This window comes from Coptis chinensis, chromosome 3, assembly GCF_015680905.1.
Source record: "Coptis chinensis isolate HL-2020 chromosome 3, ASM1568090v1, whole genome shotgun sequence".
NCBI lineage: Eukaryota > Viridiplantae > Streptophyta > Magnoliopsida > Ranunculales > Ranunculaceae > Coptis > Coptis chinensis.
In genome coordinates this window covers 7,239,262-7,526,980 of record NC_141458.1, presented here as the reverse complement: position 1 = coordinate 7,526,980, position 287,719 = coordinate 7,239,262, and the positions used below count along the sequence as shown (strand labels likewise).

The following is a 287,719-nucleotide window of genomic DNA, read 5'->3' as shown; positions in this document are numbered from 1 at the left end:
ATTTGATTTTGTTATGTTCTTAGTTTTTAAATTTTTATTTTTATTTTTTCATCAATTTTTTGTTGAATTTCTAAAAATATAAAGGGGTCCAATATATCTTACTATATTAGAAAAATACTAGATTTTGGACCGGGTATACGTCGGGGATCTATTAAATATTTTGTGTGTTGAAAAACTTTACAAAATGTCTTACACAAATTTTTGAATCGAATATATTTTTATTGAAAATAAACTGAAATACATTAATGAGCAGCGATTATGGTGCATAAGTACTTGGAAACTAAGGGATCAAATTGAGATAACCTCTTCACTTTGTAGTTTAGGATATTAATCTGTAATTTTCAAATGGAATTATCTTTAACTCGATCTAGTTTGTATAATAGTTTTCTTAAATTTATGGTAATTTAGCGGCAAATTTTCGAACCAGAATATATTTTTATTGAAAATAAACCGAAATACGTTAATGAGCAACGATTATGGTGCATAAATACTTAGAAACTAAGGGATCGAATTGAGATAGCCTCTTCACTTTGTGGTTTAGGATATTAATCCAAAATTTTCAAATGGAATTATCTTAAACTCGATCTTACTTGTATAATAGTTTTTTTGGATTTATGGTGATTTAGCTGTAAATCATCACCAAGCTGCTTATGTACTAATGTGTACAAATCACTAAAATATCTATCAAATTATTAAAATAGATTGATTGTTTCCATATCCTCAAAGAATACACTACTCCCACTTGAAAATATGATTTGTAATAGGGAATTAGCTTATACAAATCACCTATTTTTTTAGCAATTTTTTTCTTTGATTAAATATATAAAAATTGGAACACTAAAAGTGTATGATTCGTAATACTAAAAGTGTATGATTCGTAATAGGAAATTACCTTCTACAAATCACCAATTTCTTAGCAATTTTTTTTATTTGATCAAATATATAAGAATTAGAAATACACTCAAACTCTCTAAATATAAAAATTATAAATACACTCAAACTCTCCAAAGAGGTTCTATGTATATACGTGAGATTGTAGGCTAAAAAACTATCTTTCATATTAGAGTGCCACATAAGAGAAAGAAAATGTTACCTTTCATATTATAGTGCCACGTAGGAGAGAGAAAAATCTCTTTCATAGGTCTCTACCCTTTAGTATATAGATATTAGATGGAGTTAATGAATAGTTTTTTCACATACATCACAGGAGCAATTTCGTCTATTTGCTTTCTATTGTGGGGGTATTTTGGTCTTTTCATTGTCTAAAAATATTATCTCAACACTTCTTGATTTTTTCTCTCTCCGCTCGGTCTCTCTCACTTCGTCTCCCCCCATTCTGTCTTCTAAAGCTTGCTTATGGTTTTTGATTCGATGAAAATTCTGGTTTGAAGCCTAATTTGGTTACTTATAATGTTGTCATTGATGTTTTTGCTAAAGGGGGTGTGGATTTTAGTAGAGCTGTGGAGATTTTTATGAGAAATATTTGTGTATATGATTTGAGGGACAAATAGCACTTCGCCATTATCTACGAGAGTCCTCATCCTAATACCCCTCTGCTCAGACTCGCTTGGAACAAACAGGATTTGAAGTACAGGCTACCATTTTGATGGATAGCAGACATTCGGTCTTCCACAATGCCTGTCCCTGAGTTGGATAGGCATCGCACAAGCGTTAATGCTATTGCTTGGGCTCCCCAGAGTCATCGCCATATCTGTTTTGCTGGTGATGATGCCCAGGCACTCATTTGGGAGTTGTCAACTGTTGCTGGTCCCAATGGGATTGATCCCATCTTTGGCCTACTCTGCCGACTCGAAATTAACCAACCTGCGAGTGGTCGGTGCTCCAACCAGACTGGATTGCAATTGCATTTTCCTCAAAGATGCAGCTCTTGAAAGTCTAAAGGCGCACTCAACAACTTCCTCTATTACTGCACTACAATTTTACATTTATTTTAACCTTCCCAGTTCTATGTCAAATGTGTGCTTAAACAAAATCAATGTTTTCTATGTCTCAGAAGAACTTAATGTATCTAAGAAAGTGGTTTTATTTGCGTTTCTAAGATTCTAACACAGTTGATCCTCACATTTTCTGAGCACGCTATATATTGTAGTAGAGTTTGTAGGCAGTGAATTAAGCTCAACATTTATCAAGATGTAGTCCTGTAGACATTTGGATGACACACTAACGTACAAAGTTAACTGGTTGGTTAGATACTTTTCTGTCACCTCTTATTAGGTTGACCGTGGCAATTCAACCACAAGAGTATTCGTGATGGTGAGTCCAATACTCATACATTCATGCATAATGAAAATAAATTACTTTTGGAGCCACTCTATCCACCCATACTGAAAAATGTGGCCCGTGCTACTTTATTAGCCGAAGAAGCATGGGACTTGGGCACATCTTTCTATAGCACACCACTTTGAAAGTCAATATATATTTGTTTATACTAATTACTAGCTACAAATATTATGTACCAAATATATAAAGCTCAAAATGCTCAAAGCTCTAGTGGACACTCTCAAGAAGGATGGGGGCCAGAAATACCAGAAGAAGACATCCCATCAGATGCGTTCACAGAAGAAGACACAGATGAACCAACAGAGGAAGAGGATCTGGATATGGTGGTGTTCAATGCAGATTCCCAAGAAGAGGTATCAGTGGGAAATGCACCTCAAGAAATACGAAAAGGAAGTCCAGATTGGGATGAGTATGAATCTGAGAGGAATATATCACAAAGTCTCCTGATGCAACCAATTCCACTAGCCATGGATGACTCTACAGTTAGAAGAAGGAAAGTGAGTAACACTGCCAGAGAAAATGTAAATGAGAAAACCAAGAATCAGAAAAACAGCAACTCTAGTGGATACAATGGGGATGAAAGCTCCCAGAGGGGGAAAAGTCAGGGAAGGAGGATCGCAGCAAAGGAAAGATAGGAAACTCTAGCCATGAAACAAACCAGTATGGCAATAAAACAGAGGAAGAAACAAGCAGTGGGGGTCTGGATATGTCTCCCCCAGGGTTCGCGGTGGCTGTCCCAACACAGCCACCTTGGTCTCCATGGCGATACACGCTTGGAATTGCCGGGGGATTGGTACCACCACGGCAGTTCAACAACTAAAGGACCTAATAGGGAAGTTTAATGTAGATATAGTTTGCTTATCAGAAACCAAGGCTACTAAGGAAATAATAGCAAAGCTAGGGAAGCAGTTGAAGTTCAGTGGTGTTTTTGTGGTGCCTGCAAAAGGGTACAGTGGAGGTCTAGCTATTCTCTAGAAGGAAGGTGTGGAGCTGGATATCTTGGGAGCTTCAAACAACCAAGTGACAGGTAAACTTACAAATTATATTCATAGTGATCCTTGGTATTTCACTTTTGTGTATGGTGAACCGATTGCTAATAATAGGATTAAAGTCTGGGATGAATTGAGGGAGATAGCTCCTTTAATTCCTGGTCCCTGGTGTATGTTTGGGGACTTTAATGCTATTTCTAGCTTGGATGAAAAAATTGGAGGGAAATGCAGATTTACAAAGAGTATGCATGAATTCAATGATTTCATAAATGATCTGGGCCTTGTTGATTTAGGGTTTAAAGGCCCCAAGTATACTTGGAGTAACAATAGGAAGCCAAAAGACCATATTATGGAAAGACTGGATAGAGCCATGGCAACCCCTGACTGGCTGGTGGCTTTTCCAAAAGCACAAATCAGAACATGGGCTAATGCCATTTCTGACCATATCTCCTTACTCATCAACCTTGAAGAGCAAGAAGAAAGGCTCCCCAGACCCTTTAAATTCTTCGATATGTGGCTCCAACATGAGACCTGTCTGGAGGTCATTGAAAAAGCTTGGAATTCTATTGAACATGACCTCCCTGATAGAAATCTTATTAAGAAGCTTGATAAGACTAAGAGGGATTTATCTATGTGGAATAAACATGTTTTTGGTAATATTTTTACTAATATTAAAGCTACCCAAGCCAAGCTAGATAAAGTGCTAACTAAGCCTTTTAGTATTGATAATTACAATCATGCTAAAAGGCTTAAAGATGATCTGCTTGAGTGGTATAATAGAGAGGAGGATTTTTGGAAACAAAAATCTTCCAACTCTTGGCTCAGAGATGGGGCCAGGAACACCAAGTACTTCCACCTCTCGACCATCTATAGAAGAAGAAAGAATACTATAAATAAAATCAGAAATAATGATGGTGTCTGGTCTGAAGGTAGGACTGAGGTGGGTATGTCTCTAACACAATACTTCACAGAGATATTCACCTCAGACCAACCTGAGAGGAATGAGCACATTCTTGAGTTGTTCTAACCATGTGTGACTGAGAGGGAAAATGAGATTCTTACAGCTATCCCTAGTCCTGAGGACATCTGGGTGGTGGTTAGAAAGATGGGTAGTCATAAGGCTCCTGGACCTGATGGTTTCCAAGGCATCTTCTATCAGAAATGCTGGGGGATCATAGGACATGCTGTGACTGCCTTTGTTCAGGATTTCTTCATCCATGGGATCCTGAATCCTGGGTTAAATGAAACCCACCTAACCTTGATTCCTAAGTTTGACAATCCTGACCATGCTTCAAAATTCAGACCTATAAGTCTCTGTAACTTCGGGTATAAGATCATCTCTAAAATTCTGGCCAATAGACTCAAAGGTCTGATGAATAGGATTGTCTCCCCTTTCCAAGGGGCCTTTATCAAAGGTAGAAGTATAGGGGATAATGTAGGCCTGGCTTGTGAGGTCTTTCACAATATGAAGAATATGAGACATAAGAATGAAGGTTGGATGGCTCTTAAGTTTGACATGGCCAAGGCTTATGACAGAGTGGAATGGTCCTTTGTGGATGGCATCTTTGAGAAGCTGGGGTTCAATCAAAAGTGGAGGCAAATGGTACATCAATGTGTTTCCACTGTGTCCTTTCAGATCATGCTCAATGGATCTCCCTTAGATAGGTTCACCACGAAGAGAGTCGGGACAAAGGGGATCCCATATCCCTTATCATTCATTCGGGTTTACGAAGCCCTATCTAGAATGGTGGCCAGAGCAGAACAAGGGGAGGAGATACATGGAATAAAAATAAAAAGAAATTCCCCAGCCCTAACACACTTGCTGTATGCTGATGATCTCATCCTGTTTACCAAAGCTAGCATGGCTGAAAGTGGAACACTAAAAAGAATACTGGATAGCTATTGTGAGGCCTCAGGCCAAAAAATTAACTATGAGAAATCCAGTATCTTTTTTAGTAGGAATGTCTCCTACAGACAAAAGATCAAAATCAAAAGATTCTGGAAAGTTAGAAACTTTGCCCCAAAAGAGAAATACCTGGGGGTTCCCATTATGTTGACAAGAAAAAAGACATAGGATTTTGATTATCTGATTGACAAAATAAATAGGAAGATTAGAGGGTGGAAAGCCAAAGTTCTATCACAGGCTGGGAGGACAACCCTCATCCAAGCTGTGATCCAGGCCACCCCTATATATGCCATGTCCACTTATGCTTCTGTGGCTTCTGTAACAAGATTGACAAGGCATGTCGAGATTTACGGTGAGTGCAGTGCAGACCAATCAAAAGGTGCTCACACCATAGGGTGGGAGCACATCTGCCAACCAAAACACTCTGGTGGCTTGGGCTTGAGAAAAGCCAGAGATATCAATAAAGCTATGCTGGCTAAGCTTTCATGGAAGCAGCCACTGATGTGAATTCACTATGGACAAGAACCATGTTCAGTATCTATGGTAAGGAATGGATAGGGGATGTTAAAAAACCTCCTGACAAGGCATCCTATTTCTGGAAGGGCATTCATAGAACCTTTAATGAGATAAGTGGTGGCCTCATCTGGGCCATTGGAGATGGGAATGACATCTCTATTATGAAAGACCCTTGGTTGATATGCAATGGAACCCCCACTACCTTGGAAGAGCTAGGGGTGGAGGTGCCAGTTTGGCAGAATAAAGTGGTCTCCGATCTGTTTAGTGCAGATAAAAGTGGCTGGGATGAGACTAAGATTAGTCAATTCCTAGACCCAATCACTTGCTAAAAGATCCTGGAGGTCAAAATCAGACCACAAGTAGAGGGAGCTAATAGGCTGAGATGGCAAAAAGATAGATATGGAAAGTTTACTGTAAGATCAGCTTATCAATTCCTCCACTCTAAAGAAGAAGTGGGACAAAGCTCCAGATGCAATCCTATCACTCTTAGGCAACTATGGAAGACACCTACCCCAGCACACATACAACTTTTCCTGTGGAAAATGTATATGCAGGTGCTTCCTATGGGAGCAACCCTTGCTGAAAAGCATATGATAGGAGACTTTACTTGTCCCTTCTGTGCTAAGGAGCTGGAAACTGCAGAGCATATTTTTTACAATTGTGAATGGGTACGAACTGTCTGGTTTGGATCTCAACTAGGGATGAAAGTTCATAAGGAGCAACAGTTGTTGGTTAGAGAAAGATTGGATCAGGCAGTGAGGTGGAGCTGTAGCACAAACAATGAGAGAAGGATGGCGGGGACACATCTTATGTTCATGCTGCACCAAATTTGGCAAGCTAGGAATGGCATCAAGTTCGAAAACAAAAAGGCTAACAGAGAAGGAATAATCAGAAAAAGCAGAGGAGGAGCTGAAAAATGCTTTTTAGCATACAGAGAAGAATCTACCAATCCTCCACCTTTTTCTAATACTAGTTTCAAGCAGCTTGAAGCAGATTTCTGTAGCATTCCAAATGAAAGCATTATAATCAGGTTTGATGCTTCTTTTGCAGGAATACTGGATGGGCTGGAGCAGGAGCTATTGCTACAGATGATGAAGGTTGTATAGTGGGGGCAGCTGTTAGGCGGTTCAAGGCACTTGGAAGCGTGATGAAATTTGAACTAGAAGGCTTGAGAAGTGTGACTACTTTGGCGGCAAAGGAGTAGGACAAAAGGACTTTGTGATGCAAGGGGACAACAGGGAAGTTATTGGAGCTCTACATACAAGTGCATGCAGATGGGAATGGGAAGGGGTAAAAACATGTATCACAGCTATGCTGGCTGGTAGTAAATCTTTTGTGTTTAGATGGATTAGTAGGTCTTTCAATGGAGCTCTTTTATATTAATTGTTTTACTTTATATACTTGTTATTTGATATTGAGAAGTGTTGGGATATTGCTTGGAGGGTGTTGAAGTCTTGTCTATTGAGAAGGATTAGTATGGGCACGAGAAGCCGGTGAAACACTATGGTCAGGTGGATTTAGTGGCATATGCACTGAATATCGAAGATGATGAGCCAGATAGCTTCAAGAAAGCTGTTAGAGATGCTCATTCAGAGATTGGTTGGTAGCTATGCAAGCAGAGATGGAATCTCTTGATAAAAATCACACATGGGACCTAGTTTTATTGCCAAAAGGGCAAAAGGACTATCGGCGAAAAATGGGTGTTGAGAAAGAAAGAGGTCCTTCGAGTCAGGCGATCGGGTACAAGGCAAAGAGTGGTAGCAAAGGGTTTTCACGAAGGAAGGAGTTGACTACAATGAGGTATTTTCCCGGTGGTCAAACATCACGTCCATTCGTGTGTTATTAAGTTTAGTTGCTCACTTCAACTTGGAGTTAGAGCAACTTGATGAAAACTTGCTTTTGCATGGGGACTTGGAAGAAGAGATCTATATGAGACAACCCTGAAGGGGTTTGTCGTTGCTTAGAAAGAAGATTATGTATGCAAATTGAATCGGTCCTTTATGCGGGTTAAAGCAATCGCCCTTGCAATGGTACAAAAGCTTTGACACATTCATGATCAACATGAGTACACCCGAAGTAAGTATGACTAGCGTGTCTACTTTAGAAGGCCGTGGTAATGACTTCATCTATCTCTGCTTTATGTGGATGACATGCTTATTGCTTCCAAAAGCATGGTGGAGATAGACAAGTTGAAATCTCAACTTAGCTCGAGTTTGAGATGAAAGACTTAGGTGGAGCCAAGAAGATCTTGGGCATGGAGATTGACAGAGATAGGAAGAAGCGGCGAATAGTTCTATCTCAGAAGAAATACATTGAGAAAGTAATTTCTCGATTTGGTATGGAGATTGCAAAGTCGGTTTCTACACCTTAATTTGGGCATTTTAGGCTTTCGGCTAAGTTCTATCCTAGTTGATTGGAGGAACAAAAGCATATGGCAAATGTTCCTTATGCAAGTGCGTGGGCGGTTTGATGTATGCTATGGTGTGCTGCGCCCGGACATTTCCGCAGGCGATTAGTGTTGTCGGGGGTATATGGCAAATCGGGAAGCGGCATTGGGAGGCGATGAAATGGGTACTAAGGTACTTGAAGGGTACCTTGGATGTGGGATTAGCTTATGGTGGAGGCACTTGTTATGTCGGTGGGTTTGTGGATTCCGATTATGCGGTGATCTAGATAGGCTTGACGATCGACTCTTGGTTATGTGTTTATGATGCATGGTGCACCCGGTTAGTTGGAGGTCTATGCTCTCAGCTAGGCTCTGATTGCATCTATCTACTCTTGGTATAGTATATGGCGATGGGAGGTGCGATGAAAAGAGCACTATGGCTTCGAGGTCTTCTAGATGATTTGGGTATTGAAGCGAAACGGTGTTGCTTTGTATTGTGATAGTCGAGTGCTATTCATTTGGCGAAGAACCAAGTTCATCATGCCGGACCAAGCATATTGATGTCCGTTATCACTTTATCACGGGATGTCGTTGAGGATGGTGATGTAGCACTTGAGAAAGTAGACACCCATGACAATCCTGGCTGATATCTTGTGAAAGTTGTCCACGGAGTTAAGTTCCAACACTTGTTTGGACTTGCTCCAAATCCTACATGTTTGAAAAGAGCCCCGTTGTGGGCATAGCCCTTTAAGAGGCGATTGATTGACCAGTCTTTCCTTCTTTGGAGGTGTTCTTCTTGGATGTGATCTTGTTGGATGTGTCGGCTTGGTTTTATGTGTTAAACCCTCAGAGTTTTTCTCATTTTTCACATTGAGGCGCTTGCGCTTCGAGTGAAGCGTGACTTCAGCGCTCATGGTCCAGTGTTTTGGCGACCAGCTCTCGAAGAAGCGTCCGTGCTTTCCGAGGCGCCAGCGCTTTCAGTCATTTTTTGTGGGCTTTGCTTTCACGGTAACGCGATTTTGGTTTTTTGGTATAAAAACAAAATCAGTTTTTTGGAAAACCTAACTTTTCCAAAACCAAGAAAGAGAGATTATAAGAGAGCAATTCTTTGTGAGTTGAGTATTCATTCTTTGTGAGTGAATTGAGAGACTTGTGTCTGTTACTCGGACATCTAGTAAAGCTTGGTACTTCCATGTGTGGAAGTAGGCAAATTGCGAGAACCACGATATATATCTCGTCTTGTGGTTTGTTCCTCTTTTATATTAATTGTTTTACTTTATATACTTGTTATTTGATATTGAGAAGTGTTGGGATATTGCTTGGAGGGTGTTGAAGTCTTGTCTATTGAGAAGGATCGATCCTTGTGTTGGATTGATCCGTTTGTTGTGGGTAACGCTGTTTCTGCAGTCATATATTCACAACAAGCTATGTGTATTTGCAAAATGATGGAGCGAGCTAACTCAAAAAAAGGTGTGTTGACTCATAATGCGCTTGTCAGTACCCTCCACTCTCAACTACTCGTGGCAGACCACGTCTACACTCTCAACTACAGGTCGGCATCACGACCTACAAGCACTACATTCTAAGGTCAGGTCGTCAAGACGACCTAGGAAATGTAACTGCTGCGTGCTACAGTCAACAACAGCATTAATGATCGAGAGACTTTACTCTGTAACGGTCTCCAAGTTTTTACTTCATAACAAACGCATCTAGAAAGGGGGGAGACAGCTGGACACCTATAAAAGGGAAGCTCCATCTTCTCCACAAGGGGTCTCAATCTTCAATCTCTAAGGAACTACGATTGGTTTGATTCGAGTCTAACCAAAGACTCGATACATAGGCAACTCTTCTCCAAAGGAAGAGTGCAGCCACTTCTCCATCAAACCCGATCTCAGGTTGAAGGTATAAATCTATACCTAAACATTGGCACCGTCTGTGGATCGAAATACTTAAAAATTCATCCACTCAACTCTCTCAAACTCTCTAAAATTTTCAAGCTCACGAAGCATGGTAATCAAAGGGAAAAGCTACCGAAATCATAGATTTGCAAGTGACAATTGGAGAGAAACAATCTGCAAAATCGATGAATGACAATTTAAATCTAATAACCAGGTCGCCACGTTCAAATCAGATAAGTACTCTTTTCAAAACTCTATTACTGCTAACTTTGAAATCATTTGTTTCTGGTCCAACAAAATAATTATGTTGCAAACAAGCTGCATCAAATAAATGTTCAGATGAGTTATTTCTGCTCAAGATCACTACATATGGTTCACTTATGAGTTAATGGGACATTTGGTTGGTTCATTCCTTTGGTTTGAATCAGTGACAACACAGATCCAGGAATCAAACTTACAGGTCGCTCTTTACGAGGTCAACTAAGGTGTTGGTTCAACCAATCTCAAACAGAAATTTCAGAGCATGCTAATCTATGGACCTATATCAATGAGGAACCAGCGCAACTCATCACAGAGTTATATAAAAACCTCAGCCAGATCTCATGCAAAGACCTCCGTCAAGTCGTCCATCAGCCAGGTCATCATCAGCCAAGTTGTCATCAGTCATCATGTCGCCTTCAGCCAAGTCGTCCTCATCCAGGTCGTCCTCCTTCAGGTCATCCATCGGATCAGTGCATCATCAGCTCAGGTCGAACAAAAATAGAAAAAGGTGATTTTGGAAGGGAAAATAGTAGATTTTGACCTCAAAAATGGCCACCACAAAGCTAAGCTCAATGGTGACAGCTTGCGCGCCACCGAGATCTTTCCAAATTGGGCTCACATGCGTGATTCTAACAACTGTAGCCAAAGTTATGGCGAAAATACCAAAACACATACAAACTTACTCCAATTAGCTAAAGATCAGCTCATCCTCAGAACAGCTCATCCTCAAGTTAGCTCATCCTCAAATAAGCTCATCTTCAAGCCAGCTCACCCTCAGATCAGCTTATCCTCAGCCCAGGTTGTCCTCAACTCATCTTTCATCCTCGGATCAGTCGCCCTCATCATCATCCTCAAGGTCGTCCTCAACTTAGGTCATCCTCGATCAGCTCATCCTCAGCTTAGGTCATCCTCAGATCAAGTCATCCTCAAGTCAGGTTAGAGCAGGTCTATAACCTGGAAGAAGCAACCAATATTCCAACTATCAGTCCAACTATCAAAACAAACCAATGAGTCGCTCGAATTGCAAAATGGAAGCTCACTTCCTTGTAGTTTAATGCAAGCCAATCAAGCTAGGGGTTAGCCACAACCATCTCCGAACTGGGGCTAGTTATTGCCATCTAAACATGTTCAATTCAGTTATCACGCTCTATGCACCTCAAGACTTACTACCATTAGTTTGTACTCACTCTTTGGTGTTAGCACAAATTTTTTACAGGTCAATCAAGCTCCAAAACTAGGGATAGCTACAGTCACGCCAATTCAAGGCTAACTATCAACCATAGTGACGCCCTCAAAAGGCTAGCTATCAACGAATCAGCTTGACGCCCTGCTAAGGATCAAGTTCGAACCACGCACTACGATGTCAGATCGCAATCAAGGACGCTCAACAGGAAACAACCATAGTGATGCCCCCAAAAGGCTAGCAATCAACCATAGTGACGCTCCCAAAAGGCTAACTATCAACAAAAACGCCCCCAAAAGGTGTACAAACAACTTAACACCAACGCCAGGGTTAAGCTTGATTCAACCATAGTGACGCCCCCAAAAGGCTAGTAATCAACCATAGTGATGCCCCCAAAAGGCTAGCTATCAATCATAGTGACTCCCAAAAAGGCTAACTATCAACAAAAACGCCCCCAAAAGGTGTACAATTAACTTAACACCAACGCCAGGGTTAAGCTTGATTCAACCATAGTGACGCCCCCAAAAGGCTAACTATCAACCATAGTGATGCCCCAAAAGGCCTAGCTATCAAATCATAGTGACGCCCCCAAAAGGCTAGCTATCAACCATAGTGACGCCCCCAAAAGGCTAACTATCAACAAAAATATCTTCAAAAGGCGTACAAATTAACTTAACACCAACGTCAGGTTTAAGCTTGATTCAACTGTAATTACTACTCAAAGGCTAATTATCAATCAAATCCAATCCACGAACTACGATCCACGCACTACGAGCTACGACATATGATTTACGATCTACGCACTACAAGCTATGATCTGCGCACTACGACGTACAACCTACCACATTAGCTCACAACAAAGCTCTAAATAACAAGCGACATCCAGCCTACAAAAACTGAAAATATTTTTGCAACAATCTCCATTTTTCAACCAAGTAAGACACGCGGTCTCATTTATTATATTTCTTTACACCACTATTCTACAAACAGTGATATAAAGAAAGGGGGATGTGTTAGTATCCTCCACTCTCAACCACTCGTGGCAGACCACGTGTCCACTCTCAACCACAGGTCGGCACCACGACCTACAAGCACTACACTCTAAGGTCAGGTCGTCTAGACGACCTAGGAAATGTAACCGCTTGCGTGCTACAATCAACAACAACATTAATGAGAGACTTTACTCTGTAACGGTCTCCAGATCTTTACTTCATAACAGACGCATCTAGAAAGGGAGGAGACAGCTGGACACCTATAAAAGGGAAGCTCCATCTTCTCCACAAGGGGTCTCAATCTTCAATCTCTAAGGAACTACGATTGGCTTGATTCGAGTCTAACCAAAGACTCGATACGTAGGCAACTCTTCTCTAAAGGAAGAGTGCATCACTTCTCCATCAAACCCGATCTCAGGTTGAAGGTATAAATCCATACCTAAACAGTGCTTATAGGCAATGCCCATGCATAATTTTTGTGTGTTCTGAGATTTGATTAAGTATATACACAATGTTATCTTCAGAGTCAAGTATTCTCTTTCTTTTTTTATTGGCAAGCTTGTTTTAAATGAGATCAATAACTCTTTGATGCTGGTGGGGTTCGACCCCCAGACCTCTGGTATCATCACCTAAAGGTTTTATCGACTTTGCTAGTCGGTGCCTGCACGTCGAGTATTCCCTTCGCTTTACATAGAATTGGTAATTGAAATGTGGTTTTATTTTGTATGTTGTGTTAGTCGATTGAAAGGTTAACCGGACGATTACTTGGTTCTATTGGATATGGAGTGAGAACTTTTCATTAAGTCAAGTGGAAGATGTGGTAGATGGATATGTTGCAGCTATGATAAAGGTGGAGCTGGTGAACAATTTTACTGACGGGAGAAAATCCGACGTCTAACCATGTCTTTGTTGTTGTTGTCATTATTACTAGAATAAGAAATCATTTGTTTAATATTTAGATGGGTTGATGAGGGCTTTAGGCTAATGGATGGGTGTCGGTTCTATTTGCTCGAGTTACATGGATACTATCCACTATTAGTCTTCCGGTATCCATAGCTTGAGAATGTAGTTTCTTTTCTTAGACTACTGCTGATTAGTGACTCAATATCATATAAGCTTGAGTACTACTGTAAGTTATACTACATCTTTTACAAACAAAATATTTTATTACAAAATTAGGTGTTGCTATGTACTTGAAATGCAAGTTTGGGTTTACTGTGGTTTTTATTTTCTTTCTTTTTTAACGAACTGCTTTAAGACAGAATAAGGTTTCCATGGAGTAAGACAGTTGAAGATGATAGATGCTCAAAAGCTCTTACTACTCTTGCACTAGGTGTCTAGGTATTTGTTTGTAACCATTTAGATTTCAATTTCATATCCATTTGTGTCACTTACATACTTTTGACAGTTACTTTAATCGAAGTTAGTGGATCGGAGCTTAATGCCTTTTGCTATTGATCCAAACATCGGGTATATGGAGTTTTCAATTTTCGTCGGAAATTTTCAATACATTCAAGTTGGCATATCATTATTTTGTAATTCACTTAGTCCTGTTTATAAATTTCATTTATCATAGATAGATGTTAAAATGTATGTTTACGTATTCCATGTAATATAAGTTGTTCATGGTTATAGTCTTATGGAACAGAGTAAACAGGTGCATAAAATGTACCTCATTCCCTTTGGTTTGTTTCTTCGCTTAGCTCCCATTGTTAATTTTTCTTGACACTATACACTCTTTATTCATAAATATTATATTTTATGTTTTGTAAGTTTTTTTGGTTCTTGATATGGATGTTGAGACCAGTGTTTATTGTTTAATGCTTGAAGAAGGTTGTAGTAAGCTTTGGCTTGAAAAAAGGATGTAATAAGAAGCTTAGAGTCACAATACGTAGCTAAGCATAACCTGAGAAACCAAAAAAATTACGGATAAAAAAAGAATGTTTTTGGAGGAGGTATTACAAGCATCCTGTTGGATTGAAAGCTTTCAATGTTTTGATTTCTTATTCAAATGATATATACTTTAAAACTGTGATAAATCAAAATGAATGTACTGCAATTCATCATAAAGTTTTAGAATTGCACCTTTTAAGGTTGTGATTATTTAAGACAGTTAATACATCCATCCATCTATATTTTTCTTAGTTGGAATAGAATCCTTTTTGTATTCATAATTATATCATTCTTTTTCATAGTATTCATGTCTTACTATTAAAAAGTTAACGAACATATTCTTCATAAATTAAGAATTCATATCTTACTATTTTTCATCTTATTTATCAATTATCCATTACTTTACCTAGTTTACTCAATACCTAACATACTTTTTCTACCTTTTTTTTCCTTTTTTTGCTGACAGGTGTGAAACATGGTTAGTTGTTGCCCTAAACAGACCCATTCGATCCATCTCCATTTCACAGGTTCGAACCTATACAAAGACTTGCATTGTGCTTCCTCGACCGCTTCAGCCATTCCACAAGCCTATATGTGGTGAGTCACAACCAATCCAGATTCCATATCTACTATATACCAATACCCGACAACTTGGATTATGTATACACATGCAATAAGAATAAACCATGCCCAATTTTCATTTGTGCTAGATTTTGAATAGTATTTGGATGTTTGACATGTTTTGTAACAGTTAAGATACCATTTATATAAATGTCTTGGTAGCTATAATTGGTTTGATAACATTACCTGTCACATTTGATTATCCATGTTTCATATGGATTGCTATTAGGGATTAGGAAACCAGAAAGATTTAGTGCATTGTATTAATTTAATTTGATACTTGAGAGTTTAGGGGTGGTTATTGGTATTTTTATTTTTGTTGGATGGGATGCATTAAGGCTGAGTCCAATGACATGTCACTCTCTATCTCTATCCCTCCAAAAAACAGTGTTATACTGATAGAGAGTAGGTTTTGTTGAATCAATGGTGTGAACAATCTTATGCCACTTGAATTGGCGCGGTTTGAAACCCAAGTTTTTTTCAATGCCACTTCGACTCAGCGTGGAATGAAAACCAAAAAAATATAATTTAAACCATTCGGCGCCTCTTCAAATGGTATAGAATAGAAACCCAAATTTTGTAAAAGACAAAACTGCCCCTGCGCCTTCTTAAACATAACTAGCAAAAGACGATACATCCGTAATAAAATAGAAGTAGTGGGGGTAGTGTAGTAATTCGTTGTTCTCATAATTAACATGTGGTTTGGTGGGGACACTTCGCAAACCACTCCACTTCAAATGGCACCATATGAAATTGTATTTTACATTCCATGCCACTTCAAGTGGCGTCGTTTTGAGTTTTACAAACCACACCATTTCAACTCGCGTGCAATGCACTCTTCATTCCTCAATAATACTCTCTATATATAGAGAGTTATATAGAGATAGGGGGAGAAAACCACCGCAACTCCCATCGATTTTAAGGGAATGCGGAGCCATTGCACCCATCCTAAAAGTGAAATACACACCGTGACACTTTTCTTCAAGCCTTAGTAAGGTTCAAGCATAGTGTAGAAAGGAGATCGATTATAAATTATGTAAACTTTTGTATTAAAAATATACATTGCTTTATTATTTACCTGTGAAATTTGCTCTGACATTTGCATTGTTTTGTTTGCAAGGTCCCAGGCGTGGAATTGCAGTTTAGAGCTTCATGTGTAATCTATTTTTGTTCCCTCTTAATTTTTTAAGTTGGAATGGGTAATGTCTTCTTGATGTTGCGAACAACTATGGTTTCTTCTGTCAATGTAAAAATTGAATTTCTGACGTTTGTTTGCCTATTGTTCATGTGTGTCCTTTGTTAGCTTCCTGTCTTCACTTGGTTATGTCATATATCCAATTTCAATTCCAGGGTTGAATTATTTTTGGGTGTCTCATTCGATGATTTTGATTGTGAGATGAGAAAAGGTGTATAGGATTATTTATTTTTTTCTTTGGAAATTTTCTGGTTGAGTGATGTATTGTTAAGACGTGCAACGTGTAGAAAGTTGTATATTGCTTTTTATGTATAGAGCGCGACCTGCGCTCAGATAAGGCATGTATAGAGCGTGACCTGCGCCTCCCGAGTTCCAGTAGCTAAAGCGCAACCCGCGCTCGTCTCCAGTACAAATAGAGTGTGACCTGCACCTCGTGTTCCTCAAGTCACCGACTATTTTGTTTCTTCTTTTGTAACCTCTATATAAACAATTGTAACCTCTTTATAATTCAATCAAGTAAATATAGAACTGAATTGAATTGAATCCTCTGGTTTAACATGATATCAGAGTCAAACCTTTGAAATCCACTGCGTATTACAACCATTAATCAAACCATCATTGAATCTCAAATCCACATTTTATTTCTAAAACCTAAACCCTAAACCTAAATTTTTCGTTTTTTTTTTCTGCAATGGCTGGATTGACAACAATTCTTCAAACATCATTCATCACCACTACACCCCACAAGACAACTCAGCGTTCCCAAAATCTATTTCATTAGATGAGTCCAACTATACCATATGGGCTCCTCTCATGCGGATGCATATTGGAGCAAGGGGAAAGATTGGTTTTTTGACTATTGCAAAGGTTGAACCGGATATGAATTCGACCGAATATGAAGTTTGGGCAACAAATAATGAAAAGGTGAAAAGTTGGCTTATTGATTCTATAGAGATTTCTCTTATGAATCGATATATTCATCTTCCTACTGCAAAAGACATTTGAGAGGCTGTGGAGAAGACCTTCTATGATGACTCTGATGAAACTCGAATTTTTGAATTAATAATTCAATGCTTTGAAGCGAAACAGAATGGGAGACCTATTCCTTCCTATTACAACGAATTGGTGGCCATGTTCCAGGAGATTGATCAAAGGGTGACCTCCCAGAATAACAATGTTGCAGCTGTAGTTCAGGACACGTCAACAATGTCCAGATTGTAGGTTCATATGTTTTTGCGTGGACTCGATTCGGAGTATGATCAGGTGCGTGGAGAGATTCTTCGCAAGGACCCTAAATTTTCCTTGGAGCAAAGATATGCTTACATTCGCAAGGTGCAATCGGAGAAACAGACTATGGGGCGCGCTGTATCAACTGAATCCTCTGTCTTGGTTGTTCATAGCAAGACAATTACTCCACCCGATTTCTTTGGTTCTTCACGCCACCCTAAAGGTAAATCCAATCCTTATGCAGATAAAAAGTGCAATGTTTGTGGAGAATTGGGTCATAGCAATGAGAGATGTTATGAAGTGATTGGCTATCCTGATTGGTGGGACTTCGCAAATAGGCCACAAAAGAATATAAGCAAGGTGGCCATTGCTAATGCTGTGCATGGACATCCAGACCATGCTTCGGCTAATGTAACTCAATCAGGTATGAATGGTAAGGTTATTTTGAATAGTACATGGATAATTGATTCGGGTGCATCTGACCATATGACAAATGACCCTAGCCTTGTAGAAAGTCTTAGAGCTTCATCTCAAACCGCTGTTTCTACTGCAGATGGCACTCCAACTCAGATTAGCGGAGAAAGTTATATTGTGTTATCTAAAACCCTCACTCTTGCTTCTGTCTTAGTTGTTCCATCCCTTGCTTATAACCTATTGTCTGTTTGTCAAATCATTCTAGCACTTACATGTACTGTGACGTTCTATCCATCCTTCTGTGTTTTTCAGGACATTCTGACTCGACAAGTCTTTGGTTATGATGTTAGAAGGGGGAAACTGTACTATCTGGATTTGACAGAAACTGGAGAGAAACAGAAGAATTCTCTGGGGCAAGCTAATCAGGTCAATATGGTCGAGAATGCAAAAGAAGTTGTGTGGTTATGGCATCGTAGGTTAGTGATATACACGCATTTATACACGTTTTGGTTTTCAGTTACTTATTTTCTTAAGTCCGAGGTCCACAGTCCAAAGACCCAAGTCCAACGTCCGTATAGTCATACATTTTAGTCAAGTTACCTTACTCACGTGGGTTTGGTAGGATAGGTCGAGTAAGGGATCGTCCAAACCTTAGGGCTCGGATAGGTTCACAACTGGAATTACAACTTTTGGTGAGTAGGATTTGTTTAGGTTTTTTAATTGGTTTAATGAATTTTACGGTAATGCAATTAATATAAATTACTACGGTGATTTTTATGTAGGTAAACAAAGGTGGAGAAACAGGGAGAGAGTTAGTCATACTCATGCGAGAATCATTTTTCAACAGTTTATATTAGCACATCACTACATCTCTAATTCGTCTCGTTTTCGGAGACGACGTCGAGTATTGATCCCTAGTGCATGCCCACATCTCTAGGTCGCATTTCACTAGCATAAGGAGTTTCAATAATATCTCATCGGTATATTATTTATTTCGCTCGATTTCGATTCATATCAATTTGGACGAATTGGAGTCATGTCGTTCGACAGTCCGAGAGAGTCACGCGAGACATTTTGATTGTCAGTAGACTAATCTGGAGCATCGCCGATCCAACTTTATACAGTCTCGATCATTTTGGGACGGATATCAAATCTAAGCCTAATTCCTAAGTAGTGACTCTAGAATATTAAAGAGTCAATCCGATTTTTTACATCTAGCAAAAGCATAACCCTCCCCGAGGGATTAGCTCATGGTCATAGAAGGAATAATAAAACTTCTTTGTATACATTAAGTAAATAAATGCGGGGCCGGGGAATTAAACTAGAAAAGAAATGATTGTTATTAAGGGTAAAATAACTTACGATTATTTAATTTCTTTGGAATGGAAATGATGAGAATGTAAGTATTGAAGAAATAAACTAACTAGGCGGAAGCTAAAGCATGAATATGCTGAAGGCCGATATACGAAGGTCACCCCCTCATATATATAGGCTGATACAGGAAAGCTATCCGTGAATGTTTTAATTTAGATTTGGCTTTATGCTAATTGAATGGTTCGAAACAAAGTTTTGTTTTAACTGTTTTAATTTTTGTCTTTTTGCTTTTTAAGTTTCGTCTTGTAGCTCATTTCAATTCAAACCACCTGGTTTGAATTGGTACGTGTCTTCTCTCTTGCCAGGTGGTACCAAATTGAAACCATCCTTTGCCACCTGCCTATGCTGACTCGTCATGCCTTCTGGGCCCGCAGAGTGGGTCCACTTAGTGTGTCCAGTGGCTATGCCGATTTTGGCGTTTTTACGATTTTTTGTCCTTCTTGAGTTAAATTCGCCGCCTCGGTCGCTATGGCACTTCACTAGCCAACGCGTCGGCATCTAGATTTCTCCGATTTGAGCTTTAGAAGTTTTTGCTTCTTTATATGTGGACCCGGATTACGACCGGTTTTGTTTTTGGAAACTTCGGCTTTAGTCAGGCTTTGTTGGGCTTCACGGGGGTTGAGTGGGAAACTTCAAATATTCCAGTATTCCCATATTTCGATGCATGTTTTATCATTATATTTATTTTAATTGCGGAAACCTGCAAAAGTACGAAAATATAATTATTACATGATTATTAAACATATAATCGACCAAAATGTTATGTCTCTCGGGGTTTAATATTACAGTTTTGGGTGCTTATCAGTTAGGTCATCTATCGTTTAGTTATCTTAAGTGGTTGCAACCTCAGTTATTTTCAGTTGTTAGTGATTCTGAGTTTCATTGTGACATTTGTGAACTGGCCAAGAGCCACCGTATTTCATATTCACTAAGTATTAATAGATGTCCTGTTCATTTTATGAAAATTCACTCTGATGTTTGGGCCCCCCTACTAAAGTTTCTTCATTTTCTAGAGTTCGCTATTATGTGACTTTTATTGATGATTGCACTCGCATGACTTGGGTGTCATTTCTGAAAAACAAAAGTGAAGTATATGAGATGTTTACTGGGTTTTATAAAATGGTGGCGACACAGTATCAACAATCTATCAGGGTTTTTCAGTCTGATAATGGTGGTGAATTTGTGAATGGTCGCATGTCTGAATTTTGTCGGTCAATTGGAATTCGTCATCAAACCTCCAATTCTGGTACCCGCCAACAAAATGGTTTAGCATAACGGAAAAACAGGCAGTTGTTGGAAGTTGTTCGTGCTTCCTTGTTTGGCATGAATGTACCTCGATCCTATTGGGGTGAAGCAGTGAAATCAGCAGCCTATGTTATAAACAATACTCCCTCACAGGTAATTAAGTTCCAGAATCCTTATCAGAAATTCCATACACTTTTGTTCATCCCATCCATGCCTAACTTGGAGCTTCGGGTGTTTGGATGTACATCTTATGTCCATATCCCACAACCAGAACGAAGTAAACTTGATCCTCATGCGAAGAAGTGTATTTTTGTGGGTTATGCCGAGTTTCAGAAAGGGTATAGGTGTTATGATCTAATTACTGACAAGATGCATATATCTCTTGATGTCTCATTCCATGAATCCGACCCGTATTACTCAGGGAGAGTTTCCCAGTCTTCCCTTCAGGGGGAGAGTGTTGGTGAAGGGAATCCTAATGTCTTTGGGGAATTGGAACACTTGGAGGAACGATTTGAAGTTCTTGAAGTAGAAATTGATCATGTAGCTAGTAAAGACAGAAACATATGATCCGGATGTATCTGAAACTATAGTACAAGACATTTCCCCTTCTACATCAATAACTGAAGATCTCGATCAGAATGATCCGCCTCAGGTACCTCCTATAACCGTTAATGAATCTGTTGGGTTAGAAAGTCTTGAACCTAGACAATCACAAAGAACTAGTAAGGGAGTTTCTAAGAAACAATATGAACCAGACATCAAAGCCAATGCCAAATATCTTATAGCTAACTCTATGCCTAACCATAGCCTTTCTGAGTCACATGCACTTGTCATAAATCAATTATCTACTGTATCTATTCCTAGTAACGTGCAGGATGCTTTGAAAGATCCAAAATGGAAGAAAGCAATGAATGAAGAATTGGAAGCCCTTCAAAAGAATGTAACATGGGAGGTAGTTGATATGCCTGTTGGAATGAAGACTATTGGATGTCGTTGGGTGTTTACTGTGAAGCTTAATGCAGATGGAACTATTAATAGATATAAGGCGAGTTTGGTTGCCAAGGGATACACACAACGTTATGGAATTGATTTTGAGGAGACTTTCGCACCTGTGGTGAAAATTAATACGGTCCGAATTTTAATTTCACTTGCAGCAAATAAAGATTGGCCCTTACACCAGCTTGATGTGAAGAATGCATTCATAAATGGGAATTTGGAGGAAGAAGTATACATGGATATAGGCGTGTCAAAATGGCCCTCAAACCCTTAGCCCGCCCGCCCCGACCCGGCCCATGGGCCGAAAAAGCCCTCAAAATGAGGCCCTCACACATTCGTGGTTTGGGTCAATGACCCGCCCTCAAGCCTTTGAGGGGAGGGTAAGGGCCTAGACTTCGAAACTTAAGCCCTCCCTTAAGCCCGGCCCTCATTAGGCCCTCAACATTTATTACATATATTTTAATAAAAATTTTTACAATATATTTCATTTTAACATTAATATGCTAAAAATCACTTAAAAAAACTTTTATCTATTAAGTTTGCCAATCTTATAATTTCATTATAATATTTTATGAAATGAATTTAATTGATCTTAATTGACTAATATAACTTTAATAAGTTTTTTTAGTAGTTTGAAGGTTTAATTGTGAAGTGCATTCGATTTTATCATTTTTAACTAATGTTTCTAAATTTATTTTGTAAATCAAATGTATAACATAGTATCCGCCCTCACGCGTTTGGCCTCAAGCCCCGCCCTTCAAGCCCCCTCGAGAGAGGGTTGAGGGGCGAGGGTAAAGGCTTTGAGATTTAAGTATTGCCCGACCCGACCCGCCCTCGAAGTAAATGAGAGTAGGGCTGGCCCGACCCTCAAAGCATGAGGGCTTCATTGTTTGAGGGCCGGGCCAGCCCGGCCCAGCCCATTTGACACCACTACATGGATATGCCTCCAGGTGTGAAGAACCATTCCAAAGATGTTGGAAAGGTGTGTAAACTGAAGAAGGTTTTGTATGGCCTGAAACAGTCTCAAAGAGCTTGGTTTGGAAGACTTACACAGTCAATGAGAGTTTTTGGGTACAAACAGAGCAATTCGACCATACCTTGTTTATCAAACACAAGGATGGTAAGATTCTGACTCTAATTGTGTATGTTGATGACATGATCATTACAGGGGATGGTCCGAAGGAAATAAATGAATTGCAGAAGTATTTGTCGGAAGAATTTGAAATGAAGGATCTAGGACAACTGAAGTATTTTCTGGGTATTGAAGTAGCAAGGTCTAAAAAGGGGATTTCACTCTCACAAAGGAAGTATGTCCTAGATTTGCTTGCTAAAACAGGAATGTTGGATTGCAAACTTATGGAGACACCCATTGAGATGAATCATGGACTCGCCATTCATCCTGATCAAGTTCCTACTGATAAAAGAAGGTATCAGCGTCTTGTAGGAAGGTTAATTTATCTCTCTCATACTAGACCTGATATTGCTTATGCTGTGAGTGTGGTTAGTCAGTTTATGCATTGTCCTAGTGAAGAACATATGGATGCAGTCTATCATATCTTGAAGTATTTGAAGAAGGCACCTAGCAAAGGTTTACTGTTTGAAAAGTATGATGTGTTGGATATTGTAGGATACACAGATGTAGATTGGGCTGGTAATAAATCTGATAGACGTTCTACATCAGGATATTTCACTTTTGCTGGTGGAAATCTTGTAACTTGGCGTAGTAAAAAATAGAAAGTTGTTGCCAGATCGAGTGCATAAGCTGAATTTTGAGGTCTGGCACAGGGAGTATGTGAATTGTTGTGGATCTGTACTGTCTTGATTGAATTGGGCTTCAAGCTTCAAAAGCCTATGGATTTACATTGTGATAATCAAGTCGCCATTCAAATTGCACATAACCCAGTTCAACATGATCGAACAAAGCATGTGGAGGTTGATCATCATTTTATTAAAGAAAATCTTGACAGGAAGGTTATTCGTTTTCCGTTCGTAATCTCAGAGGAGCAATTAGCTAATGTTCTTACTAAAGGTGTATCTCACAAGGTGTTTGATAGCTCAGTTGACAAGTTGGGCATGATTGACATCTATGCATCAACTTGAGGGGGAGTATAGAAAGTTGTATATTGTTTTTTATGTATAGAGCGCGACCTGCGCCTCATGCTTGACCAAGTTCCAGTAGCTAGAACGCGACCCGCGCTCGTCTTCAGTACAAACAGAGCGCGACCCGCGCCTCGTGTTCCTCAATTCACCGACTGTTTTGTTTATTATTTTGTAACCTCTATATAAACAATTGTAACCTCTTTAGAATTCAATCAAGTAAATATAGAACTTAATTGAATTGAATCCTCTGGTTTAACACAACACACGTACATGATGCTAGTCTAAAATTGAATATGTTGGGCCTTTGCTATAACTTATGTAGATAGATGCACTCCGAATATTAATTTGTGATAACATGGGGCTACTCTACCTGTTCAATCTAAACTTTTTTTTTTTTTTTTTATAGATAAAAGGAATACACTTCCAAAACTAGGAAGAGCTTCCTACCTTCCTTACATCCATGCATAAAGTAATCAGCGACCTTGCGGCAGCAGGGTTCAAAGTAAAATGCGGAGGGGCTTGTTGTCCCCTAGCCACGAGTACATGGGCAATAATATTCGAGTTTCTGCAAATGTAAAAGAAATTACAATGATCAAACAAAGAGATACTGTAGTAAATATCATATGCGACTGATATAGCTCCCCAAGATAAATTGGTTCCTTTGTGCTCAAGGACTTCAGCTAGGTGTTTGCAGTCCGTCAAAATGGTGACACGTCGGAGCTGCAAACGACAACACAAGTCTACTCCTCCTCGGATGGCTCGTGCCTCTGCCTCTTCTGGGTTAGCGGAACTGGTTCTGTCATGTCCTGCACCAATACAATATCCAAAATTATTCCATATAGAAAAACCAAGGCCTGCTTGGTTAGTATTACTATTCCAAGAGGCACCGGTAGTAAGGTAGTGGCAGTCATTTTCTATCTCGGGCCAGCTATCTATGTAATTGCTTTTAGCATAGGGTTCTTTCTTGTTAGTTATGAAGGTTGAAGCTCTACGGATTATGTTAATTGCATCTGTGTGCCTGTTGTTAAAAATTAGATCATTTCTACTGGTCCATATTGAGAACATGATAGAAGCAAGAGTACTTAGAGTGTCTCTTATCTCAGTCTTATTTTGTATTCTAGCTATAATGGTGGTGATAATAGAGGTAAGGGTAGTATCTTGATTCCAGTGGTCTGTCATGATGGAAAGGTTAGAAGCATACCAGACGTGTCTGAGTAAATTGCAGTGAAAGAGGGCATGAGTAGTGGATTCCACCTGGTTATTGCAGCGCGGACAAATTCCAGAAGGGATTAAATTTCTATTCCATAGGTTTTCCCTTGTGGGAAGGTTGTTGCAGATGGCCTTCTAGAAGAAAAGTTTTACTCTTTCTACAGTGTCCAGGTTCCACGAGTGATTCCAAAAAGTTGGATTGTGGTTGTTGTTGTCTTCTGTGCTTTTGCTTAGATACTTGTACACATACTTCACTGTTAGTTCACCGTCTTTTTCCCCCATCCATCTTATGGAGTCAACATGCTCGTTGTGACTGAGCGGTATTTTCATGATTTCTATCACAATATATGGAAGAAAGATGCTGTGGAGAGCAACTATCTTCCAAGTTCGAGTTCCACTGTCAATGAGATCTTCCACTCGCTGATACGGGCTTGCACATGGCGGAGGCCCTATTGGTTTTCTACTTGGTAAGGTTGGTATCCAAGGATCCAACCATATGTCGATGTTTCTTCCTGTTCCGATATGCCAGCAAAGTTGGGGAAGGATAGCATCCCTTGCTTTGATAATGCCTTTCCATATCTTTGAGGCGCCTTTTGGGCATGTAGCTCTAACCAGTGACTGTCCACGTGCATACTTCTTCATGAGACTAGTGGCCCATGGTTTGTCAGGCTCTTTGATTATTCGCCAGAGTAATTTTGCTTGTAGAGCAGTGTTGTGATGTGAAGCAAGTCGAACTCCCAGCCCACCGCACGACTTTGGCTGACAAATCTTGTTCCAAGAAGTATAATGCACCTTATTTGTGTTGTTGTCTGTTTGTCCCCAAAAGAAGTTCGAGTTTACGGAATCCAAATTTTTTTGGATTGAAACTGGCAGGGGAAAAATCGACATGATGTACGAGGGAATTGCCGAGGTTACAGCTTTTATAAGCGTAAGTTTTCCAGCTTGAGAAAGAAGTTTTGCTCTCCACCCTTCCATTCTTTGGGTAACTCTCTCTAAAACTTCTTCAAAATCAATTTTGTTTTTCCTTCTCAGAACTAGAGGAGCTCCCAAATATTTGCCATGGGTAATGGTCTTCCCAATCTTGAGGATTCTTTTGACAATATGTTGATGTCGATGATGAGTATTATGGCTGAAGAAGATACCGGACTTCTGAAAATTGATCTCCTGTCCCGATACATTTTTAAAAGTTTCAAGGATATCTTTCAGGACGTGTGTTTCAGCTATATTTGCTCTGCTGAAAATAAAACTATCATCGGCAAAGAGCAGGTGAGATATAGGGTATCATCTTACGCTTATTTTACTCCGTGAAGACGCTTCTCCTTTTCGGCATTAGTTAGTAGCCGCGAGAGAACTTCCATGCAGATTATGAACAGGAAAGGTGATAGAGGGTCACCTTGTCTGATACCTCTTTCTGGCTTAAGAAAGCCTGTGGGTGATCCATTAAGCTTGAAACAGAGAGAAGTGGTGGATATACACTGTTTTATCCATTTCCTCCACTTTTCACAAAAACCAAGTGCTTCCATAGTTTCCAGAAGAAAATCCCATTCGACTCTGTCGAAGGCTTTGCTTAGATCTAGCTTAATAGCCATGCATCCAGCTGCGCCTTTTTTCCTTTTCATAGTGTGGATAATTTCATGGGCAAAGACAATATTGTCAAAAATCTGTCTTCCTTTTACAAAAGCACTTTGGGATGGCGAGATGAATTTCTCTAAAAGCGGTTTAATTCGGTTTGCAAGAACTTTTGTGAGAATTCTTAAGCTAACATTGCACAGGCTGATTGGACGAAAATGGTCAAGAGTTTCAGGTTTTTGGCACTTTGGAATGAGGGTGATATTTGTATGATTCAACTCAGTCAAAAGGTGATCAGAGTTCATGAAGCTCTTAATAGTGTTTAGGAGATCGAGGTGTATTATGTCCCAATACTTTTGGTAAAAGAGCGGGGTGAAGCCATCAGGGCCAGGGGCTTTGTGTGGGTCCATGGAGAAAAACGCTTCTTTTATCTCAGCCAGAGTAACTTCTTTGGTGAGCTCTTGATTTTCTTCTGTTGAAACAACAGATTCAAAGACGTTTAGATCACTGATTTTGGAAGCTGGGTTAGATGAAGTGAAAAGATTTTTGAAGTGCTCCTCAATGGTTGTACCAATCGCGTTTTGCTCCTCTACCCATGTGCCATCAGCTTTCCTGATCTTGTTAATCTCAATGCGATTCCTTCTGACAACAGTCGATAGGTGAAAATAACGTGAGTTTTGTCCCATCACAGTGTAACATCGTATCTCTAGATTTATCCCTCTAGAGTTTTTCTTCGAGTTGGATGGCTTGGTTAAGGTCCTCCATCAAGTTTCGCTCGTAGATAGGGTCCGAGTTAGGGTTCAGCTGGCACTTTCTGATCTCCTCGCGGATGCTTTTGATTCTAAAATGAACATTCCCAAAAACATCCCTATTCCATTTGTTTAGATCCCTTTTAACTCTTTTTAGTTTACTGCAAAATCAGTAAGGTTGTGAGCCTTGGGAATTGGTATTCCAAGCTTTGGATATTACATTCTTGCACTCTGGCTCAGTTGTCCACATAGGATGGAAATGAAATTGTTTGATTAATACGAGCTTGAGGCGGTGTTACATAAACCACTATAGGCCCATGATCAGATCTGATGATTGGCAAGTTCACTGTTCTAGCATTCGGAAACAACGTTCTCCAATCTGAGTTCGCAATGGCTCTGTCTAAGCGTTTTTTTATGAGATCGGCTCCGTTACACTTAAATCTTTTATTACTCCAAGTGAAAGGAACTCCTTCATATCCCAAATCAACAAAATCTGTTGTAAACATGAAATCAAGGAAGTGGGAAGCTTGAGTGACACGGAAAGGGTTACCCCCAGCTTGTTCTTCTTGACCAGTGGTTTCGTTTAGATCCCCGACAATGAGCGAGGGGAGGAGTGATTTCGCGGCAAGGTTAGTGAAGCTGTTCCAAAGATCTGATCGATGAGAGTGGTCCGGGTGGCCGTAGACAAAGGTGCATAACCATTCAGTTCCAATAGGATTGTTTTTAACAAGAGCTGCAATGTATCTTTCGCAACAATGGACAATTTCGTGATCGAAATTGTCATTCCAGCCAAGCCAAAGGCCTCCACTGCGACCGTTTGATGGGAAGTTTGTAGAATGTTGGAAACCAAGAGAGGAGAAACGATTGTGACTAGTAGACGCATCGACTTTCGTCTCAGAGAGAAAACATATATCGGGTTTGATAGAGTTCATATGTGTTTGCAGTTCACGAATTGTCGCAGAAACCCCGCTTCCACGACAATTCCAAGCAAAGATACTCATTGTTGTCGGCGGGAGGCCTCGCCTGGGCCTGCCGCCAAAACATGAGAACAAGTCTGGGAGGAATGGCGAGAATACCAAACCGTCAAGCCAGACAAAAGAACAGAGAATAAAACATAGAATTGTTGAGGGAGAGGAGAGATGGATTTGTTGGGTGTAAAACCCTAGAGATAACTATGATAAAGGATAACAGGATGGTTTAAGTTATACCAATCACAATTATATCCAAAAGGAACATAGCAAATTTTAAAAGTGCGGATTGCATACAAATATACAAAAGTACTAATAAAAAGAAAGATATAATTGAAAAAAGGAAGAGCTACTAGTATAGCGTAACAACAAAGAGAAGTACGCAACAAACATGTCATCATAGTGCAATATGGTATACATTTGAACTTAAAACACAAAGGATAAAAACATGTTGACACAAGCAGAGATGTATTCAAATAAGTAGTTAGGTTCTTTAAAAGATTTTCTTTTGTTACTATTATGACCTTTCTAGAAAGAGCACTTGAGTTAGGAAGAACATACATGCATGTGACGGTGCTTATGCAATAATAATATGCAAAAGTAGGTATTACTATGATGAGGATCCAGTGATTATCATATAAACGCCAACTTTTCAAAGTTGAACATAAAAAGATATGTAAATTGCAAACCTGATGACCGAGCAGAAGATGCTTAAAGTCCCTTTTCTCTCCTACTGCCACTGCGTTTGCAAGGTCCATTTGCTTCTCCGGTGGTTCTACCGAGCCAAGTAAATCATTTGGTGTGTCTACGATCTCAAGACGACGCCTCACAATGGGTGAAAGATGAGCATATCAACTTGCACTACCCACAACTTCAGTGTGACCCATGTCTAGTGGGCAGGCAATAGGGGTGATTTCCCACCAATCACTCATCCCAGGAGTAACTAGAAATTTAGGGGGTGCTGATGATGGGGGTTTGAAGAGATTTGGATTGATGGTTTGCTTTTGGGTAATTGGTGGAGAAAGGAATGAGCTTTGGGCGGTAGAATAGTTCCCATTAGTATTTGTTGGAAAATTGGAGCCCAAACTACTAGTTATTGGGCTAGTCTCACGTATTAGGCCCATTTGAAAAGGATTTTGGTTCCAGCGGGCCCTAGGAGGAAAAGGCTTTGATAGTTTTGGACGTTTTGGAGTCACGTGGGTAGGTGTTTGGTCGAGAGACTTACCTCTCTCATTGATGTTGACTTCTCTCTCATTTGTATTTTCCTTTGAGTTTAGAGCACCAAAGACAAAAGTCTTTTCCAGCAGTACACTAGGTAGACTGTGCATAGCTGTTTTTTCTTTTGAGCCTTTGTGAAATGTCTCTATCACCTGAACACTTGAGACTGAAGCACACGTTTTTTCACGTGTTTGTTCTTGACTAATCTTAACGTGTGCTTGGTTATCTTTAACGTGCGCTGCTTCCAATGGTTCTATTGGAGCGAGAAGGATCCTGTTCCTCGCATCAATTTCTGCTATCTTACTACCTTCCTTTTCTGCAACTGCTTCCAGGTCCAGCAAAAGGTTTCTTGCAACCAGCTGACTTCCCGGTGATTCTTGGCTGATCCGTTCAACTTTTCTTCCTACTGGTTTCGCCCACTTTGGTGATGATTTCATTTGTGGAGACTGGATCATGATTGTATGATCCCCCTCCAAAAACCAATAACACCCCTTTGGATTGTCTGCACGCTAGCAGATTCGACATTGTGTTTCAAGGTGTCCTAGCATGGCACATTTGAAGCAAATAGGACCGATTTCATCATCTTTGGAAAACGACCGTTTTCTGTTTCCCATTAGGAAGTTTGGAATTGTTGCCCAATACCAAAGGGAGAAAAGGGTTTACCTGTACCTTGATTCTTGCATAACTCCCACATGCTTGGTATGTGTCCGGGAAAATGATTCTTGCTTCAGCTGCAATGGCAGTGACTGTTCTTTTGCTGGTTATAAGTGATGGTGGAAGTTGGTGTAGCTGTACCCAAATGATGGCTGTGTCAAACTTGAGGTTTGAGATATCAGTGAGGGGGTCGAAATCTGTAATGAGAAGAAGATGACCCATAATGGTCCAAGGCGACTTCTTTTTCACATCCACAAGTGATTCTTTGTCTTGAAATTGAGCAAGGAACAGTGCATCTTCTTTGTAACTACCCAAGGAACGAATACGTAACCCTTTTGGAAACTCCCAAAAGTTTCTGATGAGTTCTATTACCCTCTTGGGTTGAGCTTTGTTGTTTCCGAAAAGCCGAAGTGCTACTGTATGTTTCCCATGCTCTACAAGTTCATCCCACACATCTTGTGGAAATTTTGTTTCTGCAATCTTCGCACCCGGTAGAGATAACACCCTACTAAAAGATGCTTCAAGTTCAAAAATTTGTTCATGATGTTGTTTATCCATAATATATGAGAAAGGGAGTTCTATAGAGGAAAGAAAAGAGGTGTGAGTGAGGGAGGTGGTGGTGGTGTTATCGTAGGAAGAGAAGAGGTGCAAGAAAGTTTGAAGGGAGATGTAGTTTGAGGAGAAAAGTTTGCTTTCTAGCAAGGAGAGTAAGTGTGAGTTGAAAAGATAGTAAAAACTAGACTTAACAATTGAACATTGATTCTTGATCAGTAACGAGATAAATTGAAAAGGTGGTGTGTTCACCCTAAGATTTACTTGGAGACTTTGCTCCATTTTTTTGCTGATGTGGTAGCTTCAGAAAAACTTAAATTGGAACTGCACTTACTTAAATTGGAATTGCTGTTCAATCTAAACTTATGTATGATGGGAGACCCGCTAATATATAAATGGCAGGAAATTGATTCTATCCCCCTCCGAATAAAATTTGTAAACTCTTTATAGGCTTCATAGGCTTTATAGGTGACCTTTCTTTTGACTTTAGGGCTCTTTGTAAACCTAGAATTCATGGAACACCTATCCACCTGTACTTATTCACATTCTTAAATCTTAACTAGCAAAAAGAAAAATTGGTACAAACATACACAAATTTCACTTTAAGTAAAATTTCAACGATGAAAAACTGAAGTTTTGGTACTTTTGGCATATTTCGGTATGCACCAATTGATGTATACCTTGTCGAATTCTTAAAAATTGAATTTGTTGTCAAAATGTCATTATTATTTTCTATCTAATAAAAATGATCAGTGTGGGGCCGTAGGGCTCCATCCGGCGGCTACAAATCTTTTTCATAAGTTATGACATGGCGGATCCAAAACTTATGCAGTTTATTATTTGGGCAGCACAAAAGTATTGGATCATTGTTGATTTGGTCAACAATGACTGTTTTATGGGCTGAACTTTTATTTTTGGGCGAGTTAGAATTGTTTTGGGCCTAATTTGAAACATTGTCGTGGGCACAAGCTACTAGTCTTAGAGTGTGTTTGTTATGATGGAAACATTGTGGAAATGAAAGGAAAATAAGAGTGGTATACCTTTTCCATAGTTTTTAAGGTGTTTGTTTATCTATGGAAAGAAAATAGACAAAACTATAGGAAAACAAAATCATATTAATGGAAATTTTTTTGTGTCTTTAGCTAAGCCCATAAATTTTTGTGGAAAAAAAAGGAAATAGATAATTAGGAACTTATTATTAATATACTCAACAATACAATTATTCATTTTCATAGCTTTTGCAAACAAATATGATTATTCATTTTACCAGTTTTTATTTTCCTTTCTCTAATTATCAAACACATACTATTTAGAATTATTTCATTTCCTTTTCTTTCCGTGAGACGAAATAAGAATAATCTCATATATATGTACGGCCGCACTTTTGATCATTCGGATTTCAAACAGAATCTGCTGGGCCTTCCTCCTGGACCATGGACTCACTAAGTCACTAGTTCCCAAAAGAATCGTGACAAGGTTACAGCATGCATGACAAGGTTACACAGACACCCTAACAAACAGACACGTGCTAAGCACTGTTAAACAAGTGTCGTACTTCAAGACACGCGTCTATAGTCCACAGTGCACAAAAATCTATTTATAAGTTTGCAAGAAAAATAAAACACAACATTTTGAATTTGAAAAAGGGGTTGAAAAAATTTCTTAAAAAGTTCTATACAAAGTTTTATCTTGTGATTTCGTTCGAAAGAAAGTTGAAATGGCATCCAAAGATCAAAGTTACAAGGCTGGTGAAACAAAAGGCCAAGCTCAGGTAACATTTCATTGTATTATTGTGTTTGTCAACTGCAGTTAGTGATCGAATTGGTATTGCACAATGCTAGTATGATGCATCTTTTAATCAACCTTATATTTACAGAGTAAACTCATTTAATTTGCTGTGTGTGACACAGGAGAAGGCCGGACAGATGATGGGTGGAGTGAGAGACAAGGCTGAAGAAGCCAAAAACAAGGCCAATGAAACGGCCCAAACTGCAAAAGACAAGGTTTCCGGAACAACTCAAGCTACCAAAGACAAGACTTCAGATGGCACTAGGGCCGCTGGTGATCGTGCACACGAGTCAGCTCAGTCAGCTCGAGAAACAGCTGAAGCTGGTAAAGAGAAAACAGGTGGAATAGTTCAAGGAACTGTTGAAAATGTTAAGAATATGGCAGCTGGTGCAGCTGATGCTGTGAAACAAACTCTTGGTATGGGTGGAAATCAAGATGATCCTCATGCTACAAGGAGGGACTAGATATAGTGAATTTTCCAGTGTGTTGTCTTGTGCTATGGAATTTGAATAAATAAAACAACAAATTGGGCCGAGAGCCCAATTTTCAAAAAAAAATTCCATAGTGCTTTGGTTAAGTTGGGCCACGTGTTTAGGGCTTTAGACTCAGCGGGGTTCTAGTTTGTGTTAATTAAGTCAGTAGTCAGTCCATGGAATTGTATCCAAATTTAGTTGTAATCTCAATTCTCAATATATATGCTAATATGCAGTTTCTTTCCCATTTTTCTCCATGGCGGCATGGTGAATTCTTTTCTTGGTTCTTGATCGACTTAAACGATAAAGCAAAAATGTTCTGTTTACATCCTTTCATCCTTGATGACTAAAGAGTTGCGATGCAATATGGAATTGTAACGCCCACTTCGCCAACTGGCGTTCATAACAATTTGGAGGCCCTAGAGTAACTAGGTCTGTATTGTCATTACATAGAAAGCCCATATTTTTTTTTCGATGCAAGCCCATATGAAGTCTCGTGTTCAGTATTTTGGGCTCTTGAGACCAGCCAACAAATGCGGAGAATTTTGTACGTTTGACTCCAAATAGCTGTCGATCTTCAGACACGAAAAGAAGTCCAAAGTTGAAAGCATATCACTTTCTTCATTACTTACTGGCCACGAAACTAACCAATAACAAACTGGTAAACTTCAATTCTTTTCTTCTTTATGTTCATTTCCTTGTCCATTTTCTTGTTGTGATATCCTTGAGTTTGTTGTTAGTTCTCTTTGTTAAACGGTTAAACACTTAAACCCACTGACTGTTTGTTTCGTGTTTGACATTGTGTCTTAACGAAACGAGTTGTTAGTTTTCCTTTCTTTATATACACTGATTTTCAGCTATATTATTGTTTTGTTGAGATCAGTTTCTTATTACAAGTATTGGGTATTTGTTGAAACCATTTATTTTCCTGATTTTGAAATTCTTCCTTGCTATTGCCAAATGCCAAAGCAATAGTGTTCAGTACTTCATATTTCATACCAGATTATAAGTTCTTCAACAATTTACCAACTGAATCAACTTTTGACTGTCCATTACCGAGGAGCAATAGCTCCAAGCTGGAATCAGTAATATGAGATATGGTTTATACCTGTGGGCAGCTATTTGAAAATACTTGAGCTGGTTGGATTGTTAAAGCATTTGCTGACATTGAGTTCTGGGTTATGTTTAACTGATAAATTTTCTAGCATTATAAAATTCCAATTTGACTACTATAGCCAAGACTACATTAGCATGTCAGGGATTTTCCTAGTTACTGATAACTCTCCTGTTACTTTGATTCATAGCAAGGCCAGTGAAAACCTAAATCGAAATGTCTGGTGAAATTCCTCGACGATTGCGTATACTGGGTACTGCTGCTGCTATTGGCTTAGGCGGATTTTTTGCCTTGTCTCTAGCTTCCTCTGCAACAATTCAAATGCTACAAGGTGTTTCTGATGCTAAACGGGTACGGCTGCTATATACTGTCCAATGTTCCAATCTTAGGACTTGTGTAAAAAGTAAATGCCTAGTCACAGAGCTTTAATCCAATGGTTTCAAATGTTTAGCTTTAGTGTAATGAAACGGCTTAATCAAAGTTTCTTTTGTTTTTCTAGCAATTACGAATTCTTCTTTTGTTTTCTTGTATACAGAAGCTTTCTGAAAATTTGATGTGATGCATGTTCTTCAATTCCGACTTTCATATGTGATGCTTTTTTTCCTTTACTAAATTTTAGTTAACAACTGAGGTATACTATAGAGTTCTCCTTGGCATATCTTTTATCTCATGTCAATATTTGAACTCCTAAATCCTTAACATGGAAAAATTTATATGAGTTGCTGTTTCATGACAATGCTATGTTCATGGAGATTGTTTCTGATGTAAGGAGCCTGGGTATGGCTCTGAGTTAACTGCGAATATAATCGAAAGACCTTCGCAGATTGATGTTACTTGGATTTTATGTTTATCGGGAAGGAAAAGTTATTACTGCCGTAGTTCCATTGAGAACAACCATTTTTCTGTTCTTTTATTTTCCTTTTCCATGCTTCAATCTAAGGAAAAAATGTATAGAAGTTAATACTCTGTGGAATCCTGATTGTTGGTCTGTCTGGTCTATTTACAATTTCATATGAAGCCTTTCAATACTCATTTCTAGCAGTGCTGACAGTGCATTTTTCTTCTCCATGTCTAGAGAAAAAGTGCTTCAGTTTGTGGAGTCTGTAAAGGAAGAGGGTTTTATAGTTGCAAGTTGTGCAAAGGGGAATCAACCATAAAGTGGTCACCTTTATATGATCCTATTGCCATTAATCCGTGTCTTTGCCCTACATGTGAAGGGAACAGGTCAGTCTAATTTCCTTTATAAATATATGCAACAAGATCAAGTACGTAGGATTCTATCAAGAATTAATAGCGACAACTGAATCCAGTTTTGTCCAGCTTAGACAATTTTCTAAAAGCTGATGATATTGTAGTAAAAAATAGGGTTTCGTTCCAGAACTTGTAGACTCAAATTTAGAACCTTTCAGTTTGAATTTAGGACCAGTTGATTGACTGGTTTATTTAGAACTTGTAGGTTTAAACCATTATTTCAGTTAATGGGCTTCTGATGTTGTTACAGGGTTCAACGCTGTCTAAACTGTGTTGGAAAGGGTTATTACTGACTTGTAAGAGATGGGAGTCATGTGCCTGGCTGCCTAGGAACTTTGGACCAATGCCTGAAATGTCAATATTTCCTGCTGATGATAAATTCTTCCCTTCTTCTTTCCCCCAAATCATGATATGAGCAATGTGAATTTGTACTAAAATCTTGACATTCACTTGATGGTTACTCTATTGCAAATGTAGATCACCAATTTTAGTTTGAACAGTTATAAAGGTTGAAAATAACAAGGATTTGATAGCTTATCCAAGAATTCTTTCTCAATGACATTATCTAATTAATTAGATTATTGATCTGTCCAGGAGTTCATCACTATCTTTTGTTGGTATACGACTCAGATTTGGATAAAACCACACAGTTAAGGTTTTGGTTTCCTATTTTAAATAGGATTCTAATTTGATACCCACCTCTATAAATATGAGACTAGTTGGTGGGATTTGTAAGGTTCAATTTGTGAGAGAGAGTTTGTGAATTCTTCGGGATTTGTTTGTGAGTGATTGTACTCTATTTGTTTATCTCTTGATTAGTAAAATTCTCTCTTTTGCTTGGTGGATTAGACTAACGCCAAACCACGTAAATCTCGTCTCCACTTCTATTGGTTATTTGCTTTGCATTGGTAAGTGTTTTAATTGATTTGTTTTTTGTCGATTTTTATCACCACATTCAATCTTCTTTGTCCAATTGTCACGCTTCTGCATTCGTTTCGTAACACTTTTTAGAGAGAGAATTTTGTCTAGTATTGTGTTTACACTGAACTAAAAGATTGTTACTATCTCCGCCTCAGATGTTACTCTGTTGCAGATTTGGTTATTATTTTTAAACCAATCTGTATAAAAATGATCTCATAATCTTTAACCTGGATACTGCTCTTTAGCTATTGCCACTTTGCCAGTATGTAGCATACCCTGTGAAGAATTCAATCTAACGGTTAGCTGAAGTGAGTTTTACTTCAGGATCAATCAAGATAAAAAACTTCGCAGACTCAGTCCTCTTCTCCTGGCCACACTCCCAGAAGTCAAATTTGTCATCCATGATTTTGGAGTGAAATGTGTACTGGGACATGGTAACAGTAACTCCCTTTTGACTAAATGAAAATCCTTGGACCTTTTCAACTTCACGCAATTTAACATTCCATTCATATCTCATGAATTCATGGTACCAATAATTTATCGACTGGGAAATGGAGCGTGTACTCATTATCGTCTTTAAATATTTTTTTATCAGATGAACATGCTTGTTATTGTCTTAGCGGATATTTTGTCAGAGATTTTGTGACAAATGTTCATTTTCTCAAATAGGGATTGCTTTTACTTCATGTTCATTTTCAAGCGCACTGTCAGAGATTCTGTTGAAAAAAGTTACACCTGCATATGATCAATGTATCACCAAAATAGTACATTTGGTGAGGGAAAGGCAAAATTATTCTTTAGTTAAAAGATAGAATTATTGTTGCCTCTGGCCAGTGCGCCAATTACCATTGTGTTACTCATTTCTCCACCTGTTGGCGTACTGTTTTTTTGACACACATCAACACAGATGCTGACATAAATATCATCTCAATTCTTAAGGCAGCATTAACAAGTCCAGAGGACCCTGGTGGATGCTGGTACGTCGCTTCAAAAGTATTTTGTCTTACTTTCCGATACCCAAATACCCAATACAATAATACCGATATTCTTAAAATATCAACACATACAAACCCTAAGAAGTTCGGTGCCACAAAAGCGGTAGATATCCTGATATTCGACATATGAATGTTACAGGTGTCACAGTCTGCCAGTCTCTGAGCAATAAACTGCTTCCTAAATTTGTGAGCCGACTTCAAAAAACAATTATGACATCATCATATCTCAATAATTTGAAATTGTACTTGAGAACCCAACTTGTCCACGTCAAAAAAAAAAAAACGCAAATATAAATACCTCTCCCGTCATTTCCACATGATTTACAATATTTCAATTCTCAACTCTCTCCTCAGACTTTCCTTTCTCTTTCTCTCTCTCTTGAGGAGAAAAAGAGAAGAAGAAGGAACCAACTCTATTTACACCCAACCAACCGCCTTCAACCCAAAGCTGTGTTCATTTTTCTTATTGACACCCAACCGTCGTCTTTTAAAGTAAGCTCAAATTTTGTTCTCAATAGATAGATTGTTGTCAGTACTGGTGAATATATCTACTAATTTGATACCTGAAAAGTTTTTTTTTTTATTTTTTTATTTGTTTGGATCGGATTAGATCTGATAAAGTTGTAGACTTGGATGTTTAGATTGTCTTTTTGGTGAATTTTGGTATGTGATTGATGTTTACTTGTTTAAATTTGTTGTTTTTGTTGACTGTATTAGCTACAGAGGTGTTAGGTTTTTCAATTCACTTGGAATTTGTCAGAAATGAAGGTCTAAATATCTGATGTTTGATCTACATCAGCTAGAATGTGTTTTTTTGTAGAAATGAAATTGAGATTTTTAATTAATTTAGCTATATTTATTGTTGTCGTTTTTGTTTCTTTTCAACTGTTGCTTGACAAAATTGAATTGTTAATATTTTAAAGTAAGAGAAAATGCATATGAATTTTGTTAAAAGAATTAGTTTAGTAAAAATTAGTGAACCTAGTCTGACATGTTAACATTGTTTAAACATATCATGAAAGAAAATGAAAACTGTTTTAGTTTAGCTACCAAGCTAGTAGTGAAGCTTTTGTTCTGCACTCAAGATAAGGAAGGAAAGAAAATTGAAAACAATGTACTGTTATTGTATTCATTCAGCATCATTCAAACTTTCTCGAAACAGCACACTTATGTTGTTTTCGGCATTAGTTACGAAATGGTGTGAACTTTCTCCTTCCATGGAAGAAACCTGTATTTTTGTTTTGAAAGAAATTGTGATTCACTTCTGTCAAGATATCTCGACTTAACCAACAGAATGTGTCTTGCCCCTCTCTTGTTTGGTATATATTTTACTTTATCATTTGGTTTTTTTTTGGGTGTGGAAGCTCATCTTCTGATATTAGTTTTTTGTTTATCGTCGTAGTATTTTAGATTCAGCATAAGATTGTCCTATTGCCAGAGAGCTTGAAGACTAGGTTCTTTTGTTGCTGTTTAAACAACATAGAATATAGTAGTGTTTGGTGGTAACTGCTGCAAATTCCAAAATGCCAAAGGAAAGAAAAGGTTCTTCTGTATCATCTGACAGATCCAAGGCATCTCCTTATCCTTGCAGCTCAAGGAGCTCCGTGCAGTCTCTGCCTGAGCCCCCATTAGAGGATGTTAAAGAATGGGAAGAAGCCAGGTGCCCTGTGTGCATGGAGCACCCGCATAACGCTGTTCTCCTCCTATGTTCCTCCCATGAGAAGGGCTGCCGTCCATTCATGTGTGACACAAGCTACCGACACTCAAACTGCCTTGATCAATTCCGCAAGTCATTTGCAGAAATCCCTTCAAGTGTGACACTTCAAGAAGAAATTGCTGATTCAAGAATCACTCAAGAAACAAGGAGAGAAATCAGAAGGTCGAACTTGCTAGATGTGAGGCGTGTAGAAGATGCCTCGAGTGTGCCCATTCCCGTCCCACATGCACCGTGTGAAAGCCAGGTGCAACAAAAACTTATGTGCCCCCTCTGCCGAGGGCAGATTAGGGGGTGGGTTGTTATGGAATCTGCTCGGAGGTTCATGAATTCCAAAGCTAGAAACTGTGCTTGTGAGACATGTGAGTACAGTGGAGCATATGCTGACCTCAGGAAGCACGCAAGAGTTGAGCATCCCCGTGTGCGACCATCTGACGTGAATCTAGAACGGCAGAATGCTTGGAGGACCTTGGAACGAGAAAGAGACCTTGGTGATGTGCTTAGTACTATGCGATCGGCCTTCATGGAGGAAAGGGGTACAGATGGCATATTTGAAGGGTCTTCAGATAGTATTTTCACTTCCGAGGACGGGAACTTGCTTACCTTCATTTTCCTCTTTCGTGTTTTTCGCCCTGGTACAAGGTCTAGGTCCAGAGGACAATCAAGGAACCAGAGGGGACCAGATGCACATTGGGGTGAGAATTATGAAACCGATGATGATTCTGCTGCTAGAGAGGATGACAATGGTTCATCTGATAATGTGCCAGATTCATGGGATCTCAACGAGCAAAGCGGAAGATGACAATGTGAGATGAGCCATTACAAGCGACTCAATCCATTTGTATTGCTCATACACTGGATTGGATTGTCATCTGAAGTTCGTGAAGGTGAGGGCAGAAGCTCTCCTGTCCTCATGGCAGCTTTTTCTCTGAAATTCAAAACTGCAACTGGTTACTGGTTAGTATCCTCGGGTGCAGTACGGCAAGGACAGGGATGATAATTGGCTCCCAGGAACTTCTTCATCTTTACAGGTGTCAAGGATGTGGTTCCTTTGTGTGTATAAATGCAAATCAGAACAAAAGTGAATGATTGGATGTTGACATTCATTCATAACTTAGTTGCTTATAATTTATTCTCTTTCATTGTATCTCATAGTGGTACAACTGTTCTTTCAAGAAAATATATGCATGTGCTTTTTAGGTATATGCACGTATTGAGAATGTGTGGTTAATGCATTTATTTATTTTAAGTTATTTGCTTTCCTTTTGGGTTGGTAAAGGGACATTACAGACTTGGCACTGGAAGTGGAAGGGACCTTGTTGGTAACTGGAGCTACGAGTTTACTTTAATCCATCCATTCGTATGGACGTATGGTTATGTGACAACTGACAAACGTGCCTAGCACTTCCACTTGTTGCCCTTTTCATATTTTCTCGATTTTCCTGTGAAGGTGTAGATTTTTTGAATTTGCATGGTTTAAAATTGAAGAAAAACATTTTGTTTTCTTTCACAAGAACCTTGCGCAATCTCCACCTAATACGCACTGCCTATGTGTTTAGTCTTCAACTTTGCATCAATCACAAATGTGTATATGCCATCTAATTCATGATTTCGCAGGAAATGTCGAAATTTTGGACAGTTTGCCAAAAAACCGAAACGGCATCGGAATCAGCAGGGGGTCGATATGTACCGCCAAGGGGTATTACGGTATTAGTCGAAAATAACGAAAAACACCCGAAAGGGGATCTAAATTCGACAACTTTCGACGAAATCTACACCAACCAGTTCCGAAGAGGTGATGAACCAGAAGCACCACCTCTCTCCATAAATTTTGTGAATCTATTAATTAAAAAGAATTAGTGAAAGCTAATTTGTTTTTTACAGTATGGTGAAACGTAAGGATATAGGGTGGGATCATTGTGCAAGTGTGGGAAAGAATCATTTTGAGTGCAACTACTGCAAAAAAGTCCTTAAAGGAGGTGGCATCACTCGTCTTAAACAACATCTGGCAGGTGGATATGATGACGTTGAAAAGTGTATCGAAGTACCTCCGGAAGCGAGGGAGATAATGAGAGATTTTTTGTCTGGGAAGAAACAGAAGAAAACTGAAAGAAGGAGGTCTGACACAAATGTTATGGATCCTATGTGGTTTCCTACTTTCTCTGATTCACAAAATGATGGTGATCTCCGTTTGGCATTAACTCAGTCCAGAAGAGAACACTCGTCTTACTTTTCGTAAGTCCATTTTTCATGCATATTACGTACTTAGTAGTACTAGTGTTTAATGCAATTTTTATTTTCGCTGTCGTTTCCCAACTATTTTAATTAGTTCCTGTTGTCCCACAAGGTATAATAATGTTCTAACTGAGGCAACAAAGTTTAGATAACGTTTATCAAGTTATAGGAACATTATATAATGAGAGATCTTAGGAAAAATGGATGAGGATGACTTGGCATTTCACTATATTCCGTTTATTATTCAGGACAGTGGTATTGTTGATTCCATATAGTGATGATTTAGAGAGATTTTAGGAAGAATGGAGTGAAAACAGAAGCTGTGAATGACATTGCCTTTGTTTTTGGATTACAAATCCTGACGTGGATGCAGATCACTTTCAGATAAACAGACAACTCACTGGTCAGTTATGTTTATTAATAGTTAAATAGTCTTCAACTTGCACTATAAATAGCTAAGATGACCATACTCCAAGAAAGCAATTCTAAATCCTTTCTAATAATAGTTGGAAGCACTCTTAAGTTCTCATTACAAGTACCACCAAGGACCTGTGTTCATTGCATTCCAAAAAACATAATATTAGAGATGGGTAAAGGAGGTGTTTCTGTTATGGCTGCAAGGGACGGAGAAGTGAACATGGCTACAAGGGAAGGAGAAGTGAACATGCCTACAAGGGAAGGAGAAGTGAACATGGCTGCTTGGCTTTGTGGTGTCAACACTCTTAAACTCCAGCCCTTTAAGCTTCCACCTGTAGGTGAATTTCTACATTTTGATTGATTCTGCAATTGATGTCTTCTTGTTTGTTTTTTATTTATTTTTTCTGATTATTTTGACTCTTATTTGCATGAATTTCAGGCCCCCACGATGTTAAGATAAGAATGAAAGCTGTAGGTATATGTGGAAGTGATGTTCACTACCTCAAGGTAGAGTTGTTGCTTTTTTCTTGTTTCCAATTTATTGCTCTGGGTAATTTACATAGATTGGTAAACATATGTGGTTCTTGCAGACACTGAGGTGTGGTGATTTTGTTGTGAAAGAACCAATGGTTATTGGGCATGAATGTGCCGGAATTGTAGAAGAAGTTGGGAGAAAAGTAAAGTCGCTAGTCGTGGGTGACCGAGTTGCTCTAGAACCTGGAATAAGTTGCTCACATTGCTCAGAGTGCAAAGTTGGCAACTACAATCTTTGTCCCGAAATGGAATTCTTTGCTACACCCCCAGTTCATGGCGCTCTTGCCAATCAGGTAACTTAATTTCTTACAAGAAGTATATGGTTCATCATGATTCAGTATATTCCTCTGTTAAATTTTATGCCTATATCTGTGGCAATCTATTTACTTTCAGCATACTATCATCCGTGTTAGGTGGTGCATCCTGCAAATTTGTGTTTTAAGCTACCTGGCAAAGTTAGCTTGGAGGAAGGAGCAATGTGTGAGCCTTTAAGTGTTGGTATCCATGCTTGTCGGCGTGTGAATGTTGGTGTCGGAACAACGGTTTTGGTTATGGGTGCGGGTCCCATTGGCCTTGTTACTATGCTGGCAGCTCGTGCTTTTGGAGCCTCCAAAATTGTCATTGCAGATATAGATCCTCATCGCTTATCTGTCGCAAAGAAACTTGGTGCAGATGGCATTGTCAAAGTTTCAACAAATATAGAGGTTTGTAGATTATTTTATCACTCTTCTTGCTTAAATCATTGTTGTTGCTTGCTAGTCATGACTAGAAGCCATGCTCGTGCAATAAGGATTTCTTGCTGGAAGGTATGTAAAGACAGTATCCAATGTATTATCTCTTAGTAGTTTAAAACAGTCTAGTTCCTTGCAGGATGTGGACGGTGAAGTTTCTCATATTCAAAAAGCTTTGGGAGCTGGAGTAGATGTCAGTTTTGACTGTGTAGGATTTAATAAAACCATGTCCACAGCACTGAAAGCTACTAGATCTGGTGGTAAAGTATGCCTTGTGGGGATGGGCCATAATGAGATGACTATTCCTCTTACTCCAGCAGCTGCAAGGTAATCTAATTGCTCTTTTCTTTTCTCTGTCCTATGAATCTCAATTATAAGGAGAGTAACTATATTAGCTTACATCAACAAACAATCCATGTTGTTACATAGATACATGAAACTCTTACATACCCGTAAACCAGTTACATTCTATATGCGCCATGTACTTTGGTGACCAGGAGTTTCAGTAACTTTAGTATTGTTTTTGCTTCTGCTGTACTACATACTTCCTGTGTCAATGTGAACTGAACGCTGCATGTTATATTTACACATATACATTGTTGGTTGCAGAGAGGTTGACATTGTTGGAATCTTCCGCTACAAGAATACATGGCCTCTTTGCCTCGACCTTTTAAGTAGCGGTAAGATAGACGTGAAGCCACTTATAACCCACAGATTTGGCTTCACTCAGAGTGAACTAGAGAAAGCTTTTGAAACTAGTGCACAAGGAGGGGATGCTATTAAGGTTATGTTTAACCTTTAGGGTGTCATGCAGAGAATGTTATTTGTGCTTTTCTTTTTCTTTTTTTCTATCTTGAGATGAACTTTTGTGGTTGGATAGTAGTGGAGGTAACCCCCAAAGTTGTATGCACAGCATTAGTTTCGCTGATTTTGTTACTAATTTTCATACTGGATGACTAATTTAAGTTGATAATGTACCCGCGCCTGTTTCACCCAAGTGACTCTAATCCATAACAAATTCTGTTTTAGTTAGAACATAGAACTGCAGAGTTACATGGTAATTAGAGTACACTTTTAAATGAAAGTAAGCACACTGGTGTTCTCAGTCGAACTCCCAAGTCCCACCTAATCTATCTCCGAACACAGATTTGTTCTGCACAGACACTCGCACCATTATACCATCTTGTGATATATTTTCACTATTGAAAAAGAAACAATAGGATGCAGACATTAGAACTGGATTCAATCAAGGTTGAAGATTAATTTCATTGGTTCAGAGAGACAGAAAATTGTTTGGTTGGTTGCATCTTTGCACTATAAAGACATCAATTAATTGTGACAATACTGACGAATAACTCCATTTCTTTCAAAGTTGCAAGTGTTGAATACATACAAACAATTAAACACTAATAAATTACAACAAACAAACAGGCAATTATCCAATCCGTTCAGAAGTATACAAGCAATTTGCAAAACTTACCAGGGAGACACCATTAAAAATGAGAGCAATAGAATAAATTTGGCAAATAAATGGAAAAGACGAGAAAGAAAGGCTGGAGCAAAAGAGAACGGATTAATATGGCTTCAGGGTTGAAACTTGAAGCTCCAATATGTGCAACTATCGCGGGCCACTAAAAATATGATTCATTGTTGCTTCAACATGAGGTATGTATCACCTATGGGCTTCTTTTATAAATGCAATCTCAGCACCACCTGAGGATGGTGACAGGAGGTGTTTATCTTGATCTGCATCATCACTTTCTATATGTTCACGCGGAGTGGTAGCTGAGTGAGATTCGGACACATCTTCTTCTGAGTACCACACATACATTTGAAAATGTTAGTACAAGTATTTTTTTTCAGCAGTAAACCAAGGATAAAATAAGTACTATTCAAGGTATCCTGTAGTTTTCAGGACAACAATACCAATAGAACCATAACACGAACTAGGAATGAGAATACTACGAACCAGAATAGCCATGGTAATCAGGCAGCTGTTTAAATGTAGGAACTTGAAAGCTTTCTGGAAGGAGACAACTGCAAAAGGCACCTGAAATATAGACCAGACCTTAAATGTTGAGAAATAATGAATTTCAAAAAAAAAATATCGTTAATAATAAGTAATAAACAAAGAATCAAATGAAAATAAGTGCCTGCCTACCCAGTCGGGCAAGTCGGTTTATCCATCCTGGTATTTGTTTGCCTGTCAATCTCAAGGAAAGGTCATCTGTAAAATGGTTGCAATTTTTGGAGATCAGGTGATAGGTGTCTCCATGGTACTCTGAAGCCATGCTCTCCAAAAAAGCCCGAAACTCAGAAGGTGGCACTGTTGTATGACCCAACAACATAGAGGATTTATACACAAAACCGGGGCAACTCTTTGGCTCTACCTCAAATACACCACTAACAGGGTACTCGTGCGCTCCAAATCCATACTCCATACCATGTACTGTTAATCCAAAAGGCAAGTGCAATAATTTTTATTAGATAAACCATCATTCAAGAAACTTACCACATAGAGTTCTATATTAATCTTATATTATTGCTAGTAGTTGGTAATCGTGATCGTGATATGGCTTTACCACTCACTAAGTAGATTTATTAAATCTGAATTCATGACAACCTCACCCATGATACTTACAATTACATATTAATACTCGCCTCCTTTACGATTGTCTACCTACAGCTTTAATAAAATCTTTCCAGACACACAAACATATTTCCTCTCCCTAAGAAAACTCCTTTCATCAGCATAGTATTTCCATGTAACAGATTGTTCGTAGTATGCAAATATCAATTGGAACCTCAACTTATTGATGCTACTACTAAAACCGAAGTGGCCTAATTTTAAATCTCAAGTGAGAATATAGAATGCCCGCAAGAGCAACAGTTAAATTTTTCAATACAGTATTTGAAGTGTGGCATTTCTTCTTCATTTTATCAGGAGAGTAAATACGAGTAAGAAAATGTATGACCCGTATCTGTCCACATAGTATGTCTCTTACTATGCAGTCATCAGAAGCCACTGTAGCAATGTAGGAGCACAAATTGTAGCAGCATCCAATATTAGGAGAAGCAATCCGTAGCGCTCCAACATATCATACCAATAATGTTTTTTTTTAGATAATTAGACCAATAATGTTCAATTACATCACATTACTCTTCTGAAAAAACAACAGCATATGAAAAGAATCATCTTTTTTAAAATTCTGAGCTAAAATCAGCATTCTCATATAGAACAAATAAAATCCCAAATGCCCAAATTCAAATGGATAATAAAAAGAGCTGACCTTCAATACCAGAGTGAAAGATACCAAAACCAAGCCAGTAAGAATAGATGTTAAGAGGAGTTAAATCATATACATTAACAAACACTTCATGAGTCGTCGCTTTGTTGTAATTATCTTGATTATCTTCTGATGGTGTTGTTGAGTTCATTTTCTTCTGCAACTCTAGAAGCCCCCTTAAAACTCTAGATGGATCTTCTTTCTTTTGTTGAAAGAGAACGAAGAAAGGAATTAGACTTTAAAGTTGACTGATTTCAGATTTCAGATTTCAGATTTCAGCAAAAACAGAAGCTGACGGGACACGGGAGGAATCGGTTTGGGCTTTTTTTTAAAACGTAAGCACTGTTTTTATTTAGCCCAGCCCAATGTTAAGGCCCAAATGGCTTTACTGATTTCGCTCCATAGCGAGCAGGATTCTGCATTTTGACCTTTGAAAATTGCAACATCGTGATAATTCTGATCAAACTGAGAGTGTTAGATAATCAAATAAACAGACAATGACTTACCACTTCTCTGGTTAAATTCCTGAAACCTATATCAGCATTATCTGAAGTTTTTTTTTTTTTTTATCAATACAAAGATTTGTAAAAATTTGAACAAATTAATCAAAGAAGTGGGAGAGTTTTCTGCCACCATTTTTTTTGTTTTGGCTAACCGGGTGTCTGAGCTAGCTTATGCGCACCTCGACTAATCCCGAGACCTGGTTAGAAAAATAAAAAAATAAAAAATTTAAACAAATGTACTAATGCTCCCTCACACACCGTCTATGTCCATGCCATTATATGATCAAAACAAAAATATTAGCGACTTAAATAAAAAAAAACATCGAAAGGACACAAACCATTATCTAATTTGGTTGATCTCATTGGAGGACTGTACAAAGGTGCCTCTCGACATGAACCACACAATGGGAAAAACGAAACAAGTTCTATGAAGGGTCTTCTTGTAATAATATTTTAGAACGTTCATAGGGAGTGGAAAATAAATAGCCTAAAAAGTTTCTAAAATACAAGGTAGCCGAAAAGAAATCCCCCGCCCAAGATTTAAGTCTTTGGCGCTCCTCACCCAAAAAAAAACAGAAAAAAAGGAAAAGGAAAAAAAATCATTTTTTTCAGAAACGAAGAGAGAGAAATAAGCATAAAATGCAACAAGAGAGAATTAGGGTTAGGGTTTATCACTATGAATTCTCCTGAAAGTAATAAACTCATTGCTTCTTCTTCTTCTTCAGATTCTCCCGTTGTTCAAGTATACATTGCCCCCCTCTTTTTTTTTTCAGTTCACTCATTTCTACTATTTATTTACTAAATCTCGTGTTGGTTTCTGATTGGTTGTCTGTATTTGTGTTTTTTAGTTCAATTTGATTAATTTTTGGTTGGATTAGTGTTTTACATTTGGGAATTTACGTCGGATTGATGTTTGATTCGTTTTTTTTTTTTTTTTTTAACGTTTGGTTGTAATGTTGGTGATGTGGTATGGTTGGGAGTGATGTTAGGTTTTGGTAATGAGGGGTTTTTAAGGTTAGGGTTGAATTGTGGTTGGTTAATTAGGGTTTGGGTGTTAGGGTTTTTTATGTGGTTGGACTTGAACTGGACTTGGAGTAGTTGAGTAACTGATTTTTTTTCTATTTGCGAGGGGAATTTTGTCGGTGGTTGTTATGGGATGTTGTTTTGATTGAGTAATGACGAGTGAAGTGAATGGATTGCATTGCTAATGGACATTGATTACTTAAAAGTGAGGATTTTTGCGAGGGATTAACTCTTGTCAGTGCACTCTTTGAATGTTGAGTAGTGTTGGACTAAAGCTCCATGTGGAGTTGAGGCTGAGGCGGTAGACATTGGACCTCTTTGTTGTTCCGCCTCAGCTGCTCCGTGTCAAGTTCTTAATGCATAATGGATTCTGGATTGTATTGACACACTTGCTTCGATTAAAATTGCATTCTTTTGATAATGGCGTAGGTAACATGAAATGTACTGTAAACATGTAGGACCCTGGCCTGGGGTCTGCTGAGTAGGAAAGACATTTGGGCCTAAACTGATACATTAAACAAAATATGGGGTTTTATGTGGAGGATATTATTTATTACATTTAGCCATTCAGGTGTCATTTTATTCGTGATTGACAGTAAGAGCAAATTGGACATTCTTTTGTAGCTTTGGAATTGGGTGTTTCATATATGTTCAACATGTGGAACTTGCATTTTGTAATTTACATTTGCTCTATTGATTGTAGGAATCCCCATTGTTTAACTACCTTTGCAACCTATCTCCCATTAAGCCTGTCAAGGCAGCACATGTTGCACAAGGCTTTCCAGAGCTTAGTATTCCTACGCCGCCACCAGTGTTTACATCACTGCGCCTTAATCCACATCCAGAAACAAATTTTCTAAAGAGGTGAGGCTTTTGGTTTACTGGGTCTTTGTAATTTGGTATATTAATGTTTTTGTCGTTCATATAGTTGAGATTACAGCTGCTTTTGGTTGGATGAATCTGTTTCACTTCTGTGCCAGGTCAAAATATTCGCACTCTTCAAATGCAGCACTCTCTCTCGAGCATGAACATAGAAGAAATACAGTTGCGGTGGGTTCAGATATTTCTGAACGATCTAGCAGGAAATTGATGGTTGGTATTGTTCCTTGTATTCGTAAAGCTTGTGACAGCAAGGATTCAGTGCAAGTTCAACCCAGCAGTCCGTCAGGATGTGTGGACGAATACCTTGCTGATTCTGTTGAAGTTGGCTGTGATTCTTCAGATTCAGCCAATTTATGTTTGAATCAAGCTGATGATGCACCCGAAGCGTTACAAAGTGGATGCATTAGATCTAAAGAAACCACAGTTTTGGCCTTCAATGCTGGGGACAAAATGTTGAAAAATATGGAGGGTGAAACTGATGTGCAGATTATATCCTCAGTTGGCACTGAGGAGAACCTACAAGGGAACACACTGGCAGTTGTTGAAGCAGAAAATCACAAAGGTGAAAGGCAGTCCGTTGAGCATCCAGATCTAATATCTGAGGATATCAAAGACATCAATTCGTCTGACTTCTCTCATCAGCCTCCATCTGCTGCACAAAGTTTCACACATTTAGATACCCAGGTTATCACAGATTCTTTTGTAATTTATCTTAAAGAAAAAGAAGCTACATTTTATTGACAAATTAATAAAATATCTACTCAGAAGTCTTTGCACTATGAACTAAAAGATATTAACTTGCAGAGTGGCGAAGGAGAGCAGGAGGGGAAAAGCGACAAAAACCCCCAAGTGCTACCTGAGAATCTTCTGATTGATGAGCATGCGGTACTATCAAATGAATCAATTGAGAACAAGATCGGCGATCTTGAGGTGCCTAGAAACATATCTTTTTTTTATACTATTTAGTAAATCAGTTTATAGGTTTAAACTATCATGAACATATAAAAGTCAAAATTAGTAAATGGTGGGATAAAGTGGATCAATGGTTACGGCTTGTGAATTATGATTGACCTTGGATACACAATTGTTGACTTATCAATGTGTCACAAGGTATTGTATCTATGTGTATGCCAACAAATTTAGAAGAGGGACCAGGTAAACTGATTCCACCCCCCTCCTCTCTCTCTCTCTCTTAATTATATAGTTTGCCTCGTCACAATATAGTCTTTTTCATGGAAAAGGTTCTCTCACCTTTGTTTTTGTCAAACCAAGTACACAAAGTTTCTGTAGGTTTATCTTGCTGTCACGTCCTTCAATGCAAAGTTAGCGGATGAAACCTATAAATGGCTGAGACAAATCAAGTTCTTTTTTGAAAGTTTAGACACCTAGTTCTCAGTTATGTTACCATTCCTGTCTTACCCTAGTAAAATGACCATGCTGGCGGTTGAAGCTGATACCATAAATGCATTTTTCGCTCAAACGAAATTGTTACTTTGCCCATTTTGGAAATTGATTGATATTGTGTTTGCGTGCATGTTTTTCATATGTTCCTCTTTTGAGAACATCACCATGCTGGCTGGTTATTATTCTCTATTATATTTGTTTGGTATTGGTTATTTTTAGAATTTTTTGCAGCAGTTTAACTTCAATAGTAAATGTAGGAGGCTGGGCAGCACCAGCGTGGCACCCGCAGGCGCTGTCTTCAGTTTGAGGCTTCAGAGGCCCGCAGAAAATTTATCAGTACAAATTGTGGTTTTTCAAGTCCTGCTATTATTACCCGCTGCTCAAGTGTAACTGCAAATCCTACAAACTTGGAGATATTGGGATCATCTCAGTCGGATCTTGCAACTCCAAGCAATAACTGCACGGTCAATTCTTCTCATCTAATGCCCTCAAAATTGTCTCTCGTCTCAGCTAAAAGACTAGATACTCATGTTGATAGATCTGTTCGAAATGGTGGAAAGTCATCCATAAGAGGTCCATTGCCATCTGGGATAGGCTTGCACTTGAATAGCATTGTAAACACTGCAGCTATGGTCTGCCCCTCGTCTTCAAGCATAAACTCTACTGAAGATGATTATCCAAGTGTACAGAGAGAGAAGTCATCATCTGTGTTGGTCGCAGAAAACTCTCCCACTTCTCCAGTTCCTTATGGTATGAGTAAACAATTGGATAGTTTTTTTTTCAATTTTTTGAAGTTTGTAGTGAGATTTTTTTTTTTTCTCCAGATGACGCTGATGGAATTCAGGAATTTAACCAAATGAGCCCCACAAAGAAGAGGCAAGTCATTTTCTGTTTATTTCATTATCTGACGCTCTCTGATTTTCCTTTTGGGTATGGGATTAATGATTTGCAATGTCCAGGAAGAGGACATACACCATTGAGGACGAAGGTTGCAAGCGTTGCAATTGTAGAAGGTCCAAATGCTTGAAACTGTAAGTCATGCAAGATATGATAATAACAAATGAATTCTAGTAAGCCAATCCCTTTATCGTTGATCATGTGCACATTATTGTTGGCAGTTATTGTGAGTGTTTTGCTGCTGGAATATATTGTGCTGAACCTTGTGCATGCCAAGGGTGCTTCAACAAACCTGAATATGAAGATATGGTTCTTGGAACCCGGCAACAAATTGAAACACGCAATCCACTTGCGTTTGCTCCTAAAATTGTACGTCGTGTGACGGCATCCCCAGCAAACAGCGGAGTAAGGAATCTCTTTCTAGCTCCATTTGAAAGCACTTTATGGTCTTTGGAGAGCTAAAATCTCTTGATTCCACTCTGCAGGAAGATACTAACAAGGTGACACCTGCCTCAGCAAGGCATAAAAGGGGATGCAATTGCAAGAAGTCCATGTGTCTTAAAAAATACTGTGAATGCTTTCAGGTTTAGATATTTGTTCCAAGCTTGGTCTTATTGCCATTTGTAATATAATTTATTCTCTTGCCACTGGACATGCTTACCTGTCTTTTCTGTTATACAGTCTGGTGTTGGATGCTCTGCTGGATGTAGATGTGAAGGGTGCAAAAATTCTTTTGGCATCAAAGAAGGTAAGTTTTAAACTTTCATTAGAAAACGGATGATTGTGTAATATTGAGATATAACATAGTTGAAAGGTGTATAAGTGTAGCAACTGATTTTGTGATAAACAATCTGTTGAAAGTCAAAATGTCGTACTACACATAGTTCGAACCTTGGATCTATCAGCATGGATGTGGGTGTTCAGGGTATGACTGGTGGAAGTGATGAAATTGATGAAAACACACACGCACACATACAGTAGCAAGACTCGTGGACTAAAATATGTTTTACATAACTTAAAAAATGTGATATTTACTCAGTACTCAGGTCGAAGAATAAGGATAGTACTCCATTATATGGTGCATTCCTTATGAAATGCATTGTTCACTTACAAATATGATAATTCATATATATCATGTTTAAGTGCTTCAGTTAAAATCCCTCCTTCTGTTTTGGATAAGTAGAAACAGTGAAAATCTTAACTAGAAGTAGTTGATTTTGGATTCTACTCTAGGTCTGTACCAAGGAGTGCTAATCTGGAATTTTGGTGGAAGTGTTTCTGCAGTTCCATAACTAGTATATCTTTATTTGGTGATAAAACTAATCATATTGGGCACTGCCCACTTTTCAACTTTATTTGCATCTGTATCTCATTATTCAACAAGTAACGATATAATAAATTAGTTTATTTGTTTTGCATCTTTGTTATACTTGGTTATATGTTGCATGCCACATAGGCATTTAACTTTTGTAACTTGCTTCCACAGACAGTTTTTTTTTTTTTGTATATAATTGCTGACTTGCTGAGTCAAGTGCATGTATTATGATAATCTTGATTAGCTAACAATATCTAAAATTTAGAAGGTGTCCCTTTTCCTGTTGTTGCTCTTGATGCTTTTGTGCTTGCATTTGGATAACCTAAATATCAAGATGTTCACTCCTTTGTAGGATATAATGAAATTCGTGATATGATATCCACAAAGCTAGATAGGGACAGTTGGGAGGACCGGTCTGAGGGAAAGCTGGTTATGGGGAATAGGAGAGATGTCATACACCCAGAACATTGTCATCCACACAATCTCACACCCGTAACTCCATCATTTCAGCATTCAAAGTACATATTTTCAAACCCCAGCAGTATTTAATACCTGAATTATATATTTCGCCCTCTGATTTTACTTTTTGTCCTTGTTCCTCTTTTTTTAATATACAGTCACGGAAGAGACGTTCCTAAATCTCGGTTTCTAGGTAGATGCCTTCCATCACCGGAATCTGACACAAGGTCTCCAGGAAATTTAAAACCCCATAGCACTCGATCTACAACGGGTGAAGGGCGTTTGGATATAGGCTTTGGTCAGGAGTTTGAATACAGTGTTACAGGAAGGTTGAATTTTTCCCCAAGGTGGGATGGACTTGAGGACATATATAATCTCACTCCATTGGCACAGCCTCCCATGAACTCTACGGACATTTCATCCCCATCCCATAGTAGGGAATGTGCCAAGGTTTCACAGGTTCAATTACAAGGAAGTGTTCGCTTGTCTGGTTCTCTTTGTTGGCGTACTTCGCCCATTACACCAAGGCCTCAGTTAAGTGGGAGCAAGTTGTGTCATGAGTCTGACTCTGATATTGGGTATGAGATTCTAGAGGATGACACTCCTGACATACTGAAGGACACTCACACTCCCATCAAGGCTGTGAAAGCAAGCTCTCCAAATCAGAAGCGGGTCTCACCTCCAAATACGCACTTGCACAGTCTGAGGTCAAGCTCATCTCCTGGCTTGAGAAGCGGACGTAAATTTGTGTTGCAATCTATATCTTCTTTCCCTTCTCTTACCCCATATAGTGACCCTAAAGGTAGTAGTAGCAACAATTGAGTTGCGTGCTTGTTCAGGGTGAGTGTTGATTATATTATGAATGGTTAGTTCTCTATTTTTATTGTTATTTCATTTTCTTTTCATTATAGTGACACTGGTTTTGCTGTTGGTTTTTTGTGTCTGCAGACTCGTTTGTTCTCTTGGCTGCAGTGGAACCAAATAGCTTCATTTTCAATAAGTTCCAGAGTTGGGATGGTACATGGCATGCTCAGCATACGAAAACCACTTGCAGCTTTTCCCATATATCAGTAATGCTATAGCTCCTATGGTCAGTGTTAATAACTTACATTACATGACCTGGGTCGGATCCCAAGTAGACATCTATTTAAATGTGCAATATTGACAGATAAATATTGTGGTTATACCAGTCATCCACGCCTTCAGACTTCCCAACTGTGTTATTCATCATTTACTTGACCTTTACTCCAGTTGGCTTAATTGCTTTGTAGCAACTTATAAAGAGATGAATTTGTCCCCTGTTAGGCCAAAGTTATTGATATTTTCATAAAGATCAAAATATTGAAAGTTCCAATTCACTTTTGTTCAAATACATAGCCGGTGTTGCTACCCATTTATGTAGGGGTGATATTTGTCTTCTAGTTAGTTTGTTGAGATCTGGAGTTCTGGACCTCATTTACTCTGAGACTGAAAATAAGTTTCACACTTGTTAACGTACCTTTATTCTGTAACAGAGGGAAAAAAAACACAAACTTCGGATTGTACTGATTACAAGTTACAATTGGCGGGATGATTTTCCATGGCGCCAGGCATATTGATGAAGAGGATATCTGCCTGTGAAAAGTTTAAATCCTACTCGCTAGACATGTTTGTCTTGGTCGGAGTTTTTGAGTTTGCTTAGGTCCATTACGATTGTTGGTAAGAAAATGCTTCGAAGTCCTTCGTTTAGGCTGCGAAAAATATATTTGTGAAACGTAACCTAAGGGCTGCTAGCAAAAAATGATGTACCCAAGAGTCCAAGACCTAGCAAAAGCTGATGCTCCATAATTTTCGGTGGTCATTAGCAGTTTGGCCATTTCCTCAAGACAAGACAGGAGGAAAACCTGCTAGTGGGATTGTGTTGGTAAACAACAAAAGAAAGTAAAGAAACTCAAAACTTGTGAAAATGTTCCACTGGTTCATCTTATGCTTCCTTCGCAGTTTCAAGTCTTCTGCCCTAAAACAGATTTAATAAGCTTGTCAGAAAGCATAATCCTCGACCGAAAGTTCTTAATCCTTCTTGTTCGCAAACTTTGCTCGTGAAGTCACTTTGTGAAGTACATTTTCCTCAACTGTATGATGCTTATTCACCCCCTTTAAACTCTTCTTTATCACCATACATTGCACAGTTTCCTGCAAACTCTTTGCTGCATTACACGCACCGTTTGCTGCATTACACGGTCGCACCCTCAGTATTTGTTCCCTTAAGGAAGAGCTTATGGCGTGAACGTTTTATCCATTTCTACATTCCAGTCCTACAAGTTTTAGGCTGCGTTTTTGAGGATGGAAATGAGATGGGAATGAAAAAATCTAGTGTGGTCCACCTTTTCCATAAGTTTAATGTGTTTGTTTGCTATGGAAAAGAAAATTGTCTTTCTCCTGTGAAAACTAAACTATGGCTCAACCTTCGGATTTGAGGGGAAAGGAAAAAAATCGGCTAGTTTTTCTATCCGTAGCTTTTGCATAACATAACAAACAGTCAAGGAAAAAAAAGGGAAATAAAATTTAATAAAAAATATATAATTTTTCTATTTCTTTTCTTTCTCAACTTTTGTCCTCACAAACATTATAGATTCTATTCCTGGGTTTTCCTTTCTTTTTCCGAAGTAACCAAATATACGCATAAAAAAAAAATCTACTTCATTAATTTCTTTTTTATTCTATAGTGGACCACTCATAGATTTTTCTTTACTTTCCTCAAATGAGTGAGGAAACAAAAAAAAAAAAAATCTACTTCATTAATTTCTTTTCTATTCTATAGTGACCACTCATAGATTTTTCTTTACTTTCCTCAAATGAGTGAGGAAACAAACGCAGACTGTTCCATCCACGGTCACAGGTTCAGAGTTGTAAAATGTAATATTTACTTCTCTTAATACATTGATGTGCAGAATTTTGCTAGGAAAGTTTTATACTTTTACATTTGTCTTTTGAACGTTTGAACATTTACCATCAATCATCAGCTGTATGTAGCAGTTCTCTACCCTAAAATTATGGTTTTCCATTTTCAATCATTAATTTCAGGTTCACTGTAAAATAAACAAATTCTATGGAATCCAAATCATAACCCAATAAAAGTTTCATAAACCAATCAGGGGAGGGGGTTTGTCATAAAAAGTCACGAGTTTTGAGATTCACCAACACCAATACCAGAAAACATACAACTGAAAACCACCTCTACGGCTTTACCACCTACCCCAAGTCCAACATCTGCTTAAAATAATCAACTTTTATGAACAAGCCATATAATCTTTAGCTCATTCATCCGTCCAGCTCCAACCTCGCTGAAAGCCAATTACAGACCTCATTTATTTCTTCAGGAACGGTATAGTGGCCAAGCCTGCAAAACCAAATCAGGTGTTCCAGAAAAAAAGTTTTTAGCTCTATCAAATTACAAATTTCTATTTTTGTTTATCTCTATATCAATAACAGCAACAAGAATGAAAATTAGATATTAAGCAAGGAGAGTCAGATACCCGCTGTAGCTTTTAAAAATAAGATTCTGGAATCCGACAGATTTTAACACCTCTGAAGATCTTTCACCATGTTTATGGAGGACGACATCATCACCTGACAAAATGGGACAAAAATCATTGTTACCACTCACAACAAAGGTTGACGATCAGGCTATACATATTCAGCCCCCTCTTAACTTGAATATGTGCATGAAGTCTTAACAAGTTATTTGCCGTGTTTCTATGCTTCTGCTGACTGCTTTTTAAGACTGTAAAATCACACATATTATCTGGAGACGGCATATTTGAGCATTTCCAGTGCACAGTCTAAAGTACACTGTCATTTGAGATTTATAGACTACTTACACGGACATTTTTACACACGGTATATAGTGGTCCAATGCTAATGACTGAAATGGGTATGATTTGGTCCCGTGAAGCAAATTATTTTCAGTGGCCTTACTTTTCAAACTTAGCTTGTTAATCGGATGAGATAAGTTTCTGTCTACAACTTAGCTTGTTAACTCACTTGCTGTCTGTGGATTGTATACAGTAGATAGTAAATATTTTAAACTTGAGAAGATATTTGCAGGCTTGTCTTTGATAGTCTTTGCTTTGGAGGTTTTTGTTTTTTCCATGTTATATAACCTAGCCTAGGCTATTTAGTATTTACACATTTTCGAGATTCTCTTAGCCTACGTTCTAAACACTAGGAAAAACACTTAAAAAAAGCCAAACGCGTAACTAATTAGTAATAGAATTAAACATTTTAGCACTTATCATAAAGTATAAGACTAAACTGATTTGTCTTAAAGAAACAAAATTGATACTTATAATAAATAGGATTAATGATTCCAGTAGAGACGTAGAGTAGAGGAAAAATGTACTTATATAGTGACTCGGATACACATATTGGGAGTTTGGGACTTGGGATATGTAATTTCGGTAGAAAGACACCATCCCATTATGTAATGGAATCATCAATTCCACCAACTAGAATCAAGTTCCTCACAGAATAAGGCTTGCAACTTATAACCATCACCATCTCAAACTAAGTTATCAACTAATAACTTTAAAAACGATATATTTATAAACCTAATAAGCCTCTTGGGGATCTATTGACATGGATTAAAATGAAGATATTTTTGTTTGGTTTTGTGACCAACTTTCAAGGAATGCAATTATAGATTCAACTCACATACTTTGGTTTCCTCTTCTATATCCTAGATATACAAAATAGTAATAATAAATAATGAGCTACATGAATACCTTTTCCGTGGCAAAGCAAAAGGGGCAAGGATGAAGCACGAGTTGTGGCCTCTTGTGAATCTTCAATCTTGTTTTTCAAGCCCCTGGATAACAATGGATGCAAATGATTCATATAGGCAATGGGATAGTTTCACACAGAATTAACTCAAGGTGTCCAACTGTGAAACTTTGAACATGTGGAGGTGGATACAGTAGAGATTTTTGTTTCATGTGTGTGTGGAAGATGCGCATAGTCAATAGAAGCCAAACCGTGCACATGGGAGCCAGCCACTTAGACCAACAACTGCAGCAAAGTTGACTGGGTATGGGTTCCCATTCCCATATTTCCCCTGAGCACAGCAAGTTGCAGAGTAGAGGGCAGTTGCAGCACCCATACTGAAGCCTCCAATACCAAGTTTGACTGTAACAAATAGAGAAGCAGAGATGATGACAGTATCACAAATTTACGTTAAGTGAAGACAGATGAGTTTCATCACTTTTCTCTATCACTGTAAAAAACATGAATACAGGACATGTCTTGATGTATTTAAGTGGATTCGTGTATATAGTTATTTTTTGAAGATGCAGACTGTTCTTTTTCTTTTCCAGAACATAGATAGTACATGATATGCAATTGGAGAGACACTACAAGAAAACGATATAACTATCCAGAGACAGAAGTACAAAATATCTATAATAAGAAATGAGAGTAACAAGGCACATTCTTGTGCTAATATATATTTAGAAGACGTGATGAAACTTACTGGTACTCTCTAATTAATTCATTTTGTGTCAAAACAGGAAGAAAGGATATGTCTGTATGTATTCAAGCGCTATCGGTGAAAATTACATGTTGATGAAGCTCCGTAAAATCTCAAGTTATAACCTATACACGTTTTGGAACTTGTAAAACTGATGGAGAAAATAACTACATTACTTCTTAGCAACGTTATCATGGCTATAAAAGAATTGATATATATCATTATCTAATTCATGCTAGGATTGTTTCATAGAATGTTTGGAAGAAACCTACTATCTTCAGGTTCTGTAGACAACAGTTGTGCAGCATGTGCTGCTGAAGCATCTAATCCTTCAACATCATCAGGGCCATCCTCTGAAAGATCTCCTACATCGAACCCTGACATGAAACAAAGAATCATCATTACTAGATCCTTGTTAGTGTTACTAAGTTTTTTTCCTTTCACAAAATTAGAAAATAAAGAGGCTAAAAATATGTGTGCACTGTTCTATAGCACCCTAAAACGTGATAGCATTAGATAAATATCTAAAACAATTAGTCTTACATGCAGTGGCAGGAAATCCACCAAAAATTGCTACTGGTTGGGTGGGAGCTGTTGGGCAAATCCATTTTATCTGAATCGTAGATTTTAATAGAGAAAAAAATGGTAAATGTCAGCAAAATAGTACCAGTTTCCCAACAAATGGAGATAAAACGGAAGTCATTGAAGTAGACGTTTCATTAGTTCAAAGAAACTATATAGGTCCTTACATTTGGAAGAGGAAGTGTTTCCAAGATCTGAGACCAACTGCACAACAACCCAATATGTTAATTTTCTGCATTGATGCCAGTCTCTTCTAAATAAACAAAGACTTCTTCAAAAGGCTAAAACACAGACGATGAGAAATAGATAATATGGAGAAATACCAACTCGATATCACTTTTGAGTACTTATTCATGTGCCACAAACTCAATGGTTAGGTACAAGTGCACAACCTTACAAGTAAACTCTACGCGTTCCAACAAATTAAGCTGATTACAATTTTCCTTAAAATCATTACTACCATGTTACTGTATAGGATCGAACCAACAAAAAAACCTAAAAGGCTGTAGTTGCAATTAAGTTTACTTAATTATTTAGCATATATGGCCATATTGGAGCAGTCTGGATCTGTGGTTTTTTTAACCCAGACCATGCATCCACACTACAGCCTTTATAGTTAGTCAATCCATTTGCAAGATTAGTTTAACAAAGACTAGAACTATGCTGTAGTTCTGTGTACAGCAAGACCGATTTCTACATCGAATCGATCAAAACAACAATCACAAAGACAAGGTTCTATATTTCAACTCGGGCACAGCATCCTTCTATTCTTAGTTTACTTACTCAAAAAATTAAGTAACAACGATAGAAACCACAACAAGCGAATGGTAAAGCAGTAATGATACCTTGCGCCATTGTCACCGAGACCATGTAGCCACACTATAGTAGCCTGGTGTTTTCCTTTGGGCTTGACCACATGGGTCCTTCCAAATTGAAATGTCCTAGCAACTCTACTACCAGAACCCATTGAAGGGTTAGTGAAGCTCATTGCAGCTGCCCGAATAACCGTACTGGTGAACGCAATTATTGCAATGAATTAAAAGAGCTTCTCCCTAACATAAAAAATAAAAATGTAATCAAGCTACAAGGTTTTAAAAAACAGCAAACAAGCTCATGAACAGATCAGAACCTATTTATTTTCATGACAAAAACACCTCAACTAACACAATAACATTTTTGAGTGTGAAATATATACATATATAAAATGATTACAGGCATTTTCATTGGTTTGTTAGCAGTTTGAGAGTAGAGTATAACAAACCCATTTTTTTTTTACTTCTTATGATTGATAAAGAAATAAATGGAAATAAAAAGATGGGGGTGAGTTTTGTGTGCGAACCTGAATTTACGGGCGTGGAGAAGACGGGAGAAATTAAATAAATACGAGTTTGTTTGCCTTTCACCTTTCCTTTTCCGCCCTTTGTTTTGTCAATTTATCCACGTGTCAAAACTTTCAACTTATTTTGGACCATATTTATTTCTGTTTCATTAAAACCAAAATCGTCGAGGGCAGAAATTAAAAATAGATAATGTTATAATTATAATTAAAAAAAAATATATATAATAAAAACTCCCTTATTATTACGACATGAAATTGGTCCCAAGGGCCATTTTATATTGAAAATTACTCTCAAAACTAGTATTTTTGTTTAATCATTTTCAAAGACAATTTTTGGATAAAAATAATTTGGAAAACCAATTTTCGATTGAAAATAACTCGTAAACACAAATAATCCGAATTTGAAATACCCGATTTTACAAAGAAAAGTATGAAATTCAGTGATACCTTGAGATAATTTTTAAGTCGAGAAAATGATGTGTAGCACGAATTCCTTCTCTCCTAAAAAAGGAGAAGAAGAATATTATAAGTGTGGTTTTCAATTTGAATTTATTTTTTTCTTAAGAAAAAAGGTTTTTCAGATTAAATTTATTTTTTTCTTAAGAAAAAGGATAAATTTCTGTTGGATTTATGGGTTTGTAAAATTGGGAACTATTCTGTTGCCGTTGTTTGTTGTGGCGAAGTGATTTGGTGGCATTTGCACTTGTCAAGAATTTATTATGTGTGTTTGATTGTGATGGCAGTTAGGGAGTAGAAGAACAATGGGAGCAAGCATCCATTTTTGTTGTTCACAGGAGTAGAAGAACAATGGGAGCAAGCATCCATTTTTGTTGTTCACAGGAGTAGAAGAACAATGGGAGCAAGCATCCACTTTTGTTGTTCACAGGAGTATAGGACTAAAACATTCCATGTGAATGTTCCCATTTTTTATACACAGTATGTTGTAACGCCTTAACACCATCTGCGCTCCCATCAGTCAATTCACACGTCCTTATTCTCACATTGTTATTGAATTTTCATATTTTGCATGGAAAAATGAAGTGTACGATATATGTGTTGGGATATTTGGCATTTACAAAGCCAATGAACATTTATTGTTTATAAATGATAATGTTTAATTAAACATACAAATTTTATTATTATGCATATGAATGAACTAATATTATATGATGAAACCACAAGTTCTATATAGGTAATAGAATTAGAACAATCAAACATATGAAGAGTCATATGTGAAAGATTTGATTGTATCTATTTACTTAGAATGCTCACAGTTAGAGGTGAAGTCGGACGCTTTAGTTATAAGACTGTAATATATATAACTGTTATATGATAGGATGATGATATCTCAATCATTTGAGTATGACTTTAAGTTTATATACTGGTGTAGTCACAAGAATACTCACAGTTAGAGATGAAATCAGACGCTTTACTTATAAGACTGTAATATACATAACTGTTATATGATAGGATGATGATATCTCAATCATTTGAGTAAGACTCTAAGTTTGTATATTGGTATAGTCACATGATTGACACTGAGAAGATGAAGGTGATAACATGCTATAAATTCGTTGTTAATTAAAGTTAGTATGCAAATCTCACTCTAACAATTATTCCCTAGACTTAGGAATTGTGAAAATTTATCGTGTCTCAAATTTATTACTTTGACAATTTGAGACGTTAAAAAGTAACGTCTATCCATAGACTAGACCTGAAGTTTTGGGTAATGAATATAGGATGTCTTGAATCACAAATTCTAATAAAGGATCCACCACTCTATGGATCGAGTTATGTATTAGAAAATTGTGACAACTAATTGGGCTCAAACCCGACTGGTATAAAAAAAAGTTTATTAATGTTCAATTAATGTTGAATGCCACATTTGGTCAATTAGATATGGGTGTGACAGTGAATAACATATTCCCAATGGTCTAATTGTGATACAAGTGAGGTGTAGGGATTTAGATTTAAATAATGGTAGGAAAAAACTTTCTTGATAGTTCCATGGGCTTTATTATAAATATGGATTTGTTAATGGGCATAATTTTTATATTAAAGAGATATATATTAAAGTGTTTTAGTATATCAAGTAGAAAGACTTGTCCTCTTTGAGATAAGACTTGGAATCCTAGGTGAATACCAGGTGAATCCCACTACACACACTTACATATTCTCAAAATTTATACAAGAGAATGACTTTTTGATGAAAGAGACTATTAGTCTTTCCAGTTTTGTGGTGTGTTGTGTGGTGTGTTGGCTGAAGCCTTACTTTTTGGATTTAGTTTTAGATTTTTTTTTTTTTTTTAATTTTTTATTGTGTATCTCCAATTTCGGCTTTGAAGGGTTAGTGAAGCTCATTGCAGCTGCCCGAATAACTGTACTGGTGAACGCAATTATTACAATGAATTAAAAGAGCTTCTCCCTAACATAAAAAAATAAAAAATCCCGTGAATGTAATCAAGCTACAAGGTTTTAGAAAACAGCCAACAAACTCATGAATAGATAAGAACCTATTTATTTTCATGACAAAAACACCTCAACTAACACAATAACCTTTTTGAGTGTGAAATATATATATATATATATATCTCTATTAGTAAAGTACATCATAATTAACTTGGCCTTTTAAATTAGACCAGCCTTTTTACTACCACCAAATACCCCTAATTAAATATAAAGAAAAATTATTCAATGTCTTTAAAAAGGACTATTTCGTCATTTAAATTTTTATTTCTATTTATACTCTTCAGTTACAACACACTCACAAAGGAGTTTTATGTAAATTCAGGTCGAAAACCAAATCCACACTTATATTGAAATGTACGCGGATAGTCTTACCATTAATACCCACTTAAATACCATTAATACCGGGTCTTAAAAACAGCCCAAAAAATTTAGTTCTTTCAACTTCCCCTCCTTTCTTCATGAACTCATTCTTTGTTTTATGCTTAACCCAAAAAATTTAGTTCTTTCAACTTCCCCTCCTTTCTTCATAAACTCATTTTTTGTTTTATGCTTCCAATTCCTGTTAGATCGAGCGTAAGGAACTAAAGAAGGACTTCATCAAATTTTGCCATTATCGTGGTGGTTTCTAAGCGTGGTCGATCGACATGGGAGGAAGGAACCCATCAAAAATCCCCATATGATTTGAACCGTAATTGGATAACTATCTAATTTGAAGCCATTAATACTTCATATTGTATTGGTATCGTATTACATACTATCTTCAATTGAGACTTCTAGAAAAACACTGTTATGGAGTCGTTGCCACTTTGTAGCACCCGGGTTTGGTTCCATTATTGTTTTTTTAGGACTTTTTGTCTTTGAATTATATAATGAAATATTTTTCAAGTTTTCTATTTGATTTGGCCATTCACTTCTTATTTCTTACTTGAAAATTTTTTTTTTCGCCATGGAATATGATTGTTGTTGTCTGCGTTCTTGATTTTTGCCCCATACATGCAAAGTCAATTGCTAATCTGTAATGATGATGCTCGCTAAGCAAGAGGTGTTTTGGTCGTAGCCTTTAGACATTATGCCAGTTCCAGCACCCGAAGTTCAGTTACCTTCGTAGCATTGCGGGTGCAAGCAAAAAATCATGTTGCGCCTATGCCCTATCCAACTCCAGAAACAATTAGTTGAAGTCGTAAAGTATACTTTTTGAATTCTTATGAAAAAGATAACAAAGGCATCTAATTGAGTTAATCCCCTTCTTCACTATCCATGCAACATTTAGCTATTGAAGGGGTTTCGGTTAGGTTCAATTGAGTTATTTGGTGTTGATTGGTTTTGAGTTAAAAATCTGTCGAATCGGTTTGTGTTTAGGTGGGTTTTGAATTAGAAGTGAATCGGTTTGTGTTTTGTATAGTTTTGAGTTTAACAGAACCTTATATGGAGAATTTTAAAATATTCAGTTAGTCACATATGGCTTACGTAAAATGATTAGCTATCATTATTTCATCGTTGTTAACTATTACCAGTTTGAGAAGCTATCTTGGTGTTGCTCCTTTATTATATTTCTTTTTTGCTTCGTTTGGTAGTTTTTAATTGAAAACACCAATTTAGTTGTGTAGTTTGAAGTGATCCATATCTCTTTTTATTCAGCTTTCATATTATTTATTGTTGCTGCGAAAAGTTCCAGTTAGACGTGTTATTCTATTGATTTACTTCCGGGCATTACTTTGCAGGGATATTCTCTAAGACTATTCCCAAGTTAAGACGGTGAAATTCTGAGACCCTTCGAGCTTAAGATATCAATAGCAAAGAACTCAGGCAAGCTTCTTCATCCTCTGTTGTAAAACTGTGCCTTTTGACACTATATTGGAATCTTTGCTGTTAATGTGTTTCCCCCTTAATCAACAGCGCATATAGCGTTTTCTTTCATGCGACATTAAAGAAAACAAATAAGCATATAGTCCGAATATGCATCCCAAAGTCCGGATTTGAGTACTAAAATAAGCATATAGTGTCATATTTTTCACGCTGGTGCCCTTTCACCTTATAGTACTATAATTGATTACCTAGATTGTTCTCTTCATTTCCAGCCTTCGAAGTGGAAATTCTTTCATGCGACATCTTTTGTTTTTTTCTAAACGAAGAAGTATAGGTATGTTCATGTCGATTTTTTTCTATTAAGGAGAAGAACCTATTTAGATACAAATACCATTTGACTTTTTGTATTATATACCCGACAAACAACAATAGATGCATTCCTCAAATTGTCAATCATGTTTACCCTGACCTGTATCAGAGATATAAGGAACCAAACTACCTCATTGATAACTGTAATTTGGCACCTACAAATGAATGCATAGATAATATAAACTTCTTTGTTCTATTATTTTAATGGGGAACTGCATAACTACTTCGGTTCTAAGTTTCTAACTCAATTTTTCCATTTTCAGAGAACTTTCAAAATCATACCAACATTGCCATGCATTGAGGTTCGGTTGGTTCAAGTGAATGAAGTCAGGAGGCAAGCTCTGACATGCATACAAGGTGAGTGCAGTACTATCAACACACCAATAAATATAGGAACTATAGCTCTGTATGTAGTTTCTGGTTTAAGTATATGAGCAGTTCTAAAGGTCAAGTTAGTGACCTTGGTTGAGTTTCTAGCTATTCTCTATGGACTAATAGTCTAATAACCAATATATAGATTCTTCCCCTGTTTGATTTGCTATTATTGTCTCAATTATGATATCTGTTTTATGTTCATATTTTCTTTTAAACTATCTCTTTCTAATTACATATTTTAGATGTTGTTCTCCTACTACTTACCTCATTACCATGTTTAATTATCTTCTTCTCTGCCACTCAACCCAGACAAATACAAATACAACACTTAAATTTGAAGTGGGTAAGAGTTAACCATTAATGCACCTGTATGGGTTATATTGTTAATAATTTGAACTATAATCTTTTGCTATCCCTTTTGTCTCCAAAGGGTGGTAGGTACCTCATAGAAAATAGAATGTGATACCCATATTATATTTAGAATTTAACCTTTTCCACTAAAAAACCGAACCATGCAACCTCTGCCTCATTTCTCTCTTCGAATACAGGGTGAGAGAGAATACACATATTTGAGTCTCAGTCCATTGTGGAGCTAGAAAAAAAAAAAAAAAGGATGAGAGAAATTTACGACTTATCGACTTATTGACTATGTCAATCTCTGGGTAAACAGATTCACTTATTCTTCATCACCAACGGTAATCACTTAACTTACTCCTTTCTCTTTCTTCTTTAAAGTTTACACAGAAATTATTTTTAAGTGTTTGATTTTAGAATTGTTTAGTTTAACTAAAGGAGCCCAGTCTTTACTTTCCTCTGTTTGTGGACATAAAATGCTACCACTGTGACGCCCTTTCGATCCAACCATATATGCTTTAATCCTTGTAAAAGTAATCCATAAATCGAAATATCTTATTGTATACTATTCAAATGACTATTTGATTAAACCGTAGAGTAGAACACTAAACTCATGAAGAATGAATAAAAGCTTAATTATTTTGGGCGTACTCAAGGCTCTAAAGTTTGACAGGCCATAGTACTTCCATACTGCCAACGGACCTGATGGGCCACATTATATAGGCTTTGGCAATGCATGGAAAGACTGTTGTTGGGCCATGACTTAATGAGTTAAGGGGGTTAAGCACTTGACCAACATGATTGGTTGTGGGGAAAATCGTGTACCTGGTGAGGTCGGAGGCTCAGTTGGCAATTTTGTCTTTGGAGTGCTAAAGTCAATAATCAACTAGGCATCCACATGACTCAATAGCCATTATTAGCAAGTGTAGTTCTAATAGGAAAGGCATCAATTGGTCCAATGTCCATAACTTTTGCGAATAGTTGATATAATTGAGTATCAAGTGCAGCTGAAAAATAGACAAAGATGACCTGCACCTTAGGTAAATAAAAGCAGTGCGGTTCACACTGTTCATATTTGGATTAACAACATTCAGAATGAAATCCAAGGTGGTTGCACAGTAACATCTCCAATTGCTACCAAGTGCCAAGGCGCACATAGCAAAATGTAGTCAATTATTGCTCTGTGCATGCTGAACTGCGAAGTTCACCTAACAAGTACTACCATGAGTATGCCAGAGGTATCACACCAATATTGTTTCAGCTGTTCATGAACAGTAGGTAGCATGATTGCTTATGAGGAGCCTTTATAGCTTCCCACCATCCACACTTAAAGCCAATGACTGGGGTGGTAATTGCTGAGTTAGAATATCAACAAACATAGTGACCATGAGTGCATGATTCTATATCATAATATAGGCCGTGTTTGATACTTCGATTTGTGGGAATACAATTTGCACACTTATTTATAAGCTGAAATCCTATGGATATTAGTGGGCAACTTTTACCACTCAAGCGCTCTAATCTGCAGACTATTGAGTTGTGAAAAGTTTGTACAAAAATCAAAAGTTTGAGCTAACCTATTAATGTAGAAGTTTCGCAGGGAGTTTATTCCCAACTTGCTGCAATATTATTATATGCTATACAATACATGTCCCATGCACAAGTACATACCAAATAAAGTCAAAATACATACCCCTTTTAGCAGTATAAGCATGGAGAATATTGTTACTTTCTTTACAAGATTTATTGATCATATATTCGTATTGATAATTTGGATTCACCTGGTCTCTGCATTTATAGCTCTCTTCGAGCAATTGAAGCGTTGCACCTTTTGCATTCTGCATTCGTTTCAATACCATGCTCCCACTAGCATTTAACTATTGTTGTTTGGACATGCATTCTGCACTTCCCTCGCCTATGGCTACTATGTGGGCACAAAGGCATCCTTAGTTGCATTACTACTTGAACTAATTATTCAATATAGGAATGTGTTAAAAATGTTAAAAGCGTATTGTTCAAGCACTAAATTTTTTTTTTTTTCTTCAAGTGATCTACATATATTTGAGCTACCGCAACATTCCTCACGTGTAAATTGGTGATATTTTAGTATTATATACTGAACTATTGAATTCCCATTTTTCTCTTTTTTTTAAACATGTCTTCTTTTTGTGATTGGTTTTAAAGTTAGTATTCATAGGTTAGTATGTCTTGCTCATTTAGTATGCATATATGTTATGAAGATAGAACGAGTCACTCCCATTTTTCATGGACATTCAAAGAGGAGTTGAAGATATCTCCATCGTTCCCTTGAAAGTCTCTCCTTCGACATATATTTGTGTGTTTGTGTGTATGTGGTGGCACAAGTTTAGGGTGTTTGAGTGTGGATCTGTTTCTTTTACCTCTCATATACCTCTCCTCTCACTTTGTTGCAGTGGTTCTTTAGTATTTTCATTGGGTTTTTAGGCATGCCAATTGCTGCTGCTGTCAAAATGATCCCCGTAAGATCAACATAAGCACTATTAGAACTTCAGAAGTGCTTTTGATTTTTTGTAAGAGGCCTTCCCTTGCATACCGGTTTACGGTGTCACGGGTTTTCAAGCAAGGAATGGTTCTCTAGGACCTGAAAATGCATGCTTGACAAAGCAGGGTCCGAAGAATTCTGTCAGTCGGTGAACTTTTTAATATCCAGCTTTTTGATTGAATTCATATGCCGTTCTCAACAGTTCTAACATAAAGAAGTGTAAAGATTCTTCGTCAACAACCTTTCTACTGGTAGTTCTGAGAACTGTTTTCCCCTTCCTAATAGCATTATGGACTTATTGTGATGTGTTATTCTAGATTTCTGGTTTATTGTAATTATTATGGGTTTTGCAAATGGCTTAGAAGTGATTTTTATGTAAAAGTAAAACACTTGGAATATTTACAAAGGGCCACACGATCTCAATAGTTCTATGTTAGGGAAAGTACTACTTTAAAGTTTAAAGACCTGTTGTTTTGTGCCCTGGGATTAGTCGAGGTGCACCATAAGCTGGCCCGGACACCTGGTGGGCAGAATAAAAAAATAAGAGACCTGTTGTTTCCAAAATTTACATTCGTTCCCCGGAAATTGGTATCCTTTTTAACAGGAGTTCATTTTCTTTTTGCTCGGTAACATGAGGCAATTGAACAACAAGAGTGGTCAGGGCTTGAAAGATTGATGTGCACAACTGTGTCATAAAATTCCAAGGTAGAATTGAAAGGTTAACTGATAGTTTGATTACTTTGATACAGTACTCAATTGATCCACAAACCGTCAAAAGCGTGTCAAGTTTGATACCCTTTTTAGTCGTTTTTTTCTTTAAAGTTCGATATGCAATCAAACCTCCACATAAGCGTAAAGCAATGGCTGAAGACAAAATCTATACAACCTTTCGGGCCGGCTTAACCATTAACCCTTGAAAATTGATTACCTTGCTCCAAATTAACCTTGGTATTTGACAACTTAAGGTCGCTGGTTCAATCTTATTAATGTCCTCAATTCAAGTTATTTTGAACCTATATGGTTTCGAGTCTCATTTAAATTCGTCCTTTAACATGTTTTTATAGGACAAAATTTTAGAATATCTATTTCTATAGCTGATTCAATTTGACGCCAGAAGGCGTGCACATATGCTAGTATATATAATTATTACAGACATTTTCATTGGTTTGTTAGCAGTTTGAGAGTAGAGTATAACAAACCCATTTCTTCAAACAATTTTGTTTTTACTTCTTATTATTGATAAAAAAAAATGGTAATAAAAAGATGGGGGTGAGTTTTGTGTGCGAACCTGAATTTACGAGCGTGGAGAAGACGGGAGAAATAAAATAAATACGAGTTTGTTTGCCTTTCACCTTTCCTTTTCCGCCCTTTGTTTTGGGGTGATCTTGGACACCCCATAAAACCACTCCCATACCCCATAACTAACTAAAGTTTTTGCCATACCCCAATAACTGCTTCAATCCAATAATATCTCCCAAATTCATTTGGGGTATTTCCAATAAAAAAAAAAAAAAAACAACAAACAAAACACGACCTTGTAATCTTGCACTTCAGAATTCAAAATAAATTTTGCATGCTTATTGGTGAGAGAAATATTGTTAGAGAGCGAGGTAAATTATTGGAGAAGAATTCAAGAATATTTTTTTTATTATTTTTAAAGAAAGAAGAATAAGTAAATGACTTGTTTTGTCTTGGGTACGCCTAATAAAAAAAAAAAGGATAATTTAGGAACCTAAATATGTTTTATTTATTTATTTATTTATTTATTATTATTATTTTTTTAAATTTTAAAGTTGGGGTACGGGAGTGTTTTTATGGGTGTGTCCAAGATCACCCTTGTTTTGTCAATTTATCCACGTGTCAAAACTTTCAACTTATTTTGGACCATATTTATTTCTGTTTCATTACAACCAAAATCGTCGAGCTGAAATTAAAAATAGATAATGTTATAATTAAAAAAATAATATAATAAAAACTGCCTTATTATTACGACATGAAATTGGTCCCAAGGACCATTTTATAGTGAAAATCACTCTCAAAACTAGTATTTTTGTTTAATCATTCTCAAAGACAATTTTCGGATAAAAATAACTTGGAAAACCAATTTTTGATTGAAAATAACTCGTAAGGACAAATAGCCAGAATTTGAAATACCCGATTTTACAAAGAAAAGTATGAAATTCAGTGATACCTTGAGATAATTTTTAAGTCGATAAAATGATGTGTAGCACGAATTCCTTCTCTCCTAAAAAAGGAGAAGAAGAATGTTATAAGTGTGGCTTTCAGTTTGAATTTATTTTTTTCTTAAGACAAAGGGTTTTTCAGTTTGAATCTATTTTTTTCTTAAGAAAAAGGGTAAATTTCTGTTGGATTTATGGGTTTGTAAAATTGGGAACTATTCCGTTGTCGTTGTTTGTTGTGGCGAAGTGATTTGGTGGCATTTGCACTTGTCAAAATTTTTTTTTTCGTGTGTTGATTGTGATGGCAGTTAGGGAGTAAAAGAACAATGGGAGCAAGCATCCACTTTTGTTGTTCATAGGACTAAACCATTCCATGTGAATGTTCCCATTTTTTATACACAGTATGTTGTAACGCCTTAACACCATCTGCACTCTCATCAGTCAATTCACACGTCCTTATTCTCACATTGTTATTGAATTTTCATATTTTGCATGGAAAAATGAAGTGTACGATATGTGTGTTGGGATATTTGGCATTTACAAAGCCAATGAACATTTATTGTTTATAAATGATGATGTTTAATTAAATACACAAATCTTATTATTATGTATATGGATGAACTAATATCATATGATGAAACCACAAGTTCCATATAGGTAATAGAATTAGAACAATCAAGCATATAAAAAGTCATGTGCGGAAGATTTGATTGTATCTATTTACTTAGAATGCTCACAGTTAGAGGTGAAGTTGGACGCTTTACTTATAAGACTTTAATATACATAAATGCTATATGATAGGATGATGATATCTCAATCATTTGAGTATGACTCTAAGTTTATATATTGGTGTAGTCACAAGAATGCTCACAGTTAGAGGTGAAGTCGGACGCTTTACTTATAAGACTGTAATATACATAACTGCTATATGATAGGATGATGATATCTCAATCATTTGAGTAAGACTCTAAGTTTGTATATTGGTATAATCACATGATTGACACTGAGGGGATCAAAGTGATAACACGCTATAAATTCGTTGTTAATTAAGGTTAGTGTGCAAATCTCACTCTAACAATTATTCCATAGACTTAGGAATTGTGAAAATTCATCGTGTCTCAAATTTATTACTTTGAGACGTTAAAAAGTAATGTCTATCCATTGACTAGACCTGAAGTTTTGGGTAATGAATATAGGATGTCTTGAATCACGAATTCTAATAAAGGATCCACCACTCATCTACGGAGTTATGTATTAGAAAATTGTGACATAACTAATTGAGCTCAAACCCAACTGGTATAAGAAAAAGTTTATTAATGTTCAATTGATGTTGAATGCCACATTGGGTCAATTAGACATGGGTGTGACAGTGAAGAACATATTCCTAATGGTCTAATTGTGATACAAGTGAGGTGTAGGGACTTAGATTTAAATAATAGTAGGAAAAACTTTCTTGATAGTTCCATGGGCTTTATTATAAATATGGATTTGTTAATGGGCAATTTTCATATTAAAGAGATATATATTAAAGTGTTTTAGTATATCAAGTAGAAAGACTTGTCCTCTTTGAGATAAGACTTGGAATCCTAGGTGAATCCCACTATACACAATTACATATTCTCAAAATTTATATAAGAGGATGACTTTTTGGTGAAAGGGACCATTAGTCTTTCCAATTTTGTGGTGTGGTGTGTGGTGTGTTGGCTGAAGACTTACTTTTTGGATTTAGTTTTAGATATATATATATATATATATATATATATATATATATTTTTTTTTTTAATTGTCTATCTCCAATTTCAGCTTTGAAGGTATTTATCTTTTAATTTCTTTTTGTTTAATAATAGATTAGCATGATGGCTCGAGGGCATTAGTGAAGAATTGTATATGTGAGATTCTCATTTACCTGTTCCTGGTAGGGGGCTTACAGTTAAACAAAAGTTGTACTTATCACTGTACCTGGAGTATATATCATCCTTGAACTTGGAGACATTTTTCAGAGGGAAGGCCAAATAGAACCCCATAAGCTACTTCTGGACTGAAGTTGGAGTACGGAGATTCATGTGCATGGCTTTGCAATGCAAGAAAAACCTGCTTCGGAACAAAACTATGTTTCAGAAACTAGCTTCCGAGAACTGCTTTTGCAAATGGCTTCACGGACTCTGTAATAGCACCAGGTAAATTTATTGTCTAGGAAAATGTTCCACATTATTTATGTAATAAATTTTTCTTGGAGCTTCTATCCAACCACGAGCTGATGCTAGTGGCTTGTTTTATTAGTTAGAAAAAAAATGCATAGATGGGTAACGAACTATACCCTTAATCAAACATTGGGGTTTAAACTTTTTTTTTAGCAAGTTTGGGTATCAATGTTTACCACGTTTTGCAACGTTTGGTTCTATTACACTTCCGTCCATTTATTTCACACGTGTCACACTTTTCTTATTTTTCTCTAATTACGTGGCCTTAGTTTCCAATGTGGCTATGTTAACTTGAGATGTCGTACGCCAACACGAAACAAAACCCGAAACAACATGAAACAAAGCCCGAAACACAACTCGACTACTACATGCATGCGAAAAAAAACCCCCAATTTAAATGCGGCCTTGAAACAAAACCCTAATTTGAGAGATTTCCAAATAAAAATCAAATTGTGCACGTTGGGGGACGAATTCGAAGAGAAATGACAATTAATATTCAATTGGACAGTGATTTCGTTGGAGAATCAAGTATGTTACTTCTATCGAGTAATTTTTATTTGTGGTTTGTGCAATTTTCTAGGGTTTCAATAGAATAATAGTTGATTTTGTGTTATTTTTCGTAAAACTTCTCGATTCCCACTCTAGAATAATAGAAAATTAGCTTCTTTGTTCTCAGTGCTCATTTGAATAATAATGTTGAGTATATTACAATAGTCAATCAATTAGTTATGTAGGTTATCAGTAAAATAATATTAAAGTGTACGTTTTGGTTTGTTGTTTGTTAATGTGGGGTATATTAGAATAGTTAATCAATTATATTTGTAGGTTTTCAGTCAAATAATATTAAAAATTTCTTTTGTCTTGTTTTTTTGTTGGTGGATCATATATTGGAAGGTTTACTTCCAGTGGAACCAGATTTTTGCATAGAACTTTACCATGGGGGGAAGTTTGTGTTTGAGCCAATACCTTATTATAAGGGATATAAACTAGAATACTTTTACAGAGTGGATTATGATAAGTTCTGTTTCTTTGAGCTACTGGATATGGTAAAGTCTGTAGGGATTACTAACATGATTAAGATATTATGCCCATCCTGGAAAGACTTTCGCATCTTCTAATATATTAGTCATTGATGACAGTAGTACAAATGAAATGATGAAAATTGCAAGGGTGACTAGTAAGGTTGAACTGTATATTGAACATGGTGAAGATGGTGGACATGATGGACATAGTGAACTTGGTGAAGTATTTATTGAACCTGAAGAAGCACCTGAACCTGAAGACTTTAGCTCTGAAGATGAGATACACTATGTAGCTGATGAGAGTGATGAGGATGTGAGTGAAGCTGCAGGTTTGGATCATCTAAGTGATATAGATGAAGAGCTTGTTGAAGTGAGGCAGAAAAAACTACTAGAAGTGAAGAATAAAAAGAAGAAACAAGTGACTGAGGGTACTGATGGTGATGAGAAAGGTGCTGAACCAACTGATGGAGATGTAGAATGTGAGCCAATTGTTGGAGATAGAAGTGAAGGTGGTAGTGGACTAAGTTGTGTTAGTGTGGGTGATACAACAATTGAAGACATTGAATGTTAGGATAGTTAGACTATGACGATAAAAAGAAGATGATGAAGGTAAACTTCACCTTTAGGCGAAAGTCTAAGTTTCCCATATTTAATCCAAGCATTGATTACAAACTTGTTGAGTTTCAGTTAGGGATGAGGTTTGGGACTAATGAAGAACTGAAAAAGGCTTTGAAAGACTATGTTGTTGCAAAAGGTTGCCCTGTTTGGATGACTGTGAATAAAAAGAGTAAAATACTTGCTGAATGTGCTGAGGGTTGTAAGTGGAGGCTGTGGGCAAGTAAAATGCAATTAGAAGATAGCTTCAAGCTAAAAAGTTATAATAGTGTGCACACTTGTTCTAGGGATTTGACTATCCAACTTGCTGATGCCAAGTGGTTAGGCATGACTTTGTATGACAGGATTTTGTTGAACCCAAGTTGGAAAGTGAAGGATATGGTACAAGAAGTCAAGCAAACATTCGCATTCAATGTGTCAAAATTCAAGTGTTATAGAGCTAAGCAACATGCTTTTGGACAAATTGATGAGGTTATAAAAAAGGTGTATGCTAAGGTTTGGGACTATGGTGCTAAAATATCAAAGCAGAATCCTAGTTCAACTATTAAGATTTTAGTGAAGAGACAATGTCAACAGAACACTAACCCAGAGAACCTTATGCTCTTATATCCAGCAATGTTTGAGAGATTGTATATTTGCTTTGATGCTCTCAGGAAAGGTTTTATTAAAGGTTGTAGGTCTGTTATAGGATTAGATGGCTGCTTTCTTAAGGGTTATTGTAAAGGAGAACTATTAACAGTTGTTGGTAGGGATGGTAATAACCAGATGTATCCAATTGCTTGGGCTGTTGTGGAAAGAGAGAACACTCAGAGCTGGAGATGGTTTCTTGACTTGTTGATAGATGATCTACATTTAGCTGAAGGTCTTGGTTTGACTTTGATAACAAACCAACAAAAGGGGTTAGACAGAGTTATAAAAGAGAGATTGCCTTTTGCAGAACATAGATGTTGTGCAAGGCATATCTATGCAAATTTTAGGAAGACTTTCTCAGGTAACTTGACATTCTTCCTTTATATTAAGTTTTTATTGTTTTGTCAATTTAAGAAATTAATAGAAATTTAAATTAATATGAGTTATGTTTTATTGTAGGTGCTCATTTCAAAGTTTTGTTTTGGCAAGCAAGTAAAGTTGCAACTCATGCAGAGTTTCAGAAGGTGATGTCTGAAATTGCAGCATATGATCCAGATGCAAAAGAGTATTTGCTAAAGAAGCAAAATCCTCAACAGTGGAGTAGATCTTATTTCTCATTTGTTTCTACTTGTGAAAATGTTGAAAACAATATGTGTGAGTGTTATAATGGTGTGATTATTGAGGCCAGGTCAAAGGATATTATTGCAATGTTGGAGGATATAAGGGCGGCTACAATGGTTAGGATGCAAAAGAAGAGAGAAATAATAAAAGGTTGGCATGACAGCCTTACTCCCACTGCAAGGGTGAAATTGGAGGAAAACAAAATGCACTCTAGGTATTGGGTACCTCAGTATTGTGGTCAACATGCATTTGAAGTGAGTCATGGAGATGACAAGTATGTGGTGGACTTAGCAACTAGGAGTTGTGCATGTAGGATGTGGGAGTTGGTTGACATACCTTGTCGTCATGCAGTAGCTGCAATTTATGCAATGAAGGAGAACCCTGACATATATGTACACAGATGCTACACAGTTAAAGTTTACCAAAAGGCATACAATCACTTCATGAAACCCTTGAATGGTGAGAAGTTATGGCCTGTTACAAATAGAGAGATTATCTTGCCTCTTCTTTCAAGGAGAATGCCAGGTAGGCCTAAGAAAGCAAGAAGGAAGGAGTATCATGAAGTACTAGGTAGTAGTGGTAGCACTAAGTTAAGTAGAAGGGGGACATTGATTAGGTGTTCAAAGTGCAAGGAACCTGGCCATAATAGGACAACATGTCATAAGGATGTCAGTGCTAAAGGTGAAAGTTCCAAACCAACCAAGAAAGCAAGAAAAGAAAAAGAACCAACAACTACTCCAACTGAAGATCCAAGTTCAAGGCTAAAAACTAAGAGTAAGGGAAGAACTAAAACTAAGGGGAAGGGGAAGGAAACAAGTACTACCAAGGGAAAAGATAAGGAAGCAACCACTGCCAAGGAAGCAACCACTGCTAAGGGAAAAGATAAGGAAGCAACCACTGCCAAGGGGACAAATAAACTACCAAGCACTAGTAAAGGGAGGGGGAAGGCAGCATCAAGTACTAGTATGGGTAAGGGAGATGCAACACCAAACATCGCTCAAAAGGACAAGGGGAAGGCAACAACATCTAGTGGGACAGAGAAAGCATCACAGAATGAGTTTAATATAGTAATGTATTATTCTGAATACACTAGGCCTCAAATGCTTAAGGTAATATATAGTTAGAAATTTCTTTATAGTTATGTTTGATGCTACCATTCTCTGTAGAGCTTAGTTTCTAGAGTTTATTGTTTTATGCTTATGTCATGCAGATTCTAGGACAAGAAGGGCCACTTATTAAAATTTCTAAAGGACCATCATCAGGGACCAGATCAGGAGCTCAATTTTCAACTGCTCCAATGGGAAGAGTTTTAAAGAAAACAACTGATACAACATCAACTCAAGTATCTGCTCATCTTGGTACATAAGGTGTAGGAATCGTTATTTTTAGAATCAATATTTCTACAAACCGTGAGAACCACGCACAGCGGAATTAATAGGTTCTCACGGTTTGGATAGAGAACATACCTTTTAGATCCGGTTTTGATAACTCTGAGAATCCAAGCTTTATGAATCCGAATCAACAATCAACCTCTTGATCTTCTGTTGTATTCCTTTAGAATAGATTGGACATTGTGTGGACAACGATCTACCAATCCCCTTCTTTCTCACAAAGCTAGATCCAATTTTGGATCTATCTTTCCTTGCCTCTTTTTCTAATCTAGTGAATAGTGAATTTTGGCCAGAGAGAGAGTATTCTATTTATAGGCTACAACAGGGACCATGAGGAGAAATTAGGGTTGGGCCTCCTGACGGGCTTGGGCTTCCCATGTTCGCCCTGAATACACGGCCCAAGTCCGTCAACAAATGGCTTATTCCACTAAAGGTCATTGTTGCACTACCTCCCTAATCCCAAATTACGTGTCAATATTTATGGGCTCCATATTATATGCTCGTTGATCTCCCCGTGTTTAAGATATCGAATGTCCGTTGATTAAGTCAAGTTACTGACAACTACATTAATCAACTTCTTATATCCTTGAGTAGTACCACTCAACCTCATTGTCATGTCAGAATAAATCCACCTACAGGGTTTACATGACAATCTTTTTGAGCTCCTCAAGGGGACATCATCAACCCGACTTCTTGCGGGACACGAATTCCTTCTATAATCAACATCACACCTTACATACAATGTCATTACCCAATCTATCGAGTTTGTTGATTCACAAATGAATCTCACTCATTGATGATTTAAAGCAATGTACAATGCATGTAAGTGCCCGTTATTATATTCAGATTAAGAGGACCAGCATCCATAATAACAGAGGCGTTTGTTCTCTTACATAGTCAGTATAAAGAGAAACAACCTCACTTGGTCCTGTTCAATACACACAAAGTGTACTAGTGTAATCATATAGTCAAGATAGACTAATACCAGATTATACTACAACCATACTAATGGTTTGTCCAAATCCATTTAGGTTGTGAACGATTACTTATACTTCATAAGGTACTGATGATATGATCTTCTGTGTGTTCACACCATATCATCTTCAACATAAAGTATTAGACACATGCATATAACTAATAACATATATAACATGCATAACATTTGCCCATATGATTCTAATTCAAAATATAAAGAATTATAGTTAATACAAAAGTAATGCTTTTAGTATATAACCCTATCACAAGGTTCCACAACTACAAATGTGGTACCTGCAAAAAGCCCTAACAAGAAAAAACCTACAACACAGGGTCTCAAAAGAACTAGAAAAAGAACTATGGATACAAAAGCAACTACTCCAGGTGTGAAGACAAGATATGCTACAAGCCCAATGAAGCAACAATGGAAAATTTGATGTTATAGCTCGGTTCTGGGATATCTTATGTTGATATTTTGATAATTATAAAATGAGTAGTTTACCTACGAAATGAACGATGAATTCACAACGTAAGTAAACTAAAACTATTCTTTTACACTCAATTATCAAAGCTTCTACTCTCGATGCAAATTGCACAAAGTGGAGTAGGAAGTTCGTTCCACTCCTAGTTCCCTAGCATGGATTGTTTTCTAAGTCTAAGAAATCAGTCTTAAGTTAATGAGAGCTTTACGAAATGTTATGCTAACAAGACGCGTTAATTTAACTAACGAGATATAATAAGTAACAAGATAAAATATAAACTAAAGTTAAATACGAGAGCTACGGAAATACGATTGTTTGAATCTAGATAAATAAATTAGAGGGGAATTGAATCCACCTCGAATCCAACTTAACGACCTAGCGTAGAATGTTGTATCTCAATTCTCACGTTCTTACGGCGAGAATTTCGAGTTCTAATCCCTAGTGTTCATGGCATTCCTACCGGATACTAACTAGCATGTGAGGTCGTCCACCCATTCTCATGGCGAAACACGACCTTCTAGAGTGGAATAGATTCTACAACCAATTCTATACTAACCACTAAGTTTTCATCAAGGCTTCGTCAACCCCTCTAATGGAGGTTTTAGCCTTGATTCATCAAACTAACATTTCCCATATTATTATAACTAAACATAATATCAAGATTCGAAATTTACTTAATCTAACAATAATGAATCTAATTTAATGGTTGGAATGAAGTAAGAACAAGAATTGAAATTAGATCTAGAATGGAAATAACCAAATTCGAAATTGACAAACTAACTATTTTATTTATCTAATCAATCAAGAACAATGATTCAAGAATTTAATCTTAAACAGGAATTGAAATGGAACTAACACTTAATTAATTAATAAAACTAGATCTAGAATTCTATATCTTAATTTAGGTCTAACTAGCTACCATTAACAAAGAGTGAAGCTTTTGTTTTATACATCAAATCCAAAAATCGTGCATGGGCTTGGAGCCATGTTTTGGGGCGAGAATCGGGCCCAAAACCCAATTCTTCGATCAAAAGGCCTCTTCAGCTGCAGTTCGCTTCAACAGACTTTTCGTCCACTTCTGCTCCTCTGATTGGGTCAAGTCTTGGACCATTGGGAAGCTCTTTCCGAGCGGTCGTTTTGACATAAGGTAAGCCCAATTCGAGTCCGAGTCCAAAAATATGGCATTCGGAAGTTCTTTGATTTGTTGCTCCTTTATCTCGCTAAAGTGGCACATTTACGCACATAATGGACTTTGAAGCCCGAAATGCATAAAAACACGTAATCAGTATTAACTCTTACTTATTATTCACATAATTGGTCTAACAGGTATGATTATTAAGGGGTTAAAACTACAGTTTTGGGCTCTTATCAAACCACCCCAAACAAACATTTTGCTTGTCATCGAGCAAAGATGAGAAATTAGAATAAGTGACCAAAAATGGAGTTCTAACTACTCGTTTATTTGAGTGCGATTGCATTGACCATATGCAACAAGGCCTTAAACCACTAGGAATTCCCTAGTGGACGAGTTATAGCCTCGTGAGAGTTTTCCGATGAAGGTACTCACAAACTTCATCTATACTTCAACGACTAAGAAATAAAACTATTGTTTTCTCATTCATGTCTCAACTATCCATACATCTCACTAGCAAATACATAAGAATAACCCGGTCGGAACCCTAAGCTAATATATGCATAATAATCAATCATCTAAAATAAACATATAACAATGAGTAATCTTATGAAATGTAATAGCAGTCCGTTTAAAACTTCGGAATAAGCGTCCTTAAGTAGGTCCTCACATAAATGTCAAGACAAAACCACTCGATTTTTCCACTCAAGTTTATTTGCTCCGATGTGCGGTGGGCACACTTTACCTTACAATCTCAATGATAACAAGGAAGCCGGAGTCGATCAAACACATCGCCACTTACTATCACACTAACCTATTCCTAATTGAGCTAGAGGTCTTTATTAGGTGTTGGGGGGATTAGGAGATGGTTTAAGAAGGAAGGAAATGGATATTCAAAAGGACAAGTCGAGATAATAGAGTCTTCATATTATGTAACTTAGAGAAAACCTTGTTATTTCCCTTTTGCTTCTATACTTTGTTTCCATCCTTAGCCATAATTTTCTTTTTCTTTTCTTTGGCTTTTGACTCCCTTTATTCTATTTTTTGGAGTTTTTATTTATTTCTATATATATTTTTTTCTTTTTCCTTGGATGGAAACTTCTTTTCTTTTTCTGAAGCAACTAACTAATTTTTGTTTACTGAGAGGTTTTTCTCTTCTTCTTTCTTCACTCATTCTATTCTCGGACTTATTCTAAATTGGGTAGTTGATTTATTTATTTATTTTTTATTTTTTATTTTTTTTTATTTTTTATTTTTTTGTTTTGTTTTGTAAAGGTAAAGGAATTGTGGTTTATGGAAGGCTAAAGAAAGGCTCGAGGGGGCGACTAGCGGAAAATAATTCATAGGTTTGAATTTACGGCTATATCGATCCAAAGAGGGCCTAAATTCTCGCTTAGGATATGGCTTAGTGATCAAGCAAGTGGGCGTGTGATTTCTCTATCCGGATTTTACTTCTCCTTGTGTCATTTCTCAAATGTTTAGCTCATATAAGGCTTTTTTAGGCTATATTCTCACGAGGATTTGTAGAATAGGTACTCTAGCCTAGATTTTAAAAACTTCGCTAACAATCATAGATACTCATGTAATAAATTTATAGATAGATGCAAAGATTATTACCTACATATTAACCTAAGTTTCTAACATTTATTACGATGCAAAAGTTATGTGAGACTTCTAAATTGTTAAGAGCATAGAGAAAGAAAATAATACCAATATTCCTAAGTGTATAGCATACTTTTTATTTATATTTTTGAATTTTTGAAATTTTAACTAGAAAACAAGTGCATATTATACATATCTAATTCCTAACGGATGTCTTAATTACCGTGTTTCTATGCCCCCAAAAACAAGAAGCATGCTTTGTCCTCAAAGCATTTAAATAAAGATGGTAGGAAAAATACCATTGAAGCGTGAAATTCGGGAACATCGCAAAACAAGGTTAAAACATACAAATATAGTAATATAAAACCGGCAACTGACTCTATAAGAGTTCCACCCATTATGGGGTTAGCGGAATGAAATTGCTTGGGACATAGCGGACACTAACTTAACTAAAACTTACCCGCACTCCAAAGATTTACTCGTCATCCTCCTCTTCTATATGAGGTTCTTTCGCATCCCGCCATGCCATGCCATAACAACTTGCCCGCCTTCCGTGGTGTATCATCAACTAGTGCTAACCTCTACAGTGTTATTTGGTGCGATGGGGTGTAAAGGGGCAACCAAATGTGGTTGCACCTCGCCATCCCGACCAAGTCATGGCTCGGAATGATCTTACCACCACGATTGGTGGGTCTCATGGTTTCGACCCTTTCCCAATCGGTAATCGTGGTCTGAGAATATGGGTAGGCAAAGCCGCGATAATGCGGCAAACCAAGGAGGGCATAAGAAGGTACTTATGCCTCAAGGTATGACCTCGCTTCAAAGTAGCAACTAAAACTTCGGGGAATGTCATACCGACGGCGTCCCCTCGGCTAAAGTAAGGAAAACGTCACCAACGGTATTATTGGCGTATAAACCGCCGTTCCCCTAGAATGTTCATCATGATGAACAACATGGTAATGCCTACATTCAGCGATAGGCTATTTTCGAGGCGATGTTATATTGGTCTTGGTCCATGATACAAAACACCCTCCCCATAATACTCATGGAAATAGGCATATTCATATAGGTATGAGTTATCGTCATATATCCCCCGTGTGCATAGGGTCGTAATGGCAACCCGAAACCAAAGCTATCAATTGCTACTGAATTTCATAGTCGTGCCATCAATAGCAAGGGAAAATTTTTGTTCTCCTTCTTGGGTACAATAAAAGTAATATTATTATAGAAGAATTCAGTTAGCTTAGGTGAAAAGAATCGTCATCACTCACCGGAAGATGCCGCCATCCTAATCGCGACGATCCATTTCGCGGAACGATGCTCCATAGGTATCGGTTCCCATCAAGTCTTCAAATGACTGTTCGGGGAATCACTATAGGAGGTGTCATCTCAAAACTACTACGTAGAAACGGTGCGAAAACACGGAAGAACCCCGGAAAAATTGGAATTTTCATTTTACGGGGGAGGAGGGTCGCGAGTCGCTCTCGTAGGTTTTGGAATTACAGATGTTTGGCTGGTCGCTCTGCTTGCTTGGGCGCTCTTTGAGTTTTTTTTCGATTCTGAGTGTTTTAGAGGCGAAGCTCTGCTTGAGCGCTGGGCGCGCTGAGTTTTTTTTTCGATTCTGTTGTTTTAGGGCGAAGTCGCTCTGCTTGAAGCGTTGGTATCTGAACAAAATTCGACAAAAGTGTAAGGATCGGCTGGCCTTCGTAAGTTCGTAAAACGAGTTTACAAAAAAAAACAAGCTGAAAAAGCTTGGAGTGAAAGGTGAGAGATGATTGTGGGGTGTAGTGTGGGTTGTGAGTGTAGAATGATGGAAGTTTAAATAGGTTCGGGTTTCCAAAGCGAATCGGCAAGTTGCCAAATTGTTTTAAGGCAATTTCGAGGAAATAGAAATCTGCCAAACCGAAAGCGGAAACTAACCATAGTTTTGATTTCCTAACAACCCCGGTATCTTTTAAACTTGGTTTAGAATAGTAACTTCTAAACTCTCCTACATATCATGCTACCATTTGCAAAAATCATAGATATGCCGATATCGACCTAATTTTCAACTTTGACTCCAAGACAACCTTATGAAAGATGATCAAAATAAATTATATTAAAATAATATGAAATCCAAGCAATCTAAAACAAACAACTTAATATTTAAATCTAACTACTTGAAATAAAATTCCACTAACAAAACAATAAAAACAATGAAATAACGAGGACACAATGATGGTGAACACCTAGGCGTGTGAAGAAGATGGTCCCCGAGATGGAGACCGGGTTACGTGGTGAAGAATGGCTTGAGCCATCGGCTGCGGCGACGACGCTCATGCCTCTCGGACTCTTCGGTGAGACGGACTCATCCACGAGTGGCATACGTCGTAGCATCTCTATCCTGAACAAAGACGTGCTTCCATCGATCTTGATCTAATCTTGATAATGGGCTTGGTGATTACGGTGGATAATCTCCAAGTTAGACAAGATATCTTCGACCCCTTTCGAGCATTTTCAACTCGTCGAAAGTTCGTTTGCTTATTCGAATTACAATTTGTCTATGTGGGATATCTTCACGGATCGATAAGCGCATCGCGAACCCGGTTTTGCGGCATTATCATTCGTTCTAAATTAGAAGTATGACTATCGAAATTATCCTCAACCAACCATGTCATATCTTAGCCTTCATTATTCGACTCAACTTTATTCTCTGCAGACAACGGCCAAGTCTCTTGGATGCATTCCTTATAAATACTTGCATTAGAATGCAATTTGATCTTAATAGGAGCAGATTTTTAGCGGCGACTATAAATGAGAGCATAATCTTAGTGATCAATACGGGGAAGAAGCCATGCTCTTCCCACTCCTCTAATCACATTCAAATTACATCGAGGATGCAGAAATTACACTCATTCGTTTGCAAAATCCAGAGAACGTCGCGCGCATTAACGAAGTCCGATGTCGCCGACTTTGTCTTTGCCGAGGGCGTTCCTACCAATCCATCGAATTTCGAGCTACAACCGGTTGATTGGTTTCTCGTGGTCTGGCCCGCTAATGCAATGAGATATCGTATTGTATTCACCCTCTATGACCGTATCTTTCATCAAAGCAGGAACTGCAGTATCTTTGGGATTCCCGAATGGTCGTATCTAGGTTGGTTCTGCGTGATTCCTAATAGCTCGACCAACAACCTGTCTCGTTACTTCCTCCCGCGTTCTGCTATTCTAATGAAATCCTATTTCCCTATAATTCTCGTTTCTTATAAAACTGTTCTACCAAATCATAGTGATAGAACTCCTCCGTCGAATACCACGATCTGTTCCATCCCTCTTAATCATATTCAAGGCCGTAAAATGGTGCGAAATGGTCGGCCTCAAACGCGTGCTCGCAACATTCTTCTTCGTCAGCGCCATTGAAGTTTCAACTGATTTGGGGTTTGTAGATGGAGGTGGTTGCAAGTTTGATGAAAAACAACGAGAAACAATGGTGGTGGCGGTGGTGGTTACGGTGGCAGGTTTGAAAACTTGAATTGGTGGGTGTTTTTGGTGGAAACGGTTGGAGATTGTGTTGGTGTTTCACAAAGGGCGTGGGTGGTGTTTCTATTTTGATGTATTCTATTTTTATTTTTATTTATTTATTTTTGAATTTTTGGTTGCTAGGGTTTAATTAGTGAAAGTCGGCTTGAGAAGATGAAGTGCGATTAAGTTTTGGAGGAGGATGGCTGGCAGTAGGTCTTGTGAAGTTGGCCCAAAGCCCAATTCGATTTTTCGACTTTTTCGTCGATTTTTTACCAATAACTTCAAACTAAATTTCCCGCTTCGTTATCGGTCCGATTTTTGTGAATGAGATATGGAAATGATCAGGAGAGAATTTCCAATCCAATGATCCATAAACTACTCTATTCCGACCGTGGGTGACATATAAGATAGTGGAAAACGCCTCGAAGTGCGTGCATGACGTAAGTTATGCGACCGAATGAACACTAAATTAGATGACGTCAACCCCAATGAACTATACTAATGGACCTAAGAGCATCTCTAGGTGGTGGTAGCATACTCTTCAAATTTGAAGAATGCTACCACAAAATCGATAACAAATTTCGACCAACTCTAGGTGGTCCAAATTAAATGGTCGCAAAAATCGGTGGGTATGCCGTCGTAGCGACATTATAACTGTAAGTTCAAAAAACTCAAAAAGTAAAAAAATAAACGCGACATTAGTAGTGGTGTTTACATCTCTTGGCGTGGTGTTGGTCAAAGTCAAAAAAAACTTGGGGGCGACATTAATCGGGCGCGACATTACTATTGTCGCTCCGCGATCCCATCCAAACCTCCGAGATTTGCGAACAAGAATGCTAACAGACGGGTTAAATTTTAGAGTTGGAATTAGGAAATTCGACGATTTCTTCAAATTTGAAGAACACCACGGATACGATCCACCTAGAGATGCTCTAAGCAACACAAATAGAAAGTTCGAGCAATCCGGATGGAAAGACTGATTTCCCCCAAACAAATTTTTAAACACAAAATTTGTTTTAACATGGGTGGATTTAAAGTCGATTCCCAAGACTTGTTGGATTGCTAGTTCTATGGGTTTAGATATATATCTATATCTAAAAATGAAAACAATTATTATTATTATTATTATTATTATTATTATTATATTATATATATATATTATATATATATATATATATATATTTTTTTTTTGTTTTTTTTTTTTTTTTTTTTGTTTTTTTTTTTTTTTTTTTTTTTTTTTGTTTTTTTTAATAAGCAAAAACATTAAGCAAATAAAGACATAATTCACACCATAGAGAAACATGACTCAAAAAATCCGAGAAAACATGCAAGAGTGGAAAATGTGAAATATGTGAACCGTGGACTTAGGATCCGTACTTCATGACCCACACACTCCATAGGGAGGGCCGGTTACCTTAATGGTGCACTTACCATTAAATGGAAGTGAAAGGAAGTACACCAATGACAAGGGTCATTCCTCATATATAGGGTCCTGTAAAAGGACTTCCTCTATATCAGGGGATAGAAGTTCGTGAAAATGTTTTAATCGTTGACCGTTAACTTGAAAGGTACTATTGTCCTTGGGATTTACCAAGGTAATTGCCCGTAGGGGTGACTTGATAACGAGAAAAGGACCGGACCAAACGGGTTTTAGTTTCCCGGGAAAATATGTAGGCGGGAGTTGTAAAGCAAAACCTTTTGTCCGACCACAAACTTTTTCGCGAAGATATGCTTATCATGAACACGTTTCATGTTAGCTTTATAATCCGCCAGCGAGATCGTAAGAATCGCTACGGATTTCTTCAAGCTCATTTAATTGTAACTGCGTTTGACACCCGCCCTCATCAATATTGTAGTTAAGGCTTTTTATAGCCCACGAGAGCGGTGCTCTAATTCAACGGGCAAATGACATGGTTTCCCAAATACAAGTCTAAAGGGAGACATACCTATAGGAGTTTTGAAAGCGTTCTATCGCCCATAAGGCATCCGATAGGCGCTCGACCCGTCTTTCCTATCGGGTTTCTTGTTGTTTCTAAAATCTTTTTGATTTCCCTATTAGAAGCTTCTACTTGGCCGCTAGTTTGTGGATGATAAGGAGTTGCAACTTTGTGTGTAACTCCATACTTTTTCACTAGGGATGCAACAACTCTGTTGCAAAAATGTATTCCACCATCACTAATGATGGCTTTAGGAATGCCAAACCGACAGAAAATATATTCTTTAATAAAAAATACAACGGTCTTATGGTCATTGCTACGGCAAGCTAGGGCCTCTATCCATTTAGACACGTAGTCCACGGCAACTAGAATATAAATATAACCGTGGGAAACAGGGAAAGGGCCCATGAAATCAATACCCCAAACATCAAAAATTTCTACTATCAAGATTGGATTTAATGGCATCATATTACGCCGTGATTAAGCCCAAGTTGTTGGCAACGAATACACGTCTTGCAATGCACTTGGGCATCCTTAAAAGAGTAGGCCAATAAAATCCACATTGAAGAACTTTAGCGGCTGTTTTCATTCATTTAAAGTGGCCACCACACTCTTTGTCATGGCGAGCGATAGAACTTCGTTATATTCCCACCGGGAATGCAACGGCGAATAATCGATCCGCATACAATACTTAAAAGGTAGGGCTCATCCCGGTGAGTATAACTTGACTCGCCAAGAACTTCTTACGTTCATTTCTTGTCCAATTATAAGGCATAACATCAGCCGCTAAATAATTTTACGATGTCCGATACCATGGTGATGAACAAATAGCATACAGATGCTCATCGGGGAAAAGAGTCCGGTATGGACTCGGAATCACTACTATCGTCATTTGTAAGTCTAGATAAGTGTGGTCGGCAACTTCGTTTTCGACCCTCTCTTTTGTCCTTTATTTCTAATGTGAACTCTTGCGGAGAAAAATCCATCGGATTAATCTCGCTTAGCATCCTTCTTTGCAAGAAGGTACCAAAAGGCTGCATGGTCCGTGTAAACTAAAGTTTTAGAACCAACCAAATAAGGACGAAACTTATCTAAAGCGTAAATGATGACTAAAATTCTTTTTTCAGTAGTTGAATAATTCCGTTGAGCATCGTTTAATGTGTTACTAGCATAATAAATAACGAGTGGACTTATTATCTAGTTTTACGTCCCCAAGACAAACACCAACCTGATAGTCACTAGCATCACACATGAGTTGAAAGGTTTAGACCAATCGGGGAGGTCAGTATAATAGGTGCGATGGTTAGGAGGCTTTTAAGGTTTCAAAAGCCTGTTTACGTTAAAATTAAAATCAAAGATTGCATCCTTCAAAAGTTAAAGGTTAGTTAAAGGCCTAGCTATTTTGAAAAATCTTTAATGAAACGCCTATAAAACCCCTGCATGGCCTAGAAAGGCTCTAATCTCACCGGACAATCCGTGGTTTTAGGTAGGGTCGCTATCTTATCTAGTTTGGCTTTATCTACCGATGCCATCACTAGATACAATATGACCTAGTACTATGCCCTTTTTACCATGAAATGACACTTTTCCCAATTTAAAACGAGGCTCTTTTCTTCACACCATGTCAAGACCTTAGACGAGGTTAGACAAGCATTTCGTAAAGGAGTCTCCATAGATAGAAAAATCATCCATGAACACTTCCATAAAGCTCTACCATGTCACTAAATATATGAAGCATACAACTATTTGGAAGGCACGGGGGGCATTACAAAGGCAAAAGGCATTCGTTTATAGGCATATGTTAGAAGGGACATGTGAAGGTTGTCTTTTCTTGGTCATCAATATCAATAATAATCTGGAAATAGCGGAGTAGCCATCCGAAAACAATAAAAGGCATGACCCGACTAGACGCGTTCTAGCATCGATCTATAAATGGTAAAGGAAAGTGATCCTTTTCGTGTCATAGCATTTAAGCGTCGTAATCAATCTGATTCTCCATTTCATAGGACCTTGAGTGACAACATAGTCACCCTTCCCGTTACATACCATGGTAACTCCCGATTTCTTAGGAACTACATGAATGGGACTTACCCATTTGCTATCGGAGATTGGGTATATAATACCGCGATCGAGTAATCATAAAGACTTCTTCCCTAACCACCTCTTTCATGGCGGGGTTCAAGCGACGGCGAGGTTCGCGAGAAGTCTTCGCGTTATCCTCAAATGGATACGATGAGTGCAAACATTAGGGTCAATTCCCTTAATGTCGGCTAGGGACCAACCAATCGCGAGACCGATGTTCCCTAATCACCCTTATTAAACATGTCTCTTCATCCTTAGTTAACAGAGAAGATATAATTATCGGGTGACTACCATCCGGATCAAGTTGAATATATTTTAACTCCGGGGAAGAGGTTTAAGCGGTGTGGACGGAATGTCCGTTGATGTTTCATAAGTGTCCTTATCTTGCGTAATGAAGACTTGCTTAGGTAGCAAGTCTTCGTGAATCGATATATGGAGCAACCGACGGGTCTACAATTGGTGTGGACTCGGGATGGTGTTGACTTCCTCTAAGTAGGAGTCATTTACAAAATCTGAAGTTCCAAAAGAAAGGAATTTGTACATATTGTTTTCGTGAAAGCGTGTTGTTAAAATAATCTTGAGCTAAACTCTCGATCATGCTAACCTCCCCATCTACGCAATCGAATCGGTAACTGTTTCATCATTTTAAAACATTTACCTCGACGGAAAGATGGCCAAAAGATAAGGACATCTTTCCATCGCGACAATTTATAAGCGCATTGGCGGTTGCCAAGAAAGGGCGCCCCTAAGATGATCGGTACTGAGTCATTCATTAGCGACTTCTCGTATCGAGGATAACAAAATCAGCAGGATAGTAGAAATCCACGAACCTTAACAAGCAACGTTTTCCACTACACCTTTAGGATACTTAATTGACACGTCCGCTAATTGCAATGTTATTTTTGTAGGTTGCATTTCTGTAGACCTATTTGTTTATACAAGTAATCACGGGAGTAAGTTAACACTCGCCCCCGTGTCTAATAAGGCGGTCGTCGTGTGGGAATCTCCTAAGGTGCATTTTCTGATGGGGCGACCGGGGTCCTTGTACTTAACAATTCCATTATTTTCGGATAAAGTTGGGAACATTTCGGTTAAAAGGCGTCTTTAGGTATGTTGGTCTTTCGCCTAGTAGTGCACAACTCTTTAAGAAACTTAGCGTGGTTAGGTAGCTTTTTAATAGCTTCGAGAAAAGGAAGGTTTATCGTTAGATTCTTGAAAACGTTCCTAATTTCCTCAAAGTTTGTATCCCTGGTTAGCATGGCTAATTTTTGAGGGAACGGTGGTTTCGCTCTATATTTCGCATATGGCTCTACTTGCTGTGTAACCTTGGCTTTCGGTTTCTTTGGTTGTGATTTAATTGGTACCTCTACCGTGGTAGGCTCCTCAGTTTCTATTGCGGTATCTAGTTCGATATCTGGTGTAGGGATTACGGATGGGGTAACTATAGGCGTAGTTACTTTGTTATCAACCACTCTTCCAGAACGGAGAGTGGTGATGGCATTTAGGTCACCTACGATTGTAGTTTCCGTACTAGAATTACCGTTTACCTCAAAGGCTGTGTTTGTGTTTTAGGGTTTGGTATTGCTTGTCCCGGAAACACGCCTTTTGGTTGGGCTTTCGCTTGGGCTAAGCTGTTGTATGCCCTGATTTATGGATTGTAAAATCTGTTGGTTTGATTGAGTCATTGTCTGGAAAAGTTGTTGGGTAACTTGTATAAAGGCGTCGATCGATCCGGTTGTGTAGGTGTAGTAGTCACGGGTGGTGTGGTGGAACTATCTCGTTGATTATTTATGGGTGGGTTATGATAGTTATTATTATTAACCGGAACGATACCTCTATTGGTATTATAATTATTATAATTATTCTGACCTTGTGCTTGACCTTGTCGTGGTTGCGCTTGGTTGTTATAATTATTATAATTCCCTTGACCTTGTCCTTGTCCTTGTCCTTGCCTAGGTGGAGCTTGGTTATAATTGTTTGCTTGCCTAACGTTTTGATTATTGTACCACGGAGGTGTTACTTGTTGATTATTTCTCCATTTGAAGTTGGGATGTTGTCTCAAGGGCGTTAGGAATAGGATAGTTATTAATAGAGTAAACATTATCTTGTTACGGTGGTTGTTGTTCATAAGCTAGAGGACAATAATCGTCGTGGTGCTCTGGACTCAAACAGAAATTACATGGGTTGGAGTTTACATTCATGACGGGATAGGTTTTGTTGAGCAAAAAATAGCCTCTACTTTTTAGTTAGAGATTCGAGTAAATTTTTAAGTTACGGATCGGTTTTCTTCTCAAACATACCGGTGGCCCTTTCTTTGTTGAAGAAGAACTAGCTGGCCGGGGGATATCATCACTACCCCCATTATTATTCCGTTTAGTTTGGTCTTCTAAAATTTGTAAGCCCTCGAGGCTCCTTTACTTAGGAAACTACCCCATTCATTATGTCAAGGACTTCTTTATGGTGGTGTAGAAGACCTTTGAAAAAGGCAACGAACTAACGTGTCTTTCGCTAAGTTATGATGTGGACACTCTATAAGGAGATCGGTGAAACGATTCCATGCCTCGAGAAAATGATTCATGAGGATTCTCCGCCGAAAGAAATGAATCTTGGAAAGCATTTCATCCGTCTTTTAGGGGTGGGTAAAAATGTTCCATAAACGGTGAACAAGTTTAGCCCACGAGTCCACGAGAATTAAAGGCAGGCGATTAACCAAGACGCCGCCTTTATCGGCTAATGTGAAAGGGAATACCCCGGTTTAATTTGTTCCGCACCTACCGTAGGATGATGGAATGTTGTAAGGACTTGTTCAATCCCACGCGTAATGTCCGATAAGGTTTTCATGGTCTAACCCATGAAAAGCGGGTAACAAATTAAATATGTTTGGGGATTCAAAATCCCCAATCGGTCTGCTAGAACGATGCACGATTTAGGGCTATCGCTCAAGGCTTTGTAAAAGTCGGAGAGAGGAGTCTCTCTTTCTTCAGCCATTATGTCAGGTATGGTGTGTGTGATAGTAGTTAGAGGTGTCGTGGGTGGTGTACTAGATAGACTTGTTTGTTGCCGTGTAATTACATTCGTTGTTTTTGTTCGACCAGACCTTAATCTCATGCAAGACTAAGTTGAGCTTAACTAAACATGCAACACTCCAAACAATTCTGATATACTAGTAGAAAACCTCTAACTGGAAATGCGAGGTATGGAAGAAAGGAATACCTGATTGCGTCCTTGCTTCGCTTATGAATAGCGTCTTGTTTACGCTTGTTCAGTGTATATAGCAGGTTAGAACACTGAAAAATATGAAAGATCAAAGTTCGAATCAAACCTGTGGAAATCCGAAATTTTAACTGGCGCTGCCTTCCGCAGAAGCGCCTTCGCGAAAGTAATTTTCAGATTACGGTGTTTTTTAGTGGTCGCTCCACATGGGGGCTGGGTCGCTTCGGTGAAGTCGAAGTTCCAGTGTTTGGCTGGTCGCTTGGTTGGTATGTATGCGGGCTCTTCGGTGGTAGATAAAATTCCAAGTAACTTAGCTGGGTCGCTCTCCTTGAAGCTTGGCGCTCCGTATATATTTTCTCGTGGAATTTGTCAAAGCTGAAATGGGCAACCACAGTATGAAACAAACAAGGGTGGGTGGGTTTAATGGGACTTAAAAATGACTACTTCTACTATAAAAACAATGCTAAAGTGTAACTAAGATGGCAGCGGCGCCATTTGATAATTATAAAATGAGTAGTTTACCTACGAAATGAACGATGAATTCACAACGTAAGTAAACTAAAACTATTCTTTTACACTCAATTATCAAAGCTTCTACTCTCGATGCAAATTGCACAAAGTGGAGTAGGAAGTTCGTTCCACTCCTAGTTCCCTAGCATGGATTGTTTTCTAAGTCTAAGAAATCAGTCTTAAGTCAATGAGAGCTTTTTACTTAAAATGTTATGCTAACAAGACGCGTTAATTTAACTAACGAGATATAATAAGTAACAAGATAAAATATAAACTAAAGTTAAATCACGAGAGCTACGGAAATACGATTGTTTGAATCTAGATAAATAAATTTAGGGGAATTGAATCCACCTCGAATCCAACTTAACGACCTAGCGTAGAATGTTGTATCTCAATTCTCACGTTCTTACGGGCGAGAATTTCGAAGTTCTAATCCCTAGTGTTCATGTCATTCCTACCGGATACTAACTAGCATGTGAGGTCGTCCACCCATTCTCATGGCGAAACACGACCTTCTAGAGTGGAATAGATTCTACAACCAATTCTATACTAACCACTAAGTTTTCATCAAGGCTTCGTCAACCCCTCTAATGGAGGTTTTAGCCTTGATTCATCAAACTGACATTTCCCATATTATTATAACTAAACATAATATCAAGATTCGAAATTTACTTAATCCAACAATAATGAATCTAATTTAATGGCTGGAATGAAGTAAGAACAAGAATTGAAATTAGATCTAGAATGGAAATAACCAAATTCGAAATTGACAAACTAACTATTTTATTTATCTAATCAATCAAGAATAATGATTCAAGAATTTAATCTTAAACAGGAATTGAAATGGAACTAACACTTAATTAATTAATAAAACTAGATCTAGAATTCTATATCTTAATTTAGGTCTAACTAGCTACCATTAACAAAGAGTGAAGCTTTTGTTTTTATACATCCAGATCCAAAAATCGTGCATGGGCTTGGAGCCATATTTTGGGCCAGAGAATCAGGCCCAAAACCCAATTCTTTCAGTCCAAAAAGGCCTCTTCAGTTGCAGTTCGCTTCAACAGACTTTTCGTCCACTTCTGCTCCTCTGATTGGGTCAAGGCTTGGACCATTGGGAAGCTCTTTCCGAGCCGGTCGTTTTGACATAAGGTAGGCCCAATTCCGAGGTCTGAGTCCAAAGATATGGCATTCGGAAGTTCACGATGTGCTCCTTTATCTCGCTAAAGTGGCACATTTCTGCACATAATGGACTTTGAAGCCTGAAATGCATAAAAACACATAATCAGTATTAACTCTTACTTATTATTCACATAATTGGTCTAACAGTATGATTATTATGGGGTTAAAACTACAGTTTTGGACTCTTATCATATTTCATGTTTATTCATGTATCTTTATTTTGGTTATTTTGGAGTTTGTTCTAGATGTTTCTTTTGGGTTTTGGATACATGGAAAACATTAAAATAGTTTGTTGATGCATGTTGATCTTATTTAGAGGATATAAAATGTTTGTTTTACTGCTTGTTTAGGGTTTGGTGGGTTTCTTTTCTATTTTATTTCATTTTATTTCTAGTTTGAAATTTTCTTCTAGTTTTGTTTCAGATAACCCCATGCATAGGGTCAATTCAATTCCAAATTCTCGTAATTACCCAAAGAAGTACTCCTTTTGTAGCCTATACATTGCCTAGTCTATACCATTTAATTTCAACTACATTTTTTCCTTCCCAATACTAAACTGGTGGACTTCTTCAATGATATCCTATCTATAAAACCAAGATAAACCAACCATTGATGAACATCTCAAAGAAAAAAAAATGGATACTGGCAAGAAAAAGGAGAATAATGGTCAGGGGAAGAACAAAGAGAATACTAGTAAGGGTAAGGGGCACATTGCATCATGGGTTAGAACTGGTTCAAGAATAGAGAGAGTTGCAAACCCAAAACCCAAAGCTGAGGGTAGCAGCAACAACATGATGAAGACCAACGTAGTTTACAAGGAGGGAAAAAAAGTGTGCCAACAACTGGAAGGAACTAAGGTGATTGGTGAAGGTCCTCTTGTTTCTATTCCATCAGAATCAACCTCCTATAGTTCATGTTCATGTGGGCAATGTGATAGTGATAATTGTTATAGCTTGGATAGTGGGAGTGCAGATGACTGTAGGCAATCATATTCATCAGAATCAACCTCTTCTAGTAATGCTATTTAAAGATGAATGCGTGTATTTGGAATTTGCAATGTAATGCTATGAAGAAAAATAATTATTTAGAAATTTCAAGCAGAAAGCCAGCAGAAATCCATGTCACTGCGTTCATTCTCATTAGAAATCTTTCTAGAAATCTCATTACAAATTGTTTTTACAAATTCAAAGAAAACATCACCAAAATACAATCACTACACAAACAAAGATAGCTACTACCTTCTTCAACCTCCATTCGAAATTCTTCTTCTCCAAGTTGGCCCACAGAAGTGCATTCATCTTCTCCAAATCCATAATTCTCAATTTTAATTGTCTATTCTCAGCTGTCAAAACATCTTCATGATGGACATCCTCATGATTTGTTTGTTCTTCATCATCCCAGACGAAGAACCCACATGCTCTAGTTTTGGTCTCCCTATTATACTGTCCACAACCAAAAAACTTCTTTCCTGGATTTTGGGAATTTGGACCAGCCACTCGTATTGGAGAAAGAGCACCACAGTGGCAAGATTTGCGCGAATTGATTGAGTTCTTCGAAGATGACATTGTCAAAGTAGTGTGCATCTAATTTGGGGGTGGTAGAGCAAGAACTAAGCGGGAGTTAGGGTTCTTAGTTATACTTTATTGAAATTTCTAAAATTTCTAATTTCTTTAATTTTTAAAATTTCTCAATTTATTGGAAATTTCTTAGTCTATATACTGTTTGAAAAAGATTGAAAAAACCATCAAAATAAATAAATATACCATTTGAAATCGCACATGATTCGTGAATGTGTGGTTGCCTAATCAATCTTGCATAAGAAGTATTGTATCATACCACTTTGCCACATAAGAAAAAGCCACATTGGAAACTAAGGCCATGTAATTAGAGAAAAATAAGAAAAGTGTGACACGAGTGAAATAAATGGACGGAAGTGTAACAGAACCAAACGTTGCAAAACGTGGTAGACATTGATACCCAAACTTGCTCAAAAAAAAAGTTTAAACCCCAATGTTTGATTAAGGGTATAGTTCGTTACCCATCTATGCATTTTTTTTCTATTAGTTACGATTAGTTGGATGCCCTCAAAACTGCAAAATTACCCTGACGAACTTTGGGATGATGGTGATCAAAGACTATTTAACTCATGTTTCACACATTATTGTGAAAATTTTAAAACAATATCAGGGGAGGATGATCGAACATTTGGTAAGAATGAATTTGCTTGTGTTGTCTCCATAATGAATTGGGTAATTTACTAATATCATCCAGAATTCCATTTGCAAAGCATGGAAATCTTGGTTAAGAAAAACAGTAAATTTTTGTCGAACCATCGTGTTGCTCTTATGTGCATATGCATGAGACCATTTACAGTGTCAATTACTAATAACTCAGCCACTTTTGTTAAACAAGAAATTAGGCTAGAGAGTCTCATTTAAAAAAAAAAACAACTCAAAAGCCCTACCCATAATATTTTTGGGTTTTAATACCCCTACATTGTTTTTATCCCCCGTAAGTGTTTTTTTATAGAAAATCTTTAGAATCTAAGCTTTTGACTCGAGACCAGGCCGCCACCTGTTATTTTTTAATATAATTTATTCTCTTTTTCACCCTTCCAAGATAACTACTTGTAGATAAGATAACTACCAGAATAAGATTGAATAATAAAACTACATGTAGATAAGATAACTACCATAACAAAAAGAGTAGATTTTGGGTTTGAATAGAATTTAGAAGAAGGTACGTGGATTGCTCCACAAAGTAAATAAGAGACCTAAGAACTGATGAAGATGCTGACCATGCTTATGTCAATTCCAGCTTCTCCTCCTAGTTATGGAAAAAATTTGTTCTTTTTTTTTATTTGATTATAATTTTTGAGAATTTAATACTGATGAAAAAGATGAACAGTGTTTACTTTTGTATATCCATTTTATTGATCAAAATGTACTATTCTTTCATTTATTATTCGAATATTCTATGTTTTTTTTCTTTAAATTTGCAAAACTATCAATGCCATTTCAATTGTAGTAGTTCAATTCTTATATATTGCTACTTGATAATTCCAGTGGTGTATTGAATCTAGGCCACTCATAACAACAAAAGGTACTGGTGTATTGCTCCACAAAGTACTGTCCAAAGGCCTAGAAGCCTGGAGTAAATAACTTAAATATATGTTTTAAAATATATATTTTAAAATGTTGAGTTTCAAAATAGCTTAAATACATTTAAAATTTATGAATTTTTTAAGAGATTATGAGAGAGGAAATCTCGTTGTTTCACATATTGTAGAAGTAGTTACAAATAATTAAATAGAGTATTTTTGTCAATTGTTTCAAAAAGTAGTTAAACATGTGTCAAATTTTGGTTTTGGTCAAACTTAGGTGTAAAAACTAAAAATATTATGCCTCTGTCTTAGGAGTCCAAAATATTCTTAAAAGACTCTCTTAAACTAATTTTTTGTTTTGTTAAATACATCTTTGTGTCACTTTCCATCCTTAAAATGGTGATGTAGGAACATGATGCATCTGTTGCATAAACTATTGGTTACAGGCTGTCTAATATAACGTCTCTAAGGGTGACGGGATAAGTTGACTCTAGTTTGATAGTTGCTATCCCATTTAGGACTTCCCATGTGGGAGCCTGGTAGGATTTTGGACAATTGAAAACGAGTGAGTTAAGACTTGAGACTTGAAAGTGTGTAAAAACATGGTGGGCCAGCCCGGCCCTCAAACCATGAAACCCGTATGATTTGAGGGGTGGGCCTATGAAGGCTAATGCTAAAATTGTGAAGCCCTAACCCTCACCTCAACCCTCTTTTTAGAGAATTGAGGGTCAGGCCAGAGGGCCGGGTTTGAGGGTCGGGTCGGATTTGATTACTCTCTTAAACTCTTTATTTACAGTATAATCTTGCTAAATTGATACGCGAAAAATTAATTATCACGTTTAAATAATAGGTTTTCTCAATCTTACTTTGGTTAATGTACTTAATTAATAATTAAGCTAAAGTTTGTAAGATAATAAAATTCAAAAGTTTTGTTCTTAGGTTTGATGTGCATCTGTATTAAATGAATCAATAAGGAATGTATATGAGACCAAAAATATGATTTGGTGTTGTAGGTTGTAGAATAACTTGTGTTTGATTAGTTGAAGTTGATTAAAAACTTCATTACCATATACCAAAGATCATATCACATCACTCTGATTTATATTTTATTATTGTTTATATATGATGAAGTGACCCGGGTTCATATCCCGACAAGGGAACAATTTGTTATTTTGAATTAGATTTTCATATAACGTTGGAGGAGCCTACACAAAGCACTAATTTATGTAAAACATATTTTTCATTTTTCTATTTAATTTATACAATTACGTACTTTATAACAAAATATAAATAAAATTACATATAAAAGTTGTGAAGGCCTTAATGCGGGCCTTATGAGGGCTTTTGAGGGTCGGGCTGAGGACCACCCTCATGCTTTCACATCTAGGCCCTTACCCTCCCTTCAAAACGTGAAGGTCGGCCTCAAATTGTATGAGGGCTTAAATTTGAATTGAGGGCTTTTTCGGCCCATGGGCCGAACGGGCTGAGGGCTTTAGGGCCTTTTTTACACCCCTATTGCTAACGAGGCTTGAGAGTTGAGACGTGACCCGACCCCACCCCAATTGGAGGAGGACAGTTTTGACATTTTGCTATGAAATTATTTTTAATTAACTAATTGGAGAAGGGGATTGGGGAAGGGGATTAGCCATCAAACGCATAGTAAAGGGGATTGGGGAAGGGGATAACTAGATAAGACTATGAATTGGCCTAGATCATGACTGCTTCAAAGTAAATACACAACTACTTGACATACTCATATGAGGAACTGGAAGAAGTAATGTCCGAGTTATATTCACTAATACTCGACAGTGATTTGGTGATGAATTGATGATAGAACTGGAAGAAAAAACAAAAAAAAAAAAATCGTAACTTTTCTAGATGAAAATAATAAACTATAATGAGTAATATTAACCAAAAAATAAATAAACAACAATTATTAAAACCAAAGGCCAACAATCAATCAAATATATAGGGCTTCTATATCAACGCGCAAACCAACATCTACCACGAAATATCCACTGGAAACAAACCCCCAATCCCAACAACCAACAAATGCTTAAACCAAAATGAAATCTTAAACCAAACAATCCCCAATCAAACTCATAATTTCTAAAAGAAATCGACTAAAACAGTAAGTTTAAATAATTGCCACAAAACAAAAAAAAATCAACTGATTCATGAAGAATTTGGGTTAAGAAGAGATAAAAGGAGAGAGAGAGAGAGAGAGAGAGAGTACCTTTTGTGAGCAGAAAGTGGGTTGACGAGGCAATAACACTCGATGATTGGAATTAGGGATTTGAGAATGTAAGAACTCTAAACAAAACTAGCGCTAAAGTGGAATTTTTCAAGGTTTTTATTTTTTGAATTTTTTGTTTTCGTTAACTTGTTTGGCAACTTGTTCACCAATTGTTCCGGTTTTACCCTCGTAGTACATGTGGCTCAGAAGGCTGTGCACCACAGCTATAATGCGGCATGCGAACTCTAGAAGCTCTATTATTTAAATTCGTAATTAAATTTTACAGTATGTGTACTTGAGCGAATATATTCCTTGGGCTGTAATCCCCACTCTTAAATAGAAGGAGTTGGAACATGACTTTATAAGGTACGTGTCAACAGTCAACACCAAGCAAGTACAACACAACGTATAATAATTGTTTATAGAGGAGTATTTGTGGAAATAAAAAGTGCAACTACTTTCTTGTTCATTTCTAAAGTGTATTGACTGATTTGGTCTAACTTTTAGTGAGTAACTAGCTATCGAACCCGTCCTACGAACGGGTACCATTATATTAAATTATTGTCAAAAATATTAGCAACTATGCATAGCTATGAGATATGAAAATTATATTAATCACTCATTTAAATTTCTTGCACCACAAAGGAAACACCAAACTTTGATAAAATCCATCGACTTCTTTTTGTTGTTGTAGTAGCCATATTCAGGGATGTATCACATAGGTACTGGGCCAAGAGATAAGGCCCAGACCACAGTATGTGTTGAGCCAAGAGAAAGGCCCAAGACTAGACTAGGCCCCATGAGGTAAACCTAAGAGAAGGATATAAAAAGGAAGAGAGAGGAGAGTAGAAGGGGGGCGAAGAAGAGAGGCATAGAGGGGTGAGGAGAGAGGTGAACTACGGCGGCTTGATCCCGAAATGGGTACGTAGGCAACCAAATTGGTGCAGCCGATCCAAAATAGAGAGTGAATTTGAGTAAATTTAGAGAGTCGCGAGATTCGCAGTAATAGGGTGCAACAAATGGCGCCGTCTGTGGGGATCGAAGATGATCTCTTCTGTGTTCTCTACCGCATCAAAGAGGAGGAAGCTCTCTGCATCACCTGTCTTCCACCTCAAACCCCCACTTCATTCTCATCCAACTTTCCTCACTCTCCCCTTTTTAATTTTTTGTGTAGACATTTCGTAACAACCATAACTCAGTACCATCACTCTGGTTTAATCTTTGTTTTGTCGTTATTATGTTGTTTGGTACTGAAATTTGGAGAAGAAGAAGGGACTTGAAAAGGGTAGATGTAGATGGAAGTGATATGTGGGTTCTAGAAATAACTGGAAATTTCTATTCCCATTTTTGAATAGTTGCATGTTTTGGAGTTGATGCAAATGTTGAATTCTATTCTGTAATCAAAACCAGATTTGGGGCTCCTTAATTCGTGGGTTGGTGATTGAAGTTGCTTATTCAGCTGTTGTCCTGATCCGAACCCTTCAAGAGAAAATCCAACAGCTGTTGTGTGCATTTAATTTGTTTGAGTTATGGTTACTCAGGATTTTGCAGTGGGGAGAAGACAAGCGTCTTGATAAGATGCGCTCTAATTTCGGGAAGTTAGCAGTTTTCTGGATTTTGCAAGCGGTATGGGTGTGGACTGTGAGTTTACCTGTAACATTAGTTAATGCCAGCGACAACAATCCATCTATTCAAGTTGTAGATATTGTCGGTTGGATTATGTGGGTTGTGGGTTTTACTGTCCAAGCAACTGCGGATCAACAAAAGCTGGCATTCGAGAACTCTACAGACAATAGAGGAAGGTGGTGCAATGTTGGGCTTTGGAAATATTTTCGACATCCAAATTATTGTGGCGAGGGATGCAGATTTTCCTATGGTGGGGTAGAAAATTTAGCAAACAAACTCTGCACATCCACAACCAATGGGCTTGCCGCCACTGGTGATCTATTAACCCGCAGGCAACAAATCTATGGAATAAATAAATTTACTGAAAGTGAAGCACGAAGTTTCTGGGTGTTTGTATGGGAAGCCCTTCAAGATATTACCCTCATGATTCTTGGTGTATGTGCCTTTGTGTCTCTCGATTGTTGGCATAACTATAGAAGGATGGCCGACGGAGCACATGATGGGCTTGGAATTGTTGCAAAGATACTTTTGGTTGTATTTGTCACAAAGAACAAGTGACTACCGGCAATCACTACAGTTCAAAGATTTGGACAAGGAGAAGAAGAAAATTTCCATTCAGGTTACAAGGAATGGGTACCGTCGAAGATCTCAATATATGAGCTACTTCCGGTGATATTGTTCATCTTGCGATTGGAGACCACGTCCGGCAGATGGATCGTTTGTCATAGGATTCCATTTCGCCAATAAATGAGTCCGCCTTTTAATCGGAGAATCGACCTGTAATGGTGAATGCCCAAAATCCTTTTCGTTATCCGGAACCAAAGTACAAGATAGATCATGTAAGATGTTGGTCACCACGGTTGGGATGAGAACCCAATGGGGTAAGTTGTTGGCAACCCTCGGTGAAGGAGGAGATGATGAGACCCCATTGCAAGTCAAACCTGAATGGAGTAGCAACTATCATTGGGAAGATTGGCCTTTTCTTTTTTTGTTGTTACCTTTGCGGTGTTGGTACAAGGTCTATTTACCAAGAAGATGCAACAGGAAACCACCTGGAGTCGGTGCGGAGACGATGCATTACAAATGCCGGAGTTTTTTCGCGGCAGTTGACGATTGTTGTGGTTCTTGTTCGAGGGACTTCGCCTTTGGCTGTGACTTTGAGTCTTGCCTTTGCCATGAAGAAGATGATGAATGATAAGGCCCTTGTTCGTCATCTTGCGGTTTGTGAAACTATGGGTTCTCGCCATAACCATCTGCGGTGACAAGATCGAACTCGACTACCAATCACATGGCTGTTGTGAAAGTATGCATATGTGGGAATATTAAGGAAATGCACAGCTCGACGAGGTTCTTACCTTGAGTTCGAAGTTCCAAGTTCCACATTGAAAACCCTTCTCCAATCAATATTTAATAACACACCCGGAGAAGTAGTGATTAATAAAGATGGAAAACGTGAGATTTTGGGAACACCAACCGAGACCGCTCTGTTGAATTTGGCTTGTCACTTGGTGGGGACTTTCAGGCAGAGGCGTGGAGCATCTAAACTTGTAAAAGGTTGAGCCATTTAATTCTGAAAAAGAGAATGGGGGTAGTGCTAGAGCTTCCACAAGGAGGTCTCCAAGCACTTAATGTAAAGGTGCTTCGTAAATAATTTTGGATGCATGTGACAAGTATGTAGACTCAAAAGGTGACATTGTCCTCTCGATGAAGCTACCCTGAACCATCTTAAGGATACAATTGAACAGTTTGCTAATGAAGCTCTTAGAACTCTTTGCCTTGCTTACGTGGAACTGGGAGATGAGTTCTCTGATGTGGATCCAATACCTCTTAAAGGGTACACTTGTATAGCAGTTGTGGGTATCAAAGATCAAGCCGCCGAAAATTCAGGTTATGGCTCGATCTTCACCTTTAGATAAGCATACCTTGGTGAAACACTTGAGAACCACTCTTGGTGAAGTTGTTGCTGTGACCGGCGATGGTACAAATGATGCTCCAGCATTGCATGAAGCAGATATAGGGCTTGCCATGGGCATTGCTGGCACAGAGGTGGCGAAAGAGAGTGCTGATGTCATTATTCTGGATGACAATTTTCCCAACACCAGGATGTGGCAAAATGGGGACGCCAGGCCGATCGATGGAAGGTGATGATGGTGCAGACAACTGATTGAGTGATGGAAGGTGCTAGCGGGGATTAGAGATGGGTGCCTGGAACTAGTGGCTGTGGGTTTTAATTGTTGGTCTTGGTAGTGTTGGTTTGATGGATGCCTGGGCGTGTTGACTAGTCTGTGTTGTTGGTTGTGATATCTGTGCTGTTGGTTGTGATTTCGGTGATGTTGGTTTTGTTTGTTGTCACTGTAGTGGTGGGTGTTGGTATTAGCGCTAAGTTATCTAGGTGACCGCGGACCCGGATGGGTAACATGGCCAACCATTGTGTCTATATTCTCGTAATTGCTCTCGATCAACTGTAGGACGACGGTGTAGTTATTTGTATGTATTGGAGATTGAACCTTGGTTTCCACATAAAGTCTGGAGAAATCATAGTTGTGTTTCACAGCCAAAGTAAGTGCATGAGGAATGTTTGGCTTAAATGCTTGGCAGTAAAGATGTTTGTTACGCGGTACATGTGAAAAAGGGAATCCTTCATGAAGGTTGCATAGTGATATGAAGGCGAGTTGCATGCAACGAATAACTCGGAAATCCAGAGGAACAAAGAGATCTAGAGTTTGGGACTGAGATCAACAGATTGGAGCGTCCGAATACAAATGGTAAGACGATTACAGAAGAGATGCAGAGACATACAAATGCCAAAGTTACTGAGAAAGAGAAAAATTTTGCGATGCACCGCGGAACGAGTGGAGATTGAGCTGATATTTACTAGATGATGTTTGGTCTATTCTTATGTGGGAAGAGATAGAGATGAGCTGCCTTTAAGCCAGAGAGCGGGGGGGATGAGCCCTCCGCGGACCCTCGTGTCCGAATCAAACGTGGGGGAGGCTGAGCTGTTCCCGGATGTGCATTCCGAAGGAGAGCGGAGGGGTTCGAGAAGACCCTTCGTGGATATGTCGTGGGACTATCCGGAAGGAGTGGTGGGGGAGGAGCCCTCCGCGTACCCTTGTGTCCAAACAAAGCGCGTGTGGGGGGCAGCTGTCTCGAACCGGGCGACATAACCCGGCCGAGCCCCAGGGAGGGATGGGATGAGCCCTCCACGGATCAGAGATGCTAGAGATACATGGGGTAATGAGAGAGCCCCTAGAATCGAGCGAGCCAGCGGAGTGGATGAGCCCTCCATGGATCGAGATAGAGATGCGGGGGCAATGAGAGAGAGCCCCAACCGGCGAGAGCCCGAGCAAGCCTGGGATGGGATGGAACCCCGAGGATCAGAGATACTAGAGATACATGGGGCAATGAGAGAGCCCCAACCGGTGAGAGCCGAGCGGATGGGGGATGAGTCCTCCGCAGATCAGAGATGCTAGAGATACATGGGGCAATGAGAGAGCCCCAACAAGCGAGAACCCGGGCGAGCCCGCGGAGTGTGATGAGCCCTCCGCGGATCAGGGATGCTAGAGATACATGGGGCAATGAGAGAGCCCCAACCGGCGACAACCCGGTCAAGCCCGTGGAGTGGGATGAGCCCTCCGTGGATCAGAGATGCTAGAGATACATGGGGTAATGAGAGAGCCCCAACCGGCGAGAGCCCGCGGAGTGGGATGAGTCCTCCGCAGATCAGAGATGCTAGAGATACATGGGGCAATAAGAGAGCCCCAACAGGCGAGAACCCGGGCGAGCCCACGGAGTGTGATGAGCCCTCCGCGGATCAGGGATGCTAGAGATACATGGGGCAATGAGAGAGCCTCAACCGGAGACAACCCGGTCAAGCCCATGGAGTGGGATGAGCCCTCCGCGGACCAAAGATGCTAGAGATACATGAGGCAACGAGAGCCCCAACAGAGCAGAGAGCTCGGAGCGCAGCTGGGTGGGATGAGCGAGCCTTCGGGGACGAGAAAGGCAAAAGAGACAAAAGGCAGGTCAAAGAGAGTAGCCCCAGAGCCGGTTGAGCCCGCAGGTCCGGGGGATGCAAAGATATACGCGGACATGAGATCTGAACAACGGGGGGGTGATGAGCCCTCTGCGGACATGAGATCCGAGCCAAACCTCGGGGCAAGCAGAGTTACCCTCATCGACTCCACTCCCAGCGAGACCAGTGGTGGTGGATGAGCCCTCCCGGACATGATAGAGATTTCTATGAAGGAGAGCTTATATGGTGAGGAGACCCTCCGCCGGACATTGTAGTAAGTTATGAGAAGGAGAAATAGGGGGGACGAGAGACACTCGCGGACATAGTGGTGAGTTCTTTGAAGGAGGGATGGTGGTCGAGGTGATACACTCGCATGACAGGCTGATGAGTTCCGGAAGGAGAAGGTGGTCGGGGGCGATCGCTGATATGGTAGTGAGTTCTATGTGAGAGGTGTTGTGGGTTGAGATACATTGTGGGCATGGTATTGAGTTGAAGAGAGAGCGGGGGGATGAAACAGTGGAGTTCTACGAAAGGGAAATGAAAGGGTGAGACACTCGCAGATATAGTAGTGAGTTATGTGAAAGAGAGCTTATGATGTAATGAGACACTCCATGCGGACATAGTGGTGAGTTCTCGAAGGAGAGATGGCGGCCGAGGTGATACACTCCGCAGACAGGCGTTGATGAGTTCGAAGAAGGAGAGATGGTGGCTAGGGTGATACACTCCGCAGACAGGGCAGTGAGTTCCGAGAAAGAGAGCAGGTGGCTGGGGGAGGCATACCGCTGATATGGTAGGGAGTTCTATGTGAGAGGTGATGGTTGGGTTGAGACACATCGTGGGCATCAGATTGAGTTGAAGAGAGAGAGTGAAGGGATGAGATAGTTGAGTCCTACGAAAGGGAAATGAAAGGGTGAGACACTCTGCGGATATAGAAGTGAGTTATGTGAAGGAGAGATTATGACAGGGCTGAGACACTTCGCGGACATAGTGGCAAGTTTTCGGAAAGAGAGAGGTTGGCTGAGGTGAGACTCCGTGGACATAGCAGTGAGTTCTATGAAGGAGAGCTTATGGCGGGGTTGAGACACATTGTGGGCATTGTATCAAGTTGAAGGGAGAGATCGAAGGGGATGAGATCCTTTGGGGATACGTTAATGGCGTATATGAACAAGAACTGATGGATTGAGTACTTCACAGACATACGGTCCAAATGCTTGAGTACATGGATACGAAATGTCCTAAGGAGGAGAAGACTACGTCTGATCCACAAGATAATCGTGGATATCTAGAGTTCAAAAAGAGAGACAAGAACGTTTGAGGACTTCTCGGGTCCACCGTCGTCATCGCCCCAACCCGAGAGGGGCAAATGTAGTAGCCATATTCAGGGATGTATCACATAGGTACTGGGCCAAGAGATAAGGCCCGCACCACGATGTGTTGAGCCAAGAGAAAGGCCCAAGACTAGACTAGGCCCCATGAGGTAAACCTAAGAGAAGGATATAAAAAGGAAGAGAGAGGAGAGTAGAAGGGAGGCGAAGAAGAGAGGCATAGAGGGGTGAGGAGAGAGGTGAACTACGGCGGCTTGATCCCGAAATGGGTACGTAGGCAACCAAATTGGTGCAGCCGATCCAAAATAGAGAGTGAATTTGAGTAAATTTAGAGAGTCGCGAGATTCGCAGTAATAGGGTGCAACAGTTGTTAGGTTTAATAATAGAAGTTTGATTGAAGTTTTGTGAGAATGCCCAATGTGGTGAAGATAATATTGAAGCTACTTGAATATAGCAAGGTATTCTCAATTATAATAAAAAAATTATGATAAACAGTACTTAAAATGCAAAACTATATTTGTCGAGACATTTATTCCTCCTACATATAATACAAACATGTTTTAGCTAGAGTTATTACTTCAATGCATTTGCATCAAGTTTTTTATTTTTTATTAATTATTCTTTGAGGATAGTTCAATGTAGTATGTTGCATCCAGTTTCCAATTTCTTATTCATTATTCTTTGAGGTTAGTTCAATGCAGTTGCATTAAGTTTCCGATTTCCGTTAATTATTATTTGATGTTAGTTCAGTGCAATTACATCCACTTTATGATTTCTCGTTAGTTATTCATTAAGGTTAATTTAGTACAGTTGTATCCAGTTTTCGATGTTTTGTTAATTAGTCTTTGAGATTAGTTTATTGCATTTGCATCCAAGTTCCAATCTCCCGTTAATTACTCTTTGAGGTTAGTTCAATACATCTGCATCCAGTTTATGATTTATGTTAATTATTTTTCTAGGTTAGTTTGATAGTTTATAATTTCTAGTTATTTATGTTTTTAGGTTAGTGTGATACAGTTACATTCGGCTTCCGATTTCCAATTAACTATTCTTTGAGGTTATTTTAATGGATTTGCATCCAATTTCAAATTTTTCGTTAGTTAATCTCTGATTTTAGTTTAATGCACTTGCATCTAGTTTCTGATTTTCTATTAATTATTCTTTAAGGTTATTAGTCCAATCACTTCAATGCAGTTGCATTCAATTTCCAATTTTATGTTAATTGTTATTTTAGGTTAGTTCAATGTATTTATATCAAGTTTCCGATTTCCCATCAATTATTTTTTGAGGTTAGTTCAATGCAGTTACATCAAATTTATAATTTACCATTAATTATCCATTTAGGTTAGTTCAGTGCAGTTTCATCTATTTTTCAATGTTTCGTTAATTAGTCTTTGAGATTAGTTCATTGCATTTGCGTTCAGTTTTCGATTTCCTGTTAATAACTCCTTAATGTTAGTTTAATACATTTGCATCTAGTTTATGATTATTTACGCTTTGAGGTTAGTTCGATGCAATTACATCCAGTTTCTGATTTCCCGTTAACTATTCTTTGAGGATATTTCAATGCATTTGTATTTAGTTTCCGATTTCCCACCAATTATTCTATGAGGTTAATTAGCTCAATGCAGTTGCATTCGGTTTTTGATTTTTTGTTAATTATTTTTTTAGTTTGTTCAATGCATTTGCATCCAATTTTCGGTTTCCCATTAATTATTATTTGGGGTTTGTTTGATGTATTTGCATACCGTTTCCGATTTTTCGTTAAATATTTTTCAAGGATTTGCATATAATTTCTAATTTCCCGATAGTTATTCTCTGACATTAGTTTAATGCAATTGCATCCAGTTTCTGATTTCCAGTTAATTACTTTTTGAGTTTAGTTTATTGCATTTGCATAAAGTTTCCGATTTCCTGGCCCGTTAATTACTCTTTGATCTCAGTTATGTATTTGAATCCAGTTTTTGATTTTCTTTTAATTATTCAATGTAGTGTGTAATACCAACTTCTACTGATCCATCTATAGTGTCCTTGCAAACATGGCATAAAAAATAAATTATTTTTGATTTACTATGTGGGATCATCGAAGATTATCCAATTCCCGATTTCTCGTTAATTATTCTTTAAATTATGCATGACTCACTATGTGAAATCTTCAAAGATTATCTATGAATGGGTGTTGTTATATTAATTATTCTGAAAAATATTTACAAATATGCAAAACTATTATATATTAATATTATATTAATCACTCATCTAAATTTCTTATAACGTGAAAACCTCACTCTCCATTAAAAAAAAAGAACTCACCTTTGATAAAACCCTTCAACTTCATTTTGTTGTTTGATAATAAAAGTTGATTGAAGTTTTGTGAGATTGCCTATAAAGCGAAGTTCATATATATTGAAGCTACTTGAATAGTAAGGAGTTCCTAATCATACGGAAAGAGATAAAATAAACATAATTTTAAATGCAAAACTATATTTATTGAGACATTCCCACAACATATAACCTAACTATGTTTTGAGGTTAGTTCAATACATTTGCATCAAGTTTTGGATTTTTCATTATTTATATTTTGAGGTTAGTTCAATGCAGTTGCATCCAGTTTCTGATTTCTCATTAATTATTCTTTGCGGTTAGTTTGATACATTTGCATCCAATTTCCAATTTCCTGTTAATTGTTCTTTGAGGTCAGTTTAATGCATTTGCATCTAGTTTATGATTTCTCGTTAATTATTATGTGAGATTAATTTAATGAATTTGTATCATGTTTTCGATTTCTCGTTTATTATTTGATAAGGTTGCATTTGCATATAGTTTTCAATTTCCCATTAATTATTGTTTGAGGTTAGTTCAATGAATTTGCATCCAGTTTCCGATTTCTCGTGAATTATTTCTTGAGGTTAGTTCAATGCATTTGCATCCAGTTTATTTTTTGAGATTAGTTCAGTACAGTTGCATCTGGTTTTCGATTTCTCGTTAATTATTCTTTAAGGTTAGTTCCACACATTTGCATCATATTTCCATTTATAATTAATTTTTCTTTGAGGTTAGTTCAATGCATTTGCATTCAGTCTATGATTTCCCATTAATTTAATCTTTTAGGGTTAGTTCAATGCATTTGCATCAAGTTTTCGATTTCCCGACAATTATTTTTTTATGTTAATTAGTTTGATATATTTGCATCTAAGTTTTGATTTCCCGTTAATTATTCTTTGAAGTTAGTTTAATGCAGTTGTATCCATATTCCGATTTTCTATTAATTACTTTTTAAGATTACTTTAATGCTTGCATTTGCATCCAATTTTTGATTCCCCGTTAAATATTATTTGAGGTTAGTTCGATGCATTTGCATCCAGTTTTCGGTTCCCCGTTCCCCATTAATTGTTCTTTGACGTTAGTTTCATTCAGTATTATATATATTTTAAAATATTTGTCATTATTGTTTTGCCATTTTTTTTTTAGTTTTTTTTAATATATATTTTGTGATGTTATTTTTTATATAATTTAATTTTCTACATGTAATTTGTTTTATTTTGGTATATAATTTATTTAAGCCCAACATCCACTTTAACTGAATCTCGTTATTCCACCAAATATATATATATATATATATATATGTCGAAAAATTATGGCCAGAATTGTGATTTTTGGAATCCTTAACTATGAATAAATGTCTAAATCTCACAGTGGATGACGCATCAAATCAAAAGGGTTTTAGGAAAATCGTTTCGGTGGAAACTATTATTTTTAACAATTTAGTTTTTTGTCTCATGTTTTTTTTTTTTTCGTAATTAGCTATATTGTTTAGGAAAAGTTGGAAACTCTGTGAAACTCTAGATGAGATTGTTTTTTCGTAATTAGCTATGGTGTTTAGGAAAAGTTAGAGACTTTGTGAAACTCTAGATGGGATTGTTTCCTTATTTATATCATATTTTTTTTATAATTAGTAATAGAGTTTAGAAAAAACTAGAGTCTCTGCAAGTGTTCTAAAAAATAGATTGGTGAGGATATAACTATAATATATATATCTAAGGAATTGAAAATGTCATAATTATTGTGGCTGAAATTGTGATTTTTGGAATCCTTAACTATTAATAAATGTCTAAATCCCACAGTGGATGGCGCATCAAATCGAAAGGGTTTTAGGAAAATCGTTTTCGATGGAAACTATTGTTTTTAGCAATTTAGCTTTTTGTCTCTTATTTTTTTTCGTAATTAGCTATATCTTTTAGGAAAAGTTGGAGACTCTGTGAAACTCTAGATGAGATTGTTTTTTCATAATTAGCTATAGTGTTTATGAAAAGTTAGAGACTCTGTGAAACTCTAAATGAGATTGTTTCTTTATTTATATCATATTTTTGAGTTTAGAAAAAACTGGAGTCTCTGCTAGTGCTCAAAAAAATAGATTGGTGAGGATATAGCTATAAAATATATATCTAAAGACAAAGATAAATATTTGTTTCCTATTTTATCTCCTAATTTTTCTTAATTAGCCATGACACGTGGACACTATAAAAATGTTTCCTCAATTGAAGAGGGTAGAGCTATAATATATACTAGATTTTGGACCTAGGCATACGCCCGGGATCTATTAAATATTTTGTGTTTAGAAAAGGCTTTCCAAAATATCTCACACAAATTTTCGAATTAAAATACATTTTTATTGAAAATAAACCGAAATATGTTAATGAGCAGCGATTATGGTGCATAAATACTTGGAAACTAAGGGATCAAATTGAGATAACTTCTTCTCACTTTGTGGTTTAGGATATTAATTTGTAATTTTCAAATGGAATTATCTTAAACTCGATCTAGCTTGTATAATAGTTTTCTTAGATTTATGGTAATTTAACAGTAAATCATTACTGCTCGGCTTACGTACTAATGTGTACAAATCACTAAAATATCTATCAAATCACTCAAACAGATTGATTGTTTTCATATCCTCAAATAATACACTACTCCCACTTGAAAATATTTATCACATGAACGTGTTCTATGATGAATTGATGAATACAAAAAAAATTCTCTTTCAAGAAAATGCGTTCACCTACTTAGAATACTCCCCTAAGTATTTTCTCTTTTTCTAGATAATTGTTTGTATACATACAAAATATACTTATTCAATTCCAACATTAATAACAGAGAAAATAATGTCGTTCTATGTCTTTCGTCAATGTGAACATGTCAAGTATTAACGTAAGATTGGATGGGTAAAATGAGTAGTGACTATTAATTTTCAGATTTGAACAATCTAATAATCAAATGGATAGAAGAAGAGTGTGTCTTTCAAATAACGTTCCCTTTTCAAATTTGAAGGTTCTAACATACACCTTGAACTTACAATAAAATGCTCAAATATTCCATCTTATTCCACCTTTTTCCTTGTTTCTTATAGTAGATTTATCTATTCTCAATGTTTCTGCAAGCACATTGCAAAACAAAGTTCGAATGAAGAAATAGTACCACAAAGTTCTTCTAATATTGCATTAATACTAATGTTGAAAGGGATAAGTTTGATGGTATCAATAAAGTGTCACAAAAATAAGTATAACAATATTTCACACAAATACTCTTCATTTTTTTGGACCTAAGAATTATCATCCATCAATTATCAGTAGACACACTCGTAAGAATTTTTAAGCTTCGATATATTTTACTCCAAAATTATTAAAATTCCTACAACCAAAAAATGTTTAGGTAGCTTTCTTTGCAACCAAAGTTTGTTGCGTATTGAATAAAGGTTGTTGAGCTATTGCAAATTCAACTGTAGTTCCATCGCTTTGAAATGCTCATCACAATGCAAATTCAATAATAGCTTTCTTATACAATACTAAGAGTAGCTCATATAGGACATCATATTATTATACAACTTGGCAAGATCCTACTCCATGATGATATGGACATTCTATAAGCATCCATACCCATTTATGAAGTTAGAGAGGTAAAACATATTTGGCAATATCCTACTCTATAATATGGACATTCTATAAGCATCCTGACCCATATCTTTTAGTACTATCACATCTTCCTACACTCGGGATGAGCACACATTTTGAAAATTTATTTTTAGCACTATCTCATTTTCTTGTACTTGGGAAAAAAAAGAACAAAACTTAGGAAACCAAAGACAGCCGCCTCGATCAGTTAATTTAATCATCGCTCCTAAATGAAGTGATTTCACTCACTGTATCTTGTATTTGTTATAAGAGTTAGTTCTAATTTCTGTTCCAGGAGCTAAAATGAAATGTAAGAAGGTTGTATATATTCCGTTCAAAGAAAACCAATGTATTGTTTATGAATGAAATTAGTTAAGTACATATACTTAAGGTTTTGCTTACTATTTGAGCCCTAAAAGAAACCGTCCCAAGTGCCAAATACAATTTTGCTTTTGAGTTCATTTGTGTTTTCCGATGATATCCGAATACAAAATCTAGATTGTTATAGTCAACTCATTGTGATGGAAAAAACTCTATGGATTCACATGTAAACGTACTTTATTGTTCTATATGCATTGAATAGAAAAACAATATTACATGCATAATCATGCATTACATCTATCTGTCTTCCAAATATGACTATTGGTGATCGTCCAATCCTTTCATAGTGTTCTTAAACCGATAAAAGCACAATTCTCTACATTAATGAGAAAGAACTTGGGAGAGTTTGCACCTTGGCATTTGATCTCGTGTTAACTTTGACATTTTCTGAATCGAGTGTTCGAGTGTATGTATGTGAGAGGTTATATTTGGATGATTATTAGATATATCATTAGATTGTCTAAAAAAATAATGTCATACAAAGAAACAGAAATCAAATGTGCAAATAAAAGCACTCCTTCATAATAAGCTGGTGTTCTTTTTACAAGTTTAAACTTTCAATATGTATTATCATATTGTAGCATGCATACATGTGTTCGAAAATCAGAATGAGATCCAAAAAAGAAAAACAAAAAGAAAGAAAAATGCATATGTTAAAAATGTGAGAGTGCGTGATGGGTATTCGAGCACTTACTCGAGAAGTATATTGGTCTACTTCTTAAGAAGTTAATAACCAACAACAAATGCAAATTCCAGGTATATAAAAGGGTTATGCAAATAACATTTTGAGTGTTCTAATTTGGTATATCTCACATAATCCTTAGAGAATGTGGAGAACTGGCGGAAGCTGGTTTTACACCCCATAATAAGTTATTAACTGAAGAATATGTAGTGTTTTTGAGGCCGCGTTAAGGATATATTCGAAATAAGTTGGTGTTTTATCATAGACACTAAAAGTGTATGATTTGTAATAGGGAATTAGCTTATACAAATCACTTATTTGTTAGTTATTTTTTTTATTTGATCAAATATATAAGAATTAGAACACTAAAAGTGTTTGATTTGTAATAGGAAATTACCTTCTATAAATCACCTATTTTTTAGCAATTATTTTTTCTACAAATCACCTATTTTTTAACATTTTTTTTATTTGATCAAATATATAAGAATTGAAACACTAAAAGTGTTTGATTCTTAATAGAAAATTACCTTATACAAATCACCTATTTTTTAGCAATTATTTTTATTTGATCAAATATATAAAAATTAGAAATACACTCAAACTATACAAATATAAGAATTAGAAATATACTCAAACTCTTCAAAGAGATTCATAGAAAGTACTATCTTTCATATTAGAGTGCCACATAGGAGAAAGAAAAATCTAACTCTTATATTAGAATGCCACATAGGAGAGAGAAAATCCTTCATTGGAGGTCTCTGCTTTAGTATATAGATAGTAGATATAAAGAAACAGAGAAATGAATAACGTTAAAATTGGAAATACAAAAGTCTTGAAGGAATCACTATTGCTGAGTCGTTTTCGTAAGATTCCTCAAACCGGCCAAAAGTAAAACAAATTCCAGTGAACCAATTTGTCTTTCTCGTCAACACGTGTCAAACATGTAGTAATAAAAAAAACCATGTAACATATCCTTTTCACTAGGCAGAGATTACACACGAAAATATCATACTCCTGGAAGCAGTCGAGCATTCCCTCCTATATTTTAAGCAAAGGCATTATGAAACCACTTACCAGTTCCATCCTAGTTCATAATTTCTCTCTGCATTTTGTTTTTCCAAATTTGGTACTAAGTTTTCCATCAACAACAATGACAACCAAAAGCATTCATTTCTCCCATCTAACGTTACGGAACAAGGTTTTCAGCAAAATAAAAGATACGGAACAAGGTGAGTTTTTTCTTTCAATTTTTATTTAACAAGGAAATAAACCATTGAATACAGAAGGCGAATTCTGGACTTGTATTTAAGACACTTATTGGTGCTATTGAGATTTAAGACACTTATTGGTAATTATCTCTCTTCTGTGTGACTTGAATTTAATTTTCCTTATCCAAATGTTGGTCAATCAACGCTAAAAGTGTTACCCTCAATGAATTTTATGTTGTAGACTTGTAGTTGCGATTACCTTTCATAAATCATCAGAAGCCTTAATTCCACTATTTACCTAATGATACTTTTAGATTACTGAGCTCTGGATGTTCTCTTTTGATACTGTGATTGAGCCATTATTCAAACTTTAGTAGTGTGCATGGAAACAATTAATTATAGGATAAACTTTTGTTCTAGCTTTAATTTCAGTTTCGTCAATTATAGTTTCTGTAATTCAATGTGTTTGACTTGGGGTTGCACTTGTTTTTTTTATGTGGGTATACGTTAACAACCATATTTTTTTATGTGATTTGTTTGTTCATGGATTTTGCCTTTGTTGCAGGATGGCACCCTTCATCCCAGTCTCAGATCTGGCCTTCTCCCTATTTCCCCCTCCCCCTCCCATACCCTGGAAGTGGATAAGGGTGGGGATCGCTGGTGCCGTGGTTGTTGTAGTCGGTATCACATGGTGGGCTATTTTCAGGCGGAGGCAGCAACTGCATTGACAACGTCAACAAGAACAACAAGACAAAACAACAACAAGAAGCGTGCCTTGAGATGGCTATCTTGGGGTTGCCCCTCCCAAAGACCGAAACGCATGCGGTGTTAGGTAATGTGTTTAGTGCTTTGTCGACGCCTCAAGGGTCTTCCACTTCTTCTTTGTCTATTATAGCTGAGGAGGAGGAGGATGACCGATTGGAAGGCTTGGATATGATAGTATTCTAATACTGTAAGAAGTTATAAAATGTAGACTCTCAAAAGAACTGAACAACAGAGGAGCTAACCTACTACAAATTTGTCTTTTTTTTTTTTTTTTTTTTTCCCCGCTTGAGTATGTTGTTAGATACTCTCCCTCCTTTCTTTCACTCTCAATTCTTAAACAAATGGTCAGGACCTCAAAAAAAAAAAAAAAACAAAAAACAAAAATTCATAAAAGACTTTAGCAGACTTGTTGCACGCTTGTCATAATTATTTGTAAAACTCATTATCATTATCAATAAAATTTCCACTTAAAAAAACAAAACAAAACAAGGTAATTTTTTATTTTCAATGTTAATCTTTTATAAGTCTATATAACATATAACATTATAAAGTTATATAATGTTATATAAAACATTATAAATTTATATAATGTTATATAGACTTATAATATTATAGGAAATTAACAATTTATTGAATTGTTGTAGACTTGTAGACTAGATTATGTAGATATATATAGACATAGTAGTATCAATTAATGGCTTAAGTGCTTAAGTATTTAACTTCGTCAGTCCATATTAAATTCTTAGTAATCAACCTACTCTTTTTTTGTGAATTGAAATAAATGCATAATTTTGTTGATCTTTATTGTTTAGACATTCTGACAAAAAATAAAACAAAAAAAAATTGCATACATTTTTTTTTGGTGGGGTGGGGTGTTTACATAATCTCGCACCTCCTGGCTTAGAATCCTGACTCCATCCCTGACTAGGGTTTGGCCAATGCAAATGTGACTTTAAAATTTGGACAGAATGTTTTATTTTGTATGAATATAAAAAATGAAATATATATATATATTAAAAAAAAATAAGAGACGGAATAAAATATTATGTCCGAAGTTCACAACTCAGCAGCTATCTCCGCAGCAAGTGCTACCCTCATTGTTATTTAGTGAAAAGCTATCCTCGTTGTCACCTTTGCATTGGGCTATTGTTTTTGGCTTATAAGGGTGACAAATTGTTATTTCCTCTCAAATTAAAGTGACTTGCATTGGAAATGCTCTGATGAGAAGCAGACATAAGGTGGCACAGCGTGCAAGTGCATGGAAATGAAAAACAAGTGGCGTATCAAAGAGGTGAGAAATCGTAAATGAGAAAACACAAGGAAAAATGAGGGAACAATTCTTGGAAGGGTCGGACCTCCCTGTGTAGTTAATGTGAACATAAGGCCAGTTAGCAAACAAAGAGTACTTTCGGTTATATATATAGCAAAAAGTAGCTACTTAAGTTAACTTAAAATAAGTACGTAGGTAAAACTTCACCTAGAAAATGAATTCAACTTCAATGTTTTGTGGATATGATATACCCACTATAAAGATCATCTCCATAAAATTTCAGCTCATTTGGAAACCTGCAACATTGGCAAAATATTATTGGAAAAACTCGACATTTCTAGACCGTTAAATTTATTTTTAAAGATGACAACAATTTTTATCTATGTTAGGGGTTTCTAAATAAGCTGAAATTTTGTGGAGATGATCTTTATGGTAAGTGTTTCATAATCACAAAAAATTAGGTTTGAATTCATTTTGTAGGTAAAGTTTTACGTACGTACTTATTTTAAGTTAACTTAAGTAGCTACTTTTTAGAGAATTACTGTATATATATATATATATAGTTTGGCATTTGCTATTATGCAATACCGTACCAAAGAAAGTTGGTAATATAACACATACATGTCATTAGAGATATATCACTGAGCTATATGTATATTTACATGTAAAAGAGTAAGAATGAGTTATAGCGGGAATAATAAAAAGAAGAGCAGATGATAAGTTAATAACCAGTTCTACCACTCACTTTCTTTGTTAGAATCCAAGTTAATTATCTAAGTAAGGCAAAAATTTGGCTTCTACATTTTATAACTTTTTTTTTTTATATAATTAAGTTTAATTTTATTAATGGGGTCAAGTGCAGAACATAGTTACAAAAGGTGAGTGAGTTCCTCACACAATAGGAAGAGAACTAAACATTTGTACCCCTACTGGAACCTCAAAACAAGTTAACTCCCTAGTAGAACTAACTCCCCAGTAGAACTCTAGGCCAGCCCAACAACATGCATGTCTTTGAAAACATAATTCCTTTCTCGCCGGATGTAGACATCCAATACCACAAGGTGCCTTTCACTTCCAAGATAGTTCCCCGCATAGAAAGTTCCCGATTCTTGAAGACATGGTTATTTATACTTTTCCGGATGACCCGGATCACTGCATAAGGGAGTAATTACCACAGTTTATTACCAAAGTTACTCCTACTTTTTCTCGATCGGGCCATCGTTAAAGAACTCTTGTATTGACCAAAGACAAGGAATGCCCTCAATACTTGGTTCCATCGGTTTTGCCCAAAGCTCAAGTGCAAAAGAGCAATGCAAAAACAAGTGTGTTATACTTTCATCGTGCAAATTACACATCGAACATGTGGGAGATATCATAGTTCCTCTATGAATAAGTGCATCAGTTGTTAACGTGCGGCCATGAATTGCCCCCTAGAAGAAGAATTTCAACTTTAAAGTTATTAGAATTTTCCACACCAACTTAACTGGGAAGGGGTCAGCGACTTGCTCCTCATTACTATCATGTTCGCTCAAGGTGGTATATAAAGACTTCACTGTAAAAATATCATTCTTTGGCCCAATCCATACATACTTATCCATCTGTTCATCGAGTTTCACCTGTTCAAGTGCTAGAGTCAAGTTTGCGTACTGTTGCGCCTCCCAATCATTAGCTTGTCTTCTAAGAAACAAGTTCCATGCCAATTGATTGTTGTCCATGCAAGCAAACTCGTTGATAAAACATCTCTTCTTTGTAGACGCTTGAAACACCAATGAGAATTTTTCAGCCAATGGTTTATCTCCAACCTAAGCATCCAACCAAAAATGACATCTCTGGCCATTACACACTTTGAAGACGACGTTACTCGTAAAGTCGGGAAGGACATTAAGTATATATGTTAACATTGAGGATAATGTCTATGATAAGTTTGGGGGTAGGAACAAAATATTTTGGTTAGCGAAAAAATAAAATAAATTATACTATGCACTTAGGGATAGTGGCACTGTTTCTTTTTCGATGATGATTATAGTCTAGAAGTCTCATTTAGCATTAGAATTAAGAGTAGTTATTAGAAACTTAGGTTAATATATAGGTAATAGTCATTACATTTTTTTTTATAAATGTTTTGCATAAACATCATGATTGTATTTGGCAGTATTTTTCTGATACCTAGGTTATAGTGCTTAATTTTACATATCCTGTGATAATCTAGCCTAAAAACCTCATATGAGTTAATTTCTAAGTGATGACACAAATGAGTAGTAAATTATGAGTAGAGAAATCACACGCCCACTTGCTTGATCACCATACCATATCTTAAACGAGAATTTAGGCCCTCTTTGGATCGATATAGCCGTAAATTCTAACCTAAAGAATATTTTTTCCGCTTAGTCACCCTACTTAGCCTTTCATTAGCCTTTTCATAAACCGCAAATTCTTTTACCCTATATAAAAGAAAAATAAAAGAACAAAAATTAGCCTACCCATCTTGAATGAGTCTAAGAAATAGGATGAAATGAAGAAAAGAAAAGAGAATGGCCTGTGGAAAACCAAGAATTTGTTTGTTGCTTCAAAAGAAAAATAAGAAAAGAAAAAAGAAAATTTCCATCCAAAGAAAAAGAAAAATAAATAGAAATAAAATAAAAAGTTAGAATTCCAAAAACATAATCGAATGAGTCAAATGCCAAAACAAAAGGGTTAAGGATAGAAACAAAGTATAGAAGCAAAGTAAGGACAAGGCTTTTTCTAGTTACATATTTTGAAGACTCTATTATCTCAGACTTATTTATTTGAATATACATTTCCTTTCTTTTTAAACCATCACATAATCCCCGCAACACCTAATAAAGACCTCTAGCTCAATTAGAAATAAATTGGTGTGATAGTAAGTGACAGATGTGTTTAATCGATCTCGACTCCTTTAGACGTCATTGAGATAGAGTAGAGGAAAAGTGTGCCCACTATACAATAGAGTGAGCGAAACTTGAGTGAAAAAATTAGATTGATTTGTGTCTTGACACATTCCTTGTGAGAACCTGCCTAAAGACAATATATCAAAAGTTTTAGAAACGGATCTGCAATTACATTTCATAGTATAGTTCATTGCATGTATGTTTATTTTTAGATGATTTGATTATTATATATGCATGTATTAAGTTAGGTTTTAAAATGATTATTTTTTATTCCTTGCTAGTGAGATGTATAGACACCTGAGATTAAATTAAGGAAACTTAACATTGTTGTTATTTCTTAGTCGCTGTAGGATAGATGAAGTTTGTGAGTATCTTCTCTGAAAATTTTCACGGGACTAAACTCGTCCACTAGAGTAACCTAGGGGTTTAAAAGGCTTGTTACACATGATAAGTGTAATCGTGATTCCTACAAAAGTGAGTTAGGATTTTTATTTTTTGTTATTAGTTTAGAGTTAGTTTGCTCGATGACTAGCAAAATGTAAGTTTGGGGGTATTTTATAAGCACATAAATGTTATATATTTATGCCCACATTTATATTATATTGTCTAATTAATTAGTATAAGTTCCTTTGACTAATCTGTTTCATTGGTTTTACAGAAATCGACGTGAATACGATGAAATGGGCTGAGACTGAGGACTTCATGGGGTTGTAAGATCCTCACGACTTGACTCTAGAGAGAATACATAATAAAGCAAGGTTAGAAATAGGCCCTATTCTAAATTTGCAAAATTACAGTGTTTTTCCCATAACCCTTCGCAGCTTGCCTCTACCGCTTAGAACTCGATTTAGACAGTTCTAAAATAATTCAAACACAAAAAGGGGAGTTTCTAAAAGGGATTCCAAGACTTGCACACTTTAAAGAAACCCTATATAAACAAAGGAAGTAAAGATAACACACACTCTCTCTCTCCCACATAAAACCACAAACCATTGGAGGAAAGCTGCTGAAGAAAAGGAATAGAAGGAAAGTTGTTGGAGAAGAAGCCATCACACATGACTACGGTTTTGTCGATGGCTTCTCTTCCTTACTCTTTTCCTTCCATTACCATGTTTATGAGTAGCTAAACTCCAAGCTAGGGCTTAAATGAATCCCTAGACTTGCGTGAGGATTTCTTTTTATTAACCTGTTTCTTGTTCTCAAATTATATAATATTTAATTGATTGATTTCATTATGATTTTTAGTGGAACTTCTTTTATTGGTTATCTAGAGCATGTGATACCATGTTTTGACTAATCAATAGTTAGGTTAAGTGTCGTTAATATCTAGGCATCGGTTTATAATGTCTATATAAGCTTGTGAGAAGTTGTGCCGTAAGAAGACAGCTTTTGCTAGGAGTTTATACGTTTGCATGTTGAAATTCTAATCAACCGCATACATAGATGCATATTAGGACTTAAGGATCACATATTCGAGCAAGCTAGGATTGCATTTCCCTCATGCTACTCGTAATTCAAAAGTGAACTTTAGATTAGTTAATTAAGAGAACCTACAACAGTCTAGGGTGGAATCAAATGCCTTAGTGTTTCCACCTTTCATAGTTAATTAAAGTTTATTGTTTTCATGGTATAGTTAAAATAGATAGTTTCACTTATTAATTCAAACAACTTTCAAATCAACAACCATTATTATAACATCCCGTCTTTTTATTTGCTTTTCCTATAATAATAATAATAATAATAATGAAAATAGATAAAACTAGATATATGATAACTATCAGCTTAGGGATAAAAGTCCTGTAAGTAAACAGATAAGTGTGCTCCTTGTTTTTCGGTGAGGTTGTTAAAACTTTAAATAAAAAAGGAGTTTTCTTACGTAGAGTTTGGAGGGGAAAAATACAGCGAGAGTTTTTCAGAGAGGAAAGAAAAAAAAAGGGTTTTACTGACAGAAGAAAAGGAAGAGTTTTTCTGTTAGCTAGCTGATAGTCGGTGCGCGCTACAAGTGAGTAGAGAACTCCTCAATTCTTTTAAACATGAAAATTTCTTACTCTTACAGCATGTTTTGGGTTTACCGACAAAGTTATACTGCTATCGGTTTTCGCTTTCTTGCTCATGTTAAGTTTCTGTGTTTACTCACTCTGTATCTATGCGGAGGAATTGGAGAATACCTATTGTGTTCACATGATAAATTTTATATTTAAAATTATGTGGTTTAACTACTGTTACCATTGGTTCGAGATTGTCGACAGAAAATCTGCCCCAATCCTTTGAAATAAAACGAATACATAAATTGGTTATGATTACTGTAATTGTCTTGATGGAACTAGATAAGTATCTATGCGTTTCTTTGATTTGTATTGACGGCGATTGTTGGTGTCGTGAGATTGGGCTGTTGAAGCTCCGGAGGAGCAGTAATGGCGTCCAAACAAATAACCAAATCGTCATGATTTTAATTGTTTGAATAATTTGTTTTGTTGGTTTTGTTGTGAGGTTAGGCTGTAGTTTTGATTGTTGATTGTTGAAGGGAGATTGGGTGCTTGGAGAGTGTGGGGAAGCTTTTACGGAGACATTAATGGCGCCGATTCGAAGTTTTTCATCGTGATAATAGAATCACGATTTGTTGATATAGTTATTATAGCGCAACAACTAAAAGTGGGAGAAAATCAGTTACGTTGTAGAAGGGTTATCAAGTTATAGAAGGGTAGAGGTGGAAACCTAATTTTGAGCGACTATTTCTTCAGCCGCTCAAAGGAGAAAAAGAAACACGAAGGTTGAAATCGGTTTGGTACCTTTGAATGTTGAAGACCCCATAGGTTTCTTAGTGTTTATGGCTTTCTACCCAACACCGTTACACGTTACACCCCCGACCCCAATGGATTTAGTTATTTATTTCCATTGAACAAAACAACGTGACGCACTGGATTTGGTCTTTGTTTGCATCTAGTCCAATCTATTTCAGTGAAACGTATGGGTTACAAAAAATTTCCAACAACCATTCTCAATTACACACTCTATATCAAGAACATTTTTTTATTTTTATTTTTTGGGTAAGCGAGGTTTTTATAGAGGTCCCCTACCCCTTTTTATTGAATTTAAAAGAACTAAGCTTGTTACACTCTTGCATACTCTTTCCCTAATGCATCATTAGTTACAATCCTCCTGAGTTCCTCAGAAAAAGAACTAGGCTCTATTTCTAACCAGTTTACATTTGGAATATGTGAAGCTAACAAATCTGCTAACCTATTAGCTTCTCTAAAAATGTGGCATATAGTAAAATACTCCATTTGTCCCTTCATTCCTTCAATGCTTCTCATGGTCTTGTTTGCTACCCATGGGTGCTTTCCTCCACTATGCATGAAGGATACCACATTGCTGGAGTTTGTTTGTGCTGCTAGCCATGTCACATTATGCTTCTGTGCCAGTTTCATACCTTGTTCCACTACCTGCAGTTCGATCATAGCAATACTGTGATAGTGAGACTTTCCATGTGCCGCTGCTATTACTGCCCCACTATCATCTCTTATGGCAGCAGCCCATCCTCCTTCCTCCCCTTGAAGTGTTCCATCAGTGTTTAGAATGAACACCCCTCTTCCTACTGTTTCCCACTTACATATCTTAGTTTCTCTTGTTATCACCTTAACATTGACATTCCATCTTGACACAAATAAAGTCTTGTAGTTACGCTCCTTGTTCCATCTTCAGGCTCAGAGAGTGAAGCTTTGTCTTTACATCTTGTAGTACTCGTTGAATAATGTAGTCTGCGCTGTTGTGTTTGTTCTTAAAAATTCTTGAATTTCTCTCCAACCACACCCAATACACAAACCCATTCTGCAGTAGTTTGATAGCATCCTGTTTCCCATCCTTTCCTGCACTTAGCTGTACCACCCATGCTATTTCCAGTTGCCAGTTGCTATGCCATTGTTTGTTATAGCCAGCGTACCTTAACAGTTTAGCCCATATGTGCTGTGCAAAGTTACATTCAAAAAACAGGTGATCCTCTGTTTCCTTGTGTCTCCAGCATAGCACACAGAGATCTGTGGTGACTATTTTCTGCTCCTTCAGTTTGCTCGTTGTTTTTAGACCACCCTTTAATGCTAACCAAGTGATGAAGGCATGTCTTGGTATCTTGTTAGTAAACCACACCAGCTAGTACCAGTTTATCTTTTGTTTCGAGTTTCTTATATTCTCATATGTGTCCTTCAAACTGTAGTCTCCCTTCATCAAAAACTTGATCCATACCAGTTCATCTTCTCCTCCCACTATATCCACTATTTCCTCCATATGCATTACGATATCAGGTAGATGTCTTCTAACATGATGGGGGATGTTCCACTTGCCATCTTGAATCAGCTGACTGTGGAGTTCATTCGGCATGTCGAGTCATGTATGAGTGCTTGAGGGAAATACCGTTTCAATATTCCTGCAGGATGCCATGGATCGAGCCAAAAACTAGTATTTTTCCCGTTCCCGATTTGGTGCATGACAATGTCTGAGGCTTCTTTCCTTGTGTTCAGTAAATTCCTCCAGTTCCAGGAGCAGTCATGTGGTGCTTTCAGTTGCCAGAAGTTCTTCTCTTTAATCAAATGCTTGTGGACCCACTCTACCCATAGGGTATCTTTCTTGTTCAGCAGCTTCCATATTTGCCTCATGATAGTAGCTGTGTTAACTTTATCCAGTTCTCTCAAGCCCAAACCTCCTTCACTGTAAGAGGTGCATACTGCATCCCAACTTATAAGTGCATGAGATTGGTCGCAGATTAGGCCACTTTTAAGAAATTCCTACATATCCTATTAATTTCTTTCATAGTACTTTGTAGGAATTATAAACACAAAGAAACCAGTACATACTTAATTGATTGAGTACAGCTCTAACTAACTGTAACCTCCCACCATATGTAAGCAGTCTCCCCTTCCAATTTTGTACTCGATTTGTAACCTTGGTAATCAGAGGCATACAATCAGAAGCTTTAAGTCTTGTTGTGATGAGTGGTAATCCGAGATATTTGACAGGCAACTCTCCTATTTGAAAACCCAACACCCTAGCAATGTCACCACATGTACCTTGATCAACACCAGAGAAGAAGATGGTACTCTTGTTTAGGTTGGCTTCTAACCTAGTACATCCTGTGAAGGAGCTTAGGTTATTCTTCAAAGTTTTTGTTGTTCCAACATCCCCTCCCATAAAAGCAATCAAGTCGTCAGCAAAGGATAGGTGGGTGATAACAGGGTCACTGCACTTTTGGTGGAGTTTGTATTGTCCAGTATTAACACTATGAAGCATTAATTCAGCAAAGAGGTCCATCACCATCACAAACAGATACGGGGATATGGGATCGCCCTGCCTAATCCCTCTTCTTCCTTGAAAGAAACCATGGGGTGTCCCATTCAACATAATGGAATATGTAGGTGTCTTTACACACTTTCTAACCCAGTTAATGAATTTCCCAGGCACACCCAGTCTCTCCAGAACAAACACGACTGATTCCCACCGCACAAAGTCGTAGGCCTTCTTTAGGTCAATTTTTACTGCACTTCTCAGAGGCCCCACATCTCTATGGTAGTTATATAGCAGCTCCTGTGACAACACTATGTTATCTTGGATGCTTCTTCCCTCAATAAAAGCCGACTGGTTATTTGCAATTGCCATGGGCACCACTTTCTTCAATCGACTTGTAAGAATATTCGATATCACTTTGTATACCACTCCACAGCATGCAATTGGTCTATAGTCTCCTAACGATGTAGGACTGAGAAGTTTAGGTACTAGAGTGATACATGCATGTAATGTTTACCTCCTTGAGCATGCAGCTTGAATTGAAGAAGTTTTTTATTGCTTTAATGAGATCATCTCCAATTATTCTCCAAGTGACTTTGAAAAATAATGAGGATAACCTATCATTTCCAGGTGCCTTGTCACTGCCTATGTTTGATAGAGCTTCTATTATTTCATTTCTTGTAACCTCCCCTTGCATCTCATTTGCCATATCTTTAGAGATCCTTTGCTTTGGGGCCATGCAATCAAATAAACCAAAGTCTATATCTTGCATCAGATCTGGACTGTATAGCTGCTTGTAATATTCCACACACTCAGCACCAATCTCACTTATATCTTGGATGGTATTTCCATTGTCATCTGTCAAACAAGTGATTTTGTTCATTATTTTTCTAGCTTGGACAGATTTGAAGAAATACTCAGTGTTACTGTCGCCTTGAGTAATTTCCTGGTCTCTAGATTTTTGCCTCACCAGTTCTTCTTCTGCCACTAAAGCCTGTACAAACTCTCGGATGACTGCTCTTTCTTGTACAATCAGTTCTGCATTCAATGGGTCTATCTGGAGGTTTGTTTGTACTGTATCCATTGCCTTCCTCTTCTCATGCACTCTTACATTCACATTTCCAATCCTCTGTTTGTTCCACTGAATTAGAGCTGCTTTTGTGATTTTCAATTTCTTCATAAACATATACATAGGGTTTCCAACAACTTGGCTCTTCCATGCCTCTTCTACAATATCAAAGAACCCTTGTTCTCTTGCCCAAAAGTTGAAAAACCTAAACGCTTTTCTTGATTGATTTTCTCGGTTTAGGAGTAGATCACCATAGGTGTATGGTCTGAGATTGCACCTGCATTCAAGAACTCCACTTCATAATCCATAAACTTTCCAATCCAGTCTGAGTTTATCATGACTCCATCGAGCTTACAACTTATCCTATTTTCCTGCTTATTGCTCCATGTGAGATAATTCCCCTTGTATCTCATATCAACAAGCCTTGCCATCGATACACAGTTAGCTAGGTCCACAAACTGTTGATGTCTTACTGGTCGCCCTCCCACCTTTTCTTGAGCACTCATGAAAGAATTAAAGTCCCCCAGTGTGATCCACGGCTTCTGTATGGTGCATGACAGGTCCACTAAACTGTGCCATAGGTTTTTCCTCTCTAAGCAATCAGTACTACCATATATACATGACATGATGAATTTATCTCCCCCATTTGTACTAACCTCTACTGTTATAACTTGTAACTTTGTCTTGAGTGCGGGGACCATCACATACATTTGGATCCCAGCAGATCCAAATTTTGCCCAAATCACTATATTCATAATTGCTCACCATCTTCCACCCTGTGCAACACTTACACAATACTTGCTGTATGTTACTTTCCTTTACTCTAGTTTCAACAATACCCATTAAGCTAATATCATACTTCCTAGCCCGGTTCTTTCACTTCAACCTGCTTAAAGGCTTTATTAAAGCCCCTCACATTCCAGCAAGTTGTATTAATCATTTAAGTCTTTGGGTTTGATTTTTGGTGGCTAGTTGCAGGAGGAAGAAGAAGATGACCAGCGATTTCTTTTTCTGTTGGGCTTGGGCCGAACCATTCCTATGGTTGTCTGGGTCGAACCAACTAGTCTTGTTGGATGGCCGGTGGTGGCTGTGGTGGTGGAGGTGTTGTGAGGAAGAAGATGAACAGTGAATTTCGATTTGGGCTTGGGCCAAATCGTGGGTGGACTTATGTGTTTTAAATTTTAGATTTTCATTTTGGACTTAAGTTTAGACTTAAAGCCTTAGGCTTTGGGCTTTTGGGTTAGAGGAGTTTAGGTCTGGTTGACTGCTGTTGACCAGCGGCTGGTTGACTGCTGTTGACTATTGGCAAGTTGACTTTGACTGTTGACCAGGGTTGACTTTAATCAATTGACCCAGTTTGATTTTTAACTCGGATTATGATTCGGTCTATTAGGATAGGTCTAGGGCTATTAGCATGCTTGGCTAAGATCTTTATATATACGTGTATTAACTACTATGTGATATTTCAGTTTTATATACGACGCTATGATACTTAGACATTGGTATATTAATAACGCGTAAACAATAATACAAGAAACAAGATACTCCTACGTTCTCTGAAATAATTTATGTTATAAAGTTCAATAATGAATAAACAAATTTACCGCACCCTTTTAGAACTCTCCACGCCTCAAGTTTTGGATTTGAGTTTTATGACTGATGATGTCATATGTTAGGTGGGCATTTATTGAATGTGTCATAAATGGCCCGTTAGCGTTATATATGGGTATTCATTGAATGTGTCATGAATGACCAGATTGTTTGGACTGCCCTAGAGAGGAACTAAGGTATTCGCCTTGCGGGTTAGTTGTATTCCTTGAGTGTACGGGAATGTAGGGTTGGGTATTCCTTTAATGTGGCGGGAATGACCTAAAGTACGTAGGTACTAAATGGTGGGTGTATAAGAAAAATAATCGATTAATTAATAAGAGAAATTGATTTGATTGTACGGGTGTGCTTGGACTTACATTTGAATATCTATATATGTTATATAAAAGTTATAACTTTCTTTTGCAGGAGGGTAGGACTTAATAACCTTTTGTACAGGGACGCGGTCCTACCCTAATACAGCAATGGATATCGGTAAGTTTTAATTCAATTACTTAGTTATTAAAACAAGTTATTATAACGAGTTAATAAGATGGGAGTCTTGCTTGGGAAGAAACTATGCCGGTTAAAATGACGGAACTACCTGTCTTCCAAGCTGAGAATGATTATATTATGATATATTTAAGGTGTTAGTTGGATAAGTAAAGATTGGAAATGTTTATATGTGGTTAGTCTACTCATACCAGCAAATTCCATTTTGCTGACCCATGTTTGCTTTGTTTTGGCAACATGGGTGTGTTCTTGGGAACATAGGTGAAAGGCAGTGGAACCACGACGTTTGGTTTGGATTTGTTTCTAGAGCAGTTCGGGAGTTTAATTTTATTAGGTCTAATTTTTTTGAAAACATGTAATAACGTAGTTTTGTATCCATCATGACATGAGAATACGATGTTGAAGACCTATTATTCTTAGAGTTTTATATTGATGATTTTTGAACGGAAGATGAATTTTAATAAAGTGATGGTTGAGAAAGTTTGGAGATATTTTGTTGTTAAGTTGATTCTTTATGATGTGGGTTTTAGGTTTTGACATGTGTTGTATCCACCTGGCCATAGCTTGGGTTTTAGACAATTGAACCGAAAGTGATGTTTGAGATATTTATATTTCAAATATTCACTTTGTAATTGTTTAGAAATTCGGCCGTGACAATCATCATTCGGATTAGGTTAAATAGATTTTAGATTTCAATTATTCCAATATAGCAATCTCTCGTGGGTTCGACCTTGTTCTCGCACACCTACTACAATAGACCTTTGTGCCATGCAGTATTATTATAATTATAGGGTTTAATTAGTCTTTTTATTTAGACCAATTAAATATCTATCAATATGAAGTGGTAAGCTCTTTTGTTTATGAAGTTTAATATAAGTGGTTGAATTAATATAATAACATTTATTTAGTTTAAGTTTGTTTTCTACGCATATTATTTAATTTGTGTGCTTGAATCAAAGTTTAAATATCTACATATGGTATCGAGTTTTTTACGGTTAAAGATAAAAATTAATCAATGGAAGATAATATGTGGATGGTTCCAAAGTGGGAAGAGATCATGAATTTTGGGCATTGGAGTTTTCATATGGAGATCATGTTTAAGTATCTGAATATATGGGAAGTCGTTGATCAAGAAATTGAAGAATTTGAAGATGAAGCATGGTTGACCGAAGAAGAAAAAAGTACACTTAAAGAAAACAAAAAGAAGAGATGGTATATCATCATGTTGTATTCACGAGAGGACTAGGTATTTCTAATTATAAGAACATCGCTTCGGCTCAAACTTCAAAAGATACATGGGAGATTTTACATGTTTGTTTTGATGGTAATAGTAAAAATACAAGGGTTAAGTTGTAAATCAAAAGTTTGGTGTTACAAGTGTAAAGAACTTGGTCATTGCAGATATGAGTGCAAATACAAAAAGATAGAGTTCTTCGATAAACAAGACATTATAATTGAGAATAGAGAAGGTGCTCAAAGTTTGTCTTTGAATTATTGCAATATATCGGTGAAGATCAAGACAAGTTGTGCCTAGAAATTGGGTGTAGTAGCCAAAAGTGTGAAGAAGAAGAGTTGGTTTTGAGGAAAAAGAAATTGAGAAAAACACATACAAAAGTGATTGTTAGTCTTGATTATATTTTGATATTAAAGAGCATAAAGTACATTGATAAAGTTTATTGGGAATGTGATACAAAATTGTTACTTGTTGATTATTTAGAGTTTTTGTTGCAATGAAAAAGGAAGATTTTGTGTATGCACCAATATCAAAAGAAAAAAGGAAATGAGCCAACGACATAAGAAAAGGAAGAAAAAAAAGAAAAAAAATAAAAAAAAAATAATAAAACATTGAAATAATACATGAATAAGAAAATATGATCGTAGGTATGATGGAGAAAATCTATGAAGATGAGAAAATTGAGACAATGAAATTTACTGAGTTTCTTGGTGATAAGACGATATTTGGTGTCAAACAGGTGCAAAAGGAAAAATACAAGCAAAAGAGAAAGATGAATGATTTGAAATCAAGAGTTGTAGAAGAACTGCACAACAACATTGTTACAAGCCAGAAAAGGGGAATAGTTGTTTAAGAGGTAAATTGGTACAAAAAGTTAATAAACAAAATTGAAAAAGACACAAAATTGAAAAGGGGAGAGTTATATGAAAGTTTTAATTGTGCCAAGAGTATGCAAACAAGATCGTAAAAGGTCCAAGCCAAACTTAAGAAGATACAAGAAGGGTTCAGTATTTCGTGGGAAGAGTAACAGTGTAGAAGGGGAGAACTCATCAAGATCCAGATTGGTTCCAAGTGTTCGTAAGAAAAATAAAAAATTGTACAAACCAAAATTAAAGCGGTACAAGTCTAAACCATAACGATACAATAACTTTTTGATATAATATGGGAGGAGTAAACACACGGAAGTTAAGTGTAAGTACAATGTTAATGTTGTAATGGAATTTCATCAACTAGGATGCCAAGTAGCAGATATCATCATGGAGTCACTGAAAGTCAAAGAATTTATCAAGCTGCTGAAGGCGTTCTTGGGATGACCGCGTTCCAAAATCTCAATTTAAGGGAGGCTGTTGGAATTACTAAATTGAGATTTAGTACTTGTTGCTAGATCTTAAATTAAGGGAGGCGGTTGGAATTAGTAATTTTAGATCTAGCTATTTTGGTTAAATTAGAGTTGCAGGTTAATTAATTAGAAAGTGGTGTGATTAGCAAGTATGAATTGTTATTAGGAACCAATAAGTTGATATTGACAATACAAGTAAGATTATAATTGGGTTGGTATTAGAAGTTTATAATTAATAGCTTAGTAAGAATTAGTAATTTGAGAACTTATATATATATGTGTGTGTGTGTGTGTGTGTGTGTGTGTGTGCCTAGACATTAGCTTAAATAAGAAGCGAGAGAATAATAAGAGAGGTGCATTATAGAAAAGAAATGTAACGATATGAAGTGGTAAGCTCTTTTGCTTATGAAGTTTAATATAATTGGTTGAATTGATATAATAACGTTTATTTAGGTTAAGTTTGTATTTTATATGTATTATTTAATTTTGTGTGATTGAATCAAAGTTTAGATTCTACACTATTATTGGAGGAGAAAAGAAAATGAATGAAGCACATGTCGACTTTGTATATTGGAGTTGATTTTGGGGCCGTGGACTGAGGTGTACAACGAAACAATCATGTCACTCCAAAACGTAAGAACTCCTATTGCCAAATCACCCAAATGAAGGGGACTAGCATGATAAAATCGAATATTTTGTCCTTCTGTTGTAAAAAGAAAAAATTCGTTCAAGAAAACTTTATTCATGCTTTGACATGACCCTATTCTGAAATTGTGAAATGAATTCGGATAAACACCGTGACCTCACAATCGTCACTACTCAATTCATTAAAACAAGATGGGGACAGAAAATGTGCGACTACGACACAAGCCAAAAACATTGTCTTTTAGTGAGAAAGGGAATGAGAAACTTCATTTAAAACGCATCCTAGTGATCCAAGGAAGATGAAGAAAACTCGTGTCTGTGAAATTGTTTACTTTTCATTTCCAAGTTGAAACATCTCTTTAACCACGTAAATGAAACTTTTTGTGACAGCTTTCACCCATTTAACAGGAAATTAGTGGACAGGTGTGTCAGTGTGTGGTTAAAATAGCGCTTGTACGCCTTAGGGCCCATTTTTTTTTTTTTTTGAAAAATGCGGGGATTTTGTAGGTCTTCATCAGTATTATAACCTTTCATAAGTTAACATTACATCATTCTCTACTATATAATTCAACTTGATACATAAAGGAGGAATAAAAACAACAGGTTCTATATTTTCGCCTAACGAGAATTTTACAAGGTGATCTGCAGCTCTATTTTCTTCTCTGAATACATGGATCAAAAGGACATCAACCAAGGAAAGCATAAGTCTTCTAATGGTAGCCACCAGATTCCAACACTGCCATGGTGAAGTCTCGATAACTTTAAGAATTTGGATAGCTCTTAGTGAGTCAGATGCCACTATGATCCTCCTATAGCCAAGATCAATACATAGACTAATCCAAGTCTGAATAGCCTTTAATTCTTGAAACAGGATTGAGTGAACATCTCCTCCTCCAGAAAATGCAAAAAAATGACATGACCTTGTTCATTTCGAGCCATACCACCATATCCTACATCCTCCATATTCATTGAACCATCACAATTCAACTTAATATAACCTGTAGGTGGGAGTAGCCATAATAAGTAAATGGGTTTTAGGGCCATTTACTTATTATGGGACTGGTGAACGAAAGTTCCTTTCACTTCTTTGTGTTACAGACTTACAGTAGATAATTAATTAATTGAGCTTGAAGATGTTATAGGCTTCAATACCATCTATATATACTGGTATAAAAATTGGGAAATATATGCAGTGTGAAGTGTGTAAATGTAACTTATGAGTCAAACATTCACAACAACTTATGAGTCAAGCATTCACAACAATCTACTTTCAAGTCTTCAGCCAGCAAACTTTAGCTAAACTTGTTCATAGCCAAGCAAGATTTGAAACCTCCTATCCAATATATGTATTATCGATCAGTATGAGAATTTTATTAAGACTTAAATCTATACCAAAAGGCCGGGTTTGCATTTTGTTTTAACTTTTGCGCTATTGCTTATACAGTCTTAAGGAAGTGGAGCAATTTAAGACTGGAAGTTGAAGTTTGGACAGTGAGAAAATTGACGCAAAATAAAGAAATTAACTTGCATTATTCAGAATATACAATTCTTTCGAACTAATAGCTTTCCATTGCGCTTTATTCCACATAATCTCGGATTATGCCTAAATGAGCCATCAGTAACCAAACGAATGTAAGAAGCTCTCCACCTTTACTAAGTTGCTGCGCATGAGCATATCCTCTGCAATGACTTGCAGCATAACCCAAAATCTCCACCCACACAGAGCTCATTAAACTCCATCGGTAACTTATGTCCAGTTCATTTAGCTCTTTAGCGAGCTGAACCGCTTTCCAAAACATGGAATTGTTTCCGTGTGCCAAAGGTTCCACTTCACTTACTAGCGTCTCACATCGTTCTTCTAGTGTTTGTCTTGTTTCAAATTTATCTGGACAGAAGTATGCCTCCACATCCTGACAGGTTTCTTGGTATTTAACCATCCATCTACCCATTGATGGCATCGTGTTAGGTTGCATGACCATGAGATAAAATACATAATCAGATAACAGTTTACTAGTTTTCCGCTCATTGCCGTTCGCATTCCTATGATCATCAGTAGTCATTTTTGCTACATCCTTAATAGTAATCTGATAGATGATTTCTGTTGCTATGTGCCATATCAAAATGCTATCAACAAATTCAACCTCAACACTCCAATTGAGCACCTGACAGTAATCGGCGCTATTTTTAATGACCCATTGGCCTCTGCATGGAACCAAATTCTTCAGATCTTCCAGTAAATCGGAGGACTCCGCTTTTGCCCTCAGTTCCTCATAGATTCGAATCCTTAGCTTCTCAGTGACACGTTTGCAAGACTTGTGATGGAATTCATCTAGCATGCTCTTAATGTGTAAACAAACGACCATCTTTTCTAGCCACACTGGACGTTTATTTAGGCAGAAACTTATCAGATTGAGTTGTGAGACAGATTCAGACCACCTGGGTCCATCAAAAAAGTAATTTGTGGTACTTGACAATGAAAGATGCAACACCGCTCTGGGAATTTGTGAGGTGGATTACACTCCAGTCAGAGAAAATGAGGTTGAAGAGTCCTGTAGCCTCCAGACTTACGGCACCAATCAATAATGTATAGGTAATCTTAATATCAGATTCATGGAATTTGTGTTTCTTGAGAAAAAAGAAGTCGCACAAGGCTATTGTGATGAAAATGAAACAGATAAATCGGAAGACATATCCAACTCGGGAATGCACAACAACCGCCTTGGTGTAGAGCATCTCGTACAAGAAACTGAGCTCTATCTCTATCACTTTGAAGGCATCATTAGCAGACCACATAAGAAAGACTTCTCTGCTTTTTATGAGATGAAAGAGGTTCAGCATGTGGTCAGCAACGATTCCCTTGAAATTGTGAAAGAGGTAATAGGCATACTGAAGGATCTTGGTGCTGGTGACCTGATCTTCCCAGCCTTGGCCATTTACATCCACGAAATCTTGACCGAATCTGAAAATTTTCAAACCACTGCCACGCATTGGATTCATGCATTCAGTATTAAGAGCATCAAAACTAGCTCCATAAAGGGACAACGTTCTCTCGACATACTTGACTATTCCAACAGGGAAGATGAAGATTGTTGGAACCAAAAGTGTATTCGTAGGGAACGATCTTATAAAAACATAACCAGCAGGAATAAGCTGGTATATGAGACCAATCAAGTGCCTGAGCCATAGCTCATTATCCTCCAGAGCGAAAGCAGTGATAGTATCTGGTCCTCCAAGGTGCAACAGAAGAAAGGGAGCCCAAAGTGCAAGAAGATCATCTCTTCCGTTTAATCCAGAAGAGTCGTCATTCTGGTTGTTGGAGAGAAGTCCCAGGGTGAAGATGGCAACCCAATCAGCAAGCAAGTAGACCAACCAGATAAACCGAGCAATCCGATTTTGCTGCTTTTTTTTTCTCAGGGGTGCTAACAAGACTAAGACAATCTGTGAGAAAAGGCTCAGAAGAATGAAGAGGCGGATGCTCCAATCACCCCATATCATCTTTACTCTCTTTGGAATTTCCATATAGATTTCTCCTTGTTCTCTCTTCTCTTCTACTCAGAGTTGTTAGTTTCTTCTTTGTGGTTTCTCTTGGGAGTACGTGCTTTGTTATATTCTATTATCTATTTATATTTCTATCCTGTACTAGAAAACCGCTATGCGGGGTAGACCAATGTTAGATTCATGTTGACAGGAGGAGGAGAAAAAGAAGATAATGATGATGGTGTAGGAAAAAGAAAGAAGAAGAATAATAAGAAGGTGGTGGAGAGAGAGAGAGATTGATTGGGGGATTTTTAGGAGAGACGTGAAAATGAATAAGAAATGCGTGATGCTCACTTTTTTACAGTGTTCTAAAAAACGCTGGGCTGTATCCGGGCAATGAGATAGCGCGTAGGCGGTCTTTTTTTCTCTAATATATCTTATAATATATATAGTAATACACACTTATACTATAAAAAATAAAAAAAAATTATTTACCATAACTCAAAAAATAAACACAAACAAAAATATTTATTACAAAAATACGTAATAGTTAAAGAATATTGACTTCATATAAAAACATACCCTTTTTTTATAGTGGCATATAATTTACATTAGACTTCAGGTTTTTAAACTCATTCAAATCTTAAGCTTATAAAGGTCTTTAATTTTCGATATTTAATTATTCAAAAAAAAATAAAAACTTGATTGGACCACCTAGAGGCCGCCTAGCCTGCCTAATCGGTCCGCCTAGACCCGCCTAATCAGCCAACTGATTTTTTAAATGACTTGGGCCCAAGCGGGTCGGTTGGGCACCGCCTAGAGACTGCCTAGGCAGCCGCCTAGACCAATTTTTAGAACAATATTTTTTACAACGGATAGGCATTGCAATTTTGGGAACCTTATACTGTTGTGCTATGTACAAACCAATCCAATGCACAACGGTAACGACAACGAATAACAGAAGTGGTAGAAGTAACACCCACAACTACAGTGTATAAAACAACTAATAACTCCTAATCAAAGTAGTAAAATAATATAAACTACTTACCAATGACAAACAACCAAGAGAAGAGACAAAAATTTACGTGGTTTAGTTTATGCCTAATCTACAACCAAATAGAAAAATTTCCAATAGAGAGAATATTCAAAATAATGTCAATAAGCTCTCACCTTGATTCCAAAAAATCACCAAAGTTTTCCAAAAAGAAACTCACAAATCTCTCTCTTTTTCTCTCCTCATAACAATGTTCTCTCAACTCTAATACCCTAAAAAACAAAGTTTCAATTTATAGGTACAAGTCTGGCTAAAATTTCAGTAAGTTTCAACGAGTACGTCAAAATATCAACAAAATTAACTAAGCATACCCAACATAACCAACATCTAGTTCGGCAATACCCAACCGAACTAGATTCTCCCCTTGGTCTTCTTCTCCAACATATACCAGGAGACCTCCTAAACACTAAGTATCCCGATCGAGCTAAAATACCCCTATGTGGGCGGGTCGGGGGCGACCAAGGGCGGATCTGAGGTTGGTCGACGGGCTCCCCCCCCACCCCAAACTTCCCAAAAAAAAAAAAAAAAAAAATAGTATGAACACCATTTACAGTCGATACTACATTGAGTCCTAGAGTGAATTCTCGTGGAAACCGTCGAGAACCGTGGCGATAGCCCGATCAAGCTATTGCACTAGTTCAATTTGGTGTACTTGTTATCTGTTTTAGTTTGGAGAACCGATTCGATACCCCATCGATGATTGTCGGCGGGGATTAATGCGATACGTGAAGGGCATACAAGGTATACTCCTAATGCTGGTACTTTTGAGTTACGTAAAGCTATATATCATAAACTTGAAGAAGAGAATGGTATTAGTTATACACCTGATCAGATTTTAGTTAGTAATGGTGCTAAATAAAGTGTACTTCAAGGATTGCTTGATATTTGTTCGCCGGGTGATGAGGTTATAATTCCTGATCCGTTTTATGTTAGTTGTCCTGAAATGGCTAGAATAGTTGATGCAAATACGGTGATTGTAGAAACATCTTTGAATAATAACTTTTTGTTGGATCCTAAAGTTTTAGAATCAAAACTTAATGAGAAGTCAAGGGTACTTATTCTATGTTCACCTTCGAATCCAACTGGATCTGTTTATCCTATAAAACTTATGGAGGAGATTGCTAAAATAGTTGCGAAACATCTTAAGCTATTAGTGTTATCAGATGAGATTTATGAACATATCGTTTATGCGCGCACCAGCTACTCATATTAGTTTTTTGCTTCTTTGTTTGGAATGTGGGAGGGAACATTGACTGTTAATGGGTTTTCGAAGGCGTTTGCAATGACTGGTTGGAGACTTGGGTACCTTGCTGGTCCAACACATTTTGTTCAAGCTTGTGGGAAGATTCAAAGTCAAGCTACTTTAGGTACTAGTAGTATTTCACAAAAGCTAGAGTTGCTTTGCTTTAGGACTTGGATATGCTGGAGGTGAAACTGTTGGTTTTGGCTGGGTATGCAATATATTAAACCACACATTTCTTAATAATTGTATCTGGCAGGTAGGCATAGGCAGGGGTGGATCAAGGGGGGGGACACACCCAGCTTTTCCGTCAAAAAAAATACTAGTTATAATAGTGTATAATTCATCCCAAAAACAAAATTTGTAGTGTATATTAGTTGTAGCAGCCCCCCTTGAGTGGCAATCCTGGATCCGCCCCTGCCTGCAGCCCACCCAACTTTTTCGTCCAAAAAAAAAATACTAGTTATATAATAGTATATAATTCACCCAAAAAAAAAAAAATTATAGTGTATGTTAGTTGTAGCAACCCTCTTGAGTGACAATTCTGGATCTGCCCCTGCCCCTATGAATGGGTCTAAGCCTTTAAGGCCATAAAAGGAATTGAATGGTATATATATATACTTGTATATACACCAATGACAAAAACTGCTAGCTCTAACACATCTCCCCTCCATGCATGGCTTCACACTCCTTTTCCTGAGCTCTATAATTTAATGCCTAACCTCCATGATAAACGTGTTTTTATTTGAGGTCCTTATATACAATGATAATGTATCGTATGGGGGTATTGTCCCGTGTTGGTGTTTGGGATGTAGATTACAGATTCCAATTCAATTCCATGACTGTTATGAATTGTCAGTTTGTCACTCACCATCACTCACATTTTGAAGACAATTCGTGCTAGAAAAAATGGTATGTGTAGACCTATAATATAGTTAATTAATTCATTAGAGTACTACAGTAGGGGTGTTCATTTGGACCCGAAACCGACATGAAAAACCAACTAAAAATCGAACCCGAAACCCACCCGACTTAAATCATGGTAGGGTTCGGTGAAGAATTGGTATCCAAAAGGTACCCGAACCCGACCCTTTTTTTAACCCGAAAACTGACCCATAATTTGTGGTTTCTTGTTTTCTCGATTTTAAAGGTGTTAAGTGCGATAGAAATGGTGGCTAGAGATAATAAGAAATGTGAAGATGACATGCGGCTAGAGATAATTACAAGAATAGGATTTTACCACGGCATCTTTTATGGGTGATCAGGGCCGGCTCAACCCCCTAGCAAAATAGGCAGCTGCTTAGGCCCCGTAGCCTAAGGGGCCCCAATATAATTCAGCCAATGCTTTCTTTTCAACCTACAATCGTTTTTTCTAGCCCTTTATTTAAGGGTTAGATAACGCATATGGAATCTATGAAATAACGTTAGATAACCATTTGTTTCCTCGCTTTCTCCAACGTTTCTCTTGCGTTCTCGACCAAAAAATTCCTCGTGATCCATTGGCATTTGAACTTTGTCTAGGGCCCCGATTGTCTTGAGCCGCCCTGCTTATAAGGAATGATAAGAACTTGAGAAGCTTTCTTTGGTGTTATTATTGTCCATGCATGGACACATGGTGGTGATTTGTCTAACATGAATCATTGTTTTGTTAGCTAAGAGCATCTTTAGTAGAGAAATCAAGAAAACACAAAATATTTGAACCAAACTAAATATCAAACCTAAAAAACACCAATTAACTTCGGGGGCGATATCAAATAGTTGACGTCAAATGACGCGGTTTTGAATAAATTTGCGCGTAGATAGTCCATTTAACTTTCACAAAACCGCACTTCACAAAAGCCCAAGCCCACACGGTTTTCCGAAACCACGCGATGTGTCGCGACATCAACTTTCTTCTTTCTTCTCTTTTCAAATCTCTCGCACGGTTTTAGAAAACCGTGGATTGAAGCCAACACTCTAGCCCAAGCTCATGCGGTGTTGAAAAACCACGATTTTTTTTCAAAACCGCAAGAGAGATTTGATTAACACCAAAGCAAACACAAAATTTTGACCGATTTAGTGTTTGTTTTGGTGTTTTCATCAACATGTGTCTCTCCGAAGATGAAAAAAACACCAAATTATTGAAAATTTAGTGTTTGATGCTAGAATAGTGTCTCACCTAAAGATACTCTAAGAAGAGTGAGAAGGCTAGTGGGAAGGCTAAAATTCTTGCAACCAAGTCATCAAAGAAAGTTTTAAAATTCTTGCAACCAAGTCATCAAAGAAAGTTTGATGTTGTTCTGATGGGTTGTTTGTATGTAATATCTTTCAACCAGTTTTCTTTAATTCACCAAATGTTAGTTTCGGTGGTTGGATCTAGAACGATACCTGCTGATGATCTACCTGAAGTAAGTATAATCACTAGTAGGATTATAAGGTTTTGACTACTAGGTAACTAGAGGTGGAACTCGGGTGGGTTGGTTCGGGTTGATATATAACCCGAGCCTAACCTGAGTTTCAAATGTTTTAACTTGATCCCAGGACCAAGCTCTAGCCGGTCCTTAAATTTTCAGCCTAACTCCTATCCCGATCAATTCAGGTTGGGTTAGGTTGGTCAAACTTCTAGGATTTTTTTTAAAATTAAGAGGCAAAAAACACCGAAATTGAAATATTCTAATGAAATCAAAGAGATTTGATTGTTTGAAAGAGAAGCTAACCTTGTTGATTACATTATTCTCTCTAAAATAGAGATTCTCAACCTTATTTTTTTAAGAGATCACAGTGGGTTGTGGCAGAATGGGAACAAGTGGATTTGTGGCGCAGCAACTGGTTGGGCACTCAATCTTAAAGCAAGCTCTCGGTGTCGATTCTGCACAGATTAAGGGGTGTAGAACAAGAGTGTGTGATTTGTTAGTTGATGATAAGTGGGTTATTCCTGATGTTATGAAGCAACTAATGGACAGTGTCAACCTTAGCATTGAGGTTGTTCACAAGTGTGACCCCCACTTTGAGGATTTCATTGTTTGGTGTCCAGACTCAAGAGGTAAGTTCTCGGTGAAATTAGCGTATGACAAAATCAGAAAAAAAAAAAAAAAAAAAAAAAAAAAAAAAAAGTCTAGTCCTTTGAATGGAGCAAGTTTCTATGGAATCAGTATATCCACCCTCACTATGCAGCTTTGGCATGGAAAATACCAAGACGAGGTGTGCACATAGATGTGCGTGTTCAGAAAGTTGGTGTGCATTTAGCATCACGTTGTTGTCTCTGTAAAGATCATATTGAGTCCTTTACCCATTTGTTCTGGACGTGCACCTTCTCTCAAAAGCTTTGGAAGTGGATTGCGTTATCTTTTAACTGCTCCACCCCTCTCCTAGACTTCAGTTCAGCAATGAATTTAGCTAAACTATGGAGTAGTAGAATACAACACTTATGGAACTCAACCATCATTGCAGGAATGGTAAGCATTTGGAAACATAGGAACTAACAAAGTTTATTTTGACAATAAAGTGGGTAACTTGTGGGAATGTAAGTTACACGTCAAAATACAAGTAAAGATGTCGACCAGACTCTCCAAAGCACATATATAGCTGGAACACCGAGGGTGATAGTGTTATTCTAAGATTATGGGATGTCAATCCAAGACCAAGGAGAGCACCAAGCATCAAGCAATGTTGTTGGATACCTCCTGACAACGATATCATTAAGCTTAATACCGATGGTTCAACTATGGGTAACCCAGGTCCATCAAGCATTGGTATAACATTTAGAAACTGCTTGGGTGAATTCCTTCTCACTATGTGGCGGAATATTGGAGTGGGCACAAACTTCAGAGCTGAGTGTCTAGCAATTATTGTGGGGTCGAAACTGCATTACACAAATGTTGGAAACAACTATGGGTAGAGTCCAATAATGAAGCGGCTTTCAAGGCTTTTGAGAATGACCAGATCCCTTGGAAGCTTGTATCGAGATGGTTGAGCTGCAAACTTGAAGTTCAATCCATCAAACTCACCTCAATTTGGCGAGAGGCCAATATCACTGCAGATGCACCTGCACGAGTTAGTGGTGGTTTGCAAAACCAAGAGAAATTCATTTACCTAGGAAGACCAAGTTGGATTCACAAGTGGGAAGCTCCTTACCAAGTCTTCTACATGTTTAAATGAATTATAACTAGATTTAGGTCTGATTTGGCTAGAATATTGTGTATGGCAGTCTATTGCCTACACTAATCATTTTTGTACTATTTCCCCTTTCTTTTAATACAATTTAAACTTACCTAAGCAAAAAAAACCTTATTTTTTTATAAGAATAGAATGATTGAAAGATATACGCACATATATGCACACGGGATCGGGTTTTTCGGTTCTTTTACATTCTAACCTGAGCCCAACCCAACACTGAGTTGGGTTTTTATTTTAAAACCCAAACCCAGACCACAGATCTGACATGTTAGCCCAGGACCAACAAAAGTCGGATTTTAGTCCATCGGGCTTAAGCTAACCCAACCCAAGTTCCACCCCTTTATGAAACACTAGTTCTTCTTCTTCCTCTTTGATTTGTTTTTTGATGTTATAACTTTTGAAGTATCGGGTTCTAAACCGATTACCCGACACTGACCTGACAAGGAAACCCGACCTAAGTGGGGTAGAGGATAGGTTTCGGTAGACTTTTTCTTATTTTTACCCGAATCCGAGACCGAACCAAAATTTTCGGTTAGGTTTTCAGATTACTCAAACCCAACAAAAACCTAAATTTTCAGTTACGAGTAATCCGACCCGACCCAACCCAAATGAACACTCCTAGCTACTAGGATAACTTTTTAAGCTCCTTAATTAACTGCAAACAAAGTTATAAATACGTAATTTGGTGCATCTAATAGGTAATCCAAAACAAGGCCCAATATTTCCATATCGTGCGAAATATCAAACCTCTCAAAAACCGATATATATTGGTACACATTGATATATCGGAGATATTTCTCTTTTTGGTAAATCACTCAAAATATCAGTTTATATCGGTAAATGTCAAAAATATCATCGATATATAACAATATATATAAAAAATATCGGTCAAACAAATCGGTCAAATAGTCAAAAGATTTATATCGGATATGCCGAATATATCGTCGATATTAAGATATATATTGGAAATTGCGATATATATCGGTTTAAATACTGTTTAATATTCAGACTCGAAATATTCATATCGGGTACCCTGATTTCTTAGATATATCACCAATATATCAATATATTGGCCGATATTTTCAGCCCTGATCCAAAAGGACTGATGAGCTTAATCCCGAGCTCAATCCAAAAGGACACATTCTCTAAGGCAATGAGTGGCGTAGCCATGTGTGAAGTTATTTTGTAAAACATATCTTAGGCAAATATCGCTGAATTTTTGCAAAGAAATTAGTGTAAAATGATAAATTTGATGCGTTTATTTATTTCACTAAATTTAACCATAATGATCACTCAAGTGGCCTCGCCCACAGATTAAATTCTAGTCTCTATCTATTATCTTGGGGCACCCTCCTAATAAAAGAGTCCTTCAATACCACAATAACTGCCTACATAAGTAAAAAAACGAAAAGATTTTAGAATAATAAAACTTTTATTAAAACTAGCTAATCTGCCTGTCCTGTGGCCAGGCTTACTATTATAGAGATGTCATAAGTTCTTACAATGAAATAAAAGAATACAAATATAAATCAGCATGAATAACCTGGCCATATAGTGTCCAAAAACATTAAGCCATTTTGGCTTCATATAGCCACTTTTATCACTGTCATCGACCATGATCAATACGAATGAGCTCTTACTGATCAAACACCCCAACCCCATTGCTCCTATCCTGACCAACAACCCGCTGGGGATGCATTACAGATGAAGCAACGTTCCTGTAGAGAAAATTTCTGTTTCTCACGGGTCGAAGCCGCCAGCTCGAGTGAAGCGACTTCGGCCACTACTCGAGTGATTTTAGCGCGCCATGGTTTTAATTGGCCAGCGCCATGGCCAGAGTAGGCAGCAAGGCCAGTCTTTTTTTATGGCCTCACTACAAGAATCGCGATTTTTTTGTTTTTGGTATAAAACAAAATCAGTTTTGAAAACCTAACTTTTCCAAAACCAAGAAAAGAGAGTGATTACAAGAGAACAATTCTTTGTGAGTTCGAAGTGTTCATTCTTTGTGAGTGAATTGAGAGAGACTTGTAATCGGCCATCTCGACATCTAGTAAAGCTTGGAACTCATGATGTGGAAGTAGGCAAATTGTCGAACCACGATATATCTCGCCTTGTGGTTTGTTCTTCTTTACATTGATTGTTTTATTTCATATGCTTGTTATTTGATATTGAGAAGTATTGGGATATTGCCTGGAGGGTGTTGAAGTCTTGTCTATTGAGAAAGATCAATCTTTGTGTAGGATTGATCCGTTTGGTGTGGGTAACGTTGTTTCCGCAGTTAATTATTCACAACAATTGGTATCGGAGCATAGGTATACGACCTAGGATTTTGAGTTTAGTACTAAAAATTTGTGTAGACAAGGTGTTCGATTAAATTCCGAGGTGAAACTGTTTCTTTTGGGTTATTGTGTGTAACTTGAAAGATGGCTCCCAAGATGTCAAACGCAAGGTTTGAAGTAGAGAAGTTTAATGGGAAGAATAACTTTGGGATTTGGCAAGTCCAAGTAAAGGACATCCTCATCCAACAAGGTTTGCACAAGGCTTTGAAGGGGATTAAATCTAAGGCGCGAAAGTATGAGTAATGATGATTGGGAAGAGTTCGATCTTCAGCTTGTTCATCAATCCGGTTATGTCTTGCTAATGAGGTCATGTATAGTGTGATGGGAGAAAATACCGCGGTATTTGGCTCAAACTAGAGTCTATGTATATGACCAAGAGCATGACGAACAAGATGTACCTTAAGAAGCGTCTTTATCGGGTACATGATGGTCGATGGTTCAACGATGCAAGAGCACGTGAGTAAGTTCCGCCGACGTCGGGCGGATTATTTGAATGTTGGTATGAAGATGGATGATGAGGATCAAGCGGCATGTTTAATATTCTCCTTGCCGAAAAGCTATGAGCATCTAATGACTACATTCATGAACGAGAGAAGTCGCCGATCTTGACGAAGTTCGAGTGCTCTTCTTTCTTATGAGTTAATGAAGAAGACACGTGTAGAGAATAGCATTGATGCAAGCGAGGGGCTAGTGGCAAGAGGAAATTCGTCCGAAACGTAATTATTCAAGTAATGATAATTCTAGGTCCAAGTCAAAGAAGTCTTTAAAACATGTAAAGCTACAATTGCAATGAAAAAGGACATTACGCAAGTAATTGTCCCCACCCAAGAAAGAGAACAAGAGAGATGGTCAAGAAAGGTAAGGCAAAATTTGAGGCAAATTATGCTTGTGCCTCAAGAGGATGAGTTCGGGTCTTTTGTGTCCCACAAGACTATATGACCGAGAGGTGGATTCTTGATTCGGATGTTCCTATCATATGTGCCCGAATAGAAAGTGGTTTACTTCTTATGAGAGCATTGATGGTGGTTCCGTTTTAACGGGTAATGACGCTGTTTGTAAGACGGTAGGAATGGAACTATAACGGGTCAAGATGTATGATGGTGTAGTGAGGACTCTAACCGATGTGAGACATGTTCCCCGAGCTAAAAAGAAAAGTCTTATTTCTCTTGGTACCTTTGATTCCAAAGGCCACAAGTTTGTGGGGAAGGTGGAGTCCTAAATATTGTTAATGGCTCTTTAATTGTTATGAAGGGTCAAAAATATGGAACCTTGTATACTCTCGATTGGTAGTAAGCGGTGATAGGCATGATGTAGCGTCGGGTGCATGTAGTAATGATTCCGAGCGCACTAAGATGTGGCATACGCGTTTAGGGCATATGAAGTGAAAAGCGGTTTGTCCGAAGTTGTGTTTGGTGGTTCTTGAAGAACTGAAGAAGCCAAGTATGGGGTTCCGCGGAGCATCAAGGCCTATGGGAAGCAAAGCAGAGTCAAGTTCTGATCAAGCAAGCACACGACAACAAGCATCCTTGATTATGTGCATACGGATGTTTGGGGACCCTCCAGGTGGCTTCCAAGGAGGTAACCGCTATTATGTCTCATTCATTGATGATCATACTCGCTATGTGTGGGTGTATATGATGAAATCGAAAGATGAAGTGTTTGAGACATTTAAGAAGTGGAAGGCAAGGGTTGAGAATCGCGACGATAGGAAGGTAAAGACATTACGTCCCGACAATGGTAATCGAAAGTATACCTATGGACCTTTCCAAGAGTTCTCAGGCGTAAACAGGGAATTGCCGCATTAATCGGATACCGTGGGCACGCCACGTGAGAATGGAATGGCGAGAGAGGATGAATAGAACTTTGCTTGAAAGAGCAAGATGTTTATTGTCTAATGCGGCCAGGCAAAAGAGTATTGGGTGATGCAAAGTGTCCATGGCGTGTTACCTCGTATTAATAGGTCACCGATTACCACTATAGATTGCGGGACACCTTATGAGGTGTGGTCGTAACCCAAATTGATTATAGTATTCATGAGTGTTTGGATCGACAAGCCTTACTACCATGTGAGGACGCAAGCTAGATCCTAGAGCTAAGAAGGCCATATTCTTAGTTTCGCAAATGGGGTAAAGCGGATACGATTGTGGTGTCTAGAAGCCCACAAGTTCCCGGGTCGCCAGAGATGTTACTTTTGATGAGACTTCCGTGTTATCTTCGCAGTAAGGAAGTAGTGAAGGTAATGGGTGAAGGTATATGGGTTCAAGCTTACCGAGCTTGAGGTTCCGATTTAAGCCAGATGATCGGTTAGATCATGATGAGGTACCACATCATGGAACCACATAAAAGAACGAGGAAGAAGAGCAAGAGCATCCGGAACTTGTAGTGGCTGACCCCTAGGCCACGAGACAAGTTAAAGAAGTGCACAAGTATGGGCACGGAAAGTTGGTGAAACACTATGGTCGGTGGATTTAGTGGCATATGACCGAATATCGAAGATGATTTAGCGGATAGCTTCAAAGGAAGCCGTTAGAGATGCTCATTACTAGATTGGTTGGTAGCTATGCAAGCAAAGATGGAATCTCTTGATAAAAATCACACATGGGACCTAGTTTTATTGCCAAAGCGGCAAAAGGACTATCGGCAAGATAAATGGGTGTTCAGAAGAAAGAGGTCCTTCCCCGAGTCCGACAAGATCGGGTACAAGGCAAGAGTGGTAGCAAAGGGTTTTTCACGAAGGAAGGAGTTGACTACAATGAGGTATTTTCCGGTGGTCAAACATACGCCCATTCGTGTGTTATTAAGTTTAGTTGCTCACTTAACCGGGAGTTAGAGCAACTTGATGTGAAAACCGCTTTCTTGCATGGGGACTTGGAAGAAAGAGATCTATATGAGACAACCCGAAGGGTTTGTCGCGTTCTTGAAAGAAGATTATGTATGCAAATTGAATCGGTCATCAGACGGGTTAAAGCAATCGCCTGCAATGGTACAATGCGCTTTGACACATTCATGATGCAACATGAGTACACCCACCGGTAAAGTATGACTGCCGTGGTCTACTTTAGAAGGCTTCGTGGTAATGACTTCATCTATCTCCGCTTTATGTGGATGACATGCTTATTGCTTCCAAAAGCATGGTGGAGATAGACAAGTTGAAATCTCAACTTAGCTCGAAGTTTGAGATGAAAGACTTAGGTGGAGCCAAGAAGATAATCGGGCATGGAGAGATTGAGAGATAGGAAGAAGCGACGGATAGTTGTATCTCGAAGAAATACATTCGTAAAGTAATTTCTCGATTTGGTATGGAGAATGCAAAGTCGGTTTCTACTCCTTTAGCGGGCATTTTAGGCTTTCACCTAAGTTCTCTCCTAGTTGATTGGAGGAACAAAAGCATATGGCTAATGTTCCTTATGCAAGTGCCGGGGTAGTTTGATGTATGCTATGGTGTGTACACGCCGGACATTTCACGTGCGATTAGTGTTGTGGGAGTGTATATGGCAAATCCCGGAAGCAAAGATTGGGAGGCGATGAAATGGGTACTAAGGTACTTGAAGGGTACTTTGGATGTGGGATTAGCTTATGGTGGAGGCACTTGTTATGTCGGTGGGTTTGTGGATTCCGATTATATGCAGTGATCTAGATAGACGACGATCGACTCACCGGTTATGTGTTTATGATGCATGGTGCACGGTTAGTTGGAGGTCTATGCTATTGTGCTACGCTTGCTCTCTATCTACTAACCGAAAGCGAGTATATGGCGATGGCAAGAGGCAAAGTGGAAAGAGGCACTATGGCTTCGCGGTCTTCTAGATGATTTGGGTATTGAGCAGAACAGTGTTGCTGTGTATTGTGATAGTCAGAGTGATATTCATTTGGCGAAGAACCAAGTTCATCATGGTCGGACCAAGCATATTGATGTCCGATATCACTTTATACGGGATGTCGTTGAGGATGGTGATGTAGCACTTGAGAAAGTAGACACCCATGACAACCCTGCTGATATGCTGACGAAAGTTGTCACCGGAGTTAAGTTCCAACACTGTTTGGACTTGCTCCAAATCCTACATGTTTGAAAGAGCCCCCGTGGGCATCGCCTTCTGGGCCGATTGATCGCGAAGTCTTCCTTGGCTTTGGAGGTGTTCCTACTGGATGTGATCTTGCTGGATGTGTTCGGCTTGGTTTTATGTGTTAAAACCTCACCGAGGTGGAGAATGTAGAGAAAATTCGGATTTTTCACGGTCGAAGCGCCAAGGCCAGAAAAGCGCGACTCGCCACTACTCCGATGATTTAGCGCGCCGCTCACAAAGCGCCAGCGGCCATGGCTTTTACTGCCCGCCGCCTTCGAGCCAGAGTAGCGCCAGCCGCCGAGAGTCTTTTTATGGCCTCGCTACAAGAATCGCGATTTTGGTTTTTGGTATAAAACAAAATCAGTTTTGGAAAACCTAACTTTTCCAAAACCAAGAAAGAGAGTGATTACAAGAGAACAATTCTTTGTGAGTCGAGTGTTCATTCTTTGTGAGTGAATTGAGAGAGACTTGTAATCGTTACTCAGGACATCTAGTAAAGCTTGGAACTCGCGAATGTGGAAGTAGGCAAATTGCGCCGAACCACGATATATCTCGCCTTGTGGTTTGTTCTTCTTTTTACATTGATTGTTTTATTTCATATGCTTGTTATTTGATATTGAGAAGTGTTGGGATATTGCCTGGAGGGTGTTGAAGTCTTGTCTATTGAGAAAGATCAATCTTTGTGTAGGATTGATCCGTTTGGTGTGGGTAACGTTGTTTCCGCAGTTAATTATTCACAACAGTTCCTATACTGAGAAACTCAATGCGAGTGTTCTTGGTATGGAGCATTAATAGCATTCCTATGTTGAGCAGCAATCTAGTGTGAGTGTGCTTCAGCTGCAGCAGTACTGTTCCAACACTGCGCACAAACCAGCAGAGAACTTAGTTCAGATACAGAAATATTATGCCAATACCGAGCACCAAAAGCTCTTGCAATCTGAATTCTTACCTCAGGTACAGCAACACTGTTCTGAGTTACCCAAGCAGCACGTTCGCAATTTCTGGTGATGTTATAAGTATGTTCAGTTTGCCATCTGTCAACATACCTTCTATGACTACCTGCAACACTTCCCTTTCTTTGGTTTGGAGAATTGTGTCTTCTGTAAGGATGTGAACTTCCATCTATCAGCTTACGGGTAAATCCTACTTCACAAATCCCTCTTTCATGTCAGATTCGTAGTGGTCCACTGGCCCTGTAAGTAGATGCTCTGACCCTGTGTTCTGCTCCTAAATTAGTGCATTTATTTGATGGTAATATGTCCATTTTAGTGGGAGATTCCGTGGCATTCATATCTTCATTTTAAGCTTTACTATTCTTGTCGTGTCATCGTTAAGACTCGCGTGCGGGATTATCTTTAAGTGCACCATTAAGAAACTCAGCAAATTCATAATCATCACTATTCATAGTTACCACAACAGTCCTATGTTCATGTGGAGCTTCACTAATAGCGTTCGTGTCTGCAGTAGTAAATTCCAAGCCATTCATACGCTCAGAAGCATCTTGATCACCACTACTGTCCAAGTCATTGGGCACTAAGTAAGTGATTTGGAAACCCATACAATGTTTATGAGAAAACATCAAATTATTCATTGCATGACTTATTTTCTTACGTACATACTTTCTAATTTTATCTAGAATTTGATGATTCAATTAGAAGTGATAGTGTACATATACACTTACCGCTTTGGAAGCCTTAGTTTATGTTCCTTAGTATTACTTTCCTCGCTATTCCATACCGGGCAATTCGGACCAACGGAAGTGAAAAAGTGACTTCGAATAGCACATCCAATTTATCAAGGCCTGCGGCTCTCGAAAGTCAAAGTATCAAGGAACTGATCCGATTCGCGTCGACAGTGGAACAGGTTTGAATGAAGATCCACTTGTGTTCAATCCATGGAGATGGAAGGTTGATCATTGAACTCGATACATTTTTCTTTTTCTCCTTTTTCTTCGCTAGATGGAAGGTTGATCATTGAACTTCGATACATTTTTCTTTTTCTCCTTTTTCTTCGCGGCAATATCACAATTACATTGCCGCTAAAAGATATTTGCGTTACATTTACTTTTTACTCTTATTGTATCTTGGGTTCTCATTTTGCATACAATCATATGTTTTATGCAGGGAATGGAAGTGAATGGTGGTGCTTCTAAACATTTCATGGGTTTTGGAGGCGGTCCGAGATTACGTGTTGGAACATACTTTACCAAGGTTCAAACTCGTAAGTCGGGTCAACTTTGTGATCGCCCCGGGTCACACGGCTCCATTTTGTTATTTTAGATCGATTTGAAGGTTGTTTTTTTTACGCAGTTGATCCTCCAACCGCCACGCGTTTATCGCTCCATCAAATGATCCTAATTGGTACTTTGCCTCCACTGCCACTTTTCAAATGATTGCCGACATGACCCAACTCTTCATTGTATTCTCATTATCCGATGCTTATCGAAAGTACGTGTATGAAACAAACATATAACATTATAACAAAGGTCGATGGGACAATGCGTGAAGTAAATCCTTCAAATCTAACACCTTAAGTAGAAAAGTAAGCAAGTGAAGATTTTTACATAATTTGAAATGAAATATATTTTCATTCATGTTGAACCTACCCAGAAAGACTTGTTGCAATCAAGGTTGAGCCATGGTATCTGCCACATTGCAAAAAAAATATAAAAACAGAAGTTACTAATATCATCTCACATGGTAAAGTTGATGTACATCCAGTAAAATAATCAAGAACATATGATTTCATTCGTGCTATAAATTTCTTCTTCTAAGGTCTTCCAAGTGCATCGTTATAATACCAAACCAACTTGACTCCGCGATCGATGAATCAAGCAAAAATATACATAAATCGAATTGAAAATCCAATTACTTAATTGGTCCAGGGGAAGAACTCTTGACTACATGTGACAACAATCGGTGTCCACTTGAGGTCGATATAGTCACGCTCTTTTTCATTTCGAGAGGTCGATATAGTCACGCCTTTCTTTTCACTCGGCGTATTTTCGTTTAAGTTTTACAATTAAGTGAGTAGATCACAAAGCATTTCGACATTGTTTGACATGTTTAGAGATGTTAGACTGAACCTAATTTTTCGTGGGGAGGAACTCTTATATGAGGATATCATCAATTATTATTTCGATAACATCTCTATTTTGTCAAAATTGAAAACTAATCTCCAAAGGAACTCGCTAACATTGATGATTTGTATAATAGTACTAAAAATTCTCCGCTCTATATTCACAAAGAATCTCAAGGATAATCAAAATGGGGATTAACAAAATGATTAATATCAAGTTTCTTTTGATGATTAATATCAAGTTTCTTTTGATGATTGACAACTGCAATCGAGTAGTAGAAGATCGAGATTGAGCGATCAAGAGATTCGAGAACGATGGATTTTGTTCTTCACTTTGTTGAAAGCTTAGAGAAGGTTTATGAGATTGAGAAAGAGAAGACATTGTGGGTAATTAAAAGGAAGATGGTTTTGTTTCGTCAAGAATAATGAATGAGAAGAACAAGAATGCGCGTACATTTAAGGGTTGGGTTTTCTTTTTTATATTTCATAATTACTAAAATAGCCCGCCAAATAGAAATAATCGTAGAATTGAAATAACGGACGTAGTTTTATTTTATTTTTTTTCAACACACATGAAAAGACAATTTTAACTTATATTAAATTAGAGAAGACACCAAATTCAGGGTTAGTTTGGTAAGAAGGAGAGTAATTATTTTCTAAATAAGGACTTTTAAAAAAAATATCCGACGTGGCTCACTCGTGGAGCATATTGGGAGAAACTGATACTAATATAGGTAGGATTTACTTTTTAAGTATGTTGAAGTATGTTTTCTTCTCTAACATCCATTATATACACAAATACTCGATATATATAATAGATGATAGATTGTGATAATCCATTTTATGACATCAATCAATATATCATCTCTCTCTATATTAAAGCAGAGTACATCTTATGTGGACAATCTCTTTTCTAGGTGGCGCATTCTTCAGACATAGGTATGCCACGTGGACACTCTTAATTAATTATAGAAAGTTTCCTAATACAACATGAACTCTTAATCTTAAGAAGTTTCTTAGTACAACACAACTCTAATAAGTCAATTTTAAGAAAATTTAATAAGACTCCAATAAAAAAAAAATATTACTAAATCAACTCCAAAACTTATGCTAATAATTATCAGACATTGAATTCCTCACAAAAATTTAAGGGATGGAAATTTAAAATGATTCCGGCCATATGGTCGCTCCCACAAGGGGTATTTTTCTAGCTCTTTAAAATTCCCGCCATCAACTTCAATTAAAATAGGAAATCCTCTCTTATTGAAAAGAGAAATTCTAGTACTTCTAATTAAAACGAGAATTATTTTCCTATATTATAATGAAATTCCTCCACTATTGAAAAAGAAAAATCTAATGCTTCTAATTAAAACGGGAATCAACATTCTCCTATAAAAATGGGAATTACACTTCTAGATTAAAATGGGATCCCTCCTCCAATTAAAAATGGGTTTTAAGCCTTTATTAAAACAATTTGTTAGGAAATTAAAACGGGTTAGCGACAAAAACAGAAATTACGATTTGTTAGAAAATTTCTATATGTATGATTATGATTGTTGAACAAGTTTTTAAAAGAGCTGGTGCGTATGCACGAGTCTACTTTTTAGTAATCTATTATGAGTCCCATAATTGATTTTATACTTTAAAAAATTGTTTGGTAAAAAAATCTAGAAACCATTATCTCATTCTCAAAATGAGATAATTCATTAAACGTACCTAAACAAAAATAAGTAGTTTAAAGAATGAGAAACAAAATTTATGGAGTTTTTCTGGGTTAATTAGACTAAACCCTCAAAATATGTACCAGTTTAGATTAAACCCCCTATTGTTTAAATCATTAGACTTAAATACCCATTCTGATTGATGTTTAACTTAATTCCAGAACTATCCCTATTATTTTTTTTTCCTCGATTACTCTCCTACTCTATTTTTGCTAACATTACCACTATATTTATACAAAATTATAACTTGAGTACCAAGAATTTGAAACAATACCTACTTGGTAAATTGTTCAAACTATATTGTAACCCCTTTGAGCTATCTTGGAATAGAAGATTTTAATTTTTAATCAAAACTCACTCAATCCAATTTGTTTTGGACTAATAATCAGATAAATTGAGTCTTAAGAGGTTGAAATTGAGTATCATTGGGTTTACTTAAGATTTGGTACGTTATTGTTGTTGGGATTATGGGATTTGGGTTGTGATGGATTGTATTGTGAAATCAAGTTGGGATTGGGCCATTAGGGAGGACGAGTGATCGGGGAAGATGGAAATGTCAAATATAATAAGGATAATTTTGGAATTAAGTGAAATAACAACCATAATGGGTATTAAAGTCTAATGATTTACAAATAAAGGGTTTAATCTAAATGGGTACATACTTTGGGGGATTTAGTCTAATTAACCCAGTTTTTCTCTATAAACAAGTTACTATATTTTAATATTTTTTGGCTTTTGGCAATTTCTGTTTCTATTTTTGGTTTAGTCATAAAATCAAAAATTAATTTGTACTTGATTGTTTGATATCATTTATTTCATAAAGGATTATCTCAAAAATATTTACGTTATAATTGATTTTAAAAACATAATTCTTTATACTAAGTTGCCAAACAGCCCCTAAAGTCTACAAAGTACAAAAGGTTGAAATAAAATTGGATTAGAAAACCAGGGACACAAACTCGATCTCAAAATTCTCTCTTGGAATTCTACACTGGCCAAGCTCACTCTCTCTTTGGTTCGAAAAGCTAAAAAGTCGTCCTATCCAAACAACTAGTAACAAGTGACTTCCTAACTTTTTGGTCGCGCTCTATTGGCTTTTTTTTTTCGGTAACTATTGCTTTCGTTGATTGCTTTGGAATATAATTATTGTGTAATCACAGTCAGCACAAATTATTCCAGCAAAAAAAGTCGGCACTAATTATAGTTGCGCCATATTCGTACTTTGTGATTCCATAATTGTTGTTATTTACGCACTTCTTCCTTGTTAGTTTGTGTCTTTGTGAGAGAAAGTTTGATTACTTTGTCTTATGGAGAAAAGTCCTTTCTTCTTGCCTTCGCGTGGTGGTTCTAGCAAGGAAAATTGGGAGAGTACACTGCATAAACTGTTTTCCTTGCAACATGCTACTTTTCTACTTACTAAATACTGATATTGTGAATTGCTGACAAGGTAAACTGCTGACATGTCCAAAAGGTGATGAAGATGATAAACAACATTTTCGGATATGGTTACTCCATCCCACCCTATTACAAATTCCTGGATACGCCCTCGTCTGTTGGTTGAGTCGAGATCAAAGGACATATATGTTTGACACATAATTTCACTCACGTCCCTAACCACACAATAGCTTAGATCCAGCGACTAAACACACTAACACCTGGCAAGCAGAAAGCTTTTGTTTGGGGACTTCACCTTTTTCTTTCTATTGAGATTTTGATTATTCGATTCTACATTTCTCCCATTCTCCTTTTGCAATAAACTCATAATCAAAATTGCAATATATTTCATTGATTACTCCTTTTTTTTCTCTAACCAGATTAAAGTTTACATAGTTTCTTTGAAAAAATTGGTTTCAATCTCGACTTTAATGTAAGTTTCAACAATACCCAACTTAATGATGATGTTCAATCGTTAAATGGAAAATTATAATGTAACACAAGGTGTTACACTCACTATATAACACAACCCAATAAAGGAACCCTACGTGGATAACAACTTTATGCAGGGTGATAGACTCAAGTAGCACTCAACCCTCGCAACAATGAATAGAATAATCTCTATTCGTATTATAACTCAAAATTCATAAAAGTCCTTTTCTCAAAACCCAACCTAGCCTTTATATAGACAACGTAAACAAAACAAACATGTGAAATAACAATTACTGGGCTATTGCTATGAGGTGTGTACAAGGCCCAAACACCGCTGACAGAACTCAGCATATAACTCTGACAGAGCAGAGCACACATAACTCTGACAGAACTCAAGCTGTATTACAACTTAAGAAACTTATCGGATTTTTTATCTAAAAACTTTAAACAACATTTAAAAAATCTATTTTGATTTATGATTAGTTTGTAAATTTTTTGTTGCAATTTTTTTGGGATGTTTTTTATTCCTAGATAAATCCTTTCAGAGAATATGATTAAGTCTTTATTAGTGAAAGAGATGGTAGCGGCGTTGGTTGCCGGAAGTACAAACACAAAAAAGATGGTGGCGGCGCTGGTTGCCGGAATTGCAAACAAAGAAGAGGATGGGCGGTCAACCGGTGGTGGAGGACGCCAATTTCTTGAATTTATTTTGTCTATTTTCTCTATCAGTAACCGGTTATTCTAGTTATTAAGGTGCATGCCTTGTTGACGCGTCAAATTTATATTGGTCCGTGTTATATGAAAGTGTAGCACGTTGTGTTACCACTCTAGTTAAATTTAATTGATTATTGGAAAAAAAATATTGTTAATTTTGATTGAATGATACTGGTCGGGACTACAATGTCAAATTATATACTTCATCTTTAATTGTTTTAGTTGTTTTTTAAGTGCCCTAAGGATAATATGGTTGAACCAGAGAACTTTTGATGTGCCTTATAAATTGTTTTTATCCAGGATTATTGTGACGAAAACTAAGCCCAATAGTTTTGGCGGGGATCCCTTAAATTTTGGGTGCAATGGCATCCCATTCCTTTAAAACTGGAGGGAGTGGCGGTGGTCATTGCCCCCCATCTCTATTTTACTCTCCATATATAGAGAGTGAAATGGAGGAATAGAGAGTGCATTCCACGCCACTTGAAGTGGAGTGGTTTGTAAAACTCAAAACGCCACTTCAAGTGGGCAATGCAATATGCAATTTCAAACCGCCATTTGAAGTGAAGTGGTTTGCAAAGTGTCCCACACCGATAATATGGTAATTATGAGAACGTTGAATTACCACACTACCCCTACTACTTCTATTTTATTACGGATGTATCCTATTAGCTGAGGAAGAACAAAAATTTCGGTTAAAGGGCACAAGGGCAGTTTCGTCTTTTACAAAATGTGAGTTTTCATTCTCATATACCGGGTTGAAGTGGCGTCGTGAATGTTTTTTCAAAACCAGCCAGAACTGGCGTAGGATGGTTCAAACCGACCAAACCTACTCTCTATCCTCATACCACTGTGCTATTGAGGAATAGGGATAAAGGGTGGCTAACCATTAGACTCAGCCTAAGTTTCCTACCGTTGTACAGTATTAGAGAAAGGCTTATACGAAAATAGTCGAACTTCTTCATCTATTTCCAACATTTCAAACTTGCATAATCCTCAGGGGATTTTTGAGTCGTATCAAATTCTTGCAGTAAATTTTGTATGACCTTGCTACTCTTCCCTACGAATGTAAGTTGTTCTTCGTAATCAACGGGTCGCCCATGATAGTAATGTGGCCCAGCCCATGGTTAGCAAGGCCCAATACGAAAGGTTACCCAAGTCACATGAGATAATAAGACAAAAACAGTGTAGAACAGTTGCATTTGTTCAACTCCAAGAGAGTTGGTTGTTAGCAACCCTCCTCCCCGTATATATATTCTTCTTCTGTTTGTTTTCTGCTCTGCACACCATTTTAACTTAACTTGTTGTAAGAAATACTGAAACAGGAGCACTTTTTTTTTTTTGGGTGTTTGATCACTCACTTGTTTCATTTCGTTTCAGGGAAGTTATTTGCCGAGGAAAAGGGAACTCTGTCAAGGTATGTACATTTCTTCTTAGTCCACTAATAGTGTGAGCTAAATTTTGTATTTGGTCCTGCTAAATTGCGATTTTGCATAAGAGCGCTTATGTTAATCTCAAATTCTCAATGTGTGGAACTGTGGTACCATTTTTGAAGTAAAGGAACTAGAGGGGTCTATTAGGGTGGCTATGCGCATGTGCCTCTAAGTTTGATCCTAATACTCAGTTAGTAATTCAAGAATGGACTAGAAGCCATATTGTTTTTGCACTTGGCATTTCTGGACTTCGCACTAAGTTTACTTCCTGAGACTTGAGAGTATTAAAAATGAGGTCAAGGAGTTGGAGAAGTAGCAACAATGCTGAGAAATTGTTAGCAACTGTGTATTCTTTAACGGCCCGTTTTAGGTATTTTCCTAGATCTCATCTAACTTTTCTTAATGAGAGAACGGTGGGGGTGGGGGTGGGGGTGGGGGGATATTGGCTCAGCTGCCCTTTGGACTTTTTTTTTTTTTTTTTGCTGGGTAATTCACAAAGAGGGGTGCAACATGAGTACTTCCCAGGAGTTCACCCATCCTAGTACTACTCTTGCCCAAGCATGCTTAACTGATCGCACCCAAAACGATAGAAGATAGGCATTGCCCTTTGGACCAAAATAATTGAGCAAAAGAATGAAGCTTCAGACAAAGAGCCAGCTCATCAAAGAATGTTCTAGAACTATCTTTGATGAGCTGGCTCTTTGTCTGAAGCTTCATTCTTTTGCTCAATTAAAATTACCCTTCACAATATACTGGTTTCCTTCTACGTCCTCTTTTGAAGCTTACCTTTCTTACATTCTGATTTCCATTCATGTTCCCTCCAAACGTTTTTACCCTTCTCAAATTATTGGATTAATCAATTATAGTGTTTAGACACACACACCTCGTGATTGTCTGTCACACATCATTTCATATGACGCCGTGTGCGTGTAAAGTACTGTAAACTGAGATGAGAATTCTCTGTCATGCTTACAATTATTTTACTTGTGAAATTTTAAGTTAACATTGAATTGTTTTCTTGTGGGTGTTGTTTTTCAATTTCATATTCCTCAATCAAATCTGCAACCTTTTCTGTTAATTACCAAATAAATACGTGGGTAAATTACCAAAAGGTGGCTTCAATCCTTCACCCAACCCAAGTATTTAATTTGAAACCCTGTTTTTGGGCATGGAAGTAATAAAGCCAGGTGAAAAGTAATATCTTCCAAAATATTGTAGGTCACTTCATATTTCATTTTGACGCTGTTGCATTTCGGCAATCAAAGATGGGAAGAGGTGTTATTGGAGAGAAATGGTCTGGTAGGTTTTTGTGGCTCTGCGCCCTTGGGAGTGCTGTAGGTATGCCTTCTTATTTCACTTTGAACTGGTATTACAGTACACATTTCCATATCAATATACTCTTTCTACTAATTTTTCTATTCTTTTCTCTTACCCTTTTTGTCAAATCCCTTTGATGTAAGAAAGTTAAATACCTTTCTAAAGTTGTAGATCCATGGAGATTGACTTCTTTGCTAACTAATATATCTTTATTTATTTATTTGTAACTTCTGTAGGGTTGTGGATGGTTGGAGTAGAAAGGCAAGCATAAAACAGAGAGCTTAATGCTGAGGGCGGCCATGGAGGCAGGTGCAGACGGGGGAGCGGTGAGGAAGTTTAGGAAGTTTTTGTTGGTCTTAAAAGGATTGTTTTGGTGCCAATTGAATAAGCAAATGTTCTAAGTTGTTCACTTCATTTTGTTACTCCTGCATGTTTTGCAGCTATGGATATGCTTGATATATCAGTTAAACGTTGTCTTGTCTGTTTTGCTTGGTACTACAGCTAAGGACTTTCAAATTATGTGTTAAAATCAAGGTATTCTGGGAAATGGGAAATACTTTCAGAAAGGTATCTAATTAACAAATCCTACCATAAATCGATGGGGTTGGTCAAGGGGAACTGGGGAAGTACACTATAGCCACCAATTATAACTGAAGCTAAGTAAAATTTAATCGTTATTGTGTATAATCTTTGCATGAAGTAAGAAGTAGTATTCTTGACACTTTACATTGCAAAATTTTGTACTGGACAAGTTTTCGTTTGGACAAGTTTTGGTTTAGGTTTAGATTTTAGAATCCCTTCGACCGTGTAACTTTAGAGTATACAACTACAAAAGAATTACAGCGAAATAAATTCTCCGACACTTTTGCAAACTTTTGCTCAACCATAAATCAAGAGAAACATGAATCCAACTGCAGTAAAGGGGGTGAAACAAATATTTGGTGTTCTTCATCTAATCTCTTTTTGTAACTGCTGCTTCTCGATTATTTTGCCGCTTGTACTTTAGTTGAGTAAGTTATGTTCATCTCAGTTCCCTTCTACATTTCACTTACCTTAATCATCTTACAAAAACTCCAAGGGAAATTTTCTCCAACGACAAAATACTCTAATGCCCCAATGCCCTCTCTGCTTACAAGCTTTGCCTCTGACATGAAAATTATCCACGGTAAGAGATTACAGCGTCAGTGGCATTCCTCATGCAATTACACTTATTTTCTGGGAGATTTCTGATAATGTCAATATACGTGCAAATGAAAGTCATTTAACAATATGAGACGCAAGCTACTTACAAAATTGGGCAACAACCAAAAAAAACAATGAAGATGTTGTTATCGTATCATTATTCTCAATCCCAAAAGATACTATAAAATAGCCACCAGAAATTACACACCTAGTGCTGCAAAGGAATACAAAACTTGGCAGTACAAATGAAATATAATCGAACTCAAGATATTAACTTGATGTACTGCAGAATTCATAGTAAACGTGAACAGATGAAATCCCTTACTGCCACAACGTGCACAGCCTAAAGCTTCAAACCAGAATGAATGGCAACCACACCACCCACCATATTTTCATATTGAACTTTCTGAAACCCTGCATCTGCAATCAGAGCTGCAAACTTGTGCTGGGGAGGAAATCGACGTATACTCTCCACTAGATACTGGTAAGAATCGCGATCCCCAGCAACCAACTCACCAACTGCTGGAATGACTGAAAATGAGTAATAATCATATAATTCTTTAAAGACAGGTATATCTACATGACTGAGTTCAAGACATAAGAATCTGCCGCCTCGTTTTAATACTCTATAGGCTTCTGCAAGAGCTTTTTCAATGTGTGTCACATTTCTGATACCAAAGGCAATGGTATAACCATCCATCGAACTATTATCAAAGCTCAAGGCTTCTGCATCTCCCTCCACCCATACGAGTGAGTGGCTTTCTCCAAGTCCTCTTTCTATAGCACGTTTTTTGCCAACATTCAACATATTTGGGTTAATGTCACATACATATATTTGAGTTTCATCATTCAAGTTATCTGCAGGATCATATTTTACAGCTCTACGACTGATGCTATTGATGTTATCCAAAATTCGGAAAGCAACATCCCCCGTCCCACCAGCCACGTCAAGATGTTTCATTCCAGGAAAAGGATGCAGTTCAGAAACTAACCTATCCTTCCATAATCTATGCAATCCACCGCTCATCAAATCATTCATTAGGTCGTAGCTTGACGCAACACTACTGAAGACATTACCAACCAATCTGCTTTTGTCTTCTTCTGGTACATCTTTGAATCCGAAGCTTGTGGCATGAGAATGAACAAGACAAGTTCTCGTTAACACGGCTGGGAGCTTACTCCTCAAATTCCTTACGCTTGTCATAAATGCCATGGCCTCCTTTCACTTCTTGTATCTGGTATCCAGCGTTTGCTCTGACCGGAAATGAGTCTTCCAACCCTACATTTCAAAGAGAATAGAAGTTTTGAGTAAGTACAAATCTATTTTTGTATATCAATTGGCTTCACTTGTCCATATTCTCATTTACACCAACTGATCGAAAAAATAGTAAAAAATACACAGCATGGTAGCACAAACAATAGTCTGAAAAGCAATTAAGTAATTCTGTTAGAATAATCACTACAAGTCCTACAGAATACTAAAACCTTCATAGCAACAGATCTCATGAGAATCATAGATAGATTTGCAGCGAGTGATTGGGACAAGTGTAAAACATATCAGGAGTATTCTGCATGCAAAAGTACTTCTAAAAAATTTCCTTGAAAGATGCTTAGTGTTCCTCAAATATAAAGATGACCCACTAACGTAACAACCATACCCAACTATTTTTTAACCAAAACATATGCTCTGAACAAGATCAACATTAGAGCATTACTAAGACTCTCCACAACCAATCACACCATTGATCATTTATAGAATCAATTACATTTTATTTCTGAGCCAATATGAAGCAAATAGATCCAGAGCATTAAGCTAAGCACCTGGTATATTATTTTTGTCACACTCACACTCACTCAACTCGTAATACATCAATCAGAAACCAAGTGCAGCAATCGAGAATAACGAAATATAAGTAGAAGGAATTCGAGAATAAAGAAACAACAAGTTTTCTCCCAAACTACCCATAAAGCACAATGAAATTCGTGCCAAGAGCTAAAAAAAAAACTTAATGTACAATAATAGTTAAAGCATATGATTATCAAATTAAAACTCTCGGAGTATCAAATCTAATTGCGATTGTAATTGTAACCGGCACGCCACAAAAAACCCTATGATTATTATTGAAAACCTAATTGAGTCAAGTATAAAATCACCATCCTCTAACAAACAAAAACAGGCATTAGATATGAGGGTTCGTTCTTTGGAGTTCATACTTATAATGAAAACTGAAGTAGTTAGATTAAACAAAGTAATAGAACGAGAAGAAAAACTAACTTACCGGATTAGAATAGTCGAAAGATGGGATGGGTACTCTTCGGAGAGATGGACAAGGGAAGAAGAGAGAGAGAGAGAGAGATTGGGCCAAAACCGTGGGCGGAGCGAATTCTATGCTTTAATGACGATCAAAATTATCTACACTTTGTTTTGGCTGCTCGAAAGGTTAAATACGTGAAGGGTTAGTAAGAATGTAAGATAGACGCATCAAACATATCTCAAAAACCACCGCCCACATTCAGCAAGTTGAGTAACATTTAGAACTGCCATTCAATTCAAATTGTTCATGCGCTTCAGAGTTGATAGTCAGCATCGTGAGCAAAATTTGAGGATCACCACTGATGTCCTTGATTTGGGTGCGAATCTGAAGTTCTTACTTAATATCCAATCTCAGTAGTTTGAGCACTAACCTTATTCAGATATAGCATTAGACAAAGCAAAATGAATGCAAAATAAATCAATCATGTTATTAACAGAAAAAGACAAGCAGTGTCAGCCTTTCAGGCCTCCAAATACATCTGTGCGTGGACTTTAATCATTGAAATTTAAAACCCTTGTTCTGATTCTTTCCAATCCCAAAACATTCAATGTTCCTTAAAGAATAAAACTGTAGCCACCAATTATTTGATGATTCACTAAAGAAGGCTAAGAGAATCCATAGGTCCAATGGCTTGTGACCAGGCCATGAAAATAGAATTTTCATCGGACAAAATAACCGCAAAACCCAACAGAAAGCAAACAAAAACATTGTTGTTTTGAACTACAACCTATAGAACTACAGCCTATAGCAGACAAAGTCTCAGATGACCAAAATAATTTCTGTTGAGAAGAGCCAGTTCAGTGATGATGATCGTCATCGTCATCATCATGGTCATGGTCATGGTCATGTCCATCTGGAGGTCCTCCTGGTCCAACCACTTCAAGCTGTAAAACAACAATAGTTTGTCAATAAAGTTCAAGCCAATCCTGTAAGCAACTGCATGAATTCCAATATTAGAAGGCCAATTTTTAGTACTCATGGAGACTTCAAGAGTAATGATGATTTACCGTGAAGTACTGACCACAGACTGGACATTCATGTGGCTTCCCTTTCTCGAGCCAAAACCAAACCACATCATGCTCATCCTCTGCAAATGTAAGACGTGTTTCCAGTACCATGGTTAGCACCTTGTAGTGTGCTAAACTAAAATTGACAGCAGCCAAAGAAAAACTGGGAGGTGTATAAAGAATTAACCAAAACAACTAGGACTTACCGCCTTCATCACCAGGACAACCAACTATTCTTTTATCGTAGTAGGACTTTATGACTGCAGGCTCTTCCTACAAACAGAATTTATGGAAAACCATGCGTATCAGAAGTACTGTGAGAGAACTGCCTCACAAGAACATGTAGTTACACGTCATTTGGTAGCAGACATCTATGTCCACACTAGGAGCATGGAGTGCGAATGAGTATGGGTTCAAGATACCAATTTAAAATCATAAATTGAGCCTCTTTACATGCCGCAAATTAATGTGGTCCTTAATATTTGACCCTTGTCTCTTGCCATCTCGATGGACTTGTACATGGCCCCAAATCAATAGTCAATAGGCTGACCCTCATGTTGCCATGGGCTTATACAGGTTTGAGGCCAGATGCATTAACATCTGTGAGCCAAGATATATTTTCGATAAAGTACATTTTTCTTATCAATCCAAACAAGTCTAACATTTGACATTGACAATTTCGTGACGAAAAAAAAATCTATGGGTGTCAATATGTTAAAATGAGGTTTTGCACATGGAATCCTACTAAAACTTTGTTAAATAATAGAAACCTTTGAGTTTTTATCCTAGATTCCTAGATCTCTATACAACACAACCAACAAAAACACAATATATCCCAAATACCCATAACTGATACGCAAATAGTCAACTTGCTAACTCTTTAGGAAAAACAAGCCTTTCTTCTTTTCTTTTTATTTCATTCTTTTACATGGGTGGTGGGAGGGGGAACCAGGCAAACAAACACATATAGGATGATAGGAAGACTTGATCATACGCAAATAAGAAAATTAGTCAGTCTGTTATCAAAGAGGCTCGAAGTAAAACATAAAGACCACATTACAAAAGCTACACAGCAATAAAAATCTCTAATGAGGCAATGTAAGATCACCCGCAATTAAAAACTTCAATCCCACCTAAAACTAACATCATACTTATGTTGTAGCAAGGATATAAACGATTATTTGTTCAATTACCTTAAGAGTACATGGTAATGACCTGAATTCATTACCTTGAAAATCCTGAGGGCATTTGTTTAGAAATTATATATTGTTCGTTTCTTTAGGCATTATCCAAAATCTTATCTAATTCACTCCTCACTAAAACTCCTATTTGTGCATTTCATCGGTAATCTACTAACTTTAGGATTATCTGAAAACGACAGAAAAATCAAAACCACGTTTTAATTTCTCTCCAAACCAAATTCTACAATCAATTCACACAAGACACATTTCATAACCATTTCAAATCCAAATAAAAACCACTGACCTTAGTACCAAAAGGACCAACTGGATGATTTATATCCAAAAGGTCTCGTCCCTAAAATCAATCAAAACACACAAAATGTTAACCTCTCGGCATTTATAAAAAAAAAATAATAACATACAACCCAAAAAACAATCAAAACATAGAATTCACCTCGAGTTCAGCTTCGAGCTCTTCTCGCTCATGTCCAGTCGCAATAGGCATTACATCTTCAACCTTCTTCTTCCCTTCCGACAAACCAGTATCTACCACAACAACAAAACCCACATCAATCACTCACATTTTTCAATCCAAATAATAATGACGAAAAAAAAAAAAAAAAAACTTACCGGAATCAGAGCTGAATTGGCGAGAGAAGGCATAAGAAGAAGTTCTTAGGAAAGGTGAATAAAGTGGTGATGAAGAAGCTTGGTGGTTCAAGATATGGTGCTTTGTGATTGAAACAGATCGATTGAAATGTTTCAGATCTGATCGAGTTCGGGTTTGGACTTGATTTGAAATAAACCTTCTCCACATTTTATTTTATTTTTAATTATTTTGATGAAATGAGGACCTTCTTGTCTGTAGCCTTCACTGATAAATGATTTTATTTCTAGGGAATTTTTTTTTTTCTCTGTGTTTTGTTGTGTGAAGGTAATGATATACTGGACTCGGAGTATCTCAGGGTTTTGTACAAGTGGACGTGTGTATAGGGTTGGAACGCGACCCTTTTATGGGCCCGGATTAAATCCACAAATACCCAAAGCCGATTCTCTCAAAGTCTCAAGTACTGAACCCCTCTCATCCCGTTTATAACCGCTATTGGCTCCATTGATTACTTAGGGCATCTCCAATGAGGGGTGTAAAATTACAACTCTACATAGGCTCTATCTAGGTGCTATTAGGATTTTACAATTCCCATTGTAATTTATTGTATAACCCATAAATATTCACTCTCTATTGTTTCCAATGGAGAAGTGTAAAAAAGTTACATTTTAAACTCGAATGACACTTAAAGTGATGTCTCTCTTTAATTAAAAAGGAGAGTCACTTCAAGTGTCGTCCAAGTTAAAAAAAATTCAAATTATAACTTTAGAAATAGATAGGGACGACACTCCAAGTGATGTTCGAACATTTTTTTTGTTCAGACGTGTGTTCAAGTGTAACCCGAGCTATTTATCAACTGATAGCGAGATGGGAAATTCTCCACCCCCTCTATCAACTAATAGTCTATTGTCTACGGTTTAGAACCTATTGGATAGAGTTTTTCGACACTTGGGGTGTAAAGTTTTCACTCTGTAGGGTTTACACCGCCATTGGAGATGCTCTTATTATATTAAATTCGTTGTAGAACAAATTTAATATGGGTAGAAATGGTGGTTGATCACTAGATGCACTGTTAAACATGTGGTTTAATAAAATTTAACCCACAAAACAAATGTTAGAAGCAGGAAAAGAATTAAAAATATATATATATATTACATATGTATGTAGTCTGGTTTGGGACATATTACACAAAATCCAATTGGGAATTCCTCGATTATTTGTTGAGCATAATGGGGTTTGGTGAAAGATATAGGAAGTGGATCAAGTTATGTGTTAGTTCTACATCTTTCTCTGTTCTTGTTGATGGATCTCCAGTTGGGTATTTCCAGAGCGAAAGGGGTTTGCGGCAAGGTGATCCTATATATATCGCCATTCCTTTTTAATATTGTTATGGAGGCCTTAAGTATACTGGTAATCAAAGCAAGAGATATGGGATATATTAGGGGTGCAAACGGATAGGTTCAGATTCAGATATGCCTGTATCCAAATCCGAAACCGAAAATTTATACGGATACTCGAATTCGAATTCGACGGATATTAAAAAATTTATCCGAATCCAAATTTTTTGAATAATATCTTATTTTTCGAATACGAATACAAATCGGATTCGAATATTTTGATATCCACTTGCACCCCTAGGATATATTAGAGATATGGGATATGGGATTCAAGTCAACTGTAAACGGTCCAGAAGTTGTCGTTATCCAATTTGCAGATGACATATTGTTTTTGCTTGACATTTCGTTGTCACATGTACTTGTTATTAAAACCATTATGTTCATCTTTCAGGCTATTTCCGATTTGAAAACTAATATGGCAAAGACGTCACTGCTTGAGGTGGGAAACGTGGAACATTTGGCGGGTTTGGCTCAAATTATAGGGTGTGTTGTAGAAAACTAGAAACACTCTATTGCAGATATTTGGGTCTACCACTCGCGTCCAAGTATAAGAACCGTAAAGTATGGGAACCAGTAATTGAAATAGTCCAAAGGAGACTTGGAGGGTGGAGGTGCAAACTGATGTCTAAAGGGGCTAGACTTATTTTAGCAAGTAGTGCTCTCGAATCTACCGGTTTACTTTATGTCTCTACTCAGTATTCCCAAAGGTGTTGCAGCAAGAATTGAACGCGCGGTTAATTCGTGACTTTATTTGGGGGTCTTCAGTGGAGCATAGAAAATACCATTTGGTGTGTTGGGAGAAAGTTTGTTCCCCAAAAGGGATCGGTGGTCTCAGGTTATGCAACCTTGCATGCATGAACCAAGCTTTGCTCGGACGTTGGTTATGAAGATATTTCATAGGTGAAAGCTCATTGTGGCGTGACATAATATGTGCTAAGTATGGGCATGATGAACATAGGTGGTGACCTAACCAAACAACACAGGCTCATGGATGTAGCCTTTATGAAAGCTCTACCTTTATTCAAGCAAGGGATAAGCTTCACGTACTGTGGGTAATGGACGAAAGATTATGTTCTGGTCGGATACTTGGATTGGTGGAAAGCCATTAGCAGAGCAATTCCCAGAGATTTTCCGAGCCTCTACCAATAAAAGTGGCTTTGTATATATGAATATGCTTATACACACAATGATCAAGTGACTTGGAACATGTTCTTAAGGAGGCGTAACGTTGTTTGGGTAGTACAACAGTCGGCTATTTTGTCCAAGTCGTTAGATACAGTGGTATTAAACACCAAAGAGGATATTTGTATCTAGAACTGGACAAAGAACAATATCTTCTCTGTTAGCTCCTTGTATGAGGCATTTGCTGCACAAGCCAGAGATCCAGAGTCAACAGTGATCACATTTCCTTCAAAATTAGCTAGTATGGAAAACTCATTTACTTTTGAAAGTGAAGATGTTCTTTTGGGAGGTTATGTTGGGGCGAATTCTAACTGTTGACCAACTGATTCATCGGGTACTATTGTGTCCCCTACGTGCTCCATGTGCTCTGTATAGACCCCCACTTTGTGGCTCATTAAACCCACGGATCCAACCCAAATCAATTAAGCCCAAGGGCTTAATCCTAGTTACACCCAATAACTAGTCTATTTAAGAATATGTCCAGGTTCATTATTGTAGAAATATAAAGATAAAAGTTCAAAGAGATAATAATTCTTTTGACAAACAAACACAGTCCTCTTAGGACTCAATCTCTACCAATTCATAAAATATATTCTCTCTCACAACAAGGAACTACGTTGAAACTTGATCCCTAGATAATAGATCTTGGGTATATAGGCAGCCATTATCTTGGTTCAGTTTCATCTCCCCCAACATCAATTTCCTCTGTTTCTTAGTGCATTCTTTATCATTTTTGCTCTCGTTGTATTGAAGCAGTTTATTGCCGAAACATAATTGGTGCCATCTGTGGGTTTTTTAGAATCCATTATCACGTGAAACAATCAAGATGGTAAGCACAAGAAGCAGACCGAACTATCAACATATTCCTCCTGCCAATAGGAATCGCAACCCTCAAAATTCAACTCTGCCAATGCAAGAACCATTGAACAATCGAGTTGCTCCTAGTGGTAGGATTAATTTTCAACATCCAACTGCAGCACCGCCGCCACCGCCACCGCCACCACCCCTAACAGTCCTGCAATAAGAAAACCTACAAGTAGGTAATCCATTACATGGTCCGCCGTCCATCTATGTTAATCCTTCAGTTGACATGGATATGGACGTGGACATTACTCTGTCACACCCCAAGACCCAACACACATCCCGAGGACGCGAAGATGAATCTCGAGGCGGTCGCTATCCTAATTCTATCAAAATTTCGGCAGAGCCTCCTTTGTTTAATCGACATTTCGTATATGAAAAACCTGTCATAACCTGGACATCGCATAAAAAAAATCTTCCAACAGCCATTTCCATATAAAACCTACTTTCTAAACAACAGAAAGATATATATACATATCCACAGAATGATTGAGTGTAACTATTACTCCAATACATCGTTTAGTACATCAAAATGACCTAGCTCTCTATATATACAACAAAAGAAACTAGTCTCTCTCTATACAACCAAAATCACTTGACTCTGTCCCTCGTCAAGATTAAAGGAAACCCCTCAAATCTCCATAACCATCATCCCCAGTGGTAGGGAAAGTCTCCTCCGCAACGGGCTCGGCTGAAAGGTTAATGTAAGATGAGCAAAACAACTATTCCCAGTAGAAACGCACATAACCAATAAATAGACTACTTATAGTAAAACATTTAAAACATGCAGGTTTCCATAATAATATCCAAATATCGTGACTATATAGTACATCACTAACTAGCATAAATCATTTCAACATGCTTCGTTAATATTCAAAATATAGTTTTCACAAACATCATACAACTATTGTGGTCACTGCATCCTATTAGAATGGTGAGGGTACGACCGGGTAATTTCAGCCCATGACCACAGGCATATCTCGGTTCAGTACTTTCCAGTGTGAACCATGCACCGTTGTTTTCCTGATTTTACCGACAGGGAGCTTGTTATGTTCGTACACACAAAATCCCCAAAGCTTTTAGGGCTCGGGTGGGCCTTGTGACCACGACCCCCATACGGTCTGTCACCTAACTTACGGTGGTCAACCGCTCGACGACCGCAGTAGATCGGGATCCCGACACACATCCAGAGAGTGGACTAAACTCTCACTCCTGCCTAAACCTCATCGAGGTAACATGTAACCTCACACAAGCTAAGCACCATACATCGTGACACGTACAAACATGGTTATCTAGAAAAGTAGAAAAGGAATTCCCGGACTACATCCAGTGATGCATCCTTTTAAAGGTGGCCCACCACCTCGAAAGGTGTACACCACAGTTGGAATCCTAGAGCGAACTGCCGTCTTCGAAAATGCAACAACAGTTCCTTCTTTATAGGAATTCACAATTCCTTTTCTAAATCCCCTCATGATAAGCATAGTAATATATATATATATATATATATATATGGGGATGGTTATACTAACTCCACCTTATCGTGACTCCAAAGTTACTCCACTTCTAATAGTGGACTTATAAGATGAATTGAGAGCTAATTTTTTGTAGAGATATACATAATATGATGAAGAACGCCCCCACAAAAAATCAACTTAATTAAATATGTTTAACCTTGTCAAAAGTTATACCAAAATTAAACAAATATAGGCCGTTGGATAATTTCAAAACATTATAAATGATATTTGACGAGGTTGTACATCTTCAAATGAATTGATTTTTTGTAAGGATAATCTCTATTATATAGAGAACATCTCCACAAAAAATTAGCTTCTAATTCATTGTATTTAGTGGTGGAGTTTGTTTGGAGTAACTTTAAGTGGAGTTCATATAACCATCCCCTATATATATATATATATATATATATATATACTCGTATTACCGGTCATTTCCAAATACTATAGATACATATTTAGTTTTTCTTTTAAAACTATTGATTCTGTATGTGTGAGTTCCTGGATTTCCAACAATCGAGTAATGCAACCTATGACTCCCAAACGGGCCAGTCATAGTAAATGACAACCGATGATTCCTAAACGGCTAATCATCGTGAAATAACAACGAACCATCCATGAAACAATCCGTAACCTCACACATAGTTATAAAACAACCGGGTAATCCTTACCCCCGACATAAAAATCCATCTCTCTGTCTCCCATCGAGACAAGAGACGAGAACCCTTCCCAAAACCGGTTTTGCTCTTTTAACAAAGAAAATAAATCCCCGCTACCCAGATTTCGCAAAAACCATCTCACACGAAAGCTATTCATATATTTAGTTTATATCGAGTAAATACAATGCAAAACATGAATATCACATATACATGCATGATTGATACGCAAACTATCTTTCCCAATTTAAAACAATCAAATCATGCATGAAAATAAGCATGCTATATATTGGTATGTAAGTTCCTACCTTAGCAAGCTCCGTTCCCCTCAAACCCACTTAACCGAATCAAGCCCGCTTAACCGAATCCACTCTTATTTAACTCCTATAACAACATATACATGTAGGTTATTAGAATTTATAACTAACGAGAAATTTTTATCTAACGCAAACCGAGAAGAAATCTCGACGCTACGAATTTGGTTTCTGGAAATTTTTCCTCTAACTACAGTTAACAAAGCTACAGGCCATTTCTAGCATTGTACCTCTGACAGGTCTCCACAGGCTATTTCCAGCCACTGCAGGCCCTCACGCCAACGCCAATCATATCACTTCCACTAACAAGTGAGATTTTTCCCAACTCCAACAACAACCAAATTCCACCACCTTCAATTCATATTAATTCTATTAATAAAATCGATCGGTGGTTGTTTCTCCTCCTCCACTCCATAATCAACATGACATTAAACAAGGTATAGAACCAACATGAATTTCTCAAAATGGAGTGAATAAACAAAATTCTTACCAAGCCAATAAAGATATCCCCTTTAGCTTTCTTCGCCACCCATTCACTAAGCTCTACCTTCCCCAAACAAGCTATCTTTAATAATACATCACCACCCCATAACGATTAATTTAGTTAACACAACCAAATCCTATCGAAATCAAATCTAAATACTTAAATTAAACTCACCTCATTTGCGGATAATGACGCAAATCGAGGAGATTCAATCCTCACACTTGAGTTTAGTGTTACTAAGGATGGGGAGGTGCTTAATTGAGGTTTTAATCACTAAATTTTGGGTGAATTTGGGGTTTCTCTCCTGTGGTTTAAGAGTGGGCTTAAATTGAGAGAATTTGGGGCTTAAAATTATTTCGTGCGATTTGGTTTTGTTTGTCTTTTTTTTTTTTTTTTTTTTTTTTTTTACTTGTTTAAGTTATTAAGGCCCAAGCCCAATATGCCCAAATTAGGCTTAAAGTCCTAATTAACTTCTAACCACTAACTAATTTGATTTAGCGTCGTAATTATTTTTCCGACCCAACCAGCTTAATTTAATTTCCTACATTCTATCCCACCGCAGGCTATAATGATAACTCACTCATGCGTGTAAGCTATTAACTCGTGCCAGCTTTGAACGTAGAAAACCCGCTAACCGACATTTTTGTCAAATTTTCGTATATGAGTTGCTTACCTAACGTGGCTTATGAGTCGGAGTTAAGTTTCATTAATTTATGTACGTTTGAAATGTAAACCCGACCGACCAATTACATAAATGTCCCTAGGTTTGCTGATAAGAGCCCAAAACTGTAGTTTTAACCCCTTAGCAGTCATACTTTTAGACCAATTATGTGAGTAATAAGTAAGAGTTAATAATCGACACGTGTTTTATGTATTTCGGGCTTCAAAGTCAATTATGTGCGTGAATGTGCCACTTTGATGAGATAAAGGAGCAATGGTTGGTTACTAAGGAGTTCGGTGATTAAAGGCCAAGATTCAAGAAGACAAAGCCTTTGTAAAGCCCGGTCAAAAGATGAAAAGTCAAAGTCCACGCAAAAGTAAACAAGTGCACAAAGTCACAGAACTTCCAAGACCATATCTTTAGACTCAGACCACTGAATTGGGCCTACCTTATGTCAAAACGACCGGCTCGGAAAAGAGCTTTCCAATGGTCCAAGCCTTGACCCAATCAGAGGAGCATAAGTAGACGAAACATCTGTCGAAGCCAAACTGCAGCTGAAGAGCCCATTTTGGACTAAAGAAATTGGGTTTTGGTCCCGATTTTCCGCCCAAAACATGGCTCCAAGCCCATGCACGATTTTGGATCTAGAAGTATAAAACAAAAGCTTGACTCTTTGTTAATGGCAGTTAGGTTAGGAAGCTAAATTAATGGAGTTTAGGGTTAGAAAAAAGATAGATCTAGATTAGTTTTTAGATCTAGATCTAGTTTTGAATCTCCATTTTATTATTAGTTTTCATTTCCCTTGTTTTAATTTTAAAGTATTAAAATATTGTTATTGCTTCATTAGATAAATCAAGTAGTTTATTATTGATCAAATTCGATTTTGTCATTTATCTATTGCTTAGATATAATTTCATTTCTTGGTTGTTAGTCATTTCGTAGTTATTGATGTTAGATTTTAATTATTATTTGTTAAATTTCATAAAGTTAGAGTCTTTAGATTTAGTTGTCTTAAATTTATAATTAGTTTTAGTTTAAACACCAAACACATCACTCTCACCATTGTTCCTTGTGTTGGATCAATTGAATTTGTTTAAGTCTTGAGAATTAAGAGTGGAACGAATTCCTTACTCATTATATTGCATGAATATGTTTTGAGAGTAAGAAGAATTGATCTAAACGTAAGAACGGTAGGATTACGTATTAGTGTTCTTGTAGCATTAATATTTAGGATTCTATTATTTTTACGGGTTATCAAATGGCGCCGTTGCCATCTTAATCTCGTTCATGACAAGAATTCAATTGCTTGAATCCAAGGGGCAATCCCCCATTCTCTACCCACCCACCCTTTTAATTTTTCATTCTTATTTCTTGAATTTTAGGAACCTGCTCATCGCTTCGCATAGGGTCATGGATTCACAGAGAAAAACACTGCGGTGAAGGTATTTCTAAATTTTCGAAAATTCTGAAAATTTTCATACATATTATTTAATGTGTTGTTGATTTACTGGAATATTTTCAGATTTTTCAAAGTTGTTTTACCTTGTGAAAAAAAAAAATACGATCTTTTACAGGCTGCATTTCAGTTTTCACACCGTATGTTCTTGAAAAACAGACGAGTAAGGTTACTTAGGGAGTTCTAAAAATTCTATAATTTTTACAGGAGTATCTATCCTAACTAAGGAGTTTGTAGTAAAAATTTGATGAGTTTTTGATTTGTTTTGACCTCCTAAATAGTAGAGTGTTTCCAGTGTGTTTCTGCAGTGTTGCAAACACTTAATATCTGAAACACCAGCCAATAAGGAGAGGTTGTAGAACTCCAATTGCTCTAAATTTTTTACAGGAACAAGTAGGATCTGTCAGGAGTCTCCAGTAAAAATTTGGCAATTTTTGGATTTTTTTTGATGGGTTAACCATTCGGTTGTTTGTATTGTGTCCCAAAACCGTTTCAAAAAACTTTGAAGGGTCAGTAGAGGGACTTTCACAGCTCGATTGATCTGAAATTTTACTGTGCTACTTGATAGACGCCTTAGCATACTGTAAAAATTTCAGATTTTTGGAGTACGAGAAAAGGCCTAAAACTTGAAAAACCCGGAGCGCGACTACCCCATATATTGAGCGCGACCCGCTCTTTTAAACATCCGTAATTTCAACTTACCTTGAGCGACCATCACACTCTACCCGCCAACTCACTCGCCCAAGGGAAAATTCAGTGTGAACAGCCTAATTTTCACAGAAAAATGCAAATTTTTATTCCTTAAAGTTATTTAGTGTTTCTAACTTGTTAAATACACCGAAATCGCGATACAAGACGCTTATTCAAACGCTGTAGCAAGGAGGCATTCAGCACTCTTCTTCTTCCACTCGCCTTTCGTCAGAGGAGTTTTAATTCTAGTATAAATAGGCTTGTTTTTCATAGAAATAAATACAACACGCCTATCTAGAATTTCACACACTACACTTGCATCAATGGCTAAAGAACAAGAGACTCTCTCTCTCGATTTTTATAAAGCCCTAAACGATGGCCCTAAGTCGCATCGTTTGTAGACCTAGTGGGGATTTTCGAATCCCCCCTAATATATTTAACTTGTTACCGGTTTTTCATGGTTTAGACCACGAGAAGCCTTTACCAAAGCACACGCGTAGGATAGACCAAGTTCTCACTACATTCCATCATCCTAGCGTGAAGTCCAGATCAAGTTAAACTTAGTGGTGTTTTTTCACCCTAGCCGATTAAGGCGGCGCCTTGGTTAACGCCCAAACGCCAAACTCGTGGACTCATGGGCTCAACTTGTTCAATTGTTCATGGAACAATTTTACCCACCACTAAAACAGCAGATGAAATGCTTCAAAAGATTCATTTCTTCCGCCTTTAATCCTCATGAATCCTTTTCAGAGGCCCGAATCGCTTTCAATCGATCTTCTCATTGAATGCCCACATCATAATCTTGCGAAAGACACGCTTTGTTCGTGGCCTTCTTCAAGGGGGCTTTTACATCGTCATAAGGAGGTTCTAGATATCATGATCTGGGGGTAGTTTTTTAGTAAAGGAGCCTTAGAGGCTTATACATTCTTAGAAGATCAATCTAAGAGGAACAACAATTGGGGAGGTAATGATTCCTCCCGGCCCTCTCCTTCTTCTCTTGAGGTTAAACATGATCCCGAAGCTTAAAACTCTTATCGATGCCCTCACTAAAAAGGTAGATGCCATCTCTGTTCAACAACAACCCACTCCACCATGAACATTAACTCTACTCATTGTAATGTCTCATTTGTAGTCTTGAGCATTCCGACTTCTATTGTCCTCTTGTCTATGCACAAACACCACCACAACCATCACATTTCAACCGGTTAACTCAACATCAAGGACAAGGGAACTTAGGTGACCGAATAGAGGTTTAGTACCCATAACCTTAACTATCAACATCAAGACATGAACGCCAACAAGCTTTAATTCCAATTCAACCATCTACGACAAAGTAGTAGTGACCTTGTTGGAGAAACAAAATCAAATTATGCAACAAAACTCCAACTTGATGAAAGATCAAAGATGATCAAAACTCTAATATGATGAAACAAACGATGCAAATGATGCAGTCTTTTGCTAAAAAGGTTATTGACATGTCTTCTAACCAAAATAATAACCAAACGGGCGTGTTTCCAAGTCAAGCAAAGGCCTAATCCTAAGTCAACAAACACCGCCTTTGAAATAAAAACAAGATTTTTTTGTAATGGTAATATAAACCAAGGGGACCTACAGTAGTCACTACCCTTCGCTCGTATTAGTAGTTGATAACCAAGTGACTATGCCTAAAGATTACCCACAAACTAAAAATGATACCATACCACATACTATAATAGAAACTCAAGACCCTACAACCGTAGAAGTACCGCTAAAACCACAACCAAAAGTGGAAAACATTACAAGATCCAATAATAGAAAGTGAAGACCCTACACTGTAGAGGTTCCAATATGGATACCTAGATGGAAAACGGATAGAGATAAAGCAAAGCCTAATAATACTTTTATCCCTTCATTAAAAATAGCGATAAAGCACCATATCCCCAAAGACTAGTTGTGTTTAAAAAATGACGAGAATTTTGATGAGATTAGAGAAGTGTTTAAAAATCTAACTATCAACCTACCTTTTCTAGATGCTATAAAAGTCTAATTCGACACGCTTAAGTTTCTAAAAGAGTTGTGCACCAAGAAGAGGAAAACCAACATACCCCACTTAAGCATTCTTAATCGAACAATATCCCTCTTTATCCGAACATAACGGAATTGTTAAGTACAAGGACCCGGTCGCCCCATCAGCATAATGCACCTTAGGTGATACCTTCATAACAACCGCTTTATTAGACTCGGGGCGAAGTGTTAACTTACTCCCTTTTTATTTATATAAACAACCTGGGTCTAACAATACTTCAACCAACCAAAATGACTTTGCAGCTTAGCCGATCATTCTATTAAGTATCCCAAGGGTGTAGTTGAAAATATTCTTGTTAAAGTTCAGGATTTTACTATCGCCGACTTTGTTATTCTCGACACGTGGTTGCTCATGATTCCATTCCCATCATCTTGCATGCCCTTTCTTGGCAACCGCCAATGCCCAAATCAATTGTCGGATGGCTCAATGACTCTTTCTTTTGGAAATCTTTCGTAGAAGTTAACATGTTTAGACAAAAACAGGGACAACTAGGGTTTGCCTATAGAAGGAGAAGTGAAGTCCATCGGAGAGTTTTGTACCCTCACATTAGTGCGGCCGACACTTTAGTCCCCACACTAGTAGATACCCCTCTTATGGAAGAAGACAAGGATCACAATTTCTACTCCCCTAGACGAGATAACATCGAGGAAGATTTCCTTCGACTCTCGAAGTTCTCTCCTATTGATATCCATTCATCTCTTTGACGCCATGACGGAAGAAGAATTTTTCGCCCTCTATCCGGTTGATTCTTCTTACCCACCTATTGAGGAATGTCTTGCATATCTCAAAGCCTCTCTCGATGATATAGACCTAAGAACACTAGTTGAACACCATTCACCCACCTCACATCCTCATGTCACTCATTCACCTTCCATCACTTAATGTTCCTCGCCCTCTACCTTTTCAAAGAACCATTGAGTTTGTAGATTTGACCTTGGTGTTTCTCCTATGCTTCATAACTATCTAAAACCAACTAGTGAAGAAGTAACACCCAAGGACAAGCCAACGGACACTTTTTTTCATTTTTTCCATTTTCCCCTTCTCAAAATTATCCACATCCCCGTGATCTTCCACAACCATCAATTTTCTCATGTTCACTTACTTGGCATTCCCTTCGTAGGAGGACAAAGAAGAAACCAGATGCTCGATTAGGTTTTAGATCTATAAGGCTTTACTCTCATTCCACTAAGCTACATCATAGAAAATCTTGGTGCTTAATTCGCTTTGATGGTGCATTCCATGTTAATTATTTGTGGAAAGACCCACAACTTTTTTAGATTATTGATATATGGGAAGTCGCATGTAAATACATATATATCACTTTAAGTCTAGGGAATCGACTTTAAAAGACTGACGTTTTAAAACAAATTTTACAAACCTTTGTTTTCAAAAATTTGTTTGGGGTGTTTGGTTTTTTTTTGCTTGATCACTAAACTTCCTATTCTTACCCCCACCTCAAAAAAAAAAAAAAAAAAACGTTTTCCACTCCAAGTTTTACCTTCTTTTTGCTCTAAACTCCGTTTTCAATATTTTACGGAAAGGCCAAGGCCTTTTACTTTTTTTGAAGAATTTTTGTCGATTTACGACCGCTTTCATATCGAAAGCGACCCCACCATATTTGGACCCAGAAAGCGACCGCTTCATATCGAAGCGACCACCATCGATCGGAAAGCGAGCGACCGCCCTACATACAAAGCGCGACGAAGGCCAAACACTGGAATTTAAATACACAGAGCGACCGCGCTTCTAGTTGAAGGCTGGCTACCGACTTCCGTCGACCGAAAAATTCCAGTTTTTTCCGGGTTGTTCGGTTCATTTTGTACCGTTCTAGAGCGTGTAGTTCGAGATGACATCTCCTATAATAATACCGAACAGTCTTTCAAAGATTTGTTCAAAAGCACTACTTATGGTGCTTGGTTTTCACAGGTGATCACACACGTAGTCGGGAACCGCTTTTATGGTTCTTGCTAGCATTTGTTCTTGGACTTGCCATGCCCATTTGAAATACAAGACCCATGGTGCTATTGGGTAGATAATATGTATGTCTACACTTATGAGTTTTTGCATGAGTCGATGGGGGGGCATTTTTCAGATCGAGGACCGCGGGAATATAACGCCGCCTCTTGGTAGCCCGTCCATGAACATAGAAACTGTTATGTTTTGGATCATGCTAAACATTTTAGGGAATGACATTTTTCTTCGTGAATGATGCCACTTGCAGGTCTTCCTTGCTTTAGCCGGGGACGTATGTGCCATGACCTTCCCGTAACTTTGATGTCTAGTTTAGCTCGAGCCCATAGCATGAGGCATAAGTACCTTCTTATGCCGTTCTAATTTCGGTAGTATGCTATGTTTCTTTCCTATTTTTGTGCCCGTTTTCACGGATTGGGTTGGGGTCGACATTGTGAGACCCACCAATTATATTATCGATCTTTCCAGGTAATGACTTGGCAAGGGTGGAGGATACAACCTCATCGGGTTGCACCTTACACCCCATCCCACCAAGTGGCGCTTTAATAGGTTAGCAATCATAGATGATAAATGGCAAAGATGGCAAATTATCATGGCATGGCAGAGCTGAAGGAACCTCACTTCTTTATAGAAGAGGAGGATTTGAAAGTAAATTTGGAGTGGAGGTAAGTTTTTAGTTTCAGTTAGTGTCCGCTTATGTCCCAAGCAATTTAATTGCATTAACCCCATAATGGGTGGAACTCTTATAGAGAAGCCGCTTTTTTTTTTCCTATATTAGTATATTCTAACCTTGTTTTGCAGATGTTCCAGAATTTCAATGATTTCCATGGTATTTTTCTACCCTCTTTATTTAAATGCTTTGAGGACAAAGCATGTTTCTTGTTTTGGGGGCATAGAAAAACACGGTAATTAAGGCATCTGTTAGGATATAGATATGTATAATATCCATTTGTTTTCAAGTTAAAAATTTCAAAAATATAAATAAATAAGTTTATGCTATACACTTAGGAATATTGGTATTGTTTTCTTTTTCTATGCTCTTAACAATCTAGAAGTCTCTCAATGAGCTTTTGCATCGAATAATTGTTAGAAACTTAGGTTAATATGTAGGTAATAATCTTTGCATCTATCTATAAATATATTACATGAGTATCTATGATTGTTAGTAGTAAGTTTCTGAAATCTAGGCTAGAGTACTTTATTCTACAAATCCTGTGAGAATATAGCCTAAAGCCTTATATGAAATAAATATTTGAGAAATGACACAAGGGAGAAGTAAAATCCGGATAGAGAAATCACACGCCCACTTGCTTGATCACTATGCCATATCCTAAGCGAGAATTTAGGCCCTCTTTTGGATCGATATAGCCAAAAATTCAAACCTATGAATTATTTTCCGCTAGTCGCCCCTCCGAGCCTTTCTTTAGCCTTCCATAAACCACAATTCCTTTACCCCTTTACAAAACAAAACAAAATAAAAAATTCAACTTACCCAATCTAGAATAAGTCCGAGAATAGAATGAGTGAAGAAAGAAGAAGAGAAAACCCGTGGTAAACAAAAATTAGTCGGTTGTTTGAGAAAAAAAGAAAAGAAGTTTCCATCCAAAGAAAAGAAAAGAAAAAGAAAAATAGAAATAAATAAAAACTCCAAAAAATAGAATAAAAGGGAGTCAAAAGCCAAAGAAAAGAAAAAGAAAAATATGGCTAATGATGGAAACAAAGTATAGAAGCAAAAGAAAATAACAAGGTTTTTCTAAGTTATATAATATGAAGACTCTATTATCTCGGACTTGTCCTTTTGTATATCCATTTCCTTCCTTCTTAAACCATCTCCTAATCCCGCAACACCTAATAAAGACCTCTAGCTCAATTAGGAATAGGTTAGTGTGATAGTAAGTGGCAGTTGTGTTTGATCGACAGAGCTTCCTTGTGTGTCATTGAGATTGTAAGGTAAAGTGTGCTCACTACACAATGGAGTAAATAAACTTGAGGAAAAATCGAGTGATTTTTGTCTTGACTTTTATGTGAGGACCTACTTAAGGACGCTTATTCGAGTTTCAGGAAACGGACCGCTAAGCATTTCATAGCATTACTCATTGTATATATGTTTATTCGTAGATGATTGATTATTATGCATATATTAGCTTAGGTTTCGACATGATTATTCTCAGTATTCAATTGCTAGTGAGATGTATAGATAGTTGAGACATGAATGAGGAAACAATAGTTTTATTTCTTAGTCGCCAGTAGTATAGATGAAGTTTGTGAGTACCTTCATCGAAAACTCTCACGAGGCTATAACTCGTCCACTAGGGAATTCCTAGTGGTTTAAGGCCTTGTTGCATATGGTCAATGCAATCGCACTTTCAAGTAAACGAGAGTAGTTAGAACTCCATTTTTGGTCACTTATTCTAATTTCTCATCTTTGCTTGAGGACAAGCAAAATGCTGTTTGGGGTGGTTGATAAGAGCCCAAAACTGTAGTTTTAACCCCTTAGCAGTCATACTTTTAGACCAATTATGTGAGTAATAAGTAAGAGTTAATATCGACACGTGTTTTTATGTATTTCGGGCTTCAAAAGTCAATTATGTGCGAGGAATGTGCCACTTTGATGAGATAAAGGAGCAATGGTTGGTTACTAAGGAGTTCGGTGATTAAAGGCCAAGATTCAAGAAGACAAAGCCTTTGTAAAGCCCGGTCAAAAGATGAGAAGTCAAAGTCCACGCAGCGTAAAACAAAGTGCACAAAGTCAACAGAACTTCCGAAGACCATATCTTTAGACTCGGACCTCGAATTGGGCCTACCTTATGTCAAAACGACCGGATCGGAAAGAGCTTTCCAATGGTCCAAGCCTTGACCCAATCAGAGGAGCAGAAGTAGACGAAACATCTATCGAAGCCAAACTGCACTGAAGAGCCCATTTTGGACTAAAGAAATTGGGTTTTGGGCCCGATTTTCCGCCCAAAACATGGCTCCAAGCCCATGCACGATTTTGGATCTAGAAGTATAAAACAAAAGCTTGACTCTTTGTTAATGGCAGTTAGGTTAGGAAGCTAAATTAATGGAGTTTAGGGTTAGAAAAAGATAGATCTAGATTAGTTTTAGATCTAGATCTAGTTTTGAATCTCCATTTTATTAGTTTTCATTTCCCTTGTTTTAATTTAAAGTATTAAAATATTGTTATTGCTTCATTAGATAAATCAAGTAGTTTATTATTGATCAAATTCGATTTTTTCATTTATCTATTGCTTAGATCTAATTTCATTTCTTGGTTGTTAGTCATTTCGTAGTTATTGATGTTAGATTTTAATTATTATTTGTTAAATTTCATAAAGTTAGAGTCTTTAGATTTAGTTGTCTTAAATTTATAATTAGTTTTAGTTTAAACACCAAACACATCACTCTCACCATTGTTCCTTGTGTTGGATCAATTGAATTTGTTTAAGTCTTGAGAATTAAGAGTGGAACGAATTCCTTACTCATTATATTGCATGAATATGTTTTGAGAGTAAGAAGAATTGATCTAAACGTAAGAACGGTAGGATTACGTATTAGTGTTCTTGTAGCATTAATATTTAGGATTCTACTGTTTTTACATTTATCATTTGCTATGTAATTTATGAAAATACCCTTAACGAGAATTTGAGTCTTTACATACTCTCACACCAACTAACGGAACAGGTGATGGTAACAGCCAATACACCCTTAATACGGTTGAGCATGAGTTATGACAAGTCAACATTTTGAATAGGAACTTGAAAAGGAAGCTCGCAAAGAGACAAAGGCCGGTGGACGATGTTGTCAATTCAACTACATCAAGGCGACCACGTAGGGATGCAGGTCATTCCAGTGTATGGGACCATCTTGAAGATCCACTTCTAATCTTCAACAATGTGCTACTTCTCAAGCACAACCAACAGTGCACGCTCTAAGAACAAAAGCAACAAAATATGGAGGAGCGGTATAATTATATTGACCATCCTGCCAAGGGTGACTACTGGCCTAGATAGGCTGGTTACAGGAATAGAGAAAGACAATCACCGATCAGAGCTAATTGTGTGTACCGTCAAAGATCTCTAACTCCAATAAGAGACAATGGAAGGTATCATTCTCCACATGGGCACGACCGAGAGAGTCTAGCTGTTCGAGCAAATACTTTAACTCTGACGGAACAACAATTGAAATAGTTGATTGCAAAAGAACTTAACAATAGAGAGTCAAGGGATGTTAGAATTTAAAATTTGATGGTCAAGGAAGTGTACTTGATAAGTTATGAAAAAACGTCATCCCAGACAAGTTTGGCATGACAGGGAAGACCGACATCCCAGACAGGTCCGACCTGACAGGGAAGGCCGACCTCGCTGATTTGAGGAAAATTGTCATCCCAAACAGGTCCGACCTAACAAAAAAAAATAGCATCACAGAAAAAAAAAATATAAAGAAGACCATCATCCTAGACCGGACGGACCTGATAGGGAAGGCTAACCTCACAGATTTGAGGAAAATCGCCATCCTAGACAGGTTCGACCAGACAGGGAAAGAAGGTGTCATAGAAAAAAGTATAAGGAAGACCATCATCCCAAACCAGACCGACTTGGTAGGGAAGGCCGACCTCGCAGATTTGAGAAAAATTGTCATCCCAGACAGAAAAAGAAGGCGTCACGGAAGAAAATATAAGGAATACCAATATCCCAAACGAGACCGACTTGACAAGGAAGGCCAACCTTGTTGACCTGAGGAAAATCGTCATCCTAGACAGGTCTGATCTGATAGGGAAGGAAGGTGTCACAAAACCAACTAGAGGGAAGACTATGATCCCAGACAAGCTACCAGCTTAAATAGGTATAGGCTGGTTACACGCAAAGAAAAAGACAATCTCCAGTCGGACCCGAACGTGTGTACTGCCTAAAATCTCTAACTCTTGTAAGAGATAATGGCAGGTGTCATCCTCTACATATATAGGCTCAACTGGGGGCGTCTGTTTGTTTAAATCTTCTGGATGAAATGGATTTCACCCCACTTAACACAAAGTCCCTTTGATGTTACTTCCACAAATAATGGTCACGGGCATGAAGAGTTTTGTCGTTTCTCAAGGGAAATTGGGTAAAGGAGTTACTTGTAATTTTGCAGGCTTATAGTACAACGCCGAAGTATTAAACTGCATTATCACCTTTCAACCTTGAATATAGTGATGAATCAGTTTCATCCACATAGCTGATTTCCAGTACATCTCGATAGTTGCTATTGAAATAGACTCAAATGACATTTTTTACCGTACCATTACGAAGTTCTTTTACATTTTTACATGTTATCCATCAATAAAGATATTCAATTTCCATTCTCATATGTTTGGTTGTCCTTTATTACATTACTTTATTCTTCTATACTCCTCCTTTCAGCAATATTGTCATTCATTGGCATTAATTCCAAAGAGGTCATCCATATTATGCCTTCTTCAGTCCAAGTATGTCGCATTCATGCCTGCTTGAAGAAAATCCGAATCAATAAGATAGTTATTCTTGCTCGGTACGGTTATTGGAATACTATCAAATTTTAATATCCATGTGAATTCCACTACTAAGGCAACGGCATTGTGTTTTAGTTTGGTCCAAGTGCAAGAATGACAACCTTGCACCTGCGGAAAATTTCAGACCTTGCCTCACGTTTGGTGCATGTGTTGTTACACCTGAATAGCTAAAGTCATTAAGAACCACCATGGCCCCTTTGCCTTAGTTTTTTCAATGACAACAATAGGGGCAAGACTTACACTTTCTTACACTGATTTTATATTGGGGGTGTCTGCATTCCCCCATTATATCGTCATTATATTTTTCTATCAATATTACCGATCAGCATGCAGCAAACAAAACAAGATAAAAAACAATAAGTGATGTTGCATTTCCATTAAAGGTTGGTATTATTTTTTTTACTTTTATTACACAATCAGCGTTCTATTACTTTCCCTCTGGAAAAGGCACACCTTTTGGAGCAACTTTTAACAGTATCCATATACAAACTTTCGCTAATTATTTCCGCCAATAACTTCTGTCAATAACTTCCGCCAATAACTTTCGCCAAAAAAATTCGCAAATTATTTCCGCCATAAACTTCCCCCAATACTTTTCGCTAATTATCTTTCGCCAATAATTTCCGTCTCTGGTCGCCAATATTCCTGTCTCCTTTCGCCACTAATTTTCAATAATTTTCGCAAATTATTTCAGCCAATAAACTTTCGTCAATTATTTCTGCCAATTATTTCCGCCCATAATTTGAGCCAATAATTTTCGCCAAAAAATTCCGACAATAACTTCTGCCAATGATTTTCTCCAATTATTTCCGCCAATAATTTTCGCTAATAACTTCCACCAAAAAAATTAGCCAATTATTTCCACCAAAAATTTCCACCAAAATTTTTTGCCAATTATTTCCGCCCATAATCTTCGCCAATTGTTTCCGCCATAAACTTCCCCCAATTATTTCCGACAATAACTTCAGCCAAAAAAATTTGCCAATTATTTTCGCCCATAATTTTCACCAATTATTTCTGCCATAAACTTCCTCCAATTATTTTCGCTAATAATTTCAGCCAATAACTTTCACCAATTATTTTCGCCGATAAACTTCCGCCAATAATTTTCGCAAATAAACTTCCGCCAATTATTTCTGTCTCCGGTCACCAATATTCCCGTCTCCTTTCGCCGCTAATTTTCGCTAATTCTTTCCGCCAATAACTTCTGCCAATAATTTTCGCTAAGTATTTCCGTCAATAATTTTCGCTAATCATTTCTGCCAATTATTTTCGCCTCATTTCCCCCAATAACTTCCGCCAATAATTTTCACTAATTATTTCTACCAATAATTTTTGCCTCCTTTCGCCAATAACTTTCGCCAATAATTTTCGCTAATTATTTTTGCCAACTATTTTCGCTAATTATTTCGGCCAATAACTTTTGCCAATTATTTCCGCCAATTATTTTCGCTAATTACTTCCGCCAATAATTTTTGCTAATTACTTCTGCCAATTATTTCCGTCAATATACTCCCGCCAATTATTTCGATCCGCCAATTATTTCCGGTAATAATTTTCGCTAATTATTTCCGTCTTTTTATCGCCAATAATTTTCGTCTCCTGTTATCGCCTACTATTGTATTTGACAATAAGATTACGTACGCCAATACTTGGTAACCTTTATTCTATTTTATTTTATTTTTCTTTTAAATCGATATTTTTCTATTCTTTTTTCTATATTAACTTCTTTGCCACATGGGATTTGTCCATCCACCAAAGAGTGGGCGATGTATAGACCCCCACTTTGTGACTCATTATGCCCACGGATCCAACCCAAATCAATTAAGCCCAAGGGCTTAATCCTATCTACGCCCATTAACTGGTCTATTTAAGAATATGTCCAGGTTCATTATTGTAGAAATATAAAGATAAAAGTTCAAAAAGATAACAATTCTCAGTCATTTTAGGACTCAATCTCTACCAATTCATAAAAAACATTCTCTCTCACAACAAGAAACTACGTTGAAACTTAATCACTAGAGAATAGATATTGGGTACGTAGGCAGTCATTATCTTGGTTCAGTTTTATCTCCCCCAACATCAATTTCCTCTGTTTCTTAGTGCATTCTTTATCATTTGCTCTCGTTGTGTTGAAGCAGGTTATTGCCAAAACATGCTCTATGTTGGCAGCGAATATAAGTCACCTATTATGCATTGTTAATTTGTTTTGGATGTATGGACAATCCTAGTACACCCTATGTCACACCCCTCATTTTCGGCTTATGAGGAAAAACAATATTTGTTCCCAACTCTTCGATTTTCGAGGTGTGATGCACTCTCAACTCCCAAAAAACCCATAATCAGTTTAAATACGCTAATAATTAAAAACCAATAAAAATTTAAGATAAACAAAAGTCCTATTCATTTCAAAAATTCACAAATCTGATTAACTTACAAATATCATTTCAACAACTCTTTAATTATCATTACAACTGAAAATACAAATTACATTTGTATCAACTAAAATCTATTACACCTTAAGGGAAAACAAAACATATCCTGGATGCGACGCTAATGCAAACCACAAGCAGCAACCAACCTTCTTCAACACTAAACATGTCAAGACTTATCAACTATATAAATGTTCATTTAATGAACACACCCGATAAGCAAACATGCAAATCGGGTCAGCATTATAAACAATGCTGGTGTAAGTAGCCCTAAAATACAATATATACTTATACATATATTTACACACTAAATAAGGCAGTTAGTTCCTCCACCGAGGCGCCTTAACATCCAACGAATAATACAACATCCTTAAGTACAATAATTAAGCCAGATAGTTCCTCCACTGAGGCCCCTTAACTCCTCAACAATAATACAAAGGCATTATTTTCCTCCACCGAGGCGCCTTAGGTTCTAACTAAACTACTAACCAACCAAGGATATTCTATACTTACCGCATTTCATGCTCAATTACAGAGTGGGTTGTCTCTGCACAAGTAATTAGGTTGACCCACCTTGCTGCAAAACCATATACAATCATATATTTAAAGATATATCATTAACCAATATATTACCATAATTATATTATTTAAGGCTTTCTTTGCGTGTCCCTAAAATCACGTCGTATCTATGTCTTACCTAGTTTCCCTGGCTACCACAATCGCTACCCAACGCCGAACATGTACATCCACATGTCTCCCCTCACATAATGAACAACTCCGTGCGTAGCTACCTTAAGCGAGATATCGCATGCCAGGTAACTCTCACACGAAAGCCATTATGTGAGTACTGCCACTATTCGGCATAAAATATCGCGCGTCTCGTTCTAATTTTGCGAACGGAATAATCAAGCCACTATTTGGCTATGCCAGAAGGGCCATTCAGATTCACTGAAACACCAGAAGGGTCAATCATATCACATACGCCCTTCACATGGGCCAATCACATGAGTTGTGGTAGCTAGGTTCCATGATTTTCGTTACGTAATTTATTCAGGTGTCATACATTTATATCTCAGAATAATTCTTGTTCTATCTCATGCCAGTATACTTAATTGTACTGAAGCTCAATGTTTCTCGTTATAATACAAATCAACATTATCACGTGCCAATACTATTCATTGCACGATAACCAATCATCTCTATTTCAAATCTTAAAACTTACTATTTCACTTGTCAATCATATATTGCACTACACCATATGGAATATCTCAAGCCTTCATAAATACTATAATTCATTTACGTAGCAACTCATAATAGTAATCAATCATGTAACGTATTCCTTCAATATATGTATGTGAACTCAATTCACCATCAAAGCCCAATACTAAAGTTCATGAATCTAAATCCGTATATAATTTAATTATCATAAAAACATATATATCTAAGTCTTATAAGAATTCCCCTCTTGTTACATGCCAATATTTATATGTTTTACACACTACTCACGTCAAATCTCAATTAGATAATGACAAACTAATTTATACAACTTCCACAGCATTTTAGCATTGGATTTGTCCATACAATTTACAACGTAAAACGTAGCACAATTAAACAGTCAAAAGTCCACAGTCAAAGCCCAAAACCAAAACCCAAAAGTCCAAATATTTAAAGACCTCATTGGATCTATTTTAATTTATATGGACCGGCCCCAAAACAAACTTGAAACTGGCCCAAAGAAAGCTAATTGGTTTCGGCCCAAGCCAACAAAAATGAAACTTAAACTGGCCCAAAACTTTAATTGGTTCAGCCCACAAACCACTAAAATGAAACTGGCCCCAAAACAAACTAAACTAATCTTTAGCCCAAAGCCCAACCAAACAAAAGAAACTGGTCCGACCCAAACAAAACAACTTAAACTAATGTGGACTGGCCCAAGTAACTAATTGGTTCGGCCCAAGGCCCAACCACAGCAACAGTTCGTCTTCCTCATCTCCCTCAGCTCACCAGCTCCCTCCCACCCACCATTACCAAGCGTGCCGGCCACCCCCATCTCTTCTCCTCATCCCCTTTCAACCCAGCGGTTGGACTCCTAATGAAAACCCCTATGACTTTAATATATGGAAAACCCTCTCCCTCACCAAAACACTGTATGCTTAATTCGCCAAATCGCCAAGGTCATTAACGTCCTTCCAGCTTTCAACCACTCTCAAACTCCCCCCACCACCAATCATCCATCAACCAACCCATAACACCATACAACAGTTCAATTAATATAACACCACCACAACAGTATCACAGTATCACACTCGCGCCCCCATTAACGCATCTTCAAGCTTCAACAGCCTCATCCAATCAACCAACAACCAACATCAAATACTCAACCCCCGACATCAATCAACAAAATTCAAAACCACAGCAAAGAAAAAGAGTTCAAACAGAAAAACATGAAGATTTCTTTATGTTGTCATTTTAACCGCCATTAACGGGCCATAAAGCTTCGGCGACCAATTGAGTTTCAAATGTAAACGGCTTTTTATCAATACAACAAGAGGAAAAGATTATCGACAAGTAGTTTACAAAAAAAAATACATTTAACGAAACAAAACTCGACAAAGAAGAAAGCTTCGCCCCAGAGGGTTTGGTGAAATAGATAAAAAAAAATGTAGCTACTCACATTAATTAAAAGCTCCACGAATCTCTCCTAGTCCGAATCGTCGTGCTCCAACCCTCTAGCAAACGAGCCGCCTCTATTTTTATTTTATTTTTATCTAAAAACCCTATTCTCTAGAAAAAATATGTATATATACCTGGGTTTGAAACCTAAGCCCAACACAGACTCGGGCCCAGAAATCAGGCCCACATATCCCAAATCCAGTCCAACAAATTTTTAATTAATTAATAAATATGTATTTTAAATACTGGCGTTACACCCTATGCTTATGGTTTTCCCTCTACTAACTCAAGCAAAAACAATTGAGAAATTTCTTTCTTATTGGCCAAGACGGAGAGACAAATCGTTTGGTGCGACCCTATGGAGCACTCTACCGTATGCATGAATATGGCAATATGGAAGGCCATGAATCATCATATATTCATATCTTTCGGAGCATGAAGCTTTTGATTTCACGTACTATGTTGGATGTTAAGGGTTTATGTTGGTTTTGGCTATCTACCATGGAGGATAGACGTAACTTCCACTTCAGAGAACTGGTGTTAGACCGGACAAATGTTCTTAGGGGACTCGAGGGGGGACTATCATTTTTCTTGTTTTTCTTCTATGTAATTCACACCGTCACAAGTGAGGTACTCTCACTCACTCCTGTACTTGTGTGTTTTTGCACTCCTTTCCAATAAAATAAACTTATAAAAAAAACAAAAAACAAAAAAACAAAACCAACCCCAAACCCAATCCCATTCTAAACGGGTGATCTTGGATACACCTATAAACACTCCATACCCCATAACTAACTAAAGTTTTTGTCATACCCCAATAACCGTCTCAATCCAATAATATTATATTTCCAATAAAGGCAAAAAAAAAAAAAAACACTACTTCTTTTTCAGTAATCTTCTTCTAGAGGTTTTGGGTGAGTTCATACTGTTTCAGATTTCAAACAAACATACTCGATTATAACCTTTAGTTTTATCATTTGCCCAGTCTCTCAATGTAGAAATGCAACACGGTACAGAAACGTACACTAGTTCGAAACAATGTCATATTATGATTTGAATTAATTTTTACTTTGAAATTCATGATTTTAGAATTAGCTGGAAAAAAATAAGGTTTATGATATTATTATTTAAAATGGATTAGTGGAAATAAACCTATATATGGTGTAACTAGGGTTATATTCATTGAAGCATCAAAAAGTTGTTTTTATATGTCCGTCCAAGATCACCCCTTCCAAACCTGTTTTGGCTTCAACTTCAACGCAAATCAGAAATGAATTTCCCATTATCAGTTCCTGCAGTCGGGTCAGGTTAAATTGCATCCCTGGTACTGACCATCTTCTTTTGAATCTTCAATTAATCATCGAACAATAATGAACTACCTACTAAGGTTATTTCATGAAGTTTTTGCTTACACTAGACTAAGCACTGGACCTGCTGTCTGCCTATGTGACGGGATATTTACTAATTCTAATTCACATTTTGAACATCCTGATATCTATCACTTGCAGCTTATTATTATTTGATATCCAAAATAAATCTTATTGATAAGGTCAAGTGCGGCTACAAACAATTTTAATTTTTTTTTATATTGAAAAGAAGAAGAAACAGAAAAATATAAAAGGAAAATCAAATCAATGTCAAATTGAAGACCAAGGTCAACGCCGTCGTCTTATTTCAAAAACAAAAAAAAAAACTCTCCAATCCTGCAGTGCCACATGGCACAATCATTGGTGAACTTCACTTCTAATTAGTAAGCTTTATTAACTTGTATATATACAAAGAAAAATACAAGTTTGACTTTGCTAATTACAAATTATTACTTCACCTAAAAACAACACACTATTCTCTCAAACCAATCGATTCAAGGAGAGGAAGAAAATAAAGGTTTGTTTTTTCAATTCCTTTCGTCTGTATAATAGTGTTTTTGTTTTGCAATTTTTAGTTGAATTATTCTTCTTTGTTTGTCTTTCTTGTATAATTGATGGGTCATCATGAATCATATGCATAGATTGGTTCAAATTAAGGTTCTTGTCTTATTATACATGGTTTGATCATGTGTTATAGCTTAGCTGTAAACTAATTTCATTCAAATTATTAGATTTATTTGGATTGAAGTGCAGGTCAACTGCTAAAAAGGGGTAGGGAAGTATATAATTTTACTTGATTGGCAAGAAACATTGTTAAAAGTGTAAAATTTGAAACTTTAATAGTTTGAATGGATGGATAATGATTGCCTATAAGTACACTGAGAGTCTTGTGGTGTTGAGATGAATATCGGAGTATAGTTTTTAGGTTTAACATGTCTTTTTGGTTTTTGAAGTTTCAACAAGTAGAAATACTCGTGTCTGAAACGTAATTAAGATTTCACATGATCAGCCCAAAACGTTTTTATTTATATTCCAATCCTTTCTGGAAAAACTTCTACTACGTGTCATGATACAGATACATATATGTTCATGGAAACATTCTTAAATTGGTCTATCATTATGGAACAACGTTTCAAACTGTAAACGTTATTATCTTTGTAATAAATGAAACCATCTGATAGCTATGCTGCAAAATGGTTGACATATATGAGTGAACCACGTCGTATCTGGTCACATAGGCGAATACTGTGAAAGTTAATTATATATGTTTTTTTGTTCCCTTTTGCTTGTTATATATGGTCGTATATGTACTATATTCTTCTAGTTAAGAAACTGTGCATTTAGTATGTTTGATTTATGTAATCAGGATCCCATGGAAAGCAAGAGAGTGATTGACAGAATCACAGTAATATTGACAAAGAAAGAGCAACAGGAACAAAACTGTAGAAACATCTCTAAGCATATGGAATAAAGAATTTCATCTCCTTTCTTAGATAAACAAAGAAGAGGTGGGTAGATGGTAAAAGCAGCAAGATCTTCTCTTCTTCTTCACTAGGTCTCTCGGTGTATCTATTTATCCATGTTCCATGAACCAAACACTGCCTTAATACATATATGTCTTCATTTACTTCTGCGTTTTTTTTACCAATAATAGTGTATTCTGAGTAAACAAGTAATGAATTCACTTCAGATATTCCTGCATTTTCTTTCTCATAATAAAAGGCTATGTTTTTTTTTGAATGTCAAATTCAGTCTTTTGTTGAAAAGCTTATGAAGAGATACTACCATTATTGAATGCTAACCACTTACTTAATATATCGAATCATTTGTGTAATAATGAAAAATGAATTAGCTTCTGTAGTTGTTAGTCTCACTACTGCATGTGTGTCATTTTGCTTTAGTAGTGGTTGTGATCTAATAAGCATTTATATGAGTAACACGTTAGTATGTGTATTCTGTATGTCTAAACAAACATTTAAGGAATCCATCTATCTACTGACTTACGCCTTGAATTGGTTCTGCTATCTGACATTCAGTTCTGTTGTCTTCGTCTTTTTGACAGAATACTCACTCGATTTTTGTGGTGACATAATGCGATTCTTTAAAGGAGATAGAGTAGAAGTGTTGACTAAAAGGGATGTGCCTTCAGGTTCCTGGCGCTACGGGATAATCTTATCAGGCAACGGTCATACATATTACATTCGTTCTGAGAGTGCCACTGGGTCAAGTGACACAACAGGTGTACCAATTGTGGAGAGAGTGCCAAGGAAAGCCATTAGGCCTTGCCCCCCTCTGAAAAGTATTGAGAGTTGGGCAGCTGGTGACTTTGTAGAGGTGTTTGATAACTCTTCATGGAAATTTGCTACAGTTCTGAAGGTGACAGAGTTCAACCTCTTCTTGGTTAAGCTCCTTGGGACTTCTCAGAAAGTAAAAGCCAACAAATCAAATCTCAGGCTTCCACAATCATGGCAAGATGGGGAATGGATTGTAATTCAGAAGGTAATATTCCTTGGTGCTTCTTTACCACACATGTGAAGTATATCACGTTGCTTTTCTCAGTAATCACGAACTTATGTCACTCCTGATTCAATAGTGAAATACCTGTGTTTAGTTATCAGTCAATATTATACCAGCTCTGATTGTTATTATATTTCTATATTACCTAATTTGCTTTTCTTAGAGAGAGGTTTGATTATTTTATTGACGGTTAAGAAATATAGTAGTGTTCGTCACGACAACAAGTAACATATCCGTTTTAACTTCCAATTAATTTTGTTAACTTCTGTGCGTTTACAGCTGTTCCTAGTATCCTGTTGATCTCTTCTGCATACTAGGATTACAACTATGACCATCTAAATCAATTTCAATTTTTATGCATTCAGGTATCTGCTGATCAACCATCCACTAGGAGGTATCTTAACAAGTCACTTGACAAAGATTTGAAGATGAGACATGTGAGAGATGACTGTTCTCCCGTTGAGAGTGAATCTGGTCTTCAGATTCCACGTATGGTGTCCTCAAAAATCTTAAAGAGAGGTTCACCTGGTAATTTATCTCGTGGAACTAACCAGAAATTGAGAGCAATGGAGAAAGAGGGTAGACTTCAACGGCGTGATACCATGTCTTTTTATGCAAAAGATTTAGAAGCCAATCATGCTGAGAGAAGTGCATGCTCTGTTGGTAGTAGCGGCACTAGCAACAAAGAGGAAATGGTGGATGGAACACATAAACTAGCATTGGATGCCTATTATCGCACCATGGAGGCACTGCGGGTATCAGGATTCATAAGTTGGGAGCAAGAAGAAATGATAACAAATCTTCGTCTGAAGCTCAACATTTCAAATGATGAACACTTGATGGAACTGAGGAAGTTGGTATCTGCTCAATGACCCTACGCTTTTCTGTTAACTAGCAGGAAAATAATTACTGGTTGTGCGGGATTCATTCTTCTCCTTACCCCATTCTCCCTTTCTGTCTTGTTATGGAATGTAACTGTAATTAAAACTTGTCCGTTCAATGTAAGTATAAGTTGAACATAGTTGTGAGAAGCAAATGAACTCGTACTGTGTTTGCTTTCATATCGAGGAAGGAAACCATCTGGTCTGCTTGTGTATGTGCAATGAAATCTCGAGGTCAGAGACCAACCTGCTCTCTGTGGCAGCACATGTTTGAGAGAATTATTTAGTCTGCAACCTTTGCACTGTTAATTGGATGTGCAAGTGTATTTTTAGCTGAATGCCCTTTTCTTTTCTCTAGACAGATCCGATCTCATTCTTTCTTTCAAACTCGCATAGTTTAATCTCTCACCCTATTATAGCTTCAAAAATAATACTTTGTAGTTGCAGTGCTGATACTCGCAAGGAGCTTGATCTATATAGATCCGTTGATCCAGAAGTAGGGCTGGTCATTGAGTCGAGCTATTTGTGAGTAACTCGAGCTCGGCTTGTCGAAGGCTCGACTCAAACTCGCTCGCACAACAAAAGTATGAGTCGAGCTTTGAGCTTAATTTAAAGCTCATTCTAGATAGGAGTAGTTCGAGTTCGAAAGTAGCTCATGAATCGTGAGCTTTCTTCGAGTCGAAGTTTCGAGCTTGAGTCCATGAAGCTACTCGCTTTATAAGCCCCCATACGTAATATATAATTTATAATTTATACGACATTTTATACTTTATACCCAACTATAATTTACAATTTATATTAGTTTTAATGGTTTTATATACATTTTTTCGAGTTTGAGCTCGAAGTTCGAGTTCAAACGAAAGCATAAATGAACTTCGAAGTTCAAACCGAGCTCGAGCTCGAGTGTAAAACGAGTCGAGCCGAGTCGAGCCCTAGCTATTAGTATAACTAGGCGAGTCGAGCTTGAGCTTCAATATTAAGCTTGAATGCGAGTTCGAGTCGAGTTCGAATCGAGCTTCTACATGTGCGAGTCGAGCTCGAGTATAGCAAAACTCGACTCGGGTAGCTCGATGACCAGCCCTATCCAGAAGCACTTTTCAAACTGAATTTACATAAATTGGCCATCCTGAAATAAACCAAGTCTAAAAGTTGGATGAGTCGAAATCTACCGACATACGTACACATGATTTTCCAATATGATATTTTTCAGAATATCGCCGCAATTATCGGGCAACAATCATAATAAAGTTGCACGAAGTAGGCAAGTAGAAGAAACAGAAAACAAAAGAATCAGCCGCCTTTTAGTTTGAGTTGTGTTCAGCTGTTGTTTTAGAATAAGTAAGTCTACCAAATTCTTCTTTAAGTTTAGATGATTATTAGGGTTTTAAAAGTACACCAATATTCATTGAAATTGAAACAAATCATTCCGACTTTTTGGTACATTAGTTCCATCTTTATATTAGTTCAACCACTTTGATTATGAGTATACACTATTTTTCTATTGTAAACTTACATTATTATTATTTTTTTAATGATAATGATCACAGGCTTGCTTTTGCTTTTCGGGTTTATATGTGAAAAGGAGACAATAAAAGCAATGGAGATTGACAACCATTGTAACAACACTTGTTACGCGGTTGAATTAACCTTGTTGGAAGAAGAGAGACGAGCTCGACATATGAAAAAGTTCAAGGATGCTATGCTTCAGATATCAATGTCTAAAAATCCACACCGTTCTCCTGATCAGCTAGTGGTGCTGGAAAAATACATTGATGAGCGTCTGCCTTCTGTAATGCCTTCTTTGCTGTGTGCCCCAGATCACCCTCCTTATGCAGATATGATTATAACAGCGATTCGAACATTAGGTGAAAAGAGAGGTTCTAAAAAGTCGTCCATATCAAACTTCATTAATGAAACTTACAAGAATCTTCCATTGCAACATGATCTTATTCTTACTCGTGATCTTCAGAGACTTGTCCAAGTGGGTCAGATTGTTTGTATATATAAATCGCGCTACAAATTTCCAGCTGATAGTAAGCCTAATGCTAACAACCAACAACAAGACAGCGAAAAACAGATAGTGTTGCGGGAGGTAGGAGGTTTAATGACAAAGAAGCATTCTGCTGTGGTTGAAGTGGCTGATCCAGTAGATGTTGATCTTCATGGTTTGCCAATGGTCCTATCCGAAAAGCATCCAACTTCCCTGGTTGAAGTGTTTGATCCAATTGATGTTGATAGTGCTGGTGGTAGGTTAGTGGACCTAACTGAACAACCATTGGCTATGATTGAGCTGGAGACAGTTGGTGGTGATGATGGAGGATCAAATCCTTTGGAGGCTGTAACTGGAGCCATGAAACCCTCAGAGGAAAAATTGCCACGACATGGTAGAAATCTTCGTAAGAGGAAATGTAAGGTTGAACAACACAAAGAGATTGTAGAAAAGAGTACTGAAATAGTCCCATCATTGGGTACTCTTGTCAATGATGATGTTGTTGGTCATGGATCAAAGGAGCCTCTACCCAAGAATCACACAATGGCTATGATTGAGTTTGAGACAATATATGGTGATGGCGGTGGATCAAAGCCTTTGGAGGCTGTAATTGGAGCCGTGAAACCCTCGGAGGAAAAGTTGCCACGATATGGTAGAAATCTTCGTAAGAGGAAAAGTGAGGTTGAACAACACGAAGAGATTATAGAAAAGAGTACTGAAATAGTCCCATCATGGGGTACTCTTGTCAATGATGATGATGATGATGATGATGATGTTGTTGGTCATGGATCAAAGGAGTCACTCAAGGAGTCTCTGCTGTGTGTAACTGAAGTGTTTGATCCAGTAGAGGTGGATGGCACTGGTGATAGGTTAATAACCCTACCTAAGAAGCACACATCGGCTATGATTGAGTTGGAGACAATGGGTGGTGGTGATGTTCTTGGTGGTGGGTTGAAGCCTTTGGAGGCTGTAATTGAAGCCGTGGAACCGTCACAGGAAAAGTTGCCACAACGTGGTAGAAATCTTCGTAAGAGGAAAAGTGATGTTGAACAACAGGAAGACGAAACCAAGATGAAACTGCCAATAAGTGATCCACAAAGCCTTCCTCATAAGAAGCGTCCAGGTAGATCTCCTAGTAAGAAGCGTCTAGGTGGACCTCCTCCTATGAGAAAATGTGAAGGCAAACAAGAGCCACGTCGTGGTCCAGCAAGGGCAGCTAAAATAAAAAGCAAGGTTGAACAACAGCAAGAAACACTTCCATCAACTGCTGCTGCTGGTAATGACGATCCTGTAGTTGGGATTGAGTTTGAGATCTCTGAGTCTCAGGAGCAGCAGCGAAGGCATCAAAGTAGGCTACCTATGAAGGAACGTAAAGGCCAACAAAAGCAAGAAGTACTGATGCAAGATGAGCAGTGGTCCTTAGTCTCATCCATGAAAGAGCCATCTATAACTGATGTGGCTGTGAGAGATACCACGCAAGAGCAGCAGCAAAGGGAAGTGCGCCAACTTAGACCACGACTTTCTTGACCTAGTACTGCTTATTCAAACCAGTAAAATGAAGGGGGTGTTGTGCCTGTTGGATCATGGAATTTGGATACAGATAGTTACAAATCGACGGATACCTACAGACATGAATGTTGTGTTTCGTGTTTGCAGCGCTACCAAGATATAGTAGGAGAGGCCAAGAAAGATTATGTTGGGATTGGTAGTACCTCGGGGTACTAGTGTTTGAATTTATAAGTTGTGAACTGGAAGATTAGATCTTTTTCTTTAGAACCAGATTTCAAATAATTTTGGTGTAATCTCTGATTCACTGGAGTCTTTATAATCCCTATCTTACGGTTGTACAGATTCAACTATAAGAACTACTTGTAGGAGTGTGATGAAACATATTTGTAAGACTGAGGATGGATTTGGGTAAATACTCCTGATTGTTCAGCAGAACGTAAATCGGTCATTGTTTTTATTCTTTAATATTTACAGCTCTTAGGCTCATTAGCTCATAATATCTTCAGCAGAAAGGATCCTATGAACTCCCGTTCCAGTGAAAGTTGTCGCTATGCTGTTTCAGTTGGTTGATATACATAGCTTCTAATTAAAGTTCTGCGCAATGAGATTTTCCAAAAATAAGAAGAAGATGAGAAGTGGGATTTCCGAGGATGTTGAATTCTTATGCTTTTTATCTACTGCCAAACTGTCCCATTCTGCCTCAAGTTTAAGATTCACCCCAAGTTTAAGATTCTTATGTTAAGTATTTTGAGTTATGCTGTCCTCCTAGCATTAACCCCCAAGAACACAGATTCACCCCACGATAAATTGTGGGCCCTAAATTGTTATCCCCTCTTTTCCGTCGGGATAATTGATATACCTTTAATTAGTAGGAACAGAGTTCAGCCATCCATGATGGTTATTAAACGGAATCGAATTCAGTCATCCATGTGTTCATAAGATTACATCAAACGGTGATCCTCTACGGACATTTTCTCATACCAGTTCCGCAACCAAATTCCTACAGTAAAAACCATTTTCATTTTTTCGCTAAAGTAATTCTATGGCTTTTCTAGGCCATCTACATACAGAATTACAGAGCATAAACAAAATGATTCATTCATTCTAAAAACACTTGCCTATCTTTCTCCAATAACCAAAAGGACAAATCTAACGTTCAAAACGATTATAGATAGAAATGATGTTGAGGAAACTTACTTTAGAATCTCTTGATAATAATAATAAAAAAGAAAACGGGAAAGGAAGAAGAGAGAGAAAGCCACATCATGCCTGCAGCTTACAAGCATGGAGGCATGCGATGCAGGACATTAGCACAAATGATAACAGATCCAATTTAAAAGGATATATAACATCTCCCGTACAAAGCAATTATCATGCTGCAAAGATAGTTAACATCTCCCCGTACAAACAAGAAAGTACGAGGTAAATTGCACAATCAAATTCTCTTGAACAAAAAGCTGCAAATCCCTAAAGAAAACATTTTGGGGAATTGAGCAATAAAAAAGACGCCCACTTATGCAAATGCTAAATCGTCATCGTCATCTGGAAGTGGCTGATTAGCAGCTTGGTCCAATTCACGTTCATGCCTGAAACAGTAAAAAAAGAATTGGCTTTAGCAACATACAATAAGAATCACGATTTAACATTATCAAATAAGGGGTACAACTCCAATAGATAGGCAAGTGACAAGGGTATTGATTATTGGAACCATGAAATATGTAGTAGCAATCCTACTTTTTCTTTTGTACACTTGAGGAAAAATTAAGAAAGATTTACTCCAATGCACTGCACACAATTGGGTGACCAAACGCCTATTTATGATCACACTTTGATCAGTCATATCATTAGTACAAACTTGTTCATCTATGTCTGCCAACCATAGACTATCATATAATAACTAAAAGGCAACAAAATAACAGATGTATCTATTAAATTGGTAAACGCATGGACATATGTTATACAGTTCTACAAGTGTAAGTTCTACACCAGTAAATATATTTAAAAGTGCAGGAAAGAAATAACTGCAGATATCAGAGGAAGAAAAAAAAACTCACTGTTGTTGGGCAACCAAGTCAATTTGAACTTCGGGCGGAGCAAGGGCAGGTGATTCAACGAAATGGAGGTTGGGATCCCTGCAAGTTCACAGGACATTATTTTATTAACACACATCATATAAAAATGGAATAAAAAGATGATGATAACCCCGTATCAAAATTTCACAAGAACCAAAGAAAATGAAAGAACGCTTACCCAGCAAGTTTCCTAGCAAGATACAGGAAAGGCTTCTCAAAGTTGTAGTTGCTCTTTGCAGAGATCTCATAGTACTGGAGATTCTTCTTTCTGTGAAAGGTAACCTGCTTGGCTTTCACCTGCCTATTCTTGACATCAACTTTGTTTCCACAAAGAACAATGGGGATATTCTCACAAACCCTACAAATGGCATAATTAAAAATGGTTAAAGTTTGTTATTCAACGTCTAAACTATAAAGCCGAGTAAGTAACCAAAAAGAATATCAGATACACACCTGCAGAGATCCCGATGCCAAGTAGGGACATTCTTGTAAGTCAAACGAGCCGTTACATCAAACATAATGATTGCGCATTGTCCATGAATACTACAAAATGAAAACATAAGTTTCAAGCTAAAGAAGTGTGTGCACATGGAGTACGAAAATACACACAGAACTACCAATACCATTCTTAGAGACCAAACTAGACATTAAGCACAACTTAAGAGAAAAATGCCTTAGTAGTAAGAACTCCAATAGGCTGTGACAGCATAATCTACTTCTACTTAACACAATTGTGCATTTATATATTATAATTAAAAACAAGTAGACCTGAACTCAACAGGAAGCAGATATCTTATCAATGAACAAATATGCCAAGATCTACGATAGCAAACAGTAATTAGTTTGTTTTTTCGTTAAACTATTATTCCCCAACCCCATAAACCTCCTTTTACACGATAAAGGTGGGAATCGACCCAAGACCTTGGGCTCAAGATTAACATCATGGCTCATGCTTTCAATTTAGTGTTGACACGATAAAGGTGGGAATCGACCCAAGACCTTGGGCTCAAGATTAACATCATGGCTCATGCTTTCAATTTAGTGTTGCCGAAACAATATTACTACCAAGAATATCACCATGCTCCCAATCCAAATATATATATAACATGGTACAATCTATGAATTTACTAAAAACTGGTAAGTTGCAGCATATTAACCATACATTCTACTTCATCTTTCTATCGCAAATAATTTACAAACAAATTAAGCTTCTAATTATGTAAACAACTTTTGAGATCTACAAATACTAACACTGCGATAACAAAGCAACTAGATCAACCGTGAAAGAATCATTAAACACGTAAAATTCATACAAAGCACTTACTAATATCCATCTCTTAGTCCACCAAACTTCTCTTGTCCAGCTGTATCCCAACAATAAAAACCTAATTTTCCCACAGTTTGTAAAGAAATCCAATGGATGAACTTCCACACCAATAGTAGCTGCAAAACACCAAAAACAAAGTTGAACATATTAGCACCAAATCTAAACAGACAAACAAACAAACAAACAAACAATAAAATTACAGAAAACAGTATATAATAAAACAGGGGGTGGCCAAGTAACTTACGCTCGTACTTCTTCTCAAATTCTCCAGTAAGATGTCTTTTCACAAAAGTAGTTTTCCCTACAAACAAAACAAACTATAAAAATCAAAACTTTAACAACTAAACCCTAAATCAATACTTCAAAAAAATTAAAATTTACCTGTCCCACCATCACCAACAATTACAAGCTTGAAACTTGGGTATTCAACTGTTTGCTGATTTGGTAACGCCTGTAAATATACATAAAACGAAAGATCAGAAAGACCAAAATGAAGATGTAGAGAGAGAGAGAAAGAGGTAGAGTGTTACCATATTCGCTGCCGCCGCCGCAGAGGTGTTTGGGTTTTGGGTGGAGAGAGAGAGAGAGATGTGAATGAGAGAAAACAGGAGAAAGAAAAAAGGGGTTTATATTATAGGGTTTTGAGGAGAGGTCTGCTTTCTTTCAACGCCAGATCGCGCTTTAAACCTACGCTTGAATTATGTCCGTCCACGTGGCCTGTATTACTTTCTTTCTATTTGTCTTGAGTTGCATCATAACAACTCCCACACGTTTTCTATTTTTCTATTTTCGCTTCTAGATAGAAAGAAATAGCAAAATTAAAATAAAAGGCAAAAAAACAAAGTAAGGCATCGAAAATTTTAATGGAAAATGATTCCAAGAATTTAAACACTTTAAGTAGAATGAAAATGATGAGTGGGGTTCATCAGCAAGTGGGAGCACTGGCCACTGGCATTGATAATTGTGGTTGGCGGTGGTTCACGTAATAGCGATGGTTGTGCTTATATATCTGTGAAGAAATTTGAAGGACAAGGGTGAAAGGTCAAGACATGACTCGACGATGGACTTTAAAAAGTATCACAAGACAGAAGTACCCACCCAGCACATCATATGTCAGAAATTTAATCTGGAAGCCTCTTAAAACCAAGTTTACGTACCAAACCAATCACTGTACCTGATGGGTGTTGGAACATGCAGTATACAATTCCCTTATACATGTTATGCAAAAAAAATCCACTTCTTATCCAACTATAATGCCAAAATTATATCTGTGTTTAACAAACAAATCAAGCGAACTTTTGATTTTGTTCTCTACAGACTATACTGGTGCAATTTACATTTTTCCAAATTTTAAATGTGAACAAAATAATTGCAAAAGAAACACAAATCTCAAAACCAAACCCCCAATGTACAGTAGAAAAAACTCAAGCTGCCAATCTAAACCCATGCCAAACTTCATACCAGCCTAAACTCCCGCAATGGACTACTGAGGATGTCAAATGATTTGTTCTCCAGACTGTCTTTTAGAATCGTAATTTGACCTTCTTTGAGAAGAATATCTTCATCAAGACTTTCTATTTTCTTTCTCAATGATTTCACCTCGGCATTCAATAGCATGGTCCTCTCACTGTACTGCTTCACGTCCTCCCACAACAAATCTCTCTCGTCAGATACTTTCGGCAAGATCCCTTCCACGATTTTCAACTTCTTGGCACATTCTTGCAGGTCACTTTCTAGCCGGCTGATCAACTCATCCTTCCTCAAAATCTGAAATTAAAACAGTTTAATCATTAGAGTATCATGCAATTACATTCTATATTAATGACACAGCCTGTAATAATACTCACTGTGCTGAAGTATATCATATTAATCACAAAATTGAAAAAAATGCATGTGTAAACATACAATTTGCATATCCAACCGGTTGTCTATACTAGTCATGTTAACAATAAAGTTTTAAAAAATGATTGTACGCAGGAACTCTAACACGGAAATCATGTGAGTGGTTCCAAAATAAATAAAGAGCATCTGATCACTAAGAAAATAGTCATAATGATGACCTAGTAATATAAGAAGTCCAAGATTACAATTAAAACCACTCTCGACTCTAGAGTATTATGTCGTTATGTAAGCAGTTAGTTATCATGACAATATCAACTTTTGCTGCATCAGACCAAACAGATGAACTTAATATGTGCATACGCATGTGCAGACAGACATACAGGCATAAAAATGCAGTACACAAAATATAAAGTTGATATGCTAAGTATAAGCCCGTGTAGACATATGCACAGGTAATGAAGATGTACTAAAACATTAATTCGATGCACACACACTAAATAGGTAATGATTCTGACATACACATGCCAAAACGATGACAAGGAAATAAAACAATACAGGAATGTGCACCATTAGATTGCATGAAAACAGTCGAAATCTATTATGATGGTACGGCAGTATTCAAATATCAAATATTTTCAAGGTGTCCGCAATGGTTTGGGCTTGCCTACAAATATCTTTGATATTATTGAAGGCATTGAGTACGCTATATCTTCGGGTGGGTTGTGTTAAGACATGGGTAAGACAGATTCTACAGCTGGGGCTGAGGCTCTTCCAGGAAGAAAGTTGCCATGGATGGCTCTAGGATCAAGCCTCTGTATTGTTCAATGTGGTCCAACATTAAGGATGTAAATTTTTATGAAGATAATGATTTATTTTGATTGAGATCAGTAGTGTAACAACGTGGAAATGCTGTCACTTTCGAGTTTTGTTCACTACTCATTTGTACAAGATTCATTTTTTCTTATACATTTCATTTATGAAGGGGAAAAGCAATATAGAGAAAAGACTTTGTGTATTCTTCTCACCATGGAGGTAACTATATATCCACAAGAAACCTTAGGACACAAGCAATACACAAATGGAAATAAATCACAAAGAATATATCACACATATACAACACATCTATTATTCCATGTGTATCCATAACAGGCAATAGAAACTTGTTTGGCAGAGGTATTAACTTTCAATTGAAAACTTACCTGAAGCTCAAGATCCTTCATCTTGTGAGCCATACTAGAAATGGCATCTAGTGCAGCTTGGACTTCACATCGGAGAATGTCATGACCCCTTGAAGCTGTTGCCAGCTCAGCCTGTAACTGATCAATTTCGAGATCCTTAGTGAACAGCTTCTCTCGCAACGCAGCAGTTACTAAAACTTCAGTCTTGAGCTTGAATCCAGTGTCCTACATAAGTAAAACAGAACAGCAATCTTAAAAATTATGAAAAGCATATCAACTACAGAACTACTGATTATATACAGTTGGAAATAACAATTCAAATTCAGATTTATCTTAAAGTATTTTACCTCCAAGGCCTGAGTATTCAGTTTCCCTGTTTCAACAAACTCCATGTTCCAAGACTGTGATTGAGAAGGAACCAAGTCAGCTTTTTGATGCAATACTGAAGCTATGGTCCGTAAACTTCTCTTTAGATTCTCAAAACCCGTCTTCAAACTCTGGACTTTCATACCAGATTCCACTAGAAAATATCCATCTAAACCATTCTTATTAACTTCTTGACCATTTAATCCATCATAACACTGGCCTGACTTCTCTTTGACAAGTTCAAGCAGCTTTTCACACAACTGGTTGCTCTGAGAAAACAACGATAGCCCTTGATTCTGTAAGCAGTCAACTCGGAAAGCAATTCCTGGTCAAGTCGGAAGCATGATGACACTCCTACTTCTCCGCTGCATCTAAGCCGATCTAATAGAGTAATGTTCTCATGCCGAAGGGACTCGGTTTCAAGCCTAGAAGATTCCATTTCTCTTCTCAAGTTCTGCTCCACACCTGTCAATCTCACTTGCTCCATTTGCAGTTTACCTACATAACTATCAAATTTCCCAGAGGAAACCTTCTTATCAACTTCTCGTCACTAAGTCCCTGGTGAAGCCCACTGATTGTCTTCTCTTGCTCACTGCAGGTCCTCTGTAATCTTGCAATTGCTCTATGCAATTCCTTGTTTTCCTCTCCTTCTCTTTATAGCTTCTTTGTATGGATTCCTTATCTGATTGTGTGCTTGTGAACTGTTCTTGCAAATCCAACAGGTGCTGTTGAAGATCATTGTTCTGCTTTCTCACTTCTTCCAAATTTGTCTGCATGTCCTTCAAGTGCAGCTCGAATTTGTTATCCTGTCTATGTTCTCCCCTTCCTTGCCATTAAGAAAAGAGACTTCTCTGTGAAGTTTGATACATTTTGCTCTGCTAACTCCCTTACCCGCTCTCTTAACCTTTGCTCCTCTAACTGAAACTTCTCAAATTTGAAGGACCAATCATTGGACCTCCTGTCTAATTCCTTTTCCAAACCCATCTGCAACTCGCTCTTCTCCCTCTCAAGTCGCTGTGTTTGTGAGACCAACTCCTTTTTAGCCAGTGTTAGAGATTCTTTAGCAAAAGCTCTATCTGCTATTCGACATTCTAATTGTTCTGACACCTCAATGGCCAGATTTCTTCTTTCCTCTGTCAGGTCTCTAATTAGCTGAAGCAATGACGACATACTGTAACCATTGGCTCTAAAGGTATTTTCTGATTCGAGCTCTCTTGATAAAAGCACAACCCTGTCCCTAGCGTTCTTTGCGTTCTTATGTAACTCCAGGTCTATATCATCTTCAGTCTCCCCTGGATACACACCCACAGGAAGATCTGAACCTGACCCGTGATGTGGTTCCATATAGTCTTCAAAGATATCTTCTACGGTGGTCGGATTTTCACGATCAGAATCCCTTGAACTGGTTTTGGATTTGCATGGAGAAACCTGGGACAGTCTCTTGACCACATTCTTTGCAAGCTTTTGTGGAGACTCAAGACCGACTTCGTTCCTTGTCGAGTCTCTTGTTACAAGGTGAAGGTGAAGATCTCTCAGTTCTTTCATTGAATGAAAGCCAGATATCTCTTTAGAACTTCCTGTTGGAGTACCTGGTCCAGTAGATAGACCTCTCGGGGGGCGCCAACCATTACGGTGTCCCTTAACAGACTGTTTCCTATCCTTCCTTGGATTCCTTTGCTTCTGCTCCCCGTCAATATAGAGGTCCAGGACCTTGTTGGAAGTATGATTGAAACGAGCAGACTCACTTCTAAGTGAAAATGGAGGAGAGCTATAAGAAGAATTCCCTGATGATTCATAATCAACTTTTGACGAACGAGGAGAATCAAAATTGTGTGTTATGCATTCCTTTTGAGTAAACCCCTTTTCACCAAGTCTATCATTAAACTGCTGCCTCTCTGATTAAGCGGCGATTGCTAGTACAATCAATATAACCAAAATCATTAACAAAGAAAAAAAAAATACACATCCACTCATACATATGTAAATATAATCAAGGAGTGATATAACCATAAGAACTAAAATTGCATTTGAAAATAACTTACCAAACCGGATAATCAGAGGATTGCTGAGGAAAGTTGCTGCTACTAGTAGGAAACGCAATTGTATCACATGAAAAAAATTTAGTTTCGTCCAAGCAACCGCTCTGAAGTGAAGTTGCTGATGACAACGAGCGGCTCCTTCTAAGACCCAGAAGTTGTGGTTCCTCCCCACGGACCTTATCATCAGTTGGTGGCGAAGAAAATGTCTTGGTGTTCCCGCTGTTAGAAGAGGAAGACTTGAAGAAGAATAGCTTCCTCATCTGTGATATCTTTACTGAAAGTGGTCACTGTTACTCTGTGTAATATATGGATATCTTGTATGATCACAAACTCCCAACAGAATGAACTTCTTAAACCCCTGGTACAGAACAACAAAACAATGAAATCAAAAGAACTGCAAAACTTTGCAAATGACCCAAGCTGGGATTTAAAAAGAAAGAAAGAAATACAAATTAAAGCTGTTCCATTATAAAAGTCTAATGTGTACATTAAAGTTCATTCAATCAATATGAAAATAGAAAACATACTAATTGCATTAAAAGAAGATGTTTACACTTTACTCTAATCATGCTCCCAGGGTGTTTGTTACTTGGGAGTCTCAACAGAATCTAGTATTCACAAATTTAATAATAAACAAGTGTTAAAGTGACATTGACCCACTGTAAAAATACATATGAAAGAAACATAGATAACTACAGAAATCATCATGACAAGATATTTGAGAGGGTAATTCCACATTCCGTAGACAAATAAAATATGTGGTTTTCCTTCCTAAATCCTGCTAGAAATTACAACAAACCCAATTTTCAATAATTCCTCATTATTTTTTCTAAACAAGTAAATAAATTAAAAATTCATAGAAATTGAGGGAAATAAAAAACATAAACAACCTAACTTAATTTATCAAGAAATTAGAACGGTGAATTTTTCTTCTGTACTAGATACAAGAAAACTGTGAATAAATTCATCAAACCCAATTAATAACAAAGTAAATCATGGATTACTGAAACTAGATAAAAAATATTAGCAGGAAACAACAAAAAAAAACCTCGGATTAAAATGAAATCATTTATACTTAAAACAAGAACAGAACAATGTTTCTATAACTTAAAACAATTGAATTCAAGATTACAATCAAACTATAATGTACAAGTATTCAAGATTAAACCCTAAAAATGTAGAAGAAAGTGAACTTACAAACAAGTTCAATTGCTCTCTCTAAGTCGTGCTTTTTTTTTTTTGTGAATGAATGAAATGACTGAAAAAGGAAGAAAAGGAAAGAAAGGTTCCGTTAAGAAAAATAGAATCAGAGCCGGTTTATTCGTCCTTTTCGAAATTTGAAACCCAATCAATGCTGAGCACTGTCAGCACACTCAGCAGTCAGCACCAACCTTTTTTACTTACTATATATATATATATATATATATGTATGGGCCATCTAATTTTAATTCTGTCCGTCTATTTGGTCACGTCCCAAATTTTACAATCTGCCTCGACTCCCGACTCTTTTCTCGTACTCAAAGAACTGTTCAATCAGTCTAGGCGGCCGCCTAAACGGTCTCTAGGTGCTAGGGGGTGCTCAGCCGACTCGCCTAGGCCCTAATCGTTTAAAAAATCAGTGGACCGACTAGGCAGATTTAGACCGACAGATTAAGCGGGCTCGACGGGTTTAGGGGGAAGCGGTCCAGTCAAGGTTTTTTTTTTTTTTTTAATGATTAAATATCGAAAAATAAAGGCCCATATAGGTTTAAAATTTGAATGAATTTAAAAGACTTAAGTCTAATATAAATTATATGTCATTATAACAAAGAGTATGTTTTTATATGAAGTCAATATTTCTCAATTATTACGTATTTTTGTAATAAATATTTTTGTTTATGTTTATTTTTTAAGTTATAGTAAATAATTTTCTTTATTTCTTGTAGTATATTACTATATGTATTATGAACAAAAACCGTTTAGCCTAGCCTGTCTAGGCACTGCCTAAAAAATCTAGATGTTAGGCGCTCTCCCACCGCCCAATTACCGCCTAGTGTTTTTTAAAATACCGACTCAAAGTCAAGTGTGTATCACACGTCACAATTAGAGGAGTTTTAATATTTTGGATAGCTCCGCTACCGTAAAAAGAGGTTGAATCTTTTTACTAACCAAAAAACGAACCTCTATTTGTGGGTGTTATGGGGATCTCAAAATCTACATTCACAGAGCTAATAGTTTAATTGACTAAATCCAACTTAGAGAATACATGGATGACATATACATCACCATGACCGACACAAGGAACAAGTCAAACTCAAAGCACGCTCCTCTATTCATGCTCCAAACACTAATACATCACTATCAACTTATGATTGTGTTTGTGGGACATTTGTGTTGTTTTAATTTCGTCATGGAAGTCTAATTTATTATGGGGTTTTATTATGTTTCATGGTATAGAGGTATCGTAGAATGTAGATTAGGAGTCCCACTAAAGTAACGCCAATGATCAAATTTGAGGACAATTGATTTTTGTTACTCCTTTTTCATTCGAACGAGTTGAGTTTTGTTTGTTTTTTGTTACCAAATTTATGTGTGTACACCAACTAAAAACAATCCATAACCGTGGGATTTAGGGAGTCTTCGCGACTGGAATATCTACAATCCGCTACGTTTTGAAGTGAAGAGGCTCGAGATCAAATGGAAGAAAACAAAACCATATTTACGTGGAACAATCTGCTCAATATATGTCATAGTTTCTGGCCCTATTTTGTATAATTCAAGTATGAAGTATCCATGGTCTTTTAACTGCAGATAGAAAGAAAAAGTCTATAATGGGATCTGGATATACTTTAGCATGAAAATGAAATAATCTAATAAACAATTTCACAAATCACAAACAAAATAAATAAATACAAATATATTATGGTATAACAATATGCAAATCTATCAGTAATATTTTTCGTTTCGTGCATTTAAATGAGGTGCAATACGAAGAAAAGAAACAATAGTAATTGAGGTATAATTTCAGTTGGAAAGCATAGTGTGAATGTCTTAAGTAAGTTGCACGAGACTACAAGACACGCCAAGTTTTGATACTCTATATTTTAAGATTTTCAGTCTATAGCACCCAGAAAGATCAAACACAAAATGACGTTCTTGCTATTGCATAAATGTGAAACATTCTTGAGTACAAGTATTGTGAGGGAGTAATATACACTTCTAGTAAATATCAAGTACGTGTCCATCACACCAGGATGATCACACTTATCCACACGTTTAGGTCGCTGATGATCAGTTCATACAGACCAAGCGATCTCATCATCACCCATAACGTTAAGCATCCAAAACGCAAACATAAGCTGTATGCCACAGCTGCCATCTTCAAGACCGGAGTTTCAAATGCGCACACCATTACTCCACTGCAGGACGCCTTCATGACTCATTAAATGTCATCATTGATTTGACGCTGGAGAGGAGAAGGCGTGGGCATCTTTGCCTATATGAAGAAGATGAGGAACTACGTCTGACTTGATTCAAGTCTCCTCCCAGCAGAAAGAGAACTTGATACGTAGACAGTTCGCCCAAACGAACTCGGTCAAACCCAATCAATCATCCCATCTCCCCCCAAATTGCCTACTCCAGTAAAGTCAAACAAAACATAACATTTACAAGTACCAATAAATGTGAAAAGTTCGTTAATAACGAGCAGCGATATGATATTGCACATATTAGGGGTGGGAATTTGGCCATAACGACCCTAACCCGGCCCTGACCGACCCGATCCTAAACCCTATAAATCGCTCACAACTAAAGTCCTCACAGAGTTTAGGGCATGACTAGCTTGGCCCTAATGCCTTCTAGGCTAGGGCTAGGGCTAAGGTTCTAAAACATAGGCCCAACCCTAATTCAGTCCTCATTAGCCCAACTCTAACCAAACCCTAGTTATAGTTTCACACTTTCACTATAAATACACATATCATAATTGTTCAACAGTTTGTTAAATATTTTAAATTAAAATAATATTGTCATTTGTAATTTATCACTTACACCCAAGGGTACTTTCAATAACTTGTTTTATATAACAAACACTTGTCAATTTAGCCGTCATGAAGAACAATGAGCACTAACCTAATAAAAAAAATAATATTTTATTCATTTGATCATCAAACCAAAGTCTAAAACTTATTATTCTCAATTTCTTTTCCCACTTACTTATTATAAATTATATTTTTATTCACATCCAATCCAAGTCTAGAACTAAAGGTTTCCTTCTACACCATTATTAAAGCGAAATACAAAGTAGACCTTTGTAACATGGAAACAAAAAAACAATCTTTTGTCAGAAAAATGGCATTTGTAATCTCAAACCTTTCTCCATCACTTGTTCAAAAGTCAATATTTTCATTTCCACATACAAAGCTTGAATCACATTTAAATTATAATAAATGTAATATTATATTCGTTTAAATTTATTATGGAAACAGTTTATGATATTGGAAACAATTTAACAATTTTCCTAACCCTTAACCAAAGCTATTATGTTTTTTCTTTATATCTATTACTTATTCCTTTAAAATGATAATATAATTATTTGTCTATGTACTTTTTAATGTTAAATATAATCTTAGTGAAGTTTGAGTACAAGGAAAAACAAATTCCGAACTCTCGATGTATTTTAGTTCATTAGATTATGGATGTGCATTTTAAATTGTTGGACTTATCCAGGATTATTACTAGATTGGTGGGACTTTGAGTTTGTACATCTTTGTAATTTTTGTAATATAAATGAGTTTTAAAACTGATGTAGTAAACAAACAGAAGAAAATATATAGGCCCGACCCTAAAGCCTTTAAAGAAGGCTTAAGGTAGGGTTAGGGCTTGAGATTTAGACTTGTGACCCAGCCCGGCCCGACCCAATTTGAATATTTGAAGGGTTTTAAATGTTTTAGGGCTAAATTTACCTAAAAGCCCATTGCCCACCCCTAGTGCATATACAATGTGTGATTTTATTCATAGTGAAATGCAACTAAATAAACCGATGTCCACAGCTCGAGACAAAGATTATATTATGGTTCTTCATCCATTTGTTCCATCATGTAAATGATGTTGAGAAAGTAGATGGAATTAGAGAAATTTTTTATATTTTTATTTTTTTTGGGAAGAAGAACAATACAATCAACCCAATACTTGGTAACCCCTCGTGATATAGGAAAACTAAGAGAGCTTTAATTTACTAAGGGCATCTCCAATAGAGAGTGTATATATATATACACCTCCACATAGGTACCACTAGGATTTTATGGCCCCTCTTACACATTAATAGTTTTAACTTCCAAAATGGTATCAAATGCAACAAAGTTTAAGAGTTTGTAAAATTAAAAAACTGATAAAAACCTACAGTCAAAGACCGTCACAAAGGTTTAACAAAAAAAAAACGCAGATCACTTTGAGTAACGTCCGTAGTTTTTTAAAACTGGGCCAACCAATAAATGACGGTCTTTACCAATCGCAAACGTTACAATTATAAAAAAAATAAAATAGATATGAGTTTAAGTGATGTCCGAATTTCTTTTTAATTGGGACGTTACTTCAAGTGACGCCCGAGATATTTATTAACTAATAACAGGATGGAGAATTTCCTACCCCTCTATTAACTATTAGCTTATCACTAATAACAGGATGGGGATTTACACCCCTAAACTTTTTTGCCACCCCGTATTTTCCGCAAGAATTATTTTCCCACTGTCGGTCTTCTCATTCACTCATCTCTCTCGCAGGTACTCTTTCTCTCGCATCTTTCTCAATCTCTCGGTGTCTCTCTCTAGCTTTTGGTCTCTCTCTCTCTAGCCAAACTATTTTTTTTTTTCTTTTTGTTTGTTGGTTCCACTCAGAAATTGAAGAAGGTTGCTAGTTCTTTGCGTAAGGTACAAATTCGATTTTAGACTATTTTCTGTAATTAATTATGGTATTGTTGCTAGATTTGTTTAGAACTCTTGGTTGTTTTGTTTAGAATTCTTGCTATTAGAATCAGTATTAATTTAATTGTTAATAATTTGTTCAGTAATTTTGTAATTAATTATGGTATTGTGGGAAGAAACGAGTTTTAAATTTTAGAACTCTTGTTAGATTCTACTGATAGCAGACATGTTAACCAAAATAGTAGTGGTTTTTTTTCGAAATAATATTTAATAATTTGTACATAGTATACAGATTCTACTTCCTATACTAAAAAGAGCAAGATTTCTTTTAAAAATAATTGACTACAACCAAAAGAGAGACAAATTATACGATTGCTTATTGTCAGGTGTACACGATTGGTTATTGTGAAGCAATGGAAACTTGTTGAGTTTCACCCTTTACTTATAATTTCTTGGTTTGAGAAGTTTTGAAGAGATTGATAACTGATAATACTATAGTTATAATACCAAAGGCATGGTGGTGGTTGCTGCTCCTGCTGCTTCCAGGTGCACTGCAAGAGTTTGTTGGTTGTCCAGCTTCATTATAATATGTTCATTAGCAACTAAAACACCATCCAACATTTGCCTGCCTTCCATCTATTTCATGTGTTTCAGAATGGTTAAGTGTTGAGACAGTGAAGAAGTGATCAGCCATCAGGTAACTAACATGCTACGTTACTGATCCATATTAGAGTATTTGCTTAGGACTGAACTCGAATTGTCAAGTCAGAACTACCTTTGCACACATGTATGTCCTAGGCTGATGTAAACGAATCAATGCGTGTATTGTGCTGGTGATTGAAACTTATACATTAACTTCCTTTTGCATATCTGCATTATGAATTTCTGATACTAGCATGTTTCCAGCAGCCAAAACAACATCCACCTATTTGTAGCAAGCTACCACAATCCAATATTTGGTAAAAACAACACCCCAACACCAATAGTGGAGGTTCAGGAAAGGTACACTGTGTTGAGACAAATTGGACTTCTGTTGCTGTCTAGCAGCTGGTTTCATTTTTTTTTAAGGTCGGCACTTTGACTTTATTTTATGGTTGTTTCAAAAGACACACTATTACTATTAATGTTGAGTTGTATTGTCTTTAATTTTCTTTATTTTGTATTTTGTATTTTATTTTTATTTTTTTTTTTACTCCATTGAGTTTGAAAACAAAAATATATATATTTCCAAAAAGTTGAAATATTATTTGCTATGGGTAAAAACCATGTAAACAAACACTGGCAAATCTCATATTTTCCCACTAGAATTTTTTTGCAAACAAACACTGGCAAATTTAAATTTTCCCACTACAAATTAGCCTGACAAAGCTCTAGTGGGAAAATACTGGCAAATCTAATATTTTCCCACTAGAGGTTTGCCACTAAACAAACACAGCCTTAATTCCTATTAGTTGGAGAGATGGGATAGCTTCCTTTGGGATAACAAAACCGGACTCGTCTAGAGGCAGCAAACTCACGTGATTGACACAAACCACAATAGTCACGTAACACAAGTACACTCCCAAACTTAATATGGTGGTCCTTTCTCTTCACAGGAGTCCATGGGCTCGTGACCATCATCCCCCTACAGTTGTTGTGGTTCATTAGATGATGAAAAATACCTTACAATGTTTGTATTATATTAGTACATCCAACTATTTGTAATGCTCTCATTAGTCACTAAATTTATTATATTTTCACTTGAAAAAATAGTTCAATTATTGAAAAACTACATCAATTAAACTTGAACACTTTTGGCCTGAGCACAAAAATTATAGGTTTTCATTACGGGCCCTTCCATTTTGTCTTTCAAGGCGGACTTGTAAAAAAAAATAAGATTTATTACAAGTTTTCATTGACATAAAAATAATGTTTTGTGTCGGGCATCCCCCAAATACATCAAATTAACTTGTTGGCAACCTCTTATAGCCCTTCTCCCCCTCACTTTTACTCCCCACAATTAAAACTCACGAGTCTTAACTAAGCCAGTCATAAACCCTAATTCCTAAAACCTATACCCTAAGTCCTAAACAACTTAATCAAACATAATCAAAACAATAAAATAGAAGATCCTAACTTAATTTTTAGAACATGAAGATCTCTCCGGACCGGATCGGATGCCGACATGTTTGTTCCTCTTCCTCTATTTTGACCCGAACTACTCCTCTATTACAAGCAAGTTTAACCCTTAAGTTATTATACTCTATTTCGATTTCTATATGCTAATTTGGTGAATGCGGTGAGAGAGTGGCCGAAGAGAGAAAAAAGACACGAAGGCTGAAACTTGTTAGTACCAGTTTCTCGATTTTTGGTGAATTGGGTCGGGGGCGTATGCGGCCCCAAATTAGGCCGAGTTGGACTGGGGTCTGCTTATATTGAAAGAAGCCCAACACTAATCGGCTTTCGTCAGCTATTTGGTCTGACATCCTCTTGCGCAATCCAGCCCAAGGTTGAAATTGGATTTGTTAAGAAGCCCGGCCCATCTAGATCAAATCTTAAAAAGCCTTAAAAGGCGGTGGGACCGATGTCTCAAATCTTAAAGTCAGTTTAAATGGTTGAGATTAGATCTTCCTTTTCCAGTGTCTTTCCTCCTAACTCCAACTGTTAAAAAATTTCTCCATCCATTTTTTTCTCTGTTTAGTTATACAAACACAATCTTTATAAAAGCTTCGTCACCAAGCTTTCTTTTCTTTCACTGGAAAGCGATTAATTTTGTCATTGTTTTGATTTTTAAGGTATGGAATTCAATTATGGGGAGCTAGAAGTAGAGAAACATGTTCAGTACATTCTCTCAGTTGAAAAGGTTTGAAATTTTAACACACCCTTTTAATGAATAAGCTTTTTGTCCAAACCTCTAAGCTTATAAGTTCATGTTTAGTATTTCGAAGAAGTTGGTCAAATTTAGATTTCGGACAACCCACCCTTTTGTTGATTAGTTGTATACTTAACTTGTAATATAAGTTTGGATGAATATTTTTCTGTAAGAAAAGATTTTGAATCAAAGAGTGATGGAACATTTAAGGATGAATGGTGCATATTGGGGTTTAACAACATTGGATCTTTTGGGAAAGCTGGAAACTGTGGATCAAGATAAAGTTATTTCTTGGCTTTTGCAATGCCAAGATGAATCAGGTTTGTCAACTCATATTCCATGTTTGTTTCTAATTTATTTAGGATAGCAATGAAGGCGATGGACATAGAGAACGAATGTTATGGAATGTGGTTTATAAAAGTGCTAAATCATATAACTTCCGGAAGTATCATAGTTCCCCGAAGTTAGTTTGTTTTTATTAAATTTATTCTACTTTTACCAAGCAAAAAGAAAAGACTATTTGAAGTATTAAATTAACTTCTAGAGGTGGTTACGGTTGTGAATAATGGATATAGGTTAACTCCATAAATTCGTGCAGGTGGCTTTGCAGGTAACATTGGCCATGATCCGCACGTTCTTTACACCCTTAGTGCTGTTCAAGTTCTAGCTCTTTTTGGCAAGTTACATGTTCTTGACATTGATAAGGTATCAAAATGTATCCTTTTGTCAGTGGGTTTGAGAAGTGTGAAACAATGCCTGAAAATATACATATTACAATTATAATGTCTTCAACACTTAACGGTATCCATGACCACGGTAACCGTGAACACATCTTGGATAACTAGTTTCTACTTTATTTTGATAATAATATTTCCCATATGAAAAAGAGGTTTCTTGTATAGTTCATATGTGATATGAGCCTTTCTGAAAATAATTATCCTGACTTATGCTCCGACTATTCACAATTTTCTATTTGTAAGTCCAATATGTTGGTAAAAAGGTAAAAAAAAAACAACTGTGATGAATGGAACAGATATTTAAAGACATCTTCATGCTGAATTTGGTTGAACTTGTGTGAGCATTTGATGGAAGGATCTATCACATTAAGTCCTTGTTTCCCTTCATACAAATGTTAGATATTTGGAAGACTCTGAAGAATGATGATGGATCATTTTCCGGGGATATGTGGGGTGAAGTTGATACTCGGTATTTACTGTGCTTTTCTTTCTTTCTTTTTGAATTTTATTTCCTTGAAGCATCTCCCTCCCCAACCATAATACAAACTTATAATTTGTCTAACTCTACTCACAACTTAGGTTCTCTTATATTGCAATATGCTCTCTCGCATTATTGCATCGTTTGGATGAAATTAACATTGCGAAGGCGGTGGACTACATTGTTCGCTGTCAAAACTTAGATGGCGGATTTGGAAGCACTCCTGGTGGGGAATCTCATGCGGGGCAAAGTATGTTGCATGGCTTTCTTCATCAGAACTTTGTATCTTTAAACTTTTTTATATTTAGTTCTAGAATGTATCTTGCATTTTACTGCTTTGAAGACCAGACAAGTTAGATGCCACTCAATGGTCCAACTTCTGCTCCTTAAGTATAATATTCCTTACTTTTGGAACTGAGATTTGATGTCCTATTTGTTGCATTAAAGGGTCTGTATTTAATTTGCTCTTTCCTTCAAGCTTGAGCAATTCAAGAGTAATTAGCTAACTTTAGGTTCATGGTTCTACTTGTTAGTTTTGCAAGTTTGGAAACATTTTCATGTGAGATTTCAACTGAAAAAGGGGATTGGAAGGACTTGTAGGTAACCCCACCATCAAAATCCTTGACAAAGAAGAAGAAATCATCGATAACTTGAGGCCAACTTTAAACTGCGATCTCAGCACTGAATTTGCATCTCAAGAAGCTTTTCCAAACTTGTAGGTAAACAAGAGCAAAGAATAGTAGAGAAAGGTTTGCAACGTGATGTTTTACAATTTGGCTAAACCATGGTGGATCGAGTGGGGAAGAAATTGTTGACAATTAATCTAGTTACACCTCATGTTGTTAGTTAACAATTAACATTGAATGATGTGCAACATTAGAAACCGAGTTTTACATTTATCAAAACTTTATTTAACTAAAGTGACATACCTACACCCATTAATATGTTATGTATGTGCATCATGTATGCTTAGTTTTATGCCTATGTGGGATTGATATATAATTATTGTCACAATAATCCCGCGGAATTTTGGTGTTATGTAAGATAGTTTTACTCGCAAATGTGATATGAAAGCGACCACCTATGGATGCGCTGCGATATGACATCATCGACACAAGTATATAAACATCCAAGCATTTGAATTAAGTTGGGAATTTAGTGAGATTTGACCATTTTAATTGGCAAGATTCTCTCAGGTTGGCCCACTTGCTATAACGGGTTCTTTACACTATATTGACAAGGATCTTCTAGGGTGGTGGTTATGTGAACGACAAGTTCAACGCGGAGGATTGAACGGGCCCCGAGAAACTTCCCCGATGTAGGTTTTCCGCCGCGAGCCTTTGCATTGTCATTCCATCGCTTTCTTGTGGTGATTCATTTGTATTTGTTCAGGTCTGCTACTCATGGTGGGTACTATCTAGCTTAATCTTGATCGACAGAGTTCATTGGATAGACAAGGGGAAGCTTGCAAAGTTCATCCTTGACTCTCAGGTTGCTACTGATATATCATTATATTAACCATTCTATAGTTTCAAGCAATAATTTTATCTTTAATGGTGAGTATGTGATATTGAACTTGCCACCATTTTCTCTTTTGAAGCAACTGAGTTAATGTTTTTGGTTGTCACAAACGCAGGACAAAGACAATGGAGGAATTTCAGATAGGCCAGATGACGCCGTTGATGTTTACCACACTTATTTTGGTGTGGCAGGTATGAAAAACTCGCGTGTCTTTTCCTTTTTGCCCAAGTGTGTTGTATCTTTCCCTTTTTATTATGAAAAATTTAATAGATCATAGATGACGTCGGATTTCAAGTGAAGTGGACAAAGCAGTCGGAGTCTGTAGCGACACTTCTGGCGAGGGGAGGGAAGTGGGTGAGTTTCAGAGAGAGTGCGTGTGAGAAGAGAGTCGATGGGGGTAAGTTGGGTTAGTGAGTAAAACACCCTTTTGGATGTTATTCACAAGAGAGCATTGGAGTGAGAACAAACCAAGTAAACAACAGAAAGGAAAGTAATAAAGAGAGCTGAGAGCTGGGGAACAGAAACAAACATGTCTTCCCTAAGTATTATATCAAGATGCACTATCATTCTAAACACCAAATCTCATAGAGAAGACATGTTGTTTGTTTCTTGAGCTCTCTCGCTTACTTTCTCTTCTGTTCTTGGCTTGGTTTGTCCTCAGTGAAAAGACAAAGAGTTGTGGGAGGTTATACGGAGAAAAAAAATGATGTTTGTAGGTTTTCGTCTGAGACTGTAGGTTTTCCTTTCTTTTCCATTTGTAGTGCAATGCAACATCAAGTAGGAGTGACAATGTCAACTACCTTTCTTTTTATATATAAATATAAGACAGAAAAATTATAATGTGTAAAGACTTTTAGGTAGCATCTTTATCAATACATCCACGTGCAGAATTTTAGCATTCTTTGTTTCCTAGCTATATGATAAAAGACCATGGAGTTCTATAGTGCACAATGTAGTGGATGGGCTTTGAATGAAGAAATTTACACTTCAAGAAAGTGTTTTAGTGTTTACTTAAAATTAGCAAACAAGCTTGAACTCATTTGTGAGCTTAGTTTATTTAGTAAACCAAGTTAGTTAATAAGATCTTTTGTGCCTCATATTTTCTAATATGTTTTTGTGCTTTCACAATGCGGGACTATCACTTCTTGAATATAGTGGGTTAAAAGCCATAGATCCACAGATGCTTTGCCAGGTTGATGTTGTAAATAGGATTTTCTTCAGCAGAAAAATGATAATTAACCATGTATTTACTTATTAGGAAAAAAAAAAAGATTAAAAGAAAGAAGCCTCGCATGATAGAGGCTATAGGCACAACTTTATGAGCATCAATAAATGCGTCTCGAGGTTCTTTTCAGTTTTAATTGTATTTTAATAATCGTTTTTTAATTTAGTTATTAAGATTAGGAAGTTTTTCAGTGATAGGTAGTTGAGTGGTTCATAGTTGGAGGTGGTTTTCTTGGTTGGAAAAGCCTATCTACTTACAAGGCTTTTATAAATTCAGATTTGATTGATTGTTTTGTTATTTACATGTGAAAGATTAAAGAGTGAAAACACACCTTTTGTATAGGATCCAAAAGATTTATATTATAGTGTAAAGATGTTTGCCAAACTAGATTTAATGACTTGAAAATGAGACTGTGTGGAATGTTTGAGTGTGTTTGGTCATGTGGAGTGACAGTCTGAACTTGTCTTTTAAAAAACAAGGCTAGATCTTAAAAAACTTCCCCGTAATGAATGCATCATCATCAAGCTCGTGGTCACGTGCATTGGTGTCGATTTCACCTTACACTTTCTCCGCCCTTGGTATCGCAATCTCTATTGGTGTTTCAGTCTTGGGTGCTGCTTGGTATAATTTTTTTTTTTTTTTTTAGTTTTGTCAAAAAAAAAAAAAAAATTTTTTCTTAAATTTTGGTGAATTATTATTATTATTATTAGGGGGATATATATAACTGGAAGTAGTTTAATTGGTGCTGCAATTAAAGCTCCTCGAATCACTTCCAAGAATCTCATCAGGTATAATATTTATTTGACAACTTTTTTTTTTTTTAATGAATTAGTTTGATTGATTGGTTTCAATTGGTTTTATTCATATGACGCTGAAATAGTCATACTATAGATGAGAGGCAAAACTGAATGCTAGCAATACATTAAAATGAAAATTTGACAATGGCTCGCTTCCAATGTTTCTATATAGAAAGAAAAGCTGATTTAGAACTGTACTGTAAAAAAGAATGGAAGAGCATCCTTGAGAGTCTTCAGTGGTGTAAGCAGGGCTTTTCCTTAGGGTGGGACGAGAATTAGCTCGTTGGAGGACATCATGATTTTAGAATCAGTAAACCATGTATACTATCTTTTTTTTCTTCTTCTTCTTCTTGTGGTTTTAGGTTTCTTTTCATATATAGAGTTGCTTGACTTGACTAGTATATTCTGTGTACATAAATTTAAACATCTTTTCTTTTCAGTTTTACCAGGAAAGCACTAAATTGGATTTGTGGATTTCGTATATTGCCTATCGCGGTTAATATTTGGCAATGAATCAATGGCAAACTCATATTTAACGTGTGATTGTAGTAGGTGCCTAGAGCCACAAACACATGCATGAGTTTTATTGTCTGCAAAATAAGTCTGTAGTTCTAATATGAAGATGTTGGTTGGATGTCATCTATAGTCTTATCTTCTCAATGATTTAACTTTAAAAACTAGTAAGTATCCATTTGTTTTCAGTGTAATTTTCTGCGAGGCTGTTGCAATATATGGTGTTATTGTGGCAATCATCCTACAAACAAAGCTTGAAAGTGTGCCTGCATCCCAAATATATGCACCCGAATCTCTTAGAGCTGGATATTCAATATTTGCCTCGGGAATCATCGTGGGTTTTGCAAACCTTGTCTGCGGGTATGCTACTGCCCTTGCTGCCTTTTACTTCTTTGAGAACTTCTGTTCTAAAAAGGAGAACAAGTATTTATTCACCTTTTTGTTTCCCCCATTTGGTAACAGGTTGTGTGTGGGAATAATTGGAAGCAGCTGTGCACTGTCGGATGCCCAAAATTCCTCACTTTTCGTGAAGATTCTAGTGATTGAAATCTTTGGTAGTGCGCTAGGATTATTTGGAGTGATAGTGGGAATAATCATGTCAGCTCAAGCGACATGGCCGTCAAAGATAGCATAAAATCACTACTAGCAAGCGGTGTCCTCGTGTCTCAAGTCCCGACTGTTCTTCTAACAGATATCCCGACTATATGCTGCTCATTTGGAGATCCTGATTATACGCTGCTCATTTGGAGACTACTCAAACAGTAGGTTATAAGATAGATGTACCAGTTCTGCGGTTTAACATTCATGATATTCATGATATTCTACTTCTTTTTGTTTCCAATAAGTAGTTTGTTTAAAACTGTTGATAGTAAAAATGGAGGTAGGTGAAGGAGTCTGCGATGTAAGATCCAGATACAATCAGATGGTTCTTCAAGATGAAGTAACTCTTCACTTTTTGAGAGTTCAAGATCATCTGTTGAAATTGATGTGTTAATTTGGCTAGGACGCAATTTCTGTAATAAAATTCCCTCCAAAAGAAGCATTCCTAAATCCCAATAGTTCCTTTCAAACGCAACCTTAAATCCTTAATACACTAAAATACTTGCTACTGAAAGGGCAATATGACCATTACTATTTAAAGGACGTTTGTCAACATTGTAAACAGCTTCTTTTCACCATTAATTGAAGACTACTTTCTAAGTTTTTATGGCGGGTGATTTAGAAATGAGAAGTTCATATTCAGTTTATTCACCAAACATTATCGAAGTCCTATTTTTAAGTTCGCAGAGATATTCATTAGACACACGGACACAAATGGATTCATATGATTATTATATGTGTAGAACAAATACACTCGTCCGACAGTCACTGAGTCACAGCCCATACACAGAATTTGCTCATAAGACAATAGACAAGTTTTTGGAGTTTAATTTTTCTTTTTATTAAGGATTGTCGTTGAAAAGGTCCTGATTGGGTCAAACATAAATTAGTAGATGAGATGACTAAATTCCCTCTATTTCGTATTGACGCCAATGTTTTTCTTTTTGATCCTAACTTTGCTCCTCTTTCATGCGGTTAAAAATAGAGAAAGTAGTTAGGAAGTTAGTTATCATTCAGAATAGATTGCGAGACAACCAATATGCATAATCGGATCATTTCCCTAGTTTGTTGCACCTCCTTTCATGGTCCCAATTTGAGGATATTTCAATGCATTTTGTATTTAGTTTCACGATTCCCACCAATTATTCTATGAGGTTAATTAGCTCAATCTTGATTTATATTCGGTTTTTGATTTTTGTTAATTATTTTTTTTAGTTTTGTTCAATGCATTTGTATCAATTTTCGGTTTCCATTAATTATTATTTAGGGTTTTTTTATGTATTTGCATACTGTTTCCGATTTTTAGATTAAATATTTTTTCAAGGATTTGCATATAATTTTCTAATTTCCGATAGTTATTCTCTGACATTAGTTTAATGCAATTGCATCCAGTTTCTGATTTCCAGTTAATTACTTTTTGAGTTTAGTTTATTGCATTTGCATAAAGTTTCCGATTTCCTGGCCCGTTAATTACTCTTTGATCTCAGTTATGTATTTGAATCCAGTTTTTGATTTTCTTTTAATTATTCAATGTAGTGTGTAATACCAACTTCTACTGATCCATCTATAGTGTCCTTGCAAACATGGCATAAAAAATAAATTATTTTTGATTTACTATGTGGGATCATCGAAGATTATCCAATTCCCGATTTCTCGTTAATTATTCTTTAAATTATGCATGACTCACTATGTGAAATCTTCAAAGATTATCTATGAATGGGTGTTGTTATATTAATTATTCTGAAAAATATTTACAAATATGCAAAACTATTATATATTAATATTATATTAATCACTCATCTAAATTTCTTATAACGTGAAAACCTCACTCTCCATTAAAAAAAAAGAACTCACCTTTGATAAAACCCTTCAACTTCATTTTGTTGTTTGATAATAAAAGTTGATTGAAGTTTTGTGAGATTGCCTATAAAAGTTCATATATTGAAGCTACTTGAATAGTAAGGAGTTCCTAATCATACGGAAGAGATAAAATAAACATAATTTTTAAATGCAAAACTATATTTATTGAGACATTCCACAACATATAACCTAACTATGTTTTGAGGTTAGTTCAATACATTTGCATCAAGTTTTGGATTTTCATTATTTATATTTTTGAGGTTAGTTCAATGCAACTTGTATCCAGTTCCTGATTTCTCATTAATTATTCTTTGCGGTTAGTTTGATACATTTGCATCAATTCCAATTTCCATTAATTGTTCTTTGAGGTCACTTTTAATGCATTTGCATCTAGTTTATGATTTCTCGTTAATTATTATGTGAGATTAATTTAATGCATTTGTATCATGTTTTAGATTTCGTTTATTATTTGATAAGGTTGTATTTGCATATAGTTTTCAATTTCCCATTAATTATTGTTTGAGGTTAGTTCAATGAATTTGCATCCGCCTCGATTTCGTGAATTATTTCTTGAGGTTAGTTCAATGCATTTGCATCCAGTTTATTTTTGAGATTAGTTCAAGATGTTGCATCATCCGTTATCGATTTCTCGTTAATTATTCTTTAAGGTTAGTTCCACACATTTGCATCATATTTCCATTTATAATTAATTTTTCTTTGAGGTTAGTTCAATGCATTTGCATTCAAATTCCTATGATTTCCCATTAATTTAATCTTTTTAGGGTTAGTTCAATGCATTTGCATCAAGTTTTCGATTTCGACAATTATTTTTATGTTAATTAGTTTGATATATTTGCATCTAAGTTTTTGATTTCCCGTTAATTATTCTTTGAAGTTAGTTTAATGCAAATGTATCCATATTCGATTTTCTATTAATTACTTTTTAAGATTACTTTAATGCTTGCATTTGCATCCAATTTTGATTCCCCGTTAAATATTATTTGAGGTTAGTTCGATGCATTTGCATCCAGTTTTAGATTCCCGTTCCCCGTAATTGTTCTTTGACGTTAGTTTCATTCAAGATTATATATATTTTAAAATATTTGTCATTATTGTTTTGCCATTTTTTTTTTTTTTTTAGTTTTTTTTTTTAATATATATTTTGTGATGTTATTTTTATATAATTTAATTTTCTACATGTAATTTGTTTTATTTTGGTATATAATTTATTTAAGCCCAACATCCACTTTAATCTGAATCTCGTTTCCACCAATATATATATATATATATATATATATATATATGTCGAAAAATTATGGCCAGAATTGTGATTTTTGGAATCCTTAACTATGAATAAATGTCTAAATCTCACAGTGGATGACGCATCAAATCAAAAGGGTTTTAGGAAAATCGTTTCGGTGGAAACTATTATTTTTAACAATTTAGTTTTTTGTCTCATGTTTTTTTTTTTCGTAATTAGCTATATTGTTTAGGAAAAGTTGGAAACTCTGTGAAACTCTAGATGAGATTGTTTTTTCGTAATTAGCTATGGTGTTTAGGAAAAGTTAGAGACTTTGTGAAACTCTAGATGGGATTGTTTCCTTATTTATATCATATTTTTTTTATAATTAGTAATAGAGTTTAGAAAAAACTAGAGTCTCTGCAAGTGTTCTAAAAAATAGATTGGTGAGGATATAACTATAATATATATATCTAAGGAATTGAAAATGTCATAATTATTGGGCTGAAATTGTGATTTTGGAATCCTTAACTATTAATAAATGTCTAAATCCCACAGTGGATGGATGATCAAATCGAAAAGGTTTTTAGGAAAATCGATTTTGATGGAAACTATTGTTTTTAGCAATTTAGCTTTTTTTGTCTCTTATTTTTTTCGTAATTAGCTATATCTTTTAGGGAAAAGTTGGAGACTCCTGAAACTCTAGATGAGATTGTTTTTTCATAATTAGCTATAGTGTTTATGAAAAGTTAGAGACTCTGTGAAACTCTAAATGAGATTGTTTCTTTATTTATATCATATTTTTGAGTTTAGAAAAAACTGGAGTCTCTGCTAGTGCTCAAAAAAATAGATTGGTGAGGATATAGCTATAAAATATATATCTAAATATAAAGATAAATATTTGTTTCCTATTTTATCTCCTAATTTTTCTTAATTAGCCATGACACGTGGACACTATAAAAATGTTTCCTCAATTGAAGAGGGTAGAGCTATAATATATACTAGATTTTGGACCTAGGCATACGCCCGGGATCTATTAAATATTTTGTGTTTAGAAAAGGCTTTCCAAAATATCTCACACAAATTTTCGAATTAAAATACATTTTTATTGAAAATAAACCGAAATATGTTAATGAGCAGCGATTATGGTGCATAAATACTTGGAAACTAAGGGATCAAATTGAGATAACTTCTTCTCACTTTGTGGTTTAGGATATTAATTTGTAATTTTCAAATGGAATTATCTTAAACTCGATCTAGCTTGTATAATAGTTTTCTTAGATTTATGGTAATTTAACAGTAAATCATTACTGCTCGGCTTACGTACTAATGTGTACAAATCACTAAAATATCTATCAAATCACTCAAACAGATTGATTGTTTTCATATCCTCAAAGAATACACTACTCCCACTTGAAAATATTTATCACATGAACGTGTTCTATGATGAATTGATGAATACAAAAAAATTCTCTTTCAAGAAAATCGTTCACCTACTTAGAATACTCCCTAAGTATTTTCTCTTTTTTCTAGATAATTGTTTGTATACATACAAAATATACTTATTCAATTCCAACATTAATAACAGAAAATAATGTCGTTCTATGTCTTTTCGTCAATGTGAACATGTCAAGTATTAACGTAAGATTGGATGGGTAAAATGAGTAGTGACTATTAATTTTCAGATTTGAACAATCTAATAATCAAATGGATAGAAGAAGAGTGTGTCTTTCAAATAACGTTCCCTTTTCAAATTTGAAGGTTCTAACATACACCTTGAACTTACAATAAAATGCTCAAATATTCCATCTTATTCCACCTTTTTCCTTGTTTCTTATAGTAGATTTATCTATTCTCAATGTTTCTGCAAGCACATTGCAAAACAAAGTTCGAATGAAGAAATAGTACCACAAAGTTCTTCTAATATTGCATTAATACTAATGTTGAAAGGGATAAGTTTGATGGTATCAATAAAGTGCCACAAAAATAAGTATAACAATATTTCACACAAATACTCTTCATATTTTTGGACCTAAGAATTATCATCCATCAATTATTAGTAGACACACTCGTAAGAATTTTTAAGCTTCGATATATTTTACTCCAAAATTATTAAAATTCCTACAACCAAAAAATGTTTAGGTAGCTTTCTTTGCAACCAAAGTTTGTTGCGTATTGAATAAAGGTTGTTGAGCTATTGCAAATTCAACTGTAGTTCCATCGCTTTGAAATGCTCATCACAATGCAAATTCAATAATAGCTTTCTTATACAATACTAAGAGTAGCTCATATAGGACATCATATTATTATACAACTTGGCAAGATCCTACTCCATGATGATATGGACATTCTATAAGCATCCATACCCATTTATGAAGTTAGAGAGGTAAAACATATTTGGCAATATCCTACTCTATAATATGGACATTCTATAAGTATCCTGACCCATATCTTTTAGTACTATCACATCTTCCTACACTCGGGATGAGCACACATTTTGAAAATTTATTTTTAGCACTATCTCATTTTCTTGTACTTGGGAAAAAAAGAACAAAACTTAGGAAACCAAAGACACATACCGATCAGTTAATTTAATCATCGCTCCTAAATGAAGTGATTTCACTCACTGTATCTTGTATTTGTTATAAGAGTTAGTTCTAATTTCTGTTCCAGGAGCTAAAATGAAATGTAAGAAGGTTGTATATATTCAGTTTAAAGAAAACCAATGTATTGTTTATGAATGAAATTAGTTAAGTACATATACTTAAGGTTTTGCTTACCATTTGAGCCCTAAAAGAAACCGTCCCAAGTGCCAAATACAATTTTGCTTTTGAGTTCATTTGTGTTTTCCGATGATATCCGAATACAAAATCTAGATTGTTATAGTCAACTCATTGTGATGGAAAAAACTCTATGGATTCACATGTAAACGTACTTTATTGTTCTATATGCATTGAATAGAAAAACAATATTACATGCATAATCATGCATTACATCTATCTGTCTTCCAAATATGACTATTGGTGATCGTCAATCCTTTCATAGTGTTCTTAAACCGATAAAAGCACAATTCTCTACATTAATGAGAAAGAACTTGGGAGAGTTTGCACCTTGGCATTTGATCTCGTGTTAACTTTGACATTTTCTGAATCGAGTGTTCGAGTGTATGTATGTGAGAGGTTATATTTGGATGATTATTAGATATATCATTAGATTGTCTAAAAAAATAATGTCATACAAAGAAACAGAAATCAAATGTGCAAATAAAAGCACTCCTTCATAATAAGCTGGTGTTCTTTTTACAAGTTTAAACTTTCAATATGTATTATCATATTGTAGCATGCATACATGTGTTCGAAAATCAGAATGAGATCCAAAAAAGAAAAACAAAAAGAAAGAAAAATGCATATGTTAAAAATGTGAGAGTGCGTGATGGGTATTCGAGCACTTACTCGAGAAGTATATTGGTCTACTTCTTAAGAAGTTAATAACCAACAACAAATGCAAATTCCAGGTATATAAAAGGGTTATGCAAATAACATTTTGAGTGTTCTAATTTGGTATATCTCACATAATCCTTAGAGAATGTGGAGAACTGGCGGAAGCTGGTTTTACACCCCATAATAAGTTATTAACTGAAGAATATGTAGTGTTTTTGAGGCCGCGTTAAGGATATATTCGAAATAAGTTGGTGTTTTATCATAGACACTAAAAGTGTATGATTTGTAATAGGGAATTAGCTTATACAAATCACTTATTTGTTAGTTATTTTTTTTATTTGATCAAATATATAAGAATTAGAACACTAAAAGTGTTTGATTTGTAATAGGAAATTACCTTCTATAAATCACCTATTTTTTAGCAATTATTTTTTCTACAAATCACCTATTTTTTAACATTTTTTTTATTTGATCAAATATATAAGAATTGAAACACTAAAAGTGTTTGATTCTTAATAGAAAATTACCTTATACAAATCACCTATTTTTTAGCAATTATTTTTATTTGATCAAATATATAAAAATTAGAAATACACTCAAACTATACAAATATAAGAATTAGAAATATACTCAAACTCTTCAAAGAGATTCATAGAAAGTACTATCTTTCATATTAGAGTGCCACATAGGAGAAAGAAAAATCTAACTCTTATATTAGAATGCCACATAGGAGAGAGAAAATCCTTCATTGGAGGTCTCTGCTTTAGTATATAGATAGTAGATATAAAGAAACAGAGAAATGAATAACGTTAAAATTGGAAATACAAAAGTCTTGAAGGAATCACTATTCTGAGTCGTTTTCGTAAGATTCCTCAAACCGGCCAAAAGTAAAACAAATTCCAAAACCCAATTTGTCTTTCTACCAAATCAACACGTGTCAAACATGTAGTAATAAAAAAAACCATGTAACATATCCTTTTCACTAGGCAGAGATTACACACGAAAATATCATACTCCTGGAAGCAGTCGAGCATTCCCTCCTATATTTTAAGCAAAGGCATTATGAAACCACTTACCAGTTCCATCCTAGTTCATAATTTCTCTCTGCATTTTGTTTTTCCAAATTTGGTACTAAGTTTTCCATCAACAACAATGACAACCAAAAGCATTCATTTCTCCCATCTAACGTTACGGAACAAGGTTTTCAGCAAAATAAAAGATACGGAACAAGGTGAGTTTTTTCTTTCAATTTTTATTTAACAAGGAAATAAACCATTGAATACAGAAGGCGAATTCTGGACTTGTATTTAAGACACTTATTGGTGCTATTGAGATTTAAGACACTTATTGGTAATTATCTCTCTTCTGTGTGACTTGAATTTAATTTTCCTTATCCAAATGTTGGTCAATCAACGCTGAAAGTGTTACCCTCAATGAATTTTATGTTGTAGACTTGTAGTTGCGATTACCTTTCATAAATCATCAGAAGCCTTAATTCCACTATTTACCTAATGATACTTTTAGATTACTGAGCTCTGGATGTTCTCTTTTGATACTGTGATTGAGCCATTATTCAAACTTTAGTAGTGTGCATGGAAACAATTAATTATAGGATAAACTTTTGTTCTAGCTTTAATTTCAGTTTCGTCAATTATAGTTTCTGTAATTCAATGTGTTTGACTTGGGGTTGCACTTGTTTTTTTTATGTGGGTATACGTTAACAACCATATTTTTTGATGTGATTTGTTTGTTCATGGATTTTGCCTTTGTTGCAGGATGGCACCCTTCATCCCAGTCTCAGATCTGGCCTTCTCCCTATTTCCCCCTCCCCCTCCCATACCCTGGAAGTGGATAAGGGTGGGGATCGCTGGTGCCGTGGTTGTTGTAGTCGGTATCACATGGTGGGCTATTTTCAGGCGGAGGCAGCAACTGCATTGACAACGTCAACAAGAACAGCAACAGCAACAACAAGAAGCAGCGTACCTTGGAGATGGCTATCTTGGGGTTGCCCTCCCAGACCGGGGAACAGACAGTCTGCAGTGTACAGGTTTAGTGCTTTGTCGACGCCTCAAGGGTCTTCCACTTCTTCTTTGTCTATTATAGCTGAGGAGGAGGAGGATGACCGATTGGAAGGCTTGGATATGATAGTATTCTAATACTGTAAGAAGTTATAAAATGTAGACTCTCAAAAGAACTGAACAACAGGAGCTAACCTACTACAAATTTGTCCTTTTTTTTTTTTTTCCCGCTTGAGTATGTTCGTATACTCTCCCTCCTTTCTTTCACTCTCAATTCTTAAACAAATGGTCAGACCTCAACCCAAAAAAAAAAACAAAAAACAAAAATTCATAAAAGACTTACGGCGCAGCTTGTTGCACGTTTGTCATAATTATTTGTAAAACTCATTATCATTATCAATAAAATTTCCACTTAAAAAAACAAAACAAAACAAGGTAATTTTTTATTTTCAATGTTAATCTTTTATAAGTCTATATAACATATAACATTATAAAGTTATATAATGTTATATAAAACATTATAAATTTATATAATGTTATATAGACTTATAATATTATAGGAAATTAACAATTTATTGAATTGTTGTAGACTTGTAGACTAGATTATGTAGATATATATAGACATAGTAGTATCAATTAATGGCTTAAGTGCTTAAGTATTTAACTTCGTCAGTCCATATTAAATTCTTAGTAATCAACCTACTCTTTTTTTGTGAATTGAAATAAATGCATAATTTTGTTGATCTTTATTGTTTAGACATTCTGACAAAAAATAAAACAAAAAAAAATTGCATACATTTTTTTTTGGTGGGGTGGGGTGTTTACATAATCTCGCACCTCCTGGCTTAGAATCCTGACTCCATCCCTGACTAGGGTTTGGCCAATGCAAATGTGACTTTAAAATTTGGACAGAATGTTTTATTTTGTATGAATATAAAAAATGAAATATATATATATATTAAAAAAAATAAGAGACGGAATAAAATATTATGTCCGAAGTTCACAACTCAGCAGCTATCTCCGCAGCAAGTGCTACCCTCATTGTTATTTAGTGAAAAACTATCCTCGTTGTCACCTTTGCATTGGGCTATTGTTTTTGGCTTATAAGGGTGACAAATTGTTATTTCCTCTCAAATTAAAGTGACTTGCATTGGAAATGCTCTGATGAGAAGCAGACATAAGGTGGCACAGCGTGCAAGTGCATGGAAATGAAAAACAAGTGGCGTATCAAAGAGGTGAGAAATCGTAAATGAGAAAACACAAGGAAAAATGAGGGAACAATTCTTGGAAGGGTCGGACCTCCCTGTGTAATTAATGTGAACGCAAGGCCAGTTAGCAAACAAAGAGTGTACTCGGTTATATATATAGCAAAAAGTAGCTACTTAAGTTAACTTAAAATAAGTACGTAGGTAAAACTTCACCTAGAAAATGAATTCAACTTCAATGTTTTGTGGATATGATATACCCACTATAAAGATCATCTCCATAAAATTTCAGCTCATTTGGAAACCTGCAACATTGGCAAAATATTATTGGAAAAACTCGACATTTCTAGACCGTTAAATTTATTTTTAAAGATGACAACAATTTTTATCTATGTTAGGGGTTTCTAAATAAGCTGAAATTTTGTGGAGATGATCTTTATGGTAAGTGTTTCATAATCACAAAAAATAGGTTTGAATTCATTTTGTAGGTAAAGTTTTAAACGTTTTTAAGTTAACTTTAAGTAGCTACTTTTTTAAGAATTAATCTTATATATATATATATATATATATATATATATATATATATATATATATATATATATATATATATATATAGTTTGGCATTTGCTATTATGCAATACCGTTACCAAAAGAAAGTTGGTAATATAACACATACATGTCATTAGAGATATATCACTGAGCTATATGTATATTTACATGTAAAAGAGTAAGAATGAGTTATAGCGGGAATAATAAAAAGAAGAGCAGATGATAAGTTAATAACCAGTTCTACCACTCACTTTCTTTGTTAGAATCCAAGTTAATTATCTAAGTAAGGAAAAAATTTGGCTTCTACATTTTATAACTTTTTTTTTTATATAATTAAGTTTAATTTTATTAATAAGTGCAGAACATAGTTACAAAAGGTGAGTGAGTTCCTCACACAATAGGAAGAGAACTAAACATTTGTACCCCTACTGGAACCTCAAAACAAGTTAACTCCCTAGTAGAACTAACTCCCCAGTAGAACTCTAGGCCAGCCCAACAACATGCATGTCTTTGAAAACATAATTCCTTCTCTGCCCAGATGTAGACATCCAATACCACAAGGTGCCTTTCACTTCCAAGATAGTTCCCTGCATAGAAAGTTCCCGATTCTTGAAGACATGGTTATTTATACTTTTCCAGATGACCCAGATCACTGCATAAGGGAGTAATTACCACAGTTTATTACCAAAGTTACTCCTACTTTTTCTCGATCGGCCATCGTTGCAGCAACTCTTGTATTGACCAGCACAAGGAATGCCCTCAATACTGGTTCCATCAGTTTTGCCCAAAGCTCAAGTGCAAAAGAGCAATGCAAAAACAAGTGTGTTATACTTTCATCGTGCAAATTACACATCGAACATGTGGGAGATATCATAGTTCCTCTATGAATAAGTGCATCAGTTGTTAACGTGCGGCCATGAATTGCCCCCTAGAAGAAGAATTTCAACTTTAAAGTTATTAGAATTTTCCACACCAACTTAACTGGGAAGGGGTCAGCGACTTGCTCCTCATTACTATCATGTTCGCTCAAGGTGGTATATAAAGACTTCACTGTAAAAATATCATTCTTTGACCCAATCCATACATACTTATCCATCTGTTCATCGAGTTTCACCTGTTCAAGTGCTAGAGTCAAGTTTGCGTACTGTTGCGCCTCCCAATCATTAGCTTGTCTTCTAAGAAACAAGTTCCATGCCAATTGATTGTTGTCCATGCAAGCAAACTCGTTGATAAAACATCTCTTCTTTGTAGACGCTTGAAACACCAATGAGAATTTTTCAGCCAATGGTTTATCTCCAACCTAAGCATCCAACCAAAAATGACATCTCTGGCCATTACACACTTTGAAGACGACGTTACTCGTAAAGTCGGGAAGGACATTAAGTATATATGTTAACATTGAGGATAATGTCTATGATAAGTTTGGGGGTAGGAACAAAATATTTTGGTTAGCGAAAAAATAAAATAAATTATACTATGCACTTAGGGATAGTGGCACTGTTTCTTTTTCGATGATGATTATAGTCTAGAAGTCTCATTTAGCATTAGAATTAAGAGTAGTTATTAGAAACTTAGGTTAATATATAGGTAATAGTCATTACATTTTTTTTTATAAATGTTTTGCATAAACATCATGATTGTATTTGGCAGTATTTTTCTGATACCTAGGTTATAGTGCTTAATTTTACATATCCTGTGATAATCTAGCCTAAAAACCTCATATGAGTTAATTTCTAAGTGATGACACAAATGAGTAGTAAATTATGAGTAGAGAAATCACACGTCCACTTGCTTGATCACCATACCATATCTTAAACGAGAATTTAGGCCCTCTTTGGATCGATATAGCCAGAAATTCTAACCTAAAGAATATTTTTTTCCGCTAGTCACCCTACTTAGCCTTTCATTAGCCTTTTCATAAACCGCAAATTCTTTACCCTATATAAAAGAAAAATAAAAGAACAAAAATTAGCCTACCCATCTTGAATGAGTCTAAGAAATAGGATGAAATGAAGAAAAGAAAAGAGAATGGCCTGTGGAAAACCAAGAATTTGTTTGTTGCTTCAAAAGAAAAATAAGAAAAAGAAAAGAAAATTTCCATCCAAAGAAAAGAAAAATAAATAGAAATAAAATAAAAAGTTAGAATTCCAAAAACATAATCGAATGAGTCAAATGCCAAAACAAAAGGGTTAAGGATAGAAACAAAGTATAGAAGCAAAGTAAGGACAAGGCTTTTTCTAGTTACATATTTTGAAGACTCTATTATCTCAGACTTATTTATTTGAATATACATTTCCTTTCTTTTTAAACCATCACATAATCCCCGCAACACCTAATAAAGACCTCTAGCTCAATTAGAAATAAATTGGTGTGATAGTAAGTGACAGATGTGTTTAATCGATCTCGACTCCTTTAGACGTCATTGAGATAGAGTAGAGGAAAAGTGTGCCCACTATACAATAGAGTGAGCGAAACTTGAGTGGAAAAATTAGAGTGATTTGTGTCTTGACACATTCCTTGTGAGAACCTGCCTAAAGACAATATATCAAAAGTTTTAGAAACGGATCTGCAATTACATTTCATAGTATAGTTCATTGCATGTATGTTTATTTTTAGATGATTTGATTATTATATATGCATGTATTAAGTTAGGTTTTAAAATGATTATTTTTTATTCCTTGCTAGTGAGATGTATAGACACCTGAGATTAAATTAAGGAAACTTAACATTGTTGTTATTTCTTAGTCGCTGTAGGATAGATGAAGTTTGTGAGTATCTTCTCTGAAAATTTTCACGGGACTAAACTTCGTCCACTAGAGTAACCTAGGGGTTTAAAAGGCTTGTTACACATGATAAGTGTAATCGTGATTCCTACAAAAAGTGAGTTAGGATTTTTATTTTTTTGTTATTAGTTTAGAGTTAGTTTGCTTTCGATGACTAGCAAAATGTAAGTTTGGGGGTATTTTTATAAGCACATAAATGTTATATATTTATGCCCACATTTATATTATATTGTCTAATTAATTAGTATAAGTTCCTTTGACTAATCTGTTTCATTGGTTTTACAATCGATCTTGAATAAATGAAATGGGCTGAGGCCGAGGACTTCATGGGGTTGTAAGATCCTCACGACTTGACTCTAGAGAGAATACATAATAAAGCAAGGTTAGAAATAGGCCCCTATTCTAAATTTGCAAAATTACAGTGTTTTTCCCATAACCGCCCAGACTTTGCCTCTACCGCTTAGAACTTCGATTTAGGCAGGTTCTAAAATAATTCAAACACAAAAGGGGAGTTTCTAAAAGGGATTCCAAGACTTGCACACTTTAAAGAAACCCTATATAAACAAAGGAAGTAAAGATAACACACACTCTCTCTCCCCCACATAAAACCACAAACCATTGGAGGAAAGCTGCTGAAGAAAAGGAATAGAAGGAAAGTTGTTGGAGAAGAAGCCATCACACATGACTACGGTTTTGTCGATGGCTTCTCTTCCTTACTCTTTTCCTTCCATTACCATGTTTATGAGTAGCTAAACTCCAAGCTAGGGCTTAAATGAATCCCTAGACTTGCGTAGGATTTCTTTTATTAACTGTTTACTGTTCTCAAATTATATAATATTTAATTGATTGATTTCATTATGATTTTTAGTGGAACTTCTTTTATTGGTTATCTAGAGCATGTGATACCATGTTTTGACTAATCAATAGTTAGGTTAAGTGTCGTTAATATCTAGGCATCGGTTTATAATGTCTATATAAGCTTGTGAGAAGTTGTGCCGTAAGAAGACAGCTTTTGCTAGGAGTTTATACGTTTGCATGTTGAAATTCTAATCAACCGCATACATAGATGCATATTAGGACTTAAGGATCACATATTCGAGCAAGCTAGGATTACATTTCCCTCATGCTACTCGTAATTCAAAAGTGAACTTTAGATTAGTTAATTAAGAGAACCTACAACAGTCTAGGGTGGAATCAAATGCCTTAGTGTTTCCACCTTTCATAGTTAATTAAAGTTTATTGTTTTCATGGTATAGTTAAAATAGATAGTTTCACTTATTAATTCAAACAACTTTCAAATCAACAACCATTATTATAACATCCCGTCTTTTTATTTGCTTTTCCTATAATAATAATAATAATAATGAAAATAGATAAAACTAGATATATGATAACTATCAGCTTAGGGATAAAAGTCCTGTAAGTAAACAGATAAGTGTGCTCCTTGTTTTTCGGTGAGGTTGTTAAAACTTTAAAAAAAAAAAAGGAGTTTTCTTACGTAGAGTTTGGAGGGGAAAAATACAGCGAGAGTTTTTCAGAGAGGAAAGAAAAAAAAAGGGTTTTACTGACAGAAGAAAAGGAAGAGTTTTTCTGTTAGCTAGCTGATAGTCGGTGCGCGCTACAAGTGAGTAGAGAACTCCTCAATTCTTTTAAACATGAAAATTTCTTACTCTTACAGCATGTTTTGGGTTTACCGACAAAGTTATACTGCTATCAGTTTTCTACTTTACTGCTCATGTTAAGTTTCTGTGTTTACTCACTCTGTATCTATGCGGAGGAATTGGAGAATACCTATTGTGTTCACATGATAAATTTTATATTTAAAATTATGTGGTTTAACTACTGTTACCATTGGTTCGAGATTGTCGACAGAAAATTTGCCCCAATCCTTTGAAATAAAACGAATACATAAATTGGTTATGATTACTGTAATTGTCTTGATGGAACTAGATAAGTATCTATGCGTTTCTTTGATTTGTATTGACGGCGATTGTTGGTGTCGTGAGATTGGGCTGTTGAAGCTCCGGAGGAGCAGTAATGGCGTCCAAACAAATAACCAAATCGTCATGATTTTAATTGTTTGAATAATTTGTTTTGTTGGTTTTGTTGTGAGGTTAGGCTGTAGTTTTGATTGTTGATTGTTGAAGGGAGATTGGGTACTGGAGAGTGTGAGGGGAAGCTTTTACAGACATTAATGGCGTCGATTCGAGTTTTTCATCGTATAATAGAATCACGATTTGTTGATATAGTTATTATAGCGCAACAACTAAAAGTGGGAGAAAATCAGTTACGTTGTAGAAGGGTTATCAAGTTATAGAAGGGTAGAGGTGGAAACCTAATTTGAGCGACTATTTCTTCAGCGTTCAATGAGAAAAGAAACACAGAAGGTTGAAATCGGTTTGGTACCTTTGAATGTTGAAGACCCCATAGGTTTCTTAGTGTTTATGGCTTTCTACCCAACACCGTTACACGTTACACCCCCGACCCCAATGGATTTAGTTATTTATTTCCATTGAACAAAACAACGTACGTACCTGGATTTGGTCTTTGTTTGCATCTAGTCCAATCTATTTCAGTGAAACGTGCGGGTTACAAAAATTTTCCAACAACCATTCTCAATTACACACTCTATATCAGTAACATTTTTTATTTTTTATTTTTTTGGGTAAGCGAGGTTTTTATAGAGGTCCCCTACCCCTTTTTATTGAATTTAAAAGAACTAAGCTTGTTACACTCTTGCATACTCTTTCCCTAATGCATCATTAGTTACAATCCTCCTGAGTTCCTCAGAAAAAGAACTAGGCTCTATTTCTAACCAGTTTACATTTGGAATATGTGAAGCTAACAAATCTGCTAACCTATTAGCTTCTCTAAAAATGTGGCATATAGTAAAATACTCCATTTGTCCCTTCATTCCTTCAATGCTTCTCATGGTCTTGTTTGCTACCCATGGGTGCTTTCCTCCACTATGCATGAAGGATACCACATTGCTGGAGTTTGTTTGTGCTGCTAGCCATGTCACATTATGCTTCTGTGCCAGTTTCATACCTTGTTCCACTGCCTGCAGTTCGATCATAGCAATACTGTGATAGTGAGACTTTCCATGTGCCGCTGCTATTACTGCCCCACTATCATCTCTTATGGCAGCAGCCCATCCTCCTTCCTCCCCTTGAAGTGTTCCATCAGTGTTTAGAATGAACACCCCTCTTCCTACTGTTTCCCACTTACATATCTTAGTTTCTCTTGTTATCACCTTAACATTGACATTCCATCTTGACACAAATAAAGTCTTGTAGTTCTGCTCCTTGTTCCATCTTCAGGCTCAGAGAGTGAAGCTTTGTCTTTACATCTTGTAGTACTCGTTGAATAATGTAGTCTGCGTTGTTGTGTTTGTTCTTAAAAATTCTTGAATTTCTCTCCAACCACACCCAATACACAAACCCATTCAGCAGTAGTTTGATAGCATCCTGTTTCCCATCCTTTCCTGCACTTAGCTGTACCACCCATGCTATTTCCAGTTGCCAGTTGCTATGCCATTGTTTGTTATAGCCAGCGTACCTTAACAGTTTAGCCCATATGTGCTGTGCAAAGTTACATTCAAAAAACAGGTGATCCTCTGTTTCCTTGTGTCTCCAGCATAGCACACAGAGATCTGTGGTGACTATTTTCTGCTCCTTCAGTTTGCTCGTTGTTTTTAGACCACCCTTTAATGCTAACCAAGTGATGAAGGCATGTCTTGGTATCTTGTTAGTAAACCACACCAGCTAGTACCAGTTTATCTTTTGTTTCGAGTTTCTTATATTCTCATATGTGTCCTTCAAACTGTAGTCTCCCTTCACTGAAACAGTCCATACCAGTTCATCTTCTCCTCCCACTATATCCACTATTTCCTCCATATGCATTACGATATCAGGTAGATGTCTTCTAACATGATGGGGGATGTTCCACTTGCCATCTTGAATCAGTGAGCTGACTGTGGAGTTCATTCGGCATGTCGAGTCATGTATGAGTGCTTGAGGGAAATACCGTTTCAATATTCCTGCAGGATGCCATGGATCGAGCCAAAAACTAGTATTTTTCCCGTTCCCGATTTGGTGCATGACAATGTCTGAGGCTTCTTTCCTTGTGTTCAGTAAATTCCTCCAGTTCCAGGAGCAGTCATGTGGTGCTTTCAGTTGCCAGAAGTTCTTCTCTTTAATCAAATGCTTGTGGACCCACTCTACCCATAGGGTATCTTTCTTGTTCAGCAGCTTCCATATTTGCCTCATGATAGTAGCTGTGTTAACTTTATCCAGTTCTCTCAAGCCCAAACCTCCTTCACTGTAAGAGGTGCATACTGCATCCCAACTTATAAGTGCATGAGATTGGTCGCAGTTAGGCCCACCCCAGAGGAAATTCCTACATATCCTATTAATTTCTTTCATAGTACTTGTAGGAATTATAAACACAGCAAACCAGTACATACTTAATTGATTGAGTACAGCTCTAACTAACTGTAACCTCCCACCATATGTAAGCAGTCTCCCCTTCCAATTTTGTACTCGATTTGTAACCTTGGTAATCAGAGGCATACAATCAGAAGCTTTAAGTCTTGTTGTGATGAGTGGTAATCCGAGATATTTGACAGGCAACTCTCCTATTTGAAAACCCAACACCCTAGCAATGTCACCACATGTACCTTGATCAACACCAGAGAAGAAGATGGTACTCTTGTTTAGGTTGGCTTCTAACCTAGTACATCCTGTGAAGGAGGTTAGGTTATTCTTCAAAGTTTTTGTTGTTCCAACATCCCCTCCCATAAAAGCAATCAAGTCGTCAGCAAAGGATAGGTGGGTGATAACAAGATCACTGCACTTTTGGTGGAGTTTGTATTGTCTAGTATTAACACTATGAAGCATTAATTCAACAAAGAGGTCCATCACCATCACAAACAGATACGGGGATATGGGATCGCCCTGCCTAATCCCTCTTCTTCCTTGAAAGAAACCATGGGGTGTCCCATTCAACATAATGGAATATGTAGGTGTCTTTACATACTTTCTAACCCAGTTAATGAATTTCCCAGGCACACCCAGTCTCTCCAGAACAAACACGACTGATTCCCACCGCACAAAGTCGTAGGCCTTCTTTAGGTCAATTTTTACTGCACTTCTCAGAGGCCCCACATCTCTATGGTAGTTATATAGCAGCTCCTGTGACAACACTATGTTATCTTGGATGCTTCTTCCCTCAATAAAAGCCGACTGGTTATTTGCAATTGCCATGGGCACCACTTTCTTCAATCGACTTGTAAGAATATTCGATATCACTTTGTATACCACTCCACAGCATGCAATTGGTCTATAGTCTCCTAACGATGTAGGACTGAGCAGTTTAGGTACTATAGTGATACATGCATGTAATGTTTACCTCCTTGAGCATGCAGCTTGAATTGAAGAAGTTTTTTATTGCTTTAATGAGATCATCTCCAATTATTCTCCAAGTGACTTTGAAAAATAATGAGGATAACCTATCATTTCAGTGCCTTGTCCTTTGCCTATGTTTTTGATAGAGCTTCTATTATTTCATTTCTTGTAACCTCCCCTTGCATCTCATTTGCCATATCTTTAGAGATCCTTTTTGCTTTGGGGCCATGCAATCAAATAAACCAAAGTCTATATCTTGCATCGATCCGGATCAGTATAGGCTTGCTTGTAATATTCCACACACTCAGCACCAATCTCACTTATATCTTGGATGGTATTTCCATTGTCATCTGTCAAACAAGTGATTTTGTTCATTATTTTTCTAGCTTGGACAGATTTGAAGAAATACTTCGTTATTCTTGTCGCCTTGAGTAATTTCCTGGTCTCTAGATTTTTGCCTCACCGCGTTCTTCTTCGCCACTAAAGCCCAGCAAAACTCTCTCGGATGATTTGCTCTTTCTTGTCTGTCGGTTCTCAGATTCAATGGGTCTATCTGGAGGTTTGTTTGTACTGTATCCATTGCCTTCCTCTTCTCATGCACTCTTACATTCACATTTCCAATCCTCTGTTTGTTCCACTGAATTAGAGCTGCTTTTGTGATTTTCAATTTCTTCATAAACATATACATAGGGTTTCCAACAACTTGGCTCTTCCATGCCTCTTCTACAATATCAAAGAACCCTTGTTCTCTTTCCCAAAAGTTGAAAAACCTAAACGCTTTTCTTGATTGATTTCTCTGTGTTGAGGAGTAGATCACCATAGGTGTATGGTCTGAGATTGCACCTGCATTCAAGAACTCCACTTCATAATCCATAAACTTTCCAATCCAGTCTGAGTTTATCATGACTCCATCGAGCTTACAACTTATCCTATTTTCCTGCTTATTGCTCCATGTGAGATAATTCCCTTGTATCTCATATCAACAAGCCTTTACCATCGATACCGCGCTTAGCTAGGTCCACAAACTGTTGATGTCTTACTGGTCGCCCTCCCACCTTTTCTTGAGCACTCATGAAAGAATTAAAGTCCCCCAGTGTGATCCACGGCTTCTGTATGGTGCATGACAGGTCCACTAAACTGTGCCATAGGTTTTTCCTCTCTAAGCAATCAGTACTACCATATATACATGACATGATGAATTTATCTCCCCCATTTGTACTAACCTCTACTGTTATAACTTGTAACTTTGTCTTGAGTACAGGGACCATCACATACATTTGGATCCCAGCAGATCCAAATTTTGCCCAAATCACTATATTCATAATTGCTCACCATCTTCCACCCTGTGCAACACTTACACAATACTTGCTGTATGTTACTTTCCTTTACTCTAGTTTCAACAATACCCATTAAGCTAATATCATACTTCCTAGCCAGTTCTTTCACTTCAACCTGCTTAAAGGCTTTATTAAAGCCCCTCACATTCCAGCAAGTTGTATTAATCATTTAAGTCTTTGGGTTTGATTTTTGGTGGCTAGTTGTAGCCACTTCTCTGCCTTTTTTGGTTGTATTGCGTGGTCCTGAACTCTTACCATGTTGAACTTGTTGTCCATGCTGCTGACTGGTTCCATTGTTCTGGTCATCTTGTTTTGGTGTATTCTGTGAAACCATAGTGGTTTGCTTCTTGTTGTTGGTTTCTGCTGGTAAGCTTAGTTACCCAGTACTTTTTCTTTGTGTGTCATCCCCTGTACCAGTTGTAGTCCCACCTTGTTCACTGCTTATCTTTGTATCGATCACCTCGTAAACCTGGCGAGCTTGCACCTCTCTTCCTGAATGTATGTTTCTTTTTAGGTGATTCCCACCTCTCCTCTCTAGCCACAGCCTGACCTTCTTGTACCTCTATATCTGTGTTCTTTTCTGTTCCTTCCACTGCTTTCTGTAACCAGAGTCCCTGCTTATTTTTTTCCTTATCATTTGCCTCCCTTATGCACTTAGGGCATTTTTGCTCCGAAAGTGTCCAAACACCGCCGTAATACCACACCTTATAGGCTTCCAATTGTACTCAACTGGAATATTGAATGCCCTCTTCTGATCAAGCACCACAGTGACCTCTTTTGGGTAAGTACATTTTGCATCAATCTCTACACAGACCCTTGAAAAAGATGTTCTTGACATTGTTTTAGTTAACTTGTCAGTGAATAAGGGTTTGCCCACTACACTCGCCACTTGACTGAAACCCTTCTTGTTCCACATTTCCATGGGGAATTTCTTTAGTATAATCCATATAGGAATCGTTCTCAGTTCCCTTGTTTCTTCTTTAACAAAGAGTTTCCATGGTCTCACCACAAACAGCTGACTTGCTATGTGAAATGACCCAATGTCCAGAACAGCCGCTTTGTCTTCTGCTTTGTTAAACTAAAAGGTAAACATATTTTCCCCATAGGTTTTCATGGTAAAGCTCATGTTTTTCCATGTTTTAGACACAATGTCTTTCACATAGTTGTAGCAAAGTCTTTTCCCAACAAAGTAGCCAACAACTAGATTCTCGTATTTCTTATGAACTTGAACAAAGTCAGCAGTTTTTACATGTACCACTGACTTACCATTCACCAAAGTTGGTGGTATGTATTCCAGTTCTTCCTGACCAACAGATGTTTTCCCGATTAGGGATGCCCATGTACTCGGGTTGTCCTTTCCAATTATTTTCGGGTTGTCGTGGTTGTCGTTTTGCTTCTCTGGTTCAGCTCTTGGTTCTTCGATTTGGGCTCGATTTGTATTTGGTTCTAGGCTTTCCTTGTTGCCCGACACTTCACCTAGAGTAGCAGCCACCACATTTTCTTTGTTGTTCAGTGTCAGTTTTATTCCTTCAGTTTGAGCATTAGTCTCTTTCGTGGGGGGAGAGTCTTGTTCCTCTCTCTCAGCTAAAAGGTCTTGATGAATCCCAACCATTCTCCTTTGGACCAACTTCTCGAGTGATCCAATTCCATACTTCCTTACCAGTTCACTCTCAATTTTTTCACATTCATCATCTTCAAGCTCTCTAATTGGAGTATTTGGATTTACAGCCTCACGATTTGGTTGATTTTCCATGTTTCTAACTTCTAATTATTATCGGGGAAAAAAAAAGTAAGCATTCTAAAAAACGCTGGTTCTTACTATATCTATATCCAGAATTGTTTTAAAGTCTAAACTGTATTGACTTTAAAATATTATATCGAAGAACATTAGATCACCGCCCATTGATCACCATTTTTCTATTAATGCCCATTCAAAGCAGGGGCGGCTCAAGACAATCAGGGGCCTAGGCAAAGTTCAAATGCCAATAGATGTGAGAATTTTTTTTGGTTACAGAACGCGACAAAAGTGAAAAGTCCTAATTTTATTGGTTAGAGTTGACTAATTACTTCAGTTTACTCTAGTGAAAAGTCCTAATTTTATTGGTTAGAGTTGACTAAAACTGAAAAGTTCTAGGCAAAGTCCTACTTGTTTTGGTTAGAGGAATTATTGTATATTCTTTTTCGTTGGGCTGAATTATATTGGGGCCCTTGGGCTGTGGGGCTCTAAACAGCTGCCTATTTTGTTAGGGGGTTGAGCCGGCCCTGATTCAAAGTTTCTGACAGAAAGCATTTATTCCACAAAAAATTAAGCCTAACACCCAATTTTGGAGAAAATGAAGTCTAGAGGACATAGTTTTATTTTTGCAACTCACAAGGACAAATTCTAGCAATTAGTAACTCACGAACCCACGATTTCAAATTTAATAACCCTCAAGGACAAAATAAGTTGGCCCGGCCATTTTACTTTTTTTAAATGCCAGTTATACCCTTTCGTGAAAATAGCCCTCAAAGACAAATGACCCGGATTTAAAATAAATATTTTCCAATTTTACCCTTTCTGTCATTTTACTATGAACAATGAGTGTTCATACCTTCTACTGGTGTATGAACAATGATTGTTCATATCCAAATAGGTGAATGTACCTTATACAATATATTGATGTATGAACATTGAATGTTCATACCCAAAGGACTATGAACATTGAATGTTCATATACCCAAAGGACTATGAACATTGAATATTTATACCCAATCAATATTCATATTCAAAGACTATGAACATTGAATGTTTATACCCAAAGGACTAAAGACTATGAACATTGAATGTTCATACCCAAGGACTATGAACATTAAATGTTAATATCCAAAGACTATGAACATAAATGACTATGAACATTGAATGTTCATACCCAATCAATATTCATACCCAAGGACTATGAACATTGAATGTTCATACCCAAAAGACTATGAACATTAAATGTTCATACCCAAATCAATATTCATACCCAAGGACTGTGAACATTGAATGTTCATACCCAAAAGACTATGAACATCGAATGTTCATACCCAATCAATGTTCATACCCAAAGACTATGAACATCCAATGTTCATGTATAAACATTCAATGTTCATACTAAATACACCAGGTCGTTTCGTCTGGGCCGGGCCGTTAATTATTTCGCGCCAGGAGTATATTTGACATTTTATCTATCCGATCCGTTTTTTATTTCGCGTCAAGAGTATACTTGAACTTTCATCTACCCGGTCTTTGAGAGTTACAAAAATAAAAAAGTGTCCTTGAGAATTATTTTTTCAACATTTTTGTCCTTGAGAGTCATTCCCCGTTTATTCCAATCCACAGCAAAAAGTTTCCATTTGTAATCTTGATTTTTTGGGCCCCAACTATTGTCAGAGTTGTATGTGAAGAAACTAAACGTACGATGATGTACGTATCTCTGACATGTTTTTTGCCTAAATAAAATAACATAAAACTAGGTTCAAAACCCTGATTCCAGTCTTTATTAGCCTAAAACCCGTTGACTTTTTGAATTATGTCTAAAGCCCACCCGGTTTGTAAAAGTGCGAAATAAAGGTTTCGTTTTCGGTGAGTTTGTGAGAAAAAACCAACCGCACCTTTATTGTTTTTTCAAAATACCTTACATACCCTTTTATATGAAAGTTGTTACTTAATTTCTTTCTTCCTCAATTGGCAATGGTGATTTCTCATATCGTGATTTTGACTTTGAAATTGAGACCGTCTTTTCTCTTTTCTTCTTTGTTCTCCTTTTCTTTGGACTTTTCTCGAACTGTCACCACTAAGGTACATTTATTTACACCTACACTTCTATTATTATGTTATCTAGGGCAAGCAAAATATGGAAATTGACTCTTGATCATTTAACTTATCGTCATCTCTCAGATTTGATCATTTTTTCATTGAATAATATAACCTCGCACTCTTTTGAGATAATGGAATTGTTGTAATTTTTAGTTTCATTTCAATTTTGTGTTGTAGGATGGATTTTACTGTTCTTGGAGTTATATCCTACAAAAATTTGACTCTCGCGAGTCGTATTGGTCCGTCTTCTTCAATTATCGATGTCAAAAATGAGATTTCGACGAATTTCCCTTGCATACATGCTATTGCCCGGTAGTAAGGGTGATTCCTTTTATGGCTACATTGATGAAGGATATCACGGTGATCGCGTTCGGGCAATGCTACTCACATTCTATCAAGCCAGTTCCGAATGGTTTTATGCCAAGACGCATGCCTGATTCTCTTGCGGTTTATCCGTGTAGTCCGAAGATTGGTCCTGGTAGACCCAAGAAGGAAAGAATTGAAAGCACCGGTGTGATTCGTTAGTCTATGATCAGTTTTGGTGTTCTCGGCAAACCATATGTTTTTAGTTGTCTTAATTGAGATTTTTAAGTTTGGTCTTTTGACATTTATTAATGAGAAATTGATATTCATTGTATACTTTTATGGAATGTTGATACTCATTTGAGATTATTCGCTAGTCAGTTTGTTTTATTTTTCATTTGTTATAATGAGATTTATAGTCCGTAAAATTATTCATGTTGCAAGGTAATTGTGATCTGAACATTCATCATGCGATCTGTTCGTCGTAGATTGAGAGTGCAACATTCATGTTGCGGTTTGTAATTGATAGTGCAACATTCATGTTGCAGTTGTAATTGAGAGTGCAACATTCTTGTTGCGATTGTAATTGATAGTGCACCATTCATGTTGCGATCATTTGTGTAGTATCGGATTGAGAGTGAAACATTCATGTTGCGGTTGTAATTGAGAGTGCAACATTCATGTTGCGATCTGTTGTAGTCGTAATTAAAGAGTGCAACATTCATGTTGCAGTTGTAATTGAGAGTGAAACATTCATATTGCATCAAATGAATGTGTCGTAACTTCTTGAACCCATCTCTTTTAAGGAGACTTCTCCATTTTACAGTGTCATGCTATGTAATCGCAACTACATAGTTTGATGCTTCCTTTTAAACTTGGTGTTTTTGTCTTTGGAATCATGTACTCATAATGTAGACAAAGCTAACCCCATTTATTAGAAACTTGGAATTTAGGAAGCAACCGGGTGATGAGGCATTCAACGCCTCATCGATACAAATTCTGGGGGATTGTAGGTCATCCTATATAGGGTCCGAACTTTGCTACACATTCACTATGATGCCCACCAACACAACAAAACATTGCAACCCTATTGGACAAGGATACCATTCATAACAACAATCACAATTCACAAGAATGAACCTAAGCATAAAATGGGATTTATGAAGTACCAAATTCTCAAGAAATGACGAAACAGAAGCCTCAGTACCACAACCTTTCATCAATTTAGGCATAAAAAAGTAACCAAACTTTACAATTATGCTAACATTTTCTTAACTGCCATCATTCAAATTCAAGATCCATAACCATCATCAATTATAACTGGTTACAGAAATTTATGCCAATAACACCAGATTGGCATTGTAATCAAACCATCTCAGATCTGAACTAGGTAAAACGAATGAAGAAATCAACCAAAATAGAGAACAACAGAAACCCTAATTTCATTCACAAAAGATCTAACTCTTATTCATAGGTTCCAAATCAACTATATATTACATCGACACCACTAACATTGAAACATTCTAATACTAAATACTAAAGACAGAAACATTGAAACATTGAAACAAACCCTAAACAAACATCTTCAAGAACTAGTAAATTTGGTAACCGCCTTGGTGCCTTCAGAAACGGCATGCTTAGCCAATTCAATAAGAAGAACAAGACGAACAGTAGTCTGAATCTCCCGAGAAGTGATGGTGGGCTCTTGTTGTACCTTGCAAGCCTTGAAGATTCCTAAGGCAACTTCTCAAAGATATCATTAATGAAACTGATGAGGTATCAAACTGATAGCACTAATAAGGAATTTTGTATGCCTTCAAAACTGACTAAACATCAATATTTGCTGTTATTGTGGTCTTAACATTCACCCTATTTTCAATAAAGACACTAAAAAGATTTGCAAACGGTGTATCCATCATTTTTTCCTTATGCACTTCCGTTATATCAGCTCTAATCAAATCCATAATATAAATCATTGACTTTAAACTGGACCTATAATTCAACAACTCACTTTTCACCAAATTTTCTTTACCTTTCTCCTCTATCTTTTCTTTGCCTTTCGTTTTTGGGTTTTTGCTCGTTGAGGTAGTTGCATCTTTAGTTTGTTTCGAAAGGCTCAGTTTAGATTTAGCGGCCTTCCCTTGCTGCGTAACCTAAAAGAAAACTAATGAATTAGTAGCTTGTTGCAACCAATTCGACGCAAACATGAATGTTTCAAATGTGTTTTACTACAACATGGATGTTTTTAGTGGAAAACATACCTCAAAACTCAAACAAACATCACCAATTTAAACCTCAAACAACACTCATATTGCATTCGACCCAAAATACTCATGTTAAAGTGGGATTTGACATTTGCAACATTCATGTTGCATTAGGATTTGATAGTGCAACATCCATATTGCGATGGTAAGTGGCGGTCAAAATGAAAATCTAAGTATATTCGATGCAACACTCATGTTGCAGTGAATACATTCAACACACTTTAACCAATTTTTCATAAAATGAAAATCCTAATATATCAAAATTGTGAAACTATCAATGAAATTTGGTATCTAACCTTTTTGCCATCTTGTTCTCTTTTTTTTTGTAGTAGATCTTGTGTTTGCTTGCACATTATCGTTTGAATCTTTTCTTTTTTCTTCATTAGGATCCTTCATTTCGAAATTTGGGTTAAATTTGAGGAAACTAGGGTTTAATTTGGGGAACTTGGGTTTCAAATTTTGGGTTTAATTTGGGGAAGTAGGAGTAGGGTTTCAAAATTGAGGTTTAATTTGGGGAATTAGGGTTTTAAAATTTGCATATGTTGTTGACTGCAACATGAATGTTGCATATTTGTCTAGTTTGATTTCTGTTTAAGGGACAATTGTGTAATATTGCCAACAAATGGACCGGATGGGCTTTTGATATAATTAGAAAAAGCTGTGTATTTTTTCCGTAATTAAATTGAAACACTGGGCTTCAAGCCCATTCTCTGATAAAATAAACAAAATTTGTGCACGTTTGTAGTACCGGATGATGTACGTATCTCTGACATATTTTTTGCCTGAATAAAATAAACAAAATTTGTGCATGTTTGTAGTACCGGTCCCAGTGTTAAGAAAACCGGACCGGACCGGTGGTTGAACCGGGGTCCGACCGGAACCGGTAAATTTTCGGTTTGGTTCAGTTAAAACTTGAGTTTATGGTTGGACCCTCGGTCTAAACTTAAACCGAGGTTGAACCGGCGAACCGGTTCAGTTCTAAACCGGATCATCCTTATATAATTTTTTTTTTCTTTTTTTGAAAAATTGATAATGTGGGGAGTTGAACCTAACACCTAAACAAGATAATCCAAACTCCAAACCAACATACTACTATGTATTTCTTGTATAAGAAATTTATTTTGATATATAATACCAATTAATATTGAATTAAAACATGTATTTATTCATTTTATTATTGTAATTATTAAAAAATTTGTTAAATAAACATAAATCGGTCTGACCGAGTCGAACCATGGTTGAACTTGGTTGAACCATTTTAACAAAAAATCGGTTCGATTACCAGTTCGGTTTTCAAAACATTGACCGGTCCACCAAAGTTGAGTCAAGTAAGTCATTGGCTGAAAACTGAATGTGTCAAATAGGATGAAATCTGAGTTGGTCATAGTCTTTGCATTAAATCTAGTTCTTCCAGTTCCAACGACTCTCTTACAATCATATTAAATTGCGCGCTCACTCTGGAACAGAACATTCTTTCCTCCCTGCCTACGCGCCTTTAATAGCATAATAATTTGATTTTGGGCACCAAGTCTGATCATATGTCCCCATTCCAATCTCATTGAAGAAAAACAAAAGCAAAGCCTTATAAATTTTGAAGTATATTATATTTTGATTCTGCAAGTCAAGAGTCAAATGTGACAAAGTTCAAAGTATATATTTTAAAGAAAAGAATCTTTCCTTGGTCTGGACTTTAAAACTTCTTTAAGATCTAGGTGAATGAAAAATAAAAAAACACAATACAATAGCATTATAGCAAAGAACAGAAATGAAAAGAATAATGCATGTACCTAGATCAAGTTGCATGCATTTGAGCATCATATTTTCATGTTTGCTTCTTTTTCATAACCGTGTTCAAGCTGATCCATATCTAGTAATATGCTCCAACACTGCAAACTACACCTCCAATAGCCAATTCCAGACCAATCTCAACCTCCTCCTTCCTTCCCTTATTTCAAATGGTACTGGAGATGGATTTTTTAATACAACTATTGGAACTAGTCCTGATATAGTCTATGGCCTAGTCCAATGCAGAGTTGATATCTCAACAGAAGATTGTCAAAGTTGTTTGAATAATTCAGCTGTAGAGATTATCCGAAGATGTCCAAACCGAAAAGACGCTGCACTGCGATATGATTTTTGCATTTTACGCTACTCCAATACACGGTTCTTCTCCCAAGTTGATAGTAATCCTTGGTGGGGACCGAACTCGGCAGTTGTTTCTGGTGCTGATGCTAATCGTTACAACAGGCAGTTAGGAATTCTACTGAATAATCTGGCTATTACTGCTACTTCCGTAGTAACAAAATTTGATGCTGGATCAACTGACTACTCAAACTTCAATCATATATATTGTAAAGGTGTGTTTTGGGTTTCTTGTTGGGACCGGGTTCGCTTATGAGCGAACTGCCTACGTATCCTCTCGTTGGTTTTCTCTTTTCCTTTCTTTCTTTTCTTTCTTCCTTTTCTTTTTCTTTCTTCCTTTTCTTTTTTAGGAATCGAGGGTTCAATTCAATCAATCAGGTGGTATTTATAGGCTTAGGGAAGTATCAATCTAGAAGACACGTGTGTATATGGTACACGTGTAAGGTGGAGATCGTGAATGAGTGTTGAGCGGGTTATATTATAAGTCATGTACTGATTGGGTGCTGACGAGGTTACCCCTATTTCCCGGGGATGGGTAATGATTACCCCTGATGGTTATCATTACACGAGGCATTCTGCCATGTGCTCGTACTGAAATATCTTCGTCCTCCTTTCTCGTAGGTCGCTCTTGGAGGTCGGTGACGGGGGTGTTCTCGAGGGGAGCCGCTCCGCGATTCGGTCTCGGTGGTCGGCGTCCCGAAGTTCGCTTTACGTTGCACGCGCGTGCATGATAAGATATCGCTCCCCACCACCCCCTCGGTTAGAGTGTTTTATGCCACGAAAACATTATCTTTGAGAAAAAGAATGTGTGGAACGTGAGCGCGAGCCGTGGTGGACGACTTCGACCGGGGACGACATGACTTTTGAATTCACTCATCTTTGAAGCTTTGGCGGAAAGGGCGTTATGTCGTAACATGCACGCGATGAGAATCGTGGCGGTTTGAGAGAAAACGTGTCGCCGCATTATTCGAACCTGCTGAAAAGACGATTACCTTGGAACACGCGATGCGGGCCATAGCCTAGGGTGTAATCATAACTTCTTGGTAAATCGAACAGCGGTTTATACAAAATCAAATTTGGGACATCGAAAAGGCATTGCGTGTGATCTTTGAGGTCATCAAGATATCGCTCTTTAGACTAAGCGCCCGGGAAGATAAGCATGTCATCACCGAGAATCGATAAGGTGATCTTCATTTGACTCTGTTAGTCTTGAGTTGTAAGTTTAGTTCACATTTTTCTCTTTATCACGAGTCAACAATAGAGCCGTGTTTTCGGGCTTGCCTAAAGCGATTCGCCATTTTATTCAAGGAACCGGTTTCCACGAAAAGTAGCTTGAGTTCCACACTTTGGTTAATTTTGTAATGATCATCGATCCGGATTTCTGGGTAATCCCAGGATCGGTGGATGTAGCCATTTATGATGCATGGTTATATAATCGATTGAGATGTTTCGTATGTATATTGCCGGGGTGGTGTGTAATTAGCACTCGCTTAGGATTCTAGTAATATCGTCCCGCTTGAGGTCAACCCTAGAAATATAGTCGCCGACGTGGCGAGAATTGGAGGGTCAATGGATCATCGCGGGCTCCGGGGAGCCGATCCGCTCATGGGGGCGTTCGGTGTAGTCAATCGTAGACATATAAGTCAAATGATAACAAGACACAGTAAAGGTCGTAGAGCTGTAAGCTCCAGTTTGTATGCTCAGCGAGAGCGTTCTCGTGTGGTCGATCCTAGAAATATAGGTGCTTTCGACATAACAAGACTTGGAAAGGTTGTAGAGCCTGTAAGCCCCGAGCAGATTTTGCCTTTCGCGGAGAGCGTTCTCGTGTGGTCGATCCTAGAAATATAGGTCCTCGATGTAACAAGACTTGGAAAGGTTGTATGCCACAGTAAGCTCCGTTGAGTCATGCTGGACATGGAGGCGTTCTCGTGTGGTCGATCCTAGAAATATAGGTCCTCGGCGTAACAAGACTTGGAAAGGTGTAGAGCCTATAAGCCCGAGAGAGTCAGTATGCTTTCAGAGGAAGGCGTTCTTGTGTCGCGACGGTGGCCTCGGGTGGGGAGAATGGTGGACCCAAACAAAGCGTGTTGTTTATTATCTTGCCGTAAACCGGTTGACTTGTCAATACAAGTAAATAGATTATACCGCACTAGCTAACCCAAGAAACGTAGTTTTCATTAATGTGAACATAAAGATATACAACGTGAATATCGCTATCTCGGTAAAATTTTTTCGATAGATAAAGTATTCCAAGGGCAGGCAATATCTTCCCTCTTTGGTTCTTAGCCAAGATATGCTCCATTGCCAACGACGCCGTTCCACGTATGGGGCCTTCCCATGTGGGTGCTAACTTGGAATCGCCTTTGCGTCTTTTTGAGCACTAGGTCTCCGGGTTGAAAAGACCTAGGATGAACTTCGCTTGTTGTAGGAGTTCTTCGAGTTTTTGTCGATAAGATCACGACTCGATGGCAGCTAAGTTCCGCTTTTTCTTCCAACAGTCGACTTCTCGCGGCTAACACGGAGTCGTTATGTCCCCGACTTCGACAAGTTCCGACGAAGTCGTGTATCATCCGGCCGGTGGGGAATTACGGCTTACGTGCCATAACATAAGGAGAATGGAGACTTCGCCCGATCTTGGATCGAAGCCGTGGTGCGGTGGGCCCATAAAATATTCTCCAATTGATTTGGCCATTGGCTTTTATTCTTTTCAATCTTTTTCTTCAAGTTTTCCAAGATTGCTTTGTTACTGGCTTCTGCCTGACCATTACTCTGAGCGTACTGTGGAGTAGAAAAGGCGTGAACGATCTTCCACTTGGCTAGAAACTCTTTAACCGTTCTGCCTTTGAACTGAGGCCCATTATCCATTACTAATGTGTGTGGCAAACCAAATCTGGTGATGATGTGGGTCCAAATGAAGTTTCTGACATGTAACTCCTTGACGTGTGCTAAAGGAATAGCCTCTACCCACTTGGTGAAGTAGTCGGTTGCAGCTAGGACAAAGCGGAAGCCAGTACTCTTCTGTGGGATGAATGGGCCCATAATGTCCATGCCCCACATGTGGAATGGCCACGGGCTCGCTATGCTGATCAGTTCGCGAGCAGGTTGGATGATATTGTGGCCAAACGTTTGGCATTTGAGACATTTGAGGACGTATGCTTTGGCATCGACCGCATCCGGGGCAAAAATATCCTTGAGAGATGGCCTTGTAACTAACGAGACGCCGGTGATTTCCACATTCTCCTTCGTGGATTTCTGCAAAATCAATCGACTCGCTCGGGTAATGCACCGTAAGTCGCGGGCCTCCGATTTTTGAACAATTTGTTATGAACCAAACAATAACGCCGGTGCTTGGTAGGGGATCCGCTTAGCCTTGGTACGCCCTCGGGAGCCGCGTCGCGTCTGGATATAATCAATGATGGGTTGCATCTATGTTTGACTCAACTGACTGGCGGAGAGAGGAAATAGGTCGCTTATCATCAAGGTGTGGTCGACTTGGTATGCAGGTCGATCGACGACTTCTATGAGAATTTGTCGGGGAACGCAGCTCGGGGTCTGGGTAGCCAAGTAAGCTAAACTGTCTGCATGGCGGTTCTCCTCACGCAAGAAATGATGTATGTGTACCTGCTTAAAATAAGGCAATAACTGATGAACGACCTGAAGATACTTGGAAAGGTTACCTTCATGGGTAGTGTACTCTTTTTGCAACTTTGGCGAACCCACTTCGCGAAGTCACTAAAGACTTGGATCTCTTCGACGCCGAGCTGCAGCGCCATACGAAGTCTCCTGATCAGCGCCTCGTACTCCGCCTCATTGTTGGAAGTGGCAAAGTCGATGCGAACGGACTTTTCCATCACCGTTCCATCGGGTGAAACTAAGACAACCCGATGCGCCGCCGGATTGCTAGAACCATCTACAAAGAGAGACCAGTGGATTTGATGTGCTCCTTCAAATCTGGGGAGGTCGGTCTCTTGTTCCCAATTGGGTCATCAACAGGAAATCCGGCTAGAAAATCGGCAACGACACTGGTCCCTTCAGGGAAATTCGCGGGTAATGCAATTCCGTGGTGTTCGCCCGAAGTTCTTTATTAACCGCCATTCGAGTAGTTTTGTTTTCTTTGTGGAGAATTTTCTTCAATGGGAGGTCGGTAAGAACTTTGATTTGATGCTACCGAAAGTAAGGCCCTGAACTTCCGTGCGAATACAACAAAGCAAGTACTGCTCTTTCCAGGAAGGAGTAATTCTTTTCCGCTGTCGTGAGCGTCTTGCTTGTGAAGTAGATCGGTTTTTCTGAATTGTTTTCCTCTTTGAAGAGAACTGAGCTGATTGCGAAATCGGATACTGCCAGATAGAGCCCCAGAGTCTCTCCATCTATAGGTTTAGCTAAGACGGGGGGCGTGGTGAGGTACTCTTTGAGAGTGGCGAATGCTTGATGGCACTGATCGCTCCATGAGAACTGCTCGCCTTTTTTAAGGAGTTGCAAGAACGGTCTACACCTATCGGATGCCCTTGATATGAATCGGTTGAGTGCAAAGACCATGCCCCCGACAATTTCTGTATTTGTTTCTTCGTGCGCGGATCGGGCATGTCTAAGAACGCTTCGGATCTGGTGCGGATTCGCTTCGATCCCTGGTGACACTTTGATACCCTAAAACTTGCCGAGGACGCTCAAAAAGGCATTTCTCTGGATTGAGTTTCATGCCCGCACGACGTAATCGGAGAACGCTTTGCTTTCAAGGTGGGCGAGGTGATCACCGGCTTTTTGCTTTTGATGACCATATCATCGATGTAGACCTCCATGGTGTCACCTATCATGTCTTGGAACATGTCGACATCCAGGCGTTGATCGTTGCTCGGCGCGTTTTTCAAGCCGAATGGGAGAACGTTAGCAATAGATCCCTTGCTCTGTTATGAAAGAGGTCTTCTCTTGATCCTCCTCTGCGAAAGTGGGATTTGGTTGTACCCTCTAATGCACGTCCATGAAGGAGAGAAGCTCATGACCACAGTGTCCGGTCGACAAGTCGGTCGATGCGAGGTAGGGGAAAACTGTCTTTTGGAGTGGCCTGATTTACATTCGTAAAATCGACGCATAGGCGAACTGTTCCGTTCTTTTTGGGTACGGCCACGATGTTAGCGATCCACTCCGGATAGTCTACTTTTCGGATAAAACCTACTTGCTTGAGTTTGTCGACCTCGTCGTTGATGGCTTTTTGAAAACGCAGGGATAGTCGGCGGGGTCGTTGTCGGACTGGTCTAGCATTAGGGTTTACATTTAATTTGTGGCATGCGAGTTTAGGATCGATTCCGGGCACATCGATATACGACCAAGCAAAAACATCTTTATTCATAGATAAGAAATTTACAAGGTGGGATCTGAGTGTGGGGTCGAGGTTAGCCCCTACATATACAAACTTGGGGTCGTCTTCGGTGCCAAGATTCACTTTTTCTTTTTCTGCCGCTGGAGGTTTTACAACTGATGGCGAAACCTTTGGCGACTCGCTATCGGAGGAGGTCTGAACACCTGGTGGGACGACCTGACTGGTCGCTGATGGTGGAGCGACTGTTGTTAAACGCAACGCCGCCGGGTATCCACGACACTGGGGGAGTGGGACCTGCTGCAAAGCACATTGATGAATGCGGTTTCTGGCATCAACTATGGCGGCCCCACATGAACCGGGGACGATCTCTGAAACTTTAATCGACGGCTACCGTCGTTGGATCAATGCTAGAGGTCTTATTGGCGATAAGGACTTCGGGGGCGAAAAGCGGTATCGGCATTGAGAGAACTTCGCTTGTAAGAGCCCCGCCGCTTCGCTTGCCGGTTCGGGGTGGACTTCGCGACTAACTCACGTGCCATTGTGTAGGCTGGAGGTTCTGTGTGGCGGGAGGCGATTCGCAGGCGGTCTCATTTGTTGATTTGACCTGGTTTACAATGGTACGCTTCAAGTTGATTGCTTCTAAGTTCCATCATTCCTCGAGGTCCCGGAAATGGAGAACTTGATGTAAAGTTGATGGTACCGCCGCATCGATGAATCCAAATACGTCCCGAGGATGGCATTGTATGGCGACTTTGTCAGTCTCCTAGAACGCAAACCGTGTATGGCGGGTGATCTTGTCCTCTAGATCCCACGACAATCGAAGTATAATATCACCAATGGGATCGCCCTGGATCCATTGAACCCATAAAGGGGCGATCGGGTCGACGAGGACGGACTTGGGAAGGCTCATCTCTTGCATGGTGTGGTAGAACAAGATGTCACAGAACTGCCGAGTCGATCGAACGCGGCTTGGATCGGTCGCTAATTTTGACATGGACAACCAATGCATCATTATGAGGAAGGCGGACTTTGCTTAAATCGGCCTCCGTAAAAGTGATATCGCTGTATTGCGACGACTGAACCACGCGGGCGGAGCGCCCGGGAGGTGAAATGATAGACTTCTGAAGAAATACGCCCGACCGCGGCGTCTTTTCTCTCGGATGAGGTTACGGAATCATCCGGAAAGTAATCACGTGAATAGTTCGATCATTGTCACGATCGGATGAGTCTTTGGCGGCGCTTCGTGGCGCTAAACGATCTAAATGGGCGCCCTGCTCCGTGGACGACCTTTGAAACTCTTTGGGAGGACGGAGATGGAGATCGACTACTGGACTTCGGCGAGCCATCGGTTTATGTGTCGCAAATCGTCGTCAGGAATGTTAGTGTACTGTTTGATGTGGCCGGCTTCCACTAGATCCTGGAGATAGTGTTTAAGCCCCCAGCAAGCATCAGTTTCATGGCATTTGGCGTTGTGAAATGCGCAAAATGGCCCCACGGGCCGATCCATCGGCTGCCTCCTCACCGGGGCCGGAAGAATGGGGCTCGCTTAATTTTACCCAGAATGTAGCTGGGGGAGCGCGTCAGGATAGCGAACTCTCTACTGTTTTCTGATCGGGTGCTGGCCTTTGGTGCAAGCGACCTAGCGCGCTTCTTTGCCCGTGGTGTACGATCTGAGACTGCTGCGACCTCCTGGTTCTCTTCTAAGCCGTGGAGTTTTAAAGTTTCCTGCAACTTGATGTACTTGTCCACGCGAGCGTAGAGCTCGGACAGTGTCTCTGGGCGTTCCTTCATCAACGACCTGGAGAGGTCGGTGTTTCGCACTCGGCAAGCATTGGAAAAGGCCAGTGTGGCGAAAGATTCTTTCAAGCCACTTTCCATGCACAACAGTTCGGCCTTGACTAGGAATTCACGAATAGTTTCGTCCTCCTTGAATGATAACTGAAACAAAGAATCAAGATCTGCCTTCTTCCGCCTGTTGTGGACGTACTGGCTGGCGAACAAATCAGTAAGCTGTTCGAAGGTTTTTATAGAATCAGATTCCAATGAAAAGAACCAATCGGTAGCCATCCTTCGAGGCCGGGCCGAAATAATCTGCAGCGGAGATGATCAAACTCGCGAGTCAAAAGTGCCAAACTCTGAATATAGCGAGCCACATCTTGCTTCGGCACGGGCGCGTCTTTGCTTTGTCGTACATGGGAAAGCGTGGCTGGATAAAGTCTTGTGGAGAGGGTTTATTGAGGACCTCTGCGGTGAACGGAGATGCGCGATACGTCTTAAGCATCTTGTGCACAATCTGTGTCGAATCCTTCTTTGCGGCGTTCTGGCCAATCCTTTGGGATAACTCATTAATCTGTTGATTAACGTCATTGATGCTGTTCTCTGCTCCGTTGCCGACTTGTTGTTGCTGGTAACTATCTACCTGAGCACGTAAAGTAGCATTTTCCTCCCTGAGCAAGGAAATGCTCTCGTTCGTTATTCCCAACTGGTGGGTAAGGTGTTGGACTTGATCTTCTAGGCTAACCATGCTTCGTGGGCTTGAGAGTTAGAGATGGATGAATGATAACCGTAAAAATAATAGAATCCAAAATATTAATGCTACAAGAACACTAATACGTAATCCTACCGTTCTTACGTTTAAATCAATTCTTCTTACTCTCAAAACATATTCATGCAATACAACGAGTAAGGAATTCGTTCCACTCTTAAACCCTCAAGACTTAAATAGAATTCAATTATTCAAACACAAGGAACAGTGAGAGTGATGTGTTTGGTGTTTAAACTAAAACTAATTATAAATTTAAGACAACTAAATCTAAAGATTCTAACTTTATGAAATTTAACAAATAATAATTAAAATCTAACATCAATAACTACGAAATGACTAACAACCAAGAAATGAAATTAGATCTAAGCAATAGATAAATGACAAAATCGAATTTGATCAATAATAAACTACTTGATTTATCTAATGAAGCAATAACAATATTTTAATACTTTAAATTAAAACAAGGTAAATGAAAACTAATAAAAATGGAGATTCAAAACTAGATCTAGATCTAAAAACTAATCTAGATCTATCTTTTTCTAACCCTAAACTCCATTACATTAGCTTCCTAACCTAACTGCCATTAACAAAGAGTTAAGCTTTTGTTTTTATCCTTTCAGATCCAAAAATCGTGCATGGGCTTGGAGCCATGTTTTGGGCCAGAGAATCAGGCCCAAAACCCAATTCTTTCGGTCCAAAAAGGCCTCTTCAGCTGCAGTTCGCTTCAACAGACTTTTCGTCCACTTCTGCTCCTCTGATTGGGTCAAGACTTGGACCATTGGAAAGCTCTTTCCGAGTCGGTCGTTTTGACATAAGGTAGGCCCAATTCTGAGGTCTGAGTCTAAAGATATGGTCTTCGGAAGTTCTGCTGACTGTTGATCCTTTATCTCGCTAAAGTGGCACATTTCTGCACATAATGGACTTTGAAGCCTGAAATGCATAAAAACACGTAATCATTATTAACTCTTACTTATTATTCACATAATTGGTCTAACAGTATGATTATTAAGGGGTTAAAACTACAGTTTTGGGCTCTTATCAAACCACCCCAAAACAAAGATTTTGCTTGTCCTCAAGCAAAGATGAGAAATTAGAATAAGTGACCAAAAATGGAGTTCTAACTACTCTCGTTTATTTGAGTCGCGATTGCATTGACCATATGCAACAAGGCCTTAAACCACTAGGAATTCCCTAGTGGGCCGAGTTATAACCCTCGTGAGAGTTTTCCAATGAAGGTACTCACAAACTTCATCTATACTACAACGACTAAGAAATAAAACTATTGTTTTCTCATTCATGTCTCAACTATCTATACATCTCACTAGCAAATACATAAGAATAACCCAAATCGAAACCCTAAGCTAATATATGCATAATAATCAATCATCTAAAATAAACATATAACAATGAGTAATACTATGAAATGTAATAGCGGTGTCCGTTTAAAAACTTCGGAATAAGCGTCCTTAAGTAGGTCCTCACATAAATGTCAAGACAAAACCACTATGATTTTTCCACTCAAGTTTAGCTACTCCGAATGTAATGCAGTGGGCACACTTTACCTTACAATCTCAATGACAAACAAAGGAAGCGAGTCGATCAAACACATCCGCCACTTACTATCACACTAACCTATTCCTAATTGAGCTAGAGGTCTTTATTAGGTGTTGTTGATTAGGAGATGGTTTTAAGAAGGAAGAAGGAAATGGATATACAAAAGGACAAGTCCGAGATAATAGAGTCTTCATATTATGTAACTTAGAGAAAACCTTGTTATTTTCTTTTTGCTTCTATACTTTGTTTCCATCCTTAGCCATATTTTTTTTTTTTCTTTTCTTTGGCTTTTGACTCCCTTTTATTCTATTTTTGGAGTTTTTATTTATTTTTTATTTTTTTTTTCTTTTTCTTTTCTTTTCTTTGGATGGAAACTTCTTTTTTTTTTCTGAAGCAACTAACTAATTTTTGTTTACACGGGTTTTCTCTTCTTCTTTTTCTTCACTCATTCTATTCTCGGACTTATTCTAGATTGGGTAAGTTGAATTTTTTTATTTTGTTTTGTTTTTTTGTAACGAGGGTAAAGGAATTGTGGTTTATGGAAGGCTAAAGAAAGCTCGAGGAGGGCGACTAGCGGAAAATAATTCATAGGTTTGAATTTTTGGCTATATCGATCCAAAGAGGGCCTAAATTCTCGCTTTAGGATATGGCATAGTGATCAAGCAAGTGGGCGTGTGATTTCTCTATCCGGATTTTACTTCTCCCTTGTGTCATTTCTCAAATATTTCGCTTCATATAAGGCTTTTAGGCTATATTTTCCACAGGATTTGTAGAATAAGTACTCTAGCCTAGATTTGAAAACTTACTACTAACAATCATAGATACTCATGTAATATATTTATAGATAGATGCAAAGATTATTACCTACATATTAACCTAAGTTTCTAACAATTATTACGATGCAAAAAGCTACGTTGAGACTTCTAGATTGTTAAGAGCATAGAGAAAAAACAATACCAATATTCCTAAGTGTATAGCATAAACTTATTTATTTATATTTTTGAAATTTTTAACTTGAAAACAAATGCATATTATACATATCTATATCCTAACAGGATGTCTTAATTACCGTGTTTCTATGCCCCCCAACAAGAAACATGCTTTGTCCTCAAAGCATTTAAATAAAGAGGGTAGAAAAATACCATGGAAATCGTGAAATTCGGAACATCTGCAAAACAAGGTTAGAATATACTAATATAGGAAATAAAAAAAAAGCGACGCAACTCTATAAAGAGTTCCACCCATTATGGGGTTAACAGAATTAAATTGCTTGGGACATAAGCAGACACTAACTGAAACTAAAACTTACCTCCACTCCAGGCGTTTACTCGTCATCCTCCTCTTCTATAAAGAAGTGAGGTTCCTTCGCATCTGCCATGCCATTATAATTTGCCAAGCTTGCCGCCATTTATCATCTACGGATCCTAACCTATTAAAAAGCACTTGGTGGGATGGGGTGTAAGGTGCAACTGATGAGGTTGTATCCTCCACCCTTGCCAAGTCATTACGCGGAAAGATCGAATAATAGAATTGGTGGGTCTCACAATGTCGACCCCAACCTAGTCCGTGAAAGCGGGCACAAAAACAGGGGAAGAAACATAGTATAATCGGCAAACTAATATAGGCATAAGAAGATACTTATGCCTCATGCTATGGGCTCGTGCTAAACTAGACATTAAAGGTCTTAGGAAGGTCATATAGCGGCGTTCCTCAAATAAAGCAAAAAGGAAAACATCGCCAAGTGGCATCATTCGCGAGAAGAAAAAAATGCCACTCCCCTAATATGTTTAGCATGATAAAGAACATTACCAGTATCACATTAAGGGACAAGCTACCAAAGGCTCGTTATATGTCCCTTGGTCCTCTACGGAAAATGCGGACCCATAAGCCTCATGCAAAAGTCATAAGTGTAGACATGCATATTATCTACCCAATAGCATCATGGGTCTTGTATTTTAAAATGCATGGCAAGTCCAAGAACAAATGCTAGCAAGAACCAAAAGCGGTTCCCAGCTTACGTGTGTGATCACCTCACAAAACCAAGCACCATAAGTAGTGCTTTGAAACAAATCTTTGAAAGACTGTTCGGTATTATTGTAGGAGATGTCATCTCAAAACTACGCTCTGGAACAATTACGAAAATCACCGGAACAACCCGCGGAAAACTGGAATTTTTAAATCCACGGAAGTCGAGCGCCGGAGCCTTTCAACTAAGGCGCCGAAATCGCTCTGTATTTAAATTCCAGTGTTTGAGGCGAAGTCGCTTCGATATGAAGGGCGGTCGGTCGCTCTCTATGATTCCGATATGAGGCGGATTCGGCGGCTCGATGAGGCGGTCGGTCAGGTCCGTCCGATTTGACTGGTCGCGCTTCGAAATGAAAAGGCGGTCGCGCTCGACAAAATTCTTCAAAAAAGTAAAGGCTCGACAAAGCCGCGTAGTAAAACGAAACCGGAGTTTAGAGCAAAAGAAGGTAAAACTTGGAGTGGAAAAACGTTTTTTTTTTTTTTTTTTTTTTGGAGCGAGGTGGGGGTAAGAATAGGAAGTTTAGTGATCAAGCATGGAAAAACCAAACACCCCACCCCCCAAACAAATTTTTGAAAACAGGTTTGTAAAAATTTGTTTTAAAACGTCGGTCTTTTAAAGTCGATTCCTAGACTTAAAGTGATATATATGTATTTACATGCAGTTTCCCATATATCAATAATCTAAAAAAGTTGTGGGTCTTTCCACAAATAATTAACATGGAATGCACCATCAAAACGAAATTAAGCACCAAGATTTCCTATGATGTTAGCTTAGTGGAATGAGAGTAAAGCCTTATAGATCTAAAACCTAATCGAGCATACGGTTTCTTCTTTATCCTCCTACGAAGGGAATGCCAAGTAAATGAACATGAGAAAATTGATGGTTGTGGAAGATCGTGGGATGTGGATAATTTTGAGAAGGGAAAAATGGAAAAAATGAAAAAGTGTCCGGTGGCTTGTCCTTGGGTGTTACTTCTTCACTAGTTGGTTTTAGATAGTTATGAAGCATAGGAGAAACACCAAGGTCAAGTACAAACTCAATGGTTCTTTGAAAAGGTAGAGGCGAGGAACATTAAGTGATGGAAGGTGAATGAGTGACATGAGGATGTGAGGTGGGTGAATGGTGTTCAACTAGTGTTCTTAGGTCTATATCATCAGAGGCCTTGAGATATGCAAGACATTCCTCAATAGATGGGTAAGAAGAATCACTGGGATAAAGGGCAAAAAATTCTTCTTCCGTCATGGCGTCAAGAGATGAATGGATGTCATAGGAGAGAACTTCATGAGGCAAAAAAGAAGGGTTGCAAAAAAGAGTCGAAGGAAATCCTCCTTGATGTTATCTATGTCTAGGGAGTAGAAATTGTGATCCTTGTCTTCTTCCATAAGAGGGGTATCTACTAGTGTGGGGACTAAAGTGTCAGCCGCACTAATGTGAGGTACAAAACTCTCAATGGACTTCACTTCTCCTTCTATAGCAAACCTAGTTGTCCACTGTTTTTGTCTAAACATGTTAACTTCTACTGAAAAGATTTCCAAAAGAAAGAGTCATTGAGCCATCCCGACAATTGATTTGGGCATTGGCGGTTGCCAAGAAAGGGCATACCCTAAGATGATGGGAATGGAATCATGAGCAACTTCGCGTGTCAAGAATAACAAAGTCGGCCGGATAGTAAAAATCCTGAACTTTAACGAGAATATTTTCAACTACACCCTTGGGATACTTAATAGAACGATCGGCTTTAACTGCAAAGTCATTTTGGTTGGTTGAAGTTTTGTTAGACCTAATTGTTTATATAAATAAAAAAGGAGTAAGTTAACACTTTCGCCCCAGTCTAATAAAGCGGTTGTTATTATGAAGGTATCACCTAAGGTGCATTATCTGATAGGGGCGACCGAGGGTCCTTGTACTTAACAATTCCGTTATGTTCAGATAAAGAGGGATATTGTTGATTAAGAATGCTTAGAGTGGGGTATGTTGGTTTTCCTCTTCTTGGTGCACAACTCTTTTAGAAACTTAAGCGTGTCGGGTAGACTTTTTATAGCTTCTAGAAAAGGTAGGTTTATAGTCAAATTTTTAAACACTTCCCTAATCTCATCAAAATTCTCGTCATTTTAAAACACAACTAGTCTTTGGGGATATGGTGCTTTATCGCTATTTTTTAGCGAAGGGATAAAAGTATTATTAGGCTTTGTTTATCTCTATCCGTTTTCCATCTAGGTATCCATATTGGAACCTCTACAGGTGTAGGGTCTTCACTTTCTATTATTGGATCTTGTAATGTTTTCCACTTTTGGTTGTGGTTTAAGCGATACTTCTACAGTTGTAGGTCTTGAGTTTCTATTATAGTATTTGGTATGGTATCATTTTTAGTTTGTGGGTAATCTTTAGGCATAGTCACTTGGTTATCAACTACTCTCCCGAGCGAAGGGTAGTGGATTTGCCTGTAGGTCCCCTTGGTTTATATTACCATTACTTTGAATACTTTTTATTTCGAAGGCGGTGTTTGTTGACTTAGGATTAGGCATTGCTTGACTTGAAACACGCCGGTTTGGTTTGGTTATTTTTTGGTTAGAAGACATGTCAATAACCTTTTGGCATAAAGACTGCATCATTTGCATTGTTTGTTTCATCATATTAGAGTTTTGATCATCTTTGATCTTTCATTAAGTTGGAGTTTTGTTGCATAATTTGATTTTGTTTCTCCAACAAGGTCACTACTACTTTTGTCATGTAGATGGTTGTATTGGAATTAAAGCTTGTTGGCGTTCATGTCTTGATGTTGATAGTTTTGGGTTATGGGTACTAAACCTCTATTCTCGGTCACCTAAGTTCCCTTGTCCTTGATGTTGAGTTAAGCTGGTTGAAGTGTGATGGTTGTGGTGGTGTTTGTGCATAGACAAGAGGACAATAGAAGTCGGAATGCTCAAGACTACAACAGACATTACAACGAGTAGAGTTAATGTTCATGGTGGAGTGGGTTGTTGTTGAACGAGATGGCATCTACCTTTTTAGTGAGGGCATCGATAAGAGTTTTAAGCTTCGGGATCATGTTTAACCTCACGAGAAGAAGGAGAGGAGCGGGAGGAATCGTTACCTCCCCAATTGTTGTTCCTCTTAGATTGATCTTCTAAGAATGTAAAAGCCTCCAAGGCTCCTTTACTAAGAAAACTACCCCCAGTCATGATATCTAGAACCTCCTTATGATAATGTAAAAGCCCCTTGAAGAAAGCACGAACAAAGCGTGTCTTTCGCAAGATTATGATGTGGGCATTCAATGAGAAAGATCGATGAAGCGATTCGAGGCCTCTGAAAAGGATTCATGAGGATTACGGCGGAAGAAATGAATCTTTTGAAGCATTTCATCTGTCTTTAGTGGTGGGTAAAATTGTTCCATGAACAATTGAACAAGTTGAGCCCATGAGTCCACGAGTTTGGTGTTTTGGGCAGTTAACCAAGACGCCGCCTTTGTCGGCTAGGGTGAAAGGAAACACCCTAAGTTTAACTTGATCCGGACTTACGCTAGGATGATGGAATGTAGTGAGAACTTGGTCTATCCTACGCGTGTGCTTTGGTAAGGCTTCTCGTGGTCTAAACCATGAAAAACCGGTAACAAGTTAAATATATTAAGGGGATTCGAAAATCCCCACTAGGTCTACAAAAACGATGCGACTTAGGGCCATCGTTTAGGGCTTTATAAAAATCAGAGAGAGGAGTCTCTTGTTCTTTAGCCATTGATGCAGGTGTAGTGTGTGAAATTCTAGATAGGCGTGTTATATTTATTTCTACGAAAAACAAGCCTGATTATACTAGAATTAAAACTCCTCTGACAGAAGAGGCGAGGAGTGGAAGAAGAATACACGAATGCCTCCTTTCTGCAGCGTTTGAATAAGCGTCTTGTATCACGCGATTTCAGTGTATTTAACAAGTTAGAAACACTAAATAACTTTAAGGAATAAAAATTTGCATTTTTCTGTGAAAATTGGGCTGTTCACACTGAATTTTCCCTTGAGGGCGCGAGTGGGCGCGAGTTGGGCGCGAGTGCCCTCTGTTTTGTCGAATGTCCAGTGTTTTGGGCGCGGGTCGCGCTCGGTTTGGGCGCGGGTCGCGCTCCAGGGTTTTCTAGTTTTAGGCCTTTTATCGTACTCCAAAAAATCTGAAATTTTTACAGTAATTTTCTAAGACGTCTATCAAGTAGCCTGTAAAATTTCAGATCGATCGGAGTTGCGAAAGTCCCTCTACAGCCCTTCAAAGTTTGCGTAACGGTTTTCGGACACAATACAAACAACCGAATGGTTAACCCATCAAAACAAATCCAAAAATTTCCAAATTTTTACTGGAGACTCCTGAGAGATTTTAGTTGTTCCTGTAAAAATTTTAGAGCAATTGGATGTCTACAACCTCTCCTTATTGGATGGTGTTCCAGATATTAAGTGTTTGCAACACTGCAGAAACACACTGGAAACACTCTACTATTTAGGAGGTCAAAACAAATCAAAAACTCATCAAATTTTTACTACAAACTCCTGGATTAGGACAGATACTCCTGTAAAAATTATAGAATTTTTAGAACTCCCTAAGTAACCTTACTTGTCTGTTTTTCAAGAACATACGGTGTGAAAACTGAAATGCAGTACTGTAAAGATCGTATTTGTTTTTACAAGGTAAACCAACTCTGAAAAATCTGAAAATATTCTAGTAAATCAACAACACATTAAATATTATGTATGAATATTTTCAGAATTTTCGAAAATTTAGAAATACCTTCACCGCAGTGTTTTTCTCTGTGAATCCATGGCCCCTATGCACGAAAGCGATTGAGCGGTTCGAAAATTCAAGAAATAAGAATGAAAAATTAAAGGGTGGGGTGGGTAGAGAATGGGGGATTGCCCCTTGGATTCAAGCAATTGAATTCTTGTCATGAAACGAGATTAAGATGGCGGCCATTTTTTGATAAATGTAAAAATAATAGAATCCTAAATATTAATGCTACAAGAACACTAATCGTAATCCTACCGTTCTTACGTTTAAATCAATTCTTCTTACTCTCAAAACATATTCATGCAATACAATGAGTAAGGAATTAGTTCAACTCTTAAACCCTCAAGACTTAAATAGAATTCAATTATTCAAACACAAGGAACGATTGAGAGTGATGTGTTTGGTGTTTAAACTAAAACTAATTATAAATTTAAGACAACTAAATCTAAAGATTCTAACTTTATGAAATTTAACAAATAATAATTAAAATCTAACATCAATAACTACGAAATGACTAACAACCAAGAAATGAAATTAGATCTAAGCAATAGATAAATGACAAAATCGAATTTGATCAATAATAAACTACTTGATTTATCTAATGAAGCAATAATAATATTTTAATACTTTAAATTAAAACAAGGGAAATGAAAACTAATAAAAATGGAGATTCAAAACTAGATCTAGATCTAAAAACTAATCTAGATCTATCTTTTTCTAACCCTAAACTCCATTACATTAGCTTCCTAACCTAACTGCCATTAACAAAGAGTTAAGCTTTTGTTTTTATCCTTTCAGATCCAAAAATCGTGCATGGGCTTGGAGCCATGTTTTTGGGCCGAGAATCGGCCCAAACCCAATTCTTCGGTCCAAAAGGCCTCTTCAGCTGCAGTTCGCTTCAACAGACTTTTCGTCCACTTCTGCTCCTCTGATTGGGTCAAGGCTTGGACCATTGGAAAGCTCTTTCGAGCGGTCGTTTTGACATAAGGTAGGCCCAATTATGAGGTCTGAGTCTAAAGATATGGTCTTGAGGAAGTTCTGGCGACTGCTGCCCTTTATCTCGCTAAAGTGGCACATTTACGCACATAATGGACTTTGAAGCTGAAATGCATAAAACACGTAATCAGTATTAACTCTTACTTATTATTCACATAATTGGTCTAACGGTATGATTATTAAGGGGGTTAAAACTACAGTTTTGGGCTCTTATCAATGAACCGATTTAAAGTGGCTCTCGAGTAATCGAAACCACGCAGGCGGCACCAATGTAAAGGTGTGTTTTGGGTTTCTTGTTGGGACCGGGTTAAACATGAGCGAACTGCCTACGTATCCTCTCGTTGGTTTTCTCTTTTCCTTTCTTTCTTTTCTTTCTTCCTTTTCTTTTTCTTTCTTCCTTTTCTTTTCTGAGGAGAGAGGAATCAGGGCGACGTAGTTCAATCAGGTGGTATTTATAGGCTTAGGGAAGTATCAATCTAGAAGACACGTGTGTATATGGTACACGTGTAAGGTGGAGATCGTGAATGAGTGTTGAGCGGGTTATATTATAAGTCATGTACTGATTGGGTGCTGACGAGGTTACCCCTATTTCCCGGGGATGGGTAATGATTACCCTTGATGGTTATCATTACACGAGGCATTCTGCCATGTGCTCGTACTGAAATATCTTCGTCCTCCTTTCTCGTAGGTCGCTCTTGGAGGTCGCTGTACCGGGGTGTTCCTGAGGGAGCTGCTCACAGTTCGGTCTCGAGGGTCGGCGTCCTGAGTTCGCTTACGTTGCACGCGTGCATGATAAGATATCGCTCCCCTACATATATGGTTTGGTCATGTGTACTAGAGATTTATCAGCTACTCAATGCTTTCCTTGTCTACAAAGAATGATTGGATTTATACCAACTTGTTGTAACAACAGTGTAGGAGCCCAGATTGGAAGTACAACCTGTAATATAAGATATGAGATCTACCCATTCTTTCAAATTTCATCGTCATCTCCACCTCCACCTCCACCTCCACCAGTTCAAGGTTCACCACCGCAATTTAATTCAGGTAAAATTGAACTATAGGCCTGCTTACTAGGACGACTGTGTTATTGGAAAAGGATTGTATTTGAGTATTGGATCATTTCTGAAATTTATAGTTGTTTGTGCAGGAACTGGAAATGGCAAATCTGTCAACGTTGTTGCGATTGTTGTTCCAGTAACTGTTGCGGTTATTTTAGTTGCAATTTGCGCATATATTTTATAACTAGGAGAATCAAGAAGAACAGGAGGAAAAGGAAAGTAGAATTGATTTGTAAGATGAATTCTATATTCTATGGATTTTGTTTTTTAACTTACTGATAATAGCCACAAGCATAGGCTAGTATATATATATATGATGGAGGGGTTCTAGGGACATATTTTATCTTAATACGTAAACAAACTCAAAATCGTTAGGACATTTATAAGTTTTGGACAAGGCTAATTTTTTGTAGATATGATCTTATAACTATTCTAAACATTGTCACAAATAATAAAAAAAATCAAAAAATTTCAAACTTGCCAAATGTAGTTAACAATTTACAAAATTTGACGTTCATTTTCACCATTTTTTATACTATATTTGGTAAGTTTAAATTTTTTTGATTATTTCTGACAATATTTAGAATAGTTAGGAAATTATATCTACAAAAAATTAGTCTAATCCAAAACTTATAAATGTCCTAACGATTTTGAGTTTGTTTACGTGTTAAGATAAGATATGTCCCTAGAACCCCTAGATTCGCACCATCTAATTACTATTAATTAACAACATATAAAATACTAATTATATCCATTTATTTGAATTTTCCCCCTTAACGCTTAAGTTAAGTTAGTCTATCAAGTGATTAATCTGATTAGCTAGTAAAAGTTGTAAACTAGTGTAATGCAAAGAACAAAACATGAGGACTAAGATAGCTAGCATCTTTAATTTAATCTTTGATTAGAACTTGTTTCCTGATTACATCAATCCATTAATTATCGTTCAATTATGTAGACGAGAATGATATCAGAAGTGAAGACTCCTTGCAATTTGGTTTGAATATGATAAGGACTGCTACAAATGATTTTTCTGATGATAATAAGCTTGGAGAAGGCGGATTTGGTGTAGTATACAAGGTAAATTTAGTTATATAACCTTAGATCTATTGCATTTTTATCAAATTTGAGATTTGAGAACTGTTTTTGAAGGTTTGTGTGGCAACTATAGTTCTCTTAATATATATCACTTGTTTACTGGGTGAGCTTCTTGATGGGAAGGAAATAGCAGTGAAGAGGCTCTCTAAGAATTCTGGGCAAGGCTCACTAGAATTTAAAAATGAAGTTGTTTTGCTGCATAAGCTCCAACATAGGAATCTTGTTAGGCTTTTGGGATTCTGTTTGGCTGGAGAAGAACATTTACTTGTTTATGAATACGTTCCAAACATAAGCCTCTACAAATATATATTTGGTTCGTCTCACTGATCCAGTATGCTTTATTTGTGTCTCCTAAGATATCCTTGTACTAATGGCCTTGTCTAAAGATGATGTAATGTGGTTTGTTAATTAATTCTCTACTCCTTTTACAGTTCCACCTAGAAAGGAAGATTTGGATTTGGAAAGGCGCTACAAGATCATAGGAGGGATTGCTCAGGGGCTACTTTATCTTCATGAGGATTCTCGACTCAGGATCATCCATCGAGACCTCAAAGCTGAAAATATTTTATTAGATGAGGAGATGAATGCCAAAATTTCTGATTTTGGGATGGCAAAGCATTTTGGAGTAGATCAAACTCAGGGAAATACAAGTAGAATCGTTGGAACATAGTAAGTTTAACAAATATAAACCACTTTGTTATTTTATTTGAAGTGGCATATTACATTTTTGCATCAATATTACATCTTCGATTAACTGCTCTAAAATAAGATGCATTTTTGGTTCCCATCTAAAAAGAAAACTAATTGTTGATGTAGTGGGTATATGGCTCCAGAGTATGCAATGCATGGACAATTCTCGATGAAATCAGATGTGTTCAGCTTTGGAGTCCTGGTTTTAGAGATAATAACTGGTCAGAAGAACAATTATTTTTATGATTCAAAATGTGCCGAAGACCTTTTAAGCTATGTGAGTATGGCTATGGCTATGATTTATCCTTTTTCTTTATTCTCTTTAAGTGACTGTCCTCACTATAAGAACAAAAAAATACATACATTCTTGGACACAGTCCAAGATACCACCGCTTTTAGTTTTACTGAAATAATCCTATGATGAATTGCTGCAGGCATGGAGGCTGTGGGAGGAAGGGAGTGTTTTAGAGTTGATAGAACCGACACTGAGAGAATGCTATTCAAGAAATGAAGTAATGAGATGCATACACATCAGCTTGTTATGTGTTCAAGAAGATGTAGCAAGGAGACCTACGATGGCATCGGTTGTTCTAATGCTAAACAACTACTCTGTCACCTTTCCATTACCTACTGCACACGCATTTTTTGTAGGTAGGAGTAGAAAGGAACTTGGCTGGAAAACAGGGGAGCGTGGACCAAACACAAATGATTCAAGCCAATTAGTTCTGCCAAACCAATCTATTAGTAGTTTCATATCAGAGTCCGTTACCGAATTATACCCTCGTTAACACTCATGGATGAAGAGTATTATGAATTAGAATATATATGGTACTTATTTGTTAAGGTTGCCTTTCGAGACATTTTAATGGAAGTAATCATGATTTTGGACACACCCATAAAAACACTCTCCGTACTCCAATTTTAAAATAAATAAATAAAATTATTTTAGACATATTTAGATTCCTAAATTACCCTTGTTTTTTATTAGATGTACCCAAGACAAAACAAGTCATTTATTTAATATACATCGTGGGACCCCATACTAAATCCTATATACTCTACGATCTTCACTTGTAACTGAAAAATAACGTATTCTTCTTCTTCTTTCAAAAGAAAAAAGTGATATTGATTTCTTCTTTCAAAAGAACGAATACCTAAAAGACGTGTGGTTATTATTATTATTTTTAATCATTTTTGCTCCTATTGGAAATACCCCAAATTAATTTGGGAGATATTATTAGATTGAGGCGGTTATTGGGGTATGACAAAAACTTAAGTTAGTTATGGGGTACGGGAGTGTTTTTATGGGTGTGTCCAAGATCACCCTCTACAAGTGAATAACATTATGAGCCATCTACACTACAAGTGACTCTTTTTTCATAGCTACTGTAAGTTTGAAGTTAACTATGCAATGTAGAAATGTAATACTTGGTTAGACTGCAGACAAACTTTTGTTCTAATATATCCTTAACTATATATTGGATCGACTCGGCTTATAATTGGAGGGAGCGGGGGAATTTATATTAGAATATGAGGGCGTGCACCCCTTGTTTTCTCTTGGTTTGAGGGCGTGCGCCCCTATACGTAGTTGACATATGTAAAGTCCCACGTTTTTATAAGTGTGAACTATAAGTCAAACTCATCCGTATCTAATATGTTCTATTCTCATGCTTTGTGTTACTTCACACCCAAGGTAGGTTAGTATAAATATGTAACTCTGGGTAGAGAACAAAAACTCTCTAATCCTAATCAATCTCTAACCAACTCAATTTCTATCAATTAATCAATCTCTGTTCTTCTTCTTGGTATCTCTCCATCTCTCAATGTCACAACTCTCCTAACATTACCACTAACATGGAATTTAACATGGTATCAGAGCGTCACGTTCAAATCTAAGTTTAATGGTATGCTAGGAGAGAAATCTCTCAAAATCAATCAAAATCAATTCTTTTTCAATTTTCAATATTCAATTCAAGTTTCAATATTTCTCACAAGAAGAAGTTCTTCTGTTTTGAATCATAGGCTGCGCTCATCTGTATGAAAAAACTTGTTTTTGCCGATGTTCGTTGATCTACTATTCTCTTCCTCTGTTGGAGATTTTCTTTTCCGGTGAGCAAATCTGGTGATGTTCTCGTTGATTCTATTCTTATACTCTAGGGTTACTGTTCACGGTACTGTTCATATTTATTGTTCATGGTACTATTCATCGCACTATTCATCATGATTGTTCACGACAATGTTCATTGTATTGTTCCCCGATACTGTTCATCGCACTATTCACTGGTACTGTTCACAAAATTCAACCGACTAGTTCTAATCCGAGGGTGTGCGCAATTATCATTCAATTATGCAGACAAGAATGATATAAGAAGCGAAGACTCCTTGAAATTTGATTTGAATATGATAAGGACGGCTACAAATGATTTTTCTGATGATAATAAGCTTGGCGGATTTGGTGCAGTATACAAGGTAAATTCAATTATATATGAGCTTCGCTTTGGTGTCCGACCAACATGCTAGCTTGAACAACCGTATCTTGTCGTAGTTGATCCAACGACTTGTGGGCATCGGCCAAAACCACCCCTATTTGAGATATTCCAAAATTTTGATAGTTTGTTGAAATTTCGGTCTAAAGCCCAAGCCCATTTTCTCACTAAATTTTCTCCCCACCTATAAAAAGAAACTTATGGTTAGGGTTGAGATAATATCGAGAGATTCATTTTCATGAGAATTGTGGGAGCTCTATTGAGCTAGGGCTTGAGTGAGGTTGTTTGTTCTTGATTATAGTGTGGATGTAGGTAATATTTATAGTGTGGATGTAGGTAACATTTATCGAACCACCTTAAATCTTTGTGTCTCTTTACATTTACTTTCATACTTATTGCTTGCTATTGATTGCTTGTGGATTGAGTAGTAGCATTTATTGATTTATTGAAGTTTGTTGTGATAACTACCAAAGTCTTGGGTGGGTGATTTCCTTAGTGTGATCTCCAAGAGAAGTCATTTGGGATAGAGAGTAACTAGGTTGAGGTGTGACTTCCTAGTGAAATCTTCCAACAAGTGGTATCGGAGCTAAAGTTATTTGAATCATAGTACACAAGGTGTTTGAGGAAAAGACTACACCTTTAGTATTGCACCAAAGTTATGTTGCAAGCTAAGTGTTTGTAGAAATTCCTTAGAGAGATTCTCCACCGTTGCTTGGTTCAAGTGGAAGTCATGACAAATGATAGAGAAAGCTACAAGATAGAGAAGTTTGATAGTACAAACTTCAGCTATTGGAATATGCAAATTGAAGACATACTCTATCAAAAGGATTGGATGGAAACTTTGATAAGTGAGAAGCCCGAAGAGATTCTGCAAGATATATGAGATTTGCAAGATAGAAAGGCATTGACCACAATTCAATTGAGTCTCTCGAAGTCGGTAGCTTTCAATATTAAAATCGAGAAGACGGCAAAGTCTCTCATAGAGGCACTTACTACCATGTATGAACAACCCTCCGCCACGAACAAAGTCTATTTGATCACCAAGCTCTTTAGTATAAAAATGTCGGAGGGGACCTCCTTCAAGGATCATCTAAATGAATTCAACCAAACTAAGGACCAATTGGAGTTGGTTGAGATTACATTTAGTGATGAGGTACTAGCTTTGGCGATACTTGGACAATTGCCTCCAGGTTGGAAGGCGACTATGGTGACTATTAGTGGCTCCGCGTGCATGACCAAGTTGAAATTTGAATATGTTGTTAGTATGGTACTAACCGAGGAAATCTGGAGACATGATAGTCCTTCAACATCGGGTCGGCATTGAGTATCGAAAGTAGAGGAAGAAATTCATACAAGAGTTGTGGTAAGAAAAAGGGGAGGGGAAATCGCCCCTCAATTGCAAAATGTTGAACACAATCCTCGAGATATAAGTGAAGTTATATGCTACAATTGTGGTAAGCCTGACCACTATAGTAGCAACCTGGCACCAAGAAACAACAACAACATTAAGAACAAGAAAAATAATTAAGAAGCTAATGTTGTTGAGATGGTAGATGATGCTTTAATATGTTCGAGGGAGCATAAGGAGTCTTGGGTACTTGATTCTGGCACATCTTTCCATGCTATCTCACATCGAGAGTTCTTTGAGAACTATACCGAAGGTGACCTTGGAACGGTCTTTCTCGGTGATGACTAACCTTGTGACATTGTCAGCAAGGGTGACGTGCATATCAAAATGAATGGCTTGTCATGGTTATTGAGGGACGTTAGACACGTTTTGGATTTGAGGAAGAATTTGATTTCTGTGGGGCAATTGGCAAGTGAAAGATTTATTACAATCTTCACCGATAACACTTGGAAGGTCTTAAAGGGTTAAATAGTTGTTGCAAATGGAAAAAAAAATGGTACTCTCTATATGACTACACATGGTTGTGAGTCGATTGTCATGGTACATGGGAAAGAGGATCCGAATGTTTGTCACCGCAGACTTGGTCACATGAGTGATGAGTGAGAAAGAAATGCAAACCCTTCACTCTTCTGGTAAACTCCCAAAGTTATAGTCGACTGAAATTAACATCTATGAGAACTATGTATTTGGAAAGCAGAAGCGGGTGAGTTTTCAGAAGATGGGTCAGACTCCGAAAACTAGCAAGCTTGAGTTGATTCATACAAATGTCTGGGGCCAGTTAATGCCTCTTCACTTGGTGAAAAGTTATATTTTGTGACTTTCATTGATGACCATACTAGGAAGGTGTAAGACTATTTCTTGAGACACAAGTCAGAAGTATTTGAAGTGTTCAAGACTTGGAAGGCCATGGTTGAGAATGAGACAAACTTGAAAGTAAAAAAGCTGAGATCCAACAACGGTGGAGAGATGAGGATTTAGGTTTTAAGACGTACTGTGCTGACAATGACATCAAGATGGAAAAGACTTTGCTAGGGACACCTAAACAGAATGGGGTTGCAGAGCGGATGAATAAAATATTGACAGAGAGAGCTAGGTGTATGATTCAGAATGTGCCGAAGACCTTTTAAGCTATGTGAGTATGGCCATGGTTGTGATTTATCCTTTTTCTTTGTTCTTTTTAAGCGATTGTCCTCACTGTAAAAATAACAAAATACATACATTCTTGGACACAGTCCAAGATACCACCGCTTTTAGTTTTACTGAAATAATCCTATGATGAATTGCTGTAGGCATGGAGACATTGGGAAGAAGGGAATGTTTTAGAGTTGATAAAACCGACACTTAGATAATGGTATTCAAGAAATGAAGTAATGAGATGCATACACATCAGCTTGTTAATTATGTGTTCAAGAAGATGTAGCAAGGAGACCTACGATGGCATCAGTTGTTCTAATACTAAATAGCTACTCTGTCACTCTTCTATTACCTATTGCACATGCATTTTTTGTAGGTAGGAGCAGAAAGGAACTTGGCTGGAAAACAGGGGAGTGTGGACCAAACACAAATAATTCAAGCCAATTAGTTATGCCAAACCAATCTATTAAAGCATCTCTAGGTGGTAGAATCACCTCCAAATTTGCCTCCACAACTCGAAATTTCATGAAAAACCAACTCTAGGTGGAAGCAAATCCAGAGTTATCACCTGTCTAGCCGAATCCGTGGATGCAAATTTGTGATTTCGGATGCGGATGCGGCGCGACAGTGGTAATGTCGCCCTAATTTTTTTTTACTTTGACCAGCACACCGCGCCATTACTAATGTCGCGCGACATTCCTACAGCGCGACACTATCACTGTCGCGTGCTCCAACGGGAAAAAAATGGGCAAAAAACGGTCGGAATTCTACATCCATATATCTACACTCATTTCCTTCTTCATTTTACATACACTCAACCTAAACATTATAATCAAACAACTCAACCATTTCAAATCAATCCTCAACAAACAACACACACACATTGCCAAAAAATGGATCATGAAGTGTATGAGCTTTTTCCCCTTCAATCTTCATCTTTGTCTTCATCTTCTCCGGCGGAAGACTCAGTAGATAGTCTTGATGAGGAATTTGTTAACGTCATTCCCCTTATGAAGCACAGTTTGGCTATACTTGCACAAGAAAAGTACATGCTCCAAAGGCACTACATGGTGGTTCAAAGAAGGGTCGAAAAGTGAAACATAGAAACTATGCTTTGACTTTGGAAATCTTGAAGGCCAACTACTTCGTCGATCGTCCTATTATTCCGAAAGAGGATTTCAAACGGCACTTTCGTATGAAAAAATCTTTATTCCTTCACATCTTCAACGATATTCAGACTCATTTTAAGTACTTTCTGCCTAAATTTAACAATGCGGTAAACCTGGGATAGATCCTTTAATCAAGGTGGCTGCAGCTTTACATTTTTTTTGTTATGGTACGGTGGCTGATCAAATTAAGGATCAATTATACATTTCCGAGTAATCTGGAAACCAGACGTTGAAGCATTTCTGGATAGCAAGGTGCTTATAATGGTCATTCTGGAAAACCATTTGCTATTCTCGAAGCTGTTGCAACCGAAGACCTGTGGATATGGTATTCTTTCTTTGGGATGCCAGGGTCACACAATGACATCAATGTGTTGGACAACTCGCCAGTGTTTGAGCACGTGATCAATGGTATTTCCCCACCTATTTATTTTGATGTAAATCATCATAGCTACTGATAAGTACCTAAAATTGTGTTTTAAATCCTGTAGAGACATTAAATTTGGGTCAACTATGTGTTTAATAAATGTAAATTAATTGTATTTTCATGTTTTCACAGGTTTCAACAGACAACGATAAAATACACACAGAACCTGCGTTTTAGCATGAAATACAGCCGAATAAAGCTTGGACTTGAAATCTTCAGTATCAGCTCATTTAAAGCTCCAAACTACCAGCAAAGCTCATGGGCTTAGAGAACCATGGAACAAGTTGAAGAATCCAAACTTGAGTCCCTAAGCCAGCTAAAGAAGAGATTTTGGTCAAATTGACCTAAATCAGGAGAAAACTTCAAACGGTGATATCTTCCGTCTCCTAACTCTGATTCAAGCATTCTACCAGCTAAAATGATCAGCGCAGAAAACTCTACGCAATGTATCTAGCTTCCAAAAAATGGTCATACGGTTTGGAATACGAAGATAAAGCCAAAGCTTGTTACTATTTAGTCCAAGCCCATTACTATTCTAGAGAATATTCCTAGAATATTTCCTAGAGAATATTCCTAGAATATTCCTAGAACATTCTGTGAGATATTATATTTTATTTGTAACTGTTAGATTTAGATTAGATGAATTGAATCTAGACCGTCAGAAAAACTATAAATAGAAAGTTCTAGTTTTAGTTTTTCTCATGGAATAGTTAACATTCCATCAGTAGGAGTAGAGTAGTTTATTACTGTTCTAGTGTAATGAAGAATTTAATTTTCAGTTTGTTTTCAATTTTATTTTCTGTTAATTAGAATAACACCTTAGTTCTGTGATCTCGGAGCAGTGCTCTTGCAGCTGTTGCTCCCAAGTGCCAGAGTCAGTGGAGAATTTTGTTAGTGGAGAATTGGTGAATGTTGAATGCATTATGCAAATGGAAATGAGTGATGAATGCACTAAGTGAGTGTTAAAAAAACAGAAGGTGATTCCATCGGGCACTCATGAAATTGGATTGGGCAACCCCTAAAAAAAAGAAATTTTATAAGTTTGCCATCAAAGCCCAGACCCAGTAACCAATTCAACCGGTCTCACCAAAATGAACCCTCCGGGCGGTTTCTGTATACACTCAAACGACGTGACCACATCGTTTGAGTGTATACTGAAACGATATGGCCACGTCGTTTCGGTATACACTCAAATGATATGGCCAAGTCGTTTGAGTGTATACGTAAACGATATGGCCACGTCGTTTTGGTATACACTCAAACGACTTGGCCATATCGTTTGAGTATTCGTTTGAGTATACACTAAAACGATATGGTCACGTCGTTTGAGTGTTAGTTTGAGTAACACTCAAACGATATGGCCATATCATTTGAGTATACACTCAAACGATATGGCCACGTTGTTTTGGTATACACTCAAACGACTTGGCCATATCGTTTGAGTATATGGTCACGTCGTTTGAGTGTACACTCAAACAATATGGACACGTCGTTTGTGTATACATTTTAGATTTGGCTAATCATTTGGTATCACATGCAAGCAGTATGGCTGGGTCGTTTAGGACTTCTATGGGGTGATATGGTGAAGTCGTTTGGACATAAACACCAATTACACTTTTCTTATATATAAACACCAACACTTTTCTTATAATACAAATAATTAATCGATCATAAATGTATAATAATTTATTTAAACAATTATGTGCAAAATTGAATTAGTAATGATCAATTATCAACACATCCCAATTAAATTAGGAAAATTGAAATCCGATTTAAAAAATTAGGTTAGAAACAACACAATTAGTTACACTAACACAAGTACATGCACTCTGCACTCTTTATCTGTTATGACATAGTATCTATATAACCAAGTTAAAACATGTAATCAAACATGCTAAAATCTAAAATAATAATTTGTTTTATATCTAAACTTGTTATTATTATTATTTTTTCAATTGTGAATCATAAACTAGTTTGGGTTTGGAGTTTGAGGTTTAGGGTTTAGAAATTTCGTACCAACATATTTCACTTAATTATTTGAAATAATAATTTGTTTTATATCTAAACTTGTTATTTTTTTATTTTATTTTTAAAATTGTGAATCATAAACTAGGTTGGGGGTTTGGGGTTTAGGGTTTATGTAACGCCCGTATTTAAAATATGTAATTATTTATTAATTAAGTAATTTAATTATTTATATAAAATCTGTTGGATTGGATTTGGGATATGTGGGCCTGGTTTCTGGGCCCGAGTTTGCATTGGGCTTGAGTTTCAAACCCAAGTATATATTCGTATTGTTATGGAGAATAGGGTTCTAAGAAAAATAAAATAGTAAAAATGGAGGCAGAGATAGAAACTCGTTTGCTGGAAGGTGGAGCGCGACGATTCGGACTAGGAGGATTCGTGGAGCTTTTAATACAGGTGAGTAGATATTGTATGAATTTTTATTTTATAAAATCCTTGTTACTGTCGATTTTTCTGTCGTGTTGTTAAAACTCGAAAACTCTGAATATTTGATATTGAAACTGTCCGAACTGTTGGAACTCGAAAGAAGTCGTCAATGGCGGCGTCGCGAGTCCAACATCAAGAAATCGCCAATATTTCTATTTAAACCTTTATTATTATGTTATACTGTGATACTGTGGGGGGGGGGTGTCGATACATTTTAGTGAACTGTTGGAGCTTGAAATGCCGGTAATGGCGTCGCAAGAAAACGTCCAGATTATGATTCGAACTCTATTTTTTTGTTGTGTTTTGTGGTGATGTGTTGTGATGTGGGTTAGTGGTTGGTTATTGGTTGTTGAGGGTTGATTGGGGGCTTGTGGTGGCCGATTTGAGTGCTGTTGGGGGCGGTTAGAAGCTCGGAGAAGCCATTAATGGCGGCTCTACCAAACCTCCTCCAGTAATATAGTTTGAACTATTTTTAGGTTGATTTTGTTGGTTGTTTGATAATGGATTGAAGTGGGGTAGTGTAGGGTGTGTGAGTGCTGTCGAATGAGGGCTGTCAAAGCTCGGAGAGGAGCGTTAATGGCGGCGGTAATATTCTAGATCTAGTTTTGGGTGAAGTTTGGATTGAATGATTTGAGGATTTGGTGTTTATTAAAGTTGGTTGGGTTTGGATGGGGAGTCGAACCGACTTGATGAAGAGGAGAGTTGGTGGCCTACGATTTGGTGTTTGGTGGTGGAGGAGAAGCCTGAGGAAGAAGATGACCGGCTGGGCTTGGGCCTGGGTCGGTTTCTCTTGGGCTTGGGGTTGTTTGGTTGGGCCGGATTCTAGTTTAGTTTTCTTGGGCCGGTGTAAATTGTTGGGCCAGACCGGTTTGGATATTAGTTAGTGGGTTGGGCCATTTTCTATTTGTTTAGTTTGGGCCAGTTTAATTTAAAGTTTTTGGGCCGGTTTCAGTTCAATTTTTGGGCCGAACCACTTCACTGTTTTGGGCCAGTTTCTAATATTGTTTGGGGCCAGTCCATAGGACTATATAGAGATCCAAATGGGTCTTTCAACATTTAGACTTTCGGGTTCTAAGGTTTGGGCTTGGCCAGTTGGGTCCGAACCATTACCTTGGTCATGAGCCCATGAGCCATGCACCTTTGCCCTTAGCCATGAACCATGACTATGACTCTGAACCTGTTGAACATGGAAATAATTGTTTGACTTTGACCATTGACCGTTGACTTTGACCTTTGACCGTTGACTGTGGAAGGTTGACTTTTTCCAGATTTTCACATATTTAAGAATATGGACAAATGTAGCAATAAAATATTATTGAAATTGTATAACCTTGGTTGGTCATTATCTAATTAAGATTTGACGTGAGTAATGTGTAAAACATATAATATATTGGCACGTAACAAGCGGGGAATTTTTAATAAGACTTTGATATATATATGTTTTTATGAGTATTAAATTATATACAGATTTAGATTCATGGACTTTGATTGTGGACTGTTGATTGTTTAATCGTGTTACATTTTTATATATTAAATTGTATGGACAAATCAATTGCTAAAATGCTGTGGAAGCTTGTATAAATTTGGTTGTCATTATCTAATTAAGATTTGACGTTGATATTGAGACATTATATAATATGTTGGGATATATATATTAAAGGCAATAGTTTTGTTGAAATAAATGTATAGACACTCCATTATTTTATCTGTGAGATGCTAGTAGAGTATTTGTGGATATTTCCCACGGATTGTATGAAGTGCAATAATATATTGGCACGGAAAGAATGAAAGTGGTTACTTAGATATAATTAAGATATTTCTAAATATTGTGGCATAGTGCAATAAGGTATTTGACCTGCACGTGATATAATGGAATTATTATGTGTCATAAATGTATGACATTTGAATAAATTACGTAACAAAAATCCTAGAACCTAGCTACCACAACTTATGTGATTTGCCCCGTGTGGGCGCAGTAATATGATTGGCCCTTCCGGCATTTCAGGTGAATCTGAATGGCCTTCGGGCTAAGTAATGTAATTGGCCCTTCCGGGCGCTTCAAGAAAGCTGAATGGCCCTTTCCGGGCGAGTCGAATAGTGGCTTGATTATTCCGTCGCAAAATAGAACGAGACGCCGCGATATTTTATGCCGAATAGTGGCGACTTACATAATGTCTTTAGTGTGAGGGTTACCGGTGTGCGCATCCCGCCAGGGTAGTTACGCCGGAGTGGTTCATTATGTAAAGGGAGGCATGTGGATGTACATGTTCGGCGTTGGGAAGCGATTGTGGTAGCCAGGGAAACTAGGTAAGACATAGATACGACGTGAATTTTAGGGACACACAAAGAAAGCCTTAATAACTTAAACAGTTTAAATATGCAGATAATGTTTTCAATAATGTTTTTTCTGGTTACCAAAAAGATAACTTAAACAGTTTAAATATGCAGATAATTAAAAACCATAAACAGTTAAAAAACAGTTTAAGTTTATGGTTAAACTGTTTAAGTTAACTTAAACTGTTTTTTTAAAAGATAACTTAAACTGTTTATGGTTAAAAAGAGTCGATAACAAATAATGTTTTTTCTGAATTCTGTCCAAATTCGGGGTGTGACAGTTTAGGGTTTAGAAATTTCGTACCAACATATTTTACTTAATTAATCAAAATAATAATTTGTTTTATATTTAAACTTATTATTTATTATTTTCTTTTTCAAATTTTGAATCATAAACTAGTTTGGGGGTTTGGGGTTTGGGTTTAGGGTTTACAAATTTCGTACCGACATAAAAAAATTTTAATTTCAAATATATTTCACTAAATTATCCAAATCTAAAATAATAATTTGTTTTATATCTAAACTTGTTATTTTCCATTTTTTTATTTAATTGTGAATAATAAACTAGTTTGGGTTTAGGGTTTAGAGTTTAGGGTTTACAAACTTATTTCACTCAATTATTCGAAATATATCAAAATTTCAAATATATATAGAATACTCCTTACTCCTCCTTGCTCTTTTTTTCATCAAAATCCTTACTCCTTACATAGAATACTCAAGTTTCTCTACATATTAGAATACTCAAGTTTCTCTAAATGGAACATGAAGATGAAGAAGAAGCATTTAAGGTAATGTTTGAGGTACAACAACAAATTACAGAAGGAGAAAATAGAAGTTATGTTGAAAGTGAAGAAGTGGAACAAAATGTTGAAGGTCAAGGTGAAGAATTTGAAGATGCGACTAGTCGAGCAAATGAGATGCCGAGAAATTGTCGACAACAAAGTGCAAACCTAAATAATGAGGTAACACTTGATTAAAATGGATACAAAATACTTGATTGATTGAATAAATGAATGGATGCAAAACACTTGAATGAATGCAAAACCCGAGCCCAAACGACATGGCTGGGTCGTTAAGGAACACTATAGAACAACATGGCTGGGTCGTTTGGGAACACTATAGAATGACATGGCTGGGTCGTTTGGGGACACTATAGAACTACATGGCTGGGTTGTTTGGACCCTCTATGAAACTACATGGCTGGGTCGTTTGGACTAAATTTAGTTAAAAATTCATTTTTTCTTGTGACTTTGAAACTAAATGCAAATTGTTTGAGACTTTTGTTTTATTCTTCTATATGTAGAATTCTTTGCCGCTATCCGGGAACCGATCCTCTGCAAACTCGAATGATGTGGATTGTCAACCGATTTTAAGTGATACAACAGAAATTTTTACTACGAAAGAGGTATGATTGAGTAGGCATTGATTTCATTTTTTTTAAAAAAATTTCTAAATGTAATTTTATTGTATATTAATAATAGTTGTTGTTTTTTATGTGTTTAGGTCTTTCATACACGTAGCGAGGTAATCGGTTAGGCAACCGCTAGAGGAAGACAAGTTAATGTTGTTGTGGTCATTGAAAAGTCGGAGTGTGCCAAGGGAAACTGAGTGGCTTACGAGTGCTCGGGTGTGTATTGGTCACACAAGGAGGAAGGCGAAGGGATGGCTAATAAGAGAAGGTCGGGAACCAAGAAATCGGGATGTCCATTTAAGTTAAAAGGTGTTTTCCAAAGTGGCACTATCGATAGTTGGAAAATAGAAGTTAGAAATGGTATTCACAACCATGTATTGGCGAAGACCCTTGAAGGACATGCATTTGCTACTCGTCTGACCGTTCCAGAGTTCGAGTACTTGTCAAAGATGAATAAGTGTGGAATAAAGCCTAAACAAATTTTGGATTCCATCAAGAATATGTATCATGAAAACATATCTAGTATATCCCAAGTCTACACTGCAAGGCAAAAGGTGAGAAAATCGATATGAACAAATTTCTCACACAATTGCAGAGATTGCGTGAGTTGTTAGCAAAAGAACATTATTTTGAGGAGTTGAGACAGGATGAGAATACCGAGAAGACAACGGGATTGTTATGGGCCCATCCAGAAGGTGTTAAGTTGGCTCAGACTTTTCCAACGAACAGTTTTCATGTTAGACGTTACCTACAAAACTAACAGGTATCGGTGGCCTTTTGTACAGTTTCTAGGGTGAGTTCAACGTGGAAGTCTTTCACCGTGTGTCAGGTGCTGCTTCAGTCTGAAACAACACTCAGCTATGAGTGGGCCTTGCATCATTTTAGTGGCTTGCTTGGTGACATAAGCCCATCCGTGATCTTGTCTGATAGGGACTTAGCCCTGATGAGTGCCGCTGACAAAGTTTTCCCTAACGCACACAAGCATCTATGTAGATGGCATATCGCTACGTGCGTCCTTTCAAAATGTTACGATATTTTTCCAACTACAAAACTTGTAGAGAAGGCACAGTTCTCGTGGAACACTATAGTCAAATCGAAGACAGAGATTATTTTCCAGCGTAGATGGGATGCTTTGGAAAAATATTACAGGGTTGAGTACTCCAATTTTGTTAGTTATTTGTGAGAGATTTGGTTTCCTCACAGGGATCGATTTGTATGTTGTTGGACTGACCAACACATTCACTTTGGAGTACAACGACCAATAGAGTTGAAGGGTCTCATGCTCAGGTGAAGTGTGTACTAGGAAATGCAAACTGTCATGATTTTTTGAGTATGTTTAGCTTAATCCACCCAATTCTAGAGATCCAGATGTCCGAGATTAGAGCTACCTTCAAGAAAAGTATGATTGTAACTCAGCACTACCACCGGATTCCTTTGTTTCGTGAACTCAAAGGCCTTGTCTCATGCAAGTGTTTGGACTTGCTATTTGAAGAAATAGATACTCGCGTAAAGTGTGTTAAAGATGGAGAGATCAGATGTTGGTGCACGCACGAGCCATGGATTGCCATATGCTCATGAATTAATTGAGTTTGTAGAGCAAGAGCGGTCCATCCCTTTGACTGCTATCGACCCCTTTTGGAAAATATTGTCTGCTTCTCCCAATGTGTCAGTGGGTGTTGGTCCCGATGTTACACCTTCGATGGACTTGTTCATGAATAGGTTTGCAATGGTTTCTGAAGAAGAGCAGAGGGTTATGATTAGGAATCTTATGGAGATTGCCGTACCAGAAAGTACATGGCTAGTACCGCCTCGTGAAGAAGCAAAAACCAAAGGTCGGCTGAAAGGTAGCTGCAGCAGAAAGCTTCCAATTGGAGATGAGCACTCTTCAAAGCGAGATCCATCTCATTTTGAGCATTCTCAACGTGACCATGAGGAGTGGGTCTCGTCACAACCAAATACTACGCCCACCCAAAACACCCACACGACACCAAGAAAGAAGCTTTCTCTAAAAATACCAACCCAAAACACCCCCACCACACCAACAAATAAGCCTTCTCCAAAAACACAAAAAACAACCACACCAAGAAATAAGCCTTCTCCAAAAACACCAAAAACAACCACACCAAGAAATAAGTCTTCTCCAAAAACAGCTACACAACAAAATATAAGAGATGGGTTAGAGTTTGGAAAGACGAGGGGTCCTATGGATTACAGGTTGGATATTCCTAAAGAAATGCATAAATACATTGTTAAAGTCCATGACCCTATTGGCGATGGTAACTGCGGTTATAAAGCTTTCTGCATTGCATTAGAAAGAAGTCAAGAAGAATGGCCGCAAATGAGAAGGGACTTGTACGAAGAGCTTACTGACAACCTCCCCCTTTATTGTTCTTTGTACAATCAAAGTGAGGTTTTTTATGCGATGAAGGAAATCCTACATGAAGAAGGTTATGCACCCTTAAATAAGTGGATGAGCATGCCCTTTGCTGGATACCTATTGCTTCAAGATTTAATGTTGTCCTCCTGCATTTAGGAGCTCGTCAGTGCTTCCTTATCATGCCACTGAACCCAAGCAAATCCCGAGAGTAAAAAAGTGTTGGGTAGCCATTATGTTGGTGGAAATCATTTTATCAATGTTGAACTTGTTGAAGATTGTCCGTTCCACCAGTAATGCGCCAATGGCTTAGAGCTTGATATGATATTGCTAAAAGTTGGAATTTGGCCTTGACAGCAAGGCAATTGCAATTTATGGCATTGAATATTCCCAATCTAATATGGGAAAGCGAGCCCGTTGAAGACCCAACCGTATATGTTATCGACTAAGTTGTTTGTATGTTGTCGATATGATATTTTGATATAATTTGGAATAAGTATAATTTGATTTGATTTTAATGTTAGGGCTTTTGTTTGATTTGATTTGAAAATCGAGTGATCGACTAAGTTGTTTGTATGTTGTCGATATGACATTTTGATGTAATTTGGAACAAGTGTAATTTGATTTGATTTTAATGTTAGGGCTTTTATTTGATTTGATTTGGAAATGGAGTGATCGACTAAGTTGTTTGTATGTTGTCGATATGATATTTTGATGTAATTTGGAACAAGTGTAATTTGATTTTATTTTAATGTTAGGGCTTTTATTTGGTTTGATCTGAAAATCGAGTGATCGACTAAGTTGTTTGTATGTTGTCGATATAACATTTTGATGTAATTTGGAACAAGTGTAATTTGATTTTATTTTAATGTTAGGGCTTTTATTTGATTTGATTTGGAAATCGAGTGATCAACTAAGTTGTTTGTATGTTGTCGATATGACATTTTAATGTAATTTGGAACAAGTTGGTAGGTAATTAGTCGGTCTAATTAATTAGACTAATCTAACCCTAGTTAAACCGCAAGCGCACAGCTATCGTTGAAAATAGTTGCGGCGAACGGGTCGATCCCACAGGGATTGCTACTTCGGACAAACGAGTACTAAAATATTACCTAACCTAATTCAACAATATTTTTTTTTTTTTTATGAAGTTTGAATTACTATTAACTAAAATTAACTAATTACTACGAAAGCAATAAATTAAATGGATTAACTATTAACGAAGAAAACACTAAGGCATTCAATCCACCCTAGACCGTTGTAGATTATTTTAGTTTAATTAATTTTAAAGTTCTCTTTTAATTACGAAGTAGCACGAGGGAAAAGAAACCCTAGCTTTCTGGAGATGTGAACGTTGAGCTCTTATATAAATCTATATATTGGTTTGATCGAATTTCAACAAACGAGAATATAAACTCTTAACAAAAAATCGCTTCTTAAAGCACGACTTCTCACAAGTTTACGTAAACGATAGAAACGATGCTTTGATAAGAACAGAATATTTATCTAACGATTAACTAGTCAAGTCATGAACTTTTAACATGCGAGATATAATCAATGAAAGTATTCTATTAATATCAAAAATCAATCGCTTATTAATTAATCTAGAGAACAATTAATCAATTAAACAAGCAAAACTCCACATGAAATCTAGGGCTTCCTCTAAGCCCTAGCTTTGATTTAGTTAGACATAATAAGTAGAACAGTAAAAACAGAAAAGAATAAACCCATTGATAAATCCAATAGAGTACTGCAGCTGGTTTATCTTCTTCTGCTCCTTCGTTCCAGCTTCAATGCGCGTCCTTGCTGTGCTGTTTTTCCAGCGCTCTCGACCCCGTTTTTCTGTGTTGTCGAGCCCCCCCTTCACTGCTGTGTTTACTGCCCTATATATAATGGATTGGTTAGGGCAATGTTTGATTTCGAATGGGAATCGAAGTCGGTGGCGAGAGATTCGGGTTTGGATTAGTTTTAGTCGAAGTCGGTCTTTGTGAACGGCAAGGTGGAAGCTGATCAGGTAGTCCGGTTGTATAGGATTTAGGTTGTGTGGGCGCGTGTTCAATTTGGTCGGCCGAAATTTAAGAGATCGGTTTCTCTGTTCTTGCGAATTTGATTTAGAGAAGGAAACTAGAAGTCCCGTTTCAGGGAGGGGGTGGAGACCCATCGTGCTGCTCGGATGCTATAATGAGGTGAGGTTTTGATGGGCTTTGGTGTATATGGGCTGGTCTTGATAGTGCACATGGTCCGGTCTTTAATCCTTGGTCCACCCCTTTGCTGGTTATGTAAGCTAATGTGCCATAACTAATTTCGCTCCATATTCCCACTCACAGCTCCTTACTTTCTTTTAATTTAGCCATGTGACTTTAAGCTCATGACCACATGCATTTTCGCTCAATTCAAATACTTGAGGCCAAATGCTTAAGGTCCAACCATAGGTCAAAACTAGAGAATGCAGGTCCCGTGCTGAATTAAATTTCGTCTTCACGTGTATTCACCAAATATTCATATCCATAGTTTTGTTTCTCTATTACTGATCATCAGGCACTGAGGTAGTAAGGTACCGAGCCCAAATTCTCATTAGCAGGCAACAAGGCCAAATCCAATGCACGCAAACAATATCTTGACCAACCTGGGATACCTCCACCGAACTAGATCAACGTACACACTAATATCTTCAATCTCGACAGGTTTGAACACTTTTAATCAAGTTAACTCCAATCCTGCAAAATCACTAAAAACACACTAACTAAATCAAACAAATAAAATAACTGGACTAACTAATATAAAATTGAGCGTAAATATATAGCATTTACGTGCTTATCAAATCCCCCAAACTTACATTTTGCTAGTCCTCGAGCAAAACTAAAACTAAACTAATAAAAAAAAATAAAAAATCCTAACTCACTTTCGTAGGAATCACGATTACACTTAGCATGTGTAACAAGCCTTTTAAACCCCTAGGTTACCCCTAGTGGACGAGTTTAGTCTCGTGAGGGTTTTCAGAAACGGTACCCACAAACATTAACATAGCATAATCATTTGTGATATAATTTTTCTCAGAGATAAAATCTTTTTCGCCCATTACTAAACAAGTTCAAAATTATTAATTATCACAGTTTCCATCATTATTACCAAGACGCATTACTATTTCCAAAGATAGAAATCATGGACTACTTTCCAAAACCAAAGCGTGTGTGTGTGTTTAGCCAAACTAATACAAGCTCACATCCAAGTAACGGAATTCCTAACTTACTATCCAAAGAATATATCAACTTCAATCCTCACCATTCATACACTCACAAGAAAGTCTCTCTCTTAGATAAGTTTCAATTTTACCTCTGTATGCAGGGAAATGAGTTAAATAATAGAACATCCCACATACTTAGCCAGAAAGACGGACTTATGACATTTAAAAAACAAATTAGTCTCATGGAAAGAACATCAATCACATGTCGGGTCCTTCACTTTAGCATCCTCTCACCTATTCTACACTTCATATCATACTTTTGTGATAAGTCTGGGTATTAAGACGGGGCTTAGGATATGTTAACAAGAAAATGGTAAAAAGGAATAAAAAATTTCTGAGAATAAACTAAAGACCATCTTGTACTTGACCTTCATGGAAAATTTCTTCACTTTGTAGATTACATTACTTGACTTTCTCACTACTTCTGCTCAATGATTTCTCTTTCTTTTTTTTTTTTTTTTTTTTTTTTGATATATATATTTTTTTCTTTCTTTTATATTGAATCACTTTGAGCAAAAGGAATGATTTTCTTCATTTGATTTTGGTAAATTTTCCTTCTGAATCTTCTTTCTTCTAGCTTTCTCCTTAGTCTTTTAGAAATTCTCAGAAATATGGGTAAGGCCAATAATATGGGTTTACACTCCATATCTGGAGTTGGGTTAAGTATAGTTGGTTTGAGAAGAAAAGGCTTAATATATAAGGCTCAAAAGGGGTTAACATGATGATCCTACTAGGTGGGATAAATAAAGGCTAATTGGTTCACTACTTGACTTATCAATATGATATTCCGCTTCGAATAGACTACAAGACCTAATGGCTATCTCCCCAGTTGATGTCACTTCGTGATCGACCAAATTAAGAAAATGAGACCATACAACGAATTTAAGCACAGAAGAATGATTGAGTCAACTTGGACTCAGAATTTACGTAAAAACTCTCCAAGAAATTCAAAGGCTCAAGTCTCACGGGTTAAGTCTCTATATTCCTCTTCTAGTTCACTAGGAGATTAAATTACTCTTCAATTTGACATGTATCAGGTGGCTAATAGTGCATATTCCACTTTGGCTTAGACTTTCATCAACAAAATCTATTTCTAGAGGTAGAAAATAGTCTAAAAGCAACAATGACTTCAAAAGTGACTCTTAACTTCATAGATTCCTTGAAAATCAAATGGCTTTAGAAATGATTTTTTTTTTTTTTTTTTTTTTTTTTTTTTAATTTCTCATCATAGAAAATCACCATTAATCATACCATATTGGACGTATTTATTTTTCGCTAAACAAACATTTTGTTCCCACCCCCAAACTTCTTATAGACATTGTCCTCAATGTTAACATAGATGCGTAATTTAAAAGATAACAACATGGACAAGTAAAAGTATATAAGGAAAGAGGTTACCAAGAGCTTCCAAAAACGAAAAATAATATCTTTGAGTCACCTGTAGAAATTAGTACCTCACAAAAGATATAACAATGATAATATAAAAGAGGAACCAAGTTACTACAATGACTAAAATATGTCACGTGTCTCATCCCATAAAGTTACACGTCTCCAAAAAGGCAGAGAAAAGGTGCTAGAGTGGAATGCATGATACACGTGCATAAAAGACTCAACAAAAATAAAAACATGGGTTGCCTCCCATAAGCGCTACAGTTAACGTCTCTAGCAGACGAATGCTTCGCACACCCCATTCTTAGATTAGCATTTTGTCTACCAACTAAACACAAAATGAACGCCCCAAACTTGAAAAAATTTCGACAGAGTCTCCTTTGTATTTTCGACATTTCATAAATATAAAACCTGTCATATAACCTGAAAATCACAATAATATGTTTCTCATTGACCAAATTGAGACTAGGGGCTAGAATGAAATATTTGGGAACAATGCGAAGCGACTCTTACAAAAGAAAAACAAAACCTAAAAACAACGCAAAACAAAACCTAAACTACTAAAATACAACAAGCATACTCATTCAGTCATGATAAACAGGATCAATAAGATCTACCTCTTCCACATTCTTATTAGCAAAACCGTCAAGATATGGTTTCAAGCGTTCACCATTAACCTTAAACACATGACCATCCATAGGATCCTCTATCTCAACAGCACCATGAGGAAAAACAGTTTTAACAATGAAAGGACCAGTCCACCTAGAACGTAACTTACCAGGAAAAAGACGCAAACGAGAATTATATAGCAAAACTTTTTATTAGGTTCAAAGGACTTTATGCGAAGAATAGATTTATCATGAAAAATCTTAGTCCGCTCCTTGTAAATCTTGGCATTCTCATATGCCTCATTCCTTAACTCAGCTAACTCATTTAATTGAAGCTTACGTTGTGAACACCTCGCTTCTACGATGTCAAAGTTAAAAGTTTTAATGGCCCGTAAAGCACGATGTTCTAATTCCACAGGCAAATGACATGCCTTCCCAAACACAAGCCTGTA

At 37.2% G+C, this 287,719-nt stretch overlaps 20 protein-coding genes and 4 pseudogenes across 33 annotated transcripts; 16 read left to right on the top strand and 8 right to left on the bottom strand.

Moving 5' to 3' along the window:
* Window positions 1-3,060: 3,060 nt before the first annotated feature.
* LOC147507652 (uncharacterized) lies at window positions 3,061-4,317 on the top strand. The gene is made up of 2 exons (XM_086596372.1): window positions 3,061-3,248; window positions 3,354-4,317. The coding sequence occupies exons 1-2, from the start codon at window positions 3,061-3,063 to the stop codon at window positions 4,315-4,317; spliced, it is 1,152 nt and encodes a 383-aa protein (XP_086452498.1).
* A 27,699-nt stretch (window positions 4,318-32,016) lies between these two features.
* LOC147507651 (uncharacterized) lies at window positions 32,017-32,922 on the top strand. Its single transcript, XM_086600364.1, has 2 exons — window positions 32,017-32,187; window positions 32,327-32,922. The coding sequence occupies exons 1-2, from the start codon at window positions 32,134-32,136 to the stop codon at window positions 32,666-32,668; spliced, it is 396 nt and encodes a 131-aa protein (XP_086456490.1). The 5' UTR covers window positions 32,017-32,133; the 3' UTR covers window positions 32,669-32,922.
* A 275-nt stretch (window positions 32,923-33,197) lies between these two features.
* On the top strand, window positions 33,198-35,577 carry LOC147507650 (plastid transcriptionally active protein). The gene is made up of 4 exons (XM_086600365.1): window positions 33,198-33,338; window positions 33,982-34,142; window positions 34,867-35,015; window positions 35,293-35,577. Exons 2-4 carry the CDS (start codon window positions 34,008-34,010, stop codon window positions 35,333-35,335), a joined length of 327 nt encoding a protein of 108 aa, XP_086456491.1. The 5' UTR covers window positions 33,198-33,338; window positions 33,982-34,007; the 3' UTR covers window positions 35,336-35,577.
* Window positions 35,578-37,259: 1,682 nt separating this feature from the next.
* Window positions 37,260-39,875, top strand: LOC147507649 (MAP kinase kinase kinase, putative (DUF1644)). 4 transcript variants are annotated; one of them, XM_086600360.1, is made up of 2 exons: window positions 37,260-37,450; window positions 38,550-39,875. In XM_086600360.1, the coding sequence occupies exons 1-2, from the start codon at window positions 37,275-37,277 to the stop codon at window positions 39,472-39,474; spliced, it is 1,101 nt and encodes a 366-aa protein (XP_086456486.1). In that variant the 5' UTR covers window positions 37,260-37,274; the 3' UTR covers window positions 39,475-39,875. The 4 variants fall into 4 exon arrangements, with proteins under 4 accessions (XP_086456486.1, XP_086456487.1, XP_086456489.1 ...); XM_086600361.1 differs by having other exon boundaries at window positions 37,275-37,450; window positions 38,361-39,875; XM_086600363.1 differs by having other exon boundaries at window positions 37,282-37,450; window positions 38,369-39,875.
* Window positions 39,876-40,328: 453 nt separating this feature from the next.
* On the top strand, window positions 40,329-43,566 carry LOC147507648 (sorbitol dehydrogenase-like). 3 transcript variants are annotated; one of them, XM_086600357.1, is made up of 8 exons: window positions 40,329-40,467; window positions 40,557-40,907; window positions 41,529-41,662; window positions 41,764-41,831; window positions 41,915-42,151; window positions 42,272-42,562; window positions 42,729-42,916; window positions 43,199-43,566. In XM_086600357.1, the coding sequence occupies exons 2-8, from the start codon at window positions 40,558-40,560 to the stop codon at window positions 43,389-43,391; spliced, it is 1,461 nt and encodes a 486-aa protein (XP_086456483.1). In that variant the 5' UTR covers window positions 40,329-40,467; window position 40,557; the 3' UTR covers window positions 43,392-43,566. The 3 variants fall into 3 exon arrangements, with proteins under 3 accessions (XP_086456483.1, XP_086456482.1, XP_086456485.1); XM_086600356.1 differs by having other exon boundaries at window positions 40,386-40,907; XM_086600359.1 differs by lacking the exons at window positions 40,329-40,467; window positions 40,557-40,907 and adding an exon at window positions 41,171-41,310 and having other exon boundaries at window positions 41,414-41,662.
* Window positions 43,567-43,918: 352 nt separating this feature from the next.
* On the bottom strand, window positions 43,919-46,146 carry LOC147507647 (deSI-like protein At4g17486). The gene is made up of 4 exons (XM_086600355.1): window positions 45,880-46,146; window positions 44,751-45,038; window positions 44,559-44,639; window positions 43,919-44,401 (listed from the first exon to the last, which is right to left on the bottom strand). Exons 1-4 carry the CDS (start codon window positions 46,025-46,027, stop codon window positions 44,262-44,264), a joined length of 657 nt encoding a protein of 218 aa, XP_086456481.1. The 5' UTR covers window positions 46,028-46,146; the 3' UTR covers window positions 43,919-44,261.
* A 787-nt stretch (window positions 46,147-46,933) lies between these two features.
* LOC147507646 (CRC domain-containing protein TSO1-like) lies at window positions 46,934-53,729 on the top strand. Of its 2 annotated transcripts, none has more exons than XM_086600348.1 (13): window positions 46,934-47,121; window positions 48,106-48,266; window positions 48,383-48,968; window positions 49,089-49,214; window positions 49,946-50,438; window positions 50,513-50,564; window positions 50,648-50,719; window positions 50,807-50,990; window positions 51,071-51,169; window positions 51,267-51,333; window positions 52,253-52,418; window positions 52,518-53,199; window positions 53,308-53,729. In XM_086600348.1, the coding sequence occupies exons 1-12, from the start codon at window positions 47,056-47,058 to the stop codon at window positions 53,179-53,181; spliced, it is 2,736 nt and encodes a 911-aa protein (XP_086456474.1). In that variant the 5' UTR covers window positions 46,934-47,055; the 3' UTR covers window positions 53,182-53,199; window positions 53,308-53,729. The 2 variants fall into 2 exon arrangements, with proteins under 2 accessions (XP_086456474.1, XP_086456475.1); XM_086600349.1 differs by lacking the exon at window positions 46,934-47,121 and adding an exon at window positions 47,499-47,607.
* Window positions 53,730-55,462: 1,733 nt separating this feature from the next.
* Window positions 55,463-60,010, bottom strand: LOC147507645 (uncharacterized). 5 transcript variants are annotated; one of them, XM_086600351.1, is made up of 9 exons: window positions 59,784-60,010; window positions 59,290-59,496; window positions 58,612-58,648; window positions 58,406-58,475; window positions 58,135-58,239; window positions 57,372-57,522; window positions 57,123-57,205; window positions 55,875-55,968; window positions 55,463-55,738 (listed from the first exon to the last, which is right to left on the bottom strand). In XM_086600351.1, exons 2-9 carry the CDS (start codon window positions 59,430-59,432, stop codon window positions 55,660-55,662), a joined length of 762 nt encoding a protein of 253 aa, XP_086456477.1. In that variant the 5' UTR covers window positions 59,433-59,496; window positions 59,784-60,010; the 3' UTR covers window positions 55,463-55,659. The 5 variants fall into 5 exon arrangements, with proteins under 5 accessions (XP_086456477.1, XP_086456476.1, XP_086456479.1 ...); XM_086600350.1 differs by having other exon boundaries at window positions 59,290-59,454; window positions 59,784-59,924; XM_086600353.1 differs by having other exon boundaries at window positions 59,657-59,793.
* A 13,763-nt stretch (window positions 60,011-73,773) lies between these two features.
* On the top strand, window positions 73,774-76,312 carry LOC147507644 (uncharacterized). The gene is made up of 3 exons (XM_086596370.1): window positions 73,774-74,686; window positions 74,785-76,055; window positions 76,157-76,312. Exons 1-3 carry the CDS (start codon window positions 73,774-73,776, stop codon window positions 76,310-76,312), a joined length of 2,340 nt encoding a protein of 779 aa, XP_086452496.1.
* Window positions 76,313-99,179: 22,867 nt separating this feature from the next.
* LOC147507643 (calcium-transporting ATPase 10, plasma membrane-type pseudogene) lies at window positions 99,180-102,062 on the top strand (annotated as a pseudogene).
* Window positions 102,063-131,589: 29,527 nt separating this feature from the next.
* On the bottom strand, window positions 131,590-133,864 carry LOC147507642 (uncharacterized). Its single transcript, XM_086600347.1, is given in 2 exon segments — window positions 131,590-132,527; window positions 132,529-133,864. Coding segments are annotated over 2 exon segments (1,941 nt in total). The 5' UTR covers window positions 133,598-133,864; the 3' UTR covers window positions 131,590-131,655.
* Window positions 133,757-137,110, top strand: LOC147507641 (bifunctional aspartate aminotransferase and glutamate/aspartate-prephenate aminotransferase pseudogene; annotated as a pseudogene).
* A 17,796-nt stretch (window positions 137,111-154,906) lies between these two features.
* LOC147507640 (uncharacterized) lies at window positions 154,907-157,031 on the top strand. Its single transcript, XM_086596369.1, has 4 exons — window positions 154,907-155,029; window positions 155,164-155,200; window positions 156,435-156,554; window positions 156,770-157,031. The coding sequence occupies exons 1-4, from the start codon at window positions 154,907-154,909 to the stop codon at window positions 156,802-156,804; spliced, it is 315 nt and encodes a 104-aa protein (XP_086452495.1). The 3' UTR covers window positions 156,805-157,031.
* Window positions 157,032-157,840: 809 nt separating this feature from the next.
* Window positions 157,841-160,437, bottom strand: LOC147507639 (2-methoxy-6-polyprenyl-1,4-benzoquinol methylase, mitochondrial-like). Its single transcript, XM_086600345.1, has 2 exons — window positions 159,995-160,437; window positions 157,841-158,994 (listed from the first exon to the last, which is right to left on the bottom strand). Exon 2 carries the CDS (start codon window positions 158,926-158,928, stop codon window positions 158,059-158,061), a length of 870 nt encoding a protein of 289 aa, XP_086456471.1. The 5' UTR covers window positions 158,929-158,994; window positions 159,995-160,437; the 3' UTR covers window positions 157,841-158,058.
* LOC147507638 (cytochrome c oxidase subunit 5b-1, mitochondrial-like) lies at window positions 160,433-163,203 on the bottom strand. The gene is made up of 6 exons (XM_086600346.1): window positions 162,849-163,203; window positions 162,673-162,764; window positions 162,523-162,573; window positions 161,244-161,310; window positions 161,038-161,117; window positions 160,433-160,914 (listed from the first exon to the last, which is right to left on the bottom strand). Exons 1-6 carry the CDS (start codon window positions 163,033-163,035, stop codon window positions 160,828-160,830), a joined length of 564 nt encoding a protein of 187 aa, XP_086456472.1. The 5' UTR covers window positions 163,036-163,203; the 3' UTR covers window positions 160,433-160,827.
* A 25,276-nt stretch (window positions 163,204-188,479) lies between these two features.
* On the top strand, window positions 188,480-191,808 carry LOC147507637 (DUF724 domain-containing protein 9-like). 2 transcript variants are annotated; one of them, XM_086600343.1, is made up of 4 exons: window positions 188,480-188,589; window positions 189,439-189,580; window positions 190,135-190,571; window positions 190,955-191,808. In XM_086600343.1, exons 3-4 carry the CDS (start codon window positions 190,164-190,166, stop codon window positions 191,459-191,461), a joined length of 915 nt encoding a protein of 304 aa, XP_086456469.1. In that variant the 5' UTR covers window positions 188,480-188,589; window positions 189,439-189,580; window positions 190,135-190,163; the 3' UTR covers window positions 191,462-191,808. The 2 variants fall into 2 exon arrangements, with proteins under 2 accessions (XP_086456469.1, XP_086456470.1); XM_086600344.1 differs by lacking the exon at window positions 189,439-189,580 and having other exon boundaries at window positions 188,486-188,589.
* Window positions 191,809-192,671: 863 nt separating this feature from the next.
* LOC147507636 (uncharacterized) lies at window positions 192,672-195,410 on the top strand. The gene is made up of 2 exons (XM_086600342.1): window positions 192,672-192,808; window positions 193,018-195,410. Exon 2 carries the CDS (start codon window positions 193,068-193,070, stop codon window positions 194,985-194,987), a length of 1,920 nt encoding a protein of 639 aa, XP_086456468.1. The 5' UTR covers window positions 192,672-192,808; window positions 193,018-193,067; the 3' UTR covers window positions 194,988-195,410.
* An 866-nt stretch (window positions 195,411-196,276) lies between these two features.
* LOC147507635 (GTP-binding nuclear protein Ran1A-like) lies at window positions 196,277-199,046 on the bottom strand. Its single transcript, XM_086600341.1, is given in 9 exon segments — window positions 196,277-196,555; window positions 197,024-197,101; window positions 197,220-197,399; window positions 197,495-197,584; window positions 198,366-198,424; window positions 198,426-198,484; window positions 198,613-198,669; window positions 198,750-198,819; window positions 198,899-199,046. Coding segments are annotated over 9 exon segments (669 nt in total). The 5' UTR covers window positions 198,902-199,046; the 3' UTR covers window positions 196,277-196,482.
* A 573-nt stretch (window positions 199,047-199,619) lies between these two features.
* LOC147507634 (uncharacterized) lies at window positions 199,620-205,146 on the bottom strand (annotated as a pseudogene). The gene is made up of 5 exons (XR_015217731.1): window positions 204,991-205,146; window positions 203,797-204,151; window positions 201,736-203,649; window positions 201,410-201,613; window positions 199,620-200,135 (listed from the first exon to the last, which is right to left on the bottom strand). The product of XR_015217731.1 is annotated as an uncharacterized LOC147507634 (transcript).
* A 4,273-nt stretch (window positions 205,147-209,419) lies between these two features.
* On the top strand, window positions 209,420-216,535 carry LOC147507633 (geranylgeranyl transferase type-2 subunit beta 1-like; annotated as a pseudogene). Its single transcript, XR_015215401.1, has 14 exons — window positions 209,420-209,549; window positions 209,664-209,696; window positions 210,189-210,387; window positions 210,600-210,692; window positions 212,465-212,532; window positions 212,608-212,623; window positions 212,736-212,861; window positions 213,140-213,256; window positions 213,678-213,747; window positions 213,858-214,010; window positions 214,943-215,078; window positions 215,149-215,247; window positions 215,393-215,463; window positions 216,406-216,535. The product of XR_015215401.1 is annotated as a geranylgeranyl transferase type-2 subunit beta 1-like (transcript).
* A 435-nt stretch (window positions 216,536-216,970) lies between these two features.
* Window positions 216,971-218,814, top strand: LOC147507632 (V-type proton ATPase subunit c''2-like). The gene is made up of 4 exons (XM_086600340.1): window positions 216,971-217,123; window positions 217,213-217,290; window positions 218,002-218,172; window positions 218,275-218,814. Exons 1-4 carry the CDS (start codon window positions 217,008-217,010, stop codon window positions 218,444-218,446), a joined length of 537 nt encoding a protein of 178 aa, XP_086456466.1. The 5' UTR covers window positions 216,971-217,007; the 3' UTR covers window positions 218,447-218,814.
* A 10,392-nt stretch (window positions 218,815-229,206) lies between these two features.
* Window positions 229,207-236,771, bottom strand: LOC147507631 (uncharacterized). The gene is made up of 6 exons (XM_086596365.1): window positions 235,362-236,771; window positions 234,949-235,088; window positions 234,278-234,821; window positions 229,809-230,024; window positions 229,410-229,652; window positions 229,207-229,311 (listed from the first exon to the last, which is right to left on the bottom strand). The coding sequence occupies exons 1-6, from the start codon at window positions 236,769-236,771 to the stop codon at window positions 229,207-229,209; spliced, it is 2,658 nt and encodes an 885-aa protein (XP_086452491.1).
* A 9,660-nt stretch (window positions 236,772-246,431) lies between these two features.
* On the top strand, window positions 246,432-247,052 carry LOC147507630 (putative cysteine-rich repeat secretory protein 7). The gene has a single exon (XM_086596364.1). It carries the CDS (start codon window positions 246,432-246,434, stop codon window positions 247,050-247,052), a length of 621 nt encoding a protein of 206 aa, XP_086452490.1.
* An 18,030-nt stretch (window positions 247,053-265,082) lies between these two features.
* Window positions 265,083-267,860, top strand: LOC147507629 (cysteine-rich receptor-like protein kinase 10). Its single transcript, XM_086600339.1, has 6 exons — window positions 265,083-265,282; window positions 266,006-266,127; window positions 266,254-266,458; window positions 266,577-266,814; window positions 266,962-267,112; window positions 267,270-267,860. Exons 2-6 carry the CDS (start codon window positions 266,053-266,055, stop codon window positions 267,621-267,623), a joined length of 1,023 nt encoding a protein of 340 aa, XP_086456465.1. The 5' UTR covers window positions 265,083-265,282; window positions 266,006-266,052; the 3' UTR covers window positions 267,624-267,860.
* Window positions 267,861-287,719: the final 19,859 nt, after the last annotated feature.

What these genes read in the sequence shown, in the direction of transcription:
- LOC147507652 (XM_086596372.1), top strand. Translation starts at nt 3,061, where the DNA reads ATGGCGATACACGCTTGGAATTGCCGGGGGATTGGTACCACCACGGCA. An exon ending in TTTGTGGTGCCTGCAAAAGG is followed by an intron (nt 3,249 to 3,353) that starts GTACAGTGGAGG and finishes TTATATTCATAG; the next exon opens with TGATCCTTGGTATTTCACTT.
- LOC147507651 (XM_086600364.1), top strand. Translation starts at nt 32,134, where the DNA reads ATGGCATCCAAAGATCAAAGTTACAAGGCTGGTGAAACAAAAGGCCAA. An exon ending in AAACAAAAGGCCAAGCTCAG is followed by an intron (nt 32,188 to 32,326) that starts GTAACATTTCAT and finishes TGTGTGACACAG; the next exon opens with GAGAAGGCCGGACAGATGAT.
- LOC147507650 (XM_086600365.1), top strand. Translation starts at nt 34,008, where the DNA reads ATGTCTGGTGAAATTCCTCGACGATTGCGTATACTGGGTACTGCTGCT. An exon ending in GTGTTTCTGATGCTAAACGG is followed by an intron (nt 34,143 to 34,866) that starts GTACGGCTGCTA and finishes CTCCATGTCTAG; the next exon opens with AGAAAAAGTGCTTCAGTTTG. An exon ending in CCTACATGTGAAGGGAACAG is followed by an intron (nt 35,016 to 35,292) that starts GTCAGTCTAATT and finishes ATGTTGTTACAG; the next exon opens with GGTTCAACGCTGTCTAAACT.
- LOC147507649 (XM_086600360.1), top strand. Translation starts at nt 37,275, where the DNA reads ATGATTTACAATATTTCAATTCTCAACTCTCTCCTCAGACTTTCCTTT. An exon ending in CCCAACCGTCGTCTTTTAAA is followed by an intron (nt 37,451 to 38,549) that starts GTAAGCTCAAAT and finishes TTATCCTTGCAG; the next exon opens with CTCAAGGAGCTCCGTGCAGT.
- LOC147507648 (XM_086600357.1), top strand. Translation starts at nt 40,558, where the DNA reads ATGGTGAAACGTAAGGATATAGGGTGGGATCATTGTGCAAGTGTGGGA. An exon ending in ATGGCGCTCTTGCCAATCAG is followed by an intron (nt 42,152 to 42,271) that starts GTAACTTAATTT and finishes CATCCGTGTTAG; the next exon opens with GTGGTGCATCCTGCAAATTT. An exon ending in AAGTTTCAACAAATATAGAG is followed by an intron (nt 42,563 to 42,728) that starts GTTTGTAGATTA and finishes AGTTCCTTGCAG; the next exon opens with GATGTGGACGGTGAAGTTTC.
- LOC147507647 (XM_086600355.1), bottom strand. Translation starts at nt 46,027, where the DNA reads ATGAACTCAACAACACCATCAGAAGATAATCAAGATAATTACAACAAA. An exon ending in CTTTCACTCTGGTATTGAAG is followed by an intron (nt 45,039 to 45,879) that starts GTCAGCTCTTTT and finishes TTGGATTAACAG; the next exon opens with TACATGGTATGGAGTATGGA. An exon ending in TGATTACCATGGCTATTCTG is followed by an intron (nt 44,402 to 44,558) that starts GTTCGTAGTATT and finishes TGTGGTACTCAG; the next exon opens with AAGAAGATGTGTCCGAATCT.
- LOC147507646 (XM_086600348.1), top strand. Translation starts at nt 47,056, where the DNA reads ATGAATTCTCCTGAAAGTAATAAACTCATTGCTTCTTCTTCTTCTTCA. An exon ending in GAAACAAATTTTCTAAAGAG is followed by an intron (nt 48,267 to 48,382) that starts GTGAGGCTTTTG and finishes CTTCTGTGCCAG; the next exon opens with GTCAAAATATTCGCACTCTT. An exon ending in CACTTCTCCAGTTCCTTATG is followed by an intron (nt 50,439 to 50,512) that starts GTATGAGTAAAC and finishes TTTTTTCTCCAG; the next exon opens with ATGACGCTGATGGAATTCAG.
- LOC147507645 (XM_086600351.1), bottom strand. Translation starts at nt 59,432, where the DNA reads ATGAGCTTCACTAACCCTTCAATGGGTTCTGGTAGTAGAGTTGCTAGG. An exon ending in AAACACTTCCTCTTCCAAAT is followed by an intron (nt 58,476 to 58,611) that starts GTAAGGACCTAT and finishes TCTACGATTCAG; the next exon opens with ATAAAATGGATTTGCCCAAC. An exon ending in GGCTGGCTCCCATGTGCACG is followed by an intron (nt 57,206 to 57,371) that starts GTTTGGCTTCTA and finishes ATTGTTATCCAG; the next exon opens with GGGCTTGAAAAACAAGATTG.
- LOC147507644 (XM_086596370.1), top strand. Translation starts at nt 73,774, where the DNA reads ATGAGGTTTGGGACTAATGAAGAACTGAAAAAGGCTTTGAAAGACTAT. An exon ending in TTTTAGGAAGACTTTCTCAG is followed by an intron (nt 74,687 to 74,784) that starts GTAACTTGACAT and finishes GTTTTATTGTAG; the next exon opens with GTGCTCATTTCAAAGTTTTG. An exon ending in CTAGGCCTCAAATGCTTAAG is followed by an intron (nt 76,056 to 76,156) that starts GTAATATATAGT and finishes TATGTCATGCAG; the next exon opens with ATTCTAGGACAAGAAGGGCC.
- LOC147507640 (XM_086596369.1), top strand. Translation starts at nt 154,907, where the DNA reads ATGGTTAGCAAGGCCCAATACGAAAGGTTACCCAAGTCACATGAGATA. An exon ending in TGTTAGCAACCCTCCTCCCC is followed by an intron (nt 155,030 to 155,163) that starts GTATATATATTC and finishes ATTTCGTTTCAG; the next exon opens with GGAAGTTATTTGCCGAGGAA. An exon ending in CGCCCTTGGGAGTGCTGTAG is followed by an intron (nt 156,555 to 156,769) that starts GTATGCCTTCTT and finishes TAACTTCTGTAG; the next exon opens with GGTTGTGGATGGTTGGAGTA.
- LOC147507639 (XM_086600345.1), bottom strand. Translation starts at nt 158,928, where the DNA reads ATGGCATTTATGACAAGCGTAAGGAATTTGAGGAGTAAGCTCCCAGCC.
- LOC147507638 (XM_086600346.1), bottom strand. Translation starts at nt 163,035, where the DNA reads ATGTGGAGAAGGTTTATTTCAAATCAAGTCCAAACCCGAACTCGATCA. An exon ending in CCAATTCAGCTCTGATTCCG is followed by an intron (nt 162,765 to 162,848) that starts GTAAGTTTTTTT and finishes TTGTTGTGGTAG; the next exon opens with ATACTGGTTTGTCGGAAGGG. An exon ending in TTGTCCTGGTGATGAAGGCG is followed by an intron (nt 161,118 to 161,243) that starts GTAAGTCCTAGT and finishes TTACATTTGCAG; the next exon opens with AGGATGAGCATGATGTGGTT.
- LOC147507637 (XM_086600343.1), top strand. Translation starts at nt 190,164, where the DNA reads ATGCGATTCTTTAAAGGAGATAGAGTAGAAGTGTTGACTAAAAGGGAT. An exon ending in AATGGATTGTAATTCAGAAG is followed by an intron (nt 190,572 to 190,954) that starts GTAATATTCCTT and finishes TTATGCATTCAG; the next exon opens with GTATCTGCTGATCAACCATC.
- LOC147507636 (XM_086600342.1), top strand. Translation starts at nt 193,068, where the DNA reads ATGGAGATTGACAACCATTGTAACAACACTTGTTACGCGGTTGAATTA.
- LOC147507632 (XM_086600340.1), top strand. Translation starts at nt 217,008, where the DNA reads ATGAATGCATCATCATCAAGCTCGTGGTCACGTGCATTGGTGTCGATT. An exon ending in TCAGTCTTGGGTGCTGCTTG is followed by an intron (nt 217,124 to 217,212) that starts GTATAATTTTTT and finishes TATTATTATTAG; the next exon opens with GGGGATATATATAACTGGAA. An exon ending in ACTTCCAAGAATCTCATCAG is followed by an intron (nt 217,291 to 218,001) that starts GTATAATATTTA and finishes ATTTGTTTTCAG; the next exon opens with TGTAATTTTCTGCGAGGCTG.
- LOC147507631 (XM_086596365.1), bottom strand. Translation starts at nt 236,771, where the DNA reads ATGGCAATTGCAAATAACCAGTCGGCTTTTATTGAGGGAAGAAGCATC. An exon ending in TGGGAGGAGAAGATGAACTG is followed by an intron (nt 235,089 to 235,361) that starts GTATGGACTGTT and finishes AACTTTGCACAG; the next exon opens with CACATATGGGCTAAACTGTT. An exon ending in ATGAACAGATGGATAAGTAT is followed by an intron (nt 229,653 to 229,808) that starts GTATGGATTGGG and finishes TTCTTCTTCTAG; the next exon opens with GGGGCAATTCATGGCCGCAC.
- LOC147507630 (XM_086596364.1), top strand. Translation starts at nt 246,432, where the DNA reads ATGCATGTACCTAGATCAAGTTGCATGCATTTGAGCATCATATTTTCA.
- LOC147507629 (XM_086600339.1), top strand. Translation starts at nt 266,053, where the DNA reads ATGATAAGGACTGCTACAAATGATTTTTCTGATGATAATAAGCTTGGA. An exon ending in GATTTGGTGTAGTATACAAG is followed by an intron (nt 266,128 to 266,253) that starts GTAAATTTAGTT and finishes TTACTGGGTGAG; the next exon opens with CTTCTTGATGGGAAGGAAAT. An exon ending in AGTAGAATCGTTGGAACATA is followed by an intron (nt 266,815 to 266,961) that starts GTAAGTTTAACA and finishes TTGTTGATGTAG; the next exon opens with TGGGTATATGGCTCCAGAGT.